Source organism: Rhinolophus ferrumequinum, chromosome 7 (assembly GCF_004115265.2).
Source record: "Rhinolophus ferrumequinum isolate MPI-CBG mRhiFer1 chromosome 7, mRhiFer1_v1.p, whole genome shotgun sequence".
Taxonomy (NCBI): Eukaryota; Metazoa; Chordata; class Mammalia; order Chiroptera; family Rhinolophidae; genus Rhinolophus; species Rhinolophus ferrumequinum.
This window is the reverse complement of record NC_046290.1, coordinates 51,522,966-51,757,685: the sequence shown is the minus strand read 5'-3', so window position 1 is coordinate 51,757,685 and position 234,720 is coordinate 51,522,966. Positions and strand designations below refer to the sequence as shown.

Sequence of the window (234,720 nt, the reverse complement as noted above, 5' to 3'; positions counted from 1 at the left end):
GAAAACTTATGTTCACACAAAAACCTACACATAGATGTTTATAACAACTTTATTCATAATTGCCAAAACTTGGAAGCTACCAAGACATGCTCAGCAGACAAATAGATAAATAAACTGTAGTATATCCAGACAATGGAATATTACTCAGCACCAAATATATATATATATATATATATATATATATATATATATATAAATATATCTATATATATATTTATATATACACACACACACACACACACATATATATATATATATATATACTTATTAAGCCATGAGAAGTCATAGAGAAACCTTAAATTCATATTGCTAAGTGAAAAAAGCCAGTCTAGAAAGGCTACATACGATATGAGTCCAACTATATGACATTCTGGAAAAGACAAAAAAACTTTGGAGACAATAAAAAGGTCAGTGTTTGCCAAAAGTTGAGGGGGTGAGGTGGGGGGAGGGGCAGAAAGATGAATAAGCATCACATACAGGATTTTTAGGGCAGTGAAACTACTCCTGCAAGATATTATAATAGTGGATAAATGCCATTATACACTTGTGCAAACCAATAGAGTATAAAGCACCAACAGTGAACCCTAATGCAAACTATGGACTTTGGGTGACTAAGATGTGTCAATGTGGGTTCATCAATTTTAACAAATGTGCCACTCTGGGGGGGATGTTGATAACAGGCAGGGTTACGCAGGTGTGCATACAGGGGATGTATGGAGAGTCTCTGTACCGTCCTCTCAAATATTGCCATGAACCTAAAACTTACTCTAAGAAAAATTCTTCAAAAAATTAAATTGATACATATCCTTACACCTAAATATTTTAATATTTGAAGAAGGGGATATTTTATTCATGTATTCTATACATATTTAAATTAAATCATATGTTTACATTTTCAAATATGGAGTAATGCTAAAGCTGGAGAAATGTTGTATGGGAAAAAAGCAGGGATCTCAGTTGTGGACATATTATGTCAAATGTGTAGAAAAACACCTGGAAGGACTCACCCAAAGTGTGAGTAACGGGTTGCCTCTAGGTGGGAGAAATATGGCTTATTTTTCTTCTTTGCATTTATTACCTTGCTTACTTTGTACTTTTCAATTTTTTTACCATAAGCATATACTAGAACAGAAAAAAAAAAAGAACTACTCCCACCCCCCAGAAAACCCCCAGCTGTGATATATGTAAATCTTCTAGATCAAGTCATTAAATCTGATTGATGCATTATAGACGCATGACTAAGTAAATAAAGGACAAAACACATTAAGCTAATAAATGTCATTTTTTAATAAAGAGATTACCATAAGATTTCACATTTGCGAGCCTAGCTTCAAGTCAGACTAATATGAAACATCGGCATCGAATTAATTTCTAATGTCTTACTGTAGAATTCATAGTTATATAGATAAAAATAAGTAAATGATATAAAATTCTGGTCATCTTTCAGATTTTTTTCAAAGAAAAAGAAATGGGAAAGGACCCCTCAGTTTTTAACACACTACGTCATTTTTGTCTAAATGATAAGAAAATACACACTGGGGAAATGGGTATTTCAAGAGCATGGAATATGACAGTAGCACCGGCAGACCGAGGTCGGCTAATCCATTGTTTTTTCCAAATGCCCAGTGACTACCACATAAAGGCAGTTGTGAAGGTTTCAGTCAATAAGAATGAAGTATTATTACTGTTGATGGACATATTTCTTATTATGAATTAATGCATTAGCATTCTTGTAGATACACTAGTCTCCTGTGATTTTGATTAATGCGCATAGGTGCCCTAGAGCCCAATCTAATCTGGATATTTTAATATACTGAATTTCTGAGTCCATAAAACTAAGGAAAAGACACTGGGGCATATTGATATTTCACTGGATTGCCACCTTATGCAAATCAAAAGGTTTTTAAATGAGAAAAAATTAGCAAATACAAAATTTATACTCCTTGACTCTTAAATTTAGTGCCAAAGAACTTAATAAAAAGGATTTATTTCTGAAGTGGACCCAAAAAATGCAATGGTTTAGTAGAGCTTTAGAAGTGTAATAACATGTGTTTCATAGTTTAGTAGGTGTTATATTTCAATTTAATTAAAAATATGTAATATTGAAAAACAATCTTGGAAATCAATTAATAATATTTTAATAGATTAGTGACTTAATAGTTGAGAAAGAAACAACCAGGCCCTGGCAACTGGGAGCTGGAGTGGCACTCACAATTAGACCTTGACGTGCTTTTCCTGAACATAAAAAATTTCACAGAATATCAACATCATATAACAACATCACACTGTGGCCATGATGGACCAAGACAAAAATGAGACCTCCCCATAATCATGTCTGAACATAGACAAAACATAAAACTGTCCAAGCCTCAAATACTCCAAACACCTCTCTGCCCTACCTAATACGAGTGACTGCTGCTTCTTTACCAATTTAAGTTTTAGCATGGGTCTGGCCTTCCCTTTTCCTAGATTAGATTAGTTAGTAAGATACCTAATCATAGATTATCCCCTCACTTCCCAGCAGTCTCCAATTCAGAGCAAATTCCTGCTTCCTTACATGCCCCCAAAATCACTAATTTAAATGCAATCTGTAAGTTTTTTCTAACATTCCTTTCCTGTGATATCCCGCACTTCTTTCTGGTGTTGGCTCTCCTTTACTGCACTGAGTAATCAACCCATTTATAAGTGTAATCCTGGTGGTTCTGGGGTGAAAGGCATTAACATAGTCGTATTTGGAATATATTGATCAATTTCTAATATGGAGTTCACTTTGGCTTTGACCAAACAGGCAAAAAAATTACATTCAGAAACTCAGATTTCAACTTTTAGTCTCTGCATAGAAATAAAATGAGAATCCTATGACAACTCAAATGGCCTTTCTTCCAAGTTAGTTCATATAAACTTTAACCACAAACTGTAAATCTCTGATGGCACGTTAATGGACAGCAATGTTTCAAGAGAGAGCTACAGCAGTTCCTACCCATTGATTATAGTCATCAGCTTCATATGCAAATTTTCATAGCAATAGCCAACTCATTGTGCCTTTTTACAACATCCTGATTGTGAACAATTATGGTCTTTAGCTGTGAGGCAACGAACATATCACAATTCTTCCTGGTGTTGGTTAAGTAGGGAAACAGTCACTCAAGAACACCGATAGATAGCCCACTATCCTTTTGTACCAAACACTATTATTTAGTGTCGGTTCTTATAAGAGCTTTTTCAATACTCTAAGGACAGTCACATTTGTAATGTCCACAATGCAATCACTGAAGATTCTTGGAAAGAGTGACAGAGTAAGCCATTACTCATGCAACATTCGAAAGATCAAAAAGTGCAAATATCCATGTTTTGAGGGGTTGGAGGAGTTGGTCAGAGAATAAGATAGCATAAGATAAGCTAATTATTTTATTGGCTTCCTGGTAGTCATATATTGAGTGCAAATTTATGCAAAACTTATACTTTTCACATCTTCAGTAAAATGTGGGAATATGTTATTAAAGTCAACAAATATCTGTTGTTTGTTGAATCTAATTGTTATTCCCATTGATGATCCTGGTGAATTCACTGCAAGTTCCCAAAGTACCTTGTAAATCTTAAAAACAAACAAGCAAAAATAGAGAGATAAATAAAGGTGTATGTATTTTAGGAGCAAATGTATTTAATTATACTTTATTCTTTTGAAAATTAATAAACTGGACAAATTATATATTGTGACTCACTCCAGATAAATGGAAGCTTGCTCTAAATCCACTCTGGTATTCAGTTGTAATGTTCTAACCAAACTGAGTTGTGCCTAATTTTTTGGAACTCAAACAGAAGCCTGTTACTAATCTATAGTAAAAAGCTAAATTGTTTTCCAAAAGTAAATGGGCCTTTCATAGTGACTTCCTTCCAAACAGTAGTATATGGGAAGGGGAGTGGAGGAGAGTAATTTTTCAGGGGAGAAACCTGAGAAACACTACTTCAGCCAGGTGACCAAGGTCAATATCAACAGCCACAAATTAAGTTGACAGTCTGTACTCTTGATATGATATTGAAAATGGCTCTTTACCTCTACAATTTTCCTCTGATAAACCCATAACCCAGTATTTTAGGAGCAAATGTATTTTTCATGAGAAAACCAGCAGGTGAAATCCAATCGAAGGGCATCCTACAGTGTATCTGACCAGTAGTCCTCAACTGTCAAGGTCATCAAAAATATGGAAAGACTGAGAAATTGTCACAGCAAGAGCAGCCTAAGGAGACATGCCAACTAAATGTAATGTGAGATCCTGAAACAAAAAAAGGATGTTAAGTTAAAAACTAAGAAAATCTAAATAACATATAGACTTTAGTTAACAATAAATAAATAAACAAACAAGTAAATGGTGGTTTTTCACTCTTATTACTTTGCAAAATACTTGTTTCAGAAAATGTAATTAGAATTAACAGTCTGTGGCTGTGGGACTGAGTAAAGTTAATTAACAAGTTCTTGTGGTCGTCAGAACGATGGCTATTTTTCCTTAGTGTCGCTGTTTTAACCAACAGAACAGGGCCTGAGTCAGTCGATAATTTGTAACAAGGGTGCTTTCTTCTGAGAAAATGATTTTAGCTGTTTTTTTCTCAAAATGTCGTTGTTTTAAAAGAAACAAGTGCTGTTTACAAAAAATAATTATCAAACCCAATGGTCAACTACAAATCTGAAGAATCACCGATCAGGGTCCAATCCGGTAGCTCAGGTGGTTGGAGCGCCCTGCTCCTAACGCCGAGGTCATGGGTTGGATTCGCACATGAGCCAGTGAGCTGCGCCCTCTACAGCTAAGATTGTGAACAACAGCTCTCCCTGGAGCTGGGCTGCTGTGAGCAGCCAGAGAGCTGACCTACAACTACTGGCAACCAACTGCCTCATCTGGGGGGAGCGCAAGGCTCATAACACCAGCATGGGCCAGGGAGCTGTGTCCTACACAACTAGACCGAGAAACAACAGCTTGAACCAGAATGGGGGCGGGGGAGGTAGAAGAAGGGGGAGGGAATTACAGGGCATTGAGTTCCTTCTTTAAAAATGTTTATTATTTTAACACCAATTAAGAAACAATAAATGTTGAAGGAAAAACTGCAAATAGTTCAATGTTATATGCTCCTGGTATTTTTCTTCATCCAAGTTACATGTGAAAGGGAAATAGCTTGTTTACAAATAATACAGTGTTCAGGGAAAACTATTTAGAAACTTGGAAGAACATGCTACTATGTAATTTAAGCTTCCTAAACCCATCAACAAGATTTGATTACTATTGAAAATAATGAAGATGTTGATGACTAAAGTGATGACTAGTTTTGAGAGAAAATATTTGGTCAAATTTTTTAGAATTGGCATGAATTCCTCAAGTGATCCAAAAGTTCAGTTAGAAATAAGTGAGATCCTCCCTGGAATGATTTTTAGCAGTTATTTCTCAAATTACACAGGAATTCTTTTTCATTAATATTTGATTTAATACTATATCTGATGTACAAATGTCTTCATTTCAATCACCATATGAAATAATAGAAAATTTAATTGGCCAAATCTCTTCCAAATAATCTTAAGTCATTTCTCAATCTGTGCATGTTGGTAAGAAAAATAACCATTAATTCCAAACGATAGTCATAGTGCTATAATTCACTGAACTGTTCACTCCTCCAAGGCAAAAACATCTATTGTTTATCTTTCTGATTCTCATTGACTCTAACACTGTCCCTTTCAAATAGTAAGTACTCATGAAGTAGTGAGGTAAAAATTGAATGATTTAAAGAACAATTTCATTTGTGTATAAAAACATTTGAATATTTGGTAGTCCAGTTATTTTCCTTATATTAAAATTATTTCTATTTCTTGACAATTGCAAACTAATGGTAGAGGCTAGCTAAGACCATAGCTTATTATGAAAGAAAAACTAAACTGTGACGAAAATTTTTCTGTAAATAATCCATAAAATACACAGATCATACACAGGTAACCAAAAGTTGAATTATATATTGTGATTATGCTATGTAAAATAAAATCAATAGATAAAAAGATGGAGATATAATATATTATTTTATTAACTATGGCTGTTTTTGAATGATAGATATATTGTTGGACTTATATTCATAGAATCCAAAATGAGGGATAATTATATATCTAGATTTTTGGGATATATTACTTCAATATTATTACACAAGGTCTCTGAGTCACCTGATATTTCAAGATATAATGTAATAGCATTTTTTATCTCATTATCTTTCTCTAAAGCATGCTTTTTCCTTCATGAGTAAATTACCCTATACTCATTTTCGTTACAGTTTTCCAGGCAAATATATTTTACATAAATTTCCCCTCACTTGTACAATTTTTAAGGGTCATATTCTAATTCAACTCCCCAGCGTATCAGACATCCCCCCTAATTTTGTATCTTTTCTATATCTAAGCATTTTCACAATGCTTCATCCAAATACCTAATACATATGCATATAATAATAACAAGTAGTATCCATTGCCATAATCCCAACTCAAAACCATAATTACCATAAATAGACAATGCAGTCAGTAAAATTAAAATCTGAACATCGTCTAGTCATGAATCTGTTAGGTTTCTGTTTTTTTTCATTCACTAACAAAGTGCTCAATATAAAAACTTTTTCAAAAATATGTTTGTTTTCACACCTAAGGTTAGATGAAATATCTTCAAAGTTAATAGGTATACATGTTCATATACAAATATATATACTTAATACATGTACTATATTTAATACATATACAAATACATATACAAATGTATATAAATGAGTATTTTTATTATATTTAACATATATTATGTATATATGTATTATGTATTATACTTAACATCATATGTATTATACTTAATACTTATACAAATACATACACTATCAAGCAAATATGTACTATTTTATGGAGCATTTGAACTAACTATTTGAAAGCTGGGTAACAAGAAACTCACACTAGGCCTTAAAATGGCACAGATACTTCAGGCTCAGAACAAATCTATAGAGAGGACAGCCAACTGTTAGTGAACTAATTCCCCTGCCCGTCATCACTTACACTGCAGCCAGAAAGACAAGTCAAATTCAAATCAGTTGTTTTTTCCTTTAATAAAGACATTTTGTGAGAGAGAAGGATGAAATAGATGAGTAAGGTAATTTTTGAGTTCTATGAATTAAACTGGATGGGTTATTTTAAAAAATCAATTGGAGTTAGCATATTGTTTGCTCATCCCCACTACTACAAAGATGGATCATGTTTCTTAAGACTAAGAGAGACAATTTTTAACTTCTTTCAGGCCTGGGAAGACAGCAGGAAACTTCAGAGACCAATTGATGGCAGAAAACCAGAGAACGTAGAGATGTTCTGAAGTGTGTAGGGAGAATCAGGCGAGAACCATGCTTGAAGCCACCTGGAGCCTCAGTGTCCAAGAGACAGTGGCAGGCTCTCTAGCACCACGGGGCCTTTGAAGGAATGGCAAATGCAAACATTGAAGGCAGTGGGCCAGACCTAACCCCTGTTTACTGAGACATAGGAGCCCAGAATTCTTGTGTCATCCCATGGAGGGAAAGAAGGAGCGATCAAGTAGCAGAGGTTGATTTTCCCCTGCACCTCAAAGCAGGTTAAATTTGCTTTAGGGAAACAAGGGTCTGTGACTTTTTGTACCCTACTGTTTAGTAGGGTACAAAAACCCATGAAGGGCAGGTTTTAATCTCTCTATAAAGAAGATTGGAATAGAGTAGTGATACTGCCCTCTATAATAGCATTCCCAACTATATTAGTTTTTTTCTGCTCCTGGGGTATGATAGTCAGTACATCTTTAATTTATTACTTCAGATCAAGAACAAACTCTAAAGGGCACAACATGTATTTTTTCTCCATGTTTTATAATTTGTCTTAATATTGATTCCACCCTACCTTCATTGGATAAATAAATAGAAATAGAAACACGTGGGGGTTTGGGCCCTTATAATAGAAATTAAACAAAATTATATGGCAAACAGGTTAAAGAAAAGTACACACTAAATGCAAAAAGGGAACATTCTGTCTCTGCTTCTCATTGAAGTCTTCTTACAGAGTGATTACAGTGGATGCTCAGTTTACAAAGGATGTTGGCTTATTTGGGACTTCATTCGCTTCATTTCCCTATTTATTTGTTTTTCTTTTCTTATTATTAGTTTCAGGTATACAAAACAACATAGTGATTAGACATTCATATACCTCAAAAACTGATAACCCCAATAAGTCTATTACCCGTCTGACACTGTACATAGTTATTACAATACTATTGACTGTATTCCCTATGTTGTACTTTATATCCTGTGACTTTTTAAAAATTATAGTTGACATTCGAGATTATTTTATATTAGTTTCAGGTGTACAGTGACGTGCTTAGACATTTATATAATTTATGAAGTGATCCCCCCGATAAGTCTAGTACCATTTTCTCTCTATTTATGATCATCTCTTCATCTGGTATTTCTTAAAGATCAAGTGCTCGTAAGCAGGACTTCTGTGCTTTAGTTATCTTGATGATAATAAATTTCATACCCTTTTTCCCAAAATATGACTTTCATTCTTAACTTTAATCTGTTTTTGCAGTTTTGTCAATGGCCTATATCCTCATTAAGTTCATTTCTGAGTTTTTCTCATTATCTCTGTATTTGATGGTGGAGGCATTGGAAAATAAGAATAACTCTTGGAATAAGAATAACTCTTTTAATACACATGTACTCAACAGCTCTGTGTAGCTATTTAGCCCCAAACCAAATGACTGTCTTTAGACCAAAAAATTTTGAAAGCAGAGAAAGTATTTTCAGTCACTCCTGAAAACCACTGGTGGTGATCACATTGTTTTTTGCATAATCTTTGCCTATAAAGATTATGCAAAGTTTTTGCATAACTTTGCCGAAGCAAACTCTCTTCCTTTCTCTTCTTCTGTAGGAAAAAGATGTTGGCCTTTACTCACTGCCTCCATTTCCTCATCTCACCCATCTCCAGTTAGTATTCTACCCAATTGCTCCACTAAACTGCTCTTACTGCTCTTGCTAAGTCACAGTGACTTTCAAATTGCTAAATTCAATGGACATGTTCAGATCAACTCTTACATGGTCTCTCAGCATTTGACCCACTTGACCATTCTCTCCTCCCTGAAGCACTATCTCCCTTTGGTTCTGTAGCTCCTCACTGACCTGAAGGCTTCTTCTAGTCTCTTTTGAATTCCCCCTCTTCTGTCAGATTATTACATGTTGGAGTTCCTCAAAGCTCTGTGCTAAATCCTCCTTTCCAGATAACACTAGCCTAGAGGATGGCATCCATTACCATAGTTTAATTACCACTTATGTGCTAATGGCACCAAAGCCACACCTTTAGCCCAAACTTTTCTTCTGAATTCACGATCCTGTATCCAGTTGTATGCTGGACATTGTCAAGAACTATGAGTGGTCTGAGATCTTATCCTACTTCCAAGCCAACTGTGTAGTTAATCTGCCAGTTTCATAGGCGCTGGTGGAAGACATAAGACTTCTGGGTAAGAAACAAAGAATTTATTACTTATAGCACAGGCAGCATGAGCCTCATGTTTGCATTTGTTCCCTGGTCTCCCCCACCACCCCAGATCTCTTGGGAGTGATAGAGAGAAGGGCCCAGATAGGTGCTGCTCACACAATGGGTTTATGTCCCAGCTGAGGAAATTTGACTTTAGGAAATCCCCATCTTTAAAATATTACCTTAATACTGAAGCCATACAAAGACTGTACAAAAAAGAAAACTATAGATAAATATCCTTTATGAATATAGACGCAAAAATTCTCATCAAAATATTAGCAAATATAATTCAGCAATATATTTTAAAATATACCACCACAAAGTGAGTTTATTTCAGGGATACAAAGCTGGTTCAATATTCAAAAATCACTCTATGTCATTCACTATATTAACAGTCTCGTTAAAAAAATCACATAAGCATGTCCATTGACGCAGAAAAAGCATTGGGCAAAATTCAACACTTATTCCTGACAAAAGTTCTCAGAAACCTGAGAATAGAGGGAAATTTCTGTACTTGATAAAGAGTATTTATGAAAATCTACAGCCAACTTCATCTTGAGGGACACAAGACTGAATACTTTCCCACTGAATTTGTATCTTCCAACTGCCCAGTGGAAATCTTTAAAGAGAAGCCAAACCCAGGTAGGCAACAAAATGTATTTTTCAAAAGCCTTATAACAAGGTAAAATTTCTAGGTTGATAATAAATGCATGAACTCAGAAGACTACAAGGCTGAAAACAGAACTAATGATTGGAGTTATCTACGAAAATTATACTGTTGACTAGTTACTTTTCATAAATAAGAATTATACTAGGTAAACAGAAGATGCCATTATAGCTATAATGCTATAATATAAAGAAGGTAATAGGCACATTTGAGTGTATGCCTGTTAGAGGTACTAATGTACTCTTTTTAAAAATAAATTTAATCAATAAACTTTGTGTTTGGAAACACTATTGGAAAATATAAATATGGCTATAAGTGATATCAATATATTTAGAATACAGTGACTAAGAATATTGTATAGTACTATTTCACTGTTGAAAGAACTACATGAAAAACAATGGAAATGACAAATAGTAACGTAAAAAGTATTGTGTAAATACTATATCCCTCTAAGATACGTAAAACTTTGGGTGGTCAGTTTTATTAAGGTTCTTAGATTAGTAAGAAAATATGCTTCTTTTGAATCGATCTCATAATTAATATGAGCCCTAAATTCTGACCAAAGATGTCAAAAAAATATCTCTCCATGTTGGTACATGTAAATTTAGTTCATTTTAACTTCTTTATTATTACTTTTCATAAATATAGCCTAGTTTACTCATTCTTTGCTGATAGACATTAGGTTTATTTCCCATAGTATTGCAATGCTGCAAAGAATATTATTATACATGTCTACTTTTGCTCATGTGCAAGAGTTTCTATGGCATTTATAAGTAGAAGTAAAATTGCTGGGTTGTAAGATAAGTGTATTTTTTTCCTTATATTTTTTTTCTATGAAATATATCAAATACACAAAGGATACCGTAAGATCCCTATGTATAATTTAAAGAATAATACTTAAAGTCATAACAGTGTATGTGCTACTCTGCTTAATAATGTTTGGGTTATCAAGGCTATCATAAAAATATTTTTAAAAACTTAAAATTAACAATAATGAAAACATTTTGTAGGAACGTTTGTGATCCACATCCACAGCAGTATATACAACGACATTAATGGCTTTAAATATGTTTATGAGACAGCATGAAAAGTTAAAAATAAACACAGTAAGCATTCAACTCAAAAGATAGAAAAAGCACAACAAAACAACTGGGGGAAAAAGGAAATCAAGATAAGGGCAGAAATCATTGAAATGGAATACTAAAGATAATAAGGAAGATTAACAAACCCAAATCCAGTTTTTAGAAAAGATTAAAGTAGTAAATCAAATAAAAGGGAAAAGGTACAAATAAAACAAAATAAAAAATCTTCCCAGAAAAGTCTGAGGACCACTGAACAGTACTTTTTCCTAAATTTTTAAAAAAATAAGTTTTAAATCTAAACAGAGGGCAAATATCAGCTCCTACTTACTCATAAATGAAGCTTCATAACAGCCCAGTGTGAATCAAAATGATGTATGCCTCTCTGTGAGAGAAAATTTCATTAAATATGGATTAGTGGTTAGTAGTTTTCTTTGGAAAACTGTGTAATTGTTAGAAAAGAAAAACATTCAACCGACTGTGACATTCCTATCACGAATCTTTGAGGCCTTTACTTATGTTAAGAAATATTTTTAAAGTGACTTTCTTCATCAATCAGGTTTGTGGGAGAACATTTAAAAATGATTAATAATGATAATGTGATGATGATGATGATGATAATTTCAGTTCTCTACTTTGATCTGGTATACTTTTCTCCTTTATGTAAATCTTTCTTTTTACTTTCAAATTATCAATGACCCCTATTTCTGGACCTTTTATATGCCTGGATTGTTTGCTACTGTTTCTTTCATTTTTGGCCATGCTTGCTTATGAATAATTTCTAATTCTCTCATCTAATCTTTTCCTACTCCACAGAGAGCAATAAAACTTTAGTGAGAGAAAGCTGAGGAATCTTTGACCACTAGTCCTTGGTCCAAAAGAAAGTTGCTATCCCCACCTTGTAAAAGGAATAATTAGGACTCAGTAAGTTAGGACCCAGAATCACTTCCCTCTTTGTACAATGCTTCTCCCATTATACCATCTTTATTTTACACATACAATAAAAATATATATATACAATAAAAAAAAAATTCCAAGTACTTGGAAATCAAGAATCTCTACTTCATTACTAGAAGAATTTATTGGGGAAAATTTATTTGACAGAGAAGTTTGTATGGATTTTCCCTTTTTCCTAGGAGTATTATCCAAAAATATGTATCTTAAAAATTACTACTGCTGCTGGACAAAAGTATACTGATGATGGGAATGGATATCTAAAAGTTTCAAAAACACAGTTTGACTTTTATTGGAATATGACACTCAGATATGAGAAAATAAAGTGTTAAAGAACTCTGGACCACATCAGTGCTGATTCTTGTTTCAGATTTTCACTCATTTCACACCTTGGCTTTTTACTGTCAACAAGTGATGGGTTAAAGGTCCTTCCATATAAAATGCCATGTTATTTCTCCAAATAATTTTTAAATTAAGAAATGCATTAGATTATTATCTTCTGGAACCCACATGAAACACCTTTAAAAATGCCTTATTTTTAGAAAATTCTCATTTCCAGGCTTTGGAATTGAATTATATATATATATATATATATATATATATATATATATATATATATCTTTGTGGTAGGAGAACAATTTTATTACACATATAAAACGTTAAAGTCAATGCCAAATCTGAAGGGTCTGATAGAGCAGAGACTGCTTGCTGTATTTGAAGCTTAATTAAAAAGCTATCATTTATTTTAGCAACAAGTTCTTTCTTGGTAATATGAACCATATAGCTGGTAAAGTATAGAAATGAACTGCACAATGTTTTATTAATCAAGATGGCTGGAAAAATAAAACACTGTAGGTGGTAGTTTCCATTAGAGGGAAAGGCAAATGGAAATACATGCAATTCTTTTAGTTCCCGCAATGTTGTTTCTCTGGAAAATTTTTCATTTACTGAGGGCTGGAATAGGAAAAATTTGGCTCTTAGATTATTTATAACATAATCCATATTCCAAACATGAGAAAGAAATGCTGATTTATGGAATGGGGGCCAATATTTCAAATTGTATTTTCAGTACTTCCAACGTATGGAAATTACTTATGCCCTATGCTTCAGTCATAATATTAATAGAACCTGTGGTGGAGATTGTGCTCATCTTTGTTGGGTTTTTAATATTCACCTTTATTTTGTCCTGACTGCACGCATGAGGGTTATGGATCAGAGACAGATTATTATTACTTAAATAATAATAATAATAATAATAATAATAATAGTGCCAGTTCCCTGTGCTCCAATTCTTATACCTGGAGAGATGCTGTGAGAATTATCTGTCACCCTGCATGCAACAGGGTGTGTACTATAAGGGAGGAATGCTGAAAAAATAAATCTAGGCGTTTATGGAAAAAATAAAAGGCAGCTGTTCTCCACTTCCAAGAGCAGGGAGAAAAGAAACCTTCTGCTCCTTGAAGACAAGATGTAAAGGATCCTGAGTTCTTACTCTAACTCTTTTATAATGTTAAATAAATCTCTCTCAAAAAAAGGATTGTTTAAAAATCAATCAATCAATCAATCAGTCAATCTCTCCAGGGGCCATATAAGCCCAGTGTCACCAGCTTTACAACCCATAGACAGATATCCCCAAAGTCCCATCCATGTCTTACCCCAACTTGAAATGTAAACAACACATCTCCAAAGGTGGGTAAGTCTTTTGAGTTCTCTTTTTCTACACAGTTGTAAATTATCTTCTAGAGTTAGCTATTAGTACAAATTTCCATAAAATTTTCTCAAAAAAAACCTAACTGTGCAGAAACACAAAAATATTTTGTCTACATTTCACAGCGTTTCAAAATTAATTCCTCCTTCTGCCTGGGCAACATGGTTGCCTAACTAAAACCTTCACTTCCCAATTGCTTTCAAATAGATGGGAATGAGTTCTCACCGGTGGAATTTTCACTTTTGTGTATAGTGCAATCATGCACGAATTGGTGCAATCCAATTTGTGTTGAAACTATGACTACCTTGAGTTTGTGTTGTGTGCAACAGATGTTGCACATTACTGTGCTTCTCTCAAACATTTAAAAATCCTGCAGTTCCCTTGTGAGTTTGTTGTGGTACTGGGGTAGCTTCAGTGCACAGTTTACAAACTGGAGAAATAGCCCCTTAACATCTGACAGATAAATGACACTGACAGAATTTGCTCAGGTAATACATATGAACAAGTTAAATGTAAGAAGTGACTGGTTCAGCAACGTTGTAGTTTCTCATTTCATTCATTTAGTATGTCTTATGTGAAATTACCGTTTGGAAATGGAATAGGACAAAGTCTGAGGCTAAAGAGATCACTCCTTTCTTGACTGTGAAAAAAATGAGGATTGGTTATGTAACCAAATGGACTCTCCCAACAAATACATAGTGACAAATTCTCTCAGTTTTCCTCTATCTGAAAATGTATTGATTTCATCTGCATTCCTAAAGGATATTTTCACTGGGCAAACAAATCTGGGTTGACATTACTTTCAGTTCTTGAAAAATGTTCATTTCCTTCAGGTCTCCGTAGTTTCTGATGAGAAATTTGCTGTCATTTGGATCATTGTTCTCATACATCTAATGAGTCTCTTCTAACTGCTTTCAAGATTTTTACTTTGTCTTAAAGTTTAAGAAATTTCATTATAAGCGCCTTGAACTTCTTTGTATTTATACCTTTTGGAGTTCACGTGATTTCTTGAATCTGTAGGTTTATGACTTTCACTAAATTTGGAGACATTTTAGCCAATTTGTCATTGAATACTTTTTCAGCCCACGTTATACCCGTTTTTTTGGAGGGGGGGGGGGACTCTGATAACACCAATGTTAGATATTTTGTTACTGCTCCATAGTTTCTTAAAACTATTTTTTTTCCAGTCTATTGTTCAGATGGGAAATTTTAATTGTTCTTTCCTCAAGTTCAGAGACTCTTTCCTCTGATATCAGCATTCTACTGTTGAGCATATCCAGTGAGTTTATTTTACTTTTTTTTTTTTTAGTAAAGAACTTTACTTAACTTTATTGGTGAATAGTGTGTATTTCCAGGACTTTATTGGGGAACAGTGTGTTTTTCCCAGGACCTATCTCCAAGTCAAGTTGTTGTCCTTTCAATCTTAGTTGTGGAAGACACAGCTCAGTTCCAAGTCCAGTTGCCATTTTCAATCTAGATGTTGGGGGCGCAGCCCACCCATTTTGCTTTTTTAAAATTCTACACTTTCCATTTGTTTCTTCTTTATATTTTTAATTTATTTACAGAGACTTTCTATTTTTTCATTTGTTTTGAGTGTGTTTATAATTGCTCGATTAAGCATTTTTATAATGACTACCTTGAAATCTTTGTCAGATAATTCCAACATATGTGTTATGCCATTTTTGACATCTGTTATCTTTTCTTGTTCAAGTTGAGATTTTCCTGATTTTTGGTGTGATGCGTGATTTTTCTATGTATCCTGGATATTTAGGCATTATGTTATGAGACCCTGGACCTTATTGAAATCTTCTATTTTAGCAGTCTTCCTCTGATACTGTGCCAGCAGGGGAAGGGTGTAGAAATCCAGGCTACCCTTGTGGCCTCCACTGACATTCCACTCCACTAGAGGAAGGAGGAGGGGAGAAGCACCTTGTTACCGTCAGCCAGGGGTAGAACTTCAGGGCTGCCTCCTTTGCACCACCCCAGAAGAAAGGGGGAGACCTGCCCCATTACCACCAGGCACTAATGAAAGTCTAGGCTCTCCATTCAATACTTGCTGATGGGAGTGAGGATGGAGGCACAGAATTTTCCATGTAGTTTGGCTAGAGTAGGGCAGTTTTTGTCAAAAGGTTTGTCTTGCCAGACTGTCCTGTTCCTCATCCTTTGGCAAGAGAAAACAGGCTTGGGTGGGAGGGAAGGTATTTTGTCTAAATGCATTATTCCTCCAGCATTTAGTCCAGGATATAAAAGAGACAAAAAGAAAACCCAGGAAACTCCACACCATGCTCTTCCTTAAATTCTGGGTCCCTGGTCAAAGTCTCCTTTTCTCCTTCTCTTTCAGAGTCTCTTGTTCATTTTATACATATGTTCAGTTCTTAGCTTACTTCATAGGAGGAACAGGGAGAAATGCATCTGTTCCATTTTTCTGGAGCCAAAAGACCAGCTCCCTTAACCGAAATGATTGCTCTTTCCTGGGTAATCCTATTGCTCCCACCTGGAGGAATTTTGTTCTGTGCTGGAAATATTCTTATTTCCAGCACAGAATAAAATTTATTATAGATACATTTCTATTCTAAACAAGCCAAGGTGTCCTTCCCCAAGGGCCTGTGATGCCTGGTTTGCCCACTGTTTTCTAGTTGAGGAGCAAAGGAGGAATATTAGGAAAAGTAGCTTCAGGGGATGAGGAGATTTACGAGAAGAGAAAAACTGTAGGAGTGGTTTAACAGCTTTTTTTTTTTTTTTTTAACTCCACTACCTCCCACACTTCATTGGATAATAGGAAAAAGGAACTTACATTTAGAAAATGAGGTTTGAAGATTCACAATTAAATTGTTATATACTTTTTCCCCCAGAACTTCACCTCCCCGCCCCCACACCCCAGGTCATGATTAAATAAAAAGAAACTTTCCTTTATTCTGGTCTTTATTTAGATCTTTACTAAATTGGACATGTAACTTCACACTTTTGGTTAAAGTGTCAAGGGATGTCTATTTAATAACTACCAAAACAAGCCAATTGTAAAGGTGACAAGTTATGAACTTGATGTTGACACTAACAGCCATTAAAGACCAAACTTATGTAACTACTGAGGTAACAAATAATGTTAATCTTATTCTATAGCTCTTTCTCGGTTGAACCAACAGATCTACTCTAGGTTTGATGATTGATGATGCCTGGAGTTGGATGAATCATAGTTTTTTGAAAAATTTTGCCTTTTTTTTCTCCTTTTTGTATTTTCTATCTTAGGTACTAGCTGGCCTCTTTCTTCTCACAAGAACTCTTCTTGCAATACGAGTATTGAAACTGTTCTTACGAACTTTCTTATTATGACAAGCATCCAGGCTTCTGTAGAATTTGTCTCTTTTCTGAAACGTACCTTCCATTTCTTGCGTTTTCTGCTTAGACCTTTCTACCTTCTCTGCTTCTGATAGCTTCTGTTCTTTCTTGTCCTGTTCATAGTTTATCTGAATTGGCTTCTCTTGCACAGTTCCGTCTTTCTGATGATGGAGATGGTGGAGAAGCTCTATTCTCTTCTGTAAGATTTGGCATTCATTCTCCAGCAAAGCTGCAATCAAATGCAATGAATACATGTCATGGTTCAGTTTCCTCACCTGTGCCTCTCGCTCATAACTAGCTGACACCTCAGTATTCTGTTGAGTTTGGAAATGGACTCCATGATTTTCAAGAGTTACTCTTGTGTCTTTCTGAGATTTCTGATATGATTTTATTAGTCCACAAAGCTCCGTATGTTGCACACTCCAGCGTTCTGCTTCCCGTAGTAACTGATCCATGTTGTTCCTAAGTTTGATATTTTCTTCTTGAACGTGATGGAATCCATACTCTGCTTTTTCCTTATGTAGTTGAGTTTCATTGCAAGCTCTTCTTTTTCCTGAATGATTTACCAAATTCCTTGCAAAACCTTGCACTGTGTCCTTTGAGTTCTGGTTTTCCAATGTCATCGTCTGTTTCTCTGCCCTGTGTTCTTTGTCTACATATAAACAGCCAAGCAGGTTTTCTGATGGCACTTTATTTATTTTATCAAGTCCTCTGATTTCTTCTTTAAGTTCTGACACATCCTCAAAGATATTGGTTTCCTCAAAAAGTTCTTTTGCTTCTGTGATCTTGTCTTCATAACCTGTCATATATTTAAGAATATCTCTAATTTCTTTTAAGAGATTTTCAAACTTCTTTTCAGTCTGTTGTTCAGTTTCTTGTTGGCAACTATTATTTAGGGAAAGAAGAGAACTCCAGGAGACAGGAGGAGTTGATCCAAGTAAGGCAATGACAATCTTAGGGTCCAAAGATTCTTGATTGAGATTAGGAGTAGGTTTAAGAGTTTCAGAGACGGTGGGCACTTCCATCTCAGCTGAGTAAGCAGGGCAGGTGATCAGGGCAAAAGGAAAACAGAAAACCTTAGAGATTCCAGGAAGGAGAGGTGATAGTCCTCTGTGCAAATGGGTAGAGCATGTGGAACTAAGCAGAAGTTAGAGACCAGAGTTAAGGTTTGAAACCATGTAGATGATATTCACGTGGAAGGTGACATCGCAGACAACGGAGTGGGGAGGGGGGTGAGAGAGAGGACCCAGAGCTAGGGCCCCATCTCTCCTCCTCCAGGCTTCTGGTGTTTATTCCCCTGACCCTAGCAACCAGGTCTTCCCCAGCTTCTGTTTCCTTTGTGTCACAATAGAAGCCTCTTAACCCCCCACCCAGTGAGTGACTCTTGCATCAAAATCAACCTTGGGCTAATCCTACTCCTCATTCCAGAAAGATCTCTAGCCAGTTTTCCTCTTTTAACTTTCCTAGGTTTTTACTCATCTCATTCTAACTGTATTTAATGACTTTCTACCTCATTCCCACCGCCCACAACCCCAACCTTAACACGCAGTGTCTTTCTACCTCCTAAGTGTATGGCTGAGAGGAGCCCTCCTGGTGACGTTCCCCATCATTTCATAGCACCTGGACAACTTATTGCTTCCATTGGAGGAGAGATGCTACTGTAAAAGAGTTATCTTTACAAAATAGAACCCCCAAAGTACTTCATCTTTTTGTGATTTTAGACAAATAATGTCAGGAATTGCTCCATTCAAAAATATTCTATTGAGTAAGAACAGACCATGTGAATGGTTCCTTAACAACACAATTACAAACTGGGACTTTTCTTGGCTTTGTATCCTTTAAGATAGGCTTACTAAGTGTGCTCCTAAGTCCTTTACGTCAGGTGATACAAAACTTCAATCATTACTTTTCACAAGAACTTGTTAAAATGGCATAATGTATCGAAAGCATTTGAAACAGCTAAACCCTATACTGGGTTATATTATAGAAAAGAAACTGAAGTTACCTTGTGAATATTAAGTTCAATCAAAGAACACATTCCTAGCCTTCAAAATCTTGTTAGCAATCACTTTACTAACTAGATGTTTGTTTCCAGTCTTAAGGGAAAACTCATACTCTAGCAGGTTTTTTTTCCTTTTCTTCCTTAAAGAAGAAAAGTTTATGTTTTTTTCTTTCACAGCTACTGACTCATTTTGGCTTAAATTTCCCTGAGCCTCATTCTCATCTCCCAGCCAGCTGGCTCAGAGCCATAGCCTCATGACAATCCACAGATACAGCAGTGTTGGTCTTTTTTTCCCCTTGAACAGGGAGCAGCTTTTGCAATTCACCCAATGATACCATAGAGGCTAGTAATTGCCCTTATGCTTTAATTCCATCTCATAAGTTCTGACTTTGGTTGGTATTTCCCCTTTGACTCAAGCCATCCTTTATTATAGTTTTTTAACCTCCAAGACGAGGAAACTTTCTATTTTTTTCTGATTTTGATATTAACTTCTAGCTTTATTGTACTGTAATCAGAAAATATAATATTAGACCTTTGGAAATTGATATTTTCTCTTTGGCCTAATAGATTATCAATGTTCATATATTTTTCATGGATACTTGAAAAGAAAATGTATTCTCTATTTTCTTCTTGTGCTTGCAGCTTTTTTATACTTTTGGACATAAATCTGATATTACCCTTGATTTTTATGGAAACTGGTTTGAGAGTAGCTGGGTCAAGGTACCAAAAGAATTATTTTCCTTTCATCAAAAGAGGATTTAAATATTTTCTTCCTCCTTACAGATATAATGGAGTTTCAAATAATATTTCTATTAACTTTACTGAAATTTGAGTTTGCTATAGATGCTAAAAGATATTCAGAGTGGTCTTCTTTTCCTTATTGACCCATATTTCCAGTAGATAACTATGGAAATGAAGTACATCTGGTTTGTCTTACAATTGTTATCTATTAAGTTTCCTGTAGCTTAATGGCTTTTAAGAAAGAAATGCAAAAACTGTTTTTAAAAATATTAGAGATGAAACTTGTATAGAATTTTCTCTCTCCCCAAAACCAGTTTGCTTAAACAAAAATATAAGTGATATCAAAGGGTACATGATGTCAATATGTCTTATTTTTGGTGATGTTAACCTCGGTCATTTCACTAAGGGATATCTGCTAGATTTATTCACTATAAAGTCACTATCTTTCCCTTTGTAATTAACAAATATCTTGGGGGAGATATTTTGAGATGCTGAAATTATCCGGTTTCTCCTCAAACTTTTGCCTATACAGTATAATTTTAGTATATAGGAGTGGATCTTGCCTGCAACGATTATTGCAGTGCTGAGCTAATGGTGATTTTCTATTTTTCTCATTCCTTTTACATTTTTTGATTGGAATTATTTTGTAAAGAAGAGCTGCCTTTTTTCCTGTATTTATTTTATTTTAGGGGTTATAATGAATACTATCATTTATTGCTCAAATATGTATAAATAATTTTAATATGATGGGATTCTTTTGGTATAATGAGGTGTGTTTTTATTTTGTGTAATTGTTCTAATTGTCCAATTGTTTTGTTTTAACTGATTACAGATGACTATTCGAGGATTAGTCTTTACATGCACAAGGGATTCTATGCAGGGTGTGATTTTAAACATAATGACTTATATGATTGCTTTTATATGTAGTATAGTACTTGTGTATAGCTAGTTTAGAAGAGAAATTTTTTGAAAATGTGAAATTTTATTCAAACAAGCAAAATACAGACATAGGGGGACAGGGATATTAACCCTTCTCCTCAACATGTCTTCTTCCCTTTGACCTCCAGATGGTGCTGTGGACTTTAAAATTATTACACAAACGTTTTTGTGTTTTTTTTTTTTTTTTATTAAATTCTCGAATTAGTGAAACTGGGTAGATATTCTCATCCACAGTCTTATTTTCTTCAGAGTTTGAGAGTGGAGATTCTGAGTGTTTTCCCACAGTTACAAATGGTTATAGATAGAGCAGGAGTCCAAGCCTATTGTCTTTTTTTAAGTAACACGCAAATTTATTTTGGCTAAAAATTCAAAGTGGAATTATGTAGATTAATGTAAAGAAGAGAAATAAGTAAAACAAACAGCTTGCACATGAATTGTATATAATGAAGCATTGATTTTTATTTATTTATTTATTTATTTTTACATTATTGATTATATTCCCCAAACTGTCTTTCACTTGTTAAATTTCCAGGGGAGGCAGGCTCTGCAGATCAGGAGGCTGTGGGAGAATTTTTAAATATATGCTCATGGTTATACAGCAAAAGGGTTATGTAGAAGAGCAGTTTTTCAAAGCTGCTGAGACTGGCTTGTTTTACCAAGTCGCTGGCAAACAAACTTATATAACACAAATTACATTGTGACTAACAAAAATGTGACCAGAGGCTCACAAGAATTTAACAGTGTATTTCCCTTAGAAGCAGTAGTTCTATTTTCCCTAATTCAATGTTGGCAGCGACTGTATAACATAATTACTGCACATAACCAGAATCAGCTGTATGTAAGAACAAATTTAACAAAATTTGCACTCTGTAAACTATAAAGTATTGTTGAAAGAAATTAAAGAAGATCTAAATCAATGGAAAAACATCTCATGCTGATGAATTTGAAGACTTGATTTTAGGATAGCAATACTCCCCAAATTGATCTACAGATTTAACATAATCTCAAAATCCCAGCTGCCTCTTTTGCAGAAATTGACAATATGACCCTAAAATTCATATGGAAATTCAAGGGATCCTCAATAGCCAAAACAATATTGAAAAAGAAAAAAAAAGTAGGAAGACTCAAATGACTTTACTTTAAGTCTTACTCTAAGATATAGTAATCAAGATAGTGATATTGGTGAAAGGATAGACATACAGATCAATGGAACAAAATACAAATAAACACACACAAACATAGTCAACTGATTGTTATCAAAGATACAAAGGCAATTCAATAAATGGTGCTACACAAATTGGACATCCATATGTAAAAAAAATAAACCTTGACACATACCTCAAACTTACAAACATATTAACTCCAGATGGAACATAGAGTTAACTGTAAAATACAAAACTAAATTTTCCAGAAAACTTAGGAGAAAACCTGTGTGACTCTGTATTTGGTGATGAGTTTTTTGATACAATACCAAAAGCATAATCCATTAAAGACGAGTTTGATAAGTAGAAATTTCTCAAAAGTAAAACCTTTCATTCAGTGAAAGACAATATGAGCTGAATGAAATGACAAGCCACAAATGGGGCGAAAATACTTGTAAATCACATATGTGATGAAGGACATATACAGAACATATAAAGAACTCTTAAAACTCAACAATAAGAAAACAATCCAATTTAAAAACTGGACAAAATATCTGAACAGAACCCTTCACCAAAGAAGATATATGGATGGCACATAAGCCACTGATAAAAAAAGATGCTCAACATCATTTGTCATTAGGGAAGGCAAATTGCAAAATAGTGAGATGCCATGACATGCCATTTGAACATTTAAAACTAAAAACACAAAAAACATCTGACAACAACAAATGCTGTCAAGGATTTGTAGCAAGGGGTACTGTCTTTCATTGATGGTGGGAAAGTAAAAATGATAAAGGCACTTTGGAAGACAATTTCCCATTTTCTTGTAATGTTAAACATAGACTCACCATATGACCTAGCAATCATGCTTCTAGGTATTTACCCAACTGATTTCAAAACTTATGTCTACACGAAAACCCACATGTGAATGTTTATAGTAGCTTTCTTCATAATCACCAAAAGTTGGAAGCAAACAAGATATCCCTCAGTAGGTGAATGGATAAACAACGTATGGCATACATGATGGAAAACTATTCAGCAAGAAAAAAGGAGCGTGCTATTCATTCACACAATGACATGATGAATCCGAAATGTATTTTGCTAAATGAAAAAAAAAAAAATGCCAGACTGGAAAGGCTACATAGTGAATGATTCCATTCATAAGACATTCTGGAAAAGGCAAAACTGTACAAATAGAAAACAGATTGGGGTTGCCAGGAATTAGGAGGAGTTAACTAGCGAAAGCACAGGGTATCCTTTAGGATGATGGAATTAACCTATATGGTACTGGAGTGATAGATATATGATTCTACACATTTATCAAAACCCACAGAACCTACAGCCCAAAGAATAAACCATAATGTATGAAAACAATTTAAAAATCAGTCAGAAGATCAGAGGACAGAGGGTTGAAATGCAGATAGTGACACTGCTTAATGACTTGCTTTCTAAGGGTAGAGTATGGAAAGGGGGAATAAAAGTAACTTAATTGAGGACAAACCTGGCAAATACTGTCTGGGTCCATGAACATCATCAGTGTTGAGTCATATCAATAGCATGTCCCCATGATGTGATGAGAATGGGACTTAATGGTCTTTCTCTCGAAAACTCATTCCCTGAGTCTAACCATGAGAAACACATCAGGCAAAAATAAACCGAGAGACGTTCTACAAAATACTTGACCAGTACTCCTCAAAACTGTTGTAGTCATCAAAAGTAAGGAAAGTCTGAGAAATTGTCACAGACCAAAGAAGACTAAGGAGACATGATGAGTAAATGTAATGTGGTCTTGATGTGGTCTTGGAACAGGACACTAGAGAAAAACTGGTGCGATCCCAATGAAGTAGGGAATTTAGTTAATAGTAACATACCATTGTTGGTTTTTCAGTTGTGACTAATGGACCATGGTGGTGTAAGATGTTAATGGGGAAACTGGATAAGGGCTACACAGAATCTCTGAACCATATTTGCAACTTTTCTCTAAGACTAAAATTTTATTATAAAATTAAAAGGTTATTTAAAAAAATTAATTAGCCAAATTCTTTGCTTGGCAACACTGAGATATAGAGTAGAGTGTGATTTAAATTAACTATCAAGGTAAAGTTTTTGTGTTACCTAAGAAATTTATGTCTTCCTCTCAGCCCTGTAGAATTGAAAAGTTTAGAGTACATGTCAAAAAGTTACAAGAGCCAGCTTGAAGGAGTTCCCACTGTCAAATAGGGGATGTTAAAAATCAAAATAAATAATGGTATTAACAGATATTACCAATAGAACAAAATAAGAATCCATGAATCCATACTAATATAAATACATAAATGATAGATAATTGATAGATAGATACATGATAGATAAAGGGAGAAGAGAAAACACTTCCTTACAATAATACGCTAAGTAGTAAATGCAAAAGTAATGATGGGATTAGAAAATCACCATTCAGCAACCACCACAGTAATAGCTGTGTTAATCATGTATCATACATGTATGCTAAAACTAGTGGGTAAAAATTTGATGAGAAACAAGACACTTACATAATCTCAAAGCATCTTCCCAAAGATACTTATTAATAGCAAAAGGAAAAATAGTAACTTTATAATGGAGAATCTAGGCAGCCACATCTTAACCAACTGATAGAAGTTAACATCACCATTAATGGGACAAATAAAATTTTCTGTACCTCCAGGATGCAGTGAGAAAGACACAACATCACTTCTGTAGTATTCATAGCCAGAAATGCATGATCTGAATCTAAACATGGAAAACACCAGAAAACCAAAAATTGAGGGACATTCTATAAAATAACTGGACTATACTCTTCAAAAAACTCAAAATAATGAAAGCAAAGAAAGACTGGGGACCTGTTTAAAGATTATAGAGGCATGGCAACTAAATGCAATATGTGATCCTGTACTGGAAAAAAATTACCTTTAAAAGACATTATTGGGACAATTAAATTTGAATATGGTATGTAGATTGGAACCCAAGCATCGGTACTTTTTAAAGCTCCCTGGTAGATTTCCATGTGCAGCCAAGTTTGAGAACCAGCAGAGTCCCTCCTCTATTTTTTTTTAAATGAATGGATTTATTTATTTTTCACTTATCTATATATTTTAACTACAAATTGTATGCATTTAAGGTGTATGACATGATTCGATGCACATATAATAGTAAAATTATTACCATAGTCAAGCTATTTAACATACCATCTCCTCACGTAGACATCATTTCGTGTGGGTGATGAGTATACTTGAAATCTACTCTCTCAGCATATTTTCAGTGCTCAGTACAGTATTACTAAGTATAGTTACCATGCCTGTACATTAGGTCTCTAAACTTATTTCCCTGTTTTTCAGGGAGAACTCACGTCTTGCCCCATAGACCAAGTTTCTAACTCCTGCATACAGTCTAAGGATCCCTCTGAAGACAGATTGTCAAGATGACATGCTATAAACCTACCATTGGCATGCTGTTAGGGTAATTAATAAGACTAATGATTGTGTAACTACAGTAACAGAACTGCAGAGGACTTGAGTGATCCTCCTTCACTATGATGTTTCTTGGTCATCAATCCTGCCTTGTTTCTTAATTTCTAAAGACAAGCTTCTATCTCTAAAGCAAAAAAGGCAAAAGGAAATCGATGTAAGAATAAGCTTAAGAACAAGTACCTTGTCTCTAGGTATCAGAGCAGTTCTCTTGCTTACCAGAATTAGCATCCCCTCCCTCCTTTCTTCCTCATCTCCTCTGGGCCCTCCTGAAAGACCAAGCTTTTTAACTGGCTATGTCACCCTGTTTACATATACCAAAATCTCTTTAAAAAATGAAAAAGAACACTGCATCCTCATGCGTCTTACAGCTAAGGCCCCACCTCTCTTCTCTTTCCAAGCAAACAGCTGAACACTATTTCATTTCCTCACTCCGACTTACTCTTCAAACCACTAGAATCTGTTTTCTTGCCCCAGTACTTCAAGAAGTTCTTCAAAGACCTCCTTGCTGAGAAATTCAACAGACAACTTTACATCTTTATTGACGACTCCCTTCAGCTGCATTTTACACTCTTGGCCATTCCAGATATTCAGACCCAGAACAAACTTTGAATTCAGACAGCCTGAGTTCAAATCCCAACTTGACCACTTACTAGCTCTGCTACCTTGGCTAGTTGCCTATCTCACAGAGCCTCAGTTCCTCAACTGTTACATGGTGATTGTGATTATATATGTCCATGAGACAGAATAGTGGAAGCACTGAGCATAGCATCTGATACTCAATAAGCATTCAATGAGTTGTGACTTTTTTTCTTCCATGGCACCAACCTCCCTAATTTTCTGCCCCACTCTTGTCACTCTCTCAGTCCTTTCTACGTGCATGGCTTTCTAGATTCCAGAAATGTTCCTTAGCTTTTCAAAGACCCCTTTGAATATCTCATTCCCCAATTTTTCCATTTAAGTTTTTTGGTCAGCTTCTCATTAAACCTCACTAGTACAGCCACTTCAGGCAGCTGCAATGTTAAACAATTGCTGCTACTTGTTTTTGATAAATGCCTTGAGCTCTTAGGTTAAATAAAGACACGTCTTGAGAATGGCTAGCTTTTCAGGAAGCTTCCAGATAGGTCAAATAATGACAGTTCTCTAAGGTTGGGCTTTTTTGGGAGCTCCAAACCTATTCTACCCACTAGCATGGCTGCTAGGTTGCTGGTTTTCATAGCTACTCAAACTATGAGGTTACTACAGAGCTGGGGAGAGGAGGATGAGGGTAGGACAAGTTAAAACACCACAAAGCTCAATATTCTTACTGGGATTCAGTCATTTTTCTTGAATAAGTGCTCTTTTGATTTTTGCAAACCTTTGGTTAATTTCCAGAGTTCTAAAAAAGTTGACTTGGGCAATTTTTTTTTTTTTGACAGTGATCTTGCAGCTTACATGGAGGAGTGAATTTTCAGAGGTCCTTATTTCACCATCCTTAATCTAAAACCACTCATCATCATCCCCATAAGCCCCAAATTGCCTGTCTATCTTGGTTTTTTATCTCCTTAAATGGTGCCCACAGAATTTCATTAACCGGAAGTCTGGAAATCATCTTTGACTTCTCTCTCTCTCTCTTTGTCTTTCTCTCTCTCTCTCTCTTTCTCTCTCTCTTTCCCCTTCCCTCCCGCTCTCCCTCTTTGGTCCAATGAAACACCACATTTAAACCATTCCACCCACTAAGCCTTTATCAAGCTTATCTCTCTTTCTTCTCAATCCCTCTGTCATTACCAAGGTCCCATTACCATCATCTCTCCCTTTAATCCCTGCCCCTAGTGGGCTTTCTTCCCCTCTGTTTCCACCATTACACTGCACTCATAGAGATCATTTCAAAATGCAGAATAGTGAAAAATAAGAGTTTGGGCTTGGAACTCAAATTGATTGGGGATCCTATGCCAACTTTTCTATTTATTAGCTCTGGGTCCGTGGGCAAATTACTTATCCACTCTGTGACTCAGGTTCCCCATCTATAAAATTGAAATAACATTAGTTCTTAGCTCAGGATATTTACAAGGATCAAATGAGAAAATTCTAGTAAAAAATTTATTACATTACCTGACATGTAGTTAAGGACTCAACATATGACAGTAATATATTATTAGACTAAAGTTCCAGCTTTTTAATGTGATTTATAATGCATAATATTGTTTGGCAGGTTTTACCCTTCCAACATCTTCTCTCATCACTTCCCCACCAACCTTATCTTGGAGTTACTAGGAATTCCATTTCCTCGTATATGCGAGAACATAGAATGTTCTTTCTCAGTTCTCACCTCTCAGCCTTCAAACACATTCTTCTCTCTGCCTGAAACACCTGCTGTTTCTTCAACCGACCAAATATACTTCTGGCTCAGGACCATTGCAGTGACTACTCCCTCCTGGTAAGGTTTTTCCCAGATCTTCACATGGCTCACTCCCTCTCTCTGTTTATGTCTCTGCCCACATGTTATCCCTTTGGTGCAGCCTTCCCTGGCCATCTTATGTAGGTGGTATTCCCATGGCAACCCTTTTACTGTACTTAGTTGTCCTTTGTAGCCGTTATCCCTGCCTGGCATTATATTGTCAATTTCTTTATTACTTACCAATTTTCTCTGTTAGTATGTAAGTTCCACAAAGGCAAGAATTTTGTCTTGTTCCTCGTTATATCTTTAACACTTATAAAATCTCTGACACATGAAAGACACTTAATGTTTGTGGAATGAATGAACGTGAGATCATGATGCGTTTTCCTGGTAAGATTTACTGACGAAATTATACCAAGATGGAGATAAGAAATAGATATTGTTTTAAATACCTGAAATGACCTCCTACGACCAGATATAGGGCCATTGACAGACACAGGTTCACTTTAACAGATCTATTCCATTAAGACAAAAGTAAGAGAATCCAGGTGGATTTAGTATCGGTAACAGTAGAGGCTTTCACTAGTTTCAAAAGGTGGACCAAAAGACCGATCTTGGATTAGTAAATCTCTCTTTGAAAAGTTTCTATTGTTATGGTCTTCCTGGGGTTAGTTGGACATTCCCTGGCTTTTGAAAAGTTATTATCCATTGATACACATATATTAATACCTGTCTTGGGCTAGCCATCTTCTCGCTAGAACTCATTCTGCAGTACGTGCAGTCAGCCAGCTGTCATGACCTTTTGTATCATGAAGAAAAATCTGGGTTCATAAGATCTTTGTTTTCTGTACTTCATCTCTCCTTGAATTTCCTGCTTGTGGAATTTTACCTACTCTATAGATGGTATTTCTGCTCTCTTTCTTCCCAGTCTTACTCTTTTTGAAATAGCTTCTTTGGAAGAATGCTGCCTTTCTGCCCAAACGTTTATTAAAGATATCAACTTTCTGATGCAAAGTTTTGTATTCATTTTCCAGTAGAGCTTTGGCTTAAAGGGAGCAAGATCTGTGTTCCAACTTGTCTGTTTTTCAGCCCTTGATGTGCTAGCAACTCAGCACTCAGTTTGTATTGAAAATGGCCTTTATCTTTTTCAACTATCGTTAGCAAAGGTTCCTTCGGTGAGCCATTTATCATCTGTTTTTTAACTTCTCAGTTTGGTCACCTGCCAGCTATTTCAGCTGCACAATGCCATTACTCAAACTTGAACTTCATTTTCTTTTTGAGCACAAGTACTTGCTATGTCTTTTGGAAATTTCTGCCAATGTTTGATTAGATCACTGAGCTCATTTCAATTTTCTGCTTGCAGTTGTTAAATGTCCAACTCTCTTAAGTCCAGTGTATTCTTTTTTTTTTTTTTTTTTAACTTTTATTTATTTTAAGTGTGTTTTTCCAGGACCCATCAGCTCCAAATCAAGTAGTTGTTTCAATCTAGTTGTGGAGGGTGCAGCTCACAGTGGCCCATGCCGGGATTGAACAAGGAACCTTGTTAAGAGCACTGCACTCTAACCAACTGAGCTAGCGGGCAGCCCCCAGTCCAGTGTATTCTTTTTTTTAACCCTTTGTAATTTAGGTTTTGTCCCTTTACTTAGATTAACTTCATTAAAGGCTCTTTTTATCTCTGAAAGTTTGCCAAAGCCTTCGTAAAAACTAGTATTTCCACTGAGTGGTTGCATTCTAATATTTTATCCTGGTTCTTTATAATCCTGTTCTTGGGGCCTAAAATAATAAGTGGATTTACCACTGGCATTTGATGTATTCCTTTAAGCCCTTTGATTGTATCTCTAAGCCCACTTTGTCAAAGAGATTCTTGTTGTTATTTGTATCTTGGGTTCCTCAAAATACTTCTTTGTGGCTTTGATTATCTGTTGATAACCTGACAACTCTCCAAGAATTTCTTTTTTCCCCAAAAAGGTTTTGAAATTTCTGCACAGTGTGCTGCCAGTCACCTCATATCTTTTTTTCTCTTTATGGGCAGAAGTATTCTCCCTGAAGAAAATGCCAAAGTAATTACTTCTTCCTAAGACAGTTATATTTATAGATTCCTGAGGCACTTATTGAAAACCAGGCTGTGGAGAACACAGTGACAGGTGGTCGTGTGGCAGAGAAGAGAGGAGACTGAGTCCAGCAGGCACCAGAGATGGAGCCTGGGCCGGGAACAGGCAGTGAGTGTACCAGTTGAAACTAATTCCTGGCAGAGCTGGATGAGAAGAAAACTTCAGGAGAAGGAAGCGCTGGAGCTTAGGATCCATCGGTCCCCCAGGACTTCCTGCTGTACAGCGTCTGGCCCTGGCACCCAGATCTTAATTCCAGTATCAGGCAAGACTGATTCATCCCCAGATCGTATTCCAGCTCTGCTATAGTCAGGCCCTGTCCTCAGCAGCACAGGTAGCCCAGCGCATGGGAATTAGAAACAGGCACTCCCAAGATGGTTATAATAAATGCACACACGTATGAGTATGACGTGATTGGTGCTCCCTAAAGTCATGCTATCCACAACCTGCATAATCAGACACAGTGGCTGGTCCCTCCTGCCGCCCCTGCAGCTTGACCTCCTTTCCCAGAGTCTCTTTGGGCTTCTCTAACTCCCTACCCTAGAAAACAAGCATTGCCTTCTTTCTGGGATGGTCTCTAGTTCATTTAATCCCATCTGCCTTCCTTCCCCCTTCCTCCAACCCCTCCCACTATTACTACTTAATATAGAAAGGTCAGTCCTCGAGGTGATGAGCATTTATAGAAGCCCAAAGTATTTAAGGGAGATAGTTAAACTGCATAAGAAATTGAGAAGAATGGTTTTGCTCATGAGAGGGAAGTGTAAAACCCGTAGGACTGGGTGTCATGAGGCCTGGGTCCCCCCAGCTGTGCCAATAGACTTGAGAGATGTCAGGCTTGAGAGATGTCACTGTAAGATAAGTAGATTGAGCTAGCTAATCATGAGGGCTGCTTCTGCATTTGGCATTCTATCACTGTACCGCGGTCAGAGGTTAATGACCGGACCAAACGGTGAGAAGCCTGGAAATAGGTTCACTGTTCTTCTGGGATGACATGACTTGGGAACAATTACTTGGGAGGAATGAATTATGTCATACTACCTAGACCTGAACAATACTGGTGTTTCTTTCATATCAAAGTCGGGGCCATTTCTAGCTTCTACTTATGCAGATTTTGACCACAGTATGAATGAGTGTTGAAGGACTTAGGTGGAGTCCATTTATCTGTTAAGGAAGTTTCCTTCTATTTCTAGTCTGTTATGAATGAGCATTGACTTTTATCAAATGTGTTTTCTGCATCAGTTGAAAGGATCATGTGGCTTTCTCCTTAAATCTATTAACCTGGTGAATTACATTGGTAATTTTCTGTTATTAAATCATCCTTGAGTTATTTTGGAATCATATTCTTTTTAAATACGCGTACACTATTGGACTGGATTTGCTTGTATTTTATTTAGGACTTTCCCATCTCTGTTTATGAATAATGTTTTGGGCACAAAATAGAACTTATTAGCTTATTTAACTGAAAATTCCAGTGGTAATTCCTTCTATGTTTGTAAGTGAGATGGATTTTTAATTTTTTCTCTTTGAGCTGACATTGTCTGGTTTGGGCGTCAGGATTGAACAAGTCTTATAAAATTAGTTGTATAACTCCTTTTTTTTCTATTCTCTGAAATAGTTGGTATAAAATGAATATTAGCTGTCCTTTGAAGTTTTATTAAACAAACCTCTAAAAATATCAGCATGAGCTTCACTTCTGCAGGATGCTGTTTGGATACCCTGGATGAACTCCCCAGTAAAACAATTCTAGAGTAAATATTTTTTAAATTATGTAACTGTATTGCTGAGCTAGCCAAAAACAAAATCAAAAGAGAAAGGAAAGTAGGAATTCAGAGGAAGCAAAAAAAAAAAAAAATAGATTCTTCCCTCAAGGCATCTCCAAATCCTTATGAACTTGAATTTCGGTTTTGATAGTTGAGTCTAATACAAGAGGATAGATGACAAAATCCATCTCAGGGTCTAATAGAAGACTTCTCTGTAAAGCTGGGTCTGCCAAATGCTACGCCAAGCCCTTTGCATAAGGGTAAACTAGATATAAATGCATATCACAGAAGAGAACAGTAAGGAAAATTACTTATCTTGACTTTGTTGCTGACTGAAGAGAGAAGGAAATTACTTCCTTGAGAAGTCAAAACCAATTTTTATTTGGGTACAAAGCTGCCGGGAGTTCAGATCATATTTCCCCATCTTTGAAATTAGATGTGGTCATGTGACTGTGTGTTCTGGCCAATGGAATGTCAGTGGAAGTGATACTTGTCTGTCATTTAGGCCTTTTCTATGTATGTTTTAAAGTGAGATTAATTTTTAATGTTATTTTCTTGTGCTGACCTTGTCTGATTTGAGAGTTCTCAGAAAGGGAGAAAGGTATTGGGTGACTCCAAGAAAGTGAGAATCAAGAGGTGAATGAAACATGGAAAGAGCTGTCACAGAAACAGAACGTTCACATGAGCAAGAAGGATTCTTATTCTTTAAAGAAAACCCAGCCCTGGGATCTTCCAAGTTTTGGCCATGATAACTGCCTTGAAAAAGAATAGCTGCCCTAATTAGTGATGGAATGTGAAGAGAGAAGTGAATTATTTTTGTCTTCGTTCCAAAGTTATCTGGAACATTCTGTGGGCTGGAAGTGGGGGAAGCTTGGGTTGAGTTACTCCGAAAGGAGAAAAACTTGTGAGTGTGTTTGTGTGTGTGTGTGTTTGAGAGAGGTCCAATACAATTTAAATATTTCTTGAATGATCTCTTTTCCTGAATGTGCTTGTCAGAGCTCATATTTCAAATAGGCCTAAAGTCAAACTAAATCCCGTCTCTGCATTCCTCTGTTACTCTTCTCATCTGTCCTAACTTGCCTCTCCACGCTCTTCAAAGGAGTCTCATATAACCTGCAAATCAGTACCTTGCCCTGGAGTGAGCCAGCCTCCCCGATTCACACTTGCACAGCACAGCCCTGGGCTCAAGGCCACAATTCTGTTCTCACTCAGACCTAGAGTGGGTTAAGGAATTCCTTTATGTGGGATGTAACTACTGACTTAATGACTTTCTTCCAGTCCCAGAAAAAAGTACCAGATAAAACCCTCATGAAGCCCTTCCAATCTCATGAATTCCACAGCTCCAGATATACGCCCTTGTCCTTTCACTAGGTCGAATCCTATGAACACCTGCATATTTGTCAATGTTCTAGATTAGCAGTCTTCAAATCCTTTGGCTACTATATGCCACATAAACGTTTTAAAATGTTTGCACTCCCTCAGACACTTCTACTTTGACAACTAAAATCTCTGATCAAATTTCATTTAGATACACAGGATATAATTCCTGCATATTGAAATTTGTACATAAATTTCAGTGTTGCATAATTCTTTTAAATGTATGCAATAAATCCAAATACTGCTGTGATTTTGGTATGCACTACCATCCATTTAAAAAATATACAAACAAGCTCCTCTTTATATTTTGTTCATTTTTTTAAACCAGCTTCTCTTTAACAATGGGAAATTTTATATCCTTGAACTCGTATTTCCAATCCACTTCCCTCTCTCAGATTTTCATGCTAATGTAAGACGTATTTTGCTTGAAAGTTTTTTATAATACTTCTCAAAATTCTTTGCAATAAAAAAGTTGAAATTTTCATTTTGTTTAATTTCCTGACTCTATAAGGGTCTAAGTATTATAAATTACAATTATTAGTAATATAAAATGGAAACATTATGCTTACTAAAAAAGAGCTTTAAAAATGATTGACCTAGATTTATTTTTAACACTGTAAAATAAATAAAGTATTTTTAAACAGTCTTCACATTTGGGTGGCACACACCAATCACTCTTCCACTCAGAGTTATGTCCTTTATTTCTCATACAAAATGTCTCAGGGGTGTCAAGAGCATTGGTGAGGCAGCATTTCCTAAAAAACTGTTCCACTCTGGTCTCAGGATTTCTTTTCTAAGTGGCTGACATCTGTTAAGTTTTGAGGCTGGCACTTTCTTGTTTTTACCAGAAGGTGTCAGGCAAAGACAACTATGGCAAGACTGTCACCTGGTCTAAGCAGATGGCAACATGCACCGGATTCCAGAAATACTAACGTGGGGAGGGGTAGGAAGGAACATCTTAGAATTAGTGAGGTACAGTATCGTGAAGGGGGAGGTAGGAAAGGAGAACTTTATGAAGCCAGGACAGAGCACAGACGGACATTAGGGATCGGGAAATAGACTTTAAAACTATCTGTACCTTTTGTGCACCTTGGTTAGTGCACCAGGTTGAAGACCATGCCCTAGAAGAGCAGTTCTCAAAGTCAGGACCCTTTTGCACTCTTAATGATTGTTGAGGACGCCAAATAGCATTTGTTTATGTGGATTATATCTAGTATTTGCTGTGTCAATAACTAAAACAGTGATTTCATTTTCTTTAAAATAGCCCCAGAAGAGGAATTGTTGGATCATATGGTAGTTCTATTTTTACTTTTTGAGGAACCCCATACTGTTTGTCATAGTAGCTGCACCAATTTACATTCCCACCAACAGAGCACAAGGGTTCCTCAGAAACAACTTCCTGCATCTGAGTGTTTCCGTTTTTAGCACTTTGAACAGTAACCTTATCCTAAATATTAATAATATCCCTGTATAGATATTCATTGATTTGAAATATTTCACATCATCCTTTTTCTTCCTGCTTTGGTACATGAAATTATGTAATTTCCCTAGCTCTCTGCTTCTCTTCCTTCTGCCTCTTTCTTCCCAATAATCACTATTTTTATTTTCTTTATTTTCGGAGGGAATGTCTTCTGTCCATATTTTATCCACAGTTATCTTGTGCCTGTGCCATTTTTTAACATTGAGTTTGAATGCCTTCAGATAGAGTAGTGTGCACTCACTGGTCAGTCTGCGGTGGTCCTCACTGCCCACGTTGTTTTATACCCCTGCCTTCTTCATTCATTTCTATCATCTGTCTACTTCCTGTAAGGATTTACTTGTATAACATTAGCTAATACACCTACATATTTCTTCCTTGTTTCTTCAATTATAGAGAATATTTCTTGAGTCCTATATCAGTTTCCTCTTGCTGCTGTAATAATTACCACAAATTTACTGACTTAAAACAACACAAATTTATTATCCTACAATTCTGGAGGATAATAGGTGTTGACAGGGCTGTGTTGATTTCTGGAAACTCAAGGACAGAATTTGTTCCCTTGCCTTTTCTCGGTTCTAGAGGCTACCTGCATTCCCTGGCCCATGGCCCCTTCCTCTGTCTTCAAATTTAGCCATGTCAGGCTGCGTCCTCATGCTGCCATCTCTCTGCTTCTCTCTTCTACCTTCTTCTTCCATGTAAAAAGAGCCTTATGATTACATTGGGTTTACCTGCGTAATCCAAGATAATCTCTCTATCTCAAAGTTAGCTGATTAGTAACCTTAATTCCATCTGCAACCTTAATTTCCCTTTGCATGTAACCTACCATATTCAGAGGTTCCTGGAATTAGGACATGGACGTCTTTGAGGGATCATTATTCTGCCTACAAAAACTTTTAATTTAATAAGACAAGGCTATGAATGGTTCTCCCCTTTCTTTAACTGCTCCACCTCAAACCTCCCAATGTCCTGACTCCTGTCATCTACACTTTGACAACGCCAAACTTCCTGTCATTTATTAATATATACTATTCTGTAATCATAATTAAACTGTTTGTGCTATGTTTAAGGATTCATTCCAAAAGCTGAAAAATCAGTAAACAGGGTTTACTTTATTGTACTATATAATTCTAGACTGAGAATTATTTCCCCTCAGAATTTTGAAGGTGTTGCTCCATTGTATATTAATACAGTGTTGGAAATAAGCCTGCTCAAAAACCTGAACTTCTCAACCGTTTACAGATGACTGATTTATCACAAGTCATCATGAGTTAAGAGGTTTGGGGAGGTGGGTCTTGCTGATTGGTCATGACTGAGGTAAGGATAGTAAAGCATAATTTCAGGTCTTGAGGTCAGCTCTGGCATTCTTAAGTCTGGTTTCAGGAGGATATAGCCAGAGGTTGTTCCAAGTGAGGGCTGAAATACAACTTAGGCCATGATTTTATCTTTAGCTTAATAAAACCCCCATACCTTGTGAAACTTAATCAAGTCCTGGCCGTTGTTTCTGGCTCCCTCAAGGGGATTAATGACTAGGACGGGGAAGGGCCAAGACCTACAGGGCATGCTGTGGAGAAACTAGAGCACTGGGGCTACATATTAAATCAAAATCATACATTAAATCAGGGCCCTTGGTTTCATCTATTAATCTCTCTTTTATTTTCCCCTAGGGACTTTCACGCTGGCTCTCTGTCATCTCTAGAGGGCTTCTCCAGGGTTATTTTGTCAGACTAATGCCCTCGCTGGGGGCATCTCCCTGGCTTGTGGCTTATACTCCTGGAAGCAGCTTTCCCTGTGCTGCCTCTCCACCACCATTTCTCTTCCTGCTTCCTATCTATTAGAAATCTGTCCATATTGCCCTCATTTGCTTTAATGTGGGGAATGTTTTGTTTGTAGACCCTTGGTGAGGATGTGGAAAAAAAGAGAACTCTTGTGCACTGTTGGTGGGAATGTAAATTGGTACAAGCACTATGGATAACAGTCTGAGTTTCCTCAAAAATAAAATTAAAAATAGAACTACCATATAATCCAGCAATCCCACTTCTGGGTATATATCTGAAGGAAATGAAATCACTATCTGGAAGAGATACCTGCACTCCTAGTTCACTGCAGCATTATTGACAACCAAGACATGGAAACAACCTAAGTATCCCTCGATGGATGAATGGATAAAGATGTGATACACACACACACACACACACACACACACACACACACACACACACAAATATTATTTGGCCATAAAAAATGAAATCCTGCCATTTATGACAACATGGGTAGACCGCAAGGGCATTATGCAGTGATAAGTCAGAGAAAGATAAATATTGTATGATCTCACTTATATGTGAAATCTAATGCAACTGAACTCATAGAAAAAAATAAATGTAGATACTGAGAAACAGGAAAAATAAATGTAGTCACTCAGTCTGCCATTTTGAACCTGAAACCTCTCCCCCTTTGTTTTAAATGCATTTCACCAGAACAAAAATATAAGGCAAGCCTCACTGTCCTCATTCTCAAGGGCCCTTGTGAATCCTTATTCTGCTTTGGATATAAGAACTGAAATAAGACAGTATAAATAAGTTTGGAAATCAATGGGACATGAGGGGGTTCCCTTACCCCATCCTCCCGTCACACAAAAGGTGATAGTTCTTGGCTTAGGCTCTCCCCTGAAATCCATGATCAACTATCCCCAATATCAATGATGGCAAAATAGAGGCCCCAGGGTTTACACCCTAAAATTTTGATCCCATCTGAAGTAACGTATATGTTCAAAGACCGGTTTGCCCTTAAGAATTCCCTGTGTAACTAATTCCCAGAGTTAAAGAACTTGGATTAGATTAAAGTATTGTGTCCTCTTGGGGATTCCCATGGAGCACAGTTCGAGGGAAGATGGAGACAAACACCACCTATTGTATAGTTGATGGGGAGATTGGGGCGGACAGGCTGATCTCCACCTGGTATCCAGCTGTAGAGGAGCTATCCATAGAGGCAGCATTTGACATTCTAAAGACATACAAACTAAGACAGCTTTACATCTACTGGTATTTCTTCTTCCCAGGCACTGAAACTTATATTTATTCTTATTCTTAGGATAAAAGTTAAGACATTCTACTTTGTCTCCTATTTTTCCAAAAGCCTCTGTATTCCAAAGGAATTTTTAAATAACAGCACCAGGAAATCTTGTACTTCTAAAAAAGAAATCTCCCAAAGTTCTCTCCTTGATGAGGGCATGAAGCCATCAGCTGTACCCTTTCAGTAGCTAGATGGCAAATCTGGAGGTTGACAACAGCATAGGCCTTTCACAAATTGGTACTGTTTTCCTTGGAAAGAGATTTCAGTTGAGCCTTTTCTCCACTGAGAGGCCAGTCTTTTGCCACCTTCTTCCCTTGTTTCTACCCTTTTGTCTTCAAGTCTACAATGTGGCTTTAACTCTGTATTTTCCACTAACTGGTCCCATGTCTCAGCAAAAAAAAAAAAAAAGAAAAAAAAAAAAAGAAAAAAGAAAAATAATTGGTGCGTGGTCCCTGCCTCAGTTTTCTGTGGCTCAAGACCACACACTCCCATTTTGGATTTCATATTTTGAGGGGTATTTAGAAATGATGTGCCTAAGGCTCTATTTGCTTCTTCAGAAAATGTAGTCCAATTATGGAATAGGAACCCACTGCTTTTAAATAAAGCAGAAGGAGTGTTTAATGTTGCTTTCAACTTGTGGAATCAACATGGGAAAAAACACAAAAAGAAAATATGCAAAATGATTGACTGATTGATTGACTGATGTCAGTTCAATAAACGCATACTTTTTCAAAGCAGCTGTTTCTAAACTTCTCCTTTGGGTTTCAGTCATTCACTTTCTTCGGGTGTATTCCTCTGCCTTTTGCATTTAAGAGGGAAACAACTATGAAATGGTCATTGAACATTTTCTTTCCCTCTTTTCTCAGCCATTTAAAATTCTCCTAAAACATACTTCTGTAACCGAGATCCTACTATGAATAAATAAGCTGGATTGTCTTCCTGTGAAACCTCAGGAAGCTCCTTCCGCTTTTCCATACTTCAGAGAACAATGTAAACATCTTTCAAGTGAAACCCTCAATGAAAGCTTTTTATTGATTTTCGTGAAACCATATGGTTTCACAGGCAGTGGAACTGGCTGTGGTTCTTTTAAAACCGATCACCTCCAAGAAGACTTACTTCAAAGGATGCATCATATAAAGTGAATTTAAAAGAAACTGACAGGAATCGTCTCTTTAAACACATTAAAAAGGTAAGACAACAAAAAGTGCTCTTATTTGAAGAAATGGGCTCACCTCTTGTATTTCCCCTCAGAAAATTAATCAAAATGGATTAATCAGGAAAACTGAAAAGGGTGCCTGCTCTCTCTTTAGTCACCCGTAACTCCAATCTCTAGCTTTTCTGAAAATGTTTATTTGAAATCAGGATATGAAAAGTTTTTTGGATTGAGTTTTAAAACCAAAGAAGTCAGAATAATTTTCCTTGGTATGCAGAACAACAGAAATGAGTTGTTTTCAGAAATATTTTTTAAAGTTCATAATAAAGTTGAATAGTGACTGTAATGATTATTTGCCTGGTTTACCCAAATATTTATTTCCAAGAGAAGAGAATGGAGACTTTCAAAAATCTGCTCAAAGACTATTGCATATTTTAATAAAGTTAGGCAAAGCCTTTCTAAACATTCTCACTGAGTTTTCTTAACTGAAAGGTTAACTGAAAATCTGAGTGTACATGATATAACTCCGAGACAGGGGTGGGCGGGGTACGCGTGAGGGTCGGGGTGTGGAGGAGGAGAATATCTATCTTAATAGTAAATATATATGTTCTCGCCATTGATTCCAAGACTAGACTAGGCCCCTAATCCAAGAGGACTTAAAAAAATTAATTTCTTCCCAGAAGGATTGAGTGATGATGAAAAACCTGTTGAACAACTCTCTACCCTCTTCACTGATTTGGAATTTTGGCTCCCTGGGGCGTTATAAATGAATATTTTTCTTTGTATTATCTATACTCAAAGGACTTGACAAAATGAATTAATAATGTGAAATGGATGAAAGGAGAATCTTTAAAATATTGAGGCAAAACTCTTAAAGCACCATTTGAATGCTAAAGAATCATTAGATTTTTCATATTTACGAAATAACTGGTGATCATTACAAAAGATTTCTCCAGTTCCCTAAAAATCTTGACCAGGCAACACATAGTTAGCTTATTATGTGAATTTGGAAAAATAAAAGTACACTTTAAAAATCACTCTCAATAGGAATTAATGGACTTACATCCAATTTTTCTTTCTGCCTTTGGATATAGATTTAAAAAACAAAACAACAACAACAAAAACCTATTTTTAGGAGGAGTTGTTTCTCCTGTCCAAAGCAAGGGGAGCAGGAGTGGGGGTGGGCAGCAGCTCCCGTGACCTGGAGGAACAAAAGCCAAATCAGAGAGGGTTCAGCAGAGTGAAGCAGCAACCTTTGTTTTCTAGAAGTTTTAAGAGAAAGAAATGGGGAAAGGGTGGTAGCTGAGTCAAAGAAAGTTTTTCATTTGTTGTGTAATTTAGGAGACATTTGATCATGTCTGTAGCTTGAAAATGATTCACAGAAAGGGAGGGGGAGCAGAGTTTGCCACCCTAAAATATGTGTCCTTTTGGGATATTGATTAACTGGTTATTTTTAAGAAACAAGAGACTCAAGAAGAGTCTTTTACCTCTTTTCCCCTTACCTATCTAAAGGAATTCAGATAGAAATTCCTGCTCCAGGAACAGAGCTATCACCTTAGCTTAATCTGAACTGAGTGTTGGCAGACAGGGAGGAACCAAGCAAAGTTGTTTTGTTAGACTCCCCTCTGTGTCCCACTGTTTCTGGGTGGCCCAGCAAGAATTTGTTTACCACATGTTTGCTCCTTCTCCTGGACCCATGAATTGCCTACCTTCCCTTTGAAGTCCAAACCACTACCCCCTTTCTCCTTAGCTCAAGATGGCATATACGCCTCAACTGCCCAATTTGTCTTTGGGTCCCATATTCTTTTGGAGCTCCCATATGGACATACATAATAAATTTGGTTATTTTCTCCTGTTAATGTGTCTTATGTCAATTTCACTATTAGACCAGCCAGAAAAACTATGAGGGAAAAAGGAAAAATTTTCCCTCCTTCTTAAAAGGAAGAATTGAAAATGCTTGGGAGAGAAAAATCGAGATGACAGGAGGTAATGGAATTATAGGTAGAATGAGGGCACAATAGACGGATTAGTATTAAAAATGAAGGTGAATAATTTTGTTTTAAATTGGGCAGCACAAGGAAGGTCAATAGAGGGTGAAAAGCAGGGCTCCTGGAGCCCAGAAACTGCTGATGTGCTCACCAAAACAAGGGGGTAAAGCCTTTGTTTGAAAAAAGAGGACTCCAGAAATCCAAATATCCAACAGAAGACTGGCAAGGGGATGTGCCAGGATGGCAGTGGTGCAGCAGCCTGGAGGGATCCAGGTTGAAGAAGTTTGGAGAGCTCTGGGAGATGAACAGGGATCTTGGAAAAATGGAATTGATAGATTATCTCATAAGGTTACCTGGGAAAAAAGAATTACGGCAGGTCAGATGAACAAATGGAGAAAATCAAGATTAGGTACACAGAAAACCATGTAAATACAACACCACCAAATACTTAACACTGTTCCAAGTGCTTTCATGTGTGTGCATGTGTACACATTTTGTGTATACGTGTATATACAGAGGGTGCCAAAAAATGTATACACATTTTAAGAAAGAAAAAAAACGATTACAATTGTAATAATACATACTGAGAACAAAAGATGAATACAAGTCATGTGTGTTCACTTTTTTTGGTACTGCCAATATTTATTAATCCTCCTCATTTTATAGAGGAGGAAACTGAAGTGCAGAGAGATGAAGTCACATCTCAAAATCACAGATCTATAATAATAAGTGGCGAAGCCAGGACCTGATCCCTGGGTCTGGCTCCAAGCTCCCTACTCCTAACCACTAGAGGATACCGTCTCTCCAGAAATGGGGGGCGAGGTTAAAAAAAAAAAAGTTGTTAAGAAAGAAATGCTATCATTATACACTATGTGGCTATGTGGCTATGCAATGAATAAATTTTTCTAAGCATAATTACATAAACATTGACTTAATTTTATGAAAGCTGATATAATTCGATTAGCAAGATATCTCATCAGGGTCTGCTTCTGGGTAAACCAAGCAGAAGTAAACCTCCCTCAGCTCTAACCCACTCAGATTTTACTTACTCCAGAGTTAGGAAACATGAGGTTTGAATGGATACCCCGTGTTCATGAGCGAGTGAGCAAGCGCGCACACACATTTCCAAGTCCTCTCTGAGCCGACCAAACGCATTCATATCCCTCCGCCACTTAGCTGGGCTTTACTGTCCCTCCACGAATAGCCCAGAAGTCCAGTAAGTAAAATGAAAATGAGAACAATGAGGGAATAGTGGTGGTGAATCTCATTCATCTTTTTAATCCCACCCCACCATCCATCATGCCCAGCCCGCAGACCTTGGTAAGTACTCATTAAATATCTGCTAATCAAAGAGGCAATGAGAAGCTGGCAGCCTCTTCTCCACAGCACCACACTATGAACCTCCTACTACATTATCTTCCTGGGCACCAAAAACCACTCTCCCACCCCTACTCCACGCATAATCGTGCAGAAACTGCACTTGGTTTTCTCAAACTATTCTTCTGCATCTTCAGGAGACTGTGTTAGAAACATGCTCTTGAAACAGCCTGCTTGTTTGTATGTACATTTCCATTTTAGCAAGCGCAGCTGTCGCTCCTTCTGGAGGCCTGGTGGCTTACTGAGGACTGCTGGTTTCACCCTTGCCGCCTGCCCAAAGGGAAAATGTAGTTCACAGAGACTCCCTACCAATTCAAGAATTCTCTTAGGAGCCTCTTTGACAGTTGTCATCCAACTATTCTGGGAACAGCTCAAATGACACGGAATTCACTACTACATGAGGTAGCCTATCCTATTGTTGAAAGATTCTAATTAATAGTTTTTAATAGAACATTTTTATTAAACATTTACTACATGCCAGGTACGATTAAAAGTGCTTTACCTGTGTGAACTCATTTAATCACCACACCAACCCCATGATATAGCTGCTATTGTTATCATCCCCATTTTACAGCACAGAGAACTTAATAGCTTGCCCAAGATCACAGAACTGGCAAGTGGCAGAATGAGATTTCAAACCAAGAAAGTCTCGCTTCAGCATCTTCCTGTATTGCCATTTTTAAATTTGGGGCAAAAATCTCCCACCACTGAACAGCCTTTTTAGGTCCAGATCCTTATGAGAGGGTAATGAAAGCCAAGGATCCTCCCCTTGCTAATGTGCACAGGGACACATTAGAGCATTCAAAGAGCATTTTATGAATTTGACTCCAAAGGCAAGGGACGTAAAAGCTAAAATAAATGAATGGGACTATACCAAACTTAAAAGCTTCTGCACAGCAAAAGAAACCATCGACAAAATAAAGAGGCATCCAACTGAATGGGAGATTTTTGCAAATAACGCCTCCAATAAGGGGCTAATATCCAAAATATACAAGGAACTCATGAAACTCAACAACATAAAAATAAACAATCCAATTAAAAAATGGGCAGAGGGCCTGAAGAGACATTTCTCCAAAGAGGACATACAAATGGCAAATAGACATATGAAAAAATGCTCAACATCACTAATCATCAGAGAAATGCAAATAAAACCCACAATGAGATGTCACCTCACCCCTGTTAGAATGACTATCATCAACAAGACAAATAGTAACAAGTGTTGGAGAGGCTGTGGAGAAAAAGGAACCCTCATACACTGTTGGTGGGAATGCAGACTGGTGCAGCTGTTATGGAAGGCAGTGTGGAGGTTCCTCAAAAAATTACGAATAGAATTACCATATGACCCAGCAATCCCTCTCCTGGGTATTTACCCAAAACATCTGAAAACATTTATCCATAAAGACATGTAGGCTCCAATGTTCAGTGCAGCTTTATTTACGGTGGCCAAGACATGGAAACAACCAAAATGTCCTTTGATAGATGAATGGATAAAGAAGTTGTGGTATATATACACAGTGGAATACTAATCAGCGGTATGAAAAGATGAAATAGGACCATTTGTGACAACATGGATGGATCTTGAGATTATAATGCTAAGCAAAATAAGCTAGACAGAAAAAGTAGAGAACCATATGATTTCACTGATATGTGGTACATAAAACTAAAAACAACAAAAGAATAAGACAAACAAATGAAGAAAGAAAAACTCATAGACATAGACAATAGTTTAGGGGTTACTACAGGGTAAAGGGGTTGAGGCCTCTAGGAGAGAGTAAACAGGGTCTAATATATGGTGATGGAAAGAGAACTGACTCTGGGTGGTGAACACACAATGTGAGATATAGATAACGTATTACAGAATTGTACACCTGAAATCTATGTAACCTTACTAACAATTGTCACCCCAATAAACTTTAATTAAAAAATAATAATATCAGTAACAAAGAGTGTTATTTTGTATTTTTGAAACTAGCATCAATAAAGAAAGACTCAAAAATCATGTGTTTGAAGGGTTGTACTCATTTGTTGCTGCTGACATTGGACATGTACTCACTACCTTTAGAAAGAATTTTGGCAACACACTGGAAAAAGTGATGAAAACACCCACAAGCTTTTGACCTGATAATTCCATTCCCAGATTCCAAGTCAATGAATATATGGAAATAAAAGCCATATGTGGAAAGATAGTTACAACAAACTTACCTCTAAGAGATAAAAAACAAAAAACTTAATGCCCAACAAAACGATTGCGAAACTGTAAGTAAATATACTCTTTAACATAATGGAACATATCAAACAATAGAGGAATAACATTTAGAGGAAAAAGTGGAACAGAGAAAGCAACATCATGACTGTTGTTAATTACGGGGTGGCAGGGTAGGGAAGCCCAGGAAGATTTCGATTCGCTTTTTAGTGCCTTACTCTAAAAGGTGACAGACCAATCAGAATAAAAGCAGCTCAGAGGGGAGAGAGGCTATAAAGGGATTAGAGGAACACCTTAAAAGAAAAACAAAAAGCTATACACAATAACCTCCAATAACAATAACCTCCAAAACAATGAGAAGATATGCACTATGGTCTGAATGTTTGTATCTCCCCTAAATTCATATGTTGAAATCCTAACCCCCAAAGGTAATGATACTAGTAGGTGGGGCCTCTGGGAGGTACTTAGGTCATGAAAGTGGAGACCTCATCAAAAAAAGGTTCCAGAGCGATCCCTAACCTCTTCCACTGAGTGCAGATAAAATGAGAAGGGGCTGGCTGTGAACCAGGCAGTGAGCACTCACCAGAAGGCCATTACACTGGCTTCTTGATCTTGGACTTTCCAACCTCCAGAGCTATGAGCAATACATTTCTATTGTTTATATGCCACCTAGTCAGTGGTATTTTGTTATAGCAGCCCAAACGGACTAAGACAATATGCAGCCATGAAACAGAAACAGAATGTTATATTTAGGGAGGGAAAGAAATAATCAGAAAACAGAACTCTTGGGAGTTAGAAGTATGATAGCTAAAATAATAAACTCACCAGAAGCTCTGGAAAATAAAGGAGAGGAACTACTAGTAAAGGGAACAAATAGAAAATGGGAGAGAAAAAAATAAACAACTAGGGGGCCGGCCTGGTGACACAGGTGGTTAGAGCTCTGTGTTCCTAACTCCAAAGGCTGCCAGTTCGATTCCCACATGGGCCAGTGGGCTCTCAACCACAAGGTTGCCAGTTCAATTCCTCGAGTCCCGCAAGGGATGGTGGGCTCCGCCCCCTGCAACTAGCAATGGCAACTGGACCTGGAGCTGAGCTGCGCCCTCCACAACTAAGACTGAAAGTTCAACAACTTGAAGCTGAACGGCACCCTCCACAACTAAGATTGAAAGGACAACAACTTGACTTGGAGAAAGTCCTGGAAGTACACACTGTTCCCCAATAAAGTCCTGTTCCCCTTCCCCAATAAAATCTTTAAAAAAAATAATAATAATAACCAACTAGATAGATCATATCTACCTAATAGGAGTTCAGAAAGAGAGATCAGATACAATTCCCAGGACAGAGAGTTTAAGTGGCCGAGCCAAAGGCATGTAGGTTAGGGAGGGGAGGATCTAGCCCCTTTGGGTTCTGGGCCTTCATCACGATTACACTCAGGAGTGTGGTCCCCAAAAGGGAAAGAAAGTGATAGGTGCTATTAGGAAGTGAGGGTTAGATGATGAACAGCCAAAAACTATGACTATCACTACATAGGAACACATGCTGACTGTTCTAGTAAATAAACATTCTTCCCTAACTACTGACAGGATCTTAGAATGCTAGCAAATGCAAAATCTCCCCCTCTAGACCTTCTGTGCATCATCATAGACAAGATTTCTTGTGTATGTCCTACATGCCTGTTGTTTCACATGGGTTATCTCCTCAAAGCCTCACAACAATGAAAAAAAGAAAATACTCTTAATATCCCCATTTTGCAAATGAGACCACCCGGAGAAGTTGAGAAACAAGTTCATGCAGCTAATAAGGAGGAAAGCCAGGATTTTCATTGAGTTCCTCTGCCCATGCAGCTTGCCCCCTGACCTGTAACTACACCACAGGACTTTACATGCCTCTCCCAGGGGGCTTCCCAGTGCTCCCCGAGACCCAAGTGCCCCACCGTAGTTGGGATTCCAAAGAGGATCTAAGGTGGGTCATGAAATGTCCAAGAGCGCCTCAGCAGAGCCATGTACCAGGAGCATGTAGCTCGGGAGCATTGAGCTCAACTCAGAGAACCCCTGGCATCCCTGGTCACCCACAGGAGGGCTGTCAGCACTCCCTGTCACTATTTGTTTAATTGACATATAACCTTATATTGATTTCAGCTGCATAATGATTCAATAGTTGTATATATTGTGAACAATATGTCTAGTTGCCATCCATCACTAACCAGTTACAAATTTTTTCTTGTGGTGAGAAATGTTAAGATTTATTCTCTTAGCAACTTTCAAACATGCAATAGAGTGCTATTAATAATAGTCACCATGCTGTACATTACATCCCGTGACCTACTTATTTTATAACTGGAGGTTTGTACCTTTTGACCCTCTTCATTGATTTTGTCCAACCCCTTTAACCTCCACTTCTGGCAGCCACCAGCCTCACCCCTCCTTCTCTTCTCCCATGCCACTCAAGGGCTATCCTGACATTTGCTCAGGATGTGGAACAGGAACCCTTGTTCTTTTCCAGCTGGGAAACCGGACAAAGCAGAAGCTCAAGGTTCTGAGAGCCCCCACAAAGCTGACACTTCCTCCCATGCAGCAACAGACAAGAGCCCTAGTGCTTCCCAACGTAAGAGCAGCTATACAAAGACCACCTGGGCTGACGAAAGGTTCCGTGGGCACAGGCTGTGGGTTGGGTGCAGACCTGCCTTGGAGCACCCTCCTCTATGTCTTTTCTGCGTCTCTCTCCCTTGTTCTTTTCCTTTAAAATGCTGACTTGGCTAGAGAAGCTCTCAGCATTTAGGAAACATTCATTCTAACTCCATCAAATGTGACATCTCTATAAAAAATTCTATCACTGAATTTAATTTGTTTTGATCTCTATCCCACTGACTTGGCTGAAACAATCTCAATTTGGAATTTACCCACCCCCTGACCCTTCCCCGAGCTTTGAGGGATGGGGTTTTCAATGTCCTCTGGTGGCCCCTGTGTCTGGAGGGTGTCACATATTTGTCACTTACTTTGTGCCCTGCACAACCTCAGGTGCATCATCCGAAAATTTTCCATTGCTGCTGTAACAAATTACCACAAACAACACAAATATATTAGCTCACGGTTTCTGTAGGTCAGAAGTCCAACACGAGCTGCAGAGGGCTAAGACCAGATTTTGGCCAAGAGGGGCTTCTATCAGGACCTTAGGGAAGAATCGTCTTCCACGTGCATTCAGGCTTTGTGGCCCAATTCGGTTCTTTGTGGCTGAGGGAGGAAGGTCCCCACTCCCTTGCTGGCTGTCAGCTGGGTCACCCCTTTTTCCTAGAGGACTCTGGGCCTTGCACACCGGCCACTCAACACCAGCAACGAGGCAGCATATCCTTCTCACACTTGGAAGTTCTGCAGCCTTCTGCTGCAGCTCTGACGGACGCCTTTCCTTCCTCTTCTACTAGGTTCCATTGGGCTCACCTGGATATCCAGGCTGATGTCCCCACTTTACGTCAGCTGATAAGTAACCTTAATTCTACCTGCAAAGTTACTTCCCAGCCACACTAAATTGGTGTTTGCATAACCAGGGGATGGGATACTGGCTCAGGGATGGGATCTTTGAAATCCCGACTAGACCCGAATATGAATGTACTCCCGGGGGTATGCAGTGCAGCTGCCCTGCACACACAGCGAGACATCACTTGCCTAGTCAGCCCATAGTTTCTGGATCATGAGAACGCCTTTCAAGGTCATGGTCCTCTTAAATAAAGCTGAAACTTCACTGTCTGCACTGTGGCTGTCTCAGGAAAGAACTCGTTCTGCTCTAAACCGCACTAGGACAAGTATCTCTAGAGGCCAAGATGTCACGTCTGCCTGGACACACCACACAAGCCATTTCCTCTCTGGAGTCTCCCAGGGTTCTTTCCAGCTTCAGAGTACAGGTGTAGAGACCCGGCTCACAGTCACATAAGCTAGCAGGCAGTCAGGTCTCCTGGCTCCATGGGAATGCAGCTTATCAGACAGCCAGTTCTGTACATAGGCCAGCAGTCAAGGTCTCCTGGCTTCTTGGGACGCTGTGTGCATGGGAGCAGGCCAGCAGGGCCTGCCAGATGATATCTCCCAGGAATGCTCTTTGTTTTGCTGTACTTATATAACCTTTCTTCTTCTCCGCCTGAGTGCAGAGTGCTGGCCCCCTCTGGAGACTCTGCCTGGTCTGTAAGTCTCAATAAACCTATGTCTCACACCCAACCACCTGGAGTGTTCTTTGGGTTTGTGGCTTCTCGGGCACACATCTTGAACTCGGACTCAGTCGGAACACTAGGACATCCCCTATTCTCAAACCCTAGGAACCACCATTTCTGTACTATCAATGCTTTTCCTTCTTCCTGTCTTCCCCCACCTCAAAGGAATCTTTTCTGTATCCAGAGGAAATTACGCTCTCGTCAGGCCCCTCATATTTGGCTCGATCCAGAGTCCTGTCCATTGGTTGGAGGTAGGGATGGGGAAGGAGAGTGCTTTTAGAATCTGAGGCCAGGTCTTGCTTTCCTCTGTCACATTCTTCACCTCAGGCAAAGGGCCTGGAAGTCAGCTGCTTTAAAGTTCAAGTAGGGGGTGTGGGAGGCGGGGGGAGTGGGATGGCAAAGGAAATACTTGAGTTAATATTTCAACCATGTTTCCCTGCCACTCCCCTGACCTGCTCTTGTCTTAAAAATGCCCTTGGCCCTTGGTCCTTCATAGGCGCCTGCATCTCCCCACCCCAAGCTTCACCTTCAAATGCTGGACGTATGGCTGTGGGCAGCCTTGAGGCCTGCACCCTACTTGTGAGTCTTTTTTGTTCACTCTTCAGAACCTAACTTGGAAGTCATCTCTCTATGTGGCCTCTGAGTAAATGTAATCCCTCCCTACCAAGTCTGTGGTATGGCAGCCCTAGCAAACTGATACAATGGTAAATCTATATTCACTCGGTATGTGTTTTTAAACATTAGTTTTTAATGTAAATATTTTGCAAAGACTACAACATTTTAACCTGTTTTAGCATTTCTGCATTTGTAATACATTGAAAACCATCACCGTCACTCTCAGAAAATGAAGTGGCCTGGATGTCTCTCTACCTGTGAGCAGCCCCAATGCAGGGCCTCGACCATGACCAGAAAACCCAGCAGCTCTCTGGAGAGCTGGGATGAGGCTGCCTGGACCCAGCCTTCAGATGTGGCCTGAGAGCCAGCTGGCACCATTAGAGGAGGCTCCGAGCTTTCTCAGTAGGCTGCCAACATCCCAGCTCCCCTCCTCCCAACCCCCGTAAAACCATCTGGAAAATGAAAATAATACCTTCTGCTTCCTACCAAGCTCCAGGGACCCTATGAGGGACAGGGAGAGATTATCCACTAAGCCCCCCACATTTCTAGAGAACGTGGCCCTGGAATAGGCTATCGTCTGGCCTCCTTTGCCCTAAATAGCAGAAGTAAGATGTTAATCAGTGCTCTCTCCAGCTGCCCTGGCCCAGGAGCCACTTCTGCTTCTAGCCCACCTGATTAAAGGTGAGGCTGCCCACGAGGCTTTCCCACAGCCCACCTGAGAGGTGAGTTAGCTGTGCTATGCAAACTCAAGTGAGCTCTTGGGTCACCTGGGATTTGTTGGCATGCAGATTCTGATTCAGCCAATTTGGGCTGAGGTCTGAGCTTCTTCATTTCCCCCTGGTGATGCAGAAGTTACCAGTCAGAGTGGAAAAGTGCTAGACATACAGCAGGCAGGTACTCAGTCTCAAATGTATTCGGGCAGAAACCTGGACTCCCCAGCAAGCAGCATGATGGGTTTTTGGAGGGAAGTGTGATGCTCTTCCTGGTGGCTCTGAGGGGATGCAGCTCCTGCTGAACTCTGCCCAGGCACATTTCTTCATATTTCAAGGTGCGCACACACAGCCCCACAGTCAAGGTAGCGTTTAGCCAGCTTTCAGACCAGCACCAGCAATTGGGTTAGGGAACTGGGAATCCACGAATGGGCACAGCTCAGTTTTCGAGTGTCCGTAAGAAACAAGGCAGCCCCTCTCCAGATGGGCTTCTGTGCACTTTCCCTCCTTCCAGCCCGGCTGGCCAGGCCCCAGGGTGGATTTGTTCTGGTTAACTGCACTTTTCCTGGCAGGGCTTCCAGGCTCATTAACTCATCTCTTGCCAAAGGCAGAGGATTAGCTGGCAACAGAGAGTGAAAGCTGCAGCTAATCAGCTACAATCACTTTTTAATGACATCTTTTTCCCCCTAATTATCAAAATCATGCAACTTACTTTAGAAAATTTAGAAAATGTTGAAAAGTATAAAGAAGGAAATAATCCTGCATTTCTACAACTCAGAAATAATCTGTTTTAACAGTTTATGTGCTTATGTATAATTGGTATACAATTCCCATACTGGGCTCCCAAAATTCTTTGAAAGCATGATTTTCAATAGCTACCTAATTGTGTCCCCAAATAGACTTTGAACAAGTTAGGACAGGACTTGTTTCTTTTCATAGTCTTTGAATTTGACGAACGGTAGGTGCTCACCAAGTTCATTGAATAAATAAAAATTTCCTATGTTTACTGCATAAAAGACTATAGATTTTTGCTGTTTTACATTTACTTCTTTTAATGCATCCGTATGCTGAAGTTAGAGCAATATAATTTCATTCCCATTTGGATCTCTGAAGGCTAGGCAAGAGTATAGAGCTCAGGAGCAGTTACCCTCTGGAAACAAGGCCATTTAGTACTACTCTTCTGTGGCCCGCTAACAAACTTTTAGTGGGATTCCTATCCTGCTGACAAATGGGAGAAATTCTAAAAAAGGAGGGAAATCCTTGTTTGGGGTACTTGAAGGATTGTCACAACGTTAATTCAACATTAGATGGGATAGAAGGGGTACTTAAGGGATTGTCACAATGTTCATTCAACATTAGACAGGATAGAAGACTTCAATTTTACACAAATGTAAAAGAAATCAACAGGCTGGCCTCACCTGGGAAACCCACGTGAGGGAAGCTAGAACCAGTGGGCAGGGAGGGTGGGGCAGAGTGGAAAGGCTCCTCTTTGCTGCAGCAATGCGAAACCAGGCCCCTTGCCCTTGATTCCTCTGGCACTCCATCTGTCTCTCTCCTCCTTGGACAAAAGCAAGCTACAGTCAATCACCTTGACAAACTCTAAAACCAGGCTTTTCTGTCAGAGTCAGGGCCAGAGATTTTTTCATTCCCTCTTGCACTGACGATATTTAACCTGGACCTCAAGTCCATAATATTGAAAATTTCTGGGAAAGGGATGGAAATGAAAATCTAGCCTTATGTCTCCCTCTTCTAACTGAACAGAGCTTGGGAAATGCTCAGTCGGTCCAGATCACTATGAATCTCATAGGAAAGTTCAGTCCTTATTCCACATTTTCATCTCTGGGACTTGCATGAGATATCTCCATGCCCTGTGGGTGAGGCAGGAAGTGAGAGGGAGTGCTCACCTGCTTTCTCCCTCCACTGTGGGCATAAGTTCAGTAACAGAACTCAGAAGCTGGTGGCTTACCTCCAAGAGGATGTCATGTACTCTTCAAATAGCCCTACAGTAGCCAGAGCTCAACGGGCATGCCATCCCATCCATTCACTCACTCGTTAACAAACATCCACAGAGCCAGGCTTGCTCTGGCCTGGAGGGGGATGCCGTATACTAGAGGACTCAGGTTCATGGAGCCTGTTACTCATTCTACTTCTACTCCTCTGTCTGTGGCCACCTGAAATGGTAGAGCGCTTAACCACCATGACTAAGCATGAGCGTGGGGAGAACTAACTATAAGGATAGTGATATAGGGAACTGCTTAAGCCAGCATTCAAGGGTAAGAGACCTGAGTTCCAGTTCTCGCTCTGTCACTCACTGTACAACCACAGATGAAAGATCACCTCTAAGCCTGTTTCATTTGTAAAATAGGCTAATACCTCATACAACTGGTGGGAAGTTTAACTGAGGTGATGCAGGTAAAGCACGGAGCCTGGTACTTAGCACATATTAAGTGCTCATCGGTATTAGAAACGATGAAGGTGATGATGACAGTGTAACTCTGACGCAAACAAGAGAAAGGTACAGTTAGTAACTGATAATTACATAGGGCCAGCTGACATGGCCCACTCCATCTTAGCCAGGGGAATTTAAGAAGCTTTTTAAAAGCTACCAGAAAGGAGATAGATACAGGTATCTCATGAGATATGGAATATACAAACCGACAATGACCAGCCTTTATATAAAAATAGAACTCAGACCCACAACCTGTAGCAAGTAGTCCAGAAAGCCAAATAACCCTTCTAGCATTGATGTAAAATAGCTAGAACTTAATTAATAACTAACTGACAGTTTCCCTAATTTTTGTCCCTACTTCCAACTGGAGAACCAACTGGAGAAAGGTAAATATGCATTCTAACCAATCACGTGAGATTCCCGACTGCTAGTTTCCCCATGCTACCAGTATCCAATCAGAGCATAACTGAAGTCTTCCCTTTCTCCACTATAAAGCCTTTTCCACTCCACTGCCTGCCTTTGAGTCTGCCAAATGCAAAAGATGGTGGCTGACCCCCTGCTACATAGCAAGCTCTGGATAGCCTGTATTGTTCTCATTTAGGTGGTCTTCATTTACTTCCACCATACTTATTTTTCAAAGAGGAAGGTAAGAACATTTAGGGTCATCATTATAAAAATTCAGTTGAATACACTGAAAAGCCAAAAATGGTGGGTATGGGGAGAGAACTGAAAGTCTAAGTTAGTCTCAGCTACCACGTAGAATTGAGACAGAAACAATCAACAAGGCAGAGATCCAATTTGGATTATAAAAGTCAAGTTCATCAGTAAGATCTGTACTGACTGTAAAATCAGAAGCAAATAAAGAATCAATTAACCACAAAAGTTTTGCTATGACAATATGCAATGAGATCCAAAATGTACTAAATATGAAGTTTCCTGCAAGGAGAAATATAATCTTCCCTATTGGCAAAAGTCAGAATTTTCAGCTAGATAGCCACAAAAGAATGTATCTTGTAATATAAGATGTCTCTAAGCCATCATGAGACTATGCTCTCCTCAGCCAACTAACCAACATTCATCATTTACTGATTTACTTATTTATTTTTTTTAAAGAAACCACCCCATTTCATAGCCACATTATTTTTGAGCTGACAGGTTGAATAAAGATATACCTAAAACGCAACTCTCCAATGTACACTATTTCCTTTACATGTTGAGATATATCTTTCTAAAACACTGTGTTATACATACCAAACTTCCTATATTAAAAACAACAAATTAGTTATCCACTGCCTTTTTTTGTCCAAATAAAATTTATAAATATTGATCAGGCTACAAAATAGATTTTTAATTCAAAAATTTAAATCTAGCTACAAAAGAAACATATATTGTAGAACTTTTCAAATAATAAAATTAAAATCACAATTCCAACATCTGAAAACAATCACTTCTGTAAGATAGGACACATTGACAACATAGGTGACATTTTCCAACATAAGGAAAAAAGTAAGCTGTAAGAATTTTTAAAAAATCTCTCTAATGCCCATTATGGTATATTATTGTTCAAGATATTTGCTGCCCCACTCTGAGGAAGGATAATACTTCCCTGTCTCATTGAATTAGCCTTGGGTACATGATTACGACAACCTCCTTGTGGGAGGATTATGTATCTCCACCCTGTTGACCTCAAGATTGTCTGTAAGACTTGCTTTAGTCAATGCAATGGTAACAGAAGTGATGTGTGCTCCCTCTAAGCAGAAGCTTTAGAGGTCACCATGTGCTTCTGCCACATTCTCTTCTTCTCTTCCATAACAATGCAGGAGAGAAAAATAATTTTCCTTCCACCCTTCTAAGTTCTAGGCTTGGACCTATATAACAAAAGAGATTAAGAAGAGAAAAATGGAACAAAAAAAAAAATGTATTGACATATTATAGGGAAGGAAAAATAATTCTCTACCTTCCTGAGTTCTTAGCTGAGACCCCTATAATAAAAGATATATTAACAAAAGAAAAACAAACAGTAGTTTATTAACATGTGTACCTCATGTACAAATGGGAGACACCCAGGGGGAAATGAGTAACTCTCAGAAGTAGCTTAGAACTCAGGCTTAAATATCATCTTTAGCAAAAGACAAAAGAAAGTTGTGGGGAGAGTTACAGGAGAGGTGACCAGGGAAGGTTTGTTATGCAGATTTAAGTCAGGGCTTCTCCATTGATAAAGTCCTCCAGGGATTAACCTTTGCCCTTCCTGATAGAGAGAGGAGGGACACCTTTGAAAATTTAGGCCCTTTTTTTTTTTTTTTTTATTTTCTTCCCACTTCTCCAATGCTTTCTTTCTTTTTTTTTTTTTTTAAATTTATTTTTAATTTATTGGGGTGACAATTGTTAGTAGAATTACATAGATTTCAGGTGTGCAATTCTGTATCACATCATCCATAAGTCACACTGTGTGTTCACCACCCAGAGTCAGCTCCCCTTCCATCACCATACATTTGATCCCCCTCACCCTCATCCCCCACCCCCCAACCCCCTTACGCTCTGGTAACCACCAAATTACGTTCCCCAGATTAATTTTCAAACCCCGTGGCCATCCTGTGGTCACCGACTGCCCTCCAATCCCCTCACCCTCCCCCCCACCCCCCACCCCTCCCGCCCATCTAGCAACCCTCAGTTTTTCCTCATTGTCTCCCAAACTGTTTCTGATTAGTTCATTCACTTATTCTTTTCTTTAGAATCCGCAAATAAGTGAGATCATATGGTACTTATCTTTCTCTGTCTGACTTATTTCACTTAACATAATGTTCTCTAGATCCATCCATGTTGTTGCAAATGGTAAGATTTCTTTCTTCTTTATGGCTGCATAATACTCCATTGTATAAATGTACCACAGTTTCTTAATCCAGTCATCTACCGATGGGCATTTTGGTTGTTTCCATGTCTTAGCTATTGAGTATAGTGCTGCAATAAACATAGGAGTGCATAAAGATTTTTGAATTGAAGTTTTGGATTTCTCCGGATACCTAGGAGTGGAATTACTGGATCATAAGGTAGTTCCATTTTCAGATTTTTGAGATACCTCCATACTGTTTTCCATAGCGGCTGCACCAATCTGCAATCCCACCAACAGTGCACAAGTGTTCCCTTTTCTCCACATCCGTGCCAGCACTTGCTGTTTGTTGATTTATTGATGATAGCCATTTTGACTGGGGTGAGGTGGTATCTCATTGTGGTTTTTATTTGCATTTCTCTGATGGTTAGTGAGGTTGAGCATTTCTTCATATGTCTGTTTGCCATCTGTATGTCCTTTTTAGAAAAATGTCTCTTCAAGTCCTCTGCCCATTTTTTAATTGGATCGTTTGTTTTTTTTTTGGAGTTGAGTTGAGTGAGTTTTCCATAGATTTGTGATATTAATCCCTTATCAGATATATCATTGGCAAATATCTTTTCCCATTCAGTAGGATCCCTTCTTGTTTTATTGATGGTTTCCTTTGCTGTGAAAAAACTTTTTAGTTTGATATAATCCCATATGTTTATTTTTTCTCTTAGTTCCCTCGAGCGAGGGTATGTATCAGTAAAAATCTTACTCCGGGTAATGTCTGAGAAGTTTCTTCCTATATTTTCTTCTAGGTATTTTATGGTTTCAGATCTTACATTTAAGTCTTTAAGCCATTTTGAATTTATTTTTGTATATGGTGTAAGGAGGTGGTCCAACTTCATTTTTTTGCATGTGTCTGTCCAGGTTTCCCATAGGCCCTTCTTTTAGGTAAACAGAGGGAGGACAGAGAGCTTTTCTTGTATCTGCTTCTCAATTCAGTTCAAAATAACATTTCTGCCAAAGTGGCCTATTTTGCAACACTTTATCAGCATCAGCCTTGCTCCCAGATTTAAGAGAACTCAGAGCAGAGCTGGAGACAGCCTACAACTGACATGTGACATGAGCAAGAACTGCTTCGTCACTATAAATCACTGAGGTTTTGGAGTTGCCTGTTACCATAACTTACTCTACAGTGACTGATACAATTGTCAACTGAGTTTTTCTTATATCTAAAGAGAGCTTTTATGCATTAAAATAAATAAGTTGAGTTTCAACTTATATATTTAAATTACATATTTTGAAACAATTTCTAAACCTTTAAACTTGTGCTATTTTCCAATTGAATGAATTTTGTGTTAGTATTTTATTACCCAATTTTATTTTGATTAATGCCTATTTGGCTTATAAATTTGATAAAGTATACCCAAAGGTTTATCAAACTTTTTAAATGAAGTTTGGGAAAATTTAAAGTACAACCTAATTTTAACACCTTTGATTTTTCTCAAGCCCTTCGTCAATGTAAGAAGCACCCAAACCTATAGAGAACTTCAATGAGTTTATTTGAGCCAAACGGACAATTGCCAGGAAGCAACATCTCGACAGATTAAGAAAATGCTCCAGCAAATGGCAGTTGTGCAGCTTATCTTATACATTAGAATCAAAGGAGAAAACGTAAGAAGGGTTACAGGAAATCCACCGGTGGTAGATTAAGGGGTTGGGAGAAAGTAAAGCAAGAAATCTCTGGGACCGATAAAAAGTAAAAGGGGGAGACACATATTTCTTTTATATTGCTGGGTACAGGATAGTTAATAATTAACACTTCACAGCACCTAGAGATGGTATTCTGGGAACAAGATAACAATGAGGGGTTCTGTGGCCTTGTGCTCTGCTGCTGGCAGTTGTGCACTGAAGAGTACAGAAAAAGGGATTACTCTGACATTTCAAGGGTATGTTATCTTGAATGTAAAAAGACAATAGACAGGCTCACTTAAGGTAAAGATTGACCTTTGTCAAGGAAGCTACAGGCCAATGACAAGACTACCTGCCATGACCCACTTTTAATTAGGAATTTTTATGTTTAGACTGTCCTATGTGGTCAATTTTGGTCTCTGAGTTTGTAGGGCTGCCCATGCTGACCTCCCCTGAGGTTGTCAGGTTTAGTATGTGGTCCATTTTCATCCACACTTTCAAACACCCAATAAAGAACTCACATTTCTATAGACAAAATCTTTCTAAACATTTAAAACACACTGAATCTAAAAAGTTTAACCTTATAAATGTAATAATTTTTAACTTAAACATTTAAACAGTGATTTCATATTTAATTACCTGTATTTTCTTCTAAATTTTTATTAAAATTATGTCTTAATGCATCAGTCTCTTCTTTCACCTGAAAAGGCAGAGAAATACATCCAAAATACTGTAACGACTACAAAACTTATTTCTAGATGAAATTCATTACTAGACATAACTTAGCTTGTCATCAAAGGATCTTTGAAAGTATTCCTGTTTTCTGGCAATCACAAGATATTCCAGACCCTCATTATTTCCTGCCTAAAAAATGCAACGTGCTTCTCTCTGGGGAGCCCTGAGCCCTTTCTTGGTCTTCTGCCTGGAATATAAGTAAGACAGATCTGCAAAGCAGCCCCTGAAGGCCAAAGAAAAGCCAGACATTCACAGTAAACTTTGACCTGACATCCATGAGATGGTGCACCCAAATCCCAGGTGTCTGAGCCACGAAGGTCCAGTGTCCATTACTCACAGGCAATTCCTTACTGATACAATCATTATCTAACTAGAGAAGCCAAGAGAAAGCTCTACATAGGAAAAGGAAAATCAACCTAAACAGGATGATCGTCTGTGAGGGTGGGGGGGTGGGTGGTGATAAAGAAAAGGAGATGGGAAAAGGGGGAAGGGAGAGGTGAGATTTGGCAACCTCTGTAAAAACAATTGCATTTAGTAAGGATTTTAATAACTTTGCCTTTCTGCAACCCCCCCACGTATAAAATGAGAATTACAACAATAACATCCACAGGATCATTGTGAGACACAATCAAGGGCTCAATACACATTAGCTATCATCATTTTAAGCTGTGCCAACAGAATGGACTAGAACTGGGGACTGGAACCCCTGAAGAAAGCCATTCTCTCACTGCCGCACCCCCACCTTCTTTTTCACAACTGCTCTGTACCATGGCTTTCATCCTCTATCTTTCTGTACATTGGCTTTATTCCCATGTCCACAATGCCTAAAAAGTCACTAACAACTTCTGTTTCTCAACTCCTCGGTTCAAGACGACCGCCAGTCTGCAGCTGCACTTTCAGACCCAAGTCCAAATTTCCAGAGAAGCTGATTGCTCAGCTTAGATGGAAAGACTACTCCTAGATCAATTAACTGTGGCTACGATAATTGTGGGGAAAGAACATAGCCACTGTTGCTGCTATAACCGTGAGAACAGTGCCCAAAATACGGAGGGGGTAAAGCAAGGAGCGGGGGTGCCGCTGTGAAGAGAAAACAGATGAACACTTTCAGTACATTATCCCTAAACGGGCAATCGCGCGTGTGTTCTGCCACAGACCCCTCTCCTTGACCAAACTTTAGTCAGGCTCCTCTGGGCCCTCTTCCTGACTAGGCTTTGGCCTTAGTCACCGATGTCCATCCTGTCCTTACTGCGCCTGCATACCCAGTCTTAGCGAGTTCCCCACAGCCTTGATACCTGGTCAAGTTCTTCACCCCCACCTTTGATGTAAAAGTCCTTGGCCTACCTTCACCAAGAATCCCCTTACCCTTGATGTCTGCTAACTTTCCATCCACTGGCCCCCTCCCTCCTCTGTTCGCTATAAATCCCCACTTGTCCTTGTACCGTGTTTCCCTGAAAATAAGACCTAGCCGGAAAATAAGCCCAAGCATGATTTTTCAGGATGACAGCCCCTGAACATAAGCCGTAGTGCGCCTTTTGGAGCAAAAATTAACATAAGACCTGGTCTTATTTTCGGGAAAACACGTTATTCAGAGTTGAGCCTGATCTCTAGGCCCTATTGCAAAACCCCTATGGCCACAGTCTTGGATAAAATGTTACCATTTTAACAAGGGTCAGAGTCAGAGTAACTTTTTCTTTAACAGTTCATACACATAGGATTTGGATCACACTGTATATATAGTATTCTTAATGATTTTTCACTAAACAGTAAATCTAAAACCCATTCTAAGATGCCATGTAAAAATGGGGTCTTAGGGTCAAGGTAAAGAGCTTGTCAAGATCTCAGAAAAATGTAAGGAAATGCTTCTCAAGTCCTCCTGGCTAGAAGAAAAGATTTCTAAGAATAAGGATATTGTCACACTCTTACGTGCAGCCCAAAGTGTGTGTGTGTGTGTGGGGGGCAAGGCGGGCGGGGGGGCTGTATCTGAAAAAGATTGGTGGGGATGGATTTTGTATCTAACATAGTGCAGATTCACAGAAAACACAATTTTAAGAGAACTGAACTAACAAAAAAGCATGACCAGCTCACACTAAACTGAGACAGTTCAAACTGAAACCACTGGGCTCTCAACCATTTATGGACAGGAAGCAGCTGAGCAAACTGCTGTTCCGCTGTTCCGCTGCAAATCAGGCCAAATCAAGCCAAAAAAGAAAGTTTGACCTAGGAGAACTGAGCTAAGCACTAAGTCAGGTCCAGTCATGGATGATGCTCCCAGCAGTTCCTTGGGTGTGGTTCTGTGGGTGTAGAGATTTGAGAAATAAAAAGACAAGTTATTTACCTCCCATAAGAGCAAGGTAAACAGGAACAGAGTAACTACAATAATCACTTTCAAAACATGGGGATGCATGTACAAGGTCTGACAATTAAGTTTGCCTTGTGCTTATATTGGCAGCATTGTACAAATGGCTCAGTAAGGTTTCATAACCTTGGTATATCAGTGTCTGACAGCTGTGTTCGTGTCGACGTGTGGTGTTTGCTGAGTGGCGTTCATTATTGTTGTGTGTTTTTGTGTGCTGTTGGGAGAATGTCTGAGCCTGAATTAGAGCAATGAACAAACATAAAATTTCTTAAAACTTGGCGAGAGTGGAAGTAAAATCAGGAACACGTTAGTCCAAGTTTATGGGGGATAATGCCATAAAGAAAATGGCAGTGTACAAATGGATTAAATGTTTTTCTGAGGGGAGAGAACGCGTCACTGATGAAGAGAGGTCAGGGTGGCCAGTAACAAGCAGAACTGATAAAAAACATTGCAAAAATTTGTCGAATTGTGCGTCCAAATTGTTGGCTGTGAGAAACATAGCAGACGAAGTACACATCGATAGAGAAACAGGAAAATCCTAACTGAAAATTTTGGCATGAGAAAGGTGTGTGAAAAACTGGTCCCTAAGGAGCCCACTGATGAACAAAAGCAAAGGAGAGTCGAAGTTTGCCAAGACCTTTTGGAGAGGCAAGATGATGTTTTGGGCCATGTTATCCCTGGTGATGAAATATGGGTGTACCACTACGACCCTGAAACAAAGCATCAAAGTGCACAATGGAAGTCAGCTAATTCTCCACGACCAAAAAAGTTCCGTCAGTCCAAATCAAGAGTCAAATGACTGTTAACCTTTTTTGTTATCAGAGGGATTATTCATTATGAATTTGCACTAACTGGACAAACGGTTAACCAAGATTACTATTTGCAAGTGCTGAAAAGGCTGTTTGAAAAAGTTAAGACAACCTGAGCTCTTCACCCACAATTCATGGGTCTTGCACCACGACAATGGACCAGCTCACACGGCACCGTCTTTTTAGCCAGCACACAAATAACTGTATTGGAACATTCTCCTTACTCACCTGATCTGGCCCCCAATGGCTTCTTTCTTTACCCAAAGATGAAGGAAATATTGAAAGGAAGACATTTTGATGACATTCAGGACATCAAGGGTAATATGACGACAGCTCTGATGGCCATTCCAGAGACATTTCCAAAATTGCTTTGAAGGGTGGACCAGGCGCTGGTGGCTAGTGTCGGTGCATAGCTTCCCAAGGGGAGTACTTCGAAGGTGACGGTAGTGATATTTAGCATTGAGGTATGTAGCACTTTTTTTCTAGGATGAGTTTGTGGACTTGTCATACCTCGTATGTAAAAACCAGTGAAATCTGAGTAAGACTTGTGATTTAGTTAATAGTGTCAAGTGCTTCTGAATAGGTCAAGTAAGGTGAGGACAAGGGATTCAGCAACATGAAGGTTACCATGACCCTAAAAAGCATTTTCAGCAAAAGGGTGTGTGTGAAGCCTTATTGCAGTGGGTTCAATTCAAGAGTGAATGGAAGAGGGGTGACTGGATGGGCTCAGTTGGTTAGAGCGCGAGCTCTGAACAGCAGGGTTGCCGGTTCAAATCCCACATGAGCCAGTGAGCTGCACCCTCCACAACTAGATTGAAGACAACGAGCTGCAGCTGAGCTGCTGGAAGGGTGGCCGGATGGCTCAGTTGGTTAGAGCTCAAGCTCTTAACAACAAAGTTGCTGGTTCAATTCCCACATGGGATGGTGAGTTGCGCCCCCTGCAACTAAGATTGAAAACAGCAACTGGACTTGGAGCTGAGCTGTGCCCTCCACAACTAGTTTGAAGGACAGCGACTTGGAGCTAATTGGCCCTGGAAAAACACAGTTCCCCAATAATCCCCAATAAAAAAAAGAAAAAGAAATGTTGGCAACGGTAGAACAGTTTTTGGATCTTTCTGAACTCCCATATAAAACTGGAACTAGATAGCACAACCATAACCTATGGACAATTACAACAAAAAGTAGTGAACCCCAAAGCACAGGTGGGATGGATGAACCATCAAATGCCAGAAGACCTGAACAGCATCTATCTGGGAAGAAACGGGGGCTGGGGGTGGGGTGGGGGAAGCAAATGACAAATTCATAGAGACAGAAAGCAAATGATGTTTTCGAGGTTGGTGTGAGGGCAAAATGAGGAACTGCTATTTAATGGAGACAGAATCTCAGCTTTGTAAGATAAAAACAGATCTGGAACTTGGCTGCACAACAATATGAATGTACTTAACACTACTGACTATAGTTAAAAAAGGTAAAGGTGGTACGTTTTATGTTAAGTGATACACAAAATTTAAAAATTCAGGAAACTAATTTCATAAAAATGAGATTTAGAAGTATCCAGATGAAATCCTGCACAAAGGTATTTTAACAAAAACAGAAGTACTTATTAATACTAAAGAAATTTTAAAAGATCTATATGTATGAAAGATAAAATCATAAATCAGAAGATTTACTGTTACGATGTCAATTCTTCCCAAACGGATCTAATGACCCAATGCCATACAATCTAAGGAGTCACAAGTTAATTCTAAACTTTAAAGGGGAATGCAGAATACCTGGCATAGCCAAATCTTGAAAAGGAACCATATTGGAGGACTCCCACTACCTTTCTTAAAGACTTACTCTAATTCTTGTATTTAAGAGTGTGTCACTAGCATTAAAAATAAGAAAAAGGAAGCAGGCCACAGGGGCTTTCAAGCCCAGAGAAGCCAAAAAGCTTGAGTTTTCATGTTTGTATTTTCATTCTCATGAATCACAATAGACTCTAAGAAGCTTAAGAGAGAGCTGATTAACATTTGAAGGCAGCATTTTGGAAAACACTACCAGGAGAACTTTAATTTTTAATATAGCCAACAGAAGAGAGAAAAACAAGATGTTTTTCAGTTTTCAAATTTATTAAATACAGAGTTAACAAGTGTTGAATTTTCTACATAGGAGAAGACCAGTTAACCTAAGACGCTTCATAGAAAAATTAGCATTCAAAAAACAAATACAAACCCATAGTTGCCTTTGAGACTAAAGGGACAAAAACTATTTAAAAAGTTACCAAAACTCTAACCGAATCTGAGACCATTATAAATTTCAAACAGTAGATTTACCACACATATTACATTTTCAAATTCTAATATAGCAAAACATAACCACATAATTTGGCTACAGCTAATTGTCTAAGAAAAGTTTTAAAAATTAACAAAGTTATGACTATAAAATTTTTGTAAATTTTTTTGCAAAATAAAAAAAAACCCTTAAAATTTTAATAAAGGAAAAAATCCTTTTTAAATTTCTTATAAATAGCTCTCAAGACATATATTACACATCTGCTACAGCTTTCTTTACCTGAGAGAATTTCCCAGGATCCTTCACCCCAAAAGGATTACCTTAAAGAATTCTTCCATCATTTAATCACATAAATATGATTAAACTCTTACAGAAGTGGATTTGGACATATGTGCTCTTAATCCACCCTTCCCCAATTAAATTTTTGCTGAAAGGATTTTGCTTTAAAACAACAACAAAAAAACCCCACCTCTTTGGTAAAAGCCAAATATTTCCCCCTTTCAAAATGAACACCTCTGCAAATGATATAATAAGGAAAAAAAAAGATCTTTAGAATGGCTAGCATTAGTTCAAAAGATCTGTGTAAACAGTTCTCCTGTCCTGTGAAATAAGTCTAAAACTAGAGAGCCCATTTTTGCCTGAAATGCAACATTAGATTAAAATGTCTGAGGCTTTATGAATATATTCAAGATGGCACGAAACATGGTGGCCTTAAGAACAAAGCCATAGGTAGTCACTGCTATCAGCAAATTAAGAACGTCCTACCGAGAAGTCCATGAACCAAGTGGCTCCTGTACTGTTCTTAATTAAGGAGGGCCCAGTGTTCTCTCTGGACACGCAGGATCTTAGCCCAAGGTCACACCCTTCTTAGTTACAGAATAGACCCTCTTTCATTTCTAAGAGGGGTAGGACACGAATACACACCAAAATGAGATGCTATTCAGAAAGGCAGTCAAGGGAAAAAAAAGCCCAGGCAGCTTAAATACAGGCTCTTGAATTCCCTTTTTGCAGGTAACATGAAGCACCAATGGCAGTAAACTTCTAGCCAAAATTAATACATAATTTTACAAAGGCAGAGGGTGACAAATGAGGGGGTGGAGGGTTAGCACGACATAGAAGTCATCCATAACGAAGAAACCTCTGAGGAACTGGAAATAAGTGTGGTGTGGGAACCCCCTGCTGGCTATTCCTGAAGGGCACCAGAACCCCAAATCTCTAGTAACCCCACTCTCCCACAGCCCACATGAGAATAGTCCTTTATACTACAAGAGCTCCAAATACTTCTGGGGAACAATTCTTTCAAGCCATTTCCCAAGAAAATGTGAAGACAAAAGCAAAACCAGTTAGGTTTTACAAAAGTAAGACCCAGTTAGGACAAAAGTAGGGTGCCTGGAAAGGTTTTGATAGAAAGTCTCTGGTCTTCAGTCAGGTGACACGTCTAGGTATGCAACAACACTCCTGGAAGAATCCCTTCCCCCACTTAGTGTTTTTTTTACTGATGGAAATGAAAGGGGGAAAACATTACCAGGTTGGATGAACAGAAGAAATATACATATATCGAGTTTTAAAAGCTTCTTCAGCTTGTATTGCTAAAGGAGTCTGACCTGCAGCTTCTGGAAATGCACTTGTAAAATCATGTACAAAAAGTTGTAGGAAGCAAGTCTATTATTGAAAAACGAATTTATCAAATGAGTACAATCATTATAGCAACTCAAAGCAACGGGCACAGTTTTTCCAGTTTCTAGTATCACAATAGCACAATTATGTAGGTTCTTTAAACCTACAAATGTTGACTCATCACCTGAGTATTGTTTATCACAGTTAATTATAGTCAACTTCTTATTTATATGCCCACAGTCCTCAGGGTATATCCACATTTCTTTCAATCATTCAGATGAATTTGCTCAAATTCTCAGTTGAGAATAAAAAACCAGGAGAGTATAACTACTCCTCTTGTGTCAGACCAAACTTTAGAAAGGAACTTCAGGCCACAAACCAAATCTTAAGCAGCTGGAAAACATGGGCTGGCTGGGCAGGCTAAGGAAGGAAACTCTGAGGGCCCTGCCACTGGCAACGTCCCTTCTTTTGTGTTTCCCTGAGCTTCTTTCTGCAGGGGAAGGGAGCCAATAAAGGCCAGCCAAGGAATGCAAAGCCTTGTCAGCTTGACCTTGACCTGTGAGGACCAGCTCTAAAGTCACACAGCTGGCTGCCAGACCCAGCAAGCAGGAAGAAAACATAAAACTAGTTGCTGATATATCCCGTTGTTGATCTGTCTTTTCTCATGATCTTTCCTAAAACCAATCTTACTCGAAACCCCGTGTCACTGCACCAGACACTGTAGTGGCTTCTGCCAAGGAGCTGCTTCTACACATACAATCACAATCCCTCAACCGGTCCCCGACCCACAGAGCTCCACTCCCACTGGCTTAATGGGGGCTGCACGTGGTGGCTATTCATGTTGTGACTCCGTATCATTTTCAACTCCTGAGCCCAAAAAACTCCTTGCCTAAAAAGAGAAATGTGATCAAGTACACAAAATGAGGCTCTCACGTACACACACAATGAGTGCCTTTTAAAATCGAATCTCAGACATTGTTAAATAAGGCAAGTTCCTAGAGGAATTCATCCACTGTATTTATCCCTTCTCCCGCCCCTTTTCTTGGAAGGAGAGCAAAGGAGTAGAAATGAAGAATTTGACTCATTTCCCACACCAGCATTGTGGCACGCTGGAGCCTCACTTAGGTGGAACCCAGTTCTGTCCAACCCACACAGTAGGGCACAGGCCAGTCTTTCCATTCTCAGACCCTCTCTGCCAGGGAATTTGAAAAGGTTCTTTCCATCCTGCATGAAATATTAACAGGAGTGTCCCCGCTGTGTCTCCACTGGGGTCTCTAATGGACTTTCCACAAACTCGCCCCTGACTGAGAACATCAACACTGAAAATGGACATCTTCTTGGGCAACTGCCCGATGTCCCATCTCTGAGGAGTATGACTTTACAAGTACATATTTTGGAAGTTTCTGTGGATGTTATTTATGGCTTCATTAAATACCTCCATCGCCTACCTTTTCTCCTAAGTGTATTCAGTCACTTCTACCAGTTGTGGAATAGGCCTTACCTGGTCAGCCCTGTATGAGGTCCTACCTGTGATCCTCACCTCCGCAAATGTACCCCAAAACACCCGTAATGGACATCAAAGTGTGGCTGTGGGACCGATCTGTTTTGCTTTTACCATTTCAAGGCCTCAAGGTGGAAGAGAAGGGGGTGACCTTAACAACTGAAACAGTGGTGCATCAGGCTTCAGTCAAGAAGAAGCTTTTCAGGTCCTAAAGTATTATCACTATTAATAGGACAAACAAGTGAACACTATAGTCCTCCATCATTTAGACAAAACAACACGAATACTGCTCTGTAATCACGTGCATAACACCACAAGTCAGAGTCATCATTATTGCAGTGACTCTGATCAGGTAGGGATAATACGGTGGGGAATCACACAGGTGGTGATGGCAAATTGTGCTTTTTCACATTAATAACAAAGATGCTGAACCTAGGGAAGGACGAGGGGAACCCTGGGGAGGATAATGGCAAAGAGTGCTCTCTGTGATTCCCGGCATCACAGCTTCAAGGGAAATGGCTGGGGGCCAGGAGGAAGCTGCACAAGGGTGGGGTTAAAAACAGGTGCTTCCTCTTGTACCCTATAAATACCAGGGGCCTGTGAGCAGGTCCTGCAGGCCAAGGCGTGGGAGAGGGGTCTGCATTCTGTCAGAGGCTGAAGGCTCAAAATGTTGGCATGTTTTCTACTCCAAGCATAAAAATGATAGGCCATACAAGGTAAATTTTTATCCCTGTGAGAAGATGTTGTGCCCCAAACTGTTTTGGTCAAAACACGCAGAAGGAAAACACTAACCTAACTACTATCCCAGTTTTTAGGGGTAAGACACATACAAAATGTATTATCACTCATGATCAGCTTGGCTGAAAATTTCAGTTCCTCTGGAATAATGTGGTATGTTTGAATTTCAGAATTAAAAAGATCATCAGGTCATTTTTTTTTTTTTTTTCCTAAAAGCCTTTTCAGACACTCAAGCCGGCCAGGGGATGCCAGCTTTTCGCAAAGCGCCAGTCACTGCTCAGTGTCTTGGGAGACTTGTTCAAAGGACGTCATTTCCAGCCTGCAGAACCAAGGGGACTGCTCAGATCCTCACACATAGAACTGCCGAGTGGGACAGCAGAGGGGCGCAACCAGCGTGCACAGGTACAACAGCACACACATCCAGCAGGAGGCCATCTTCACCCAGAAGATGGACCAGCTCCCACTGAAGAAGGTTTCAATGTAGGCACTTTCATAGCTGTGGAAACAAGAGAGCCATCGGTGGTCAGGGCAGGAAGAGAACAGGGGAGGACAGGACAAGCTCTCTTTACTAAGTATCTTCCTGATTCTGCCCCCTCCAGCCTTTCTTTCTTTTTTTCTCCTAACAACGGAATTCATATATAATTCACGCCCAATTAAAGTGTACAATTCAATGACTTCTATTATGTCCATTGGCTTGTGTAACCACCACCACGATCAATTGTATAATATTCTCATCATCCTGCATCCTTTTGCTGCCTTCCGGTCCCCTTCCCTCCTCCCAGCCACGGCATTCACTAACCTACTTTTGGTTTCTACGGATTTGCCTATTCTGGACATTTTCATATGGAATCATGTGGCCTCTAGTGACTGGCTTTTTTCACTTCGTGTAAAGTTTTCAAGGTTTATCCATGTTGTAGTATCAGTACTTTATTCCTTTATATTGCTGAGCAATAGTCCGTTGTATACATACAGCACATTTTATTTATCCGTCATCAGTTGACAGACATTTGCGTTGGTTCCACTTTTTGGCTATTACCAATGCTGCTGCGGTGCACGTTGTGTGCAAGTTTTTGTGTGGACATACGTGCTTTTTCTTCTCTTGGGTATACACTTAGGAGTAAATTGCCAGATCATATAAAAACTCCATGTTTAACATTTTTGAGGAACTGCCAAAGTGTTTCCTAAAGTGGCTGTACCATTTCACAATCCTACCAGGAGTGTAAGAGAGGTGCAATTTCTCCATATCCTCAAGAACATTTGTAATTATCTGCCTGACTGATTATAGCTCCCTCCATCGTTTCTTAAGCTTCCCAAGCCAAAATTTTCCATGAATTCTCAAACATCACTGCAAAGCATTAGATGCTCCCTCTCCATCTTCTCCCTCAGGAGGATGTTTGGGAAGAATCTCCTTAGGGAAGACTTTCCCCATCATTCTGTTTGAAACTGCCGGCCCTACCATCCCCAACCCCACGAGGTGCTCTGATTCCTCTTCCTCATTTTATTTTTCTCCCCAATAGTCATCACCATCTGACACACTGCATTTGATTTGGATCATGGTCTGTCTCCCCCATTAGAATGTAAGCCCCGCCTGCTAGAACAGCATGGCACATGGGAACACGCAAATATTTGTTGAATGAATGAAAAAAAGAAAGCACAATGACCCTCAACATCTATCCTATGTATAGCCTAACTTATAGCAAATTATAACCCAAAAGAAACTTTGGATCAGTCAAAGAACAATCCAGAAAGAATCTGTATGATTCAAAAGAATCTCCATGTAGTGATAGGGAAAGTCAGGCCCATCATGTACTGCCAAGTTAAAAACAAACAATCAAAACCCTCAAGGAGGGAAATATATGTAATCATGTTTATGTTAAAAAAAATACTTAGGCTTGTAAATGCATAGAAAAGGAACGAAAGGATACACATCATATTGTTAGCACTGATTATGGGGGGGGTGATCATTGATACTTTTGATATTTCCATGTAAGCTTTTTAGAAACATGTTTTAAACTTCTGTAATGAAAGGGTGAAAAAAAACACACAAACAAAATACAAAATAGAAAAGGTATTTTCTTTTTCTTAAAAGCAGATGATTACTTAAGAATTCCAAGTGCTTTTCCCATTAATATTCCTATGTTTTTCAAGACTGTCCATATGCAGTTAACCTTCCTTTTTTTAAAGCTGCAGCAAGCAGCTTCCAAAGTTAAAACCATGCTGATTGACTGTCAGGAACTCAGGACTGTTTCTGTAAAGCTGAGTACAGTTTGACTTGAAGAGTTCAGTTGACTCTAGGAGATCTGACCCATGCTTCAGCGCCCTGAATAGGACTCAAGTTGCTTTTTTAAAGACTGCTCCTTCTACAGTGTCTAAGGTAATGAGCCACTCACTTGAACCAGTTGGTGACGGTCATCATCACATAAAGGGACGCCAACAAGAACACGAAGTGGAAATAGGAATAGCTATAGACGGTGCTTCTCTTCTCGTCATAAATAACCCCTGGCCCCTCTTTCATATTCTTCTGCTCTTCACTGTCTGTGAAACACAAAGCCAGCACAAGCTCAATGAGTGAACACATGCACACTTACCATTTTAGCAGAGACACACTTACTCATGGCCACCCCAGGGCCTACTGAGTAGAAAAGATGTCAAAAGCCATTTGTACACTCAGGCATTTTTCATCTGCGCCATAAGCACAAAGCCCCCACCCCACCCCAAAACCTTCTTTAATAGGATGAGTTACCTAACATCCCATTTATTTTAACAGAGCATAAGGCAGCCCTTGGAAACACAAAACTTATTATAAGCCCGGAAGAAAGTGAAAGAAAGTAGACCAGAAGTTCTCAAGCCCCTGGGAACCTCCAATCCGAAGAGAAAATAAAGTCGAAGGGAAGAAATGGTCCAAAACAAGATGTCAGGACCTCTTCGTGTTTTCCAAATTTTCATTCCTTTAAAAAATGTACTTTCTGCTTCACTAAATCTCACTGTATAACTTAAATATGAGTCAGAATACTAGACTAATTTCTCGCTTGCCAGAATACCAACACAAACAAACAAACAAAACCCACCAACCCTTTGAGAATAACATGAGAAGTATATAAACAGTAAACCGGCTTCGTAATGAAAAGTTTCCCCTTTACCATTCAAGTTATTTGTACCTGAATCCCAAATGCCCACAGACTAGAGCAAAAGGTATGCAGGGTCACACACAGATATACTGAAGGAAAGTTCTCTACTTACCCTCTCCATAGGGACTGAAGCAAAAGCAACACCGAGCTACCTGGGAGAGCAAAGGCAACAGTCAAGTGGCTTGCTTTCTGCTTTTTTCTCTCCACATCACTAAAGCACTAAGGGCTACCTGCGTGCCAAGCCTTCCCCGTTTGAATTACATCCCAGGCCCCGAACTGCACACTTTATCCCTTCAAGTTTTGACTAAGCATCTGATCTTCCCAGATGCTCTGGGTGCTGGTGACAGGAAATACAACGGACATGGAGGTGAGCCACCAGAGCCACTCCAAAGGTGCACACTTATTGCTCAGCTCAGCTACTGCGAGTGCTGTGCGAGTTTCTTTCTTTCTTCCTTTTTTAATCATTCTTTTTTTTAAAAAATAAAATTCATTGGGATGACAATGGTTAGTAAAATTATATAGGTTTCACGTGTACATACATCATCTGTATATCACATTGTTTGTGTTCACCACCCAGAGTCAGTTCTCCTTCCATCACCATATGTTTGATCTCATTTACTCTCATCTACCACCCTCTCTCCCCTTACCTTCTTGTGAGAGGTTTCTAGTGGCAACTTCCAGGCTTTGCCCCAGGGCCAGAGTCGCCCTTCCTGAGAGCAAGCCCTTCCTGGACAACCCAAAGGAATGACTGCCCCCAGCAGGGGTGTAAAGCAGCAGCCACTGGCCCCTGGAGGACAGCTCTGATGGGTCATATGTGCCCTGGAAAACTTGTGCATGGGGTCAGCAGAGATTTGTCCAGCCTGCCGTGCCCTTCGACATCACTCTCGGCCCCATCTACCCCCTCTTCCCCTTCCACTTATGTTGATCTCTAAATAAATATCCTGCACAGCACACTCTGCCTGGATGGCTGCCTCTGGAAAACTCAACCTGAAACACAAAGTGATAAGACAAGGTCATCGCTCTCATGGAGCTCACTCCTGGGGCTTTGCTCTAATGGCTATTTCATTCCATCTTCTCCGATCTCTGAGGCTGGGACTATTATCCCCTTTACACTGAGGAAACTGAGGCCAGGCAGGTTCAATTACAGACCTGAAGTCACACAACTAATTTAGTGACAGAGCTGGGACAGGAATGCAGGCTGGGAACTCCAAAGTCCATGAGTCACAAGAAGTAATAGGTAGCGTGATATCTAGGGGACGGTAGAGCCAACGGAATCAGAAACGGTAAAGCTAAGGGCTGTGGAAGCAGGAGGCTTACCTACATTTCCTATTAAAATTAGGCTGCTGAACTGGCTGCCTCCACGGAGGCTGGGATACTGGGGACAGAGATGCGTGGGATGCTTTCCTTTGAAGAGTCTTTGGTACCTTTCACATTTCCTATCATGTTTCTGACCTACTCAAAACAAACTTAATTTAAAAAATATCAAGTTGTGAAAAACGTGACTCCGGAAGGACTCTGGTAAACAAATAAGAAACACTACATGCACCAAGACAGTCTGGGAAGGGCTGGGTCCTTGGCCCTTTCTGGCTGTTATTTTTACTACAAAGAACAGAGAGCCAGGGACAAGGACATGGACGCTTGAGCCTTTGTCCCATTTATATACCTCAAGGCCACGTCCTTGTTTCCCTCCTCCATCAAAGGATACTTGTAATAGAGGGACTGGCCTTGACGGATCAATTGATGGAATCTTGGATCAAGTGACATAGTCTGAGATTCACAAAATCATTCAGTGGGTCCAAGACATTGCATGCTGGGGTCCTAGCTCTTTTGAAGCTTAAGTTACCACAAGAAACTACTCTTTCAAAGATGTATCCTGTGAAACGTGATGCAAGGAGCGTAAACCAACCTCCATCCCGCATGCTCTCCACTTCAGAAATAAACAGGCACTTTTTCCTTGGAATGAGAAGAAAAACATCCTCTCTTAAATCTAACCTAGAGACTTGCTGTTCTTTGCACTTTAACTCTGTATACAATAGGGATATTGAAACCATAATGGTACAACCTCAGCAGGTGGTTACCCAGTTGGTGGTGAGAACAAACGCTTGCCTTCTAGAGACCATTCTCTTCTGTATAATAGCAGTAACCTATTCAGACTCAGCATGGTTTTCTCATTTTTAAGTGACAGAAAGAGCTGGTGAATGATGCTGGCAGACTGACAACCCTTCATAATAGTTCACTCTCTCCAGGTCAGGTGCAGGGAAGACCATCCCCAGAGACCCAGCTGCAGAATAAGGCGCCCATCAGATACCAGAGCTCTTCCATCCAGGGAAAGCTATTAGGATGCAGCCAGGGCCGGATGCCAGGCAGGGTCACCAGCAGGGCCAGCAGACAGCAGCTGAGCTCTTGGGCAACAGTAGCTGGGAACAGGCTCTGGAGCCAGAGTGCACAGTTTACATGCGGGCAAATCAAAAGTTTAAATGGCTGTTTCTGTTTTAACCCCTCTGCAAATAGAAAAAACCCTCACTGGGGTCTTATGAAGATTAAATGAAAAGACATGTGTCACACCTAGAACAATGCCTGGCCCATAGCAAGTGCTGTAAGTCTTAGGCATCACTGGAACCTCCCATTCTTTCCATTCCTTGGGGCGAAGCGGAGTCTTCTGCTGGCTGCCTCCATCTGGTGAGACCTTTTCAGACCTTGGTAGAAGTTCCTCTAAGGACCCCAGAAAGACTTTTACATAAGTATTAAATAATACATTCTGTTGACCGATAGGCATCTGCCAACCGCCATGATTTTTTGGATACTTATTGTTCACAATTCTTTACCCAGTGAAATGCCCACCTGATGGCACTGATTCACTTAAAGAAGCTAACGGATAGGCACTCCTCAGCAGTGTGGCATAGAGCAGATGCTGGTTCCTTCCTTTCTCCATCTTCTCTCCTTCAGAACAGCCATTACATAACCTCATAGTTGTGCTACGTATAGAGGGCAGACAGGTGTAAAATAGAGGAATGGACTAGAAGTCTGTCTGTGTCTGTCTCTCCATTATGACAGAGGAAAAGAGCAAAGACCAGCCTGACAAAGTCTCTCCGGTGGGGAGGTGGGCAGAAGGACGCCACACAAGAGGCCAATTTTGTTGGAGGAAAATCAAGGATTCATTTTAAGCCTATTGTATACACAGGAGATTTCTTTTTCTGTACAAAAACTGTGTTCTTTCCAGAAGAAAAATGGGATCATGGAATGCGTATCGATAAAAATGCTAATAAACATAAAAAGCTTTCCTGAATCATGGGTCTTCCGAGATGAAGCAGGACAAGAAAGAAAGGAACTTACCTCCAGTTCAGGAGCTGCATACCGCCCCTGCAGGGCATCAGAACTCGATCTTGTTGTCGATGTCAAACTAGAAAATAAACAAAAAGGTCAGCAGAATATATTAACGTGTTATATCACATCAAAGGAAGGGCAGAGCTGCTTGACCAATGCTGCAGTCTCACCAAACCTACAGTTCTTGCTGCTTAAATAAAGGTAGTCTATTTTTTTATTAAAGACACATTTATTCAGTGTCATGATCAGACTACTACATTTAGCAATCAATAGCATGGGTGCAAAAAAAAAAAACTACATTAAAACCTTTTGTTGGAATGCTTTGCACTTTTCACAGAACAGAAACTAAAATAACGTGTTATACAATTAGTCACAAATACAGTCCTCGAGTGTTTTGCCCATAACACATGAATATTGTCTAAAACGTGTCTTCTTTGTAGCAGCTAGGCCCTGCCACCACTGTGCTTGGCTGAGCTCACAAATCTGTTGTAACCTGTAGCATCCCTGTCACTTCTCTGGCTCTCCTCTCCTGCTAAGCTTTGTTTCCTGGCAGTAATTAAAACCTCCTGCCACTGCCATAGCTACTGCTGCTGCTGGAACCACCACAGCCATCTTGGTTTCGTGGTTTGGTAAAGTACTGGCCTCCACCACCACAAGGGCCAGAGCTTCTGCCTCTAAAGTCTTCTCCTTTCATGGGTCCACAATTTGAAGATTGGTTGTTGTCATTGCTAAAATCACTGCAGCTTCTGCCACCTCCAACAATGCTTCCATCACTACCAAATCCATTATAGCCCTCCCCACTGCCACCATATCCTTCATCATCACGACTGCCTCCAAAGCCACCTTGACCAGTGACGTTTCCTGCACGACCAAAGGCATTCTCACCAAAACCACCTCCTCAACCACCAGTGAAGTTTCCAGAACCACTCTGACCTCTTTGGCTGGAGGAAGCACTGGCCATCTCTTGCTTAGATAGGGCTTTCCTTACGTCACAGTTGTGGCCATTCACAGTGTGGTATTTCTGAAGGACAGTCTTGTCTACACAGTCATGGTCATCAGAGGTTACAAAAGCAAAGCCTCTCCTTTAGCCACCGCGTTGGTCAATCATGATTTCAATGACTTCGATGTTCCCACACTGCTCAGAATCATCTTAGGTCGTGATCTTCAGAGTCTTCTTTAATACCACCGACACAAATCTTTTTCACAGTGAAGTGGGCACCAGGTCTTTGAGAATCTTCTCAAGACAGCCCTCTTTGGTCCCACGACTCTTCCACCCGCCTCGTGTGGCCTTGCCTTCAATGGCTGCACCCACCTCCTCCACAGCGGCACAGGTGACAAACCCAAAGCCTCTGGAGCACTTGGTGTTTGGGTCCTTCATCACCACACACTCTGGGAGTGTTCCCCACTGCTCAGAATGGCTCAGCCTCATCGGTTGTTTCAAAGCTCAAACCTCCACTGAAGGGCTTCTGCAGCTGTTCAGGCTCTTTGGGAGACTCTGACTTACATATGACGACCGCGGGAAGGGAGACTTCAATGATGCTTCCTCGGAGGCGTCCACCCACAGAAAGCAAAGGTAGTCTAATTTTAATATCCACTTTTTCCCAAACCTAGCTGACCAATTCTATAGTTGATGTCTTTTTACATGGATTGTATTAGATCATTTTATGCAAAGAGAAGTGTGTAGGTAAAGAAATAAGATGTCTGTGGTCCTCTTAGCTTAGCTTTTCACTGTTGGATTTTGCCTCTCCTCCCTCATATAACAAAATAATTTTCTGATTTCACTTTTATTGTTTGCCTCCCTCTGACTAGTCTCACTTAGAAGGATCAAAAGCAATGAAAAAACCCAGAGATGGCAATAAAAAACAAGGGCATGAAAAGCAAAGGTCAGATGGCAGATGAGGCAAACACTATGCCTACTGTATCCCAGGATCACACCAAAATTACAACTAAATTATAGAACAATCAACCTCAACAATCATCTGAAGACTAGCTGAACAGAACCCCTATAACTAACGATATAAAGAAGAGGTCCCATCGAGACTGTATAAATAAATGAATAAATAAAAAAATAAATAAGAAAAGGTCACAGTTATTTATTGTAATAATGGGCCTATGACAGAATAGGGTTTTCTGTTTAGAAGTTCAACATGGAGTAGCTGTCAGTGTGCTGTCAGTGTGATTAAAAAATTCTGCCACTTTCTCCATGACTTGAGAGGTAAAATGTTATAAAATTTGGCTTCCAGAGGTAAAAAGGAGGCATTTCTTTTTCCTTGGGAAAAAAAGGGGCAAACATTTTAAACAAACAGAAATATATATAATACGTACGTAGGCTTACAGCTAACTGTGTAAGTTCGTTTAGCAAATATTTGCTGAAGGCCTGCCATGTATCAGGCCCTGTTCTAAGCAGTGGCGGGGACTCAGTGAAAAAGACAATCCCTGCCGTCATGCAGCTTACCTGCTATCCTGGAGGTGGGCAGGTGTGTGTGTGGGGGAGTTGGCTAGGGGAGAGGCAGGAATTAACACTCTTTTCAACCCAATAAAGCACACGAGGCAACACTGCCTTCTCTGCTCATTCTCATTCTCTTTCCCAAGGAGAAGAAATCAATGAGATGCAAATAAACAATAAAAAGCCTTCCCTCTAAAAAGGTCCTCTGCGATCCAAGCGCACTGCTTCCTTTGCGGTCCACTCAAGACCAATAGCATCATTTGTATTTCAGCTTTGAACAATGGATGCTAATCAGGGCCCTCTCCACTCCCATCTCCTGACTTTGGTACAAACACTTCCCAATGGCTCTGCACACAAGAAACATATGCCGTGCTCTTAAATTTAAGAGTGATATATTTTGTGCATATGAATTATGATTTAATACATATATAGTTTCCGTGGGGGAAAAGAGAACTTTTCATTTTAGAAAGAGATCCGGTATCTGGAATTTTCATCTAAAAGATAATGTCCATTCTTTCTTTCTTTTTTTTGAAACTTTTTATTTATTTATAAGTGTGTTTTTTCCAGGATCCATCAGCTCCAAGTCAAATAGTTGTTTCAATCTAGTTGTGGATGGCGCAGCTCACACTGGCCCATGCGGGGATCGAACCAGCAACCTTGTTGTTAAGAGCACTGCGCTCTAACCAATTGAGCTAACCGGCCGCATACATAATGTCCATTCTTTAAAGGGGACAGAATAAACATGCCATTTTATAAATACTTTGCAATAAAATGGTTTCAGAAAAATAAAGCTTTTGATTCTGGCACCTCTGCCACTTCACTTCCACCAACAGAAAGCACTACATGGAGAAGCTTCTGTTCTTATTTGTCAAAATACCTTTATTCCGTTCATCATTAGTGGCATGTGACTTCCACAAGTAGATGTTACCGTAAAACATATTGAGTCATGGCCTTTCCCCACAAAACTCTCTTCCTGGAATTATCAAGAAAATATGGTGCTTAGAAGTTCTTAGAAAGCATGGGCAATTCCTGCTGTCTGTATTCTGGCTATTACTGACCAATCTTTTTGGTCAGCATAAGACAAGTTGCTATAAAACAATTCCCGGATTATCCATAACCTCTTGTCTTCTAGGGCTAAAGTATGAGTGACTTTAAGCAGAACTTCCTGTGGGGGTGGGGTACAGAGGGTGGAGGAGACTTAACAGTTTTTTGTTGGGACAATGCTAACCATGCAAAGAATGTCCAGTGCACTAAGCATGTTTGCTATATCTGGTCCCCAGTCACAAAAAGCCAGCAGTGACTTAAGTCATTGTGACAAACGAAAAAGATAAGATGCCTCCCCCCCCTACCCTTGCCGTGCCCAGAGCCTCTGCCATATTGGCAGAGTGATTTGAAACACAGGTGGCCCTCTGCATCTGCTTCAGTTGCTTCTGGAACTGGCAAAATGCCCACAAGATGACAGAAAATCTCTAAAAAACATGTCCAGACTTTCCTATTGGAGAGCATAGATTCTGCTCCCCTGACAAACTTACAGGGTGGCCCTTCATAGATCCCATGACTATTCCCAGTCTTTGTGTGATGAAGTTCAATTATGTCCCCACTGTTCCATGTAAGATGACTCAGCTCCTAAAGGACACCAGAGTCCTGCCTGGGCTGGGGGCAGGCCTCAACATGCCCCTGGTGCACAGCCATGAAGATTTCTAGCTGGTAGGTTAGGAAGTGGCAGGATCCCCAAAATAAAGATACAACCCCCCCCTTTTGCTTACATAAGAGTAGCATGCCCAGACGGCCGAGAACTCACCAAAAAAAGATACTCTTCCTTGATTTACCAGCTTTTCTCTAAGCCAATTTTCTCTCCAATGCTATCTTACCAACCTTGTACCTATTTTCACATGGTTTGCCACATTGTTGTGAATATCCCATTCTGAACTAGCAAGCTGTCTGAATGACATTTAATATTCTTAGTTTTTCCAATTTTGTATTTAATTTTAGTTATGCTTAAGAGAAAACATATTTATTATTTAAGTTGTCTAGGAATTTGAAGTAGCCAGGGAAATGTTTTATAGCACAAATACCTCCCAGTAACTATAATTATGCGAGTCATCTGGCTTATCTTTCTACCTCAGTGAAGAACGAACCTTACTTCAAGCCAACACAGAGAAAAAAAATTGACCTGTCTACAAATACCCCACAAAGGAGACTTGAGAAAAGGTTTCCTGAAATTGGGAGTAGAGAGCTACAGGAATAGCTCCAGGCCTCAGTTTCCTTTTATGTCCAAAAAGGGGACTGAATTTGATTGATTCCAGGATCCTATCCAGTCTGACAGCTTGAACTTGAAACCCACAGAATAACAATGTCAAAATCCAGAGATGAGGAGGGAATGAAGGAATAGTTGGGGGAGGCTGGGATCTAGGCCTACAGGGGATGTAGAGAAATCGGCCTATAGAATGAGCCATTGGGGAACTCCTGCAGGGGGTTCAAGTTGTGACTCTTCTTCACAGCAGTAATGCCTGGGTGCAGTGGAACGAGCTTCTTGAGCAAGGCTTGCAGTCAGAAAATCAGGGAGTGGGTTTTGGCTGAGCCCTTCTTCCAAGCTGAGACAGCAAAGAGTAAAATATATCCAGTGTGTGTCAGAATCAGGACTTAGAACAGAGAATCAGAAACTGAGATGGAGGTCACCATAATGAGAGCTCCCTGAAGAAGTGTGGGAGGTGGATGGGTGCGGGTGGAGGGACGCTATGTTTAGGGAAAACTCCGAGGGATGAGGACATAGCACAGGGAGCCTTCTACTATGACCTTAGAGAAAAGTCAGCTCCAGCAATCTTGGACTTTCATTGAAAATGGGTGATTTTTTTCCCTTTAATGTTCACACTATCCTGTCTTTCGACTTCCTACAATTTCTATCAAGAGCTCTAGATATTCCTGCAGCTATATTCCAATGACAGTTTCCACCCAGCCTCTTTTCATAACATCATCCAAACTTTCATTCCTCCTAGCATGGGAGGAAAACGTAAACCCTAGAAATCAAGATTTGAAAACTTCCTAATTGGGCGCCCCCCCCCCCCCCCCCACCGCCTCCCGCAGCATTACCTTTCTTCAAGGCCATACTAGGCCTGAACTCATTTCCCAGTGCGCTCCAAGATGCTTGGCTATAAAAGTCTCAAAGCTGACTCCTCCTGAAGATCCTAATGTGTGCCTCAGTGGATAATTACAGCACACATTAATCACCCAGGCACCCCCACCCTCACCCCCACGCTACCTGGTTACTCTGAATCTCCACTTGGTGCAGCTGCTTTCTGTCTCCTCATTCCATTGGGCACAAGGATTTTGCAGTGTAATTACTAGCATTCAAGAACGTTTGTTACTGGCATCTAGACAGATTGTAAGTAGCAGCTGTCAGCTTTGAAAATTGTTCTTTGGGGATTATCAGACTAGACCATACCAACCTCCACGATGGTGCCTCGAAATTCCAAATAAAGCCCATTTTATTTATCATCTCTCACTCAAGGGTGGCAGTGAAAATCTGACAGGGTGAAATTCCACGCTGTAAAATAATGCCATTGGTGGCACTTCCTTCAGCACACTAAGTAGCATTTTTTACCAACTTTCCATTGGTTGGTTTACAGCAAATCCAAGCCCTGTTTTATCTGAGGGGTAAAAATTTTCTTTCATGTGCTATTAAGTAGCCAGCAACCCACAGAGACGTATGATTTTAGTCTTTCAAATAACTTTATAGTTTTTTTCTGATAATAAAAAGACAAAAGAAATGCTAGCTCAATGTAAAAATAATAATAGAAGAACAAGACTGAAAAATAAGTCACCAGTATTACAAGTTTGGTTTATCTCCTTCCAGGATTTTTTCTATATATGTAAACACAACTACATTTTATTTTTAAAATGGAATATACTATATTTAAAGTTTAGTAACCTTTCTCCTCCCTTGATTTACCAAGAGTATTTATATGCCAGTACAGAAAAAAACTGAGTGACAAATTAATTAGCCATGTTGCTGCCATTTCTCCCTAAAGCCCAACAATAATAACAGATTTAGGAAGGAAAAGCTTACTCAAAAAAGAAAGAGCTGAGAATCAGGATTCAAAACTTGGGTGCCTTTATGGTTTGCCTGAAAACATTCATTAACTTGGGCCCAAATCCTATCCATTGCTTTGTATATAGCAGGTACTCAGTGGACAATTATGGAATTAGTGAAAATGAAAGGCCAGCAAGTGGTGACCATGTGTGGAGGAGAGACTGTTCCATGACGTGACCACTGTCTGTCCTGCAAGCTGGACCTGAGCCAGAATGGAAGTTGCTTTCTGCAAACCCTTCTTAGAGACTGATCATAATTAATGTTCATTCTGATATAAATGGGCATTCCTCCCTGCCTCCTGCAACGTGCTGGTTCCTGGAACAGGTTGTTGTCCTGACCTGATTAAGCATGTAATTTCCAGTACCTGGTAGTATCCACGAATATCCCCCCTTCACCCTATATACCGTGTTTCCCCAAAAATATGACCAAGTCCGACAATCAGCTCTAATGCGTCTTTTGGAGCAAAAAATAATATAAGACCCAGTCTTATTTTACTATAATATAATACCAGATATAATTTATAATATAATATAATATAATATAATATAATATAATATAATATAATGTAATATAATATAATATAATTAATATAGTAAACATAATATAAAATAAAATATAATAATATAATACAATACAATACTATAATATAACACTGGGTCTTATATTAATTTTTGCTCCAAAAGATGCATTAGAGCTGATTGACCTGCTACGTCTTATTTTCAGGGAAACACGGTAATTCTTTGGCACCTACCAAGTGGTACAGGGATCCATCTTGTTTTACAAACACCCAAGACATGCCTCGTATGTAAGTTTCCCTTAACAAACTCTATTAATTACCAGACAGGAGTGGCCAGCCTCTTTCTTTGGTCTTTCCTTGCCCTCTATTTATGGAGGTAGATTTTTCAGTCTGAGGGTTGTGACCTGCATCTGCACATACTAACACCACAGTCCCTTCTGGTACAACGAGAATGGGTCACTATGTCAGAAACAGACTGATAATCAATGTTACACAATCTTCATTATAATAACTACCTGCAACACCAGCAGGTAGTTATGGCTGGATGCATGACTCTGCACAAACACTTTACAAAACTTAGTTCTCTCGTCTCTAAAATGTCTATGTCTGCGGGTCCCTTTCTAGCATCGGGGGGTATTAGAAGCAGTAAGAGAAAATGACAGTGTGCTCAGAAAGGAGTTTTATTTATACAAACTATCGCCATCAGGATTGTTTAGTTTCAGCCAAAGGAAGATTTTAATATGCCTATGACAAGTTGAAATGTTTATACACTGAAACAAACAAAACATAAAACACAGAAGTAAAACCTAACCATGGATAAGGTTCCTGTCAAAGGGAAGCTTAATTATCAGTGAAATATGTACCCAGAATAGGAAACGAATCATTTTTATCCTTTACTTTCCTCCCTCTGGCAATCTTTTAAAATTTTAAAGGTAGACTAAACCCCACCATGTGAAATACAGCCTGCTTATATATCACACCTACTTTTGGAGAGCCTCCCTCCTGAACAGCATTGTGCATTTTAGCGTAAAAGAAAAGTTTCCTGTCTTTCCTGGATTGGGCACGAAATGAAAGTGTATGTAGTGCTTTATATTCTTTCCATCAACAGCAGGACGAATGGTGTTTCCCTTGGATTAGAAAGCTGTCCAAACATTGTGGCACATACCATCTCTTCCTCACTCTGTGCTCCTTTACCCTCCAATAATGTTTTAGCAAGTAATCAACTGTCTTTTAAAGGGTCGCACCATACCACATGTTTGATTTATCCCATATAAATACAAATAAGGCAATTGAAGCCCAAACACGTATTATTTCTATCATCCTTCTTCCTCAGATGGTATTTGTTTTGCTGCCTCGTGGCTGCTGGAACTTATTTAAATTCTTCTCCTGTACTTTTTAAAGTCTGCAAAGATGGCCTCAGGTAACTTCTAAGACTTACCATGAATATAAGATGCACGCAAACAAGAGAGTGGTACCCAGTCCAGTAACCAAGTTTTCATCTCGGTACAGGTCCTGACCGAAGTCAGGCACACAGATCGTAACGTTCTTCCCATCATTACCTAGAACTTGTAAAGAAAAGGCAAAGTAGTCATAGTTGATTTAGAAAAGCCTGTTGTAATTCACAAAAGCATTCATTTTCGGAAAATTCACGTAGCTTAGAAGAGTGGACTTTTCACTGGGAACTTCCACTCTGTAGTCTAACTCGACTCAGACTAGACTGCTATTATTTCAAAGCATCCCTCTCCCAACTCAGCACCGTCTGAGAATAAGACCCTCATCTGATCCAGCTTAGTGCTAAAGGGGTCTTTAGTTCCGGGACCTTGTAAGAGTCTTACTCTTTTTCAGTACTATTCAAAAAATAGTAAAAAGTAAACTTCGATCCATTTTTCAGTTATTTGGCAGCCTCTGAACAGAGATCATGTGCAGATAGATAATTGAGCACTCCCTCCATGTCTATTTTCTTTGGAGGAACGATGAGGGCACTCAACAGCCAAACGTGAACCGGCAGTATAACAGCTGTCTGACCACCGTCTCCACCCACGTGAGAATTCATTTTACTGCCAGTAATAGGTGGTTGTGACATCTTTTAGTCTATAATCTCGGAACTTCCTAGGGTGGTCTGGAGGTTTGAGATATTTTGAAAGGCTACATAACAAAGATTTCTGTAATATTACCATCAGTGGTAGTTTATTTTTTATCTAACATAGTCTTCAATTTTGAACACTCAAGCTACATCTTGATTGCCAACTCTGCCCCAAAATAGGAGACATAAACATAAAATAACAACCTAGAAACCATTTTAGAAACATACGCATTCTGTTTGAAATCAGACTAAAATTATTACTGTTACTCACACTTGAAAGAGTAAACAAAACTGTGTATGCTATGGTTTAAGGAGCCTTTATTCTTAGGCCAATGAAAAGAAGATTTTTTAAAGAATTGACCAAAATATGAACTTTGCTATTTAAGTAGTATCACCTGAAATTAAAAATAAAAGTTTTTTTTTCTGTTTTTAAGTGATATCTGCCATTAAAAAGAAAACTACTATAACCAAAACTCCCATAAACCCCCATTAAAACCAGAGATTAATACATAAATAGTCATAAGTCTTAAAGAGATTGAATTTAAATAAACTTAAAGACAGCATTTTGTTTTTTCAAAATTGTATCCAGGATAGACTATACTTAATATAAGGGCTACAATTATATCACTTTGTACTATAAATAGCTATAAAGACAAGACCTATACATAGGCTCAGGGGCTCACATAGTAACATAGTATGTGTACATGCTTTATGCTACAACTTTCAAATTTTCTTTGCATTTGCTTCCTAAATATAAAAACAGGAAAACAACTTCAATTTTTCTATTCTAGAGAAAAGATAGTACATTTATTTAACTTGATTTATACGAGATCAAATGTAACCATATACACATTTATATACACTTATGTGTATATAAACATTTACAGACACAGGTATGTATCACAAAAGTGATAAAGATAATATATTATAATAAGTTTGGAAATCAAAACAACAAAATTTGCTTTCTCTCTCTTTTTTAAATACTTGATTTATTTGTGTTTTTCTAGGACCCACCCGCTCCAAGTCAAGTAGTTGTTTCAATCTAGTTGTGGATAGCACAGCTCACAGTGGCCCAAGTGGTGATCAAACTGGCAACCTTGTTAAGAGCACCGCGCTCTAACCTACTGAGCTAACTGGCGGCCCCAAAACTTGCTCTTTGATTGGCGAGGCTCAGGGGCTCACATAGTAACACCTTATAATATAATAGTGCTTTTATAGTTCTCAAATAGTCAATGCAACTATTCTATAGTAATAATAGCTAACTGTTATATATAGCACCTACTACATGCTAGGAACTGTACATACTTACATATACATATATACACATATTCATTGAATTCTTAGAAACCACATTACAAAATAGTATTTCTATTCTTATTTTAAAGGTGAGGTATCTAGGCAGAGAAAGGTAAGCAGCTTTGTGCAAGTTACCTAGGTGGCAGAACCAGGCTATAAACCTAGGCAGTCCAAATCTAAAGCTCATTCATGTTCTGTTATCTTTATAAATAAATGCTATTTTAGATGAGCAACTCAAAGTCACATAGCAAAAGGTGGAGCTGGGCTCAAATCTTTTCTCCTGCTTCCCACTCCCACATTTTTCCCACCCTCTCTATTACACAGAAATGACCACCTGAAGAAAAGTAAATTTATAACCAACTAAAAAAGCAAAATAAACTAAGCAAAATAAAAATGTTCCTTGAAAACAGAATGGGAAAATGCAGATGAGGCCTAAAGGCAAACTCAACAGCCCACCTTTATTCAAGTCTTTCCTACATAGTAAGAAGACTCAAAAAAAAGCATTTTCATATCTCACCGCAAGGACTTTATGTACTAAAAAAGTCTGAATCATCTCTCTATTTTGATTTATTACAAGTGAGGGGTATAGCGCCATGGAAGTGTACGTGCTTGGCACGTATGAGGCCCTGGGTTCAACTCCCAGCAACTCCACCTCAGCTCAGCTTTCGACACCACTCCGGAAGAAACACAGCTTGATTTACTGCATGCCTGATACTTAAACAATAGTGTCACAGGGACATATCCCTTCCTCCACAAATGAAAATATTCACACTGCAAACACATGTTCCTTCATAAGGCCAGCTTACCTACTTCTACAGGTTTGCTGGACAGCGCTGAGAAAGTGAGATACGTGACATAGCAGCTTATGAGACCTGACTGCAGTAACCCGGAATGTGGCTGTCCTAGAAAACGACAAGAGACAGATTTTAAGACAGTGTTTTACATTTCAACAATAAGAAAGCACAGGCTTATAAAAATAGGTCACCCCAAGTGGTATTCCTCAAAGTTGGACCCCTGCCTTTAAAGGAAAGAAGAGGTACATGATGTATTTCTCAGATAACACTGAAAAGATCTGGGGAGAGGGAGTTAGTTATACATTGAGCCTAACTGCTATTTCAGTGATGCCAAGTTCTGCCAAGTTCTCTACCAACACCTTACTTTGATAATAACTACAGCTGTACTTAAACATATGGCTTGGTTCCCCCTGAGGTTCACAACATTAGATCTTAAATCACAAGATCTCAGAAGAAAATTTATCATCATTATTGTGTGAGAGCACACGGCTTAGTGCGGTAAAAGGTTTCACAGGCCATGGATTCCAGATTCTCCAAGGCCAGCGGACACTTTACAGTTCATGACAGTGGAAAAGGCTCATTCATGTCTGTCAATGGACAGAAACAAACAAACAAACCAAAAAACGAGAATACCAGAGCTGGCCCAGGTCAAAGAGGAAGGCTATGGGGCTTAGCATTCATTGGAAGAAGAACTTTAATATTATAGCATTTAAACCAAACTCAGTGTTTGGATTATCGAGAATAAGCAGGATGACTCTTGGTTATCACACAAAAGGGATTTATTTTTTTTTGGTGAAATTTTCAACCACCTGCTGGCATGAAAGGATTTAGTTTTACCCATTCTTCTCTATGATTAAATTTTCTTCTAGACTTACAATTATTAAATTACAATGACCATCAAAGACATAGAAATGGACCCTTAAAAACGTTGCTCTTTGGTATGGGAATAAGATTTACCTTAACAACTAATGCTTTAAACCAAATATTTCTTTCTCTTTTTTTCCTTTTTTAACTAAATTTATTGGGGGTGACAAATGTTAGTAAAATTACATAGGTTTCAATTCTATACTACATCATCTATATATCACATCGAGTGCTCACCATCCAGAGTCAGTTCTCCGTCCATCACCATATATTCCATCACCATATCCATTACCATGACCCCCTTTTAAACCAAATATTTCAAAATATTATAAGCATTTCTAAAGGTAGGATTTAACCCAAAGTATATTTTAATCTGAATATTAATAATGTTTTAAGAAATTCTTAACTGACCAATTAAAGAGACTGGAAGAATAATACTCTCAATTTCAATAATGGATTTGAAATTTTTAGTACAGAAAAACTTTTAAATTATCCAATACTAACTTCTTTTTAAATCACCATTTTAGAAAGTATTCAAAGGGCTATAAATGTATTGGCCATATTTTCTTTTTCCTATGTAGAAACCTGAATGTCATGTGCTTTTTCATCACCTGAAAAGTAAGATACGTACAAGAAAACATGAGACCAGGGACAATTCTCTCTACAACCAAAGACAGCATACTGGCTTATGATATTAGAAGTCATTTACAAAAGACAATTCAAACTTATACCTTCTGAAGCACTTTCAAATCTCTATTGTCTCTTCCATTTGGCTTTGAAACAACCATGAGCAAGGACTTGGGTCTGAGGAAAGTCAGCTCATGGAGCCAGCTGCTGCTGGCTGAGCTGGAATCAGATTTCCCGCTTCCTGACTCCTGGACCACACTGTCCCTGATTTCTGGTCCACAGGCCTCGGATGAAAGATGAGCCCATAAACAGCTCCTTCCTGAGCCTTCTCATTCAAATTTTATACCGAATATAAGGAAGAACTCAATATACACTAAGGGCGTTCTCATTCAAGTTTTACACAGAGTATAGGGAAGAACTCAGTATACACTAAGGGTGTTCTCCATTTCAAGGCTCCTTGTAGTACATTATTTAATAATGGCAATATCTAGCTCCCTATTTCATTGACTTCATTTTATTCAGATCTTTCTTGACATGAGGCGTGCTTGATGATAACATTCAGCTCAAGCATGGGCTATAAAGAGAAGACTGGAGTCCCCCCTTTCCTATTGCTGACCCATTCACAGTAAGTTAAGGAACGATCATAATTTTTTTAAATTGAGTTTGCTCAAAAAAAATTATAACATAAATAAGGAAGAATGGAAAAAAACAGTGCTTACGATCTTGGACACAGGGCGAGATGGCTACCAGTGAAATAAGCAGACACAGGCCTCCATTTACCCCCAGGAGAATTTTGTTTTCCGTGCAATCATCTTTCTTTGTATAAAACACTGCCATCAAAATCAAGCCTCCAGTAGCAATGGAGTACATGATGAGTGTCACCAGGGCCAGAGAGGCGTACCACAGCTTGTTGTGAACAGTGCCCGCAGTCCTGTTTTTCCCGGAAGTGGATAAGAGGGGAGAGAAGACAAATCAGTAAAGGACCCAATTGATTTATCATCCTTCAAGCATTAACTAATGCTGTCAAGCCCCAGGCCATTATAATCGAGTTGTCCAGAAGACCTCATTTTACCAATGACTCTGCTCCATCAAAGCTAGAAGGTACACGTAAATATGCAAAAACTTAATGGGTCAAGCTTAGAATTTTTTTCCAAATACTCAAAGAATTCTGCTCTGACTTGAGTGTATTCATCAGCTAAAATGAATACCCACAGATTTTACTCTAGCTCCCCCACTATGCATGTGAATTACCCTGGGACAGGTTTTGGTAGTATTGAAAAGTGGCTCTTGGCTAGAGTTCACTTCAAGTTTTCCCTATAAACACAGGGACTGGAGGTGCCACAGTTTCTTACTGCAGGTGCTGTCAGCAGCTCCTACTGAAGCTCATCTTGTCTTTAGGGAGAGAAGCAAATGAAGTCCACTCAGAGAAAGACTGGCTGAACTCAGCTCTCTTATCCCTGCACTGAATGGGAGGATCTGTAATAGGACTGCTTCTCCAAAACAATGCCAAGTATGATTAAGGGAGAATCTGACATTTTAAAAAAAAGAGACTAATATCAGCCAGGAAAAGAGTAAAAATTTCAAGAGATTTACAGCGAAGAATCTGGAAGAGGAGATTAATGTGCTTTCTAGTTTATATACATGTTAATAAAGGGAGGGGGGAGAGAAGGGGGGGTGTAGCAATCGATAGAAATTGTTCAGAACAAAGAAAAGAGAGTTCATCAATGCTAAATGAAGAGGACAGAACAACAACAGGAAGAATGGGTTGAATCACTGTCATCTGCCTTATGATTAAATTGCCCTTTGTAACCACATTCTCACAAACCTTCTGAGAAAGCAACTTGCTTAATGTTTGCACAAAACTGGAAAGTGTTCAAGCGACGCAGCTAAAATATTTTAATGATGAAAAACTTACTGCAGCCAGAGACCAAGAAAATAGGCCAAAATGATAATGACAATTATATTCCTGAAACCGAGCCAGGCGCTCCAATGACCACAGAATTATTCTAACATAAAAGGCACACAAAGGAAATGAAGAGAAAAGGAGACTTGAGAAAGGGGGGGAAAAAAATTCTAACAGCCAAACAGTAATTGATGACAGAGAGAGAGAATGAATTATGTAGAAAAAGGTAAATACTGCTGACCAATGTGTGAGAGAGGTCCAACTGTTTCTTCACTAGTTTTTTTGGGTTATGTTACTACTACACGAAGGACTTTCTTACAGTTAATTTATGCTTATATTCTCAAAGTTAAATCTTCATCCCAACCTCTCTACTCAACTCCATACTCATAATATCCAACTGTTCAGTGTCCCCACTTGAGAGGTCTAACCAGCATGTTAAAATTACCATGTTCAGATGAACTTCCCAACATTCAAACCTCCATCCCCTAAACCTACTCTTCTATGACCTTCCCAACCTCAGAAAACGACAATTCCATCTCTGGAGGAGGGGAGGTCAGCGGAGAGATGAAGAAAAGAACCGCCTTTGCTCTTGATTGCTGTTCTTCTCCCCCGGCTTCTCTCCCCTCCCCCACTGCCATGACATCACTATCAGCAAATTCCACTAGTTTCAACTGCAGAATGTATCAGACCTGACTGCTACTAACATCTGGCTCCAAGCCACATCAACTCTCAAGTGGCTATCTCCCACTGGCCTCCTTACTTGCACTTCTGACTCCGTCTAATCTTTTCTCAGTGTAAAATATACATTAGATTACATGCCCTTCCATCTCATACAATGGCCCCAGAAGCCCTACAGGATCTGGCTCAATGCCACCTCAGATCTCATCTCTGGCACCCGTCCCTCTCCACTGGGGTCCATCCGCACTGGATGCTCCTTTGCTCCTTAAACAAGCACAGCAGGGCCCAGCAGAGTTCTGCCTCTGCTTCTCCCCCACTTTCTTCATCTCCCTCACACCTTGTCAGGAAGCCTTTCCCTGCTCTGCTCTCCCCAACTCCGCCACCATTTTGTTTTTTCACCATTGTACTTTTCACCATTGTACGTATTGCTTATTTGCTTGATTAATCAAGTTGATTATCTCTCCCCTCGTCCCCTAGGAGAATGTAAGCTCCACAGAGCAAGACATGGTTGTGTTCACTGCTGTTCTCCTATTGCGTGGAGCTGGCAAATAACAGGTGTTTAATGAATATACTGGTGCAAGGACTGTAAACTGCTAAAATATAACAGTATGCAGCAAAGTGAGCAGAGTGACTGCTATCTTGCTGCTCCAGAGTCAGTTGGTCCTCCTGATGACATCTTGTTTTTACAGACATCCCAAGTAAGTGCCATGACTTAACTTATCTTCACAGTCTTGATGCCTGCTACATAGTTAATATTCCAAACTAAATAAATGCAAAATGAGAAGCACGTGAATGGAGATTAGGAGAGGACCAGGCAACAAGGCACAGTACACGACACAGCAGCAAGCACGCACCAGACTGGGAGAGTTGGCTGGGCTCAAGCTTGGGGTGAAGGTTGGGAGTAAACAAAACCCAAAAACAACACGAACTGAAAATCTAGAAAATTTAGAAAGTGGGTCTTCATTAGAAGTACCTGGATATACTATCAACTTTCTATTTCAGTTTCGATACAGAATTGACACTTCAAATCACAAAACGTGAGCCAGAAAGTCTTAAATACAAGACCACAGGCCCCAAATTGATGTACTTACGCTAAGACAACTTATGCTAAGACACCAAACCAAGACAATTTAACTCCAGTTTCAGCTCTCCCAGAAATGGAATCTTAAACCAGTCAATGAGGAATTGCCTGCTCAGCACTAGCTAGGTAATTTGCTTTACACACCCCTCCCATCATCCCCTATGTGAAAGTAACCTTGCAAAACCAACCCACTTTTTTGCCTCAGGTAACTTCTGGTCCCTGCTCCCTTCTGCCTGTAAGTCATTCATTTTGCACGGCTCCTCAGAGTGCCTTCCTACCTGCTAGATTGGATGCTGCCAGATTCAAATAGATCTTTACTCAAATAAACTCTTACATTTCTTAATAAGCTATTTTTTTGTCTTTTAAGAAAAGGAAAAACACATTAAACACCTGGTCCAACCACATTATTTTACAGCTATGAAAAATGAAGTCAGAGCGGCCAGATGATATGCCTAATGTGAAACAGCAAGCTAGAGAGTGAGCGACATAAAAATCTGCAGTCTTCTGGTTTCCAGGTCCATGGCCTTTCAACCCTACTGCCTTAGGGATCTTCTCCTTCTCAAGACTTTACAATAAGTGAAAAAAAAAGAGGAGGAGGGAAGATAAGCAGGAGTCTCTGTTTAAAAACACAGCAAAAACTCTAAATGGGATGAATTTACATGAAAATAACAGTATTCCTGAGCTTCCTACCTTAATCCTAATTTTAGGCAAACCAACCAAAAATGAGTATGCTGACAAAAGGGGTTTTGTTGGACCACTGGCCTCAAAAGCTGGACAATAGCAACATCGTTTGTTGCAAAGCCCTTAGGCCATTCTTATTGAGTGGTTTCTGGAAAGTTTTTAAAGCAACCAAACTCTTCCAAAATGCCTCTTAAAAGCTGGCATCAATAATTAGTCCCAGCAAATGGCTTCAGAATCAATCAAAACATTAAAGTCAGAGTGAAGAAGCACAAGTATTCTCCACGGAACATACTAATTAACGGGCAAACCACGCCCTCGACATCAAAGATGTTATTATTTTACCATGAAGTTCCCTATTTGAAGTATGTTTGTGAAAATTTTAGGAAAAATTTAGGATGGCATATTTATGTTGTCTGATAAAAAATTAAGAGTGAAAGAACAATTAAGGAATATGGAAAGATTATATATAATCAATGAAAATGCATGTCCAACGTATTGCGTATATTTCTTCTGCACAACTGAGAAAATAGGGTCACATATAACTATAGTCACCCATTTGACTTATCTTTAGGGAAACTTTGCTGCCTCAAAATAAGACCTAGTGCAGATCCGAAACATAAATGACTAGGTTTCAGGGATGACCCGAAAAGCAGGACAGCATACACTAACGTATATATGAGCACAACTCAGACTTAGAAATCTGTATTATCATCGAGATTAAAGCTTGAAAAAAATACTAAAACATATCTGTAGTGCTATTTGTATGACTTTTCCATGTGCTGTAAACATTTTAAAAATTGTCTATAAGCATTTGGGTTCTTATTCAAATATTTACCAAATAATAAAATGATTAACACTATCTTTTCAGCGTGCATCTCATGATTTGATCTTTAAAAAAAACCAAAACCCAAATAAACATAACTACCACTGCCAAGCTGAGGAATGTAATCAGAATGAAAAGTATTTGGAGAGAATTTGGAAAGTACATTTTGTTTTGTCCCAAATAAAAAATAAAATTCACATTCATAGAGAACTTTCTAATATTTTTCTCCCCAAACAGTATAAAGTAACATGATGCCTACAAAATCTACAAAATAACAAAAGCCTTACTGAATACAATAGGCAGTAATTTCAATGCACATTTTGTAAGTAAAGTAAGACAGAGGGCAGCTAAGTGCTTTGTTCAGAGTCACAAAAAGGGTCACCTTGGCCTTAGCACTCAAGGACTGGACCCATATCTGGCTGTTATTTTCTCAATGTGGCTCAGTAAGAATAAAAACTAGCTATTAATATTAATAGTCTGGCATTTCCCACTTATCCTGGGATATGAATTCTATTTTCAAGCTCTTAAAAAGAGTCTAGGGTTTTAAAATGCAGGATGGCTTTCTAACGTAGCACAACAGATCTTCCTAATGAAGGGGTCCTTCCATTCTTAAGCAGTTGAGGAAAAAAAATGCTTTTTTTTAAGGAAAAAGCTATTCCATCACATATTCTTTACAGAAAGTGAACATCCAGCTCCAAAATACTTTTTTCTTTAATCTCCTCAGGATGGGAGTATAAGCTAAAGCCGACCCAAGTTTTCAGCCAACAACACAACCACAAAGCCGGGGCAGAGAGGTGCCAGTATGGAGTTGAGTGTGTCTAAGTCACACCATTGGTTGACTTGGAGCCCAAATGAGAGAGCGCAGAGGAAAAGGACGCCAAAAAGTATAAAGAAACGAAGTAGAAGAAGGAGAGGGAGAAAGGATAAAAAAATGGTATGGGAGAGAAAAGCCCACGAAGAGGTCCAAAGAGCTGGAGAGAAGGGCAAATGGCTGCAAAAACTGTTCTTGTTGTAAGGAGGCTGCTGATCCTGCCAGTACAACTCACAGTAGAGCCTTTATCAACACAGCACCGTGGGCAGTGTCTGAGTCAGTCAATGCGTTCACTTGGAAACTTTCCATAAACGCACATACCAGTTCTTATTCCATTTATGTGCAAAATCCACAAGCAGGAAGAGCTGGATGCCTATAAAGATGCAGCCTCCAACGGCTCCCACATAGCGCCAGGCTGCAAAAGAAAACGGCCCAAGAGGAGATGACATTATTATTCCAAGTGTTAGCTCAAAAGAGAATAATGACTAGTGCATTTTTACTGTATGCTCACTGTACCTGCAACACATTTAATTCCTACACAATTCGTATAAGATAGGTACTACTGTTGGACCCACCTTATAGATGAGAAAAACTGAGCCTACATAAGCTGACAAGGGCCCATAGCCAGAAAAGGGTGTAGCTGTAATGCGAACACAGTTTTCCTCTGGAACATCCCAGTTTAACCTCCATGCTATAACTGGCAGATAGTCTAACAGATGCAGTGATTCATAAAGTCATCACAATCTACAATTTAAAAGTAAAAACACATTGCCAGAAAAATCAAGCGTTCTAATTTTATTGGCTAGGGAGCCACCAGTGTCTAGTGAGGAAATGCGATTCAGACCTACTTACGGCCCAAGGACTCAGATTCTACTTCTAGCTCTGTGACAAAGAAGCTCTGACCTTGCATGCGCCATGTCACATCCCTGGGTTACAGTCTGTCTATAAAAATGACTGAACTAGATTAGAGGACTACTATGTTCCTTTCCATTCTAAACATATTATTCTACTACATAAAAGTACGTCTGCAGGGAAGAGAAAACCAGTTAACAGCATTTTAGGTAAAAACAAGACCTGGCTATAAGAAGTACATAAAACTAATGTGACCTTGAAAAACTAGCTGGACCCTGATATGTGACTATTTGCGGGTCTATGGCTATTCCTTATGGACTGACAGTGTGAATATTTTTACTATCAAAATTATTAAAGTGAATTCATTTGGATTGAACGGTATTTTGAACCACTGAAATTCAGACTTTTTTCCCTCCCTAGCTCATATGAAGAAGGGTCTCCCGTTTTAGCTATGAATAAAGGCATATTAATTTTCATAGGTTCTATCAATAAGGAACCTAATTCAATGTTAGACAGTTTCATATAAGGTAAGTTTAGAAACAGACTAGAGGAGGCCTCTCTTATTGCATTATAGCTGCAGCAGATTAAAGCTGCTAAGAAGCCCTGTGTTCTGTGTCCCAGATGTTCTGCGCAGTATTTAGAAAGAACAAGGTCTCCAGAGCCTCTTCAAACATGGCTGGTGGTGTCAGACTGACATGCTAAACTGATTTTCAAACTAATTTTAAGTGTCTCATTTTTCCTTCAGGCCAATAACCTTAAAATTATCATTTCAATTCTTCAGCCTGCTGAGTAACTCAAGGTCCTCACCTGACCTACCAGGAAGGGAGGGAGTATGGGAAAGGGTAAGAAGAGGTGGGGGAGTGATACGGGATTCTGATGTCTGGTGCCCGGAGTTTGTGGTCTCACACACTCAAAGAATGAGAACGTGGACTCGGAGAGGTAACTTGAAGCAGTATACAGTTTTACTGCAAAAGCGAAAAGCACAAGCGGTACAGCTCTCTGAAGAGAGGGCGGATCCGAATGGAATGCCCCGCCGGCTAAACTGAGCTGGAGCCTATCTGTCCCTGGATCCGTAATCTTTAAGTTGTTTACCAGGAGCTGGTTGGGCTCCCCTACTCCCCTTCCTGCACCTGGGCTGGTTATCTTGGCTGACGCTACAGCCAGATGCGGTAGCCCCTCCTGCCTAGTCCCCTTTTCTACATTTTTTTTCTGTAAACTGCTGTTCTCTTTGGCCTTGAGGCCCTCCGCCACGGGTCCCTGACTGCCCACGATTTTCCCATCTCACTTTGAGACTGTTCATCTGTGCCTTGATGCCCTCCACCGCGGTCCTGTCCCTAATTGCCTATGACTTTCCTATCTCAATAGGAGAGGGACAGGAAGTAGTGAAAGTAGATAAAATGTGGGTAGGTTAGGGCTTGCCACAAGAAAACCAGTAACTCGAAATATCAAAGGTACCCTGGACTACACTTTTAAACAATTTTACCAAATGGATAAAAACAAAATAAATAGGTACCCCAAATACCCCATTTGTACCATTCAGAAAGGTCTCCTGATCCGGAATAAAGAAAGCTCCTGAGCACATGGCCCCCAACAGCAGAAGCTTGAAGAACCAAAAGCTGGAAGGGGAAAAAAAAAGGAAATGTATTTAAATGACATTCAAGGAAGAACAAAAGACCTCTTAGAAGATAAGCATGTCTATCCACGATTCTGTCATTGGTACTGTTCTCTACAAATCGTGGGGAAGTAATTAAATGACTGGAGACTGTCTTTTCCCATAATTAGACAGACTCAGCATGGCCTCTGACTGTGCAAAACACCATTTTATTACAGGGGTGGAAATGACCTGGGGAAAGGTCTTGGTAAGAAATCAACTCTTGCCTTCACTGCATTTCTCATGATGGTACCAGTGTTATAGATAGGATTCTAGTTCTTAGGCCACTATTTGGGGACAAGTATCAGTACTGTCTTCCGTAAAATCCGCGTCAATTTCAACAAGAGGAAGAGCAGGTAGAGAGTCTGATAAGTAGAAATGGTCCTAGAACACTGTTCTGAGTATAAGGAAAGGGAAAAACATCCCCACGAAAACCAAAGGCTTACCCATTGTGAATATAGGCCCTGCAACTTTTGCTGTTGTTGATATTGAACGTCAGGAGGCAGAAGATAAAGAAAAAGCAGGCCATTCCAAAGCAGACTCTATATACCGCAGAATACCCCACCAGCTTCTCACAGGTGTCACCAGCTTTAATACCTTTACAAATGTCTTCGTAAAAAGGAATCTGAGGAAGAAGAGAGAAAAGTCATGTTAAAACTGGGCCAACAGGCTGTCGTGAAGTGCTCCTTTAGCCTACAAGTCAAAATCCCATGTGGAAATGTACCATGTGCACAGAGAAACAAATACTGAGAAGAAAGCCCTCTTCCAAAGGTTTTGTCCTAATTTTCTTTGAATCTCTTTTAAAGATATAGTGCTCATAACATACCACGCAGCCTTTACTTACCTCTAATTAAGTATCAGTATCAGAATGTCTTTAAATTACACTTGTTTTTTATTACAGAATGTTTTTACAGCATGTAATTACAGAATGTTTTAAATTACACATAGATATATTTTTCTTGAAATGCATAAATATGTAGAATAAAAAGTGGGAGACTTCCTTGACTCCCACTCTAAAACGTCACTGCCCTCTCCTCAGGAGAGTTAATAATTTGGTGAATATTTATTAAGTTATAGATATATAAATGTGTGTGTACGTGTGTGTGGGTATATATGTGTACATACGTATGTATACACACCCCCATATTTATATACAACATATACATACACATACCCTACTCTGGTACCATATATACTGTGTGCCTGTGTGTGGGTATAGCCTTTAAGTAGAAGAGCATATGTATTGTTCTGCAATACGTTTTTTTCCAATTAACAATAAGCAGTGGAGCTCTTTCCCTGTTAATACATAAAATCCCACCCCACTCTTTTTTTAACCACTATATAATGTTTTATACTAAGGTTAGATTAAGACTCATAAGCATTCCCACATTGATCTTGTTAGGAAGGGTTTTTGTTTTGTGTATTTGTTTTTTATTATTAGAAACACTGATTCAATAAACACTGTTGTACATGCCTCACTGCACATGTGCCATTATTTATACAGGATAGACTCCTCAATGGGTCCAGTACACGTAGTATCTACATTTTAAACTTTCAAGAGTGAGTCAAATCACACTTTCAAAGACTGCACCAATTTATATCCCTCCAGTAATATCTGAGACTGCTCAAGTTCTCAACCTGAATATTCAGTTTAAAGATAAAAAAACCCCACTATCTTGTTTTAATATCCATTCCTCATTACTATTAATAGTAAGGTTTACTTCTTTTCTTAAATTTATGGTCAACTGTATTTTTCTTTGTGAATTGGCTGTTTAGTTTTTTCTTGATCCACTGGAACTTTTTATTTATGGGTCTTCATCTTCTGATAAATGTCGACAATGGTTTATTCTAGGCTAATCAGAAGCTTTCAGTCTGAAACCTATTAACATTATCAGAATAATTAAAAACTTACATAATCAGAACAGGTAATATATTTCTATTAATGTAAGAAAATAAAGATTTTAGTCAGTGATTAAAAAAACTTGATTCTTACCTACATCAAAGCTGAACACTTTCCAGAACAGAAAATAAGTTGAAAATCACATTATAGTTGTTATTCACAAGACAAAAAAATATCACAGAGGGAAAAAAAATGACACAAAACTGGAGGTAAAACTGAAGCATGATTAATTTAGTTTCTTCCCCAGAAAAAAATCTTAACGAAACAATAACTGAGGCTATTATGATTTCCATAATAGGAACGACTTCCACAAAAGGAAGACTAAATTTAATTGGAGTTCATCTTCCTGAATGCGGATTCCCTCCCCTCAGAAAAGGCCTGCCGTTATTACTATACCTGAATCTCAAACATGTTTATCCAAAACAAAACATGTTTTTCCAAAATAAAACATGTTTTTCAAAATTACTGACTCAGGCAAAAATGCATTGTTACTGAGATCCTATTAGTACAGCTCCATTTTCATAAACAGATAAGAAAGAGTTCATAGAAACATCAAATGCGTTATGTCAGCAAGTTCTTACAACTGCAATTTTTTTAGATGAGGGCAAGATGTAAATGCATAAAGAGAAACACTAATGTATTTTTGACCAGGCTACAAAACAAAGTAACACACGTGTAAGGTTGCCAGATAAAACACAGAATGTCTAGTTCAATCTGAATTTCAGATAAACAATGACTAATTGCTTAGTATAAATATGTACCATACTGTATTTGGGACATACTTAAACTAAATATTGCAAGGGACATATTTGTACTAAAAAAGTATTCCTTGACAAGAAGAGACAAAGCTCAAAAGAGGGCAGGGCTCTTTGGGAAGGGCCAGGTATATGCCATGCAAAGAAGTCTGGCCCCCGTCTGTAGGAAAGGGAAAATGACTCTTTATGCTGGAATGCCTCTTGTTGCCAAGTGGAGGACATACTGCAGAGAGGACAGGTTTGAGGCAGAAGGGTAAGTTAGAAGGCTGCATGAAGAAGGTAAACCAGTAGCAAGGAAACTAGAAATTCTGTAGGTAGAAGTCATAGTTGGGAGGACTGTATGGGTGACCAGAATGAAGTGAAGGAAGGGAAGAGGGGTCTCTTCTGCTTTAACACATTGCTGTTTGGGGTAGCGGGACAATAGGGTTGGCAGAGAACAAAGAGTGGAACTGGAAGAACAGATCAGGAGTTTGTTTTTAAGGGTCATCCCTGGGTCATTCCAGTGAATAGTGCCTGGGTGGAAATTGCTTCAGAATAGCCATTAAGACTAGACACAAGGATTCAGGAAGTGAGCCCACGCAGGTACTGTGAGTAGTCAGCAATTTCTCTGAAGGAGTCTGAGTGTTTAGCTGTGTTTCACCGTGAGTGAACAAACTCAGAGTTAAAATCTTTAGACACTAAAGTAATGGTGGACCCCAACACAAAGTCGGTGTTTCAGAGCCTCTAACCGGAAACAACAGCTACACCCATAAGTGGTGCAAGTAACAAGGAGATAAAGTTTTAAATCTGTAAAAACTATACTGATGAAGAAACCACCTACCTCACTTACTAGACTATTTTATGTGTGATTTATCACATATATAATAAATATATAATATTCATTTATAATATTCACTTAACTCCTTTCTTCCACTCTTTCGGTAAAGCCAATTCATGATACACACACACACCCCCTCATGCCCTGTAATACATTATGTCAGTACCCACTTCGTCTACACTAGCCCATCTTTCACCTTCAGGCTCTTCTCCATCTCCCACCCCAAACCCACTTCTCTCCTCTCCTTCTTCTAAAATCCATTTTAAGGAGAACGCTAATGTCAGTAGGCCTGAGCTCCTATCATCCCCCACAAATGCCCTCCCTTGTTGACTCCCCGAGGCCCTTAGGCTCATCCAAGGGTGAGTATGTGACACGGCATATTTCACCCAAAATAAAAGTAGGCAAATAACCCCCTGTTCCAAATACTAAGACCTGCTTTATGCTCTGTGGGTGACTTAGTCATTTAGCCTTCAGTAAGTACTGTATATTTTTAGGCAGAGAACCTCGAGTTGAAAAAGCTGGCAAAATTTAGCAAGGAGAATTTGCTCTGATTAAATATTTGCTGTTCCAAGCTCCATCCCAGTTTTGGAAAAAGAACACATACAACACACACAGATTCCACGCTGTGGGGGGAAAGGGATGGGCCTGCTAAGGGTGTTGCCTTTTAAGTCTGGCTCTGGGCATCCAAGGACACTGCTTCTGTGTTGGTTCTACACACCTGAGGGCAAGGGGTTTCCTCCCAACCCTCAAAACAATCAAACACAGAGCCACAAATTATTAGTAAGGATAAAAAAGCTCACTGCCAAGCCTAACTCCACCAACTTGGGCAAATTACACACCTTCCCTGAGCTTTAATGTCCCTCCCCCATGTCAGTACAACGAAATAATACTGTGGCCCACCTCATGAAGTTGCGCTGAGAATTCAATCAGTTAATCCTTGTAAAGCGCTCACCATATAGTTCCATCATGTAAACTTCCTTAGTTTTACGGCACTATCATTTTTACAAAAAGAACTTTTGGGGAAGGGAGTCCGGCACGTTACATGAACCACTTATTGGATGATGCACTCTGATTTAAACATGGGGGACGATGAACATCTCAGAACTCTGTATAAATGCTGTATTCACTTTACGAAAGGATTCGTATTGTAAGATACAGGGTAACTTTCAATAACATGAATCCTTACCTGGCACAATTATGTAAGAAGTGAGTTCTAAAAAACAGTACTCACTTATTTGTCTTTCAGAGACCTATTCACTACCCCGAAGAAAATACATCTGAACTCCCAAATCGTGGAAGACATGTTCAAAACATCAACACAAGTATTAAGCTCAAAAGGATGGGAGCTAGAAGAAAATCCACATAATTTTGTCTCCATAGAAGAGATGCTAGCTATGCCCCCCAAACAACTTTCATCTCAGGCAAATAAATATACAGAAACAATAGAAAACCTACAGAAAGGCCTACAGGTCTAGTTGGCCAGGGGCCCAGATGTTGCAAACTTAGAGAAAGTATAGACTCTGGGAGTGGTTCTTACAGAAATGGAGAGGAGGAAGATGAGAGTCATGTTCCTATATCAAAGTATTATTTGGGAGAGATGAGAAAACAGCACATTAACAAAGCTAATGATTCCTACATTTCATTCTATCAAATTTCTAGGGCACTGAGTGAAACCAAGATACAAAGAAAGCTTTGGGCAGCTCAGCATGAATAATAGCATGAAAACTAGAACAACTAGATCTGCAAGTTCTGTTTAATATCCCTTATGTGAAAATGAATTTCAGAACTGAGAGCCTCTCTCAGTCTGCCTTTCCTCTTTCTGATATTCCACTTGTCCTCCAACTTTCTAAGACAATTCATTTTTCTCTGTGGCGTCATTCCAGGGTCCATGACAGCAATGTCCGTCTGTTACCTACCAATGGACAGAAACTGTGAAATAGGGAGTGCTAAAATCTGCTTCCATCCTCCCGGGCACAGCCTCCAGGCAACCAAGGCTCATGTCTCAGCACATTATTATCGTTGAGGCCCTTTGTGGGATGTGAGGGTTGCTTAAAAAAACAGAAACAACAACCAGTACTTGCTTCTCTTTTCTTTGGGTTTCTAAACATTTTTAAGAGAAAAGTCTAGACACAAAGGAAAGGCCATACGAGGACACAGTGAGAAGGCGGCCATCTGTAAGCCAAGGAGAGAGAATTCAGAAGAAACCAAACCTACCAATACCTTGATCTTGGACTCCTAACCTCCAAAAATATGAGAAAATAAATTTTTATTATTTAAGCCAAAAAAAAAAAGAGAGAGAGAGAGAAAAGTCTACATTGTGTCATTATTAAAAGCCATAGGAGGAAATAAAACTCCTGAAACTGGTTTTATTTGACCCTGCTATCCCTAGAATTAGGAATTTAATGCTCCCAAACAGAATCTTGGAAGCATGCTCAGAGCTCCTCCACCACGAGCATTTCCATCCGGATCAAACGGCGACAAATACAATGAGACAGTCAGAAAACAACTCTAATCAAACTATAACCAGTAAGCTTTCAATCTCAACAGGACAACTTCCGGACTGACTCATTTGATGGTATGAAGGGCTCCTCCACAGAAGGGGAACAGGGATCAGCTAATGTCAATCTGTTTAGAGAATTCGGTAATATCGAAGGCGGAATGTACAAACAAGAACCACACCAGTTAATGGTCTTGAAGGAGATGTAAGAGTTAATTTCAATGAAAACTTATGGAAGTCTACAATGAGGCAACAGCAGTGGGGACTGGGGGCCATGGAATGGATAGATCCTGTCTGCCGATTTGATGGGACCCTTAAATAAAGGCAGAGGAACCCGGACTAGGAATCCTGGTTCCTAGCTCGGCAGCTGATCCGATGGCAGACCAGTAGTGGATAGGAATCACAGGAGACCAGCAGTTTCTGGGTAGAAGTGCCTGTATCAAAGGAAAGTGTGAGCAGATGGTTAAGCAAGGGTACAGCGCTCCAGAGAGAGAACAGCACTTGAGATAAAAATTAGTTGTGACCAGCAGAGACCAAAAAGGGCACATTCAATGGGAGTAAAGCTCACCTGGAGAGGAATGTAGGTAGAGGAGAAGGAGGGAGACAGAAGTGAGCACAGCCCAGAACCCTGCGGAATGTAGACATTCCAGGGATGGGAGGAATAAAAAAACCCAAGAAGAAACTGAAAAGGTACAGAACCAGACAGAGGTTGAAAGAGTGGCTTTCAAGAAGCAGAGCATGGTCAGCAGGGTCAAATACTGCCAATGTAATGAGGACTGAGACGTAACACTGGATTTGACAGCAAGGAATCATTTGAGACATTGATCAGAATAGACTCTAGAGGTGGGTAAGAGAAGCTGGACTGCAGATGGTTGAGGAGATAGTCAGGGGGTCTGGACATGGGTCAGGAAGTGGGCCTTTTACCCATGCTTTCCAGAAATCTAATTGGACAGGTAAGGATCTAAGGACCATTCCTCAATTTTATTTATTTGCAATTATATAAGCAATACATAGTAATATTCTTATTGCCAAACAAGTTTTAAATTACAACAAAAGTACAGAAAACAAAATCCTCTTAATGGCCCAACAATTAGACCATTACTAGCCCAACCCTAACGTGATTGCGTCCTAGAGATAAGCATTGTCAGAGCTGCGTATCCTTCTAGACTCTCTGCTGTGTTATTCTACACTCACTACATCTTGTAGATGGTTGCATGTTCAACACACAATCTATTTGCATTCTCTTTAACTATTATATAGAATTCCACAGTCCGGAACAACCATCGCTTAGTTTCTGTCACCCAACTGGCAGGCATTTAGGATGTTTCTGATTTCTTCACTATTATAAATAATGCACAATAGATTTTGTCCCTATTTTGTGTATCTCTCTGTACACATGTAAACTATAGGGGTCCAGAGTGAGTCTCCCCACAATGTGCCTCCCTGGCATGCAGATTATTTAAAGCTGAAAACAACTAAGGCCCAACAAACTCAAGAAAAGATTTTGGTGTTTTATGCCCCCTTTACCTGCCCAAAAGAACTCAGGCAGAAAAACTTGCTCACAAGGAAGCTGCTCATCTTACCATATGAGGTGTCAGATCACAAAATAAGGTGAACGTTTAAATTTAAAAAAACGTATTACAGGAAAAGACACATTCCCATTAATTCGTCTCAAAACACTCCCCCTCACATTGAACACACTTTTCCCAATGTTCCTGCCACTTTCTGAAGCAGTTCTGGACGTCCTTTTTCATGGGTGTCTTTAGTTGCGTTTTTGTGGCTGCCTCGATGTCCTGAATCGATTCAAAATGTTTACCTTTCATGGTCATTTTGACTTTGGGGAAGAGCCAGAAGTTGCATGGTGCCAGGTCTGGTGAATAGGGTGGCTGAGGACACACCATAATGTTTTTATTTGACAGGGATTACCATACCAGAAGCGATGTGTGACACGGAGCGTTGTCATGATGGAGGATGAAACCGTGTGCCCATATCATGTTAATGCGTTGTTCATGATCCATGATTTAGGGCACACTTTAAAACACACCTTCTCTCAAGCATAGCTCACACCCGACTGACTGCACCAAACAAGGTGAAACTTGTCACACACTGTTACTAAGGTTCGACGTGCCGCTTCCCGTATTGAAGATCCCTGCCTTTCTGTTGAATGGCACTTGGAAGCAGTATTCACTGTATTTTTTGATCATGACGAAAAGGCTTCATGTCACACATCGCTTCTGCTACAGCAATTTCTGTCAAACAAAAACATGACAGTGTCCTCATCTACCTTATTCACCGGATCTGGCACTGTGCGACTTTTGGCTCTTCCCCAAAGTCAAAATGACTCAGGACATCGAGGCAGCCACGACAGCGCAACTGAAGAACTCATGAACGAGGACTTCCAGAACTGCTTCAAAAAGTGGCAAGAACGGTGGGATAAGTGTGTTCAATATGAGGGGGAGTATTTTGAGGGGGATTAATGGCAATGTGCCTTTTACTGTAATAAATTTGTTAAATGTAAACATTCACTGTATTGTTTGATCACATCTTGTACATAAATTAAGTGTGGCAGACAGAGTATCCAAGCCAAGTGTGCCAGATTCACCTCTGTGTCCGCTGATTTTGGGTGGCCCCTGGCAAGCCAAGAATTTGTTTACCAAATGTTTGCTCTTTTTCATGTACCTGTGAATTGCCTACTTTCCCTTTGAAGTCCCTTACCCCATGCCTCCCTCTCCTCAGTTCAGAATGACATATATACCTCATTTTACCTGTCTTCACAATTTTCATGATGTGAATTTGCAGTGCACACGTATTCAAACTTAATCTTCTCCTGTTAATCTGCTGTATGTCAATTATTCGACTAGCCAGAAGAACCAAGGGGGAAAGGGTCATAAAATTGGTATGATTTAAATTTTAATAGATACTGCCGAACTCTTTCCCAGGGAGGGTTTTTGAAAACTCTAGGCTTCTGGGTAACAGGGTGAGTAGAAGAAATGCCAGCAGAGCCACACACACCCCCATGTGGTGCCAGGAAATCTGGTGTTCACCCTCACCCCACCCCACCCCACGCCCAGAGGTATCAACTCAACTCTCATTTCTGAGGGTCTGTGCCCATAAGCCCTGCCCCAGCAATTAAGGGGAGTGGGATGGGAATGGAGCCCTCTGAGTCCAAGCAAACACTCTATAGCTAACCCTAGAGAAAACTTAAAACCACAGCTATTGCAGTCTGGGCTTTGTTTTAGCCAAAAATATGGTTACGGCTCCTCCCCGTCCCACAGAACATAGGGTCTCATGGAGGACTCTGTGCTGCCCTGAGAGGGACGAGGCCGACTGAAGGATTCCTCTTGAACACAGAGATGCTTCTGTAACAAGAGGACTAACTATCTGAACAGGCAAAGTTTTCTATTTAGACCCCTTAGAAGACATGCTTACAGGTTAAGTGAGCCCCAAATCAGCTTTCTTCTTAAATGTGTGAACCTGGAATACCCCGGGGACATATGCAAATTCAACTATGTGCATGACTGTCTTCTGTAAGTAATTTTTAAAAACCCAGTGAAATTAGTTGGCACGTGCATTCTTTATTCCATAAACACAGAGTTTGATCATTTCCTCACTCATTCCCATCTACTACGAGCAGGTGTTGTTCTAGGTTATGGGGATACAAGGAAGAGAATAAAACAAGTTAAAAAATCCATAGTAACAAAGACCTAAATTTCTAATGATATGCTGTAGCCACGAAACCATGTGTGCTCTACATTATGGACATTTCAAGCATTTTTATGGTTCATTTTAACTATGAATTTTAGGTGGAATATGAGAATTTAATAACTCCCAAAAGGTTGGACTCTACCTATAACCTCATGATTCTGACAGCCCCTAGTTACTTGTTCCCCAAGCCTAGTACTGACGATCAGGACATGTCAGACATTTAGGTTTCTGGCCCAGCATCTTTCCCATTTTACCATTTATTAGACCTAAAACTGGGGGTCTCCAGCAGCAAGGAAATTAGGGTACAGACACACTCATTTTCTCCATCCCTACTTCTCCATCACCAAAAAACTTGGCTACATAAAAAGAATACGAATTATCTTTACCTGTGAATGATTTACCATATATTTCAAAGGGCCATAGAGAATAAGACAAATACACTGTTAAACATGTCACGCTAAATTTACTGCTACATTATTCTTGCCTAATCAACCCAATATGTGGTTCACACAGCCCAGATATTTGCAACCTAAGCTTTGGTATCCTCGGCCCAAAGTTTAGGCCATGGAAGTTTCCCCTTTAGAGAAGGGGAGAATTTAACTGCATAGGACATGCAGAGAGCCACGGAAGGTCTACCACAGGAGTCAGCAAATGATAGCCTGTGGGTCAGATCCAGCTAGCTCCTGTTCATGCGAATAAAGTTTTATTGGAACACAGCCATGCTCATTTGTCAGCATATCGTTCTGGTTGCTTTTGCACAACAATGGCAGAGTTGAGCAGTTGCTACAACCACGTGGCCCGCAAAGTCAAAAATGTTTTCTAGCTGGCTCTTCATAGGAAAAGTTCGCCTACCCCGGGACCACCAGGAAGAATAGCTGAGAAGTTATGCAGACCTGCTGAAGTATAAATTAACATCTCAAAGGCAAATGACAACTGATGATAACTGACTTGACAGATCAAAAGCCAAAGGAGCAGTAGAGAGCACAGCAGCTCATGTGGCTGTATTCTGAGTGTCTCAGCACTCTGTCCTGCCTTTTCACCTCTACTTAGATGCTTTCCCTTCTCCAAAGGTTTAAGTGAGACCCACTGCAGTCCCAAAATGGAACCTGTGCTTTAAATGAATCTAATCACGCATCTCCCATTTTGGGGGCAGCAAATTAAGTATTTTAATACATGTGTCTGCAAAGTTTTTTGGAGGGGTAGTGGAGGGGTTGGGGCGAGGACATGCCTGTGAGCGCCAAGTGCCAATGCTTTCTGCTCTGTGGGTCAGAAGCCCTTAATAGCTCTAACAGAAAAAAAGTCTTCACATCTGTTATGCAAACACAGCCTGTGGAACCAAAAATAAAACACACACTGATGAAAGCCGGAATGTCAAAAGATAATTTTAGACTAACTTTTAAGTCTGTAGAAACAGCCTCACAGAAATTTAAAAAACACACCCTCAAAATAAGCAACCCCCTTGTGATTAAGTTCAGCCCTACTTTACAGGGGTTGCAACACAATCCATTCCCTTTTACCTGCTACCTCACCTCAGCTCCCAGTCTTTAACATAGAATAAGAGAAAGCATTCCTGAATTCTAATGCAACCCAAAGGTCAACAGAAATGAGAGTTAACCTTACACCACCAGCCCTTATCACTGTGAATGGAGTTCACATATTTTTAGCTGGGTGCATACACAGTCTTACTTTGGGCACTCCTTTTGTATACGCTTAGCAAACTGTTCTCTTATCCCGAGGTCCAGTTCTCTAGGGACAATGACTGTATGTTACTCATACCCACATCCCTGTTGTTGACCCGGAAGGGGAGTCTGTTTGCCCGGCACCTAGACAGCCAAAAAACTGACACCAAGTTGTAGGAAAAGGAAAGAGGGCATATTATTTCAAAGGTACCAGTGAAAGGAGAATGGGCAGCTGATGCTCAAAGACCCGAATTCCCTGATGGTTTGCAAGCAGGGTCTTTTAAGGGCTAAAGTCTCGAATAAAGGGTCCAAGGCCGTGGGCTGCGTTGATTGGTGGTAAGGTTCCATAATTTTCTTAATCTGATTGATTTCTCCCCCGGCTTCATCCTGTCCGGGGTCTTCATTATCGGACTTGAGAGGTCTTCCTGTTTCCAAACAAACCAGAGTTCTGCAACCCATCTTGGGATTGTGTGTCAGTGATGTTACCTTAAGAACAGAAAAACAGATCTATCCATCTTGGGTTTAACAAGTTGTTACATCCTTTCCTTATGTCAAGCAATATATTGCCTGAAACCTGTTTTACAGGCAGATCTTTAGGTTCCGGGATGTTGTATTCTTTCCTAATCTTTAAATAGAAATCATGACAGCCAGCTGTGGGGACAAAAGGTATCTTTCTTCTCATGTTTTAAGTTCTTCCAGCTGTGCTAATAATCAAATCAACAGAGGCCAATGAACAGGAGACAGTGTGTAATAACATCTATGATAAGAATGTATATTGAGGGCCATAAGAATAGAGACCCAAAGAAGTACTGGGTAGATAAGGTTTCTATGCCAGTTCCAAGCTAAGAAGACTAGGCGAATGTGATTTGAGGCTTCAAAGGGTAGGAAAGCCATTTGCTTGGAGATGAAAAGCAAATGTTTGATAAACAAATGTTTGCTGATATCTCCGTATGAATGGACCTCCTGGAGCAGATCCTCCATCTAAATTCCTTCTGCGCAGTTAAGGGGAGGTCAAAGATTTTTTTCTGAGTCTTGTTTCCCAATCACCAGCTTAAAATCAATATCCCAAAAGGCATGTCTTGGGGTGGCAAACGCTGCTTCCCTTCACAGAGGAGCTGCGACTCTTTAAGAAGGCTAATTTAACAAGTTTAAATAAAAGCTAAATTTGAGTCATTTTTATGATTTGTTATCAGTTTTATCCCTAGCACCTCACAGGATATTTGGCATCAAAGAAGGAAGGAAGGAAGGAAGGAAGGAAGGAAGGAAGGAAGGAAGGAAGGAAGGAAGGAAGACTTAAACGACTTAAAAGATTTTCTAAAACATGAACTCAGATTACAGTTTAACCAAGCAAGTACTACAATCACCTACTTTTAGACTCTGTGTAAACTGTCAAGGCTCAACTACTCACAATATTTATGTTTCCTGCTCCCAGCATTGTGAGGCTACTGTCTCTTAGTTCGTTATTTGTTGTGCCATTTGTCTTTTCCCTCTGGCCCCGACAGAAATGTTCATTTCCAACTGTAAGCTCTTGTCTGTCCTATTTATCTGCACAGTGCTCCAAGGCCCCGTCTGTGGACAGTTGCTTAACAGATGCTTTTGATATGACCAAAAAAAGGGTGAGGAAAACTTCAGTTCTCACATCTTATCGTTCTCCCTCTCCCACGGCCAAACCCATCCTGAAACAGAGATCCTGTTAATGTCTGATGTCCCCCCCCACCCAAAAGCTTCTGGGTAATAGATCCTGCAGACCAAGGACAATAACTATTATTCCTTGTTTTCTGGCTCCTGGCAAGCTCATTACTTCTGGACAAGAATCAAACCTCTTTGTCTTTGGTTCAGACTCAAAAAAAAAAAAAAAAACCTCTCAGTGGGATATCCATTAGTTCAACCCGCTGCCTGTAGTACAAAATTATTTCCCACCATCATTTCCCGGCATTCACTTGTGTGTAGAGGGTAAGGCTCCAGCAATGAGAGGAGCCAGGGATGAGAGGGTCGCAGGGACTCTGTTTTCTCCCACATGGTGTTATGTCTGGATGGAATTTAGACCAAAGATAAAATTGTTTGGAAAGCCAGGAGGATGTAGGAGGTGGAACCTCAGTGCCAGCTCCCCACAGGGAAACTCTGATTAGGTCACAATGAGAATTTCCCCTCCGGGTTCTACAATGGCCTTCAGGTTTGATGGACCAAACCCACTTTCAACCTCAGAAAAGTTCTCACTGATACACTTGACACATGTCAGGTACAACAGTACAATGATCTCTTCTGCTGTTCAGGAAGAGAACTTTTGAAAAGCATTCTATCTCAGAGGAATTTTTTTAAAAGAATTGGGTCAACAGTACATACATACATACATACATGCAATCATACATATATAAATACACACACACACACAGTTTGCAAATTTGACACTTGGTCTAACACAAAAACGTAACACACCAGCTAAGTAGAGTTCTTCTCTAGAATTCAATGCTTTAGAGCAACACCTGAGGCTAGTTCTCAGGTACAGTTCTCTTAACATTCAACCAGTAAACACCAAAATCAAAACTAAAAGCCCAGACTTTCCAGATTCAGCATAAACACCTACCATTCTATGCTGGGACAAATTGCGTGGTGTTTTGGATCAAAGTGGAATATATTTCATCGCTGATGTTTACTTTAAAAAGGCGGTTACACCAAACCCAACTTGAAGGCAGGTTCTGTTTTACATGCAAAGCCACCAAATAAATAAACACTAGATTTGTGGTTGTGCCTATTTTCTTCAGACTACCAGTTGTCCCTTGAGCTCAGCTCTTGGCCTCCACAACAAGAAGGAGGCAGGTGGGGAAGACAAGCTAATAAAACTGCAAAGGCCCAAGGTGGTGTTGTTTCCAGAAGAAATACTTCTTCCTCACTGCTGACTCCAAAAGAAAGATTAGGAACCAGGAGGAAGGATAAGTTTGCTAAGGCTTTCCCTGTTACTTCGATGAACATCTGCACAACAATCAAACCTAGGCGTACAGGCAGGAAAAGTGCTGGCAGGCGGCGCTAGCTAGTCCTGGCTCTACCTAGTCCCACCTCTACCTAGTGCCACACACAGCCTTAGACCAGCCACTGCCCTTCCCTGGGCCACATCCTCTCACCTGTCAAATGAGGGGGTTGGTTCGGATTATGACTTAAGATTTTTCCAATTTAAAGAAATGCTAATGTTTTATTCAAATTATACTCTAGACGAGAGCATTATTTTCTCTCCTTAACACTGTATGATATTTGCTATCTCTTCACAGGGCAGAACACTTCATATAAATGTGAGCTGTATGCTTTTCTTCCATGTCTTATCTCTTTCACTAGCTCTTCTATTAACTCTGTTTCATGTATTTTGTTTTTAGCCCCCCCGGACTAGCACAGAGAAGGCTTCCCCACAAACAATACTTCCTCTAATGCAGGCATACATATAGAATAACCAAAGCCAGAAATGAAAGAGCTGCACGGAGGAAAGCCCAAGAATGAGAAGGGCAGAGGGCAGTGTTTAAAGGCTCAGGCAGAGAGGACCACTTCGTTCTGGGTGACGGATGACGTGATGTGGACGTGGCCTTGGGACTAGACTGGCTACAAAGAATCCTTCTTTATTTCACTTTCATCTACTTCCATATAACCTGATATTAATAGTGTTGATATACACGAATTCCCCATCACTGCAGCTCCTTCTCCTTTCCCCTTCTGATGAAGGCAATGAACAGTAAAAGTGACTGAGAAATATCACCCCTAGGGACTGTGTTATGATACACGACTTGCTGAATAAACAGAGAAAAATCCTTTGCGTCCATCCTGCTATCTTTGTTCAAAGGGCCTAAATCCTGTCAGTAGCCTCAACTTCCAACCCTTTTCTCCTTTCCTGGAAAATCTGACTTCATGATAAACGTAGAGACTGTGATTAGAATATGTGCTGAAGATTTTAAGGGGGTAAGGGTTGGGGAAGTGATGACTGAAAGTTGGGGAAGGTGGGGCCTGGTTGAGATCCAAGTCAATGTCCCACCCCCACCCCACATTAGTCCTGAAATTGGGTGGTCCACTGAGCCTAGTGGACCACAGCGATCAGGACAACTTCTAAATAGTTACTTGGATAAAAATGCCAGATCCCAGCATGTAAAAGGGAAGACTAGTTATGGTAGAGAAGGGCTTCTCCGGTCTCAGCCCAGAGCTATGCATGTGGATTTGCAGACCACGCTGGCACACTCAGCAACTTCCATACTGCCCACCACAGTGGGCACAGTAAGAGAACCCTGGTGGCCACTTTGAATTAATTTACAGCCTTTTCAGAAACTCGTGAACTCAAAAGATTTAAGCTACTTTAGGAGTTGCAAATCCAAACGCCTTTCTTTGGGGGCAAGCACTAAGGGGAAATGTGTGAGACATGCTGTAAGTAAACTTCCAGGGGTGGGGGCCTACGGTGAGCTCCAGTATACTAGCCCTTCTAAAGGGAGCCAAATTAAAAAAAAAAAAAAAAAAAGTTCTACCCAAACACAACCCGTATGCCAATTTACAACGCCTAGGCTAGGCTAGGAGAGTTCCGGGCTCCCCTGAAATCTCTGGGTGTGGCAATGGCAAATGGGTGGGGAAGGACACAGAGCCCTAAACATCAGACTGGCTGACTTTCACCAAGTCCAGGGAGAGAATGGAATTCAGGAGCTGCTTTTACAACCGACGAAACTGCAGCCGTGAGTCCCCCTCTTGTCCGATCTCGTTAGGTCTGGTCCAATGTTCCTTTGAAGCCTACTCTACCCTGCAACCTTATCAGCCTTGCGCTGAAAAGAACTAAAAAGCTCTTTCATCCAGGGTAAGGGTAACCATTACAGGACTGCTGTTTCAGCATCTACTACTCATTCAAAGGAAAACCGACCCAACCCTGACAGCAGGAAATAATGTGTAAAGTAAAACATGTTTCCTAAAGGGATCAAGTAAGATTACAAACAAAACACAATGTCTTCTAAAACAAATGAGGGAACAAAAAGAAGACTGCTATCAAAACAAAAATCTTCGTTGCCTCTCCTCTCAATATAAGGAATAATTCTTCAAAATGTAAATTTAAAACAAACATATAACACAAAAAGTCTACCGTACTGTGGAAGATGTGTTTTGGTTCTGAAAAACAAAAGGCGACAATTCAGCCACCTCAGGCATTACCTACTACCCATCTCGATGAATGAGAGCAGCCCAGGAACCAAGTGGAACAAGGATGAAGAAAATGGGTCAAAGATCCTTCAAGTTAGGAACCTGTAAGGCTCTTCCCACCTTGGCCTGGCATACTGAGCTCGCAGGGAAGAAGGCCTGAGGGCCACAGAGGGTACCTGTCCTCCCTTCTCCAATGCAGGCTTAGTTTTAGAGGTCCCACTTCCACAGAAAACAAGAAGAACCTTGCTTTCTCCTCCCTCCCAAAATGCCAGGTAGCTTCCCAGGGTACCCAAACCTCAAAGTGTCATCATCTGCCTGCCTCCAAACTTAAAAGTTACGTCTTGATTTAGTGGTGCAGGTCAGGAAGCTTAAATCTCTCATCCATTTTTTTTGTGTGTATGTGGGGGGCAGTCTACCTTCTAAAGTGGATTTCCAATCCACCAGGCATCAAATATCTCAAGACTGCTTGAATTATAACACATGGTTACTGACAAGAATGGTTTGCCATAAAATGTCTCCAGAAGACAAAAATCACACCCTATGCAATCACCACAGTAAAGCTTTCTCTGAGCCAAAGTTGTCATGGGAAAGAGGAATGTCCCTAGTGAAAAGAAATAGGACAAAGTTTGGCCCAGCAGCTCCTTGTAGTTCCCTCCTGCTCAAACTTAAACACAGGGTGCATTCTAAAACCAAGGCAAAAACTGAAAATCAGCGAAAAGGGAGCTGCCCTCCTGTTCTTAACCCACATACCAAAGGCCCCTGTGGCTCCAGACAGCTCGTGTCCATTGCACACGAATGCTGGGTGGGAGGCAATTACACACTCCCGTCCAGGCCGTTATAAGTATACATGCTTTCTCCTCTTCCCATCACAACCTCAAACATTTCCACAGGCCAACAATGAGGGGGCGAGGACCGGCAGCAGACGCCCAGGGTGCAACCCCACAAGGGGACCTTTCACTGCCTGCCCTCAAGCACCGCCTGAGGATGAGGTCAGCCTCTATTCCATAGGCCATGAAACAAGCTGACTTTGTGACCAGCTGGCTGGTGCCCTGTAAGGATCTAAAGATGGAGAAGGATTGGTTTCGCCCACAGGGACCTCATTCCCTATGCAGGAAGCCCAACTAAACCATTTTTAAGTAAGTACATTCAGGGGACAGGCATAGAAACATTTATAAGAGCCTCTGTGAGGCTCCCATTTATAAGAGACCCTCTCTTTTCTCCCTCCCTCTACTTTGACCCAAATCACACACATACCACTGCTAGGCTCACCTCCCTAAATATCTGTTTCTATGATGACAGCCTCTTACAAGAATCTGTAATGGCTTCCCATTTGCCATCAGACCATGGTCAAATGACTCACCTTCGCACTGAAATTCCTGCAAGTCTTGGTCATTTACCTGCTCACGTCTACTCTCTGTCCTTCTGCATGTGCCTTCTTCTTGTTATTTTTCCTTCCTCTCTACCTACAGTCTACTCACTAAGAACACATTCAGCCTGGGTTCATATTCCAACTCCACCACTTAGAGCTGGAGACCTTGGGCAAGGTACTTAAACGACTCGACACCTCTGTTTCCTCCCCTGTAAAGCAGGGATAATGACAGCACCTACTGCTCAGGTGAGTATGGTAGTGATGAACTAAGATGGTAAAAGGCTCAGAACAAAACCTGACACATGGCATCCCCCAATAAATATCAGTAATTAAAATTCATTATTTTCACAAAAGTCACTTCTTTCATGGTGCCTTTGCTCGCAACACCAGCCAACATCTTCTGTTTCTTAAATGTTCTATGGACAGTCAGAAATCATAGAGACTGGCTGGAGTTGTCAGGGACTATTTCATGGGGCAGGTTACATGGACGGGAATCAAATGTTAAAAGTGTTATAAAAGTCATATCCTAAAATATGTACCTGTGGCTCCCAAATTCTCCACCTCCAGTAACAATGTTTCTGAAGGGTTCTCCACTAAGCGTACCACATATTTGTATAGTTTCTGATTTTGTTTCTTGGAACCTCAGCTTACTTCAACCAAGTCTAAACACTTCTTAAGAACGGGAATCATACTATCTACATCTGGTCCACACTGAGACCAATGGGTCCTGAGCCAATTCTTATTGAATTTAAAAAGAGAACATTAAGTTCCTTGAAAAACAAAGGTAGTAAGCGAGAGAGTAAGTGAACCTTCAGAATAAGAGTTCAAACCTACCCTTTCAGCATTCCTCCTCTCAAACATCTTGTAACAAACATAGAAATTAAACCGTGGTAAGAGAAAGAGAATATGGGCAAACACCTCCAAGATGGAGTAAACCCAGTATGGACTAATGAGGCAGCCTTAGTTCTTTGTTTCCTTGCCTCCAAACTTCCACAGTAGTACTTCCTGCATCCTCTCATATGGCACTTATTAATTTCGACCTTGTTTTATGCCTCAGAAGACTTTATACCTTGTCTTCTGGATTATCAGCTCCATTTCTCACAAATTTGAATGTCCCACAACTCCCACTGCAGTGCCTTACTTGTTTAAAGCAAAGGAGAATCTTAATTTCACAAGTTCTGACAGTAGTTCCGGTATATTCCAGACCAGGGGTGTCCAAACTTTTTTCAACGTTTTTCACCAAGGGCCATATGCGGTAAAATACACAAACAGCCGGGCCACTCACTCGAGGTGAAGTACGTATGGCCTCACCTGGTTTATTTAAGTAAACTAAATATATTTTTGGAATTTGCTGCGGGCCAATTAAAAATGGATTGCGGGCCGCAGTTGGCCTGAGGGCCGCAGTTTTGACACCCCTGTTCCAGACCATACAACAATTCCAAAGCAGTACTCAACAGACAGTTCAAAGGGCCTACTTTAACGAATGGATGAGAACATATCGAGTGCTTTTAAGAAAAATGGTTGTTTCTGAAGCACTTCAGTGTATTTAAAATAGTCTGCAGTTTCAGCGTTAAGACTGGGAAGAATAAACATTTCCTCGGAGCTACTCTTGGGGACGCCATCCCCATTGCAGAGGGATTCCAAGACCACTGAGCAGTAAAGCAATTAAGTCTATATAAGGGCAAATGGGGTTCGCATAGCTAGCCTTTCCTCTCCCCCTTTCCCTTGGATGAGAGCTGTTCTTCTCAGCAAATTGTGCCCCTCCAGACGAAGGCTGCCCTGGCCCCAGGGGGCTCCCCGGGTGAGTAAGTCTGACTCATTTTGGGGTTCAGCAGTGGGAAGCCTACTTCCTTGCGGACATAAGCCACATTAGCTCTATGAGGGATAAAGGTGATTTTTGGCACGTATAATACTTGCTGACATTGTAGTTTTCTTCGTCAATTTGTTCAGAATCTGGGAAAGGAAGGATGGTATTATTTAATGGACTCCCTCAAAAATTCCAATACACCCCCCCCACCCCAGTAATTTGGATAATTAAGAGGCCTACTATCAGGAAATTCCAGAAAAAGGCCCTATGTGTGTCTATCAGGATCACGTACCCGGCCTACCTCTGCATACATTGCTCAGGACGTGGCTGGAAATCCATCCTCATCTCTAGAGACACCCACCTTATAAGTGATATGTCCAGAAAAGTAAAAATTACCCTGTAACCCACTCCTCATTATCTGTGGAATTATCCAAATTAAGTGTTTTTAATAGCTGCTACTTGGGATACTGGCCGCCATCGTTAGGACAAGGAAAAGGTACAAAAGTCTACAAGAAAAGACTATACATCCCATCAGGAACAGCTATGAACAAGGTTAAGATAAAACACAGTCCTCTCCACCAAAAGCAGCAGACTGCATCGGTACTACCACTGCAGATTAAGACGTTGAATGGTTCGTCTACTCGGCAGGCAAGCACTGAAGAGGCATCCCGGAAGGTTCAGAGAGAGCGAGTGTACCCAAAACCACATCCTAAATCGGATGTTTCCCACACCCCCTCATCGACCATCAGAAATGGGGAGACTGGAAACAGGACAGACTTACGTGCTCTTTCATCGCATTAGCCACGGTTTGTGACATCATGATGCAGCAGAGGATGGACACGAGAATGAAGTAGAATGCGTACATGAAGCGAGTGCTCCGGGACTGTCGGATCTTGGGGCAGCAGCCGCAGCACAGGGAGCAGCCAGCAGACCCACAGCAGCAAGCCAACTAGAAAAGAAACACAGAACATCCTCTTCAAGCCACTGCTTTACAAATCTATTTAACACCAGCCTTCCGCAAGTTGACCTTTCAGGCTACCATTTTTCCGAGCCGTCCTGCCCACAGAACATGCAGGAACAACAGTTTAGTGTGTGAACAAAGCTTTCACCAGAACTGGTCTGATGTTGCTTTTAATGACAAGCATTAAGGCTTTGGGAGAGGCCTGATAATTAAATAGAAAAGGCACAATTCATCTGAAGCACTATAATCATTACTCTTCGGCAAAACAAAAAGATCAGCTCAGAGCAGGAGAAGAAGCCAAGAAGAACTGGAAAAAGGCCTAAGTGAGGAGAGGAGAACATGAAAAACAGGAAATCAGGCCCAACTAAAGGACCTGTCAAAATCCATGCGCCAAAGAATGAACTGCAGGAACACCTGAGAACGTGCTGGGATGTAAAGGCTAGGCAATGTTATGCTTGCGTCCATCCTCCTTGGCAGGAAATAATGGGAATGTCTAATTTGAAGCTCAAAAGGCATAGGTGCCTCTTATGCAGACACGGATTACCAGAGCTTCCTGCCCCTGATGGAAAGCGTTCAGGCTAATGGGGCATGGGTGGAGAGCACACACACCTACTGGTCACACACCTTCTATTTGGGGAGTCTAGATCTCTCTCTTTTTTTAAAATCTCTGATTGGGCTTTAATAGTCAATGCCACCAGACATAATTTGGGAATGTTAAAATAGGGATTAAGTTTTCAGGTTTGGGTCTGGTGTTCATATTTTTCCCTTTAAAAACTTTCTTTTTTTTAGAGTAGTTTTAGGTTTACAATAAAATTGAGAAGGAGGCACAGAGATTTCCCATATACCCCTTACTCCCACATATGCACAGTCTCCCCATTACCACTCACTCACCAGAATGGTCCTTTCTTTTCTTTTACCACGAATGAACCTACATTGGCATATCACAATCACCCAAAGATCATGGTTTACCTAAGGGTTCACTGTACATTCAGTGGGTTTGGACCAATGTATAATGACATATATCCATCATTATGATATCGTACAGAATATTTCCACTGCCCTCAAAGGAAACTAGATATTTAGTAAAGCACAGGGCAGTGGAACACAGTGTTGTTAAAAGTTCAAGCTCAAAGTCACAATACCTGGGTTTGGGGCTTGGCTCTACCACCTACTAACATGAGTAAATTACTAACCCTTTTAAGACTCTTCATTTATAAAGTGGGGCGGTAACATTGTGGTAAAGTGGGGACCACAATGCTTATGTTGTGGTCTCTTGGATGACCTAATCAGACACATCTGATGTCAGGGAGATATTTCTGTTTAGCAAATTGGGAATTCCACAAAAGAGATTGTCATAAACTACAAATAACAACAAAACCTACATGCATTACATGATGGTCTATATAAAACCTACACCCTAACAATTCAGTCCATTGATAATGATTTGGAAGGAAGTTCAAGACTTCACACACCTTCAAAACAAGCATCAATTAGAATGCCACATAGGTATACAGGTATACAGGTATAAGACAGCAGCAGTCTATCATTATAAAGATGTTATGACAGATCTTGGAAACACAGACATCCCAAGGTATTCCATCTACTTCATGAAACTGCCATTGTTTGAGCCGTGGGTCATTCTGCACTACTTGATTACTTTAAATTTTTGTTAACGTACTCTCTCCATCTTACTTTCAGTTTTCAAAGCCATCTTCCTCAAAAGACTCTTCTTGCTTCATAAGGTTAGACCACACTGCTTGTAAGATAAGCTATTCTACTTGTGCTGAGCTAACAGATCACACAGGTGGGATCCTGACACTACTGCCAGCGTTATGTTCTTATGGGCCACCTTTCTTTACAATTCACTCATTCCTATTTTCTATCCCCGATTTTACTAACTTCTTTCCACTCACTTGCCCAGATTTCTTTCTCTGGGCCCTGCCTCCCTCCTCCTCAGCTTTCCAAATTCCTTCCCAACTGCCTCCTTCATTGGTTGCTAATTCTTTAGTTCTATGATCACCAGTCTTACTCTATTTCAAATTCAAATGTGATAAAGAAAATACCCTATTTAGGAAAAGAAATATTTTAGAAGCAGTTAATGATTCTCATGATAGAACATTTCCACAGAGAATCAACATTTAAACCTAATATCAGGTTGGTGCAAAAGTAATTGTGGTTTAAAAGGTTAAAAATAATTGCAAAAACCACAATTACTTTTGCACTAACCTAGTATCTCCACAGAAAGGAAAAATGAACAGATCCATACATGTGAGCCGAACGGATCATTTAAAGGTAAACAGTGACAGAAGGATGTGATTATGGAAAATATGAAAAGAAAATCATACTGGTTTAATCCTATTCTGTCACCAAAGTCATGTGGCAGTCTATGGATCTGACTTCTCAAACTTTCCTTACTGTCACTTTCACTCTATATAATGCTATGGTATGAGATCATTGATAAGATAAATAGACAGACAAGTATTAGATAGAATGTATGTACAAATATACACACATGCCTAATATTAAAATCCAACAGCCTTTTTCTACTAGCCTAAAAGTTGTGTAATCAAAGCAAACTACACCAATACCCAAGGCTACAAGCACATTATCTTTAGCTAAATAAACACTGATACATACACCAAGTAGAAATTCAAAATAGCATCTATACAAGAAATGGTATCTCACAGTCCTGCTGACTTACTACTTCTTTCTGGAAAAGCAACCACCCCTGCCACTTTAATACCTTTACTATGCTGAGCATGTCACTTCCCTGATCCTTACTTTCAAAACTGGGAATTCAAAACAGCCTAATTTCCAGGGCTGTCACAAGCTTGAAGACAAGGTCCAGTGTCTTGTTACCCCTGGCTGCAGAGGGCCAGAACCTTTCACTGAACAAATGAGGGTGTAAAAAAAACAAATAACATGTAGAATGTACAACACCAAGAATGAATCCTAATATAAGCCATGGAGTTCGGAGAATAATGATCTGTCACTATAGGTTCGTCAATTGTAACAAATGTACCACTCTGGTGGGGGGTGTGGATAATGGAGGCGGCTATGCATGTGTGGTGTGGAGGGTGTATGGGAAATCTGCGCTTTCTTCTCAATTTTGCTGTGAACCTAAAACTGCTCAAAAAAATAAAGTCTATTAAAAAATAATAGCAACAGAGAAATAAACAAGACAGCGCCCATCTGTCTTGCTCAATAAATGGATGCTGAATGAATAACGTATGGTAAAGTCATAAGGACAACACTCCTCAAAGGGGCTGGCAATCCCACTCCACGGGGCCAAGTGCACATGTCGTGTCCCACACTCTGAATTTCTCACACCTGCAGTACATCACAAAGCATTAGGGCTTTAATTTGTAGATACTGCACTCTCCTTTTCCACAAGAAATTATTACGTACTTGGGAAGGACCCAAGATCATCTCTTTGGAGGGCAATGCTTGCAATTCTTCTAGAAGTTCATCCGGCATGTACACTTACACGGGGGCACAGAGATTTAGGTATGAGATTGTTCATTACAAGGATGGAGTCAGTCTTATTCTCCAGCGCCACAGGACTCGATAAATGAATTTTGGGCTATCTATACAACACAATGTAGTTAAAAAGTCAGTGTTATGGGCTGAACTGAGTCTTCCCACCCCCAAAAATCCACGTGTTGAAGTCCTAACCCTCAGTACTTCAAAATATGTGGACATAGGGTCCTTAAAGAGGTCATTAGGGTTGGAAAAGGTCATTGAAATGGGCCGTAATCCAGTTTGACTGGTGTCCTCAGAAGACGAGGTTAGGACACAGACACACAGGAAGAAGACCACGTGACGACACAGGGAGAAGACGCCATCTGCAAGCCAAGAAGAGGGGCCTCAAAAGAGACCAACCATTCTGACTCCTTTATTTCAGACTTTCAACCTCCAGAACTGTGAGAAATTAAATTTGTGTTGTTTAAACCACCTAGTCTATGGTAGTTTGTTATGACAGTCCCAGCAAAGTAACAATCATTATGCGTTGGTATTTTATGTGTATCTTTATGTGTGTGTGGTGTATGTGTGTATACAATGACCACGAACACTGATCATCTGTCCAGTGGCCCTAAATGTGAGGAGGAAAAGAAGACATCTACGCATACTTCTCTGTTCTACTCTGAGTTTTTACCACGTGCTTGTATTACTGTCATAATTTTTAAAAGAAAGGAAAAGTGACTAAGAAAAGCAACTAAGTTTGAAGATACTGATATAAAAGCCATTTGCAGAAGTGGCATTGACTTAAATATTTTTTCCTCTGTGAAGAAACTTCCCCTCCCCAAACATAGTGAAAAAGAAAAATCTCAAAGAGCCCTTCTCACCCTCCCTCTAGCTAACTTCCTTTGAAATAGAAACTACATGTATAGCAAAGGCTTTTCTAAATACAAGGTGCTTTGTCCTTGCCAGGGCAAGAGTCAACATGAGAAGAAAAGCTAGCTGCTTGCTGCTACCTGGAGCTGAGCCTCACCTCCAAGGGTTATTTTTCTTCTTCTAAGGACCCCACCCACCCTCCCAATACACACACATAAACATACAGACATACACACATATCACAATAAATAAATATCAGTCTCCCTCTCTGTCTTCCCCACTGGCCTTGGGCACAGATAGTTCTTCTAAGGACTTCTAAGGATCCTAGGCATGTAAACCAATGATCATAGAAACACCAGCTAGGGCTGCTAGTAACATCCAGGTTCTATCAAATTAAAAAGCACAGTTCATTATCTAGAATTTCCAGCTGGCAACATCAACGAGAAATAGCAAAGAATCAGGAAGAAAGCCAAACAGATGTCATAATTAGCATGTGCACACACAGGCACGTGCACACACACACTATACTCATAAAAGTCCCTCCGTCTCTCTTCCCTCCATCAAGTCTTATTTTCACAGTTGCAACAGGCTTGGGCTACCAGGTTCTTAAGCCCACAGGGCCTAGGAGGCACTAACTGGTGGGAAGAGCACAGATATCAGAACAGGAGGACCTGGATTCTCACTGTGCTGCACTGGGTAAGTTACCTTCCCTCTTTGGGTCTCAGTTTTCTTCACTTGTAAATTGAAGGGGCCTAGGTAGACAGAAGACAGTAGGTAAAGAGGTTTCATCCCACATTCATCTCACATTCAACTCATCATGACCGTGGCGTTCTAGAATGCCGTGCTGAGGTGGGTTCTAAGGCTAAATGTCTCAACAGGGAAGATGCAGAGATCAATGAGTACCATACGCTAGAGGTGTGGTGGCATCCATGCTTCATTCTTGTCATCCCTGCAAGAGGTGATTGACATCCCTACCACCTATAAATTCTTAGATGTTGAAAAACAAATTGCAAGAGGCCAGCACACTGAGTTAATCTCAAAGCAAGAAAGAAGCAAGAAAAATCCATCAAGAACTGCACAGTGGAGCAGTCAAAAGCTCTTCAAACACCCCACAGGTAATGTGAGCATCACTCTATTGCTTCACAGCCTGTGCTCTGCAAGGTACAGCTCACACAAGACTGCAGTAACTCACATTCCTGACGATGGCCCTGGCATCACACTGTCACGTTCCCTTCATTTCACTTAGGAAAGCAATAAAATGCGTGGGACACGTCTGTCACAAGAATCATCCCAAATGTGGGTCACATTTTTCAGTTTCAATGCTTTAGTGTTTAAGCATGTAAATCCCTCAGCAATGTGGAAAACATTTATTCAGAAAGACATTCCTCGAGGATCTGGAAAGCCAAGTTGGCTTTGGTGCATCTAACTTAAGTCCAAACTGCCAAAGGAAAGAAATCTTCAAATTTGACACCGCCCTTCATTCAGTCCCTTCTCTGTCTTAGAAAAACAGGAGCCCTCTCAGAACTGACAAAAGACAGAAGAGAGTTTTGTTAACTACACTAATTATAATACTGTTCCTTAATAAGTGGCAAGGGGAGGGGGAAGCAGTAGGGAAGTTTCTAAAAAATTAAAAGTTGTTGAAGCTGTTAGCAGAACCCAGGTGTTCCTGGGCATTCTTGGGGGGTTATGATATCAAGGGAACAGATGAGAGAAAAACATTAAAGACATAAAATTGATTTCAAAATTTTTCATTAAACAGTGGCTCTCTATACTTTAACCATATTTAGATTTCCACATCTTTCAGTAATACACAATATACTACTTATGCAATGTCACGACCCACTTTCCTTCCTTCCCTCTTGAGGTTTTAGAATCACCGTGGTCAGTAGAGAGGAAAGGAACAACTGATTCTACTTTGATAGCAATATTCATTTAAATTCTGAACTCCAAAAACAACATTTTGCAGCTCATTCTCTTCACTCCAGGTTCAGAAACAGCTTCCCATTGACTCACACACATCTTTTTTTCCACCACAACAAGGAGGCAGTGGTGGCGGTAAATAGTAACTCTTGCCTGCATAGTGCCAGGTGCTGTCCTAATTGGTAGCTATGCAAGGGATTGATGGGATTGAATCCAGGAGAACAAGAACACCCAATTCCTCTGCTTGATAAAGGAATACCTTCCAGCACCACCAGTAGAGTTGCAGGTAGTCCATAATCCACAAAATGATTGTTTCATAAAACTCAACACACACACACACACACACACACACACTCAACACATTTTTATACTGTGTTAGACGGTTGGTTTGAGGCTTACAGTGGATTTCTCCCTACCAAAGAATACAGAACAAACTACTAAAACTTATTTAATCCATAATAATATTAGCTAATAATAATTAACATTTAGTAATCTCTTATTCTCTGCAAGGTACAACTATTATTATCAGCTATTATGTCACCTCCACTTTACAGAGCTGAGATCGAGGAGGCTCAGAGAGGTTAGGCAACTTATAATCAAAAAGCTGGTACGTGGTAGAGGCAGGATTTGAATCTAGTAGGCTCTCTACCATTCTGCTCTACTTACTGCTGGGGTAGAGAGGGGGAACAAGACAGGTAACACTCACTAAAACCTTGGTTTCCTACAGAAGGGGAACCGGCTACGTGGGAAGGAGGAAGTAAGAGAGGAAGCTGTTTTTCTCTCCTGTCCTGGGGTGTAAGCATTCAACAAATACATGGAGAAGGCATCTCCCTTTCTGGGCCCCTTTCTCTCTCCCAGGCAACTTCTGGGACCTTCAGTGGACCTGTGACCTCGAGAGCCCTGGCCCAAGCAGCTCAACCACCCCAATCACCAACCTCCCTATCTCACCACCAAGTCCTACCTCACCTTAAAAGCTTTACTCCTAAATCCTATGGAAAACCAGGCCATTCATTCACTCAACCACTACTTATACTAAATACCTACTGTGTGCAGTGTTAATTCCTGGGAATGCAGCAATAAACAAGAGACCTTGTTTCTACCCTCACTGAGCAAGAATATAAATGTAAGAATGACCCATCTATGTGTTGTTTAGAAGAGAGAAAGGAAACCTGGATGTTCAATAAAAGAGGGGGCAAAATCATCAGGGGCAGCCAGATGGCTCAGTTGGTTAGAGTGCGAGCTCTGAACAGGGTTGCCGGTTAGATTCCCACATGGGCCACTGAGCTGTGCCCTCCAGAACTAGATTGAAGACAACGAGCTGCTGCTGAGCTGCCAGAGGGGTGGCAGGATGGTTCAGTTGCTTAGAGCACAAACTCTTAACAAAAAGGTTGCCAGTTGAATTCCCACATGGGATGTGGGCTGCGGCCCCTGTAAATAAAGATTGAAAACGGCGATTGGACTTGGAGCTGAGCTACGCCCTCCACAACTAGACTGAAGGACAATGACTCAAGGTTGATGGGCCCTGGAGAAACACACTGTTCCCCAATATTCCCCAATAAAATAAAATAAATTTAAAAAATAAGAGTAATGATCACTAAAATTATGGTACATTCACATTATTAAATACAGTGCACCTATTGAAATTATTATACAGATTATACAGAAATATTCACTATTCACTGCCACGGAAAGATGTCCACACTGTATTAACTGAAAGTAGTTAATAACACAAGAGTATAGAAGATGACAGCATTTGGGGTATAAATATGACATATATCAGCAATAACAACAAAAAGCGATACAGAAGAACGTACCTGGATGTCAACATTGTTCATAGAATTGTAGCATTACGAGCAACTATGCTTTTCTCTATTTTCTAAGCTCTTCGCAATAAGAACATATCTGACAGTTAGGAAAGCATCAGAAGTTTCCATTTTGGAAAAAAACAAAACCATATTCGTGTTCTATCTTGTAGGTGATAAGCACTCCAATATTTGTTAAATGAATCAGCCAGTGAGTAAATGAAATCTAATCAACTTCAGCTATGATCAGTAGGAAACAGCCAGAGAGAACTACCACTGGAATTGAGGCATAAAAGTAAAAAATTTTTACTATACTGTATCTTTAAAAATGGTTAAGATGGGAAATTTTGTTTTTTTACGACCATTAAAAAAAAGAGAAAATTCCTTACCCATTGTAATTTTTAGAGTTTAATGTATATAAATAAACCTGTTCTTGGTAAATATGAAACAAATAAAAATGAAATGAGAAAAATTAAACAGCTACCTACAAGTTCAAGATGTTGAACAAGAAGCTATATTTTTGCCTAGCCCAGAAATTAGCTCTTATACATATTGCCTTCAAATCAATTTCTTACATTTTTCTCTTTTTGAGTTCAGAGAATACCTTAAAGAGCTAAGGTTTTCACAACTATTTGCATAACAGTGGCAACAGGATTCTGAGGATTTGTCAGAAAGGAGTTTGACAGGTGGTTTCTCACACAGGTTTCAACATTCTAGAAGTGCTAGTTTCTACCAACTAGCAATCAACAGCATTTCCGTGAAAAGTGAGGTCAAGAGTCAGTGTCCTCCCTTAAATGACACTTAGAACCCATGGGGTCCAAATCTGAAATGGGCAAAGACACACTGTGAACACAGTTATAATGAGGCCAGGACAAAACTGTCCTCCTGGTGGGGTGTTCCTTTCTCACAAAAACAGGGTTACTTTTAGCACCAAAGAATGTTGATCAAGTTCTCTGTTCTCAGACAACAGTTGGATTCTTTGAATCATTCCATCACACAACCCTCCAAATGCGATGTATTTTAGTAGGTTGCTGGAGAGAACCTATAAGGTTTAAGGTTAAAAGATCAACTAACTCCACTTTCTGGCAGTTCAACAGAAAACAAACATTCCTGGAAAACAGATCATTCAGAGAATTTGTCAAACTCAACCCCATGACATTGGGCGCTGTTAATTCTGTTGGGGGACTGTCCTGTGCACTGTAGGATGTTTAGCAGTATCCTTGGCCTCTACCCCCAAGATGCCAGTAACAACCTCCCCTTCTTTCTCAGGAGTGGTGACAATCAGAAATGTGTCAGACAGCTGCCCTCCCTGTCTGTCGAGAACCACTGATTTAGGGGTTAAAAGGAAAAGTTATGGAGTAAGGTTATCCAGGTTCACACCCAAGCTGGAACACTGCCTGGTGATGCGCCTTCGACCAATTCTTTACCTTTCTAGGTCTTAATACCTCATTTGTAAAATGGGAATGAAATACCTACTTCACAGGGTTGATTATGAGGATTAAATGAGACAATTCAGGAAAAGTTGTTAGCACAGAGCCTGGCACAGGGTACACACACACTCACACACACACAGAAAGCCAGCTGTTCTCCTCACCTGCATTGTCATGGTCATCTCCTTCCGCCTCAGAGATGACCACTGTCTTCCGTCCAACTGGTCAATATGGAAAGAGGTAAAGATGGGAGGGGATCAAACTATTAATATCTAGTTGGTAACAATCTTTTCTTCTGCTCTAACATGGATGATAAATGCATTTATTGATGGAAAATACTTTTAGAAACAAAACTCCTGAGATCTGAATCCAAGAGAGCAACTTGGGAAAAAGCTGTTCCGTGTGTGCAGAAGCACTCCCCGTATGCGCGAAAGCTAAAGTCATCCTCATTTCCACCAAGGAACAAATAAGGCAGTTAGAACACTCATGTGCACCCACTGAAGCCACAAATACCTGCCACAGAACAGGACTGAGAAAGATGAGTTAAGCAAGTTCTAGAGAAAAAAAAAAAAAGTGTAAGAAAATGAAACCTAGAAATTCAAAATGGAAAAGTGTAGGATGTGGGAAGCAAAGTGCTCACTGGGTTTAAACCATTTTTAAAAGTTAGTTTTAAATCTTCTCATCAAAATAAGAAGGGAAACAATCCTGGTTTTTCTACTTTAGATGAGCTTATCAACAAGCAGTTAACAAAACACAAAACCCAAAATCTGCCTGATTGTGTCATGGAGATTATGCTGCAATGGAGAAATCTGCCAAGCCCCTTCCAAGAGGTGCTTTATGCCAGCCAGTCCCCAAGCCCTGCCAAGCCACAGAATGCTTTACAGTCTGGTTACAGAGGACACAGAGCCAACTGCCAACACGATCCAAGTAAGCTCTGGGATGGGGCTGTGGGGGACAAAGGAACTTTCCTCTATCCACCTAGGTTCTTTTGGCTGTTCTAATAATTAAATCGACATGAGACAGATTAACAAAATAACCAAATTTAATTGCATATGTACATATGGGGGAAACACACACACACACACTCACACAGGAGAGGTTCAAAGACAGAAAGTTAAAATGAGTATACAAGGTATTCTGAGCTGAAGATGAGGTACAATGCCTTGGGGATTCAGAGGGGAGGCAGGTCATTGCAGGATGATAAGAAGAGCAGATGTTCAGTAATTAGACATTTGCCTTGCCCTATAGATAGGTCATAAAAAGTTATTTCTGGTGAAAACTGTTATGGGCAAGGCCCCCAATTTAAATTATCTAAGGGAGAGGTAAAAGTTTACCTTGGGCTGCCCGGTCTCGATTGCCTTCAGCTCAAAAGGATTCACATACTAAAGGCGCACATCTTGGGGAGGCCTGTTCTGAACCCCTTCAGAGAACTGAAATGAGCTCGCTTTAGCAGCTCACAGACTGTTCAGGCAGGGAGGATCTCAGAGCTCAGGCGGGCCAGTGATGTCAAGGGGTTAGCAGTACACTAAGGAGTCCAGTGAAATTCTACATGCAACTCCATTGCATAACACATGCGGATGCACTAACTATAATACTACAAAGGTACTTACCTACAACAAATATTTACTGAATGCTTACTAGTGGCCAGGCACTGGTCTAGGAGCTAGTGGTACAGCGCCTGTCCTCGTGAAGCTTATATTCTAGTGGACTTATAGCAAACTCAGCCTTCCCCAAAATTCTACCCAAACTGAGATATGCCACAGCACCTAGGCTGAAAGCCTCTGATCCAAGCCATTCCTCTCCTTTTCCTGATGTGAAATCCTAGGCCCAGAAAGGTTAGGTGATTTGGCTCCAGGACAAATCCAGTGATGGCAATCAGTGGACCAGCAAAAACCACACCAGTTCAAACAACTCCGTAATCTGGAGGAAGGATGAGCTAATAACTCAACCCCTGGGTCTCACACTTCTGTTATCTACAGTGTGATAAACTAACAGGCATTCAAAACAAGTAAATGAAGCCACCATAAGTAGGTTTAATCGATGCTTTGCTGACCCTAGAAAGAAAGCAGCAAATGTCTAAGTGTCTAGTACACTTTGAAAGGTTTTCATAACAACAGTTAAAATGAGAGGCTGCCCTCGCACACTATGAGTTAACTCAGGGGTGAACACAAAAACCATACATTTACAGGCTATGGTTGGTAAATGCCCAACCCCTTGATATACCTCCTTCCCTTCTGAGAAGGAGACAGCAAAAAACTCCCACCCCCCATCCTACACACAACCCACATGCAGGGTACTGCTGGCCACCGTCCCTGCCCAAGCCACAGGAAGAAGCCACTACTCAAAAGACACCTCTGACCCACTGCCTGAAGACAAGATGCCTCTCTCTGAAGGTTAGTCTAGGTCCAATGTTTTTGTGCAAGGAAAAAGTTGCACACCCTCTACCTTAGATTTTCCAGCAGTTAGGATTTTACATAATCCTATTCTTTATCATTCACAAAATGCCCAACAAAAGGTGACACTTCAAACCAGTTTTCACATAAATGAATAGACAAATTGGAAACAGAAATGTCAGACAGCGGGCAGGAGCAAGAAGGGGAGAGGGAGGGAAAGGCCCACACTTGCTTCCACTCCTGTTTCTCCTGGGGAAATGCAGGACTCACGTCCCTCCTACATGGTTTCCCTTACCCCTCCCTTTAAGACACTGCATCTTTCTGGATGAAAGCCTGGTGCCCACGTGAAAGGTCCTGGTTTAACAGCTACTTCTTGAAGTTGAAGTTAACAGCTATACTGTTTTCTTACAGCTGAGGAAACCCTTTCTCACAGTTAATTTCACCTTTCAGCAGTCCCTCCAAACTTCAGGAAGCCTTCTTCCCAGATCTTCTCTCTTCATCCTTGAAATTCATCTCCTTCTCCCACTGCTAACGTAAGAGGAAGGAATGAATAGGCGTGTGCCTTTCTCAAGCAAATATCCGCATTTGACTGCTTTTTCAACTGAAAAATATGCCCAATGGATTGTATTAGCGCCCCTCTACCCTCTTCTAACCAGGTCCTCATGACAAGGCCAGTGGGCACGAACCCTAGGCAGCACTGGTGAGGATGCTTTGCTTCAGGTACGGGCTGTCACAATGGCACCAACTGGCAGAGAACCATCACACACATGCAACTCCCCCCTCCGTCATCCCAGCTTGAGAAACTTCCTGTTAATGTTCTTAAAATACTTTTGCAAAAGGAACCAGGGCCAAATGAAGGGGCCCATGAATCCTCTTTTTTCTATCAAACTATCAACAGAAATAAAAATATTCTTATATAGGGGCCCTCTATCTCAACTTTCACCTTATTTTTTATTCATCAGGGAATCTTATGTGAGTGAGGTTGGGCGTCAGAGGGGAGTCTAAAAAGAGTTTGCCCCTGGGCATTCTTTTGAATGAAATAAATCACTTGCTCAGGTTGGGAGTGGTGTTCCCTTTGCTTCTTAAAAGTATAAAGATACAGCTCTTCTATCTGCCCCAGACTATGAAGACCAGCACCTCAGCACCAAAATCAAACACAATGGACCACAAAGCCCGGCTGATGCACACACTAAATCAACTGCCATTGGTCAACAGGCCCAAGGGTAGGCACTTCAGGAAATGGGCCTTAATTACTGTTATTTGTTGAGTCAAACCTAGCATTTCTCAGTCAGCTGGGTGGAGTGGATGTCTGACTGAGCAGAGGGCTCCTTTGAAGATTGAAACCCTTGGTATTCAGGGAGCCCCAAGGGTAGGAAGCACAGGTCTGGGCCGGGGCGGTGCTGACTGACAGATGGTGCCTCTAAAATGGGAGCTCCTCCCCCCTCCTCCATGGACAGAAAGAAATCAGACAGCCCTAGGCCTGAACTCCCAGACAGGAAGTGGGGGGATGGGGGAAAGTAGGAAACAAAAAATCTTTCTGGATCCTGACTTGGTGGTGGAGGGAGGAGAAGACCTGGGGTAAATAACTTTAGAGCTTGCTTGAATGAGGAGTAAAACAGGTTTGGTTGGGAACGTGGGTGTGAGCCCCACCCAGGCAAGTAGAAAAACTGGGGCTCGGAGCAACCTGGAAGAGGGGATGGAAAAAGGAGCTGGACAAATAAGTCATGGGGATGTAACATACGGCACAGTCGTACAGTCAGTAATATTGTGATGGCATAGTCCGGTGTGTCAGATGGTCGTTGGACTTACCGTGGCGATCACTTCTTTAGGTATATAAATGTTGAACAACTATGGTGTACACATGAAACTGATACAATACTGTATTTTAGCTATATTTTTTAATAAAAATCTTTTTTAAAAAAGGAAGGAAAAGAAAGAAAAAGGAAGTGGAGCAAGGCCCTCAGACAATACCAGAGAAGAAAAAAAGGAGGTATCATTTCACAGCAAATGCAGAGAGCACTGGACAAATTCTAAAGTAGCTTTCCAAGTAGGGCTCATGGGCCAGCGACTGGGAATCACTGGGAGCCTGTCAGGTCCCACCTCAGACTTACTGACTCATAATAAGCTCCCCAGGTGATGGATGGCTGGTTCAAAGTCCTACTCAAGCTTGGGGAACTCCGGTGAGTGCTTTCCTTTTCAGTGACAGGGCCTTCTGTTCTGAGCATCCAGTATCTGAAACAAGCCCAACAGCAGGCACAGGTGTGTATTCAAACTGCACCTTTAAATAGTCCTGTGTTTAAAGATGACATTACACACACCTCACAGCAAGTTTCCCTAAGTTCTTCATTCAGAAGGACTCTTCAGTGATGGCAAATAAGGAAAACAAGTTTCCAGGGATCAAATACTACTTCAATATCACAAGATAAGGGAATTATGACAGACTAAAAAAAGATGTCTTTAAGTAATTCAATACGGAAAACTGCCAATGGATACAGCCCTGGGAAAAGATAAATCCACTAAAACATGCACCATCGTGGTGAAGTTAGATGATCGTTGTTTTCTTTATCTTGTCCTGGTTTTTTCAGGTTTTTAACATTAGCATGAATTTCATAATAAGTTTTCTAAATTAAGAGAAAATTGTGCATGAATCGAAGAGTAGAAATCTTCTGATCCATAAAAAAGTAAAAAGCCCATTTAATTTGCTACCTTCCACATATGCCATGACTTGCTATTTTATGTATAAAATTCATTTTATTGGGGTACATTAAAGAGCAACATAACCTTGGCAAAATCAAAGACTATCAGAAGAAATGGATTTCAAGGACAGCTATAATAAAAACGGTCCCAACTTCTCTCTGGGGTAAGCCCCTCTAAGACTCTGCTTTGACATGGGGAACGTCTTATTGTACTGTCCTCCATGAAGCATCACCCCACGAAGCAACCATGTTTGGTCACTGTTTTCAAGTGATTTCTCAGTGGCAGGGAAAAGTTTTGCTGATCCACTATCTCCAGCCATTACCTCTCATCGTCACCAGCAAGTTCGGTGTCTACAAGGAGGCTTAAGAATTTGTGATATAGTGGTTCCTGAACAGAGATTTTACTCTGTAAGCATAAAATTGGTCCACGTGAGACAAGACCCAAACCTGTGGTCTTGTCTGCTACAACCCAAGGGTTCTTAAACTCTGCTCCTTTATCATTCCTACTATGTCACATGCGGGACCAAAAGGTCCATCAGTGAAATTAAATCATGGTAGATTTCTCCTCATTTGCTGGAACAAAATATAGCTATTTTCTATATTCTTGATGCTCTGGCATCTGGGGCCTTGCTGACCTAGGAGGCATTGTCCCTCCCAGGGCTAGCCAATTCCTAGAGATAGCAAATCACTCCTATGCTAATATACCATGCATGTGCAAATCAATCAATCTAGGACACAAATTCTGGACTTCCTCTTCTGTTGGGCTCGTACACTCCAGGAGGTTAACAGTTCTCTACCCAAACCATTCTAGGTCCAGGTACCAGACAACTAGAGACAACCCCTATACTCTAAGGCCCACTGAAATTATTCAAGCGAGCCAATCCTAAACCAGCTTACCCTGCCTTGCCTTGCCTTTCCCAAGGAGAGCACAATAAAGTCTCCCGCCCATGCTTTCCCCTCGCCCCTTCTGCCTCCAGACTGACCCTGGGGTTTCCCCTATGTGGCCCTGCATGCATGCATGGGTAACCCCTTCTCCTTAGGAAATGTGAATAACAAACTATCTTTTCAATAGCAGTCATCTCTTGGTCTGCTGGCTTCACAACACCTGGATAATAATTAAACGCATGTTTTAAAACATACCCCCACAACAACTTCATTTTAATAACAGTTTTCATTTTTCAATCCCATAAATTTTCCTTAAGCCTTCACTACCTGCTCCCAATTATGTACGGGAGATGGCAAACAGATCACATCACAAAATTAATGGAAAAGTAGGAATAGGAAAATGATATTCAGCGTGCTGTTTCATGACCAAATATGCTTGGGAGTTTATAGGACATATATAATAATCATATTCTGCTATAAAATCGTATCTAGTTCATGTCACTAACTTCCTCATGGTACTCAGTAAGGAACACCATGCTTTTCAAAGAGTATCCCACCCTGAGAACAAATTTAAATGTCAATATTCTAATCAAATTAAAATTCATTTTCTAGACTTAAATTCTTGCTACCCTTAGGCATTCAGAATAACTAGAAATGAAGCATTCCAGAGCAGGAAAACAAAACAAAAAAAGTAGCTGTCAGGAATAAATAGAAACCTGAACATTTAACCTTCGATGACACGACTTCCCACTTACCAACTAGAAAGTAAGAAGGGCTGATGGCAGGCATTTTAGCCAATGTCCAGTCTTCCCAAAGAAGGCAAAGAAGAAATTGGGGAAATGTAGAGAAAATAGGGTAAAACAGGCAGCAGAAACAACCGTAACCAAAGCAACAGCTACTGACATATTTGTTCAAACATAATTTATTGAGTACCTATTATATGCAACATATACTTTACTAGATTCTTTCTATACATTACAGAATTTAATGTTCACCGTAACTTTGTTATCATCAACCTGTATCATAGATAAGAAATTTGATCAAATAGCAAAGACACACTTTGTAACTGGAAGAACTGGGATTTCTACCTCAGTCCATTTTTCCCCTACTTTATCATGTTTAATTATCAGAGTAATGCGTTTTTTGGCGGGGGTGGAGGAGGGCAAGAACTAAATACTTCCCCTGCTAGTACAACACAACGCCTTTCTGTAAATTAGAAAAAGGCACAGCATGAGCCAGGGACAGGAACTGCACTGCAGCTCTCCCTCCCCTCTCAGCTGGTTACCTTTGTGCAGAATACAAACTGGGTGACCTGGTGTGGCAGCCCTAGTGCTAATGCTTCCCCACACTGCCTTACTTAATCCTCCTGCCTGGATTAAGTTCCTTTTATAAACTTTCTTAACTCCATCAAACTCATCACAATTGGAATTAGATATCTTGGGAATGACTTATTTAAATCTGTCCCCTGCATGAGATTCTATATTCCATCAAAGCGAATATTATCCTTGTTCTAGGCTGTGTCCCTACAACAAAGCCTGGTGCCTGCAACAAAGCAGGTGCTCCATAAATAGTTGTTGACTCTTTCAGGAGTTCATTGTCTACCAGGAGAGACAGAACTCTTATTGAAATAACTGTGGCATGGGATGGACAGGCACAGACTTAAGTGAATGGTGCAGCCTCAGAGGGAGATGTGACTTATAGCTGAGGTCATCTGGGCATGCTCATGGAAGAAGGAGTGTTTCGTTTTTTCTTGGTGGTTTGTTTGTTTTTTATTAGAGCCAAATGTCTGGCACAGACCAAAGGCAAATATAAGAACAATTCTACCATCGAAGAGGAGGCATTTGCTTCTTGATTTTTCTCTTTCCATTTTAAAGATTGTAAGGCAGGTATGCCCATGATGGGATTAGAAGAACTGTGTGAACTCTATGTTCCGGGAGCCTGTAACCTAACTTTATAAAATCATAGAGCCAAATTCTTTGCTGAGGCTTGCACTTCCCTCATGAGGCTACACTCTTCCGTTCTCACACTTCCAAAATCTAACACTTTGATCACGCCTTCACAAACTTCCTGTCATTCTACCCTGATGACCACCCTATGTGATAGGCAGGGAGAGTCGCATTATTCCCATCACAGAGATGAATGAAACCTAGATAAGTGACCTCACTTTCAGAACTCATTCTTGTTCTTTCTAACATAGCACTCTACAAGGGTAAGAGCAATGACCAGCAAAACCCTAATAGTGCAGAGAGAAAGAGGAGACTATCGACACTAGAAAAGACAAAGACAGAAGCTTTGCCACTTTGATTCTACCTTGAAAACGCAGGGTTATATTGTGTGCATGTGCATCCAAGAAGAACAAACAAAGCTCCAGAGGTAGAACAAAGTTCCAGAGGCCCAGCTGTATTTCAAAGTGTCAAACTTCACAGCAAGTTCCACAATTTAAGAAGGCAGAAAATTATACGCTGTGCTGCCATCAAAACACAAAATTAAAGAGGGGAGTGACCTCAGCAACCAGGAAGACCCTTCTTACCCAGTAGTCGCTATAAGTAATAGTTACCTACCATTTCTGAAATACATACTTGCCCTGTATCAACACACTACACTAAGGTGCTTTTCAAGACACTCTCTCATTTTATCTTCAAAAGGGCCCTATAATGTAAGTACCATAATCCCCACTTTATAGATGAGAAAACCTGAGTTTCTGATTACAAAGCTCATCAGGATTCCAAAAAGTGTTTTGACGTCACCACATCTGCAGGAGACCTGGAATACACTGTTTTTGAAGCCTCCTCCACCTGCCCCCGTAATAGAAATACAACATCAAGAGACACCAAAGCAAGTATATGCACGGAAGGCCCAACACACTCAGAAGAGCCCATTGGACCGACCTCGTCCTCACCTGCCCTCACTAAGTGCCATTCTGAAGGCTTGCTCTAAGTATAGCTATGGCCTTCGGCACCCCAGCATCATTCTGACAGGCGCTCTTCATTCGTCTTATAAGTTCCGGCAATGGTACTAGGAACAATTTTTCGAGTAACAGAAAATAACATTATGTATTTTCTAGGTGCCAGCTATGTCAAATTCTTGACATAGAATCATTTCATCCTCACAACCCCATAATGTAAATACTCATTTCCCATTTTTTCACAAATGGGAAAGTATTACTATGTTTTTTAGCATGAAAAAGTATGACTTTTTAAATCAGAAAAAAATTTTAAGCTATGCCAACTTTGAAAAAGTAATGACAAGACAAAATAAGTAGAGAAAAGATATAAGAAGAGAGGAAAAAGGAAAAAAATGGCAATTCCATTTTTGCACATATGAGAAAACTGAGGTGGACAGCAGTGAAGTAATTTTCCTAAGGTCCTGAGATGTGAACTCAGTCTGCTAAATCCTAAAACTCTCACCCAAACTTCTATGGTGCCATCTCTAAAGCAGAACAACTATCAAGAGTTGCTGACATATACCCATGACAAAATTATTTTCTATAGAGAGGGATGATGTTTAAAAGTTTCTAGCAATTATTTGACGCTAGTTAGTGTGGCACTTGTAGCAAGCATAAAATTTGTCCAATTCTAAAATGTCACACGATTCACATTTTTCTGCTGTTAACATTAGAATACCTCTTACTCTTTCTAAGATATATAAAACTATTATAACAAGTTACAATGCAAAACACAGAAAACAAAAAATATACTTAGGCTTAAAACAAATGTATTCATCAGTTCAGAAAATTCCCTTCCCCTCAAAATATCTCAATAATTGGGCCGGCCCAGTGGCTCAGGCAGTTAGAGCTCCATGCTCCTAACTCCGAAGGCTGTTGGTTCGATTCCCACATGGGCCAGTGGGCTCTCAACCACAAGGTTGTCAGTTCAATTCCTGGAGTCCCCCAAGGCGTGGTGGGCTCCACCCCCTGCAACTAAGATTGAACAAGGCACCTTGAGCTGAGCTGCCGCTGAGCTCCCAGATGGCTCAGTTGGTTGGAGCGCGTCCTCTCAACCACAAGGTTGCCGTTTGACTCCCACAAGGGATGGTGGGCTGTGCCCCCTGCAACTAGCAACGGCAACTGGACCTGGAGCTGAGCTGCGCCCTCCACCACTAAGATTGAAAGGACAACAACTTAACTTGGAAAAAAGTCCTGGAATTACACACTGTTCCCCAATAAAGTCCTGTTCCCCTTCCCCAATAAAATCTTTAAAAAAAGAAAAATCTCAATACTTGACATAGATGTAAACAAATTTTTTGCTAATGTAACAAACTTGGGATCATCTCTTTTCAGAGACTGTATAAAACAACACAGTTTTGCAAACAAACTTTGACGTTATCAAATAACTGAAAAACGATCAATAGAAACACAAGAATTTGAACCCACCTACATTAAACATTTATAGTTTAAGTCAACACTAAAAAAGGGTAAAAATAAATAACAGAAACTTGCTCCCTAACGTGGGGAGAAATCTCTTGGCCAGGGAAGCAATAAAAAAAACACCCCCGCCCTGCCCCATAACCTAAGGATGATGAGATCAGCCATGTCAAACGCTTAGCCCATGTGCCTGGCACATAATAGGTGTGTTCTACATTAGCTTGTAGTAGTAAATGCTCATTTCATTCAACACAAGGTTACTTATACTCTGCACCCCAAGTCACCTCACCTACATCCATAATGGAGATAACAGTAGCTCCTGCATCATAGGATCATTAGGATGGAAAATATATTCAAAGCGCTTCCAAGTACTTAGAAAGTTAGTTACCAGTGTTATTCTTAGTGCCCTCACAAAGGAAGCTTGGAGGTTTATAGGGCTGGGATCTGCACCTATTATCTCCAAAGCAGCTATCATCTAATTTCTTCAAACTCAACCTGGAGCTGACACTTAGGAAGACTTCACTGGTTGTCAGCTCTCTTCCCACTGCTCAAGGCCATTCCCAGAGAACAAGGATCCCAAGGGCTCCTTCCTCTTGGCAGCTCAACCTGCTCCAGAAACTTGCAGCTTTAGCATTCTCCGTCCCATCACCCAAGGCTCACATCTGACCAAAAAGCTATTCCCCTTTGTATTTCTGTTTGCCAGCTTTCTCCAAAACTACTTAACAATAAATAACAGCAATACAGGCAACTGCTCCCATTTATGCAGCACTCACTTCCAAGTGCTGTGATAGACTCTATTACATGTGGACAATTTCTCCCAATGTGTCAGGCAATTACTTTTATTTTTCTCCCCACTGTAGTAATGAGAAACTTGGGCTCAAGGAAACACACTGTCCAAGGTCACAGCTCATCATGTTAAGGTCCGGAATTGTCCCCCTCAGACAGACAGAGAACCCGCACAATAATGCAAGTCACACAGCGAGGTTTATTACCAGCCGGCTGGGGTCCCAGTCTCTGCCCGACGCAGCGGGTTTTTAACAAGGACCCCAAACACTTAAAGCCAAGGGGTTATATAGTATTTTCAAGGCCTTCCATAGCTTCTGAGAGTACAAGATAAACTTACAGGACTTACATAGTTTCAAAGAGTATAAGATTTACTACAGGACAAGGAGACCAGGAGTATAAGATAAGCTACAGGACTTGCATAGCTTCAAAGAGTATAAGATTTACTACAGGACAAGGAGACCAGGAGTATAAGATAAGCTACAGGACTTCTAGTCTCCATGCTGCAACTGCCCACATCCTGGAATTTTATAATTATGTTGTTTCAGGCTAGGGGCTGTTAACCCTGACCTGAAGATAGCAGTTCACATGCTAACAGTCTCTTACAATCAGAGGTGAAGACAAGACCCAAACCCAGGTGTAATTACAAAGCCAGTATTCTTAACTGCCTCACCGAGCTGAGTATGGAAAAGAAAAAAGGACAACACTTTAAAAAATATATTTTTTTAAACAACACTTTAAAAAAAACACAAACTACTATTTTGAAAAACCAAGTCAAAATTCATTTTTCAATTAATTTATTGCTTATTAAATGAAAATGTTAAATAAAGAACCAGCTATTGCTCCACAGAGCAGGGAAGTATACTTTAGTTCTGACAACTCCATTATTCAGGAACAGTTGAACTGTGATGTATGGATGACTCCAGTTTCTGCTGCCACAGTATTTATGTTTTGTAATTTGTATAAACAAAACCATCTCTCATTCCTCTAACATCTTCTACAGCCCTGTGTAACTTACAATTAAACCTCTGTAAATATTTAATCTAAGGATCACAAAAAGATGAGTCAGCCATCTGAGAATGACAGATAATGACTAGTCCCCAGACTGCCTTCTCCAGCCTACTCATTGATGGTCCCACTGTCTAAATCCCAGATGAATAATCCCTCCAACGTATAGTCAATTTTTAAAAAAATAATAAAATTGTGGGCCTAGAAATAAACCCTAACATTTATGGTCAATTAATTTTTGATAAGTGGGCCAAGATAATTCAACGGAGAATTAAATGTATTATATTTTCACAATATAGTGCTGGAACTGGATTACCAAATACAAAAGAATGAAGTTGGACCCCTTCCTTATACCATACATAAAAATTAACTCCAAATGGATCAAAAACCTAAATGTAAAAGTATGAAACTCAGAAGAAAACACAGGATTAAATCTTCATGACCTTGGGTCAGGAAAAGCTTTGTTAGATATAAGACAAAAAGCACAAGCAACAAAAGAAAAAATAAATTGGGACTACATTAAAATTAAAAGCTTTTATGCTACAAATGATAACATCAAGAAAGTGAAAAGATAACTCAGAAGGAGAGAAAACATTTGTACATGTCTTATAAAGAGCTGGTATCTGGAATATATAAAGAACTCTTAAAAGTCAGTAACAAAACACCCTAATTTAGAAATGGGCAAAGGATCGGAATAGACACTTCTCCAAAGATACACAAATGGACAATAAGCACCTGAAAAGATTTTTAACATCATTAGTCATTAGGAAACTGCAAATCAAAACTAAAATGAGATACCACTTCACACCCAGTAGGATGGCTATAATAATAATTTATAAAAAGACAGACAATAATTAAGTGTTAGAGAGGATGGATGTGGAGAAATTAGAACCCTCATACACTGTGGAGGGGATGCAAGATGCAGCAACCTCTTTGGAAAACAATTAGGCAGTTCCTCAAAGGTTAAATATAGTTACCATATGTCCAGCAAATTCACCCCTAGATATATGCCCCAGAGAAATGAAAACATGTCACACAAAAACTTTTACACAAATGTTGATTAACAATATTATTTAAAACACCCAAAAAATGCAAATAACCCAAACAACCATCAACTGCTAATGAATGAGTAAAATGCCCTAAGCATTCTACAAAAAGGAATGAAGTATCGATACATGCTACATCATGAATGAACCATGCTAAGTGAAATAAGCCAGTCATAAAAGACCACATATTGTATGGTTCCATTTACATGAAACGCCCAGAATAGGCTAATCGATAGTTGACAAGTAGCTCAGTAGTTGCCAGGGCTCTGAGGAAGTTTGAGGGGAAACTGAATGACCACTAATGGCCACAGAGGTGACAAAAATGTCCTAAAATTAGATCCCAGTGATGGTTTTGATATGGGAAAACTCCCTCACTATAAAAGTTTTAAGTCCCCTCACTATAGAAATCTTAAGTCTCCTTTTCCCTAGTTTCTTAGCTCCTTAACCCCTGGTTTTAATCACTCTTCTAATCAGTTTCTAAATCCTAAACTAAAGATTGCTCCTAGCCTATATCACAGAATGTCTCTCACCCCTGCCTAATAACTACTTAAAAGCCTGCGAGCTATAATCATTGTAGACCAACATTTCCCCAAGCCATTCCAGACCTAACTCTTGGATAAATAAACTGCCATCTCAGATACCAAATGAGTTTTAACACTTCTCCACACCAATCCATGCCTAACCCCTGGGTAAAGTTAAAATAATTAGGCTTCAAGTCCTACTCCTGGAGCCAGGGCTTTTAATTTATTAACTAACATCTGTCTGTCCTCATTTAGGGGCCATCAGGATATGAGTTATACCCTACCGAGGATTCCAGTGCACCCTAACCAAGGCAAATATGAGACCCCCTCTTCTTTATTTAAGAACAGATAGGGCGAGAGTTTCGTGAATCCCCATTAGATAGGGACAGCTCTACCCGCCTTCTCAGCTTGAAGCAGATACAGAAGAGACCTCCCGTCCCTCAACTCCCCACAGAATTTATGGGGATCACGTCTCTCAGGAAAAGTAAGGCAGGCAGTTAGAGACAGGTAATGGGGTCTCTGCATTCCTTCACGTCCAACAGAATCTATGGGGAGCATCACCTGGAGACCTCTCAAATTCTTCCCTTATCTGCTCTAAGCATTAACCACTGGTAGAGGCCACCACGACCTCCATCTCACCCTGTCCTCATTATACCATCATTGTAATGTCATACATATGCCCAGAAGTTCATGAATATCATTATAACAGACTGAACTCTGGGAAGGGGCATGCACAGTCTAAGAGGGTGAGGTAATAGCCCCTTATCAATCACAGGTGTCAATCAAGCAGTTCTGTGCCTACAGGGGAACAGCCCATCCCAGAGAAAAACGATAAAACCCCCAAGCTCCCTTGAGCCGCTGCCCCTTGAGCCTCTTGAGCATTGAGCTTTGAGCCCCTTTTGAGCCTTGCCCTCGCTCGAGCCCTTTGCTCCAAACCCTTTGGAGTGTACTTTCTCTCCTAATAATAATGCCACCTTGAGCCCAGAGCCTTGAGCTGCTTTTCTTAGTGCTTGGGCTGCTCCTAATTCTTTGGAGTGTACTAGCTCTTCTAATGAACATTTTTACCACTTCTGTGGCTCGTTCAATTCTTTGCTAGAGACGCCAAGAACCTGGACACCAAGCCAAGGAAGGCCCCCTCTCTGGTAACAGTTGCACAATTCTGTGAATATACTAGAAACCACTGAATTGTACACTTTAAATATGTGATTTGTATTGTACATAAACTATATTTTAATAAAGCTAATTTTACAAATTTTATAAAGAATTTCTATAATTAAAAAAACTTCACATACTCCCTTTTAGACCAATAAGCAAGTGTCAAAAACAAAAATCAAAAAACAAAAAAACCTCAAATAATAATTTTAAAAGGTTGGACACTTTTGCTCAACAGAGAAATAAAAGCTTGGGCATTTCTCCAACTCCTCTTTAAGAATAAAAATAAAACTATGAGGTCTTTTGTTTTTTTTCTGAACACCTGTTAATTTAAACAGGAATAAAGTGTCCCCAAGGGCAAATTCTCAGCACTTGGAAGCTGAAATTGTTTCATGTGTTTCTTAAAATTACTGGTCAGCTGCAAAATGCTTTGTAAAGTTTATATAAAGTATGTCATCGATCTTTCAACGTTTCGTTTTCTTAAGAGACTGAACATTGGAAATGGCTGAATCTTAGTCCTAGAGCTGCCACTTCTCCGACAATTTCCTTGTCTTTTACCAAAGCAGCCCTTTCAATACTACCTCCTTAATAATCTACAGGCAGCTGGAGTCCCCTGACAAAGACTGAGGTGACAGTTTAACTACCATCTTGACACCCACTTTTATGGGTGGCATACTTATTTTTTCCAGTTCTATTCATCTCAGTACACTTTAGTTAAGAAAAATCTACATTTACATATGTAAATTGTGGATAAGAAAGATAAAAATAAATTACACCACATATCCATACCAGCTGTGCAAACAAACCAATAACCTCAGTTTCCTGTCTTAATGCAAAAATGGGTTAAATCTGTTATCTCTAAACCCACTTCCTAAATAAATAATAGACACACACACACACACACACACACACACACTCTCTCTCTGGCACGGGCGCACACCATCACCATGTCAAGAGGCAGGGGTAACATCAAAATGAAAACAATGCCAGAAAATGCAATTGTACAACATGTTACATTTCACACATTTAGGTTGGCTAAAACCTAAAGCTTGCTAAAACAAGCTTGAAATTTTTCTTTTTCTAAGTTGCCGAAACATGCTCATGATAAATTCAAATAACACAGCAAGGTTTCACATGAAAAGCAAATGGCCCCAAGGTTATCTCCTACCCCCAACCTTCTGTTCTTACTCCTCTGCAGTAAACACTGTTGAGTTTCTAGAATATCTTAAAAACTCTCAGAAATCTTTATGCATATACAAGCAATCTACATACATAAAAGCGTATGTGCCTATTCCTTTTGAAAGCTATACATAGGTTCATCATACACACTGTTCTTTCATCCCGACTTAACACTGTATCTTGGACATCTCTCCCTCTCTTCACACAGAACTTTACTTCACTCTTTTTAATGGAAGCATAGTATTCCATTGTATGGAAGGCTAGTAACTTCTTTTTTAAATTAGTCTCCACTATAAATGATCAAATAAGACATTCTGCATTTACTTCTAATAAACAAAAAATTGCTAGATCAAAGAACACTAATTTATTTAATTATGATTCAAAGGTTATGCTAATTTAAATACTCTTCCAAAGGTGAAAAACATGAATCCACAAAGTTGGATTTTTCTTATCACTTTGTCAACTCTGGGTATTATACTTTTTAACTTAGCCAATCTAATTAAAGAAAAATATCTCATTTTGAATTGTATTTGTTTTTAATTATGAGTAAGGCTGAGCATTTTCTCATGTTTATTGGCCATTTGCATTTTTCCCCTAAACTATCTATCCCTGACCTTTGTCCATTTTTCTATCGTGTGTCTTTTCTGTTGATTGTAGGAACACTTTTTGTAAATTAAGAAAAACAGATCTCTGTCCTATGAATCACTGTGTATCACTTGTGTTTTGACTTTGTTTATATTTTTCTGTGGACAATGTCAAGTGTCTAACCTTTAAATAGTCAAATTCATCAATTTGGCTTATGCATCTTCTATCACAATTAGAAAAACGATTGCAAGATTATTATTTTAAAAAGTTCACTCATCTTTTCTCTTAATACTTTTTAACCTATTTTAATACTGTGGACGGAAAATAAGGGGTTCTATGGAAAGGCGCCTCACTGGGTGATCTGATCATAAATTCCTAACTGAGCAGGTCATCGTTGGTAGCCATGCCCCAGGCATATAACTTAAAAGATTTATCTTTGTCTTTTAATCACCCTCAAGAAAGCACATAACCTTGTTAACTATCCTGTAATCCAATCCCCACCTTACTTTTATCCCACCTCCATGTAATCTTCCTGAGTTCCCTCCTTAATTTAAAGAAGCTGCAAAACTTATTCTCCAGAGTGTTTGAGATCTTGCTCCCTGGCATATGTCCTCAGTTTGGCTCAAGTAAACACTTATAAAAATTCTGTACACATTTGGAGGTTTCTTGTGTCAACACACTGTTAAATATTAGAGCTACACATTATTTATTCTAATGTAAAGGACATGGATCAAACCTCAAAAGAAGCTAACTCACAACTTATGTACAATCTGTGCACTGCTATCCCAAGGGAGAGTGAGTGCAGAGCGCCAGCCCTCCCCATGACAAAGAACATTAATGAACCCCTGTTCTGAGCTAGCTACTCTTCCAAGTGCAAAATCCTATGAGGATCACTAGTATTAGTGATTACCCCATTTTATAGATGAGAAATTTAAAGGACAGATCAAAGGCACATCACTGGTTAGAGGCAAAGACTACATGTGGATTCTGGCTGCCGTCACCAGAACTGGCTCTTAACTACTCCACTACATTGCCTCTGGACTATCCACAAAAAGGTTAAAAATGCACACCAGAAACATGTCTAAATGAAGTCTCTCACTATAAAAAAGCATGCTTTTCCCTTTCCTATCAAACACGTCACTTTAACTATCATAGCTTAAGCAGTAAATCTTAATATGATAGTGAGCGGCACTTAAAGTAAACTTCACCCAAAGGACGTCCTGCCATCTTTATGTGAAGTTTTGAATGTATGTTATGTGTGTCAAGGTGGTGCTGTGGTGCAATCATCTACCTTGCTTATCTGAGTCCTTTTTCATCTCTCTAGCTGTGCAGTACTAGAAGGAGGATTCAATCCATTTTACAAGAGTTCTAAACTGTTATGAAAACATGAACGACTCAGTGGTTCTGATCTGGGTGGCACCTTCTCATCCCCTTGGGGCCTGGTGGTGGCTCCTTGGTCATAGAGGTTGGGGCAGTGTTTTCACAAAGACTGGTGAGCCTGACATCTGGAGGTTATCAGGCATGTCCAGTATCGGCTCTCACAGAACGCCCTCAAGGGAAGGCACTGTCCCAACACCAACAGCACTGCCTCTGAGGTACACTATCTGAAGTCTTTCCTCCCAAATGCTGTACCTCAACAAGTTGGTAGCTTTTTCTTTATCTCTTCTAATAATAGTTTTACAGAATATACTTTTGGATCAGGAGCTCCGGACTTTGTGTGCAGTACCTAGTCACTCTCAGTTTTACAAACATCTGGAAGTGAAGGCCAACGCTGAGCAGAAGAGAGGGGGCATCTCCCCAATAACCTGGGAATACCCTCACTCTCCATTATGAGGGGCAAGTGGAATGAGCATCAGCACTGAGCCCTGCTTTCCTTCTGCCACACCACAGCAGGAAAACAAAGTCAGCGACCCAGTTCTGCTGGACCTCTGCTTCCAAGAAAATGCAATCCCGTGACAACCCTCTCCCTTCTCCTCCCACCCCATCATAAGGAAATAATTTACTGCTTCATGCTTTTCAAAGCCTGAGGCAAAAGCCACTGCTGGGCATAACAATTTGTATAGAGTCACTCACTGGTTAACCAGCTTTTTCTAAATGGCCTAATACCCCTTACTCAGCAACCTGCAACTTTCATAAACTACTTCACTTGGTAAGAAAGCACAGTCTTTAAAACCGCTTTCTGTTAAATCCTATGAGCCACAGAACTTTCTGGGAAAAAAGTTAAACAATTGCTTGAGAGTTTAAGAGAATGGCGGGGACAAAAGGTTTAAACAGATTTTATCACAGCAAAATACAGTGTTAAAAAAAAATATATGAGATTTCAACCATAAGATGAGGTTTAAAATCTGTAGCCATGAGCTCTTTGTTGAACTGCTCTGCAAAGACGACATGTGTCTTCAGAAGAAGCCCAATATCCACCCATTCAATCTCTTGTCATTTACCAAGTGCCAACCGTGCCCTGGGCACTGGGGCATGGTAAAGGCCAGGACAGTGGGGTGGCAGGCCCTCCTGCACGCTAATTAGCTGTGCGGCCTTAGAGGAGGCCCTCAGCTCTGAGGGCCTGTCTCCTCCTCAGTAACAGGAGAGGATAGAAATGGCACTCCCTTCCGGATCCTTCCAGCTCCAGAGACCACTGTGAGACTTTCCAGATTCTCACCGTCCATAAGCCATCCGAAAATGGTAACCTACACCCAGGAGTGACAGGTATCACTGTCATCAGAAACCTCACGGTCAGCAGTGAGACTTTCTCTGGCTTGATCCCAACCAAAGACTTCCCAAGATGGTTCTAATTTCAAACGGCCTGGCCATTATCCTTAAAAACTATTTGAATGTGCTAAAAGTTCCAAGAGTTTAGCTTCCAACTGAAATTTCTCATACTTAGCGGCACAATTCTCCTTTGTCAGTACATCCCAATTTCCATTTTATGGTTTGGGTACACGGAAGGGCAGCATCAACCCGACTGTGGTCCTTAATAGCCCAGGGGCCATGTCCCATGGCCACCTGTGAGGCTGCCTGCCTCTTCTAACAACCATCCAAAACTACTACATCCCTCTCCAAAACACGGGCAGGCAAGTCATTTCAGCCTTGGGAGGCCTACAGGGAGAGGAATTAAACCAGAGCTCCCGAAAAAGTAGAGCTGCTTCCGAAGACAGGAAGTGCCTGTCTCTGGAGTTCTATGCTTATTACGGTACAAGAAATCTGAGCACAATTGGGTAGGAGGGGCAGAAGACCCTTCCAGCTACTTCTAGCACCAACTTTCTGGAAGTTGGTCCAAAGGGAGGCAGGGGGGCCAGGGCCAGTTCCTTCCTCATATAGCTAACAGGAGTATGAATTGGTCAGCCTTTTTGAAGGTCTGCAATGTCCAGGCCATCTGAGCTATTCATCCTATAGTTGGTTCTGCTATATAGAATTTGCTCTGAAAACACAAATTTGTTCCAACAGGGTTGATATTGAAGGAGTTCAGAGCATCTCACCCCCAAAATATGCCACTTTGGCATGTTGATTATTTTGACTTAAAGGGACTTGAGAAACGGTGCAAGAAGCATCTTTTCTTTGACCTTCCTTTTTCTTCCTGAAAACAGGAGATAAACCTCCCACCATGGGTACCATGAAAGGAGCCCTCCTGGTACCAGGAGGAAGAAAGACATCATCAAGGACAAGAAGTTGAGATAAGAATTCTGCATAAACAGACTTTATTAAAATAATTATTTTCCTTTCACAATGTCCCTATAGTTTAGTCACTTTTTTACAATTGCCCTCTTTGTTCAACCTAAAATAAAAGCAAGTAGGTTTCTTCATTTCTTTGGTTCTTTATTTCCTTATGAAGGTTCCCAAGTCATATACAACTTATATATTAAATAAATGTGTATGCTTTTCTCCTTTTGATCTCTGTCAGTTTAATTTTCAAACCCAGTCAGAGACCCTAAGAGGGTCAATGAAAGATTTTTCCTCCTCTACCATGTTAGGAGACAATTTGAGCATAACAGGATGTGCGATGTTGTCTGTGAGAAACACTAATTGAAGGCAGAAAACTGTGCCCAGCTGAACTAGGCTACATAGGAATATATGACATGCACACACTTCAGGTCAACCCAGTGTGTTATGTATGAGTCACTCCAAAGCACATCTGGTGTTACAACTTTCCATCCAATTTCAGATAACCCTCCTTCCACTACTTCACAATTCACAAGCTGAAAGTCTTCCAACACCCACTTCCACAAGCAAATTTCAGGTCTTTTTCAAGGTCAGGTACCAAATTTTTCATATTTCTTAACTGTAAAACTGCAAAATACCCTTAATTGTAAAACTGCAATACCCTTTTACTAGTTTCCTTTTTTAACAAAAATACGTCACTGACAAAGTTTTTCAAAGCTGTGCCCCTAACTCCATAAAGCCTGTGGGTTTTATTGGGTGATTTTGCATAATACGATTTTTAGGACACATACTCATGCTGTGTTATAGCAGGACTATTTCCAAGGCTCTAACCTAAAGTAAGAGGCATGGGCATAAAGAAAGATTATGTAAGTTATTTATAAGTTTTTTTTTTAAAGTGAAATACACTAAATGTCAAATAAAAGGAAAATAGTAAAATAAATATTGATATGACCAATTAAATGTAATACAGTTATTAAAATGTTTGCTTTCAAGAATTCTCATATGTGAAAATGTTCACATCGTTAAGTGAAAATAAGTTAGGATATAAAACAGTACATAGAATATGGCCCAATTTATTTTAACACTAGGATGAAATACAATAAAACAATACTAATAGGTTTTGTTCTCTTTTGGATTACAAATAATTTTTATTTTTTTCTTTATACTTTTCTGTATTCCCCAAATTTCCTATAACTATAAATTATTTTTATAGAGCAGAAAATACTGTTTTAAAATTGGCTTCCATGCAATATTACTTAATTCATCATTTGCTAAAAAGATTCAACCAGTATCTAGTAAACTGACCTGCTTATAAGGGTTTCTATCACTAATGGTGAAATTCTGATACTTATCCCTTCTTCAAGGTGCTATGTACTATAATCCTTACATCAACATTTTAAGAAATAAAAAGGCAATAGAAATGCAGGAAAATATTCAATTAATGCTCCCATCCCCCCAAAAAAGATAAGAACAAAAAAACAAAAGGAGAAATGGAAATGAGCAACAAAATATAGGCTTAAGTTCAAACATAAATAATTACATTAAATGTAAATAATCTAAACATCCAATTAAAAGACAGAAATTGCCAGACTGGATCAAAAAGCAAGTCCCAACCATAGATTGTTCACAAGAGACACATTTTTTTAATATAAGACATAGGTTGAAAGTTAAAAGAGTGGTATGACCATCATACAAAGACGTGAAGACAAAGAGCATTACCAGAGACAAAAATGATCATTTTAGCATCAGATCAACTCATTAAGACAACAATCCTAAATAAAAATTGACAGAATAGGAAAAAAAAGGGCAAAAAACAATCATATTTGGAAAATTTAACACCCTTCTCCCAGGAATTGATAGAATTAGATACTACCCCGTCCTCCCCCCAAAATCAATTAAGATGGAGAAGATTTGATTGAGCAACACCAGCAACCAACTTAAACACTATATCCAATAACCGTAGAATATATGTTCTTTTCAAGACAACATGGAACATTCACCAAGAAATATCATATTCTGGGCCATAAAACAACATGTTTAAAAGGAGTGAATATATACACAATATGTTCTCTGATCACCAAAAAAGTCAATTAGAAATCAATTACAAAAATACTCCTGGAAAATCCTCAAATATTTGGAAAATAACATATTTCTAAATAACCCATAGGTCACAGCTGAAACCACAAGGAAAATTAGAAAATATTTTTCAACTGAATAACGAAGACACAACATATCAAAATATGTGGAATGTAAATATGGCTTTAAATACTTATTTTAGAGAAAAAAAGGATTTAAAATAACAGTCTCAGCTTCTTAAATTCAATAAAAGGACTGATTAAATTCCAAGTAAGTAAAAACGGGAAATAGATTAGAAATCAATGAAACAGAAAACAAACAACTGACAGTGAAAAAATTGTTTCTTTCAAAAGATTAATAAAATTGATAAACTCCTTAGAGTCAACTGAAAAAAGAACACAAATTACTAATATCAGGAATGACTGAGGGCACATGAATTACATACACTGTTATTTAGAATATAAACTTATCTTGGTACAAACCCCTAACAGATTACAATAAAGCATTCCCATTTAGAAAACCCATCACCATTAACCCCAATCAGGGTTGAAAAATCAGGCAGAGGATGACATGGTTAGAACTATACTTGAGAGAAGACTCAACCTGCTGGTGGTGTAGAAATATGATTATGCAATGAAGGGACTAGAAGGAGGAAAACCAGTTTATAGGATACACATTTCCATCTTCAGCCTCTAAGTCAACCCTCTCAACACTGGCCTTATTGCTGAGGTTGTCATTTTGCCTTTAGTCAAGCCATGATGGGCAGGAAGCACAATGCTCATGAGGGTAGAGTTTATCATACTAGTTCCGCATAGCTTGTGATCCACAAGAACAACTGTCTCACTCTGCCTCCATTCCCACCTCCTTCTATGAGTTTTCCAGTACGAAGATTCTAGAAAGTAAAACCACATTTCCCTTAATCTTAGCTATTAGGGTCCTGACAATCAGCAACACTCACAATATTTAGAAGAAAACAAGATGGGGGCCACTCTCCTGCTGTGGTGTCCGCTGCCAGGCAGGGTCCCAGGACAGGCATTTACAATGGCCAGACTCAGGGGTCCCATGTTAAGCCACCAACTGCATGGGTATCAACAGGCAGTCATGGTGGTGGTGGTAGTTTTGGCTTCCAGACTTCTGGATTACTGCTGCAGTGGTGTGTTCTTAAATCCAGGTGTTCCAACGGTGGCCCCAATTCTTGCTCCTTTAGTTCTTTTATTTCTTAAAAGGCTATTCCCTACATCAAATTCCCTTCTACTTAAAATACTTAAAGTGGTCTCAGTTTCCCGTATTTGGATCCTGACACACCTGGCTCACCACTGATAATGGAGAAAATACAATACAATAAGCATTGCTAAGAGAGTCACTTAAGAGTCTGGAGGCTATTAAGGAAGTGAGGCCTGTGAACATCTTTGCCTCAGTTCTCAGAGCTCCTATTAAGTTGCAAACCTGTTGCTCAACTCAGATCAATGTTGCGCCATAAACATCCCGGAACAACTGCTGCTGTGGACATATATGGACTTCCTTGTGGTTTTCACCCCTCATTTGCATATTATAACTAACCAATCCCTGTGAACCTAGCCAGCAATCCTTTATTTGCAGGGAGGAACTGCACTTGTTTTGCCTTTACAAATCCTGCATTTCTTTCTTCTCTTAGAGTACAATTTAGGTTGCTACCTGATCCTGTTAACTCCTGGGTTGCAACTCTTTTTTGCTCAAATAAATTCTTTTTGTTCTTTATTACAGCCTGAACATTTTTTTGATTGACACCACTTTATAGACTAACAAAGAGTCTTAATATAGTCTTGTCCTTTTCAACAACCATGTAAGGGAAGCAAGACACAAATCTCCCCCATTTGATGAACTAAGAAACCAAGGCTCAGAAAACTTAAGAACTGGGAACAGCAGTAAGCCCCCCCCAACACTGGAGAGGTTCAAACACACCAGATGTACACTTAGGAAGGGCAATAAAAAAGACACCTAAGCTTCAGAAGAGGAATTAAAAGGGATGTCTTGGAAAGTCTCTTCCAAAAGTTTCTCTGATTCCACGATCTGCCTCAACAATCACCACACAAACAGCAAAATCCGTATCTCTCCAGAACTAGATTTGCCTCTCCAGAATTTTCCAAACAAGAATAAAATCCCAGTGGGTTAGATTCAACAAATATAAACAGAAAAAAGAGTGGTGGGGTTGGGGTTGAAGGAGGAGGCGGAAAAAGAAAACAAAAATCAAGGGGATGGACGCTACCTCCAGACTAAACTTTGGCAGGTTACAGAACTTGGAGTAAATGAACTTCATTCAGCATCCTGCAATGTGGAGACTCTGCAATACCTAAGCCTCTTCACCACCCAACAAGGGCCAGCCCCAAATCTGCTCATGTTGTAACCTGATCCTCCTTCACCTTGGCAACCTGTGAAGATACCCACAAAAAATCAACCCCAAAACACATTCCATAGAAACTCTGCATTTCCCGCTAGCTACTAGTCTCCCCTTCCATTGCCCCAGTCTTAACCTCCATTGCCACAGTCTTAAAAGATAATAACTGACTCTTCCTGGCCTCTGTTCCTCATCTTTCTAGTAGCCCCCAACCCACAGGATTGTAGCTTCTGCTCCCTGGAAACCAAGGCTGCCGAATCCCCCCAAGATTCTTGGTTTCCCGTCTTACTGCGTTTCCCTGATAATAAGACCTAGCTGGACCATCAGCTCTAATGCGTCTTTTGGAGCAAAAATTAACATAAGACCCAGTCTTATATTATACCTGGTCTTATAACAAAATAAGACCAGGTCATATATTAATTTTTGCTCCAAAAGACGTATTAGAGCTGATGGTCCGGCTAGGTCTTATTTTCGGGGAAACGTAGTACTAACTTATCAGTGTCATCCAACAAAGCCAGCAGCTCTCCCCCTAAGTTTCCCCTAGGCTCTTTCTCTCCAGGCAGGCTGTACCCTGAATTTTCTTTCTTTCTTTGTTTGCTACAGTGAATATCTGTCGTTTATGTGAATATGTCTCCATTGTTTGTGTTTCTCTTCTCATTCTACATTGGGTTTTTCTGGTCATAAGATTCCTTTGAGAAGCTAAGAAATGGTAAGGACTCTATTCTACAAAAGGTGTTCAAAATAAATACAGACACAACTATGTGTAACTGCAGGGCTTCGTGGAATCCCTGAAGCCCACTCCTGAGGACTCAGCTTTCCACGTACTCTCCTGGGTAAGCTCATTTACTCCCAGGGGAATGTCTCCAAGGGGCACCCTGCTTCATTCCCTTTCCCAGGCATAAAAAGTCCAAAGCTGAGGTACACAAACCTCAATGAGGTCTGCCGAGAAATTTTGCCCCAGGAGAAATCTAAACTAAGAAAATCCAGCATCAACTCACTAGTTGCTCCCAAGCATGAAAGTTGGCCTACTTACTGCCTTTGAATAATATTATGGCTAGGTAGCCAACGAATATTCATCAATTGACATATTGCTTTAGGGGTTGTTAGAATTTTTTTAAGAAACAGCAAATGAAGTAAGTCAACAATGTCCTAGGATCCTTATGAATAATGCTACCAAACCGAAGAAAATTCATATTGTTAGAGAATGCTATTACAGAGAACAGTTTCATTACTATGGTTACAAAACAGTGCCATTGTTTCTGAGAATGTCACTGGAGGAGTTCACTGAGCATGGAGTGAAGAACAAAAGACAGAATTCTTCCCCAGTTTCGGTGAACCCCACACGCTAAAGATCAGATGATCAGGAGATTCGGCCCTCTGTTAAATTACTGAGATATAATGAGAACAAAAAACCGGAAAAGCAATCTCATAAAGACTTCATGGGCTTTGTTTCAAAGTGCAGTTGGCCAGTTTATAAAAATAATACTTAAACAAACAGAAGTCTGATTTTCCATCTCTCCTAGTTATCTTTGCACAAATAAGACTTAAGGGGTTTTGCGTCTGTGTGTTTCCTACTTTTGTTTTGACTAGACAGTTTTCACGAAGGGGGAAAACGTTGTTGAATCACTATATACTGTAACCCTACTTCAAACCCACAAATTGTTTCGAAATTTATTCTGATAAAAACCCACTCTAAGTTTTTCCATAACAGCTGCTTTCCTTAATCATTAGCTAAACGTTAATCTCACAAGGCAAACTACAGAAGAAAAGCCAAAAGCAAAATGCTGTTTCCTTATTCAAACAGATGTTTTATGTAATCAAACCAATCCACCATTTGAATTTCCTATACACACACTACAGTGACTCCTAGATTAGGTTCTAAAATCTTTTAAATATCATTAATACACAGGCTAGAAAATAAGAGGGCATCCCAACTGGAAATGTTTTAAAATACATTTTAACTAGGGTCACCAAGGTTCACATCGGATGACTTAGAAAACCTAATCGTGAGGAACAATCAGTGGTTTAGATCAGTAACTTGATCAATATTGCTCTCAGCGTCCAATCTCAACCTTAAATTCACCAGACAACAGCAATATGTAATGAAAGTTTACTAACAATGCTGCTCAGGACACAGAATCTTCATTTATAAATTACAATTTAAAATACTGAGAACAGCTTAGTCAAAGGATAAAATGGAATTGTGTCCAGTGGCTAGTTCTGCAGACATACCAGCTTACATGAGGACGTCCTTTTTAACACCAACGTATCCTAGATGAAACAGATGCACTACTTTGAAATGCCATCATTACTGCTCTACCCAACCTGAGGCTTCTAAACGATGATTTACATGAAAACACCTGGGAAACGGAAAAGCTTCCATGTCGCAGAGTCAACTCACTCTGGTTCATTATGTGTGGGAAATCTACAGGTGAGCTTTACACAGAAAATGGGCGGAAACAAGCGGTAGGGAAGAAGGCTCGTTAGCAGAGAGATGAGTCAGTGGCTGCCTTCCATTTCCCACGGGTCCACTCTCCTCAGCCCTCCCAGCAATGTCATCCCACTCAGACTTGCTGCAGCCCAAAGCTATTTGTGCCCCCACCCAGCTCCGCTATAATGCAGCCCAAGAAAACAAACTGGAAAGAGCAACTTTGACGCGAACTCTTCGCCTAACAGGCCAACTTGCACTCTCTTTACTGTTCAAGGTAAGTGACAGATTCATCTTTCCAGCCTGAACTTGGCTAACTACACAAATACATCTGCAAACCACTCCTTCTGCGTCAACTCACCAGTGCGCTCTTATGAGCCAGCATAAGACCAGCCCAATCACCACCTTTGTCAGGGTGGGGGAGCAATTATGGGTGCATTTTCCTGCGTTTTGCCTGTGTTTCATAAAAACGGAATAGAAAAATAAAAGTGCCAATACTAGTGATAAGAAGCACAGGACTCAAACTTAATGTGGCTGAAACAGAGATATGCACCTTCATACTGAAGGAAAACAGGGACTCAAACATCCTCTAAACAGATGCTATCTATTTAAATAACCGTGAAGGAAAAGATCAAAGTTAAAGAAAATGTTGAAGATCGTTGAAATATGTTGTACACGAAGGCTTCTAAAAGGGGTATAATTAGGGATGTCCTTCATTATTTTTAGCCTTTTGGGAAATGAAACACAAACCTACTGACATATAAACCTATAAACTGACTTTCACACATTCAACTTTATTTAACACCTCTGGAGAAGTTGGTCACGTTTGAAGGCGGAGGACTATCTACACCTGAATTACACCCAGAAAACATTAATGGCTGCAAAGGAGGGGCTGGTGCATGTTAAAAACTTCCTTGATCACCCCATAAAAATTCTGCAACAAGAGTAGGATCGACAACATCATCCCAATTTTGCAAAGAAAGATCAAATATGTTAAACATGAGTGACTGGATTATAAAACATCAAAATATGGTTCTTGCTGGGGGGTACGTGATTGTTTTCCTGTGTTTCACAAATACCCTAAATTCCTCATAAAAGCATCATTCGTGGAAACAGTGACCTTTTGTGTCTGGATTCCTTCCAGGGTGGAAGCAACTGAAGACCTAACATTTCCAATCACTATAAACCAAGAGCTATAGGGAAGAGTCATATAACCCAAAACACTGAGCTTCAGCTAGGCCACAGCATGCACTCTGTCTAGGAGAGGAAACACCTACATGCAGCAAGCGTGGAACAATTCCAGTGGTTCCGATGACCAAGTACTAAGTGGAGTGGACAGAGCTGAGTGCGAGTTCCGAGAACTCTCAAAACAAAGGGAAGATCATTACTGAGAACATGCTTCTTGCGCTTGGATTTAAAAAGAGAGATTTGGGTTTCATAGAGGACATTTCAAGGAAATCATTACTCTGGTGTGTTATTTAATCTTTAAAGATGTCTTCATGGTGTGTGTGTGTGCGTGTGTGTGTTTTAAGCTACAATCTAGAGGTGATCAACTCTCCTGATGAGGAAAACCCGTTCCAGCTCACATTTAACGTTTACTCAGAGGCCATACTCTAAGTCTCCTGCACGGCCTTCAAGTACCTCTAACTCTGATGACCCCAGGTTTTGTTAACCGGCATAACAGTGCGAATTGCAACAGCTCTTGGCACATAGCAACTCTGCCCAAACCCCTGTACAAAAGACTTGGCCAAACTTTAACATGGCCCCTAGCAGCCCAAGGCTAAATTTACCCTGGGGTGACCTACCCACCTTTTGCCTTTTGAGTTTTTGTCGGAAAAGCTCAGGGCTGTCAAAAGAAATTTACTGTTTGTTCTAGTCAACACCTGAGATAGGTCTCCCTTTCATAGAGCCTGTTTTAAAAGGAGCTTTCAATTGTGAATCCTTCCTCTGTCCCTTTGATATGTACCATATGTATTTCCTACAACACTGGAGTGTCTTTCTCAAGTACCCAAAAGCCATTCCTTTGAAATATTACTTTTGCACCAACCCAATAGAAAGATACAGCCTCCCAGTCTCTGTGGACGGACAGAATCCTAACTTGCCAGCTAGCAGACACAGCTGGACTAATCACATGTACATTGACCAACCTTTTGTAACTTTGCACTTCCCTAATGCTGCTTGGGCCCCCACACGCTCTTCTTCCTTCCTCCCTTATTCTCTCTTTAAAACTCCACATGCATTATCAAAATGGAGTTAGGCTCTTTCCCCTACTATCCGTGGTTATTGAATAAAATCTGTTTTCTCTGCTTTAACATCCAGGTTTATTTATCTTTGACAATAGATAGTCCCAGGTGGCATTCGTGGCTTTGTTAATTAACACGACGGACATTAGAAATGGGCTTTCATTGGGGAAAATCTCCCTGATCAAGTAATATTATACAACTGGAAATACCCTGACCTGGGCATTCTGCCCTTACATGAACTGGCCTAAAGGAGGGAGTCCTCACCCTGAGAATGGCACCGTGGGCTTGATCCACCCATGGAGTCCTACTCTTCTGGCAGTTTCTGTCAAGTCTTGCATCTGCTTCAGGGCAACATGCAAGTTACACGCGGTGCACCAAGAATGGCAAAGGCATGGAAATTCACGAAGCCTCAGGTCAGGCTGCATCACTATCCTGTGCCTGCCTGCCAATCAAGTCTGCATGAGTGGCAGAGTTTGATCTGACACTTGCTTTCTTTATAACCTGGACAAAGTTACGAGGAAGCAGCTAAACCTTGCCCACCCATAACTACTGGCAACCACCAATACCTACCAAAACTACGTAATAGTTACGTATTCAAAACTGACTTAGATCTACAATAAGCACCAATAACGAGCAAGTGTTACTCATTATCATTTATTCATATTGTAATAAAAATAATCAGGAATAGCACTACAGCTATTAAATGCTCCAACTTGAGTCAGGTGGACCAGTGTTCAAGGCCTGGCTTCACCATCATGTAACATCAGTCAAGTTAATTTATTCCTCTGCACTTCAGTTGCATTACCTGCAAAAGGAGGACAATGAGAGCATTTCCCACCCCGTAGGGTTGTTGTGAAGAGTGAATAATACAACATAGGTAAAAAGAGACAGTACGCTGTAGGCATGAAATAAACTTCAGCTGTTGTTCTTACCATCATTACTGCTTCCACTTGCCTGGAGTAAATCCTGCCAAGCTTTATTTTCGAATAGCCTTGGAAGGACTGTCTAGATTTTTCAATTACACCTCTCATTTCCCCTGACAGTATGTACTGTCATTTTCTGTACCTAGCCTCCCCCATACCTCCATCCCCCCATTACCCCACAAGTTCCAGCAGAGCAAGGAAGGTCTTTGTTCATCATCCAGTCCCCAGAAGCCTATGGCGGTGCTGGGTACCCAGAAGGTGTTGCGTGACCACTCTCCTCTAATCTCTGCTGCCACTAGCATCCATTAATCAATGGTCTAGGCAAAACCCCAGTATATATCAGAGTCAGTGCAAAAATTTTTAAAAATGACCTGGAGACTGTCGAGGTGTGGGAGGGTAATGACTACTAACAAACCAAGGTTGGGGAGTTCCTTACTCTGTGCCAAACCCTGTCCTAGAGACTTTGTCTACTAGTATGTGTAATGCTCATAATAACCAAGGAAGAATCATCACACCCATTCCACAGTTGAGGAAAACTGAGGTTAACAGAGGGCAACTAACATGTGCAACCACACCAGCCCTCATTGTCCAGATTTCCCAATTCAAACCCAGACCTGGGTCCAAAGCCCAGGCTTTTTTCTGGGTTACACATTGTTTCTGATGGTCCTCAAAGTCCCTCAAATTTCTATCTCCAACCTCAAACTTCTCTTGACTTAAATAACCAACTAATGAATTAACACCTCCATTTAATTTTTAATAGGCATCTCAAATGTTACAAAGCCAAAAGAAAAACTATGGGTTTTCCCTGCCAAATGTCTTCTTCCCTACCAGCCACCTAACTTACCTCAGTAAATGGCACTATCATCTATCCAGCTGCTCAGGCCAAAACCCAAATCTCTGTCATTCCCACGTCTCACTTCTAATCTATACAAAAATCCAGTTCTACCTCTAAAACATACCCAGAAGCCAACGGCGCCCACTGTACTCGCTGCCTCCTCAGACTACAGCAACAGCAGATTGCCAGTATTCAAGCTCCTTCAGGAAGGATTTTTGTTCACCGCTAAAGCCTAGAACACGGCTTACATCTAGGAGGCAGTTAAAAAATATTCACTGAATGAAGAGCTGACTGCTCTCCCTAGCTCCACTCTAGTCCCTGATTTAGTCCAGGCCTCACAGCACCCAAAGTGATCTTCTAAATATAAATAAACCACAGCTCTCCCCGGCACAAAACCCTCCAACAGCCTCTCACTGCAACCAGAATAAAACCAAACTCCAATGATGGCCAACAGTGTCTGGCCATATATGGCCCTGCTCACCTCTCTGACCTCATCTATGACACTCCAGCCACCCTGGACTCATTTTTGTTCCTCAAACCCCCTGGAAGGCTCCTTATGTAGGCCCCGACATGCATACCTCTCCTCACTGATCAGTCTCAGTTCCAGGGGCACCTCAAACAGGATTCCCCAGCAACCCTACCCAAGGCGACGCTACCACAAGGTCTTCTTACAGGAGGTTCTCAACTTTAAGCAAAATGATGTATAACAAAACCAATTTTACCATAGGCTAACTGATATAAACATGAGTTAAATTCCTATACCATCTCATCAATAACGAAATGATATTGAACAAAACCTTAGTTATTTGAGCACCTGCTGTACACACTGTTTCATTGTGTACATGCTTATGGAATGCCCCCCTCTACCACCACCACCAACAACAACTAAATGACCACTGAGGGCAGAGATGATGTTTGTCTGGCTCACTGCCATAGCTCCAGCTCCTGGCACATCATTGGTGCTGAGATATAATAAGGTATACGTATTTGGTCTTCATCCCTGTATGGGAAGCCCAAGACCTGTGAATGGCATCCGAAATGGGGGTGGGGGTGAGGGGTGGAGGGGGGTCCAGCCTTGTGGGACTAAGCCCTTAATCTGTAGGATACTAACTCCTAATTCCAAGTGGTTAGTGTCAGAATTGAATTGAGTTGTTGGATATCCAGTTGGTGTCCAGCGAGTTGGATAACTGGTTGGGGGCGGGGGGTGGAACCCCTACATTTGACGTCAGAAGTGCTGTAAATAAAAACACTTCATAGGTGCTCAAGAAACAAAAAAGATTTAGCTTCTGATGGTGCTGAGGTTGTTTTTTTTTTAATGTAAGTTTCTTATCAGCCCCTCCATATGAAGTCATCATGTCATCACCTTCTCACTGCCTTGAGACCCACCAGTGATGCCTCACGCAGTCCCGAGAAAGCAGAAGTTAATTTTCCTGTGATGAATGGCCAGGATTTGGTTCTTTCCAAAGTCCTGAGAGGGAGACTTTAGATACAAGTCATTAAATCCTGCCAAAATACCAGCCATGCCAGTAGTTCTTTTAAAAGACCCACTTGAGTACTGGTAATAATTTTCAGAGCCCTAAATTTGCTACTTGGAGTGACAGAAAGCCTCAAGGGGCTTTCAAGGGGCTAGAGAAGATGTCCTGCAATATCTGTAATTACTACATAATAAACACTGTCGCATCAAATCGGAAAATATCTAAAAACAACAATAAAAGATTTGCAACCCTTTCTTGAAATTCAGAACATTCAGAAAAGAAATGTTCACGTTGGTCTCAGAAGCCCTGGAAAGATGGGAAGCACTCATTCAGCATTGATTTTCATTCTCTCTCTCTCCTTGCCTGACTCAGGGCAAGTCATTACACCTCATGTTAAAAACCTCAAGTTTCCTCTCTCTTTAAAGGCTAGCTTGAATGCATGCCAAGTACATGTATGAGACCTCAAAAACCAAACGAGAACTCTACAGGCCACTCCCAAGAGGGCGGGTGATCTGCAGATTGCCTGCCAGTACAACAATAGGTGGGTTACAAAAACCCACAGTTTAATCCCGCATCATCTAGGAGCTGGTCGAAGGTTGAATGTTATTACGAAGCAGGAACATCCCTGACCCGGAATGCTCCCGCAGTTAGATTCATTTGTGAAAACATACCATGCTGATAATCAGTATGTACAGGGAGAAGGGAGATCGACCTCCGGAAGGCTTTACCTACTTCGTTTTTGCTAATTGTGCAGAAAGGAGTGAAATTAGCATTAAAGGGTTAAAACACACTAATTCTGCCCTGCTGCATTACTCACCGGTCGCAGATGCCTATCCCACGTGCACATATGTTTCAAGAGACCATGAGTTTAACAGGTGAGAGTTACAAAACAGGTTCGGGCAAATTTAGTTGAAATCGGGGACAGGAAGGCTCGCGCCCTACCCAGGCAGTCGTGTTTGTGTCCAGCCAGGGTTGGGTCAGGAAACGCAGGAAGCAGGCTGAGCGAGCACCGTAGTTAGGAAACCAGGCTTCGAGACGTTCCCGAAGGTACAGAGACAATGCTCAAGCCTTGCAAGACGCCCAGCGCAACTTGCTTGGGCGATCTGACCCGAGTTTTGTTCGGGGTATGAGAAAGAAGACGTTGCCCAAATCCGCGTCTTTTCCTGGGTTTCCTGCGGTACGCAGAGCCGGGTGGGCTACGGAGCTCAGCACCACACACTCGTGGCCTGGGGGAAGGTGACACGCTCCAGGAGCACTCGGGATCCTCCGCCCCCGCCCTAAGCGAAGTCCTTAAGGCCCGACCCAAAGATCTCAGATAGCCTCTCGGGCTTCCCCGTTTCCCTTCCCGCCCGCCCGCGGACAGGGTTTCCCCGACGGCCGAGCGCCGCGCTCGGGCCCGAGACACTAAACCCAGAAGGAGCGGGGTCAGCCCCGAGAGATCCACCACCCGCCCCACTTTCAGCCGCGGATTTGGGGTGCAAGCCCGAGTTTGTGCCTGGGCTCCCGGCCTCGTCGCCCGATCCGTCGCCCCCTGCGCGGAGCCCAGCCTTGCTCACCTGGCCCGCACAGCACTGCGCTGACATCGCGGCGGCTGAGGACCACGGCCGTGCTCGCTCGCTCCCCGCTCCCCTCCGACCCTCCTGGCTCCCTCCGGCCTCAAGCGTCCCTCTCCGCACCAGCTCACGCCTCCACGCGGACAAGACACAGCTGAGCTCCAAGAATCGAGACCTGGGTGAAAACAACCGCCGCCAAACCCCGCCCTGCCGCCGCAGGCCCCGCCTTGCCCGCCCCCTCGAGCCGTGGCCTCCTGCAGCCCCGCCCCACGCCCGCCCCTTCCCGGGTCCTCGGTTGCGGAGCGGGCTAACCCCCGACTAGCACTTCCGCTGGCGTCAGGCGGCTGGCAGCTACGATCACTTCCCGGTGCTTCGTGGGGCTCCGAAGTCCGCCCACCCACGGGCTGGCCTTGTACTCCGGAGCTCCAGCGCAAGCCTGGCTGTGCGCCCCTCTGTCTCCTGGCTCTCGCGAAAATGCTGGTTGCCAATTCCAATCAAGCTTGGAGCCTTTTATTGGAGCAATTCCCGAGTGTCCTGCACTGAACCGGCGCAGTGGGGACAGCCGGGGCTGGTCTGCGCTCTGCTTAGCACCAACTGGATATCCACGGGATCCCTGAAATCCCTTTACCTCTCTCATCTGCCGAGGAAACTTGTCAACTTTTGGGAAAGTCCCCTCTGCCCAAGCTTCCTCGCATCCCTGAGCACTAGGCTATTTGTCCCGATTCCCACGGTACTTTAAGGGATCCTGTGAGAGCCCTTTCCGCACTTACCTCGATATTGACCTATTTTCCAGGCTCTCCTAGTCTGAGAGCACATCCCGGCCCAGGAACTCAGTTTGCATCCCTGCTTCCTCTGACCCGACCTCACCAAGAGGAGGGTCCCCAATAATTGTTGCATTCAGAAGGCAAAGAGAGTGCCCCTAGTTTTTCTCCCCTCTCCTCGCAGTCACTTCAGGAACAGTAATTTGTGCGAACTTTGCGCCAAGCCCTTTTACTCTTTAACATCAACATACTGTGCATACCCATTTTATAAATGAGGCAACTGAAGCCCAGACAGGTTAAATGACTTGCCTACAACTTCACAGCAAAGCAGAAGTAGCAAGACTGGCACTGGAATCCACGTGTTTGATCCCCTCGCAAGACACAAGGCTTGAACTTGAGTGGCTTCCAGACAGACAGCCTTTGACACGCGTGTGCCTGTTTGGGCAGTTTAGGAAATGGAGACTCAGGCAAGTCGCGTAGGAACGCTCCTCTGGTTATAAACTGCATAGGATCTAGAATCTTCAGATGCCGGCAATTAGAGATAGAGAAATAATGGAGCAGGCCCTGCTCAGAGCCATGGAGAGTAAGGAGGAGAGTTGGCTCTAATCTTTTTTTTTTTTAATAATAATAATAACAAAATTAAAAGTTACCGCCAAAAAAAAAAAAAAGAAAAAAAGTATAAACAGTATCAGACTAGCACAGCAACCCACTCCCTGGTGGCTGTGACTCATCAGAAGCCAAAAATACCACCAAGACTTTACTGAGCTTCATTGTTAGCTGCATATGTCACTTTGGCCCCACTTCTTACCTGGTGAGACGGGTGCCTAGAGTTTCTGCCACCAAGGGGAAGAGCTAGGCAGCTTCCTGGGAAGAGAAGGTATGAAACCTACATGTTTGAGCCAGCTGGGATCCTGAGGCCTCCTAGCCTGTAAGGGAAAGTGGGGTTCAGGAAGGCAGACAACCCTCACCGGGAACCACTGGGCTAGAGGCAGAGCTAGTAGTGTGATCCCGGCCTCCTGACCCTGAATCCTGTGCTCTTTTGACCAAATTGATGCCAGTGTAGGAGGGTTCTGTAACTATATCAATGTCAGCCTCACAGAGAGAGAGAACACAAGTTTTAATAACCCAGGGATTTGTGCCCCGATGTATAAGAAGAGCAGAATGGAAGCCTGGGCTGCTGGAGCTAGAAATTTACAAATTTTAATTCTACCAAGAATTGGCTGGGTGACTTCTGAGCCTCAGTTTTATCATCTGCAAAAGGGATTAGATAAGATAACCCTTTCTGCAAGGATTAGATAAACTCACCCCTGCAGACCAGGCAGTACAAGGCCTTGCCTTCTTAAGCACGAGTAAATTAATAGCCCTGACTGGTACTAATAAGTAAATTTAAAAGATGTTAAGAAATAATCCATGCAGGCTGATTTCCCCTTCCCTGCTGGAAGATCTCAAAGGAATATGGCCTTGTCTGGAAGTTTACTGCCTTCCTGGCTCTAAGACTGTGCAGTTACTATTAAGTTCTGGTCGGTAGCATCCTTTGTATCCGTGGTAGGTTAACAAGAATAGAGGTAATGTCAGCAGACATAACATAAAACAGTGGTACCTTAATTTTATTTTAAGTACTCTGCAGACTTTTTCAAGGAAGACTGTTGTACATGGTGTTCCTAACATGTAGGTAGTTTTACATTCCATCTCTTTTGATGTGGCTTTTTCAGGAACAAGCAATAATAGACCTGTTTTAATATGACTGTAGCTCTTGGCAGACCATGTGAAATAGTTCTCCCACAAAAATTTTCTTAAATTAACTGAATTACCTCCTTTTATACAATATAATTATATATGTATATATGACATATTATAAATAACCATTTTATAATTTGCTGTTTTCTCTCTTGCATTTGAAGATTTGTTGTTGTTGTTTTTCCTTTTTAGATTGGAGAGTTTAATGTTGACTTTAAAAACACCACACCCTGCACTGAAAACAGCAGTATACATATATTATTAAAGAAAAAAGCATCACCATAGATACCCACATTTTTTTTTACCTTTAACGAATTTAGAAAACTTTATTACAAATTAAATTTCCAGTTCAAGAATGTCTTAAAAGCAAATAAAGTTAACGATTCTAATTCCCTAAAACTTTCTTACCTTTGAGAAAGCCTAGTGATGCGTTCTGTTGGTTTTTAAATATAAAAGAAGAAATTTCTCTAATATTCACTTATAAAGTCTCCAGAATCTCAATTTGTAGTGGAAGTTTAATTTCCATTTCAAGTAAATAACAAAGTATTCATTTAGAAACAAATAGCTATAGATTTGGGGCGTCAGCAAAAAATAATCAGAGCCCGATAGTGCCCCCACCCCACTCCTGATAACTGAATTCTTCTTTATTTCTATTAAATTAATATATGCACAGTGTCTTTTAAATCTCAAAAACCTTACAAAGTATAAAATGAAAAATAGCATCTCCCTTCTCCACCTACCTTGCAGTCCCCTCCCCAGAGGCAACCATTATCAATTATTTCAGCAGTTTTCCCTCCACATTTTCAAATAATATTCTTACACTATTATTTCCTGATCTGTTTATTATATTTAGTGTGTATTATCCTTCATGTTCCATGTGGGCTGAAAGCTTAGCCCACTGAGCACTTCCATCTAAGGATTTGAGTATAATTGTTTACTTGGGAGATGAAGGAACCCTTGGTGGGGGAGTAGAGACTGAGGCAGGGATGGGGGAGCAGTTTCCACTGAGGCAATAGGACCTCCATCGTGCTGGAGGTGACATGGAATGCATGCCTGAGAGGTGAGGGGCTACAAGGTGAGGGGCTACAAGGTAAGGGGCTGGCTGGGGGCTGTTCCTGGGGGCTCTTAATTCCCCTGCATTTCAGTCGGCTACATAGAAAGAGTGGCCTCAGCACTACTACAGGTGCTGGCAGTTTTACATCAGTGACTGACAAGTGATGGGAGATGGAGCAGCCACCCAAAGCATCTGCCACAGTGTTTTTCAGTAGGAACAATAGTTTCCTTGATTTGCACAAGGCCATGTGTGCATTGGGATGCAAGACGGAGCTCAGTGAGCTCTTTCTCAAGCCTGACATTGACCAGGGCCTCTGTATAAAGTTTTGGGTCTGTTTACTTCATCAAGGCAGTTGGCCAAGACGCCAGGTGGGGCTGAAATCCAGCCTGGGTTCTGCTCAGTACGTACCATGTGGGTCAGAGGCACTCCCAGTGGACCAGGGTTCAAACTCTGAGGGAAGATGAAGGCATGCAGTCTGGTAGGGGTGAAAGGAAGGTGGAGGGGAGGAAAGCTGGGGCTTCTGAAATCCCAGGATGTGCCCACCTGCCACTGCTGGGTCCTCTCCGTCAAAATAGGAAGTGGGCATGGCCTTCCAGGAGGCCACTGGAATTTTGTCATGTTTATTCTAACAGCACTTTCTGTTTGAGTGCTCTGGGTGAGCTTTTCAGAGCTCACCCTTCACCTGGCCGAGCTGAAGTGATTCTTATAGCAGCAATAGTAGGAACAGCTTGAGCCTGCAAGTCGCCAAACCTGGGGTCTATTCCCAGCTTTGCTCCTAGTTAGCTCTGTGACCCTGACAAATCAGAGGTCACTGGACCTCAGTTTCTTCAGTTGTAAAATGAGAAGCTTAAAACAGATGGTACCTAATGACCATTCAGATATAAAATCTGGTCATTCTGTGGTTTTGGATATATAACTTTATAAACCCTTGCCCATTTGAATCTCTCCTATATTAGAGAAAATTAAGTTCAACTGGGAGTAACAGAAAAGCCCCCAAAAGGTAAATTTTTTTTCTCTTATTTTCAAAACGTCCAGATGTGGAATTTAAGGGCCAGCATGTTACTCCACAGTGTCAGGCCTATCTTGATCTCTGCTATGACATTTTCATTCCTAAAGTTTTTCCTCGATCCAAGATGGCTTCTGGAGCTCCAGCGGTTCCGTCCATATTCAAGTGTAGGAGGAGAAAGAAGCGGAAACATCAACTGTCTTTTAAAAAAATTCCCAGAAGCTACCACGGAATTTTTGCTTATATGCTATCAGCCAGAATTTAGTCATATGCCCACAACCAACGCTAAGGAAATCTGGGAGATGTAGTCTTATTCTGGGCATTCTTATGTTCCAGATAAAGTTGTGGTCTCTGTGACTATGAAGGGTGGGGTAGATACAGGCAGTGGCCGCCCCTCCTTAAAGTTCTCTAGGTGCACCACTAGCCCAATAAGCCACTCCGTTTAGTCTCTGCCCCTTGCCACATGTGTCCAATCTCAGGGGTCTCCACTTTGAGGCTGATCCTCTGGCTTTACAGGCAATTTGTGGTTATTAGCCTTGATTTTTACCTTTGGCTCCCTATTTCTCATTATTCCTTCATTAGTGAGGTAGAAAGAGCACTTCATTTAGTCTTTGCACTTGACCAGCCCCAAGGCCTCTTTCAGCTGCTGGAGAGAGATAACTGGCCACACCAGATTCAGTTATGTGCTAAGAGGAGTCACAGGACTCAGTATCTAGTTGAGCTCATGGTGATGATTTATTACAGCAAAGGATACACAGCCGAACCAGCAAAGGAAAAAGGTGCATGGGGCAAAAATCTTGAATAAACCAGGTCCAACCTTCCAAGATTTCCTGTCCCAGAGGAGTCACCCAAGATGTTTTTAATTCCCTCCAGCAAAGAGTTGCAACATGTGCGAAATGTCTGCCAGGGAAGTTTATTAGCGATTCAGCACCCAGGTTGTTACAGGGGCTGGACATGAACACACACTCTGCCCAGCACATCCCGAAGTTCCGGACTCCCAGAAGGAAAGCAGGCGTTCGGCAGAAACCACACTGTGTGGTTGAGGCCCAGCGAGTCACTCTTATCAGTTCTGAGGATGGTGGGAACCCTCAGGGAATCCAAGTTCTCAGGCGCAAAAGTGGGACCCCCTCCTCACCTGCCTCCACCCTGCTTTCTGTTTGGAGGGGCTGGCATTAACGTTCTGCATCAGTGGACTCCGTTGCACCCTGACTCTCTGGGTTTGAGTGATGAGGGAGGGGGAAGAGATTGAGGTTGGGCTACTTATTTCCTTGGCTCCTTCTCCACGGGATTTTGCAGGGTGGCTATGCCCCTCTACCCTAGGCCACAGCTCTGCTGGCTGGCCCTCACTGCACCCCTAGCCCCTCCAGTAACAATGACAGCCCTTTCCACTTGTTCTGCCAAGGGTGCCGGGGAAGGGTAGGAACAGCCACCTCTCTTGCTTGTTGGGTGAGGGGGCGGGGATCAGGAAGAGACAGTGCTCTCTTCTCCTTCCGTTTCCTGAAATGAGCCCCTACCTTCATAGACAGTCCCCTTGTTAAACTCTTCTCAATTATCCAACTTGAGCACACCCTTTGTTTCTCGTGGAGCCCTGCCCACACAAGGAGTTAGGACACCTGGATTGGAGTCCAGGCCCTGCCATTCCCTAGCTGTGGGACTAGGGGCAAATTACCTAACAGGTTGTGGGCCAGAGGGGTGGAACCCAACCCTTCTCTGGGCTCTCTGCAGAATGCCTTGGACATCGCAAGTAGAGGATCTCAGGCTCAGTCATGTAAGGGGCCAGGCAGGAGCTTAGTGAGTGAGGAGGGTTGGATGGGGACTGGGGCATGTGGAGGACATAGCCCTCTCCAATGCAGATAGTGTCGCCAGAGCCTCTGATTTTTTAAGAGAAGCTGGAAGTCCAGATTTTTATGTGAACTTTTCCAAGTTTTAAATGTTTGTTCAAGTTAGCAAAACAAACAAACAAAACAAACAACCCAACAATGAAAACACTGTGCAGGCCAAACAATTTTTGTCTCAACTTCTGTCAAGCTACCTGTGCTGGCCTGGGAAGCTGCCCTCTGCTCCCTGGAAAATTGCTCTTCCGGGTGGGACATTAAGACAAGGTTCTTTTTGATCCAGCTAAAAACTCTCAGGAATAAGTAAGTGAGGGTTCTTCCAATAGATAAATGCTTTATACATAGAGTCAGAGAGCAGGGAATCTAGAGATCTAATACTAAAATAAATGATACTTTTGCAATTATGATCAGTATTCGAATGAAAACGGCTCTCACTCACACAGAGACCTGGACTAAAGCTGACTGGATTTGGGTACTTTTTTGTATCCCTCCCAGTGCCCCCATGGTGCCTGGCACATAGCAATCGCTCAGTGTGTGTATGATGAATGAATGAGTGAGTGAATGAATGATGAATGGATGGAAGAAGGGCTCTTTGCCTGGCTCACAGAGAAGACTGTGTGAATTTAGGTTGAGGGACAAAGAAAAAGTCTTCTCTAGGCAATTCCTGAAAGAAAGCGAAGAAAATAAGGCTTCGGTGTTCATTTAGAGCCAAATTCACAATTAACTCAAATTTAGGCTGTTTTGTGGATGATGGTTTTTTGTTGTATGTTTTGATAAATAAGAGTTCTTAAGCACTGAACTATTAGTAGTTGGCATAGTGCAAGGAGTAGAGTAAGTGTTTAATAAATTATAGCTGTTATTTTATTTTTAATAAACTTGAGTCATCTTTTAGCTAGAAAAGAGCAGCTTGGTCAGACAGGGTAGAGCTATTTTTAAGGGATTTCTGCCCCCTAGTGGACTCTTTGGAAAATTTGAAGTCTTCTGCTGTTGGGCTTGTTTCATTTGGCTTTTCCAACTCAATAAATACTTGACTGAGGGACGGAGGGTGGGATACGGAGATCAATATTGCACAGTCCTCATCCTCCAGGAGCTCACAGAAACCACAGGGCTGGAAGGGACTTTTCGAGAAGTTAGTTCTCAACCCCTGATTCTCAGAATTCTGGTAGGAGAGGGGTGGGAGTGGTGTAGACTTTTACGAGGATATTGTCTTAGACATTACCTATCTGCTACTGTTTAGTGGATGCCATAAAATAAGCAATTAATCAATGACTATTTAGAAAAAAACCCAAAATATGGCCAACAGGTGTTCACACTTAGTTGGACAACTCTTTGTTTGTGGACACGTATGCTCCCAACAGTGATTTCCTATCGTGGTGTTTTTGTTTTGTTTTTTCCATTATGTATGTTTTTATTAGTTTCAGGTATACAAAGCAACATAATAGTTGGACATTTACACCCCTCATGAAGTCATACCCCCCCCCCCAGTCTACTACCCCTCTGACATGGTACCTACTGTGTGTTATAATGTATAAATTTGATATTACTTAGAGAGTTAAACTTAGTGAAGAGGAGACTTCTGCGCTTGATCACAGCTTTGATAAAAGAGTGAAATGAATCCTTTTTTCCAGGGTACTTTGAACAGAAGCTGTGACTTTCTAGGGCAGAAGTGGGACCTGGGCTGTACCACCCATCTGGGGCACTCGACTCGGGCGCTCTTTGTGGAATTTCTTTTCTTTTTTAAATCATTTTTTAAACTTATTTTTTTCCACCCATTCCCCACCCCTCCCAGCAACCAGCAGCTTGTTCTCCGTATCTATGGGCCTGCTTCTATTTTGTTCATTCATTTAAAAAAAATCCATATATTAGTGAATACAGCATTTATTTTTCTCTGTATGACTTATTTCACTTGGTCTCTAGGTCTACCCATGTTGTTCCAATGGTAAATTATTGCATGGGTAGACCTAGAGGGTCTACCCATGTTGTTGCAAACGGTAAGATTTCCTTTTTTTTTCAGCTGAGTAATATTCCTTTGTGTATATATATGTATATATATATACCACATCTTCTTTACTCATTCATCTATTGATGGACACCTACTTGATATTTTCTTAACTTTTATTCTACTCCCTCTGTCATGCAGGGTGTGATGCAGGGTCTCTGGTCCTGCTCCCCGCATAAGAACGCAGGATATGGTGAGGCCAAAAAAGAACACCCAAGGAGCCATAGACAGGGGAGTCGTACCACTATATTTTCGGTGGTGGCTGGGCTGGAGACACAGGAAGCAGGATCCACACGATGTGCAATCCGCCGTCTGCTTCTCTGCCAACCAACCTCACGTGCTACCTGCAATCCACCCTCCGCTTCTCTGCCAACCAGCCAACCCCTTGCTAACTGCAATCCGCTGTGCTAACTGCAATTGGCACTTGCCAGCCATCATCCACTGCTAGCGTAGCCCTGACAGTTATATTAGTGCCCAGTGGCTCACTGGTTACAGCTGATGGCCAACTAGCCACAGCTGATGGCCATCGATCACAGTTGATGGCCATTTACTACCTGAGCCAGCACCTTTCCACGTGAGGCCGAGCCTGGAAACTGCACTCCTGGCTCTGTCCCCACACCCTCTTATAGAAACACTACATGTGCAGAAGTTTTAGAGTAGTGTATAGGCTTTGCATGGCCCCCATTTCTGCATGTGGGTCTGATGCTGCCTGCTTCTGCCTCTGGTGACTAGAGGTTGGATGAACAGTGTCACCAGAAACACCTTCTGGAGTAGGGAGTGTGAGGCCTGGAGGTGGTTCTGGTTCCCTGTGTGGCCCACTTGTCTTCCCTAAGTGCAAGTCCCCAGGCCCTGCTCCTCATGTCCTTCCTTCCTCGACTTCTCTTCTGTTGGCTCCCCTCTCTTAGGATTGAGTAGAGCCCAGCCCCTGCTCCCACTCTCTCCTGCCCTCTCACTGAGCCAGCCTCCTATGTCAGCCCTACTGAGAGTCCTTCTTCACCATCGCCCCATTCAGAATCTCTGGGCTTACATGGCTTCAGAAGATGAGACGAGGGGCCTTCTCTTTGGTGGCTACCACCTCTACCATTGCTCTTCGGCTACTGGATGTTTGTGTGGGGATCTGGTCCTCCCTGCACAGGATAGAGGGTCTTTTTCAGGATGGCTGCAGTGGTGTTCCTCATGATGGCCTGACTGCCATTGCAGGCTTGGCTACCTGGAGCCCTCGTCTCTGCTCTAGGGTCCAGTCCATAGTTACCAACAGGTGCCCCAGCAGAGACTTCTCTCCAGTTCTCACATGTGTGGGAGTGGGGCAGACACAGCCACTCCAGATCCCACCACCCCTCTGCTCCTCCAGCCTTGGGGAATTCCTTGCTCTCCTTCCTGTCTGCCCACATCTGCCTCTTGAGCAACTCCAGTTTCGTTCCTTGATTAGGTCTGACCTTTCCAAACAGCATTCCTGGTGGCTATTTTAATTTTCCAGGAAGGGACCAAAACCCAACTATGATCACCGGCACGTGAGGTTGTCAGAAGGTGGTGGGGCAGCGCCTTGAGACACCGATCCATCTCCCTCTCATATTGCCCTTTTTCTCAACTCTCCCATTGAGGCAGAGGGTAAACTCTGAGCTTATTGCCTCAGAGGGGAAGTGGCAGGTGCCTGCAATCTAAACCTTAAGAAAAGTTTGGGGGAGTAAGTAAAGGAAGACTGGGAGCAGACAAAATTTCTTGGCCAAAAGCAAGGAGGAGAATGAGGCTTCCCTCCTCAGACTAGGGAAAGATTCTCCCATGCTGTGAGGGAGAGTGAGAAACGGGGAGGCGAGCCCTGGAGGGCTTCCTGCAGCCCCACTGGTGAGGGCCAGTAAAGAAATGACTGCACAGGTTCAACAGATTTGAGGGCCCAACTTGTGGTCTTTTAGCCTCAGAGACTGGGGGTGGGTGCTGACCATGGTCATGTCAGGAGAAATTTGTGTGGCAGAGGCTTCCTCCTCCCACTTTGGTACTGAGAAGGCCTCCTCGAGTCTGGATCCTGGGAGAAGAATGGAAACCCTGAGAAACACTGAAGTAATGTTTTTCTAGAGTGTGGCAGAATGAGCTCTCAAAGTAAAAACAAATTGAAAGTTGGGAACTATAATAAAGTTGTTCTCTTGCCAACCTGAGTTCGAGGGCTGATTCATCTCGACTACATTGCTGAGGAAGTGGGTCAGGTGAGGAAAATACTTTTCATTCTTTTATGATAAGCTAAGGGATAGGCCGCAGTTACTTGTCAGTCATGTGTTCAGTCAGACAAGGGGAGCTTCCATTCCGTAGGCCTCAGTCACCCCCAGCCCTCCAGATAAGTAGGCACGTTCAAGCATCCTTATAAGGTTTAACAGAGGCTGTTGAGGAAAGGGAGGTGGTCCTTGCCACATCCCCACATGGGCCCCAAGTCAGGGCTAGTGTGTGCCTTGGGCCTGTGGCTGGCAAATGAGGGATTTGAGAGCTGTAAGCAGGATCTCCCAGGCCATTAGTCGATGCTACAGACGGTTACTTGGTGACGCTCCTGGAGCAAGGAGAGCTGCGCCCAGGTCCTTTCCGCTCTGTATGGTGACAGCCCCCATTGTTGAAACGGGCTATGTTCTAAAAAATGTTCAGTCACTTATTTGGAGTTGAGGATGCGTTTCCCCAGACTCCTCCAAAAGAAGATAATCCTATAGGTGTCAACCGTCAGTGGACTGTTTTTTGTTGGTTTTGTTTTTTGCTTATGAGGGCAGCTTTCGTACACAGAAAACTTTGGTTTTTTAAAATTAGTGTTTGGTTAATTAAAGATATATATTGCAAAACCTTAAGTTTATAAGTTTAACTTAAAAATCTTACTATTCTCCTATACTCTCTAAATGTACAAATCTACTTATTCTATAGCAAAATTTATAATCACTTTTCAGCTTTTCATTAATGTTTAATCCCATTTGCAAACTTAATTAAATTTCCTTAAGCATTTTAAACTGCATTTATAAATTTAATATGTTAATCTATAAAATAATAAAATACTATGTTAATTTGTAGTATGTTACAAATTTAATATGTTTAAATTTCATTTATAAATTTGATTTTTCTGTCATTTGTCTGACAAAACCTACCTGGTAGTTAAGTAACTCTTATAAATATAAAAAACTTGTAAATATTGTGGTTTATAAGTTATCTTAACCACCTCACTATTTACATATTCGACCAAATTCTCCCATACTTTTTAACTTAAAATCACAAGTCTAAAATCAAATACTCAACTTTACATTTTTAACTGGAATCACAAGATCAATTTATTAGATTCTCTAATATGTCAAATTCTCTTAAATATTTCAAGTACTTTAAATACCATATATTCAAAGAGAATTTACAAACAGCACACAAAAATATTAGGATGATGTGTTCAGCAAATTCTACATTTTCTCAGGATTAAAAGGCCTGGTCCACTGAGGATACTATACTGTCTCAAAAAATTGGGGGAGGACTTCTCAGTGGACTGAGGTTGTTTATTAACCAAAGATTTAGGCAAGGATGTAAGATTTGGAGCTGCGGACACTGAAGGGTATTTTTCTCTTAACTCTGAAGGAAAGGCTGAGTCCTCTTTCCTAGTCCCAATGCCATTAGGGACCCAAAGTGTATGCCCTCCAAACAGGGGTGCCTCATATCTCACTCCCCTAGATTCATGTTATAAATTACCTAGTTCTCAAGTTTCCTCACCTCTACATCAGATTATTTTTTTGTTGCTTGAGTATATTCTGAGTTATCTTCCTGGTCTGGGCCATAAAAAGTGCTTATAGATATTTAAATAACAGGTGATTGGATTCTGCATCTTATTCTCTGACTCTGTAGCCCAGCACCAAAACTAAGCTAACAACAATCACCAGCAACAATTTGGAAATGTAGGAATCTAACCTGGGAGGGAGAAGGAAGAGCTAGCTTCCTTTCTCTTTCTTGGGTGAAGGCAAAATGAGTTCCACCGCCCTCTGAGCACCTGGGGCCTCCTCCTGCTGCAAGGACATCCTGGAGGATTCTACCCAGGCACCATCTTTTCCCCACAGTGCCATGTCTCTTCTCTTTCCCATCCCCTCAGAACCCTTGACCTCAGGGAGAAGTCAGGAGGAGGACAGGTAATGGCATTCATCCCCATTAGTGAGTGATGGCTCAGACTCCTAGAGGTGTTAATGAGATTCAAATGAGGCCCTTACTAACCTGAATAGACCTCTGATAGAGATTCCAGCCACTGTGCTGAAATTGAGTATCACACTCAAAAATCCTGGGAGAGAGGGGACAGCATCCGCTAATCCATTCCCATACTGTATATCTGGCTAGGCTCTCTCAGGTGCTTCCTGATTTTCACAAATTTTTTCTACTTCTCCACTTCTTTTTTAAAATTGAATATATTTGACATATAACAGTGTGTAAATTTAAGGTGTACAATGTGTTAATTTTATACATTTGTATATTGTAATATGGCTGCTCTCTTGATACTTTGCACCTCTCTCACCTTATAAAATCCTTTCTTTTTAGTTGTTGGGATAATTAAGTTTTAGTCTCTTAGCAAGCTGGGTGATTATAGTACAATATTGTGGTCTATATTCACTACATTGTGCATTAGATCGCTATAACTTATTTACTATCCTTTGTAAGTTTGTATCCTTAAAAACATAAATCTTATCCCCCCCGCCCCCACTTCCATACACTGGTAACTACCTTTTCACTCTGTTTTTTATGAGTTTGACCTTTTCAGATTCCACGTATAAGTGCTGTCACACAAATTTGTCTTTCTTTGACTTATTTCACTTAGCTTAAGGTGCTGGGGGTCCATCCATGTTGTTGCAAATGGCAGGATATCCTTGTTTCTCATGGCTGAATAGTATTCCATTGTACATATATATACACATCTTTTTTATCCATTCATCTGTACGTGGCATTTAGGTTGTTTTCATATCTTCGCTATTGGAACTAAAACTGCAATAAACATGGGAATGCCTTATCTCTTCAAAATCCTTTGGGTACATACCCAAAGGAAATGGACTGTATGATATTTATAATATTTTAAAGATTTTGAGGAATGCTTCATAGTGGTTGGATCAACTTACGTTCTTATCAACAGTGTATAAGGATTCCCTTTTCACCACCTCTTTGCCAGCACCTGTTGTTTGTCTCTTTTTGAGGATAGCCATTCTTACAGGTGTAAGGTGATATTCCATTATGGTTTTGATTTGCATTTCCCTGATCATCAGTGATGAACATCTATTCATATGCCTGTTTGCCATTGTGATGTCCTCTTTGGAAAAATTTAGTTCTGCCCATTTAGTTCTTCTGCATTTTTAAATCAAATTGTTTTTATGTTATTGAGTTACATGAGTTCTTTATATATTTTTGATATTAACCCCTTGCAAAACTATTCTCCCATTCAATAGGTTGTCTTTTCATTTTGTTAATTTTTTCTTTTGCTGTGCAGAAGCTTTTTAGTTTGATGTTGTTCCATTTGTTGATTTTTGCTTTTGTTGTTTGTGCTTTTTGCATCATATCCAGAAAACCATTGCCAAGACCAGTGTTGAGTAATTCTTCCCTACATTTTCTTCTAAGAGTATTTCCCCACTTCTTAAACAAATAGTTCTCTGATAGCTTTCTATATCAGCTTCAAAGATATTGAGGTGGGATGACTAGGAATAAGACAGTATAGTGGTACCGAGTTGCGTGTTGGTAAATGTTTGACAATCAGCTCTCTGGAGCCCTGATTTGTAGTGTTTGCCAATTTCTTTAGTGTAAATACTCCCACCACAGACAATTTCAAACTATCGATATTTTAACAACTGGCTCCCAAAATTCCTAAAAATTTAATGGTTGGTTCTCATGAGCTGGTATGTGCTGTCTTTAGCACAGCACTGGATCTAACTCTTCTGTTTGCTCCCTGATTGCATATATAATTTTGTCTTCCCAACAATTTAATAAGCTCCCTAAGGAATGGAAATATGTTCTAGGTCTCCTGTGGGCCCCTGGTACTAGCATGGTTATAGTCAGAAAAGTATTAACTTAAGAAACTGCTTCCTGTGGATAATTGCTTTCTTGGAGCAACTGCATAACTAACAGCAGGGAAACTAAAAAATGGGGAGGCTGCCTCCTCTTTTTACCAGGCTCAGTGAAGCAGTGTAAGAGAGAGTAAGAGCTATAGGACGGTTTTGATAAGGACACCAGGGTCACTGAAAGTCAGATCAAGATACTATAAGAATTCAACTTGGAGTCCCATCCAGATCTGATCATCCAACACACTTTCCTCTCAGAGATTAGTGTATTTCATGTACAGACTCTGGTATGTACTTCAGTGATTAGAATGAAATCCCTCAAGAAGAAGATATCTAGCCTTCCTCACAGACTGCCTAGTAAAGTACCAAGGACTCTGGAGAAAGGGCATTAAAATAGCTATAACATTATAACCTAACTGTACCACAGAGTGGGTGGAGGACCAAGTGGACTAGAAAGCTTCCACAGGTCCTAAGGGCTCAGGAAACAACCTTTCAGTGAGATACAACAAAATGAGGAAACGGAGGAAGACTGAGAGATCGCAATCTCCAACCAAATGAATTTACTTCTCCTTTCCGGTCTTGTTTTTGAATTGGGAAAGATTTGTAGATGTGGAACAACAGGTTGAAAAGGCCTATGACAGCAATATGGCCCAGAAATCCTTGGAAGGCAGCTCCTGTTGCACGGATCTCTCTAGGAGACTACATAGTGTCAGCAGAGGGAACAATTGTTGGACAGGCTTGAGTTCTGTACACTCATTGAAGACCTGGATGTAAGAGATCATATGTCCTGAATTATGAGGCAACATACACCTCTAGGCTTTGCATGTGAGGGGGAGTTGTTCTGACATATTGGTCATGCATATGCCATTGTATTTTCTGACTATTGAAATTATAATAAAACTGCTGAGTGCTTATCTTTTATTTATGATTTAAGATATTTCCAGGAATTCTGGAATAGGAAAACATTACGAGCTAGCACTATCCTTTGAAACAAAATTCTTAGGGAATTTATAAAAATTTGCCTGGATATTTGCCTTACAAATGGAATGGAAGAAAGGTTAATGCACAAATTAGGCACGTTTCTGTCTTGTACATATCATGGTGCTACTCACCGCGCCTCACCATAATTAGAGCATATGTGTGAGCAGCTGTTTTAAGTTGTAGGAAGGCTTATATGATCCATCTACACTACCGTCCTCATTACTTAAGTGGCATTCATCCATCCATTCATCCAGCAAATATTTACTGGATATCTACTGCATGCCAGGTACAGTCAGTCCTTTGTATCCACAAGTTCTGCATCCGTGGATTCAACCAACCACAGGGAAAATATTTGGGGGAAAAAATGTAGTTGCCGATATATACTATGTAGTTAGGCCTACGATGGTCAGGGCTATACTGAACATGTACCAACATTTTTTTCTTGTCACTATTCCTCAAACGATGCCGGATAACAACTATTTATATAGCATTTACATTGTGTTAGATATTGTAAGTAGAGATGATTTAAAGAATGTGGGAGAATGTGTGTAGGTTACATGCAAATAATATGCCATTTCATATAAGGGACTTGAATATTCTTGGATTTGGGTATCTATCTGCAGGGGGTCCTAGAACCAATCCCCCATGGATACCAAGAAATGACTACTATGCTAGGCATTTGGGGATACTGATTGTAGTAGACCTGGTCCTTTATGTTCAATAAGCCTACATTCCACTAGGGGGAGCCAAATATATAAATAAGCATAATTGTTGAAGGTACTGGGATAAAGTCCCTGCGCAGGAGTGTGGGGTAGGGGAGGGTATCAAAGAATTAGGCAAATACGCCCCAGGATTGGTCAGGAAAAGTCTTCATAGTGAAGGTGCCCTTGAGTACGTGTTTCTGAGGGTTCTTATCCAGAATAAGGAGGCTGCTCAGGTGGGCATGGAACTGTTAGGTTTTTGTGTAAAGCCAATTGGAGTGACCAAAGATGAGACCTTGGGCTTGGGCCTTGGATTCACGCACATGCTCAATCTCATTGACTGACCCAGTAAAAAGATCTGCCTGTAAGTCCAACGTGGATACCTTAGAGGACAACATGCATACCAACAAAGCCTGAGCCACCCGGGTGTAAGTGATGTCTGAGCTGGTTTTTAGAAATTATCTCTTCTTTATTGCCACATTCATATAAAAAGTTTGATATATTTGGGCTGGTAAAAGAAAGCCACAGTGTATATAATGAAAGTTTAAAAATATATGGCTTTACTGTTTGGAAAAGCAGTTACAAATTGCTTCTTGGGCTTAATTATCCAGGCGATCAAAATTCTGGGTTTGAAATTCTTGAAAGTCCTCTGGGATGGTGTCTACGAACAAGAAGAAGCACAGGTGGGGTTAGTAAGGCTCCTTATCCTCTGGAATCCTGGTCCACCTTCCCTGTGCAGGCCTCCTGTAGGGGTCACTGTCAGCCTGCCCTACAGGCTCCAAAAGGCCCTGCTGCCATTTTCTACTGCAGGCAGTTTTGCCAATTGTTGGCGTGAAGCCCAGGAGTGTTCATTCACAGGCCTAAGGACAATTAGCCGGCAGCGTACATTTGAAGTCTGAGTATGTTTGAGCTATATGAAAATAAAGGCTGCCTGAAAATGAAACCTGACTGAATTTCTCAATGAACCTCAAATCCTAAGCCAAGCAGTTAAATTCTCTGTGTCTCAATGTCCTCATCGATCAAATAGGGAAAATGAAGTAACAATGACCTTTTACTTCAATCACACAGGGACTATCAAGTTTTAGTAAATATGTAGCATGAGCTTGGGGCTTTTGGGAAGAAAGTGTGCTATAAAAATAAGGTGGCATTATTTGATTAATTTTAGTAATAATATTGTATAGTAACAAGAATGTACATTACCATTGCAGCGATACTTGAGGTTGGACCAAATGATGTTTTCTTGGGAGAAGCAGAACACACCAAGCCGGCCTCCACGCATGGTGGTGTCTATGGTGACTCCAGAGTCAGCCACCAGCTCGGAGCCTTCATAAAACCGCACTCTGCAGACAACACAGCCCGAGTGGGTGACCATGAAACTCAAACCAAAGTAAGGGTGAAGTGCCCATCGTGAGACCCAGGGGTCCCACTTCGTATACACCTGTGTCTTTGCTCTGTTTCCTACTCTGCTTTTCACAGACTGAATTGTGCTCTAGCTGTTCCCCCTTCCCTACTAGATCGGAAGTTCCATGAGGTCAGGGATCATGTGTCCATGCCCTCCTATCTTCCATCTCTCCAAAGGCCTAACAAGATGTTGGTCAAACTCTATGGGTACGTGCTAGTGAGTTACAGAGAAACCACAATATGACCCAGGGCCAAGAAACTTTGTGACTTCATTGTCCTGTGAGTTACCTGGGTGAGACCTCATGCCTCAAAATCACTGCTTTTCTTTAGGGCTGATGGATACCATTTGGTGGAATTTCTGAGCAATGATTTTCATCAGGAGCAACAGCACTCCCTAAAGCAGAGTTTTAGACATTTGTGGGGGCCTTTTTGGCTGTCACTGTGGCATTGACAGAAGCTAGGGATGCTGGATGGCTTACAAGGCCCAGGAGAGAATAATCAAAACTTGTCCTGTATCCCAGATACTTTTGGAATGTTCCTCCAGACACTTGGGTAGGTGTCATTACCTGGGCCTACAACCTAACTCCCTTTTACTTGTGACCATGTATTGATTTTTTTTTTGTATTGTTTTAATATGAACTGAATTTTCCAGGGTACACTGAGAAACTGTTGAATACTTTATTCTGTTTGAAAATGAAAAGCTGTTTGCCATTGTAGAAATTCACGTGACTATTGGCAGCACCACTGTAGTAGTTAAGTTACCCACACACAAACCTGTCTTAGATACCTTCCCAGTAATTTCAGGGATAGGTGCAAATGTCTATTCCATTTTGTGTTTTGGTGTGGTTGTGTCCAAGCATTTACAGGATTGTGTTATGAAGTATTCTTATTTCTCTATTGTTAGGGATCAGATTGATTTCCTAAAATTCCATGGGCAGATAGGTTATATTTTCTCTGATTTCATTTTGGGATAGAAAAGAGGCCATTTAACAGCTGGTATAAAAAAGGGGCATTGGGCTTACCAGGGCTGAGAACATGATTAGGTTACTGGAGACCAACAGTACATTCTATGTAAAGGCTCAAAGAAGAACAAAATAGGAATTAGCCCTCATGATCTGTTTTCCACTAGGCTGCTCTCCTCCTCTGGTCAGGAGAAGGCTATCAGTTCTCCTTCGTAAATGCACTCCATAAGCTGGCGTGGGTGTTGATCTGCAAGTGTGAGGAAGGAGAAAGCAAGTACACTGTCTAAATTTCAAAGAAAGATGTAGTCGCAAGCCATCCTACCTTCTGAGAATAGTTTTTGTTTTTTTTCAATAGTCCTATAGGGATATCAGGCAGTTTACATGGACTTACATGAAGATCGTTTCATGCTGCATGTGGTACGTGCCAGGCATTGTGCCAGGCGCGGTGGAGACCAAGATAAAATAAGACACAGGCACTGCCCGCACGGAGTTTATGGTCCAGGAGGGAAGACAGACTCTAAAGGCCTCATTGTAGTGTGAAATACTCGTGAAGAAGCGATCGTACAGGGCCCAGAGGTGTCACAAGGGAGGTGTGTGTGGAGGAGAGACTCAGACATGTCTCACCTCAACCTGACACGGGTCAGCATGTCCGCTCTCAGGCTTCTCTGAAGAATATGGCAGGAGGGGATCACCATGCAGGGGCATCAGTCCCCCAACCATGTCCTTCTACCACCAGTCTGGCCCTAATGTCCAGGTGGTCAGTCTGAGCCTGGGTGTCTTCCTCCCCCTTTTCTGTGAGCAGTAGCCTGAGGTCTTGGCATACCCTTGAAGACCATCCTGGGTCAGGCCTGCTCAGGGGAACGAAGGCTCTGAGATGCAAAATGAGGGTGTGCTTTGCTCAAGTGCAAGGTGAGGAGCTGGGTCGTCCACCTACCTGATGTAGCCCACCTGGGGCCTGTGCTGCAGGAACCAGCGGTAGGACACCTTGTCCTTCCAGCCCACATTCCTGGAGTCCTTCCACAGCAGCCTGACCTGGTCACTGGTGTCGCCGGTGTGCCACAGGGAGTTTCGGAGATGCTCTCCTGGACCTGTCTTAGACTTAACAGCCTGGACAACGAATGACACAAGCAAAGTTTTAGGACAGAATGCACAGTCCATCTTTCCTGGTTATCGGGGGTAGTGATGAAGAGGTGAATTCATGGGTACAGAATTCATGAGTACAATCTGGCTGCCTTGGATTTGGCCAAAAGCATAAACACTTAGATTAGATGCCATTTCTATTGAGGTGATCCCAACCCTTTAATAATCAGCACTGGCCAATATTCTACTACCCCATTCCTACTAAAATCCATTATTCTGCACGTTCGCTCAACAAGGGCTCTAAAATCTTCCCTTTCTCCCAGTGGGAGTGACAGAGGCAGCCTCTCAGCCCTCTTGTACATAGTTGGCCCATCAAGGAAACAGACCAGCTAGTTTCCAACAGTGTGCCTGAGCTGTACCCCAAATCTTCCCCACCTCTTGGGCCCTACTCAGGCTGATGGTCTCACCACTAGAGTCACCGAGAGGTTAGAATGCAGCTTGTACACAAGAATGAAGGAAAGGCCCTGGGTGGGCTCTGGAGTTCCCTGACTTGAATCCTAGCACGAATGCAACCATTTCTTAGGTGACCTAAATACCATGAGGGACAACACAGAATCTTAAAGGAGGGTGAAGGACCCAGAAGAAAGGGAGATGAGTGACCTCAAACAACCGATACCTTCAGCTGAATGCCAGGTTCCGCAACAGCTCGGAACGGGGTGGCTTGCCAATACGTCTGCTCTGTCTGCTTCCACATGACCACGTAGAAGCTCGAGCTATCTTGGTAACCAAAGATAAAGCCAGCATAGTCATCGTCCGTCTGGGTATTTACGTGGAAGGTCCCTTCGAAGTCAACTCCATTAAAAGCCGTGTATCCTGCAGCGACCAGAATAAGATTAGAACAGCAGACAATGCCACATATATAGAATTCACTCTATCCAGCTATTCAAGTAGTAACTGAGGTCCTGGACATACCCACTGCCAGGCCGGGGTCACTGTTCATGGTCTGCACAATCTCCATGCCCTGCAGAGAGAGTGGAAGGAGTTAAGAACAATCTTCGAGGGGACAGAGTGAGCTCGAGGAAGCCCAGGACCTCAGGCGTCACAGGTGAGCCTTGTTCTACCTTGTTACGTGCTCAAAGCTGACTAGAAATCATTGCGCTAAAATCATGTCACTTAAGAAAATTTAATAAAGCCTTCACTGGAGAACATACACCTCTAATGAATGTCTGGCCAGGTGATGCTGGAAAATCTACTAAGCCTCCCTGTGCCTTCCTTCATTAGGTACACAATGAGGACACAGGGCAGGCAGTCTACCTGCGAAAGTAGGGGCATGGCACTAGGGTCAGACTGCCTGGGTCCCCAATCCAGGAATCTCAGCCACTTACCTGCATCATTACCATGAGAATCATTAAAGCTTTATATATATATTTCATTATATGTAAAATGGGGCTTATGAAAGTACGTTATCATAGGGCTATTGTGAGGAATAAATGTGATCTGGAACAGTGCCTGGCTTGCAGTCAGCACCCTCTAAATGTTACCTACTCCTTTCAGAGGCCCAGTCTGTGTTGAGAGGCAAAGCTGAGATGTTGCCAAGTATGTGGCACTCACCTGGTTCAGGACCACCCAGTTGGGATCAATCTGGGCGTCCCCTTCAGGGTCCAGGACCACGGTCTGGTAGGCCCTGAAGTCGGTCAGGGTGATCTCCGCATTCTCCGGGCAGACATCTATCCGATCGATGACCTGGTCCTGGTCAAAGTCTGTCTCACAGATGTCTCCCACACCGTCATCTGAGTGAGGTGAAAGGATGAGTGGAGCTTGATAACGCCTACACCCACCACCACCCCTGACAGAGAAAGGGGGCTACACAAGAGCGAGCCCAAGTTCCACCTGCGGGCTACGGTTTTCAGCCCACGTGGGGAGAGGAGCCCTGACATCGCCATGTCTGAGCCAGCCCCGGACCCACCTGGAGGCCTTGTGGTGGGTTGGGGAACCCCATTGTATGTAAGCAAACAAACTTCCTGGGGATAGAGTAGAGGGCAACTGTTCAAAACCGACCTTACAGGAAACCCTGGGTGTCCTCTGAGAACAGTGGGGTTTACCAACTGGAGTATCGTAAGCCTGACCTTACATAAACAAATGTCTATAGCACTTTCTAGAGTACAACAAAAAAGCAGGGAAGTTACTGTCACCAGAATTCTCTCTAAGACCATAATTTCTGGTGGTTCTTCAACTGGATCTGCCCACGCTGTGTTTTGCGCTGCTGACTTGATGGTATTGAAATATTTGAATTCGCACAGCTGTGGATGGGTGTGCCCTCACCAGCTCACCACAGTCCTCCCCACTCTGCTGTCTCATTTCTAGTCTGTGCACCCCTTTCCTTATTGGCCTGGCCCCTGCGGGCATCTGAGTTTGTGAACTCACCGAAGGCATTTGCTGCTGTGCCTTCTCTCTCTCCTGCTCCTTCTCCATAACTCTGGGTGAAAGGAGCAAGCAAGATGACGGAGCCGCTCTCCGAGCCCCTGGAATGGCTTCCCTGCCCCACGTTATCTCATCCTAGGGCTGCTCAGAAGCAGCAAAGCAGCTTTTCTCTGACGGAGTTGGAGACTGGTGTCTATCAGACATGTAATGTCCACAAGCTGTGGCTACTCAGAGAGGGGGGTCCTGGGGTGGGTATCACGTTCTGCCCGGCTGAAGGGAGCCTAGGGGTCCCATGCAGCCCTGGGCCGAGTCCACTTACTGTTACTATCCTCTTGGGCCGGGTTGGGGACCAGCCGGCAGTTGTCCGGTCCAGGGGGCACCAGGTCTGGAATGCCGTCATTGTCATCATCATCGTCACACTCATCGCCAATGCCATCCTTATCGGTGTCCAGCTGGGCACTGTTAATGACGTTGGGGCAGTTGTCTGTACTGTCCTGGTGCCCATCTCCATCACTGTGGGAGAAAGGAGAGGTAGTTTGCATCACAGGTCAGCAGAGGGCAGTGAGAGTCCAGCTCTGAGGAAGGAGAATGTGGGTTTGGGGTTTTACCCAGGCTTGGTCTTTTATCAAACCTATGTGTCTTTAGATAAGGCTGTCCTGTGGGTCTCAGAGACCATTTTACCACTTCCTGCACCTCATGAAATAATAGATCACTTCCTACTCAGGAAGATAAGGGTCAAGTTTGTGATTTTGTGACCAGGTGTTCCTATCAGTCCCTGGAGACTACTAGCTCATCCTCAACTGAGAGAATATGTCAAGGGCTCAAAGCGATGAGCAGTGGAGCCAGACTGCTCAGCCCCTTCACAGCATGTGACCCCAGGCAGGATAGTGGATCCCTCTATGACTCAGTGTCCTCATCTGTAAAATGGGAATAATAACAGAGCCTACCTCAGAAGGTTCTTATGAAGATTAAATGATTAGAATTTTGCACATTCAATTTTAATATAGGAAAAAGCACTTCTAAGTACCGGGTCTTAGGAAGCCCTACAATGTTTTCTGTTACCTTCACAATCCCTGGCCAGTAGACCCAAGAAGGATCAGATGTGAATGGCAAAGAGAATAGGGCAGCCCCTTCCCTGAGACGTAAGTATGTAGGGTGGACTCAAGTCCTGGTCTAAAGCACTCCTCAGAACCTCTCTCTGCCTACCTGACTTTTTTCTCTCCAGGCTTAATGCCCCGTCCCCAGAGCTTCCCCTGAGTTGTTGGAGACAACCCATGGCTATTCTGGATCTTAACAGATATTCCTTTCACCCCGCTCCAACCAGAGTCTATTCTGGGCTGGGAACTGCTCCTATACTGTCTAAGATGGGACATAGCAGAGAAGCCAGGGACCAGTCCATGCCCTTCAGGCCACGCTTCCCAGATGGGTTCCAAAGAAAGTGAGGCCAGCCTGGACAAGCAGAAGATGCCATGGCTCAAACGGTGGCATTCCTGTGCCTGTAGCAGGGCTGCCTTTTACATCATAAGACTGAGCTATTTCCATCAGCAGCCATTCTACATAGCCATGAACATTTTACATAGCCAAGCAACAATAAGCCATTCTACATAGCCAAGCAACAATAAGCAGTCCTGCTCCTCCTCCCCAAGGGTCAAGATTGTGGGAACTAAAATGTAGCCGCATGAGTCATTTATTTTATGCAAATATCTAGAGGCTGGTGGGATGGGCTATTTTAGAAATTACTTCAGTGGCACTCAGTGCAAGATGACCTGCCACAGGGAACATTCTTGATGGACATCATTTAGGGAAGTTGTCAGGGTATCTGTCCCACCTTCCATTCAAGAACGGAGGCAGCCTATGTCCGCCTCTGTCACTGACTTGCCTCTCCTCATGTTGTAATAACAATATCAACCACCTTTCCCTGCAGGTCAGCTGAGGACCAGCACTGTGCCGGGAGCTTTACCTACATTATCTCTCATTTTCACCATAACCTGCAAGACACAATTATCTCTACTTTGTCGATGAAGAAGTTGAGACTTTGAGAGATTGAGAAGTGTGTTTAAGTTTACTTAGCTTGCATGTGCGCTGCAGCACAGACAGAACACAGGACAGAATGGGACTTCATAGGAGCTGCCCTTGAGCAAGGTTTGGCTCAAGAACACTGTTTGCAGGGCAACCTCAGAGAGGTTGAGAAGGGAAGCTATGTTTCTTCCTGCTTTGCCTTTTGGAATCCTTTCCCTCTCTCTGTTCTCCTCCTCCCCCCATCAGGATTCCCTATAGAGAGGAAACGGTTTAGAGCCTTGGACTGCAGGAGCCTCTAGGACAGAACTGCACATGTATACATTTTGGGTGATGTTCTTACAGCATGTGATCCAGCCCTGTGTCCTGACCTAGGACTCCATCCACATGGGGCTAGGAGGGTTGAGAAAGTTCATTTGCACAGAACAAATCCACTCAAATAAGGGAAATTGCATGAAAAAATTTCAAGAACAATGAAATAACAGTGATCCCTCAGCAAACTGACGGTTTTCTATTTTGGAATGATGGTTATGCTTTCCTGAGGTGAGAGAATATAATAGTAGAAGAGCTAATATCTACTGAGTGCTGTCTATGTAACAGAAACTGTAATACGTACTTTTCATAAATTCAATGTTCACAATAGCTACATTCCATCCCCATTTTACAGATGAGAAAACTGAGGCAGAAAACTGAGGCACACAGAGATTAGATGACTTGCCTAAATTTCGACAGTGTAAGTGAAGGAGCTGGGGTTTGTATCTAGCTGTGTCACTCCGGAGCCCATCTCTCTGAAGCATGATACTATACTGCCTCTCTTGGAACAGAAGCTCCCTTGCTAGAGTGCCTACTGGCCTCTCCTGATACCATCACTCTGCTATACAGAATTTTCAGGGAGGTGTGATGACCTGAGGCAGGGCTACTGTCCCACCAGGAGCTCAATCTACCCAGAGAGGTCCCAAAGCATGGTAGCAGCTAAAAGCTCTGAAAGATAAAACTCTCCAGATGTTTCATCTGGCCCTATGCAGCTGGGAGATGGGCCATACCTGTCCTGATTGGTGTCACAGGAGTCCCCAACCAGATCGTTATCCACATCGGACTGCAAACAGAATAGAACGTGTTATTTATCACTGGGCCTGCACGCACAGAATGTTCCAGAGAAGGCAGACCTGGCCCCTCATCACTGGATCTCAGGAATTATTTCTCTAGAATTGGGATGGCGCAAAACTTGAAAAGGATACCACCATATTGGTGTAGGCACAATGCTGAATTTTCAGAAAAGCCTTCCAAAATATCAAGCGACACGGATGGGCTGCCTACACACCAGATGAGCTGATTGCAAAAGGGCACTGGGGCAGCCTGGTGGCAGGCGGAGGCGTGGAACTCTGGCACAGGATGGAAGGGAGACAGTCTATTGGAGGCATGGATGGGGACGAGGCAAACTGATTTTGCTTTGCTTCTTCATTTTGGAATTGAGCCAGAGTGGAAATGAGTCAGAGGGCAGCAACGACTCTCCTCTCTCAGGGCTTTAAAAATACATGACATATCGTCCCCAATTATCCCGACCGGAAGGAGTGAGAAGGCAACAACATGTCGCTGACTGAACTTAATCTGAAATGTCCATACATAGGCTGTGTAGGGGTTTTGGGAAGAGGGACACGAGGCTCCCAATGGTTAATTCCGTGTTAACATTTTCCTTTGAGCAGAATAAAACTTGTTTGGGGCATCGTTAATCTCACAGGCACTCTACAGCCTGTGAGATCAGTGCAGAGGGCCTCAGATCTCCTGTAATGTTCTTCCTATCCCCTCCAGCCCTCAAGTGTGCGATTTCCCCACCACGGCTCTAGCAGGTATACGGCAGCAGCAGAGAACTGAGCTGGAGGGCGCTGCTGTGTTTTGTTTGACACTGGTCTTATATGAGTCTCTACACTGGGGAGTCCAGCCTAGAGTTTGAGTTTCCCTGGATCCTACGAACCTGGTTAGGGTTGCTGACATCAGGACAACTGTCACAGGCATCCCCCACGCCGTCACCATCCCTGTCCCGTTGGTCACGATTGGGAACTTTTTGGCAGTTGTCCAGAATGTTTTTTATTCCTAGGAGAAAGGAATGCTTTCCTGAGTCAGGTGAACCTCACAGACAGGTCTGGAACAGACTTCTAGGGTCTGGAGAGATCAGGCCTATACACAGGTAAGTGGTAAGTGACATCTGCCTGGGCCATCCTCAGGGAGCCACTACCTTGTCCAGCAGTTATCTGGGGGTAACGTCAAAGGATGGATTCTGGGAGACGTAAAAATGAACAGTGATCTGAGGCATTTATCGAATGAGTTATAATTTATCCAAGATATCAAGGGCTATCACTGCCACTTGATGAGGAGAGAGTGGGGGCTCGGTGGGCTGACCCTGAAGAGGGAGGAGCTTGTGGGTGTAACCTGGGCCTGGGACCCCAGCGGTGTGCCCATCCTGCCCGTCTCTTTTCAGCTTCCCGCCCACTCAGTGGTGGCGGGAGTGTTATTTACATTGTGGAAACTGGCAAATGCTACCACTTGGGGGTTTTTTTGTTTGTTTGTTTCGTTGAGCTGGTTTACCAGCACATCACTGGATCTGGGTCATTAGTTGGGCTTGTGGAGGGTGAAGTCATGTTTTAGGAAGGTATAGATGTTCTAGAGTTGTGTGTGTGTGTGTGTGTGTGTTGTGTGTGTGTGTGTGTGTATGTGTTTGTGTGTAGGAGGGGGGTGTATTTCTAAAAGGATTTTCCTTCAAGGGCCTGTGATACAATAGTTTTTCAGAGACTATCAGATCCAGCCTATAGTCTGCTGATAGTCACGTGTGTGTTACGAAAGCTGTACAGGAACAACTGTCCTTCCTCAAGTCCTGTGAGGCTCCAGAATTAAGACTGTGTTCCAGAGGGTACCATCCACACAGATCACAATGCAAGGCCCCTTCAGTGGAGCCTGGAGTTGGGCAATGCAGCTGCCCTGCCGCCACAACGGTCCCCGGAATAGGGAGGGGATGGCCATGTCTCCTGAGAAGTACCTGATTCTCTGCAGGAGGAGCCTGACCCTGGCGCTGTAGCCTGTGACCCTGCTCAAGGCCCACTCATTCAGTTCTCCACTTCCAGGACTCTCATGCATGAAAAGGATGGTGGCAGTGGGGAAAGGTATAATTTGGAAGATAGCTGCCCTGCAAAGACACACTCCTGACAAGCCACTGATTGAAGTAATTCCTACGAAGTTTCTAGCAGTGATGTAGAGTTCCAGAAACACCCAGGTTGTTAAATACCAAGGAGTGGGCTGTGGAGTCTTCTTCCACAGACACAAGTGGACCGTGGGTCCCCCAGACGCAGGCTGCGTGGAACCACCCAGAGGGGGAAGGCCCTCCTAGGCAGTACTTCTATTCCTGTTCCTAACAGAGAACAAGGGCAGGAGGACAAATACAAGACAAAGCGAGGCAAACCCACCGTCTCCATCCATGTCATCATCACAGGCGTCTCCTTTTCCATCCCCATCAGTGTCTCTTTGGTCATTATTTAGGATATCCCGGCAGTTATCACAGGCGTCTCCAAAGATATCTTTGTCACTGTTCCTTTGGTCCACGTTGTGAGTCAGGACACAGTTATCCTAAAGGATCAGAAGACTAAACACTTACTCGGACTTTTACTGTATCCCTACTGTGTGCCTGTGGTGCCTGTGGTTCTGTGGTGGATGTTGGCCAAACTCTACCCCTCACCCCCCCGAATGGTCACAGTTGTCAGAACTCAGGAGGTCCAAGGTTGTCACTTTTATATTTTAAACATTTGACAATCTTAGAATAAAACGTTGCAGTGGAATGCAGGCATGGAAACTAACATTTGGGATTATTACTATAACTAGCTGACTTCAGGGCCTTTCCTCCACCATCCCTGGCATATGGCAATTTACAGGCCCTCCCAGCAAAGCAGGTACCTGCTCATTCAGGATCCCATCTCCGTCAGCATCCTCATCACAAGCATCGCCAATGCCATCTCTGTCTGCATCTTCTTGGCCGGAATTTGGCACATACTTGCAGTTGTCCTAAGGAGGGAAACACAGCTCGGAGACACCTACATCTGTCTTTTTTTTTTTTCTTTCAGCTTTACTGAGGTAGACTTGACAAATAAAATCGTAAGATTTTTAAAGTGTACAATGTGATCATTTGATATATGTATATATTGTGAAAGGATCCCCCCATTGAGTTAACGAACAGATCCATCACCTCACATGTCCCCCCCGTTTTTTTTTGCTGAGATCTTAGCAAATTTCAATTACACAATACAGTGTTATCAACCACAGTCGCCACGTTATACATTAGATCCTCAGACCTTATTCATCTTACAATTGAAAGTTTGCACCCTTTTACCAACTTCTCCCTATTTCCCCTACCCCGTCTACATCTGTCTTAAATGATTTGTGACCTGAAGACAACTGTGGCTGCCTGGCGTTATTGTTGATGGCTGTGTTGCTACATTTAAGAAGCAGCTCCTTTAATAATGCCCATTTAAAGGGAACCTGCAGAACCTCTCCCCCATGTAAGAGGGAGCTTTGGAAAGCCACAGAATGTGTGTATTTTTTTTTTTTTCAGCCTGCCCTCCTTACCTTCTTGCAGTTCCTGGCAGAGCATGGCAGCTCTTCATCCGGGTAGCTGTCAATGTCCACATCCTTTCCACAGATGTAGCCATCACCAGCCCATCCGACGCCACACTGTGAGGGGAAAGCCCGTTAGAGGCCTGGGAAGCTGAGTCTGGCGGGAGGCTGGTGGCTGACAGGGCCTCTGCTCCTGTGTGTGCATCCCCAGAGGGAGGGTCCAGAGCCACATGGCCTTGTTGGGTAGGATTTTAAAACTATTAAACTGTTTTTTGAATAGTCTAAATGGTACAAAATTCAAAAGGTACAAAGGGAGAGATAGTGAAAACTTCCTGCTTCTGTTCCCTTAGCACAGGCAGTCAAGGGAGTCAGTTCTCATGCATACATTCAGAGATAGGCTATGCAGACAGGCAAACACATATCCATTCTTTTTGTCCTTTAACACAATTGGTAGCAGACGTAGATATGCTGTTCTGCCCCTTGATTTTTTAAAAAAGTTAACATTATATCTAGGAGCTCTTTCTATATCACTCCATGTAGATTTATGTCTTTTTTTAAATGGCTGTAGATATATCATACATAAGGTGGTATACAGGGGCCTCAATTAATTCAACCAGTTCTCCACGTGTGGGTCAGGTTTTTAAAATCTTTTTAGATTGCAAACAGTGCCGCAACAAATAACTCTAGTACATGTGTCATTCTGCACATGTACTGGTTTTTCAGTCTGGAATTCCTGGTTTAAAGGGTGTTTGCATTTGTAATTTTGAGTTACTGCCAAAGTGTTCTCCATATGATTGTCCGGTTTCTTTTCCCAGTGGAAATGAACGCATGAATGGGTGGCGGGGCTTCTGTGGCACTTTGCTTATCATTCTTGAACCACAGTCATGACTCTGAATCTAACAGTCTTCTGCATAGATCGATTTCCACCAAAGGAAGAGCCCCCTAAGGTGCTTTACCTCTATTCATACCCCCCCCATTTTTTTTAAAACAGGATTAGGTTCCCACAGGTGCAGAGCTGGGGTCACTGAGGTCTGTGTGTTCACTACTTCCCTGGAGAAGCCTCCCCAAGTACCCTGCCACCACCAGCCACTGAGAGCAAGCCTCATTGTCAGCAGAATAGGCATTAAAATACCAGTTATGCCAGAATCTATAGCCATTTCCTCCAATTGTTCCAATGATACCACAAGGTCACTGTTGCCCATTTTAGAAAAGAATCAACTAGACTCAGAGTGGTTAAGTCCCCTGCTCAGGGTCTCAGGCCTTGAGCCTGTCGCACTCCAATGTCTTTTGCCATTTATATTTGGTTAACGTGCATTTTGAGTTCTTCCTCTGATGTTCCATATCCTCGATGGCCTCATTAAGGGATAGCTGACAAACCAAAGAGAAAGGAAATCATTCCACACGTGTTGACCTGGGGATGAGATGGCACCTGGGAGCCCAGCCCAGGAGCAGGGTGGGCACCCGCAGGAGGGACAGGCAGAACAGCAGAAGGAACACGGGAGAGGGACCTGGAAAATGACAGGGAACTAGAAGGGCAGGGAGAGGAAAAGAGTGTGAGGAACAGAGTCAGGGCCAAGGGAAAAGAAACTTTACATGTGTAAATGTTAAATTTCCTGGCCTCACTAATCAAAACAAGGTGATGTAAGACCAGTGACTTCCTAAGCGGCAGCCTGCCTGTTCTCAGTCATCTGCACTCTCCTTCTGCAACCAGGGATTTCGAAGGCAGGATTCCAAAGACATCCCCCCCGTAACTACCCTTATTTCCGCTCAATTGCTTCAGCAGGGCCTTCAGAAGACCTGGAAAGCTCAGCAATGGGGTATGGTCCTTGACTCATTTGAATGTAGAAAAAAATTTCCTCTAGGAACAAATACATTTTTAATGAGCCATTTTCTGGCAGATGAAACTATTTCAGTAGTCACATCAAGTGTATTAATCCTTTACCATCTGTTGTTGTGCCTTATTACAAATTTGAAAACATATTAAGAGCCCCATCACCTACCATCCCAGGGAAGTCATTAATTGTTTCACAGAAAATGAGGATTTAAATATAGATATATGCTTGCCTCTCAATGGTAATAAACATGACCAATCAGTGGGAATTAGGGAAACTTTTGTGGTTTTTTTTTTGCACCTTCTGACCCAGTTTGTTCCTTCCTCAGGACCTTGTATTGCCAGAGACCACTGATGTCATTATATTTATTTCTTTAGTTTTGATTCTTCTCATATTTCCTATTTGAAAAGTGATATGCTCATTGTAGAACATTTTTGCGAGCTTCAAGAAGTCTAAGTTTGAGGTAAAGAGGTCTCCCAGAATCCATCCTGCCACTCAGACATGCTCAGCAGGAACCTGTGAATCTCAGACTCTGAGGGCTGTCTCCCAGGGCCTGGCTCCCTGGGAAAGAAGGAGGAGGTAAGCAGCTGAAAATGAGTGATTTATCAGTACCTCAAGTCCCCAAGGATCTGGAGCCTGAGATTCGGGAATGGACGGCAGGAACAAGCCTTCCTCCTCACCAATGGCCCACTACACACCCACCTGGCCTGAGACTCCATCAGGCTATGCCTGCCCTGCTCTCTTCCCAGTCTCCTCCTCCACAGATTGGCTCCAGGGTCGGGAAATGCATAAGAGGTGTGATTATCCACGGGGCTATTCCTGAATCTGGGTGAAAGTGGACATAGAGAATGGTGCCGTCCAGCCCCTCCAACTTTCCTTCGGGAAACAGGAGGTTCCTCTCTGTGGGTATATAGCAGCCCACCACCTCTCCACTGCAACCCACCTCCTAGGGAATTAGGCTAGATTTTGAAACTGGATGTCTAACGGGTAAGGACTGTTAGAGATGACAGCAGTATGCTAACAAGTTACACAAACAAGTAGCTAGGGCAAGAGATGGAAGGGAGGCAAGGAGGCTCCTTCACCTCCAGCTTCTCCCTTCTTAGGCCTTCCACAGAAGGGGTGGGGGAGCTGGGGCTCCATCACTGAGCTGCCCAAGGGGATAGTGTTGGCCAGCAGGGAGAGAAGAGGCAGCTGATGGTCAGCTGGACTTCCGATTGCTCCCCACAAACCCAGCGGACCGTCTTGCTATTGTTACACTCTGTTTACCTTGATCGAAATGTTTTCATTTTTGAAAACTTTTTACTTTTACCCTGAAGCAAGTAAAAACCAGAGAAGGGTGGTGTTTAAAATGGAAGAGGAAAAGTGGTAAAGCAAATAACAACAACTTACCACGCATGTTATATCCCCCTGCCTCTCTTCGATGCACTGCGCGTTCACACTGCAAGGATTCAGTTCTGGATTTCGGCAGTTTCTTTCAGGTTTGCACCCCCTTGTCTGATCACCAGTATACCCAGGTTTACAAGGCCCACAGCGGTAAGATCCCTGCAAGGGGCAAAGATCAGCCATGAGCCAGTGCCTCCAAACTGTGAGCAAAGCTACTATGAATGTGTTTACTTTTCCATGTACTCAGTGATGCCAGGAGTAAGTGAGACACGTGTCTGCCTCTCTGCTTAGGTGCATGACTTCTAAGATCTTGTGAATACTGGGACAGCCCCACCAGATTGGAAGCTGTGACAGGCCATGTAGGCATGAAGGAATAGAAAGAGTGAAGGCAGAAGGCTAGACCGTGAACCATCACTTTGACTCGCCAGTTCCACTGAAGAGGGCAAAAGGGGAAAGGACTGACAGTTCCCATCGGGTCCTTACTCTGGGACAAGGGAGATGGTTTGATTAAAACACAAGTTAGAATTTTTAAAAATGGTTCCTTTTGTTTTTTTCACAATTGAGTGACAAAGGAACAGGGTACAGAGAAATGGCGGTGGCTTTGCCCTGAGAATCCTTCATAAGTTAGGCTGCTATGGAAGAAACCTAGCACATAAACGCTGTCAGCTCCATTGCAATGGCACCTCCAGGGCCAGGCATGACTTTTTTCTCCGAACCGCTTTATTGACATAAAATTTACATATTATGAAAGAGACCCACGTAAAGAATACAACTCAATGATTCTAGTCACTAAGAACCCCTGAATTGCCAAGTTCAAAGGCTGCTCTTCAGTGATCTTTGTTGATCTGTCAGCCTCATTGGACTACTTACTCCATTTGGTCAGTTCTCTCCTTTTCTTAAGCTTCTGCTCTTTTTCCTTTGCCTACTTCTTTATTTTTTGAGGTTCTCTGTAGTTCTACTTTCTAGACAGTTCCGCTATCTACTTTTCTTCTCCGTGGGTCACTTTAGTTATTATTTTTATGTCAATGTCTCCCAAAGCTATTTGTGCAGACTAGCTGTGTCCTGGTAAAAAGCTAAGAAGCAATAAAGCCCTGTGTATTCCTAGGCAGTATAGTATGTGGATAAGAACACAGACTATGTAGCTAGACTGGAAGTCTTATTAGATATATGTGTGGCCTGAGCCTAATTACTTAACCTTTTGTGCTTCAGTTTCTTCAACTGCAAAATGGGGATGGTAATAGTGCCTATTGCTAGGGTTGTTGTGACGATTCAAATAAGTGACTTGATATTTATAAAATGCTTTTGCATACAAGGAAACTAGAAACCTAGAGATTGAATAAGTTTCCCAGGGACATATAGTAAGTTAGAAGCAGTCATACTTGGAATAAGCAACTCCTTTGTTGACAGTCTACTGTGCTATACCTCTCATCTTGGAAAACAGCTGACAGGAACTTTCAGAAATAAAATGTGAATATTTAAATTTTAGACCCCTTAAGGGCTAAGCATTTTGACTTAATACAAATAACTTTTGAAAAGTTTTAGGGAAATAATGAATACCATTTGGGGATTGTGTCATCACCAGTAAAATTCATATTCTGGAATACCGAACTATTAATATAAACTAAGAAGCTCTTCATATTTTTAAAATACAAGAAAGAGTTCATTTTAGTCAATAAATATTCATCAAAAGCCCAACATTGCAACTTTGATAGAAGATAAAAAATCAAGTTTGGCAGTTATAACATTATTCTAATATTAAAAAATTACTTTTGTCCTCATTTGTCAATCAAATAAATTATGCCCATATGTTCTATGTGTGTTTTGGGGTTATGATTTATAAACATACACTTGGTTTAATAGCATCTGTTTTGATAACATCAGCCATGAAAAATACTTACCAAAGTGTTAATGCAGATAGAATTGAGAGCACATGCTCCATTTCGACACTCATCAATATCAGTGCAGATCTAGTACAGAAAGGTTTAAAGAGACACTCTGTTTAAGTAGAAATACAAACAAAATTTGCTTTGTTTTAACATCATTGTGTGAAGTGAAGACACAGAATTTCAGGTTGAATGGTAATGGGGGCGTCATTTTAGCCATCTCCCTGTGTTTGTACCAGTCTGTACTTAACCTAATTTCAAGTTGATAGTTGCCTACTTGGTACTTAAAGTTGTTCAGAAAAGACAACTTATACAATTAATTTGTTCCACAGCCTTTTTAGTCAGGTTCTTCTTTACCCTGTTTGGGACGCAATATAATTCTATCTGAGAATTCCTATTTTTCTGCAGAATTCTGAGCTTCCCTCTGCTTCTTTTCTTTCTATTCTTTCTTTGGAACTACAATTAAACAAATATTGGACTTTCTCATTAAGGTCTTCTTTTGACTCTTAACCTCTTATTCGTATTTTCCCTACCTTTATTTTTCTGTGCTGCATTCTGGATGATTTCCTTAGATCCACCTTCCAATCTATAAACTCCCTGTGAGCCGTCATGCCCATCTATTGAGTTTTTAACGTCAATAATGATATTTTTCATTGGAAAATTTTACTAGGCTATTTTTCAAAGTTGCCCTTTTATCCCACATTGCTCTATTGTTTAACTATGGTATCTATTCCTTCCTTTTCCTCTTTATCCTTTTGAATTTATTTTACATTTATCATGTTTCCTCATGGTAGCTTCATCATATAAATTGCCATTTTTGTTTATGGGCATATCCTTAGTGGCCCTGCCTTTGCCTGTGAATGTTCCACTAGCTCGGAGTTTGGAGTCTCTTCAAAAAGTGGTATGGCTTTGGCATTAGCCAGGGCCCTGGGGATTTTACTGCTCCAGGGCTGGTTTGTATGTTAATTTTTGGCTTGTGATTCTGCATTATATGTGTAACATCGATTTGGAGCTGACAACTGTATGTGATATAAGCTTGAAGCTTTGATTTGTGGTGGACAATTTTCATTTGTGTTCACCCTGTCTCGAAACTGATATCAAGCTTCTCTGTTGATTTGGGGGGCGAATAAAGTTTTCTCATCTCCATGTTATGGGTAAGGTAGCTCTCTGAGGCTCCTGGCTTTAGCAGAGGTGTTAGATCTTCCTAAAGGTCCAGGACCACTTCGTCAGTGCCCACTTAGGTGCTAAAACCCCAGCTCCCCACTCCGAGGACATATTCCCAGCTCCCACCTCCCATGAGCTGCTGTGGCATCAGCTTCCACCCACAGCTCTGGTTTTGAGTTCTCTCTTTGTTTCCAGAACCTGCGCATTTCCTTTTATTTCTTTTGCTATTCGTGATGCATTAAAATTTGTTCTTAAATTTGATCAAGGTGACTCCCTTCTAGTTCAGTTTAGTCTACCGTATCGCTGGAAATCTACTGGGAAGTGCTCCCTGATAGCTTACATAAAGCACCTTCTATTTCATTTTGTCTGTTTTCCTTGGTTTAGTCCTGGAGATTTTGTCTTTAGACGAGAGGAAGAAAAACTTTGGGTCATTACTCTAATGGCTTCTTGTCATTCCCATCTGTCTAGCTTACCTTCTTTTTCTAGTCTAAGAGACGATGCCCTCTAGAATCCTTTGATAGGCAGCTAGGAAATAATGAACGCTGCCCTTCTTTAAAGCTAATAATTTCCCTCGGGTAGTAAAATATATTTATAGACCAACCATTTTTAAGGGCTGAAAACATCAAAAAGAATTTCACAGTCAGTCAGTTAAATAATGACCAGGATATAGAACATTTGGAAATAAATGGAGACTGTCACAAAATGCTCAAGAGCTTTATGGCAATTTATAGCTTATATAAGAAGAAGAAGGGGGTTTCCTCTGGAGATTATTTCTACTCTTGAAATACTTTCATCTCTAAAACAGCTTCTGATCAACAATAATAACTATAAAAGTGACCTAATTTTTCAAAGCTTTTATTTATTTCCCTGATTCTCATTCTGCAGGCCAAAATGTTTAATGGCTACCAACACAACAAGCCTGAAATCATGCTGTATATTCAATATTACCCCATTCATTTCTTTTCTGATGATACTCTATTATCCCAATTTAATAGCTTCCTCCCTACTAAACTTTATGAACATATACATTCAGAAATGAGTTGGAAAACTTCCTAATTTGCTCAATGGCACCATGACATTCCACACGGCATTGGCTCCTCCAGGAGGTAAAGGGTTATACTGAAAGAGGTAGGAACCAGCCAAAGTTTTTCTGTTGGTAATTAAGGTAAAAATTGAATAGAAAGACCGTAACTTCAACCCACTTGCTTGTTTGACTTGGCAAAACTGATCCCAACCCCCTGCACCATGGGTCCTGTGAAGCCCACTGGACAGGCGTCACATCTGAATCCAGGAGCCAAGTTCACGCAGCGCACGCCTGGATAGCAGGGATGGTATTTGCACTGGAGAGAAAAAAATTCAAAGTCTTTAGTCACACAGAGTAAACACTCTCAAACATTCATTTATCTGTCTGCCCATGCTTGTTTATTCATTTAATTGTTCATTTTTTGGTAGTCAAAATGACGAAAGGAAATAAAGGCTTTCAATTTTGTAGTTATCTTAGGGATCCCTGACCCACAGAATCTATGGTTGCTTTTCTGTATTACAGAATAATGGCACAGCCAAGTGGAAAGGGTCCGTAGTGTTAACCATTCTACCTCTCAGTGTAAATTCCCTGATGTTCTAACTTGGAATTTAGAAATCTCTATGAAAGGACTGTGCTCCTGGATCATCAGCTGGCTGTTAGATGAGTCCAAAAGCATTTTGAACCAATTACTCAAAAGAAAAGACCTTGGGAAGACAAAGCTAGTCCAATTGTTGTTTCTTTAGTAAGATGTGACCCATCAGCGTCTGTGCCTGCCCTCATATCCTATGAAGTCCATGGCAGTTCCAAGGCTCTTGGAGTCCAGGAGATTTTTTTTTTTTTTTTTTACTACTTCGATTAATGTAAAAAACATGACCACTTCCTGCCTTTTCAAAAGGAGGAAAATTCCAGTGCACAGATAAAAACCAGATGCAGTTCTGTGAAACATGTACAGATGTTTCTGCAACTGGAGGGATTACTAGAGTTCATTTTAATTGCATACCACCTGGGGAGGTAATCAGTGGAGTGCTACCACGAACGTGTGTGTGTGGTGTGTGTGGTGTGTGTGTGTCTAAGCTCCTTGCATGTACCTTGCCTCCTCCGTTTCTCCTTCTGGCCTTCCTCCGGCCAGGTGGGAAGGAAAGGCACATTCTGATGGCAGTCTTGTTACCTACTATGAACACTATGTTGGGATCGGATTACTGACTGGCTCTTCATGATCTTGACATGGTCTACTTCAGAGGCTTTGGAAACCAACCAACCAGCCTGTATTTGCTGTCTGTGCCTTTCTGGTTCCATCCCTGGGCATTTTCGGTTACTCACAGGTTATGGGGTCTCCTCAACAGGTCTTGTTAGTTTGAGATTCCCCTCTGCTCCTCTATTTTAGGAAGCCTGCAGAAATCAGTTGCAACCTCTGGAATATACCCTTACACTGATCTCCCCCTTTCCACATTTGCAAGTGTGGAAAATCAAATTTATAACACAGATTGCTTAAGAGAAATAATCAATGTTAGAGTATAAAGCTGAAATCTCAGCATTGTAGCAACATGGACGAGTAGAAGAGTTGGAAACACGGAAAGGAGATATTTCAAGCATGGCCACAACTGTGTGTCATGCCTCCTTCCTCTCCCTGCTCATGGTGTTCCATGGTCTCTAAGGACTCATGAGGAAGTAGTTCTGTAGCCTGGAGGACAACCCAAGTCATCCCTTAGTCATTAACCTGGCTTCTTCTTCCTTAAGCCACAGGGCGTACAAGACACTTAGGGAGCCCGTACCCTGTCCAGTTGAACTTTTACCTCATCAACATCAGAACAAGTGATCCCATTGCCTGTGTAGCCCTCAGGGCAGGGCCCACACTGAAAGCCATCTCTGGTGTTGGTACATCGGACTCCACGGAAACATGGATTGGAGTCACATTGGCGCACTGGGGGTGCCGGGGGTGCAGGGGGTGCCGCGGGCACCAGGGTGTTTGGGGTTGGAGACTGAAAGCTGAGAGGACCTAAGGGAAAAACAAAAACCCATGGGCTTATTCACCACCAGGAAAACATACCTGATACAAAATGAAGTCTGTTTTTTTAACGAACTTCTCTTCCCTCCATCTCTGTGCCAAACCCCCAGAAGCTGCAGCCGACGTAGCCGCTCCCCAGGCCCTTCATCAGCCCGCAGATGCTCGTCCAACTCAGAACGAGCCAGTTACTAGGAAAGCACTTACCGCAAGCCTGGCATTCAGCTATGGTGTTTCGCAAAAATGATGTTTCCTTGACCTTTAGAAATGGGAAGAGAAAAAAAAAAAAAAGATGGAAAAGGACTACCTGATACATAATCCAGGAATGAAAGAATCCATGGTGAGCCAGCTATCAAAAACTTCTTAAAGTAGTTCTAAAGTAATCTTTGATGGCTCCCACTCTGCTTGGAGCCATGATGTGTTTATCACATGCTTGTCCCCCATTTCCAGAGCTTTTCTAGCAGAGTCCAGGGTGGGGCCACCTGAGGTCTGGCTGCAGGTCTGCCTCCCTGCCTCTGCAGGCCCGCCTCTCCTCTAGCTCGCACAAAGAACATGTCTGGTAAGACTGGGGCTTTTGTGATGGTATGTCCTGGCTGTTACCTGCTGTCTCAGAAGATCCTTCACCTCTCCCAGTAGCTGGTTTAGTTGTGTCATTTGCCCCAAGAACTGCCGATTAAAGTCTCCTGTAGCAACAGCAAAAGGTAAAGAGCACTTAGCCAGTGACAGTCATTTCTACCGTGACTCAAAAACAAATGATTTCCCAGAGAATCATCATGACAAAAAACTAGGGTATAGGAATTTAATTTGGCGTAATTCATCTAATTCACCTAAAAAGTAATGACAACAATGTCACTGGCTAGTTCAAATTCATATGAGTTATTATAAAAATAAAAAAGTACAATGAAAATATGCCTTGCCCTGAACTTTGACACAGGAGCTTGATTTCTGTAGATAGATCCTGTGAAATCACTCTGTAGACAGCCCACCTTTCAGTGATGGGACCCAGCCCATTCAAGGGCCTGGGGGTTTGTCTGTTGATGAAGAGCCCATACCTGTGCTTGTGGCAACCAGTGGCTCACTCTGCTGCAGGAAGCAGTCTTGCAGGCTGGCCACCTGTAACAGTGAGCCTCTCACCACCAGCTTCAGCTCTTCCAAGGAGTCCTGGAAGAAATCAGATTCATACCACACAGTGCTGATGCCATTCAAAAACCAAAGTGCTTGCATATTCACAGAACTTTCATAACAGAGCAGCCCTGTATACTTGGACCCTGACATCTTGTGTAATTTTGTGGGTTCACATTTTTCCTAAAGCCTGCCAGCCCCATCCTTTTTACTGAAACAAATATAGAAGTAGCCAGTAGCTGAGAAAATTGCCAGCATCCAACTTGGCCTGAGAGTTCATGAAGATGGCTCAGAGAAGAATAATGACTTTTTCCTTCATGATAAACAAGTTATTTTGTGGCAGGAGCCTCTAAGAATTGTCTGGAATTTGTTTATGGAGGTTAGACTGTAATAAATAAGATATTTGTCCCAATTTTAAACAGTATTGTTTTTAGGATGTCTTGGTTCCAGGTTTTAGCAATGTCTCTGAATAAATAGTATATTAATACTATTGTGATTATTAGTTGGCATATTTTCACTTTACTGGTTGATATCTATCTATTGTTAGTCTATAACAATAAACTATAGTCAATAGATAGTTTAAAAACTATCTATTGTTAGTCACAAAGTCAATTGGCTCGCCGCTTTATTTTGTAACTCTTACCCATACCCATTATGTTATCTATGTGTCAGAAAGTTTGTTGTCTGCCATCATCCTTATTTTAGAAATGAGTATGCTAAAGACCGTCAGAGGAATTCTACTTTTTAATTAAGCCGAGTTAAGATATATGCAATGTGTGCTATGTAACAGTGTGTTTGACATTGGACTAGAAGCTCTATGGAGGCAGGACCACAACTGTTTTGCTCATCACAGTATCCCAAATGCCTAGAATGTGCCTATTTATTCACTAATTGATTGAGTGAATGAGTAGGTGACTATAAAGACAGAACACTGTGGTCCCTGTTGATAGTCTAAGGAGCAGGACTTTTGAGAAAATTCCAACCAGAGTAGTTTCTGATGACCTTGTCATGGCTGACTCCTGGCTTTTAGAAATTGATTTATTTGGTGGTAGACACTAATTTCTGGTCAGTGATATGATTTCTGTCATTTTTATTATTTTGGCTACTTTGGGGATTCAGGAATAAAGTTTAGTATAGCTCTATTGATTAATCTTTTTCTCTCAATATAAATCTACACTAAATATATATACATATGACATTTATCTCTGCAAAAACAAAATAAAAACCTTGGATTTTAGTTTTCTTGGAATTTCTGCCTAAAAATGCTTCTTATTTTTCAAGCGCAAAACTCTAGTATCAGATTCATAGTTTTTATTTATTTTTATAATATCTAAAACTTCTGGGCATTCCTAGTTGTAATGGAAATTATTGCTTACACCCTGCCTCTTTGTACAAAGGGCTCAGAGCAGCTTGTAACTGAAGCACAGATAATAAAATAGAAATGGAAAATGAGGATTGAGAGCTCGAAGACAACAATATTATGGGCCATAACAGATGAACATAGTTACCGATTTTGGCACTACTTCCATATCAGATAAAATTCAGGAACTATGACCAGTTACAGTTATAATTAATGGAAAAGACAAAGAATACTAGTTCTTTATAGGAAACAAAGGATTTCCTAGCACACAATTCTAAAAGAAATAAATGTGGCAATTTCTATAGTAGGTACAATGACATAATGAAAAAAATATACCATCAATATAACACAGAACAGAAGACAGAGGAGCTGGGATTTTTAAGGGCACATGGAACTAAGTTGGCAATACGATCCTTTTGTTAGGGATGTTTTGATAAGATCTTGTGACAAATGATCCAATTGCTTGGCAGTTTCCAGTTATTCATTTTAATTTTCATTAAATATAATAAATAATAACTGTAAAAAAATTAAAAATAGATCATCCTATCACCCTAAGATAGTTAAAAAAATTTTTCCATTCCTTTCCAACTTTACAATTATATCCAAATAGTCTCCATTTATCATCTAAAGCAGAAGCTCTCAATTTTGGCTTTACATTGGAATCAGTATTTTTTTAAAAACTGAGGTCTAGACCTGACCCATACAGATTCTGATTCAGTTTGACTTGAGGATGGATCCTCTAGCAGGGTTTCTCTGTTTGTTTGTTTGGCAGGTGATTCTACTGTGCAGCCAGAATTAAACCCACCCATGACCTCAGCACACGCCTCTACATTCCCTGAGCCTCGGCAGCCCATCTTTCCACATCGGAGAATGGTTTGTGGGTTCCTACCTGTGCCCTCCTCTGGAAAGTCCTCAATTCAATGGACTCAGGACTGTGGGAGAGGCCAGAAAAGGCTCTGGGAAGATTGTGAATGGAATCCACTTGGGTGCAGTCCACATAGAGCTCTACCGAGCCAGCCCCTCGCTGCAAATTGCTCAGTCTTAGGAGGATCCTGTGACGCTTGCCGTCAGCCAGCTGCAAGTTGTTGAAAACCACCAAGTGGATCTTCCTATCATTCTTCAGGTAACGGAGGATGGCTGGAACCAAGCACAGATAGATAGGTAATGAGATAAGGGGAACAGGGTGGTTCTGTGTTGAACAGCCTCAAGGTCACAAGACTGAGTCATGAGTCACCAGAAAGAATGGAAGCAAGTTGGAACCATCGATATTCATCATCTTGTGTGCCAGGCACTGTTCTTGGCACTGGCAACCCACCCTATAGCTGAGAATGTTTCATGCTCCTGGAAAGACAGACAATAAGTATTACATTTGAAAATAAACAATATAATTTCAGATACTGATCGGTACAATGAGCAAGCAGAACCGATGAAGAGTCAACTAAAATCCAAGTAAACTCCAGAGGGCGTGAATTCATTAATTCACCAAACATTTACTAAGCACTACCATAGGGCTGGGTGCTGCCCTTAGTTGCTTTAAACACTTAATTTCTACTCATTGCAACCCTATGAAATTGGAGTACCTACAGAGGAGGAAAGTGAAGCTCAGATAAGGGAAGGAACTTGCTCAAGGACACAGAAAAGTGGTAGGACTAGAAGCTGAAACTGAGTGTGGTTTATTCTACTATTGAAAGAATGCTCGGCCTGGATAGGCCTCTATAAGCATATGGTGAATTGAATGTAGTCTGTCATATTCTCTCTCAGCAACCCATCCTCAAATTTAACAATGCTTAGTTAGAATATTAAAGGTATCTATGGTTGCAAAAGCAGGACAAGGAGGGGGATCCACTACCTTATTTTCTGTTTTTGTTTTTTCCCCCCATACAGGTAGCTATCCATTCACATATCTTGTTAAACTCACTAAATCAAAATTCATCCAAATTTTAAAATTCTGGTTTTCTGCCTTGCTTTTTCACTCCATTATTGCCCTGAATATATTAAGCCCTGAGTTAAAAATCTGTTCCTAGATACTGAGCCTTTGGGAATGAAACTCATTGGGTGAGGTTTGCTATAAAGACCAAAGGGATTTGCTTCCAAGGGTTTAGTGAGTCTACCAAGTACAACTCCAGGTCAATTCACAGGTACCACTGCCAAACCCAAAGTGAGCGAATCAGAGCAAGCAGGGAAGGCAAAACAGGGAAGGACAGAGACGGGAATGGCAGACACACCCCAGCACTCGCCATTGTCCTAGTGGATCCAGTAGCAGTGGAGAATCTGATTGCAACCCCTACTCAGCAGACCAGAGGCTGGTACACATTGAGGTTGAGCCCAGGGTTAGGTGGAGAAGTGGTGTAAAGGCTGGCAGCTGTGGTTGAGCCACTGCCATCACCAGAGGAAAACAACAAAGCAGCAGATGTGCGAATCTGACCCCCTCTCACCCTCGAGCCTCCTTCACCCTCCAGCCACATCAGACACAGCAGCAGTGGAGACAGGTCACGAAGGGGCAGAAGTAACATTCCAGCCAGACTGGGCTGTACTCACTGTGGCAAAACCCAGTAGAAAAAACAAAGTCACAGATGAGATGCTTGAAACAGCCTCCCACTGCCCACCCCTCCCCCATCTATCATGGCAGAACCCAATAGAGGCAGCTGGAACACCTCAGATAGTACCCTGTGGCTGGTGGCTTCTGGTTGCAGGTAAGCAGCACTTAGAACTCATAGGTCTAGAGCCCCATTGCCCAATACACCCCACCACGGGGTTAGTGCCGTGAGACCAAGGCGACCCAGTCATAGAGAGGATGCCGACCTCCTTGGGGAGTACAGGGCGGTGGCACCACCTCACAGAGATCTTGGAAGTCTGAGTAATGCAGGTAAGAGAAAACAAAAAAATTGCACTTCAGCACCACCTACTGGAAAACAAAAATACTATGAAAGGCTACATGCCACCAAATTTGATACCCTGAAAGAAATGGACAAATTCTTCGAGATATGTAACCTCTTAGACTGAACTATAAAGAACTGGAAAACCTAAATAGATTGATTAACAGTAACACAATGGAAAGTTATCAAAAACCTTCTGAAAACCAAAAGTCCAGGACCAAATGGCTTCACTAGTGAATTCTACAAAGCATTCAAAGATTTAATACTTATCCTTCTCAAACTCTTCCAAAAATTGAAGAAGAGGCAGTACCTCCTAACTAATTTTATGAGGCCAACATTACCTGATACCAAAACCTGGCAAGGACAACACAATGAAAGAAAATTACAGGTTAATATCTCTGATGAACATAGATGCAAAAATTCTAAACAAAATACTAGCAAATCAAATACAATGATAAATTAAAAAAAATTATACATCATGATTGAGTGGGGTTTATTTTAGGGATGCAAGGATGATTCAACATATGCAAATCAATCAATGTGGTACACATTAATAAAAGATAAAAATCATATGATCATATCACTAGATATGGAAAAAGCATTTGACAAGCTACAACATCCACTGATGACTAAAACACTTAATAAAATGGGTATAGAAGTTCCTCAGTATAATAAAGGCCATACATGACAAGCCTTCAGCTAATATACTCAATGATGAAAACTGAAAGTTTTTCCTTTAAGATCAGGGACAAGACAAGGATGCCCACTCTTGCCACCATTATTCAACATAGTACTGGAAATCCTAGCCAAGTCCTAGAAATTAAAGGTAACCAAATTAGGAATGAAGAAGAAACACTGTCATTTTTTGCAGATGATATGATTCTATATACAGAAAATTCCAACAGTTCTACCAAAAGACTATTAGAAACAACAAACAAATACAGTACAGCTGCAGGATACCAAATCAATGTATGAAAATCTGTTGTGTTCCTATATACTAAATGAAATATCAGAAAAAGAAATGAAGAAAACAATCCCATTTGCAATTGTAACAAAAAGGATAAAATACCTAGGAATAAACTGAACAAAGGAAGTGAAGGACCTATACACAGACAACTACAAGAAATTGTTGAAAGAAACTGACAAATACACAAAAAAATGGGAAGATATTCCGTGTTCATGGATTGGAAGAATCAACATAGTTAAAATGGCCATACCTAAAGCAATATACAGATTTAACGCAATCCCCATCAAAACCCCAACGGCATTTTTCAAAGAAATAGAACACCAACAAAAAAATCATCAATTTGTATGGGACCACAAAAGACTCTGAATAGCCAAAGCAATTCTGAGAAGAAAAAGCCAGAGGTATCACACTCCCTAACTTCAAATTATACCACAAAGCTACAATAATCAAAACAGTATGGTACTGGCAGAAAAACAGACACACAGACCAATGGAACAGAATTGAGAGCCCAGAAATAAATTATATGGGCAACTAATTTTTGACAGAGGAGCCAAAAACATACAATGGAAAAAGGAAAGCCTCTTCTATAAATGGTGCTGGGAAAATTGGAAAGCCACATGAAAAAGAATGAAACTAGACTGCTAGCTGACAGCATATACAAAAATTCACTAAAAATAGGTGAAAGACTTAAATGTAAGACCTGAAACACTAAAATACATAAAAGAAAACATTGGTACTAAACGTATGGACCTTGGTCTCAGAGAGGTTTTTGTGAACTTGACCCCCAAAGGCAAGGGAAGTAAAAGCAAAAATAAACAAGTGGGACTACATCAAACTTACAAGCTTCTGTATGGCAAAAGAAACCATCAACATAACAAAAAAGTAACCAATTGAATGGGAGAAGCTATTTGCACACCATACCTCCAATAAGGAGCTAATACCAAACTATATAAAGAACTCATACAACTCAACAAAAAACAAACAAACAATCCAATTAAAAAAATGGGCCTTCGATGGCTCAGTTGGTAGGAGCGTGTCCTCTCAACCACAAGGTTGCTGGTTCGATTCCCACAAGAGATGGTGGGCTGCACCCCCTGCAACTAGCAACGGCAACTGGACCTGGAGCTGAGCTGCGCCCTCCACAACTAAGACTGAAAGGACAACAACTAGACTTGGAAAAAAGTCCTGGAAGTACACACTATTCCCCAATAAAAGTCCTGTTCTCCTTCCCTAATAAAATCTTTTAAAAAAAAATGGGCCAATAACCTGAACAGACACTCTTTCCAATAAGACATACAAATGGCCAAGAGATATATGAAAAAAGATGCTCAAATTCACTAGCTATATTCCCTTATAAGGGAAATGCAAATCAAAACCACAATGACATACCACTTCACACCTGTTAAAATGGCTATTATCAATAAGATAAGAAAAAACAGTGTTAGGATGTGGAAAAGAACCCTTGTACACTGCTGGTGGGAATGTAAATTGGTGCAGCCACTATGGAAAACAGTATGGAGGGTCCTCAAAAAATTAAGAATAGAGCTACCACATGACCCAGAAATCCCACTTCTGGATATCTACCTGAAAACTTTGGAAACATTTATTTGTAAAGTCATATGTATCGCTATGTTCTTTGCAGCATTATTTATAGTAGCCAGGGCATGGAAACAACCTAAGTATCCTTAGATGGATGACTGGGTAAAGAAGATGTCATACATATATATAAGGGAATACTATTCAGCCATAAAAAAGGACAAAATACTGTCATTTGGGACAACATGGATCGACCATGAGAGTACCATGTTAAGTCAGTCAGATGGAAAAGGAGAAGAACCATATAATTTCACTCATGTGTGGGATATAAACAGAAAGTAACAAACAAACAAACAAAACAAACAAATTCATAGACACAGACAACAGTATGGTGGTTACCAGAGGGGAAGGGTGTAGGAGGAGGATGAAGAGGGTAAAGGGGGTCAAATATATGGTGACAGGAGACTAGAGTGGGTGGTAGGTACACAAGGCAATACACAGATGATGTGTTATAGAATCGTACACTTGAAACTTATATAATGTTATTAACCAACGTTACCCCATTAAATTTAACTTAAAAAAACATAAAAAGACATTACCAGTATTTTGTTGAGTGCAAAAAGGTTATAAGTCAGTATAGTTTCATTTAGGAAGATAATATATGTGTATGTATATATGTATATATACATATATAAAAATTAGAAGGACATATGTCAATGTTAATCTGGTCATTGCTGCGTGCTTAGATGATGTATTTTTTCTCTTGCCTATCTTCATTGTCTCATTTTTCTACATGAAACCTGTATTACTTTTATAATACAAAAAAGTAAAAAAGAAATGAATTACACACATATACCCAAAAGGTGCTTCTGTCAATCTGCACGATTTGCAGCAAGTAATTCGGATCATCTTTCCTCAGGTACCTTTTTTGTAGTGTAAATGCCAACTTGGTGCTGTCCCATGGAGTAGCCAGCCAGGAATACCTGTTTATGTTGCAGTCTTGCCAAAGAAAAGAATCACTACTGTGAAACTTGAAGGCTTTCTCCACATGACACTTTCTCGGTTGATGTTCCCACCCCTCTAAGCTCTGACTAGATTTGCGCTTCCATTTGACCATGGCCGGAGAGGGCCAGCTGGCATCAGGTTCTGCGACGTTCGGAGATGCCAGGAGGAGTCAGACAAAAGCTCTCTTCCACCTACGTGGTCACCACCACTTGCTCACTGAGAGAAAAGAACTGATAAGACCTGGCAGGACAGATTAGCTAGACTCTAGAACAATACTATGTTTCCTGAAGTAAAATATTGAGGACTTAAATAACTATGGTAGGAAGAGAAGGAAAATAGTGGGAAGGAGGAACATAGACATGAATTAAAATTCTTGAGGTCTTTTAAATATGGGATAGGACAGAATTTTTACCCCTTTATTTAAAATTGTTAAGAATTTACAACAGTAACTGCATGGCTGGAAAGTAGAGGTGTATAAAATACCCAAAAGGAGGAGAAATTGAACCCAAACAGGCATTCATTTAATTTTTTTAATCTTCTATTTCTTTATTTTTTCCTAATACCTGGAGTTTTTACAGGTCTATAAAAATACCACTTGGACCACCAAACTTCAATTAGGTCACAGACACATATACTCAATATCTCCTTATTCTCATGACAGCTACAACCTCTGTTCGTCATATTAACAATTTCAGAGGCTACACATAGTGGCTTAAAACAAATACTCTTGTTTTTGTTCCCCAAACTGAGATTTCTGTGGAATTCAAAGGAAGCATATTTTCACAGGCATCTTGCCTGCTTTTAACAGACCTTCCAGGGCATGTGAGCCATGATTTATTTTCATAGCTGAACAGCTAAGTTTAATTTATAAATACAGAACCTAGTGGCGTACTTTACACATAACAGGTGCACATTAAATGTTGTGAATATGAACTTCCAATGAATAATTAAATGATTGCATTTAAAGCTTTTCACATAAAATATAAAAAGTTTAGAGAGTTTTTCAACATTTATTCAACATTTATTCAGGCAATTCAACATTTATTGCAGGTAGCAAAACCTACTATTGTGTTCATGCTGCCATTTAAGAGTACTTCTGCCTTGCCCTGTGCTGCAATGAACACTGAAATGACAAATTCCTTATGCTCCTAGATCTTGTGACAATAGCAAGAAGAAAAAAAAGGAAAAGAAGAATTATGGAAACTTCCATCTTCACAGTGTCTGTTAGCAGAAATATTATCAAGTGCTTTGACATTTACCATTCTTCATACTTGATCCAATAATTCTTGTTTCTCTTATGGCTTCCATTTTTCATTTTTCTTTTTTATTGCAAATTCCTTACTTCAGTGCTTCTATACTTATTTCATCTTCAGAGCAGTAAGACTACCCCAGAGGGCAGACAGTCACCTGCTCAGAAAACTCAACATTTTCACATCAGTCATACGGAGTCCAGAAACAGCGTAAAGCTCTGGCCCAGAGCTTGCAGCCTGCTGGGTGACCTTCTCCAGAAGCAGCACCATCCGAGTGGAGACAACAGACATGGTTCCCTCTTCTCTCTGGCCCCTCTTTCCCAATGCTCACCTCACCCTATCTTAGCCCAGCACACACACATAGCAGAGGGATCAAACCAGAGGACAAAATACCACAGAACGAGACAATCGTTTCCCCTTCTGGAGGAGTGAAAAGCCGGTGTCCTGAGATTGGAAGGCATGGTCTTCTCCTGGGGCGACCACATCTCTGCATGCCACCTGGAGCATCTCTCTCAGGAAAACAACTCTTGTTTCTTTAGCTGTGGCATATTCAGTTCTCTTGCTCCTTGTGCATTCACCACGAACTGAAACAAGTTTGCTTGGTGATTTCGTCCTAGCTCTCTCCCTCGACCCATACAAAGAACTCTGCTCGTCTGATAGAGCTGAAGGCTGTAGTTCTTCAAACGGCGTTTCTGCCTCTACCCTGTTCCGTCTCTGGGTTGCTTTGTGAGATTTCTGACTCACCTTCCTACTTAAGTCTCTTTCTGCAGTTTTTCTGGACAACTGAAGCTTCTTAGAGGACTGTTCTGACCAAATTATTGCCTTCTCAAATCAACCCAGGAACAAGCAAATGAAATCCTTTAATCGCTCCCTAGTGGTTCCTAAATAATGCCTGCATTCCTTATACCAGGACTAACCCCAACCTTCTGCCACCTTCATGACCCTCCACGCTGCCGGTGCCCAGCCAAGCTAAACAACTTGTTCTAGGTTTTCACCCCTCTCTAGCTTTCTCCAGCCTCCCTCATCCTTTTCTTCCTGTTTGGAATGTTTTCTTCTCCATAGCTCTCCATTGCTACACATCTGAAGCGAATATCCAGCTCAAATGCACCCTACTCCCTGGAGTCTTCCTTCTTCCCCATGCTTGAAAGTTATACGTCTCATTTATATTCCCATAACACTTTCTTGGAACTTTTCCATGATTCAAATTCCAGTTATGGCTCAGATACTTAATAGTATAGCTAACAAGCCTAGGGTCACACAGCTGTGTCCACTTCTTAAGCTTCTAAACGGAGTTTTAAGAAGCTGTTTTTCCTACTTGATTTTGATTTCAGTGATAGTCAAATAAGAAAATACAAAAGTATAAACTGCTATACAAATGTAGGCATTAGTATATCTCTTTGTGTTTATTTCTCTTATCTTCTCTACTAGAGCATAAACTCTAGGGATCTATTTCTTACTAATTTTCCCATGTACCATTGCATCTGAGAGCACCAAATACAACTATTTATTGCACACAAAAAATAGAATATCACATGTTCACTTTGATATTTTTAAAACTACAATCTTTTTCAAAATGTGGGGGGGGGGCAGTTATCTTTTGGTTTATTTATCTAAATCCTTCCCTTCTAACCTTAGCACCTTCGTGCACTTGACAATTTGGGGCCAGATTTTATGGCTACATTTCCGTGCCTCGGTATCAAGCTAACATAGGAACCACGCAGCCCGGCCTGGTTAAATACCACCTCAGTGACAGGCAGGAGATGAAAAAGCAAACCCAAGCAATAAAGATTTGTAATATTGCTATCTTGGGGAAGAATTTTCAAAGAGTTTGTTTTTTTTAAATGGACCTGGTAGTCAAAAATATTATGATGTGTTGAATGTCAAAGCAATGAAGCAGTGTCAGCTTTAAAGAACTGGAAATAATATTTTGTCTGCTTGGGCAAAGGAGTTCAGAGTGACCTGGCCTGCAGGCAGCAAACTCGGGAAGGTAGTGCAGCACTCTCTGCTTTGCTTGGCAAATGGCTTTGCACTTTGGCACTTCTAAATATATGATGAAAGCCATTGGTGTCAACCTTTCCTCTCTTTTTAAAATAATTGTATATTTCAAAAAGCTTTATTGCCATTAATGTCTCTTGTGATGGATATTCTTGTTTGCCTTTGCTTATTTATCTTTATGCCCTATACTCTAGGTCTTTGTAACTTTAGCGCTTTGGAAATATATAAAAAGCAAATCATCAAATTGCTTTTCCTGTAAGTATTCTGGGTAACTCCCGGGTGTGATAAATGTAGTTTGTGTGGTTCAAAATTTTCTTACAGTGGTTTGAAAAAATGCAAAGTTTACAGAGTACACACACACACACAAACACACACACACACTCACAGAGAGAGCAAAGAAATCATCCACTGAAAGGAAGCACAGTAATTATATTAGGCATCTGCAGCAGGCTTTATATTTTGAGGAATTATGAGACTCATCACTGTACGCAACTCTCTTGTGGATGAAAAAGCAGGGAGTATGCACAGAATCCAAAGGTCATGTTATAGGAGAGAGTTGCAAAGCAATTTCTTAAGTGCCCACGGAACCTCTCTAGCCTTGGAAGAGCCACAGAATATTAGCATTATAAGTTATCCAGCTTAATATCTCACTTCACAAATTCCTTCAATACAAATGCAGCCTCTACCAGCACATTTCCAGTAACAAGGAACTCATTACTTTGTGGAGAAAACCATTGCATTTTTGGATTGCTCTCCAAGATTTTCCTAATACAGAGCCAGTATTTGTTTCCTCTCCCTTCCACCAGTGGGTCCTAATTTTACTCTTCAGAGCTGTAGACAGATTTAGTCTTATCCTCAATCTAAATGATAGTCTTCAAATAGTTTAAGGCAACTTTTATCTCTCTCTCTTCCGTCGGGCTCCTTTATTTCTCCAATTCCTTTAATTTTTTGACTTATGATACAGTAAAAAATGAAGTTCAGAGGGGTGCTGTTTTGGTGACTCTCAAGGTAATCTCTGACTTGATGGTGTCCCCGTGAAATGTGTCCAGGAATAGACACGAGATTCCAGATGTGGGCTGGACAATTCAGAGTGCAGTCGGACTATTAGCTCCCTGAATCTGGCCACATACATACATTAACAAAGCCTATAATTTAAGGAGCTTTATAAAACCATTGCATCACGGTATCTGTTTGTTCATTCAGCAAATATTTTTGAGCAACGACTATGTCAGGCACTGTGATCAACACTGATTTGTCCTTAACGTTGGTGACTAGAACCCTTAGGATAGATCTCCCACATCCTGTATTTCTGCAATTTACTTTTCATGCCTAGATGATGAATTTACATTTATTCCTGTTAAATTTTATCTGACTGATGGTGGCATATCATGTCATCCTGGTAGGTCCTTATAAATCTTGATGATGGTATCCAATATGTTCTACTGTCTTTTTCAGCTTCGTACCAATTGCAAACATGATAAAATACTGTCTGTGTCTTCACCTAAGTCACTAATAAGTTGAAGAGTTCAATGCCCAAGATAGAGCCTTGTCAAAAACCACCAGATAATTTGCTATAAGGCAACTTACGAACTCCTAACAGTAATATTTATGTAGCTCACTTTTAAAATGTTATTCAGAAGGGTATAATGAGTAACTTAATACAATTCTTTTCTGAAGTCAAGATACATTATACTCATAGCATCTTTTTGTTCTATCAGCTTAGAAACTTTACTTACAAAAAGAGTTTGGCATGACTTATTTTTAGTAAACCTATTTGTCTTCAAATAATCCTAGCTTTCTTTTCTAGGTAATCCTGAAATACATGAATAATATCTAACCCTCTTGGGGTATGTCCTAAAGTTCACTAAACTCTTTCCATTTTCTGCATATGACCACTTTAAAATTGAGTTAATTCAAAGGCACCTCATAAGAATATTGTGAAAGTTAAAAGGGAAAATGAGTGTTCAGGCTTTAGCACAGTCCTGATACACTGTAAAGGTTCCATAAATATTATTACTGTTTGAGGTTCCTCATTTTTTTGCTATTCATTTTTGGGTTCAGAATTCTAATTTTTAAACTCTTTCATCTCTCTCAGGCTGTATCTCTCTTTAGGCCACGGGCTTCAGAACCCGTTCAGATAGTACTCTGAACTATCTGACATAAGATAACTTCAGGCCAAGGAGCTTGCCTGACTCTTTCCAGTCATTACTGCAAATTCTTGGGGTTCCCTTAACTTCCACAGCACCAAGTTGTTCTTTTGTGGTGATCAAATTAGCTAAAGAGGCAGTTCTTCTCGTTTGCTTTTTCTAAAAGGTTAAAGCTTTCATCAAGGCAAGCCAAGAAGAGTTCACCAAATCATCATTGTCCTTGGAAGATAGTTACCTAAACAGTAGAGAGATATCTATCTACCTCTACACTACCACCTCCATCTCCCTCTTTCTCTCCCTCCTTCCCCAGCTCCCCTCCCTTCCTGCTCTCCTGTTCTTCCTCCCCTCCCTCCCTCCCTTCTTTATATAAGAACCTGACATTTTTACTGAGCATCACAGTCTAAAAAAAGTTATTATACTTTATATAATTCACTTCTTGCAATCAACCTGTGAGGCGGCTATTATCTCACTTTAGAGATAGTAATTAAAGCTAAGAGCGATTCAGACATATAGTCACAGTGACACAGTTGTTAAGGTTTTTAACTGTGACTCACACGCAGATACTAACTGGAAGGTTGCCTCTATGCCAGATATGACAAAAGCATCAACCATATCTTCTACCCAGTCAGATTGTTTCTGTAGAATGCCTATTTTTATCAAGGTTATACCACCTATATTACTAATAATCTGATAGATAATTTTTACCAGAAATACTACCTATATCTTATATATCCTCATCTAAATGGTCAACATTCATTCATTCAAAAATGAATTGGAGCTTACTACATGTCAGATATTGTATACTTCCAAAATTTCCATAATAGTGTGTGTCTTCTTTAACAAACAAGTCTACTCTTCTCGGCCTCTACTTATTCTGTTCAATCCGTTCAGGAGCCACTTTTACGTACAAGGCCCTGTGCTAGGTGCTGCAACAAAGGTGAGTTAAGGGATGCTCAGTCCCTGTCTTCAGGGAGCTTACAACCTCGAAAAGAGAAAACCTAGAAGTAATTCGAGTACTAAGACAAACCAAGATTAGTGCCTTCCATTGAGGTACAAAGTAATATAAGGAAAGATGTCAGGAACTTGAGATGAGTATTGAATGTGTGGGATTTTGGCATTTGGAGATGGTGCAGGGCATGTACCAAGGGGAGCAGAGGGCAAGAGGATGGAGAAGGAAAGACAGCATGGGTGGGTCCAGGGAATGGTAGCCAGTCCATCTAGCTGAAGTAAAGGCTGCATGGAGGGCTGGAAGGAGAGATAAATTGGAAAGGTTGGTTGGGGGTCATGCAGTGGAAAACCCTGAATGCACAGATGGGGTGTTTGTTTATATCTTATTCAGTTTGGAATGGGGAGCCATGAAAGGTCTCTGAGGTGAGCATAACTTGATCCCAGCTATGCTTTATAAACAGTAATGAGGCTGCCGTGGGTAGGATGATGTGGAGCAGAGGGCTCAGTGGTAAAGGAATTCTTGGCAGTCTTCATGGGATACACTTCAGTTTGTTATAGGAGCTCACCTAGGGCCCAGACAATCAAATCCTTCACTCTCTGTGAAGTCACTCTCTCCCAAATCATGGCCTTTAATGCAGGGAAAGATGGGTCCTATTTCCTAGTCCGATGTTTTAAGTCAGTAGAGATACATCTTAATTTCTTCTGACTGTTTCACTTTTTCCATGCAAATCAGGAGAACAGGAGATCAGCTAAGCCTTCCCAGTTGAGTAATGACTGGGACTCACCTTCCAGGAAGATGATTCTCCCTTCACCCCCCACAAATTATGTCAGGTCTGCATGGCCACCACTGAGTACCTCAACGGGGCATCACAACTATGTGCCATGTCTTTTCCTTGGACCTTTTTCTTGTCTCACAGCCCCTTTTCTTGTCCCAGTATGAATGGGTTGTTCCTCTTTCCTAGAACTTCCAGATTCACCAATGATGGTAAATCTCTGTACTTTTTCCTATTGCTCCAGTGAAACTTCCCTCTGTCAAATTCTTCAATACTATGAACTCTAATACCAGTATAAGTTCCTTTGTTTTCTGAGAATTTTCATTTCCTGGTTCTTTTTAGACTATTAAAAAAAAATTTTTTTCCCCCTAAGAGCTATTTGTCTTCTCCAATAGGTTGGAGGATGCAGAGGTGTTTATCATCCCTCTCATTTTCTCCTCTAACATGGCGATCAGATGGGATTTACAGCTGAATCACATGACGGGTGATTCTTCCAAGGAAACATACTAACAACTCCCTTACCTATCCACCTACCTGCCCAGATATCTAGCATTACCCCTGCTTATTAAAGTTTACAGAAAGAATCAGTTCAGTGGAAGCGCTTCCTATGTTTCTAGGTAACATAGACTTTCCACAATGGGTTCACACATACTGGCCAAGAGGGTGAGATTCAGTGAGGGTGAAATGCTAGAAGCAGAGTTTTCCACTCTACAGAGGGCCTTTCAGCCACTAAGCTGAATGAGCTAAAAGAAAAATCTTTCATGCATCTAAAATAGACAGTTTAGTGCAAAGCCACTGATCTTTAGATGAAGAAGGGTGGTTTTTATAGATCACAAGCTGAGTAGCTGGTTTATTAGAAGATGATTTTCCTTTAATAGATGTGAGGCAAAATGGGGCTGTTTGATTCAAGGCAGAGAGATGGGCAAAATTACTTTCTACCAGGGTTGGAGGTGGGGCAAAGGGAGCAGGAAAGGGAGCAGGAGCCATGTCCCCAGACGTTCTTCATTATGTGAAACCTCACCACAGACCCCAAGGAGCTGGGAGGCACCCAGACAGAGAAAGCAGACTTGTGAGTGGGGTGGGAGTAGGGGAGGAAGATGTTGGAACTTGACATAGGAGGGGTTAAAAATCCTATTCCTTCTTGCTTTTAACTCTATAGTCCTATGAAAGCTAAGAATTAGGAATGGCTTTCAGCAACTAAAGCCTGTTGAGTAGCTAAGTGTTCAATCACAATTAGAATCTAAGAATCTGGAGCACTGTACGTACGTGTTTCCCCGAAAATAAGACCTAGCCGGACAATCAGCTCTAATGCATCTTTTGGAGGAAACATTAATATAAGACCCGGTATTATATTATAGTATACTATATTATATTATGCTCGATCTTATAGTAAAATAAGACCGGGTCTTATATTAATGTTTGCTCCAAAAGACACATTAGAGCTGATTGTCTGGCTACGTTTTATTTTCGGGGAAACAAGGTATCCACGTGCTTTGTAAAGCAAACTGAAATAAATATAAAATCTAGTTGGAAGGACTGGTCCTCTTTTTTTTATTAAAAGCATGAGACAGCATGAACACGTAACTGTCACATTCCTCAATAAGCAGGAACAGGTGTTGTCCACAGGGCACCGGCAGAGGGGAAGGAGATGAAAAAAAGAGCGATCTTTTTCTTTGGGAGTCATTTTTTAATACTTGTAGCAACTCATTTTGACAGTGAAACATTTGACAGCAAAGGGACCAAACAGGTGACAGACCTGTGTAAACTGGCACAAAACAGGTGGAAAAGAGATCTGTTCATTTAATTCTACGGGTTGAGGTATAGTCTCTCCATTAAGTCCAGAAAGGTGCTTACAAAGCTAGGAGTTAGGTTTGCTCAGCCACATGCTTCCAAGGTAACATCAAATGGTGTGGTGGTTAAGCGCTGAATATTTGTGGTCCCTGCCCCAAATTCATATGTTGAAGTCCTACCTCTCAACGTGATGGTATTAGAGTGGGTTTTGGGGAGGTAATGAGGTATAAATTAGGTAATAAAGGTAGGACACCCCATGACGGCATTAGTGTTCTTATAAGAAAAGGAAGACAAAAAGTGCGCTCTTTCTCCACTGGCACACGCTGAGGAGAGGCCAGATGAGGACCCAGTTTCTCATTTGGAACTGAAACTGCTGGCACCTTGATCTTGGACCTACCAGCTTCCAGAACTGTGAAAAATAAACGTCTGTTGTTTAAGCCACCCCGTCTAAGGTATTTGTTATAGCAGCCGGAGCTGACTAAGATAGTGGCCTAACTGTCCTGGGTCCTATCCCTTCCAGAACTGGGTCCAGAACAACATGAGGGACAATGTCAAAGAACATTTTCACCACACGCAGTTCTTCATTTTTCTCTCCCAATATCAATTCACGCTCCCTAGATAGGTAAATATACAGTTATAAGAATTCGGTATTGAAAACTGAAATGAATAGTGGCTGAGACTAAAATTGTACAAGAGAACCATCTTCTGAAAAGAAGATCCCAAATCCTGGAACAGAAAAGGAGGATTTTCCAAGAAAATGATGTATGCAAATTTGCTTACCTTTGTTTAAGCGTCCCATCACAGTAAATTCGAAGTATTTGCTGTTGTCAGTTGAAGAGTAAAGGCCGAAGATGGTGGCTGAACTTTTAGTCTGCAGCTTGAACGTGGAGATCACATAGAGCTCATTCAGGGTGGGGTCTGTCAGGATTGGCTGTAAAGCACCTGGGTTCAGCCTCTGGCTGGAAGATGGGAGAAGGTCAAAGACTGGGGAGGAAGGGGAGAGAGGGGTCATCAGCGAAAGATTTAGCTTTGGGGTGAACATGCTTTTTTGATGGGGGACAATTTGACATTAAGCTATGAGGTAATGTATACTAACGTGGTAATTATTTTTCCACATTGCCGAATTCCTTGGTTCTTCCTTATTACTCTTGCAGGGGCTGAACATTTGAACCAAAAGAAATATAGCACAGTATTTATCACTATGTTATAGCCCCCAAGAGAAGACTAAGTTTTCAAATCCAAAATTGCATTTGGCTGAAGAAGTGGCTCTGAAAATGCCCACTGGGAAAAGCATTGAAGGATTAAAGTACAAGGGGATAGGTGAGAGCATCCAAGTCATTGCTTTTCTTATGTCCTCAAGTAGTGAATTTCTGGGGTCCTTGGGGTTACTCATACACCTCTTGGACCAGAGCCAATTATATTTTCCTGGTCAATGACAAATGACACAGGAACACAGCAGAGATCATGGATGTGGTGGGAGATAAAGTGTCAGAAAAACAATTCACTACCTTTGTGAGACCTAAGTGTTCCCTTTGGACATTTACAGTTCTCCAGTATTTCTCTGTTAAAACATCCCAAATGCAGAGACAAAACAAAACAAAGTGCTCTCTATTTGTTGACTGTACCTGACATAGAGTTGGTGTACAAAAACTAGAATCTGCATTTGTATAAATTGCTTTTGATCAAGCTACTAGCACTTTCTCTCCAACTTTATAATATTTAAGAAAGCTATGAGAGAGTACATCCAGAGTTATTTAAAAGGCAATGGCCAAATTTGGGTCATATTCCCTAGAAGCTACTTAGTATTTCTGTTGGTTTATGCAAATATTGCTTGAACATTTCCACAGCCTGCATGAACTTCATTCTCTGAGCTGTCTCCTGGATACAATAATCTGGTTACTAAAAGCGTAATAGTATTCATAATTTATAAAGAGCTGTTAAAAAATCAATAAAATAAGCATCCTTATGGAAAAATGGGCAAAGAACATGAAAAAGCAATTTACAGAAAAAGAGTTACAATGGCAAAGAGGTATGTGTGTGTGTATATATATATTCATATATATATACACACACACACACATATATACACATATATACATATATATAAATATAAATGTTTATATATTTAATGATGAAGGAATTGCTAACTTAAACAATAAGATGTTTTCACATCAAAATTGGAAAAACAATAAGTATAATAAATAATACCTAACTGTTAATCAGGGTTCAGGGAAATGGGAACTCATATACTGGTTGGTAAGATTTAAATGAGTATAAGCATTTTGAAGACAGTTTAAATAACAGTATCAAAGGCCCTAAGACATACATGCTTTTTGATTCAGCAATTCTACGTACAGGAATTTACCCTAAGGAAATAATGAATAACATGATAAATTATTTGGGTACAATGATATTCATCCCCAGTGGTAATTCTAGAATTTCTATTTTGGAAGGAATTTTGTCAAAATCTAATTGTAAGAGGTGGGAAATGTGAAGCTCTGTTGGCACAGCACTTTGTTATGAAAAGAAAGTGTCCTTAGCGGAGAAAGAAGGGCTTGACAGAGATTAAGGGGATTTTAGCCATCCAAAGCCAACCTGTGGCACTGCAACTGTTCAAAAATTACTATTTGTAATATCAAAACACTGGAAACAACTTATATTAGAGCCCTGGATAAGTAAATTTTGGTTCTTACAAAAAGTAGAATACTATCTATTACAAAGGTAATGTAGCTAAACACTTATAGATATGGAAAGTTGTTTATATTAAGTGGAAAAAATGATTATAAAACTATACATATAACAGGACTCCACTTGAAATATATATTTGCATAGAAAAATATTTGAAAGACAACATAACAAAATGCTATGAATAGTAGGTATCTCTGGGTTGTATAATTATAAATTTTTAAATTTTCTTTTGCTTATCCAATTTTCTATTTTTTACAATAAACAGGTATGGCTTTTGTAATAAGAAAAATAAAGTAATAAACAGGCAAAAACCTAGTTATTCAAGACTGTCTACTCTTTTTAAAAGACAATCTATCTTCAGACTGAATCTATATTGTTTCTTTTATGTGTTCCAAATCTTATACAATAATGAATTTACTACTAGAAGTGCTGGAAAGAAGAGTATTATGTTCCTTCTAGCACCCCACATTCCCCAAACATGAAGAGTGCTGCCTACTATACTTCAAAAGAGGAACAGAATTTTTAAATGTCCAGAGAATTGGAAATTCCACCAGTGAGGGCAAAAGGAAATAAGGCAATATGTTTAAAAGTTCCATTCAGAACAAGGCATCTTCAGAAAAGAGATGTGTCTTTAAGGCATGGAAACTGCATTCAAAGCCAAACTCAAGAATTCCTGATTCTTGCTTTGACCATGATCATTTCCATAATTTAGCTCAAGCTAAATTTACCGTACTTCAATCTGTATGGTTTGTCTAATCCGCTGGCTTCTCTCTCAAGAGGCAGAATTGGGATTAGTTAGTAATGAATTTGGAGAGTGTTTTCAAACGGAAATGAGACACCACAATTTTCTATGAATGTTATTACATTTTAGTAATAGCGCTAGAATCTAAGCACAACCTTCTAGTATTAGAGGTGAAATCACTGCTACCAATAAGCCCTAGTACCATGGTATGAAAATCAAATGCATACTAATAAGATTAGCAAGGCTAGCTCAGAGCAGAAAGGAGATAAGCACATTATCCAATAAAGCTGATAATCGCAAGAGTAATTATCTCAACATTAAGTATCTATCAGAAACTTAACTTAATCAGACAATCTACGGCAACTATATTAACCTGATAATTTAGGTAATATGGCCTGATTTCAAGTCTCCATAAAACAGGCGGCTCTGTCTAAGGAGAAGCAAAATCCATACCAGTAGAACACTAGAAAGTTGTGTGTTTAAATGTCAGAAATTCACATAACACAAAATAGTATACCCATACGTTCCAACCTGCCAAATAATGTCTGCAATAAGAAAACTTTTGAATTCTGTTTGTAAAAAAGCTTCCTTTCTTACACCAACGGCCAAAAGCAAAAGTAAACAAAAGCTTTTGCACAGCAAAGGAAACCATCAACAAAATGAAAAGGTAACCTGAATGGGAGAAAATATTTGCAAATCATGTATTCAAAAAAGGGTTTAATATCCAAAATATATAAAGAACTCATACAACTCAATAGCAAAAAATTAAATAAATAAATAAAACCCAAAAAATCCGATTTAAAAATAAGCAGATCTGAATACATTTTTTCCACAGATGACATACACATGGTCAACGGGTACATGTGAAGATGTTCAAGGTCATTAATCAAATGCAAATCAAAACCACAATGAACTATCACTTCACACCTGTTAGAATGTCTAATTAAAAAGAGAAGAAACACCAAGAGTTGGTGGGGATGTGGAAAAAAGGGAACACTTGTACACGGTTGGTAGGAATGTAAATTGGTATAGTCACTATGGAAAACAGTACGGAGGTTCCTCAAAAAAATTAAAAACAGGGGCGGCAGATGGTTCAGTTGGTTAGAGCGCAAGCACTCACCAACAAGGTTGCCGCTTTGATTCCCACATGGGATGGTAGGCTGCGCCCCCTGTAACTAAAGAATGAAAACGGTGACTGGACTTGGAGCTGAGCTGCGCCCTCCACAACTACATTGAAGGACGACTTGGAGCTGATGGGCCCTGGAAATTGGCACTGTTCTCCAATATTCCCCCATAAAATTTATATTTTTTAAAAAAGGTGAAAAACCAGTATTTGGGGAAAAAAATTAAAACTAGGACCACCATATGATCCAGCAATTCTACTTCTGGGCATTTATCAAAAAACAAACAGAAAAACACTAACTTGAAAAGATATATAAACCCCCATGTTCACGGCAGCATTATTTATAATAGCCAAGATATGGAAATAACCTGTGTCCATAAGATAGATGAATGGATAAAGAAAATATGATACAAATGCTACACACACACACAATGGAATATTATTCAGCCATAAAAAGGATGAAAGCTTCCCATTTGTGACATGATGGCATATGCTAAGTGAAATAAGTCAGACAGAGAAAGGCAAATACTGCATGATCTCACTTATACATGGAATCTAAAAAAAAAACAAACAAAAAAACAAGCTCATAGATACAGAGAACAGATCGGTGGCTGCCAAAGGTGGCAGTTGGGCGAAATGGATGAAGGGCGTCAAAAGGTACAAACTTCCAGTTATAAATAAATAAGTCATTGGGATGTAATGTACAGCATAACAATAATTAATAATACTGTATTGCATGTTTGAAAGTTGCCAAGAGAGTAGATCTCAAAAGTTCTCATCATATGAAAAAATTTCTGTAACTATATGAGGTGATGGATGTCAACTACTTACTGTGATGATCATTGCATAATATGTACATACCGTGTTTCCCGGAAAATAAGACATAACCGGAAAATAAGCCCTAGCATGAGTTTTCAGGATGCTCGTGATACAAAATAAGCCCTATCGTATTTTCCCGAAAATAAGACTGGGTCTTATATTAACTTTTGCTCCAAAAGACGCATTGGGGCTTATTTTATATTACAAATATCCTGAAAAATCATGCTAGTGCTTATTTTCCGGTTAGGTCTTATTTTCGGGGAAACACGGTATTGAATCATGCACACTTAAACTAATATAACATTACATGTCAACTATTTTAAAGGAAAAAAAGTTTTCTTTCTTACCTTCCTAGAAACAAGTTCACAGTGAATAAATATTATAGACTACAGTATTTCAGATATGTCAACACAAACTAAAAGTAGTACCGTACCCTCCTGAAACCACAATTCTGGTTGCTTGGTTTGGAATCAAAATGAGATATTTGGCGAAATGCAAAGTTTAAATGGGTGATTACTGCAATGGGAGGGAAAGGGATTTGAGAACGCCCTCACAGGCATTCTTCATTCTGACTATATGAGAAATAACTTCAAGTTGTGTGTCTCTTCCAGCTTTATTTCCTTAGTCGGTAGTAAATCGACCTGGGCACCAATTTAAAACAGATGAAGGTCATCACTGGATAGCCAGTTAGAGCCCTAAGGTCTTGCTTAAATAATTTTTTTCCTTTTGGCCTTTACACAAATTCCTGTTTAAGCTTAAGTGCTTTCTGCCCAACGGCTATTTTCATCCCATCTCACAAAGGGGTTTGAGGCTTATCCAGGTGTCTTTTCAATTACTGTATTTATCGAATTTTTACTTCTTAGAGAAAGACTGATTCCTGTTCTATTTATCTCAGGAATCAAGAGATCAAGCCAACTCCCTCAAGAGTTTTTGGGATTGAAGAAAATTTAGGGCAGAAAAAGATGAGTGGCAGGGCAAATAGGGTAATCCTGCGCCTTTCTCCGGGAGGTCGGTGTCAGACTTTGTAGGCAAACAGAGCTCCCGCCGCCTCGAAGGATTTAGGGAGGCAGGGGAGAGGGGAGTTGCGGCCAGACAGCTTCAGGGGACAGAACCCGGGTTTCACTCTACTTCAGACGGGGCATGTTAGAATTCTAGGCCAGTGTAGTCAGCTTTGAAGTTAAACCCCACGTCTTTGCATAGACTGAAAATAAGTTTTGCACCTCACAAACTACTGTTTAGGGAATTGGTCTCATCGCAGGATAATCGAATCTCAGAAATGCTACTCTAATCACGGCTTCCAATAACAGTATGCTTTGACTCGGGTCCCCGAGGGACAGAGAGGTGCCGAGCGAGGCCACAAGAGCCAAGGGCGCGCTGAGCTGGTCCCCCCCCAACTCGCCCCAGCGGAGCGCGACCAGCGGGCTCTGTGAAGAAGGAGCCCGGGGCCCGCTGTCCTTGCCGAAGCTCGAGCCCACTTACCCTGGGGGGTGGCCTGGGCGCCGTCCCCCAGACAGGGCTGCAGGGCCAGGTGTAGCAGGAGAAAGGCGGCTCCACGCGGGGCCAGCATGTTGGCTCTTCTTGCTCCCCGCGGGTGCCCGCGAGCGACGGCAGCTTTGGCCCTGCCTCAGTGTCCCCAGGCGGCGCGCTGTGTCTGGGTGGGGGCCCCTCGCTGGCGGCGCAGGTGAAGAGTGCGCGGCGCGGGGAAGGCGCGAGACTGGAGTCGGAGGCTGCCGTCGGGGGCGGCAATCGCGTCCCGGCGCTGCACTGAGCTGGTGCGCTTGCTGCAGGGCTGGGAGGCCGCCGCTCGGCGCTTTATGGCCGGACCGGCCCCGGGGCGGGGGAGGGCCGAGGCCGGGGCGGCCCCCTTGGCTGGGATCCTCTTTTGCCGGGAAGAGTAGGGGCGGCCGGAGCGGGGAGCCTGGGAGGCGGAGAAGGAGGCGTGAGTGTGGGGACGCGCAGGAGCCCCGAACCGACCTGGTTCTCGGGTGGGCGTGTAGGCAGCCCAGGACGGCGAGGGGGCTTAGGAGCGGGGAAGAGAGGGTGAGCAGGAGGGGGCTGGTGAGCAACTGAGGACTATGCGAGAGCCTCACAGGAGGACAGGGTGAAGATGAAGGAGAGGAAAGGGGCGAAAGGAGGAAGAAACTGACGCTGACCCGTATGCCTTGGGCACCATCAGTCCACCTATCTCTTGTACTCCTTTTTAGAACATCATTTGGACAGGCTTTTAACGCCCATCTTGGGTTCCTTTCCGAATGAACCCTGAAGGCTCTCCAGGAACATCTGCCTCCTAAAGTGGTCCAGGGAGCAGTTGGTTTCTTTCATTACTTTCAAGTTTGTTTTGAATGCCTCAAATGTTGAATATTTTTCCCATCAAGTTTTGAGACGTGAACAGTGAACGTTTGAAAGTTTTTGCGTTTTTCAATGGAAATAAAACACATCTCAAAGAGTCCATTCGGACAGAACTGTTTACAGGAGGGAGGTGCTTTATGGAGAATTTATTTTTAATTTAATTCAATTTCTGCCTGCCCATTTCTGTTCAGCCCTTCCAAAAGATCCCGTGTGACAGTTTAAAGGTGTGGGAATAGGACATGAAAGAGAGAGAAGGAACGAAAGGAATTAGTCCTCCTCCTAGGCAAAGCCACCTAAAAATAATGTGGATTAACTAGAAGAAAAAATATTTCAGAACAATGGCAAACTTTTCCCTCTGAAACAATCTTGACTAATGGAGAAGATCTACTAAAGTATTTCTATCCCTATCTTTATGTCTCAAAGAATTTCTTTCAAAATTTAAGAAGCTATCTGCCACAAGCTGGAAGATGAATTCATCAGCTTATTCCCAAACTGCGAGAGTAACCCCTCATCAATTATGAGTAACTCTGTTTACAGCCAATGACCTGCAGATTGATGAACTATCTTCAGAACTCTCTTCCATTTGAAGTTTAATATAGTTCTAATCCAGGCTTCACTTAATGCCACATTACACAAAAATCACTGTATTGAGGGTGGGTCACTGTATGTGTACATATGAGAGAGCACTGAGGAGACAAAGGATGTACATATTTCTAGCAACTATAAACTACTGAGATGGATTAGACTGGAGAATCTTCAGATCTCCAAACTGTGTCCCCAGGAATGGCCTGGGTCAGAGGGGACTCTGGCCTCCCAATTTCTGCTTCAGGACCAGCTTTGCTTGTATACGTTTTACACAGTGGACTTGAGAGTAAGCAGGATTAAACTATAAATTATTTGAAGGCAGATAACCCTTTCTTTAGTCTTTTATTTTCAGTCATCTTTGCTAGGCATTCCCAATTCCTAGCAAATTCCCAGAAAAATAGCTTGCATGGGTAGGCACACAATAAATTTTGGTTGAAATTGGATGACTACTAAGTATAATGGAGTGACAAAAGAATCAAATGACTTTCTGCTAGCCTAACAGAACTTACAATCTAGTTTTGCTTCTAAAGAGCCTGTATTTTTATGAAGACGTTCACTGGGAAATCTCGTCACCTTTTTCTTTGTGTCCTCAGAATCAAGAGGAAATTTGATTACAATAAACGTCATTAAATCGGCTATGAAATCTATGGTAAGGGAGGTAAAAGAGTTAATCAGTTTCTTTTCTGTGTCATCTCCTTAGAATATCTGTTGTTGCATTATCACATTGAATTTTAATTTATTTTAATAATGTATTAATTTGTTTACTTTTACTCCCATATCAGACTGTGAGCTCCTTAGCACTGTCTCATTTATCTTTTGTAGCCCCAATTCCAAGTACAGTACCTAGCACTTAAATAGTGAGTAGCTCACTGAATTGACTTTCCTTCTGTTAATACTGTAAAGTAGGGTAAGAGATTGTGATATGTTAGTAATCCATTCATGTGGTAGGTTGCAAAAATGGTCCCAATTCTTCACTCTTCTATATACACATCTTTTGCCTTCCTGCTATGTATGACTCTAGGCTTGGCCATGTAACTTACTTGGACACCAGGACTTTAGTAAAGTGCCACAAGTGGAAGCTTAAAAAGTACTTGTGTGATTGGGCTTGCTTCCTCTTGTACCTCTGCCTTTGCCAAGGCTATGCTAGCCTGTTGGAGAATGAGAACATGTAGCAGAGCTGAATCACCACAGCCACTGTAGGCAAAGCTACCTGAGATAAGCTGACAGCTGACTCAGACAGGTGAGTGAGTGAGTTCAGGCAAGATCAGCACAGCTGTCTAGGTGACTCTAGACATGTGAGAATAAACATTTATTTTTGTGTGCCATTAAGATTTCAGGGTTATTTGTTATTTAATATTATTGTAGATACACACACACACACACACACACACATATATATACTATTATATATATATATATATATATATATATATAGCAATATACTAGGTTTCCTTCTGTTTCTAACTATTGTAATACACAGTATGATTCCAGTTTTGATGTTTGCTGACAGCTTTCAAGCTCTGCCATGCCCCACATCTGACCAAGCTGATAAGAAAGCCTGGGTGCTCCTTCCTTTGGTGCCAGGAGGAAGTTCAAACTGCGTAAGCCCTAGACCATGCATAACAACCTCACCCCAGCCCCACCCACTAACTACTATAAAAATTCCAAAGCCATTCTCCTTTCCCTGATCTCTCAAGCCACTTTCAGACCATCCTGCTCTCTCCAGAAAGCCTCATGATGCGAATAAAAACCTTTCCAAATCCTTTTGTGGTATGTCTGGCATCATCATCAATCTTGAATTCTAAACCTAATTTCGGGTGTGGAGATACCCATCCTGCTCCTGCTCCTTCTGTTTTTGAGAAGTGGAAGTAGTTACTCATATTATACACTATTTGGAAAAACTAAGTAGAAGTTTTATACATACTTATTAATTGATATTTGTATTAAGTTATCATTATTTCAAGTTTTCCATTAGAATTCTTCAAGGGAACAGAAATGGAAGATAATGACTGACATTTAAAAGTGGTTTACAGAGGAACACATCAAAATTACAACTAACCTACAGAACAACCACCACTGAGAATCACCTGACGTCTAGCTGAACTGAAGCCCTATAACTAAGGACATGCAGAAGAAGCCACGTTGAGACTGATAGGAGGGACAGAGAGGCTGATCCCATACCCACGTGTGATCATTAAAAATTGGGAAGGATATCTTGGCTGCAGCAGTCCTCCCCCCACTCCCTTGCCCAAAGGAGCAATAGGTTCCAGCCCCATACCAGGCTCCCCAGCCCAGGGTTCCAGTGCCAGGGAGAGAAATCTCCATAAATTCCGGCTGTGAAAACAAGTGGAGATTGTGGCTGAGTGAGACAAGGGAGGCTGCAGTCCCAGGCACTCCTCTTAAAGGGCCCATGCACAGACTTACTTGCTGACAGACTCACATGCTCTGAGCTTGACCCACAGTAGGGCCCCTGGGGCTGGCATGCCAAGTGGCCAGCTTTGGACCAAGCCAGAGCATCACCTCATCACCTCCAAAGATGACACAGCCAAAGGGCAGACTGGGAAGCTACCAGAACCCTGCTAAAGTGAATCCTGCTTTGTAGGGTCAGCCTCTGCACAATAGCTCCTCCACTGTAGTCACAACCAGTCCTCACAACCAATCAGCCCAAGGGTCAGTCCCTCCGATTGATGTGCAAACAGCAACCAAGGCTCAACTACAATAGGCAAGCACCCACAACCCACACAAGGGACACACCTGGAACCCCTGGCTCTGGTGACCAGAGAGACTGCATCACTGGGCCCTACAAGACACCTACTACATAAGTCCACTCTACTAAGACCAGGAGGCATAGTATCCCTGTCTAATACACAGAAATAAACACAGGGAGGCCGCCAAAATGGGGAGACAAAGAAACATGTCCCAAATAAAAGAACAGAACAAAGCTTCAGGAAAAGAACCAAACAAAATGGAGACAAGCAATCTACCAGATGCAGAGTTCAAAATACTGGTTATAAGGATGCTCAGTGATCTAAGGGAGGAATTCAACAAAGAAATAGGAAACATAAAAATGGAGATAGAAAACATAAAAAAGAACCAGTTAGAAATAAAGAATACAATAACTGAAATGAAGAATACATTAGAGGGAATCAACAGTAGATTAGATGAAACAGAGGATCAAATGAGCAATTTAGAAGATAATGTAGCAGAAAACACCCAATCAGAATAACAAAAAAAAAAAACAGAATCCAAAAAAATGAAGCTAGTTTAAAGGGCTTCTGGGACAATATCAAGCGTACCAACATTTGCATCATAGAGGTACCAGAAGGAGAAGAGAGACAGCAAGGAATTGAAAACCTACTTGAAGAAATACTTGTAATAATGGAAAACTTCCCTAGCCAGGCAAAGGAAATATACATACAAGCCCAGGAAGTGCAAAGTCCCAAACAAAATGAACCCAAAGAGGCCCACACCAAGACACATCATAATTAAAATGCCAAAGGTTAAAGACAAAGAATCTTAAAAGTAGCAAGAAAAAAAGCAGTTCGTTACCTACAAGGGAGCTCCCATAAGACAGCTGATTTCTCAACAGAAACTTTGCAGGCCAGAAGGGACTGGCACAAAACACTCAACATGATGAAAAGCAAGGACCTACAACCAAGATTACTCTACCCAGCAAAGCTATCATTTAGAATTGAAGGACAGATAAAGATCTTCCCAGAAAAGAAAAAAAACGAAAGGAGTTATCACCACCAAACCAGTATTACAAGGAATCTTACAGGGACTTCTTTAAGATAGGAAAAATAAAAGGATAAAAAATATGAATAGAATGTCAATAATGACATATTTATCAATAATTACTTTAAATATAAATGGATTAAGTGCTCCAATCAAAAGATAGGGTAGGGTGTCTGAATGGATAAGAAAACGGGACCCTTCCATATGCTGCCTACAAGAGACTCACTTCAGATTGAAAGGCACCCACAGACTGAAAGTAAAAGGATGGGGAAAAGATATTTCATGAAAATAGAAACAAACAAACAAAAGCTGGGGTAGCAATACTTATACCAGACAAAATTACTTTAAAACAAAGGCTATAACAGGGACCCAGTAATCCCACTTCTGGGTATTTATCCAAAGAAACCCAAAATGCTACTTTGAGGGGATGTGTGCATCCATAGGTTCATTGCAGCGTTATTTACAAGAGCCAAGATATGGAGGTAACCTGGGTGTCTATCAATGGGTGAACAGATAAAGAGCAGCTGGTACATATATACAGTGGAATATTGCTCAGCCACGGAAGGGAATGGATTTTTACCATCTGCGGTGACATGGATGGACCTGGAGGGTATTGTGCTGAGTGGAGAATGTCACACAGAGAAAGACAGATGCAGTGTAATTTCACTTATATGTGAAATCTAAAGAACAAAATAAACAAACAAAACAGAAACAGAAAAAAAAAACACATAAAAACGGTTTACAGGGAATATGGCTTACATTCTAGAGTTTGATGACATTTACGCCACAGTGCTGGAAAATGTAGACTTTGGGCTACTATTTAGTTTGGTGTTAATAATAAAGGAAGGTGCTTGATTAAGTGACAGGAAAATAGCTGCTCCGGAAACTAGTTAGTGCAAATAAGGGCCAAGTAAATGATACAGGGACCTTTTGATTAGTGTGCTATTAAAAGCAAAAATTTTTTCTTCAGTTTTTTTTTATTATTAGTTTCAGGTATACAAAACAACATAATGATTAGATGTTTATACACCTCACAAAGTGATAATCCCATTTTTTTTAGAATTTAAAAGATTATTTTGTTTTAGCATTTATTAGGCACTGAAGATTAGTGAAGCAAGAAATGTGTAAAATCACGCATTTTCATTTTCACCAAGGGTCAAGTAGATTATTTAAAAACTCATTAAGCTTCTTTAGTATACTTGATTATATACTGTGTAAGAATTCCTTAGAAATGTAGCCAGAAATGCAATTGTAAGAACATTAATTATAATTAATGACTATTTCTACCCAACTAGAAGTCCAGGGAGAGTTTTGACAACTAGCATTTCTTAAAGTAACTGCTCCCCTTCATTAAACAATACATTGACCCATCTACATGGTGGTTCGTGCAGTGTCTAGTGATAACAATGATTATTGTGCCAGAAAAATCCCAGATTTAGTGCCAGATGTCTAAATATATTTGCTAAGAAACTATGATGCAGACTTTAATGAAGTGATGGGATATAAAGCAACTTGTAAAATATGCTAAAATTCTATTCATTTGGATGTGCGGAGTTGAGAATTAGGGATAATTTGAATTGGTTTAAAGTTCATCTATGGGAAGAAAAGGGTTGTTAGCACATGAATATTACTTGAATTCCTGGGAGCATGTTTAACCTAACTAAAAGTACTAACATATGAAGGATTTTAGTAGTTAACTGTCAACAGGACAGTTGTTATTGCTAATTACAAATGAGCCCTAATACATTCATAAAGCAGCTGGACTAGATATATGCAGGTTTTTCCAACTCTAAATTTAAAAATTATGTAGGTTTGCTATCCAATCATTGACAAAAGTGTTGTATTAGAAAGAATATTTGTCTATCAGGCATGAAATCTTAGAGTTTTTTCTCAGTAATGTAATGTTATCCAACAAATAATTACAATGTGTCCATTCATTAATTCACTCAACAAATATTTATTGACAGTCTTCTAGAAGGTACCCAGCACTGTGTTAGACAATGGGCATACAAAGATGAATGACACACAGTTCTTGTTCTCCAGCTCAGTCTACTCAGACAAGCAGATGATACACACAATATGATAAGGGCTGTGATAGACATGTGTCGTAAGAAATAAGGAACTGCTGAGGAGAAAGCAGCCTGTAGTTACAGAGCATTAGAAAAGGCTTCCTAGAAGAGCTGGCTTTTCATTTGGGTCATGAGGGATGAGGAGGCATTCTCCATGTGACAAAGTAAGAGAAGAACACTGCAAGCAGAGGGAATGCATGTTATGTGCACGACCGTGGAGGGATATATCAAGACGATGTCTTTTACATAAACTTCAGGGTTACCACTCAAAAAAAAAACCAGAACTGAAATACATACTGTAATAAAAGAAGAAACAAAGGGAAACATCATAGAATACCACCACACAGATGTAATAGACAACAACAAAAAGGCAAAGAAACAACGGAGACACAGTCTTACCAGAAAACTACACATAGAATGATAGCAAATCCTCACATATCAATAATCACCCTAAATGTAAATGGACTGAACACACCAATAAAAAGGCACAGAGTAGCAGATTGGATCAAGAAACTAAACCCAACTATATGCTGCCTCCAAGAGACACATGTCAGCTACAAGGACAAGCAAAGACTCAAAGTGAAAGAGTGGAAATTGACACTCCAAGCAAATGGTACCCAGAGAAAATCAGGTGTAGCCATAATGATATCAGATGAAACAGACTTCAGGGTGAAAAAGGTAAGAAGAGAGAAAGATAGACATTTCATAATGGTAAAGGGGACTATACAACAAGAAGACATAACAGCCCTCAATATTTATGCCCCCAATCAGGGAGCACTGAAATATACCAAGCAACTACTAACAGAACTAAAGGGAGAAATTGACCAAAATAACTATACTAGGGGACCTAAATGCGTCATTGACAGCTATGGATAGATCATCCAAACAGAAAATAAGTAACGTTCTGACATGAGCAGCTCGGCAGGTTGTAATGCCATTCACTGAGATATGAGGGGTAGATGATGATTTGGCTTGGCCATGTTGAGTTCAAGGTACCCTCAAGACATTCAAATGGAGTTATCCACTTGGCATTGGGTTACGTGCGTATGTAACTCGGGAGAGAGGTTTTTAGGTGTGGGCATCATTAATTGATAAGTAGCAACTAAAGCCATACATGTAGATGAGACTACTTAAGAAGAGTGTGTAAGATGAGGAAAGAACACAGGAACATTAACATTCAGAGACCAGTAGACAAGGAGAAGACAGCAATAAAGATGAAAAGATGGAAAATAAAATCAGGAAAGTATGGTGTTGGGATATCTGGTGAATAGTGTATCAACACTGTTGAGAGATCAAACAAGATAAGTAAAAACTGAGCTGTGGTTTGTCAACACGGAAGTCCTAAGTCGGTGACTGTTGAAAGCAATTTGATGGAATAGTGTGGATGCAAGAAAGGCAGAGTATTGCCATTTGAGGAGTGAGGACAACAGAATAGGAAGTGGAGATAGTAAGGGTAATACTAAAAGTAAAATAACTTTCAAGAAGCTTGCTTATGAAGAAGTGGAAGGTGGAGATAGGCCAGTGACTATTGGGAGAGATATGAACATATTTTAATGTAGATGGAATAGGGCTGCCAGGGAGGGAGTAGTTGATATATGCTTTTTCTTAATCAAGAGGCACTGAAACTGTATTTTGTGTTTTCCTCTAATAGTTTTTCATTTTATGTGTCACATCACCCCTCTAGCAATATAAATTTCACAAAAATGAATGCTGTCTGTGTAACAAATAACAGAATTCCTATCCCAGGATTTATTATCTCCTATAACATGAAAACGAGAGGGAGAGAGTTGAAGGGGTCGTTCAGTGAATTAATATTATGCCTCTGGATCATCTTTTGGACTTCCCTCATGGCTGCAAGATGGCTGCTGCAGCTCCAAACATCATATCTTTACATGACCGTATCCAAAAGTAGGAAACAAGGAGAGGGTTGGGCTTTTACTCTTGTTTCTTTTCTTCTTTCCTTCCTTCCTTCCTTCTCTATCTATCATCTATCTATCTATCTATCTATCTATCTATCTATCTATCTATCTCTCTATCTATCTATCTATCTCTCTCTCCAGTGAGAAAAAACATTCCCAGAAACACCCAATCAGACTTCTCCTCAGCTCTCATTGTCTAAGAGTGGATCACAGACATACCCATGTCTTGTCTGCAAGGAAGGGTGGAAAAGTGATGAATGGACTGATATTTTCAGCCTCTATTGCGCAAGTGGACTCTACTAGGAAGGAAAGGAGAGAAGAGAATGGATAACTGACTGTGTCATCATGGCCAGCCACAGGCTCTGTGTCTTCCACCTTGTTCGTGCCCACTGTCGTGCTGGGTGCTTACAGTTGGGTCTTTGCCAAATGGTCTTTATTTTTTTGTGAGGCTCATATTGGGAAAAAAAAATAGCTGAAGGTAGATGAGAAGGGATGTACTGGTAAATCAGAATAGGAGGGAGGGTGTGAGGAAAACATAACAGACTTAGGGAAAGCAGATGGGCAAAAAGAAACAAATAACTTCAATTTCAGTGGGTTTAATGTGAAGAATATCCTTAATATATAAAAAATTGAGACCAGGGATTGGCCTGCTGGGGCCCGTAGGCCACACTGCCTGCTTTTGTAGGGTCAGCAAGCTAGCAAGAGTTTTTACAGTTTTAAATGGTTGCGAAAATTTTTTAAAGTATGATTTCTGATGTGTGAAAATTATATGAAATTCAAATTTCAAGGTCTATAAATAGAGTTTTATTGGAGCACGGCCATGTTCACTTGTCTATGGCTGCTTTTGTGGCATTCAACCACAAAGTTGAATGGTTGCAATCGAGACCATATGGCCTGCAAAGGCCTAAAATATTTACTCTCTGGCCTTTTATAGAAAAAGTTGGCAACCCCCGTTCTAGACCATACATTTTCCAGCAATCCTATCTATGATGTTAGACTTACTTGTTAAGCAGAAAAGCAGATGGGAAGAGGAAGCAAATATTAGTGAACTCTTTCTGTTGCTGATATTCCATTCCTTATTCTTCTATCTTCTATTCACTTCTAGGATTTGAGAAGCACAAGGGATTAGGGTTACATCTGGCTTCTTAATACTACAAACTAATAAATATTAAATCTACTGTTCCTCTCTTTCTTCTCTCTAGGTAGACTATTTTTCCAGTGGTATTAAATTGGACCAGCTTCATATCAACCTCAGGAGAAATGGGAGAGAGTTGGTCACTGACTTGAAAAAACTATCTAATGAAAATGTGATTTCTTTTAAGGATCTAGGGAAATGTGTTCTGCGAACATATTTTATTATTCTACTTCAGTATTCAATTTCATTGGTACATAATGTGTTTTATCACACATGTCAGTTAAAAATGAATTCCAACTTACAAAATTCTCAGAGAGAGATTTCCTTGGGAAGTTCTGAAACATCCCTTCACAAAAGTAATTCCAAGTGCGCATATAATTGCTAGTGATGTTGGTTATTTTGGCTGCTGCATTTAAAGACTGACCAGCAGGAAAGAAAAATAGACATGATAAATCTAGTAAAGTAAAAGCTTTATCATGAAAACTATAGGTGAGCAAACATAGCAGAGGAATTGGGAAACAAAAAGAGAGAAGGGGGAATGAGGGAGGACCTGGGAGGGAAAGGTTAGAAGGCAGCAAAGGGTCCCTCACGACAAGCTTATCGTGTCCAAGGGTGTTGATTGCTGATTCCTTATAAGTACCTGTCAAAGAGTCCCCTGCCCCATTTAGTACCTTCATCTTTCCTCCTTCCTTTCCCCGTTCCCACACTCCCTGGAATATCAAAGCTCGTTTTCCAGGGCCCTCTGGGGTGGAGTTAGGGTGTCCACTGCAGCTCCCTGAAGTCTCCTGTGGGGTCATTGGCTGTGGTGCTGTCCTTTGAGGGCTATGTTCCTTTTATCTTGGTCACAGCCGCAATCTTTCCACATTGTCTGCATATCTGAGAGTTAAGCAGCTAAAATCAGAAACCTGCAGACTTGCCCTAGCACAATTTATCAGGCTTTTCCTGTGAGGCTTTTTCATATATTTTTATTTATTTATCTATTTATTTATTTTTAAGGAGGCACAGTTCACATGCCAGGATCAAACCGGCAACCCTGGTGTTATGAGCACCATGCTCTAAGCAACTGAGCTGACCGGCCACCCCTCTGTGAGGTTTTGATTAGTTTTTTATCTTCATTTGCACAATATAACTTACTTATACATATGTATTTGTACACACATTCGTTCATGCATACATATGAATGTACATGCACAATTACAGGCACCCATACGTACACATGCACACATACTTTTTCTCTTTTCTGTGGAAGCATCCCAGTAACTCACATAATAACAGCAATCCATTTTAAATATCTTAGATATAGAGCGCTGTCTTATACTTGATCTCCTTTAATCTTGACAATAATTGAGGTAAGACAGATAGGATGGTTATAATTCCCATTGTACAGACTAGAAAACTAAAGGTCAGGGAGGTTGAACAACCTTCCCATGGAAATGCCAGAGCTTGGACTCAAATTTAGGGCCCTGACCCAAGGCTCAGCACCCTTCTGCTTTGCTGCACTGCCTAGAGAGAATGAGTCTCTGATCGATGCATAGAGCTCTGCTTCCTGGGCAGACTAAGCGAAATGAGGCCGTAAGAATGAATTTGTTGTTGTTAACTTCCTCCTAATATATTATGCAAAGCCAAAAGCTCAGTTTTCTAGTATTTGCTTTTTCTTTCTCTATACTTTTTAAAGATCATTGCAAAAATGGTTGTCGTCACCAACACAATATATAATGACCAAGTCTTGTCCCGTGGAGGAATGCTATTCCTGTGTCTGACTTGGAGGAGCGGCATGGTAAAGCCACACCTGGGTTTGAACCCCATCTCAGTCAATTACTAGGTGCATGGCTTTGGGGAGATTGCTTAAGCTCTTGTTGGGGGAGCAGCTGATGTCTCCGTTTCCTTAGGAAATGGGAATGACACTTACCTTGTGAACGGTAGGAGGAGTAGTTCTAGGAAGGTGTCTGACATAGTGTGGCTCTCAAGTAACAGTGATGGTTCATTCCTGGGTTGGGGCCCTGACTTTGGAGACCTGACCCCAACTCCCATGATGTGGGAATTGGAAACGTTTCTGAAAAACGCTGATGAAAACAAGCAGGAATGCAATAGGCTCTGTAGCCATACTGCCCGTCTTTGATCCTGGCTCCATCAAGCCATTTAATGGCTCTGTTCCTTAGATTGGAGTGTCATTTGTAAGATGGAGATGCTAATGGTACCTGTTGTAGGATGAGAAAAGATGCCAATAGCACTTGTTAGGTGAGAAAATAAATAAAAACATTTAAACTAGTGCCTGACACATAGTTGTTTCTCCTTCTTCTTCTTCTTCTTCTTCTTCTTCTTCTTCTCCTTCTCCTTCTCCTTCTCCTTCTCCTTCTCCTTCTCCTTCTCCTTCTCCTTCTCCTTCTCCTTCTCCTTCTCCTTCTCCTTCTCCTTCTCCTTCTTCTTCTTCTTCTTCTCTCTCTGTCTCTCTCTTTTTGATGGGGTTCAGGTATTTCCATTTGCAATTGAGTTTGTTAATCTATTATTATCCAGAGACTAAATAAGAGGAAGAGGGAAAGCAGTAGGTTGCCTTGACAATCTTTGAACAAGAAAAGCATATTCTCTTAGAGAGGGGGCACCCAACCCTCTTGTGAAAAAAGAGAAGAAGAGCAGGACTTAGAGGAAATTTGAATACCCTGACTATAAGCAGAACTAATGCTTTTGGCTGCCTTGGTAACCTAGGGCAAAAATTGATCTCCCAAATCAAGAGGGAGGCTGTGTTACTGTATATAGACACACAATAATCTCACTCCTGGATAACTCTGTGTGTGCAAGTCCAGCTAGATATGTTGGCCACCATATAGATCAGAAAAACACAGAGTTTGTGGGGGCTGATTCAGGCCAAGGAAGGTCCCAGAATAATAGTAACCTGTCCTTGACACTGGGGAATAATTATTCTACTATAGTCAGGGACGGTGGGCTATCGTGGAATGTTATGATTCTGAGATTTGCTTATTGCAGAATAGATA

General features: G+C 40.8%; 3 protein-coding genes and 1 pseudogene across 3 annotated transcripts; all 4 read right to left on the bottom strand.

The window, feature by feature from the left end:
* Positions 1-17,194: 17,194 nt before the first annotated feature.
* On the bottom strand, positions 17,195-18,316 carry SPZ1 (spermatogenic leucine zipper 1). The gene has a single exon (XM_033109825.1). It carries the CDS (start codon positions 18,311-18,313, stop codon positions 17,195-17,197), a length of 1,119 nt encoding a protein of 372 aa, XP_032965716.1. The 5' UTR covers positions 18,314-18,316.
* A 44,641-nt stretch (positions 18,317-62,957) lies between these two features.
* On the bottom strand, positions 62,958-159,119 carry SERINC5 (serine incorporator 5). Its single transcript, XM_033110179.1, has 12 exons — positions 158,936-159,119; positions 115,094-115,261; positions 95,082-95,260; positions 94,518-94,600; positions 92,454-92,547; positions 86,875-87,086; positions 84,677-84,772; positions 81,930-82,056; positions 73,448-73,514; positions 70,227-70,266; positions 69,377-69,521; positions 62,958-67,482 (listed from the first exon to the last, which is right to left on the bottom strand). Exons 1-12 carry the CDS (start codon positions 158,960-158,962, stop codon positions 67,335-67,337), a joined length of 1,386 nt encoding a protein of 461 aa, XP_032966070.1. The 5' UTR covers positions 158,963-159,119; the 3' UTR covers positions 62,958-67,334.
* Positions 73,537-75,553, bottom strand: LOC117024722 (heterogeneous nuclear ribonucleoprotein A1-like; annotated as a pseudogene).
* Positions 159,120-175,487: 16,368 nt separating the features above from the next.
* On the bottom strand, positions 175,488-221,749 carry THBS4 (thrombospondin 4). Its single transcript, XM_033111260.1, has 22 exons — positions 221,418-221,749; positions 215,347-215,550; positions 200,168-200,415; positions 197,849-197,957; positions 197,397-197,479; positions 197,004-197,055; positions 196,588-196,790; positions 194,973-195,110; positions 192,622-192,690; positions 190,730-190,882; positions 187,521-187,625; positions 186,852-186,959; positions 186,368-186,527; positions 184,885-185,003; positions 183,956-184,008; positions 181,216-181,409; positions 180,087-180,265; positions 179,448-179,496; positions 179,152-179,348; positions 178,330-178,502; positions 176,233-176,372; positions 175,488-175,693 (listed from the first exon to the last, which is right to left on the bottom strand). Exons 1-22 carry the CDS (start codon positions 221,503-221,505, stop codon positions 175,632-175,634), a joined length of 2,886 nt encoding a protein of 961 aa, XP_032967151.1. The 5' UTR covers positions 221,506-221,749; the 3' UTR covers positions 175,488-175,631.
* Between the last annotated feature and the right edge of the window lie 12,971 nt (positions 221,750-234,720).

Bases quoted from the DNA above. Each gene is read 5' to 3' on its own strand.
- SERINC5 (XM_033110179.1), bottom strand. From the start codon at position 158,962: ATGTCAGCGCAGTGCTGTGCGGGCCAG. The intron at 84,773-86,874 runs GTAAGCACTGTT...GTCGTTTTCTAG, and splicing joins CTCGCCCTGTGTCCAAGATC to GACAGCCACATTCCGGGTTA. The intron at 70,267-73,447 runs GTAAGTTCCTTT...TTGCTCTCCCAG, and splicing joins ATGCAGCTCCTGAACTGGAG to GTAGCTCGGTGTTGCTTTTG.
- THBS4 (XM_033111260.1), bottom strand. From the start codon at position 221,505: ATGCTGGCCCCGCGTGGAGCCGCCTTTCTCCTGCTACACCTGGCCCTG. The intron at 195,111-196,587 runs GTAAAAGTTCAA...TTTTCTCTCCAG, and splicing joins CTTGTTCTGATGTTGATGAG to TGCAAATACCATCCCTGCTA. The intron at 178,503-179,151 runs GTATCGGTTGTT...TTCGTTGTCCAG, and splicing joins AACCTGGCATTCAGCTGAAG to GCTGTTAAGTCTAAGACAGG.
- SPZ1 (XM_033109825.1), bottom strand. From the start codon at position 18,313: ATGGAAGTGCCCACCGTCTCTGAAACTCTTAAACCTACTCCTAATCTC.